Here is a 288,358-nt window from a genome sequence, read left to right as displayed (position 1 = left end):
AGGAACCAGAAGTCTAGAAAAGTCAATAATAATAATTATTACTATCATCATAATTATGATGATCATAACTGTTGATTATTATTAATAATAGTAATGATAATTATAATTGATAGTAATAATGATAATAGCTAGTATGTTAAGGTTCATAAAGCACTTTACAAATAGCTCATTTGATCTTCACAACAACTAAGAGAAGTAGATATTATTGGTATCATCCCTTTTGTTATCCCTTATTTACAGACGAGAAAACTGAGGTAGTTAAAAACGAAATTACTTGCCCAAGGGCAAGGGAGGATTTTGATTCTAGGTCTATCCGCTGTGCCACCAAAAGAGACCAAAACCCTACAGTAAGTGCTGGCAATAAGGACCTCAACCAAAGGGACAATAATTTGCTTTAATCAGATATCATTTCCTTGCCTAGTTGAGTCTAGTATAGAGAGTGCTAGTTAGGAAGTTTGGAGACCCTTGGAGGCAAATCCTGTCTTTGCAGCCTGTGTGACCATGTCACTATCCTGATCTGCGTTTATTTCTAAACCTGTAAAATTGAGTGGTTAGATCAAATGATGGCTCAGATCCCTTCCAATTTGAAATCATTTGAATCCTATGCTCCTATTACTGAGTATGAACTTTCAGGTAAAGACAAATAAAGGAATTACTTGGAGAAGGGACGGAGAATGGGGGAAGAGGAGGGTGGTCTTCCGACAGCTTGCCATGTTTCACACTACTCCCATGAACATTAGTACAGCAAAGTGAATGCTACCAGTTTTTGTCCCTGCCAAGAGTTCTGACTTTTATCAACCATACTTGATACTTCCAAAGTTTCCCCATTTTGGGGTATTTCCTCTTTCCATTCCCTTGAGTGTTTTCTACATTTAAAAAAATTTCTCTTCCTTTTCCCTACTTTCTCTATTTTTTAAGGAGAGATTTAAGAAAAAAAAAATCCCTGGAAGTTCAGTTTATAAAACAAATAAAGGAGAGGTGCATTTTTGCCTGACAAAAGGAATCACCACAGGAGACCATTACATTAATGCATTGCAAAATGAGATTTAATTGAGTGAAACTCAGGAATAGGACTGTCATCTAAAGACAAGTCTACCTGGGAAGCTATAAGAATATGTTAAAAACCTATTTAAGAAAAATATAATCTGATATTTATCTACCTATTCATTTTTATATTGGGAGCCTGCAGGCAATTTACTTTAACTGGGATCTGGAGGTAGGATTGCTGAAGTCCAGAAATAATTCATATACTTCACTGGTCAAGCTACGTATTTCCCTGATCACTTTTGTATTTTCAGTCCCTGACAGTTTCCAGCATTATTGATTTGAGCTATAGCTGGGCTTCTATTTCCGCTTCTGGAAACTTTTACATATTTTATCCAAAGCAAGTGGGCATTTGCCATGTTCTGAGGCGATGAACACAGGAGGAGGTCTGAGTACAGCTGAATAGCCAGAGCTTGGTGCTCACTGAGAGCAATAGCTACAGAGCAGAAGTGAGTACAGCAAGGTTCAGGCTGGGATGTGTCCAACTGTGACACACTATGTACTAGTCACAGTTCACACTGGGCTGCAGAAAATGTGTGAGGATAATCCCCAATCAGATATACATAGATTGGGAGTTAGGAGAGGCCTTGAAGACTATTTAGTGCAATCTCTTCACTTTTCTGAGGTTCAGAAAGGTGAGTTAATTTATCTAAAGTTATACAGCAAATTAGTGGGAGAGTTAGGCTTTGAATTCACAACTCCAAAGTGCTTGACTAATTCTCTTTCCACTGTATCACAGCTTAGACTGACGTCAGGCCCAGAACCTTTTCCCTATTCTTATTATCAAAATCCTGCCCATCCTTCAGCACTCGCATTACCTCTTCCATGGAAGCTTTGTATTGATCAGCATACCCTTTGACCTAGCAATACCACTACTAGCTCTGTGTCCCAAAGAGATTTTTTAAAAGGGAAAAGGGCCTATTTGTACAAAAATGTATATAGTGTTAAATATATATGTATACATAGACATATATATAATTTATTTTTCAGTTTTCAACATTCACTTCCATAAGAATTTGAATTCTAAATTGTCTCCCCATCTCTCCCCACACCCCCAACTCAGGACAGTGTGTACTCCATCCACCCCTTCCTCCACTCTGTCCTCCCTTCTATCATCACCACTTCTTCCATCCTCCTCCACTCTATTTTCTTATAGGGAAAAATAGATTTCTATACCTCATTACCTTATACAGATAGTTGTTGCTTTATTGATTGCAGATTTGTACATAAAGTGATTCCACATCCCTCAGTTTTTAACATTCACTAGTAAAGCTGTGAGTTCCATATTCTCTTCTTTCCTCCCTCCCTATCCTCACTGAGAAAGCAAGCAATTCAATATAGGTCATATATGTGTTGCTATGCAAAACACTTCCATAACAGTTATGTTGTAAAAGACTATCCACATTCCCCTCTGTCCTATCCTACCCTCCATTTATTCCATTCTCTTCCTTGACCTGTCCTCCCACAATAGTGTTTGCTTCTGATTATCCCTTTCCCCAATTTGTTATCCCTTCTATTAGCTTCCCTCTCCCTTCCTCCCTGCTTTCCTGAAGGGTAAAATAGATTTCCATATCCAATTGAGGGTGTTATTCCTTCCTTAAACCAGATTCCACAAGAGTAAGGTTCATTTTTTCCTTTCATCTCCCCTCTCCCCCCTCTTCCCCTCCATTGTAAAAGGTCTTTCTTGCCTCTTTTATGTGAGATGATTTGCTCCATTCTACCTCTCCTTTTCCCTTACTCAGAGTACATTCCACTGAACAGTAAATTTTATTTTTTAGGTATTCTCCCTTCATATTCAGATCACCCTGTGCCCTCTCTCTATGTATATATATATATATGTGTGTGTGTATACATATATATACACACACACACATATATATACACACACACATCCCCCTGTACATATACATACCTACACATATATAATGTACACATACATACATACCCATGCACACCTGCACACACACACATACACACACACACACACACACACACACACACACACACACACACATATATTCCCTCTAACTACCCTAGTACTGAAAAAGGTCTCATGAGTTACAAGTATCATCTTTCCAGGTAGGAATATAAACAGTTCAACTTTAATAAGTCCCTTATGACTTCTCTTTCCTGTATACCTTTTCATGTTTCTCTTGATTCTTGTATTTGAAAGTCAAATTTTCTATTCAGCTCTGGTTTTTTTTTTTTTTAACAAGAATGCTTGAAAGTCCTCTATTTCATTGAAATTCCATTTTTTTTCAGTTTTGTTGGGTAGGTAATCCTTGGTTTTAATCCTATCACTTTTGACCTCTAGAATATTATATTCCAAGCCCTTCAATCCCTTAGTGTAGAAGTTGCTAAATCCTGTATTATCCTGATTGTATTTCCACAATACTTGAATTGTTTCTTTCTGGCTGCTTATAGTATTTTCTCAGTGACTTGGGAATTCTGAAATTTGGCTACAATATTCCTAGGAATTTTTCTTTTCGAGTCTCTTTCAGGAGGTGATTGGTGAATTCTTTCCATTTGTAATTTACCCTCTGGTTCTAGAATATCAGGGCAGTTTCCCTTGATAATTTCTTGAAAGATGATGTCTAGGCTCTTTTTCTTCATCATGGTTTTCAGGTAGACCTATCTCTATTATTAGAGATAATTTTTAAATGATCTCTTCTGGATCTATTTTCTTTTTTTATTTTCTCCTTTTCTGTTTGGCCAGTTCTGCTTTTTAAAGCATTCTTCTCAGTGGCTTTCTAGACCTCTTTTGCCATTTGGGTTAGACTATTTTTAAAGGTGTCATTTTCATCAGCATTTTTTGGGTCTCTTTTAGCAAGCTATTGACTCATTTTTCATGATTTTCTTGCATCATTCTCATTTTTTTCCCCAAATTTTCCTCCACTTCTCTTACTTGATTTTCAGAATTCTTTTTGAGCTCTTCCATGGCCTGAGACCATAGCACATTTTTTTGGAGACTTTGGATGTAGGAGCCTTGAGGTTACTATCTTCCTCCAGTTGTATGCTTTGGCCTTCCTCTGATTATATGCTTTGCTCATTCAAAAGGATGGAAGAAAATACCTTTTCACCAAGAAAGTAACCTTATAAAATCTTATCTCTAGGGACCTGTAAAGTATTCAGTTCCTCCAAAGTGGCATAATAAAGGGAGAGGTGTTTGCTCCTCTCCTGACCTGTGCTCTGTTATATGAGCAACCAAAAGAACTCTTTTCTGCCCTAGAAGTAGGGTTCCCTCTCCACAGCCACCACCACCTCCACCATACCAGCACTCTTCCTCACCTCAGGATCACCACTCAGTACTGAGACCTAGATCAGCCTCTCAATTCCCTCTGGGTATGTAGTCTGAGAGCTCCAGAAATGAGTGCCCTGGATTTAGGGTTGGGGCATGACCAAACTCCACTCTCACCCAGGTGAAAGAGTTTTCTCATTCCTCTTTGAAGCTTGTCTTTGTTGGTTGTGGGTCGAGAAATCTGGAAACTGCAGCAGCTGCCTGTGATTCAGCTCCCTGAAGTCTGCTTCAGTCCTGTCTATGCTATATAACCCATGCTAGGCTGTGCTCTGCTCCAAGTCTGGTGTGATAGACCTTTCCTGTTGGCCTTCTGGCTGTCTTGGCCTGGAAATCTGCTTCATTATGTCATTTTGTGGCTTCTGGTACACCAGAATTCGTTTAGAGTCATTTTTTACAGGTATTTTAAGGGGTTTGGGGGGAGAACTCAAGTAAGTCCATGTTTCTACTCTACCATCTTGGCTCTTCCCCCCTAGAAAAACATTTATAGCAGTTTTTTAGTGGTAGCAAAGAATTAGACATGGAGGGAATATCCATCAATTAGAGAATGGCCAAACAAGTTGTGGTATATAACTGTAATGGAATACTATCAGAAATGACAAGCAGGATGATTTCAGAAAAACCTGAAAGTCTTATGTGTGCTGATAAGCAGTAAAGTGAGAAGAACCTGGAGAACATTATACACAGTAACAGCAATATCGTATGATGAAGAATTGTGAATGACTTAGCTATTCTCAACAATACAATGATCCGAGACAATACCAAAGGAGTCATGATGAAAAATGCTATCCACCTCCGGAGAAAGAACTAGTGGAATCTGAATGCAGATCTAAGCATATTACTTTTCTTATTTTTTTTTTGGTCTGTCATTTCTTTCACAACAGGACTAGTATGGAAATAAGTTTTGTATGATTGCACAAGTATAACCTCTTTCAAATTGTTTATTTTCTCAGAAATGGGAGAGAAGAGGGAGAGAGAGAATTTGGAATTCAAAATTTAAAAAGCAAATGTTAATTGTTTTTACATACAATAAAGAAAAAAAATATTTTTAAAACACACAAAAAATTCAATTCAATTCTGTAAGCATTCATTACCTATTTTCTAAGGTATTAGGTACTAGGGTCCAAAGGAAACAAACAACCAAAAAACCAGGGACTGCCTTCGAGGAGGTTACAGTCTAGATGGAAAAGAAAACATAAATGGAGCAATGAAAGACAAATGAAATGTTCAACTTTGGCACTGACTCTTAACTGTAATAGTTCAGAGAAGGGAGAGACTGGTGAGGCTAGAGTGGTCAGGGAAGCTTTCATGTTCATGTCGTCAATTATGTTAATAGTTTTCCTAATATTGAACCAACTCTGCATTCCTGGTATAAATACCACCTGATCATAGTGTATTATCCTTAAGATATATGGCCGTATTTGATGTTATGATACCTTGCTAGTATTTTATTTAGAACTTTTTGCATCAGTATTCATTAGTGAAATTGGTCTATCGTTTTTGCTTTGTTTCTGGTCTTCCTGGTTTAGGTATTAGCACCATATTTTTTGTTGTAAGAAGAATTTAGTAGAACTCCTTTGCCTATTTTCCCAAATGCTTTATATACTATTGGAATCAATTGTTTTTTAAATGTTTGGTAGAATTCATTTTGAATCCATCTGGCCCTGGGGATTTTTTCTTAGGAGTTTGTTGATGACTTGTTTAATTTCTTTTTCAAAGATGGGGTCATCTAAGTATTCTATTTATCAGGGCAATTTATATTTTTATAAATATTTGTCCATTTCACTTAGATTATCAGATTTATTGGCATATAATTGGGCAAAATAACTCCTAATAATTGCTTTAATTTCATCTTCATTGGTGGTGAATTCACCCTTTTCATTTTTGATACTGTTTCCCTTCCTCCCTGTTCCCAACTCTTCATGTATGTATACACACATATTTATGTCTGACCCAATGATTTCATTACTGTAGGGACCTCCCAGTGATGAAACTCCCTTGACTTGTGCAGATTATATGCTCTGTATATAGTCTTTAAGTCTTTAAGCATTGCCTGTAGCACAGAGAAGCTGAGGGACCTGCTCTAGATGTCATAGTCAAATTTATCCCAGGCATGGAACTTGAACCTAGGTCTTCCTGTCCCTGAGACCAGCTGTCTTTCTACCCTACTCCATTTACCTGTCAAATGAGGTAGGAGTTTGGGCTAGAGGACCTCTAAAGTACATTCTGACTTTTAAGTATTCTGATATTTTGACCTCAGAAGTATATTTGAGAATGTATAACTCCCTGTGTGAAATCTGGTCAGTCCTAAACTAGTGATTTTTATTCCTAGTCTAGTAAATTTACAAAGCATTTATTAAACTCTTGCTATATACAAAGTACCCGTGCTAAGCTCCTGGGAATAGAAACAGAAAAGTAAGACAGTCCCTGATATCTAATGGAAGATCTTTCATATGGAAGATCTCATCTGCAAGTCAAATGGAATGGTCCCATTGGGTACTCTTTAGGATGTAGCAGCAAAGCAGATAGCAATCCCTCCTATTTGATATTATTTTTACTGATAAAATCATATCAGTTTCTGATGAACCATTTGACATTGCTAAGGACTTTGGGGACAAGAACTTTGTTTTCTGTGTCTTCTATGGACATGACTATAACACCTGCAGGAGTAGTTGCCAGGCTGCATCTCTACAAAGGCTTTCTCAGGATGATGGCTATAGTGTTAGGCTGGAAGCATTGCTCTTTCCAAGTTTGAAGGGAGATGATTGTCAGAATGGTAGTAGTGGCTTGGCTTTCCTGGTACCTAGTGCTTGCTATATCTTTTCAGAGTGCCTTACTTTAGCTAGCCTGACTTGTCTGTCCTATGATTGGCATTTAGTGGAGATAGCTGATTTCCTCTTTAGGAGTAACTTATGAGGTTTAATGATAGTTGTGAGGACTTTTGGAACAATATGGTACCCTTTGGGCTCTTTCCTACTGTTACTTCTTCCAGATTTCCTAAAACAGTTTTGGACACATAATAGATGCTCACAAAAAATTGTATTTTTTGAATTGTCAGAGGACCAAGAACCTATCCCAACCTCTTTATCCCTAAATATGGAAGTAGGGGAGAAGAGGGAAGGTCTGTGCTGTAAAAAGTCAAATAGAAAGCTAGCATCATGAAAAAAGGATGTTCAAAAGGAATCAGACTTTTCACAAAGAGGTCAATTTTGGAGCCAACCTATAAAAGGCAGTGGTAGTGCTGGTATTATGACGGCCTGTCTATCTCGAGCAGAGAGAGTAATGAAAGGTGTCATAAGTGTGTAATGGCAGAGCAGAAACAAAGAATCTATGAGGAGATCTAATAGAATAATGTGTATGAAAACTATTTGAAAAGTGGGAAGCCTCTTAGAATTGTGCTGTGACATTATTAACATTAGTAACATGAAGGATACTAATATGTATGATTTCATATTAGGTAATTGTGTTGGAAGGATTCTTTGGGAGGCATTTAATTTCATGTCAACTAATTTCCACAAATGACCCACATCCAAATTCATGCCAAAGTGTCTGTATTATTCTTAGACAAGGGTCCTAAATTTAGACTTGAAGTGCCTATTAACACAGGAAGTTCAGCATTTTCTAGGTGACTGAGTTATTGTAACTCTGGGCAAGTACTTAAATTTTCTCTGTTTCAATTTCCTCAACTCTAGAATGACAGGTTTGGACTTAATGGCTTTGTGATACTTTCCAACTTTCAATCTATGATCCTATGAACCCTTCAGTTCAATATGGTGGAAAGATCATGGGGTTAGGGGTCAGATGACTTGGACTCAACCACTGACAAGTTTTGTGACCTTGGGAAAATCTTTTCAGTTCTTTGGGTCTTTGTGCTTTCATCTATAAAACAGGGAAGTTTCACTCAGTGATCCATAACATTGACATGTCAAGCTTCTATTACCCATCATTTCCTAGCTTGTTGATCTCCTGGACTTGTATCCAGTAACTCATCTTCCTTCAAGAATTCATCAGCTCTGAAACTCACATCTCTTCAGTAATCCTGGGCTCTGGGACCTTCTCTTCCTCTTATTGGAGACAATGAAGATCAAGGAACTTCTCTCACATCCTCTTTTTAAGGAGGAGTCCTAGGATAGCCATCTTATCATTTCCTTCCAGCTTCAGGTATTTGGGGAGTACTCTTCCTACCTACCTACCTCTCCAGCTCCCCATCCTTTTCAGTTTCTTTTTATGTATTGTCTTCTCTCATTAGATTGTACAATCCTTGAAGGAAGGGCTTATCTGTTGCCTCTCCTTGTATCCCCAGTACTTAGCACAGTGCCTGATACAGAATAGAAGTTTAATAAATGTTTTTTTGATTGATTGAAAAGGACTAGATCTGAGCAAGCTGGGAGATCATGCTTTAGGAAAACACAACAAACTAATACATTTAAAAAATTAATGAAAACAATTATGAGAAACATGCACTCTGAACTTTCTTGACCAATGATGACAGGTTCAAAGAAATGTTGAATACTTAGCTTTCTTGAAAGTTTGACTCAATTGCCAACTGTTGTTCCTCTTCTATTTTCTTTTCTCTAGTTATTACTGCTCTCTGTCCTCAAATTATTTTATCTGTAAATTTTGTATCTACGCCATCCCACCACAATCCCAATAGAACGTGAACTCATTGAAGTCAGGGGTTGTTTTTCATTTGATCTTCAGGCACCTATGAAAAATGAAAAAAAGTATTCATTTTCCAATTATAATACACTTGTTTATTATACTGACTTGGATACATCTGAGGTCAAATAATTTGTTCAGACAGAATTTCATAGTATAAAATTCCTGCTATAATATGATTAGCCTGAGATATATTGTTCCCTCTCCCAAGTGTTATGGAGGGGTGTTACTAAATTTAGCTACTATATATTTCTCTCTTATGCTTCTCTTTCATTAGTTCATAAGAATAAAGATGTATGACCTAACTCAGGTAACTAGATAGAAATAGCATTGTGCAATCAATGTTCCAATGAGTATAAATGTCTGTTTGTTGACTTACTACTATATTAAGGCTTGTTGTGTTGTGACCCATCTGATTTTTATAAGATATGAAATACTTTGGAAATCATAGCCTATAAAGTTAACAGAGTGTCCACAAGGTGGCACATGAGATGCAAAGATGACAAATTAAAAAGTTCTACCTAAGGGAGATATCTTGGAGACATAAAGATGAACATCTTCCATCAGAACACTCCCTAAGAGGATCTCCTTATGCTTCACGCCCCTAGGACTTGTCCACAACCCACATTCATACACTAGATGATATGCTCTTGTATAATCCTTTGGTTGTCTTTGTGCAAATAAGGGCTTGATAAATGTTTGTTGGATTGTGGTGGCGGTGGTGGTGGAGAGAAGAGAAGAAGTAGTACTTACTACATGTCAGGCACTGTGCACTTTATTAATATTATCTCATTTGATCCTTCAAGGTAGGTGTTAATATTCATTAATTATTATTATTTTAATATAGTAATAATTCTATTGTATAAAATATATATAGTTTATATATTTTTAATGAATATAATGATTTTACTGTGTTATAACTAATTTATTGATTAATTATTAATAAGGTACATTATGCTTTATTAGTGTTTCTCATCTAATCCAACCACCCTGTGAGGTAGGTGTTGTTGTTATATCAATTTCACAATGGCAGAAATTGAGGCAGAGGTTGAGTGATGCCCAGGATATCATATTTAGTATCTGCGGTCACCTTCGAACTCGGATTTTCTTGTACTGCTAGTGGCCTGAATGAAACTAAAAAGTCTTGTCTCCCCAACCAGGATATAAGCCCTGAAAGACCCACCCTCTACTTCTTCCATATCTTTCTCCTCTGGCACAAAACAGGGGCTCTTTATGTACTTATTGACTTGACACCTGATAGAACATCAGTAGTATTACTGCTGGGAGGAAAGTGGGAAGAACGTTGAGGCTAGACTAAGACTCCTTTCATTACACTTTGCTCTAGGTCCTTGTTATGCAGTCTTGGGGAGTGTTTCTGGGCTTTTGTTTCATCACTTATAAGATGGGAGACAAATAATAATAACTGACATTTATATAAAGTGCCTGAAAATTTGTAAAGTGCCTTACAGGCCCGATCTCATTACAGCCTCACAATGACTCCATTAGGTAGGCACTACAGGTACTATTTATCCCCATTGTGTAGACTAGGAAACCGAAACTTAGCAGTTAAGATAATTACCTCCGAACATGCAGTTAATAAACACCAGAGGGGGGAGTTGAAACAAGGTCTTGCTTTGAAGGCCAACACTCCATCTATTATACCATGCTATTACCCTTAGATCACTTCCTGGATCCCTTGCTGTTTAAAATTTTTATTATATTATGGTGGGAGTGACTTCTGCTACAGTTCTACCTTGTAATAGGGCAGCTAGGGGATGCAGTGCATATAGCATTGGTCTTGGAATAAGGAGGAATCAGTTTCATGAGTTTAAATTCTTCCTCAGATGCTTACTAGCTACGTAATCTTGGGCAAGTCAGTCAACCTTTGTTTGCCTTAATCCACTGAAGAAGGAAATGGGAAACCACTCCAGTATCTTTGCTAAGAAAACCCCATGGGCAGTGTGGTTCATGGAGACACAGAGTTAGACACAACCAAGCAGCTACCATGCCACATGGAATTCTTGTGAGATTTTGAAAGAAACAATCTATGAGGAAATTCTTTATATGCTGTAAAACATTATGATTATTTTGACATAGAAGGTACCCATACTTTTTAGGATTTTGTTGTAAGTAACAGGTAAGAACAAAGTTAAATGTGAAGTCATCATATCTTTAGGTCACTTATAACATTAGATGTTTAGATTTTGAGGTTCCTCTTAGCTCTAAATCTAAGGTCCTACGATCTGTTTTCCCCAGGGCATTTATCTTTCAGCAGGGGGTGCCCTAGCACTTCCAGATTCCTGAGAGACCATAGGATAGCAGTCCTAAACAAAATGTGTACTATCTGGCTAATGTACACCATTAATCTGAAGACCTAGCTAACATTCATTGTAAGATGAATTGGCAGACATTTGAGATAGAATTGCACTTTTAAGCTTCTGGTTGTAGCTCTGAAGATTGACTTGCTAAATTAAGCTTCCCATTTGTGAAGAGGTAGGGTGGGATATTCCAGTATTCAGCTTTACATTTATTGAATCTTGTACATTACTTGGTCCCTGAGGCTAGCATTGGACATTAGTTTGTTGAGCATTAGCCAGAACCTAGATATCTCCTAGGATTCTCATTGAATGTTTCTCTTTAATTGCCTCATTGCCATCAGGAAATGCTTACTATGTTGGGATGACGCTAGGTCAAGCTCAGTGCATTCTGTAGCTCAAATTCAATCCTACATCACCTTGCAGACAAATGGTAGGGAGTCTGTTGCTTACTAATGCTGGACAGCTCTGGGAAATTAAAATATAAAGCCTCTTGATTTGGTTTCCTTGTCTAGGGGAGGAAGTACTTCCTTATGTGTAATCCATATTTCCATGCCTGTAAATGCAAACCCAATTTTGTCTTTTATTTTTGAGCAATGGAAATTTTGACTTAGGTCCCCTCAGTTGAACTGCTAATGCTTCAGTATGTCTGGAGGATCAGTAGAAAAGATCATTCAACAGTTAGAAAACGTCATTCTAGCCTTGGGACTTAATTTGGTTTAGAGCTCCCTGAATTAGAAGACAAAGCCCTGTGATGTGTGAAGTGTACGTGTGCCTGTTACAGATGATGAATCATACTCCCAAATGAATTTGTTGGAGTCACAGAATCATAGAATGTTTGGGTCAGAGAGTGCATCTCAAAACAGCTTAATGCTGTTTTTTCTTCGGTGAAACATGAGGCTGGCAGAAAGACAAATCTAGTTCTCAGCGAACAGATGGCAAAGACTTGGATATCAACAGAGTCAGTATCGTGTAGTGGGATACCCCTGGCCTTGGATTAAGAAGACATATTCAAGGTCTAGTGCTGTCACTGATTACCTCTGTGATCTTGGACAAGTCACTTTATTAACAACAATATCAATAAAAATCAATAGCTCACACTGATAAAATACTTTAGGGTTTGCCAAGGGTTTTCACCGAGTTCCAGTTTTCCCATCTTAAAAATGAGGGTAATGATACTTATATCTTGTTGTACACAGCATTGACATGAGGATTGAAGGACATTGTGAAGTGCTTGTAACTGTAAAGTGATATATACTTTCCTTATGCACCTGCCACTTACTATTGCCTGCCCCACAATTGTCCTATACTAATTTTGCACATATCTTGTATGCAGTTATACATGTACATACACTCTCTATCCACAGAATGCAAATTCCTTGAGTGTAGGTATCATTGCATTTTTGTCTCTGTCTCCCCAGAGCTAGCACAATGACGGATACATAATAGGCACCTAAAAGATGCTTATGGCTTGAATGATAGGCTATTGTAATTGTGATTCTTAAACCTGATATTCTTACTTCAGCAGATTTTGGTCATAATTATGGAACAGATCAGACTTCTCTTTGGTTTGGCCCTTTCCACATTTTTTACCATATTCCTTGTTTCCCTAGACCTACTCTTCTCATCCCTGAATCCTCATACCATTATGAGCTGGGCCTTGTGGCTGCCATACTTTCCATGCCCTTTGCCTTTCAGAAACAAATCAAAAAAACTTCCTTGTCCTATTTCTCATCACCTTAGAGGCAGCAGACTTTCTGTGATTTTCAGAGCATTAACTAGCTCATTTGATAAAATAAAGACTCTGATATAGTATACTGCTCTGTAACAGAAAGGTCGAAGGATAGGGATTCAGGAGACCTGAGATCTAGTCCCAGCTGCTTTACTAACTCTGTATGACTTGGGCAAAGTTGCTTTGTGTTTCTGGGTCTTAGTTTCCTTGACTGTAAAATGAGGACACCGGAAGGTTGTTGTCTTTTAACTTTATGGGTCTATGATTTCTACAATTCATAAAAGGCAAGAGTGGACTGTGATAGAAAAAAAGGAGATACTAAAAACTGCAGCAGTTCTCAGCTGGGGATCAGGTTGCACTTGATCGTGGAATGAATGAATGAAAAGCTGTTGCTGAGTTTCTGCCTACATCTGGTGATAGGTCTAGCATAGCTATAGAGCATGTATGATGTTCTTGGCTCAGCGCCCAGGAACCATAGGAGATGTTGGCATAGAATTAACCCCACAAAACATACTCTGTACGGGGAAGGATGGTTATAGTAGTTAAGGTGTCCCTTGGGACAGAGGGTGAGGGAGGCATATACTAAAGAATGATTCCTGCCGATGTCTGTCTTGCAGAGTGTGTGTTGATCAGATTTTCAGGTATGATATCTGTAAGGATGCTAGTGTACATGTGTGGGTATACATATATATATGTATATATAGGTATACCTATATATACATATATAGGTATACCTATATATCTGTATATATATACATATATTCATACACATATATCCACATTATATAAATGTAGCTTGTGGCACACACATATGTATATATATATATACACACATACTTAACTGGATTTAAATTAGAGGACCTGGGCTTAAATCCCACTTACCACTATTATTATCATTTCACTTCTCTGGACTCATTTATTAAAGGAGGAGATTTGGACTAGATGGCTTTTTAAGGTTAATCCCAACCCCGAATCTGTACATTGAGGTAAGCAGACGGTGCAGAGGATAGTACCCTGATCCTGGATCAAGAAGACTTTAGTCCACATCCAGCCTCAGACATTAATTAGCTGTGTGACCCTGGGCAAGTCACTTAACTGTTATTTGCCTCAGTTTCCTCATCTATAAAGTGGTAACAACAATAGTACCTACCTCTCAGTGGTGCTGTGATGCTAAAATGAGATAAAAGCACTTTGCAAACTTTGAGACACTATATAAATGCTAATTGTTACTATTCTCATTATTCTCATTTTATCCAGATTGACAGTGGAAAATGAGAGGGAGATATATGTGATCATCTTCCATTTTTGGATGCTCCTTGATGCCATGTCCATCTTACCTCTCCTTGCCTTGTTTGTGTACTAACCAGTGATCTCAAATGCTGGCTGTGCTGGGAAGGCTCTTTTTATAAGGCCTTTCTGACACTGGAAGAACAAGTAGATTTCATCCGTTCCCTGACAAGACTTCTTGGCTCTGAGAGGCATTGAGAGAAACTCCTGAAGGTGGTGGAGAGCCAGTTCACTCTTCTACCACTCCCTGGAAATGCTGCTTTTTTTAGTCCTTTGTTCCATTTTCCACCCTTCTTCTTCCTTGGTGCCTTGACTGTTTTTACTTCTTCCAAAAGGTATTACTCAGTCAAAATCCTATACCTGGAAGCATGTGGTACAGTGGAGAGCGAACTGAATCCAGAGTCAGGAAATCTGTGTTCCAGTTCTGACTGCAGTTTATTACTTGAGTGCTGTCCAATTGTTTTTCAGTTGTGTCTGACTCTTTGTGACTCTAGTAGGGGTTTTCTTAGCTAAGATACTAGAGTGGTTTGCCATCTCTTTCTCTAACTCATTTTACAGATGAGGAACTGTCAAACAGGGTTAAGTAACTTTCCTAAGATCACACAACTAGTAAATGTCTGAGGCCAGATTTGAACTCAAGAAGGTGTCTTCCTGACTTCAGACCCAGCACTCTATACATTGTACCACTTAGCTCAGTGACTTCAGTCAAGTCACCTAACCTTTTTGGAACTCAGACCACTTACCTGTACAATTATAGTGGGGCTGAGACGGCCTCTGAGTTGCTTCTAATGAAGAATCTTTGAAGTTATCTCTGTACTTACAGAACATGTAAACATGGAAGTACCTGGAGTGGAGGTGGCCTCTAGCTGGGGACAATATTTTCCCTAAGGAGCAGTGCCCCAAATTTCCAAATGTGGTGTGGCCTTGGCCAGTGTTATATTTCTGTATATCAGTCCTTATATGGAGATTTGATGAATGTGGCATTTTTCAATGAGATAGGAAAGCCTAGTTAAATAGGGAGTGTCTGATAATTATTACCATAATGTGAAAAATAAATGGGGCTTGTTAACATTGGTGCCATTAGGATGTTATCTAATTTGAAATCCCTTTTGCCAAATGATTAAGTAGGTATTGAAAAGGTGGCATGCTCAGAAGGGCTTTTATTTTTATTTGCTATTTTTTGTACATGTCCATGCCCACAGAGTTTTTGATGGTGTGTAGGTGGAGAGAGGTATGTGCCAGGCTACTTGTCCACATTTTATAGCTAAATTCATCAACAATCGATAGTAAGAAGGCCACTGTGAGGGGATTCTCTTGTTATGAATGATTCACCCAGTCTTAATTAAAAATTCTAACTGAAATGCCACTGGGTTTATTTTTGTGTTGTTATTATTGTTAGCAAAATTTAAGAAGCTTTTGATTATCTTACTATATCTTATCTGGAAAAATAATTTATTTAGCTGTAGTCTTAGAGTTCTTGGCTTTTGTGGAAGTATAGCTATTTTTATAAATTAAGGCATTTTCTTCTCATAGGTGGCACACATTGGGCTAACTGCTTCAAACCTAAAGGAATCAGAGTAATCTTCTATTAGATTCATGACCACTCAAAAGAGATACACCCAGCCACCCACAAAAAAAGCACTAAAGGAATGAAGTACACCAATTACCCAGACTACAACATGCAGTTGGCTGGGCAGCCAATTGAATTAGTCCAATAGTGCATGTACCTTAGACATTGCAAACGGACAATGAGCTGGGCCCAGAATTGAACAGAGAAGGTGACCAGTGGATTGCATTTGGGAAGTGGTACTGGGTTTTCAATGATTCCAAGTTGCCCCATAACACACATAAAACTATCATTTCTTTCACCATTATTCTCCCAGTGATGCAACATAACTGTGAATCATGGAACACCAGGATCTCCAGAGAAACACAGTTTTGAGTGACTCAAAGGGCAGTGTAGACATACATGATGCATAACTACACAGACTGCAGCATTATTAAGGGTGACTATCATGCAAAAAGTAGAGTAAAAGACCCTTTAAAAGATATATATTTTGGGGCAGTGAGGTGGCACAATGAATAGAGCACCAGTCCTGGAGTTAGAAGGACCTGAATTCAAATCTGGTCTCAGATACTTGGTAGCTGTGTGACCCTGGGCAAGTCACTTAACCCCAATTGCCTCCAAAAAAACTGCATTTTAATTATTATGCATTCAATTGTTATTTATGTGGTATTATATTTAATATTAAATTTATGTAATGTGATGTAATACCACATAATATAATTATAATTAATATTGATTTTTATATCATAATATGTTTGCTTATGGAATATTTATGATCTTCAAAGAGTTCTTCTCAGAGTAATCCTGGGAAGGACTTAATGTTAAATATTATTAATCCCATTTTACTAATGAAAAAACTGAGGCTCTTGGGTTTAGGGGAATTTCTTGTGTTTACATAACTCAGTAAGTTTCAGAAGTTGAAGCTAAATCCAGGTTCTATCTGATTTCAAGTCTTTCACTTTTTTTTTTTTTAACCACCATACCATAGTGATGGGCAAAGGAATCTGGTTCCTCATTTATTGACAGTGAAGAGTGAACTGCCCAAGTGCTATGTCTAGTAGTCATGTGATTCTAAGTCTAAAGGAAGTCCTACAGCACATAAGATAGATTCTCTGTGAAGTGTTTATGGAAGTCTGTGGATAAGAGATGCACGGGAGGAGAAGGTTATCAATAAGTTATAATCCATATTAGTGGAGAGAGTACCCTTCATTGCTCCATCAAAAGGATTAATTAAGTTCTAATTACTATTTAATTTGGAGATTTACATCGTCTCATATTCTCTAGTGTTGATTTGAATAGTCTAACAATTCAAATAGGAAAGGAGAGAGGGGAGGGAGGAGAAAAATATAGATCACACTAAGAAAAGGCAAAAAGATACCTGGGTTTGATGGTGTATAGGGTTGTCTTGCCAGCATCGTTGTGGCAGCTTTTGCAGGGCTCTTCTGTCCCCTTTCTCATATTCTGCCTTGCTCTTTTAATACTATGCCTTGACCTGCCATCAACTCAAGGTATCAATCTTTTACCTTTCTACCTCTTTGTTGCTAAGCTTATAGAAAAACCATTCTATACTTAATATCACTTCATTAGCACCTCATATTTTCTCAACCATATGCAACCTGGTAGGTACTGAAACTGCTTTCTTCAAAGTCACCAATTACTTTTTAATTGCCAAATCCAGTGACCTTTTCCCATTTTCATCTTCTTTGACCTTTCTATAGGATTTGTCAGTTGAACTTTAATTAACTCTTGAATCTTGGATTCCATGCCTCTCTTCTCTTCCTCTTTCAGCTTATTTGGCTATTAATACTTCCTTCTCTCTTTTTCTGATTCACTCTACTCCCCTTCTTCCTACCCCCTCCCAACCACCAAATACAGGCTTATTTTAAGGCTGTACCTTCTATTTTTTCTTCTTTCTCTATACTCTTTCCTTTGTTGAGCTCATCGACTCACTGATACCTTTATCAGCTTGGCTCTTGTGATTAGTTAAAAGCTGAGTCAGGCCAATTCTCAGACATGCAGTTTAGGCAATTTACTTTAAAAGAATGCAGGAGCATGTAGGTGTGAAGTTGGGCTAGCAACTGCCGGAGAGGAACCTCTGCTAAGGAGTGTGTAAGGATGACTCTGATCCTTAACATCTTCTTGGCAGGACTGAGAAGATTTTGGTCCTCTGGCCAGCTGAAGAGGTAGTCAGTATGTGTTGGAGTGAGACTCTTGCTAAGGCAGCCATTGTGAGTGCCTTCACTGGGAAGAAGGACACAAGAAGTTAATAATTATCATGCATGTAATTACCATTTTATTGGCTGAGAATAAAGCTGATCTTCCAAACCACGACTTGGATTTAAGTGCCTCACTATACCAAAGAAAAGAACAGCTTGGTGTTCCTATTCATGGCAACTCATGTGTATGTGTGTGTGTGTGTGTGTGTGTGTGTGTGTGTGTGTATAAATTCATGTGTGTGTATGCTTGTGTGTGGCTATAATTCCTTCTCTGTTCAGTGTCTTCTGATTCTTCTTGAAGAAAATATGTGTGACTAAATGGGTAGATGGCTTATAAATGATTTATGTGTCCAATTCCTTTTATTTCTTAATATTGAACCATATTTTCAAACATATTTTTGCCTTTCTACCTTTGTATTAAAGGTTATATTGACTTTATAGGATGTAAATGAGTTCTTCATACTGTTTCTCTACCTCTTCATTCCCTCAAACAAAGAAGTTAGTGCATAAGATGAAATTATCTTCATGGGAATCTTTTAAAAAAGTTTGCTTATGATTAGCACTTCAAGGCAAAATGACAAGTGCATCTTGAAATGGCATTTCCTGTTGCTCTTGGGTAAATGAATTCAAATGATCCAACTTCTTTGTCTCTCCAAGGGGACAATGGTCACATTTACCTATGTCTTTCTTGTCTTCTTGTATCGTTGAAAATAAAAAGGTCAAGGTTGCTCTAGTTGAGTTCTCCTCAGTATCACTGTTGGTTTTGGGAGAATAATTTCACTTTTAGAGGACCACCAGTCCTCTTATTGAAGATAGGCTTAGAACGTATGCTTGTTAGAACTCCCTTTTCTGACATTTCCTTGCTGTATTGTAGAAGCAGATGAGGTATGCATAACACTTAATGCTTTTCTTTTTCCTTTGTTCATTGTTTTTACATAACCAAAGACTTCACCATTTAGTGACCAGCCTACTAGCAATGAAACTCTTCTTAGGCGAACTCTCCTTCAAAGACCAAACAGAGCTTACCAGTGGGACTGTGCTTCTAGCCTTTCCAGCAGAGTTGAACTTTCCAGAGCTTGGTTCTGCTGACTTAGCCTTCAAGAACTCAAGGTTACATTCCTACCTTGATTAGGTATTTTGGTGTTTGTAGTTCAGTCATTTTTGAGTTGTGTCCAACTTGGCAAAGATCCTGGAGTGGTTTGCCATTTCCTTCTCCAGCTCATTTTGCAGGTGAGAAAACTGAGGCAAATAGGGTTAAGTGACTTGCCCAGGGTCACAGAGCTAGTGTTTGAGGTCAGATCTGAACTCAGGAAATTAAGTTTTCCTGACTCCAGGCCCAGAACTCTGTACCACCTAGTTAATTCTGATTAGGTATCAGAGTAGGACTTTTATAGAGATTTTTACTTTTGTAAAAACTTTACATCCTTGTCTATCGAATTTCATTTAATTAGATTTGGCCCAATATTTTAGGCTATTGAAAGAACCTTTTTGGATTCTGATTCTGTCATTTAACATGTTACCCAGTCCTCTGAATATTTGATAAGTGTGACATCTCTGCCTTTAACTAAAAATATGGAACAGTAGGGGCACCAGGGATTAGATTCCTGGGACAGTTTTCTAGACTTCTCTTTCAGTTAACTTCTTGTGGAGGAGTCTTGAGGTAACTGTTGTGGACTTGTAAATATTAAAGATGTCTGCTGTCTTCCTAGGACACATATCTGAGATGTGATGAAGAGATTCCCAAGACTTGACCACCTGTCACCCTCTACCAATTCTGGGGTTTCATGTGGGAATAAGTGATACTGCCAGAAGAAAACTAGAAAGAAATGCTAAGTAGTATTCTTGGCCAAAACACTGAAGATCTTAGGGGAACAGGTGGTGTTTTCATCACTGTTGTTGATTGAAGCTAGAGCCTTCCAAGCAGAAGTTTAATATTTCTAGATCTTAGTTTCCTTATCTCTAAAATAATAGACTTGGACTAGTTGACCACTAAGGTTTACTCCCAGCCCTAAATCTATTATCTTGTTTTCAGAGGGAAGGCAGATTTGGAAAGGGAACATCTGTTTAAGTCTCCAAACAGGATTTGAATTTCTAGACCACAGTTGAAAAGATAGGAATGATACAAGGAAGAATGATGAAGAGCTCAAGAAAATAATCTTAAACCTGGAGTGGAGGAATAATAAAGCAGTCATAAAAGACTTCCATTACCAAGATATCTAGTACAACTTTCTTTATGTCAAAAGTAGCATAAATTCTTGATTTGCCTTAATGATAATTTCATTCTTCAGAAGGTGAAGGATTGAATACAGCAAATTATTTCTAGCGTCTGATCTTGACCAATACAGAAGAACTAATTGCTAGAGTGAAAATGATAATTCCTTTTTAGTATTTGTGAAAGAGGAAGGGAGAAAAGCCAGGTTAGCTTAATGTACATTCTAGATTTTAGAAATGGATTCAAAGAAAGACTAGGTTGGATTGCATGGCCTGAAATTCTAAGAGTAACTGTCCCCCAAAGGCTTGTAAATTTCTTAAGAATTAAATTCAGAAGACAAGAATAGAAATTATTTTGATCAAGAGAAAAAGTAGAAAGTGTTTAAACAGATATATGTGGATGTACAGGAAATTTTTATCAGTGAACCCAAATTTTAAAAAAAAAGACCTATCAAGAAGATAGGACCAAGTTTTGGTAATGTATGATGAATGAGAAAGACTGGCATGAGTCTATAAGCATAGTGTGAGGAGAGCTATGGTTTTTCTGAATAAATATACTGAGGATGATGGCAAATTTTAACAATTATAAAAAGGATGTTTTGAGGGGCAAGCAAAGATCAAAGAAGGCATAGGACCATGGTTCAGGGAAAATTGAATTATATTAATAAATAGTGGAGAGGAAACAAAACTACCCAACTCTAATTTAGTTTGTTTTCTCTTTTAAGGATAGTGATCTTTAGACAGGGGAGGATAACACAAAAATGGTTACTAGGGAGTTAAAATTGAGGATAAATAAAGAGGTGGTGAGAGAGCACTGAACTGCATTCAACTAATTTAAGTCACCAGACCAAGATGAACTGCAGCCTAGAATATCACAAAAACTGAAAAATGAGATGGTCTAGTCATTGTCAGTCATCTTTGGAAGAGGTTGGAGAAAAGGGCATGCCACAGTCCTAAAGACAGTTTCTGCCTTCTAGGAGCTTACAATGTAATGGAGAAAGATGAAATACAAAAGAAAGCTGAAAAAATTGGGGGTAGTAGCTGATGTAGGGAAGTGAATCAGAGAAGTCCCAAGGTAGTACAGCCAGGTAAGAAATGGGACGCTTGGGCTGAAGTCTCTCCCTACATGTAATTCTGGAGTTTATGGTCCCACTTTCCAGTCAGAGGGACACAGGGTAGTGACAAGGTAGAGTAGCAAGGTTGATGAGGCCTCACAGGATGCTGAAGTTATCCCAATAAGGAGCTCTTTGGGGGCATGGTGGAGAAGTCTTTCTCCAAGGTGGGGCAGCCAGATGAGCAGTGAGTACACAATGTTCACCATGAAATTTTCCCATTCTCTTTCCTGTACCCATGACTGAGAAATAAAAGTATGTAAACAGAGAAACACATAAAATGATTCTTATATCTCAGAATGCTAACACTTTGGTTACATTCTTTGACTTTGTGATCATGCCCCGCAGTGTCCTTATTTGTAAAATGATTTGTAGGTGGATTAGATTAAGAGAGGGAGTATGGTGTAGTGGATAGAGCATCAGGTTTAGAGTCAGGAAGATCTGATTAAAATTCTTTCTCAGATATTGATGAGATGTGTGTCCCTTGACAAGTCCCTTAATTTCTCTGAGCTTTGGTTTTTTCATCTGTAAAATGGGGATAATAATACCTGCAATACTTAATTTATAGGATTTTTGTAAGACTTAAATGAGATAATGTATGTAGGGCACTTGGAAAATTAAATGTTGGTTATAGTAACTGTTATTACTATTATCTCTAAGTTCCTGCCAACTCTAAAATTTTATGAATCCTATTTCCAGAGAGCCACTGATATCTTAGTGTGAATTAGGAGAGCAGTGATTATACCTATTCCTTCTCTCTCCTCATTTTGTCCCTGATGATAGTTTCTTGAGCCTGTTTTTTTGAAGCTCATTTTTCTTGTCAAGCAGAAATCAAACTCACTCTTAAACACAAATTTGGTGAGTCATGTTTGCATAAGATTTCAGTGAGGGCTAAGTGTGTTCATCCTTTGTTGCTGAAGAAGGCCATGCCATCAGAGAAGTAAAGACATGACTTGCACTTGACTTTGTTTTGAGTGAGGGAGGGCTGTGCAGGTCATCAACCTCACTTCTCCTCCAGAGCCATCTGAATCCAGTGACCAGATATTCATCAGGATGATTGGAGATGACCCAGGATGAGGCAATTGTGGTTAAGTGACTTGCCCAAGGTCACACAGCTAGTGAGTGTCAAGTGTCTGAGGTGAGATCTTGGAATAGATAGATCTAGAACTGATTGGGACCTCAGAGTTCATATAGTCTAATACTTGCTTTACAGATGAGGAAACTGAGGCCCCTGAAAGTGAAGTGACTTGCCTTGTGTCACTAGGTACTAAATAGCATAGGTAGATTTTGATTCAAATTTTTCTGACTCCAGAGCCCACGTTCTTATAGCTCTGTCCCAGTTAGAATTCTCGGGCAGCATTTGTGACAAGCTAGAGTGACTGAATCACCACCATAGCTGACGCTAATTAGGATTGATTTCAGGACTCAGGCCCAGGATTAACCCAATCAGAAACTTCTCAGTGTCCTGAGTGCTGATACTTTAGGTTAAAAACCAGCATGCCCTTTAGCTCATGCCCAGCTCTCTCCTGGTGTGATTTGATTGATCATTTACCATTTCCCCACTATTGGTGCTCTGTGCACGTAAGTGACATTTCCTGGAATCAAACTCTTTAAAAGCTTAGAGAACTGAATGCTGGGTGTGATGGGTTGGTGATTTATTAAGCTACTGGGTCATTTGGGGTTTCTTCGACTGTGGTACAGATGTGGCTTTGTGTCCCACATGATGATAAATGAGGCTTTCACAGTAGCCTGGTCTTTGGGAAGGCCTCAGGGTTTGGTTACCAGTGCTATTTCCTTGGTCTAGGGTAGGCCCACATAACTGGTATTATAGCAAGGACTGGCAGATGCATTGCGGATAGGGAGCTCTATGAGAGCCCTTCAGTGCATCCTATCACTTTGGATTCAGTGGGAATAATAGTGATAATAAAACTATCTAGATATCACTTTAAGGTTTGCCAAACATTTTACATGCATTTTTCACCTTTGATACATACAACAACCCTATGACATAGATGCTATTGCTGTAATATCAATTATCTAGAAGAAAAAACTTCCCTCAGGTAGGTTACCTGTCTCATAAGGAATCATAATAATATCTTACATTGATTTAGCACTTCAGAGTTTATAGAGTACTTAAGGCTGAAGAAACATTAGTACCTCCATTATTGTGATGAGGGAACTGAGGCCTGGAGAGTTTAAGTAACTCATCCAGCATCACATAGCTAGTAAACATTGAAGGTAGAATTTACATGAAGGTGTTCTCTACTCTAAATCATGCTTCATATAACCAGCAAAGCCTGGTTATGCCACCCCTCTAACCCCAAACTGGTGTGGCTCCCTACCATTTCTAAGATCAAATACAAACTTTTCTGTTTAGAATGTAAACTCAAACTACCTTTTTTAATACATTATTTCTCTTTACTCATTCTGTGACCTAGCCAAACTGAATATTATGCTGATCCTTATACATTTTCCACCTCCAAGCATTTATACTGATAGACTCTGTGACTAGAATTCACTTGTTCCTTACCATAACCTCTTGAAATTCCTGACGCAATTTTCTGTGTGAGGGTGTTGTTCCTGGTCCCTTCAGTTTCTAGTTTCCCCCTGACTCCTACCCTCAGTTTACCTTGTACCTGTTTTATATATACCTACAGATTTGACTGTTGCCTCCTCTGCTAGATTATAAGTAGGTAGATAGGGATTGTTTTGCTTTTCAAGTACGTATAAAAATTCTTGACATATAGTAAAATGCTAGTTGATTGATCCAAACCCAATTTCCCCTCCTCTATACCACTATGGTTTTCTAAGTATAGTCAAGCCACAGGAAATGGGTACGTATACATGGTTCCTTTGTCTCCTGGTTGTAGCAAACCAACATGTGACTGAAGTTTGTTGCTTTGGAAAGACAGGTTGACTGGATTTGGAAGAATGAGAATCTCATTCTGGCTTTGCCATTCACTTGCATTCTTTCTGGTTGTTTCAGAGCACCAGCAGAACTGACAGGGGTCCAGTGAAGGAATCAGAAGTTTTAAAAGAAAGGGCAAAACTTGCCAGTTCTACTAAATAGCAAAGAAGGTTAGAAGGAGTATGGCAGACATTGGATAGTAATACAAAGCAACCTCCGTGGAGATGTCAGTGGAGAAGCAGAGGGTCATAAAGCCGGTAAGGCAGTTAATACAGGGACAGAACAAGTGGGCATTCACTGTGGAGGCAGCCAACTGATTATCTGAGTCATTCAAATGCTAAGATGTTCAGCAACATGGTAAGCCTGGGAGTGTGAGGTTAGTCACATCTCTCCACTTCACTTAATGTAGCATAGCTGTGTTGGATCATGTGTGAGGTGAGAAAAGTCTCATCATCCTCCTGACTCATATTGGACCTGGAGTTCACGAAAACTCTCAGAACTTTTTCTTACAAAATGCTCTCATTTATGTAATAATGCACCTTTAAGGTCCTGTGTGCCTTCTCAGAGTATTTGCAGGTGAAGCCTTATCTCTCTCACTTTGGAATGGATGACTTAGTATTCTGACAAAAGGGATTATGAACAAAATAAACAGGAACAAGCATTTGTTAAATGCTTCCTATGTCAGGCACTTTATTAAGTGCTGGCTTACAAAGAAAAGCAAAGCCATAGTCCCTCCCCTCAAGGAACTCATATTTTAAAGAGGGAAAAAACACAAAAACAGTTATGTATCCAAAAAGTGTCCCCAAAGAATTCAGCTATTAATGCTGAATAGAGTGTCTCTGTGCCATCAGGGAGGTTACTGTGTATTGGGTGAAACGATACATAAATAAGTGAACTACTGAAATAGTCTGCTATTTTCCATTTCTTGTCTTGGAGTTTATGTCTTATCTCCGGTATCTTTTATATTGAAAGGATTGTGGATAAAAATGGAGTATTTCATATGGAATGGGTTCAATGTTTAATAGTTAAGAACACTTGCTGTAGGTCTTCATCAGAATTCTTTGTCTATTTATTTTTACTTGCCCTTCTTTTTGTGTGGTCATAATGAGTGTGTTCTCCACTCTAGAAGTTTTCTTTTTTATTCTGTGTTATTTCAGAAGCCTTTCCAGATCTCTTTACTTTTCTCCAGGAGAACATAAGCTTCTTGAGGTCAGGGACTTTTTAGTTGGTGTTATTGTGATGTTGGAATATAGTAGGCCCTTAATTAATGCTTGTTAAATTGGACTGAATTTGTTCCAATTATCTGTTCTAATTCCTTTAGTTAGACATTTGTAACTATAGTTCAGGAAATTTTAAAGTTTGCTATATTGATTGAGGAATCATCTGCACAGAGATGATAATACAACCCATGATGAGTTTACCAAATAAGACATCATAGAGTCTCAAGACAAGAAGTGTAAGGATTAAATCTTGGGGGACTGAGGTGGTTAGTTGATGTGACTTAGATGAAGAGCCAACAAAGACAGAGAAACAACCGATGAATAGGTAGGAAGAAAACTAAGACAGAACAGCTTTGCAAAAAACCTGGAGGAGAAAGAGCATCTAAGAGGAAGTCATTAATCATGCCAGAGGCTGCAGAGAGGTTAAGAAGCATTAGGTTTGAGAAAAAGTTGGATTCAGCAATGAAGAGATCTTTGGTTACTTTGTACATGGTAATGTCAGTTGGAGGTCAAGAGCCAGATTACAGAGAGTTTTTAGAAGAGAGTGAGAGATAGGAAATGGAAGCACCAAGTATGGGTGACTATTGTAAGTTTATCCCCAAGGGGGAGAAGATATATTGGGTAATAGCTAGCAGGGGTAACAAGTCAAATGAGGATTTCTTAAGGATGGAGAAGGGGCATGAACATGTTTGTAGGTAGCAGGGAAGGGATCAATAGGATGGGATAAATTCAAGAAATAAGAGAAACAGTGGGGATAATAGCAGGGGCATTTTGATTGCGCAGTCTAGAGGAGTTAGGATGAAGGATGCATGTAGATGGGCTAACCTTGGCAGGGAGTAGGCCTGTTTCTTCATCAGAAGTCAGAGTGGAGCATGAGATAGTGGGAGAGTGGATGCTTGAGATGAGGAAGAGGGTGGGGGAAGGAGCTCTTAGAGAATGGTTTCGATTTCTTTTCAGAGGTGAGATCTTCAGCTGAGCACATGGAAGGACAGGTTGCCTTGGATGGCTTGAAGAGCCATGATTTTTGGAATAGCTGCTGTTAAGACTGGATTAGCAAAAGATTAGCAAGGAATAAAATACTTGTCTTGCAGCTGTGAAGGTTCAGTTAAGTTTAGAAAACAAATTGGCCCACAAACCAAGGCTCAATTAAACAATGTTTGCTAACAGTTCAGGATTAGTTAGAAGGGGTTCCTGACTATACCTAAGTATTTGTATTCATATCTTTTTTTTACAGTTGCGTTTTTCAACATGGCATATTTGAATTCTTGTAATTAGCTGTTTATTACAGGATTCTACTTTTATAAACAAAGATTGAGTGAAAAGAGGTACTACTTTTTTAAACTTAACTAATCCTGCCTAAGGGTCCCCTATCTGTTTAAACCACAGGATCATTACCAAGAAAACATGATTGCCACTTACCCCAATGCCAGGCAAAGCAAAAAAAAAAGGGGGGGGGGGAATAAATAGACTTTAAAATTCTTGCTAAATTTAAACCTATAAAGTACGAGTAAATAGCAGAACCACTTTTTATGGTATTTTCTGAAGTTCTGGGATAACAAATTACAAGAAAGTGATCCAAGTCCTAAAGTGAAAAGAAATGTCAAATTCCTAAATTCCTGACAAAAAAGATCAGTTTTACTATAATACCCTTATATGTATGTGTGTATATATATATCTTATATAGCATCTGTGTTTTTATTCACATATGATCATAATTTCCAGGTAGAAAATCTAAATGTTCCTAAAATGTCCAAACTGGTGTGGATTTCCTTTTCTTTCAATCTTCCACCTCAATAACATGACAAAAAGAATATGAATAGTAGACACATTCAATGCTATATTTAACATTCTATTGTCAGTTTGGGGCTTTAACAGATCTAGATGCCACCAAATGACCTGTACCTAAATCTTGATTTGGCAATTTCCCCTGTCTAGACTCATAAGTCTGAGCATTGTTATTTCCAGCGTCTGACCTTACTAGTGACTAAGAGAAATAATTTTAAATCAAAACAGCAAGAGAGGGCTTTCTGAACCATAGGTCCACTCTCTCCTGGGCATCTGTCTTCTTTTCCTTGCCCTAGTTCCTCTTATTCTGCGCTAATAACTTTTCATCTGAATGGAAGTCAGTTTTCTACAGCTCCTTTGTATGATTGCCTGTGGAGTCACTGTTGTGTAACAATGATAAAATGTCACAGGTGACTGTTTCTACCACATATTGGACTTGGCCCAAGATTGTTGGGACCTTACTACGATGCAGAAAATCTCCTCTTTCAAAAGCTGAAAACAAGTGAGACTGGTTCCCATGTGAAGGATGCAGTTTGGCACAGTGAAAAGTATGATGGGTCAAAAAAGTGTGATGCTATCAGAGATCTGGTTCAAATCCCAGTTTTGTCATTTAGTATCTGTATGACTTTGGACAAGTTGCTTTAACTCTTTTATCTCAGTTTCCTGATTTTTAAAATGAGAATATTTGAATGAAATAATCTTTAAGATTCTGTCTAGCTCTAAACCTTTGAATCAGTGAAATTCTTAGAAAGTTATCTTTGAATTACTAACTCCCAGGTGGTACCCATAGCACACATTTCTTAAACAATTGAGAAGGAAAACAAAAATTTTGTCCCCAAACATAAGTCTATATGTGGAATATTGTTTGATAGACTTATGAGATGAAGGCTTAGTTGGAGTTTATATCTTGTCTCCAGTATCTTTTATATTGAAAAGATTGTGGATAAAAATGGAATATTTCATGTGGAATGTGTTCAGTGTTTATTAGTACCATGAATTTGTATAATGACTCAAAATATGTTTGCATGCATTCTCCTTTGATCCTTATGGCAATCCTGTGAGATGGACTGGGAAGTTGTTTCATAGCTTAACAAATTGGCTATCAAAGAGATGGAATGAGTTGTCTAGGGTCATGTCTTGAATTGCCACTATCACAGAATCTTGGATACTGGAGCTAGACAAGGTCATCTAGTTTAACTCTCTTATTTTACAGATTATAGAACTGAGGTTTAGAGAGATGTGTGATTTGCAAAATGTCATGGAGTTTAATAACTGCTATCTTTGAATGCAAAGAAGAAGGATCTTTGAATCATAGCCATAATTAGAACCCAGGATCTTTGAATCCTACTCTGGTACTTTTCCTCCTGTGATCCATTTCATCCGTTACGATATGCTTAAAGCTTCTATTTTGGAAAAAGCAGTACTTTAGTTATTCATGCTGCTTTTCTTTGCCTCTGAACAGTAAGAGAAACTGATCTCTCTCTCTCTCTCTCTCTCTTTCTCTCTCTCTCTCTTTCTGTTCTTCCATCATCTCTGCAATCTCTCCCTTTCAATTCTATTTCCTATCATATATCCTTTGCCGCTTCTCCCACTACTTTTCTTGCTGACTTTTTATTGATATTTCATTGATATCTTCTCTTCCCTTTTTTTCTTCCTCTTTCATTCTCCTCTTCATTTTTCCCTTTCCTCATCCCATTACCCTCCATCCTTTTGCCCCTAACTCAGCATTTTTCTCTTCCTGTTCGCATATTCCTCATTTCCTCTCTCCCCCTTTTCTCCTAAAGACCAAAGCGAAAGATACCTGGTAGCATCATATTTAAGGTTTGGAGTAAAAGGTCATAGGCCATTCAGATTCCCTCTTTTTTTCTCATCTTAATCCAGAGATTGGTCTGTATATGTAGCTGAAAAAAAAAGAGAGAAAATGTAGTTCTATTATTGGGGAGTTGACTTACTAGCTGTTCAGCACAAGTGCTCCATTTCCCACTTCCGTGCTTTTGAAGTAGCTGTCTTCTATGCTTGGAATGCACTCCCTCCTTATTGCCATTTTTTGGGACACCTGGTTGCCTTCATGATTCAGCTTAAGCACCATTTTCTATATGGAATGTTTCTTGATCTCCACAACTATTAGGGTACTCCCTCCAAAAACTAAGTTGTTTTTACTTTGGATGCTTTCTTTATAAATGTATGTATATGCATGTCATCTTATCAGAATGTAAGATCCTTGAAGGCAGGAACTATTCCACTGCTTTCCTTGTATCCCCAATATTTAGTTCAGTGCTTAGCACTTGATAAATACTTAATGAATAGATGGTTGTTTACTCACTTGTTGATTGATCATGTGTTAAATACTCTCATCCCTTGGCAGGCGTAATGTTAGAGATTGACTCTACTAAATCATGTTTATATCCATGAAAAATTAAGAGAAAAGGAGCCACATTCTGAGTTTCTAAGTATGCAATTATGCAATACCCAGACTTGGGCAAATAGACAGTGGGGCAGCGTGAAATAATAACCGACTTGAATTTCGTAGGTAGTTGTCTTAGTCACAAAAGTCTTAAACTTTTTTTTTTGCATGGATATCCAGAGATACAGTGTTCAAAATTGCTAACAGTAAAATAAAAATTCAAATTTGAGATTCTAACTCCCATCAAATAGGCAAAATAAATAAGATAAAATTGGGTAGTTGTAGTAAAAACAGCCCTTCTATTATTCCACTTGTGAAGTAGTTAATGGGGCCAATCTTTCCTGGCATCAATGTGAAATTTTATAGTAAGCATTACAAAATCTTGCATAGCATTTGACTCTGTGATTCCCCATATGCGGACTATACTCTAAGAAGGCAAAATGACCTATCTGTGTAAAAAATATTTAAAGCAGTATTATTTGTAAAATCAAAAAAATTCTGGAAATAATAGATATGTCCACCAAATGAGGAATGACTGAGCAAATGATGATATCTGAAAACAATGGTATATTATTATTGGACACTGAGGAATTAGCAAAATTCAGAAAAACTTATGGAAAATTTATATGAGTTGCTGTAAAGTGAAGAAAGCTGAACCAAAAGAACAATATATGTGATCAGTTCAACTGAAGGCAACAATAATGCATGCTATATATGGAGTATAGAAGGTCAACATATCCATGTTATTTATATAATAAAATAAGTCAAAAAGAATGAGAAGGACAAGAAATATGAGTACCACTATGTTAAGGTAAATATAGTCATATTAATATAGTCACGGTAAAAGAGAAAGTTCACAGATACATACAATAATTTATAGAATCTTGTTTCTTTTTGCATGTTATTTTTTCCTTCAATAATTATCTTTTTTATTTGAACAACCACACTTGTCAATGGGAGCCAAGATGAAATGTATATTTGAAAAGAGATGCAAAAAAGTAAGTCTGAAGTTGAGCTACTTCTGTTAGTGCTTGGAGCCACTGCTCCACTGCCACTCTGGCTATTCTCAGAAGTAATCTTGACATTTTCATCAAACATTTGCTTTCCATTGATGAAGAAGACTCCTCATTAGGAATGAGACAGATGGCAAAAGAAAATATGTGTGGGAAGCTGTTTCCCACGAGGAAATGTTGTGAAACTAGTGAGAGTGCCTAGTAGGCACTCAGGAAATGCGTTGGTTTATTGGGAAAAAGAGGTCTGGCCTTACCAGCAGATAGACTAATCAGTCATACCACCTGGTGTGATAAAAGAAGCCCCTGGAAAGTCCTCACTTCCTCATTTTCTCTTCCTAATGACTAAAATGACTAAAATTTCACATTTCGTAATTAATTTGCTTGGGTTAAGCATTGCCCTCCTTATGTGATCTTGTAAAATGCAAATGGCTTTGAAAATGGTAACCTATTGATCCTTTATACTCCAAATAGAATCTCATTCACAAGAGAGACTTGTACAATAGGAGTAATATGGAAGACTGGGGAGTAGAGCTGAATGGCAAATGGAAAGTTTGAAATGGCAAAGACCAGTGGAGAAAGGGGGGGTTATTGAAAGTAAATCTGCACTATTTTACCATTTTTTTGGGGGGGTAGCCTTCCCAGTGATGTGTCCTCATAAGGTATATTGATCCTAGGACAAGATGTTCAGTGCGTGATGCCAGAAGTCAAATTCACCTAATACAGACATCTTGGAAACATGCCATCATGTACTATTATCAATAATAAGCATCAAAAGGCTAATGTTCCAGCTTTCCTGATTTTTGAATTATAAATCTACTGTAATCCTTTACTGCAAAGGGCATATGTGGAGGTAACAAGTGTAAGAATGAATCTTGCTTAATGTTAGCACATTGGTATGCTCAAAAGTTTGGCTCTTCCTCTGGATGCTCATTAAATGAGTTGATCTTTTTAATGCTACAATTTATTACATGAATTCCAAGACTGGGACGTTGTACTAAGTTCTCAAAAGTCCTCTGGTCATGGATTCACAGTTCAGTCTTGTTGAGCACAGAGAGCAAGGCATTCATAAAAGTTCTTCCCATTCTGTTACTGTTTAAATTACAAAGAAAAACTTTGCTGAGACAAACCTTGTCTAGACTAGAGAAATAATCACCTCCCCTCCATTGTACTGGCCTGTTAGGTGTCTGAAAAAAAGAAAATAAAAAACCCCCTCTAGTACGCATGTCAATTATAATACAAATTTTCCTGTTTGTTAAGAAAAGGTATTTTGGGAGAAGTTGAAATAGATATGAGATAGAAGAGTGAAGAAATGTTGCTTTTTAAGAACTCTTTATAGTCTAGTGCCTAAAATCTTCGCATTAGGATCAGAAACAAAAAGTGTTAGAGTTGGAAACAACTTCAGATATGATCTAATTCATTTGCCATCCACAAAAATCTCAAATTGCTACATATTTCTCTAATATTTCTCTTGAATGCTAGTTCTGCATTACCAACTGCCTGCTGGACATCCACACTTGGACATCCTATAGGTATCTGGAAATCAGCACATCCAAAATGGAACTGATTATCTTTTCCATTAAAACTTATCCCTCTCCCAAATTTCACAATTTTGGTTGAGGCCACCATCATCCTCCCAAGCAGTTTGATTCATAACCTTGGAGTAATCTTAGACTTTTCCCTCTTTCCTAATTTTCATATCCAATTAACTGTCCAGTTGTCAATTCTACCTCCATGATAACTATCACACCTGTCCTGTCTTGCCTTATCCCATGGCCACTATCTTATTTCATCTCTTCACTTTTCATCTGGATGATGATTATATCCTATTAATTGGTCTCCTGATTCTAGTCAATCCCTTGGAGAATAGATCCTCCATATGGCTGACTAAAGGACAGGTCTGGCCATGTCATTCCTCTCAGAAATTTTCAGTGCTTCGCTGTTGTCTCTAGGATAACATACGCACTCCTCAAACTGCTATGTAAGGTTTTCTTCAATCTACCTCTAACCTATCTTTACAGCCATATTTTCATTACTTTGCTTTATTTTTTTAACTGAATTGCTAATTGGATAAATCAGAGATATAGTTCCACTAAGTTTTAGCAATGTGTTTAATAAGGTATCTTGCTATTCTTGTGAAAAAAGATGGAGAGGTATAGACTACAATAATACAATTAGAGTTAGTCCTGGTTGAACGATTTCCATTAGACACGTGGTTTAGTGTTACCCTGGAAGGTTTTCAATGCAGTGGCTCAGGAAGCTTTGCTTGGTCCCATACTATTTAAAGTTTATTACTAATGAATTAGATAATGACATAAATGGAATGAATATCAAATTTGGTGATGACAGAACTTTTGAAGGAAACATAACATCCTGGATGATAAGATTCAAAAAGATCTCTATGAGTTTGAGAATTGGGTTTAATCTAAAAGAGGTGAAATTGAAAAGCAATAAATGTAAAGCCTTATATTTGTATTAAAAAATGACTTCACAAGTAGAAGAAGCAGAAATAATAGAGAGCATTTCATCTGAAAAAGATATGATAGTTGAGGTGGACTGTGAGTTCACATGAATCAACAAGATGATATTGGAGCCAAAAAGTTACTGTGAACTTTGGTGCCATTGAAAAAAGCTTTGGTTCCACAGTAAGGAGGTAATAGTGCTGCTTTACCCTGCCTTGGTCATAAAACATCTGGAGTACTGTATTTAATTTTTTTTTTGCACTTGCCACAATTTTATTTTTTATTTTTATTTTTTGGTTACTTTTTGAATTCAAGTTTTCTCCCAACCCTGCATTAGAGAAGATCATCATTTGATGTAGACATATATTATGGAATCATACAATATTTACATCCATGTATCAGTTCTTTCTCTGGAGGTGGTTAGTATTCCCTTTGATGAGTCCTTTGTAGTTGATTTGAATGATCGTATTACTCAAAATAACTTAGTCATTCACAATTACTCTTCCAACAATATTGCTGTAACTGTTGCAATGTTCTCTTGCTTCTGGTTGTTTCACATTTCATGCACGTCTTTCCACGTTTTTCTAAAATCGACCTGCTCATCTTTTCTTACAACACATTAGTATTCCATCACAATAATACACAGAAACTTGTTCAACCATTCCCCACTTGATGGGAGTTCCCTCAATTTCCAGTTCTTTGCCATCATGCATTGAGCTTTGAGGAGGGACACTGATAACATGGTGGAGAGCAAGCATGTTGGCAAAGAACGTTGCATCTGTGACATATACAGATTAATTGGAGGAACTGAGGATGTTCAGGAGATTAGAAGACTCTGGGGAGAAAGAATAGTTCTCTTCATGTATTTTAAAGGCTCTCATGCTTCTTACTCTGTTTAGCACCAGGAGGAAGTAACAGGAGCCAAGGGGTAGATGGTGTAAGGAGGTTGGTTAATTTAACTTGATTTTAGAAAAAACTTCCAAATGATAAGAGCCACCTGAAAGTGGAATGGGCTGCCTCAGGAGGTAGTGCGTTCCCCATTGGAGATCTTTAAGTAAAAGCTGGATGACCACTTTTGGGTATGTCAGAATGGCGACTCCTCTTTTCTTCCCCCCGCCTCATGTTGGTTGGACAAGTTACCTGATAAATTCTCTTCCAGCTCTGAAATTCTATATTTTTAACAGACTACTGTGATAGGTCTTGCCAAAGATATGCTGGGCATGGGACAGTTCCTTCCCTCAAAAATTTATAATCTTATTAGGGAGATAAGGCTTCCATACTTGAAGCAATTAGATGCAATGGAAAAAAAAACCCCAACAACCTAGAAACAATAAATAAGGTGATAACCTGAGAATAATCAAAGACAAAAGGTATGATGGTTACAGCAAATACTGTGATCTACCTGAAAAAGGAGACATCAATGTTGGCAGGAATTATCAGTGCTGAGGTAAATATTGAAGGATGGATAGTATAATAAAACCAGTTTAAATCTCTGTTAAGACATATTTGTTTTTTTTTCTTTTGTCCTGGATCCCTAGTTTCTAAAACAAAATCTCTTTGGTTACCCTAAGCCACCTTCTCAAGCTGTTGATAATGGAAACCTCGGGGAAGTATACAAATAGTTTATACAAATTAAATTATTGTTAGTTCTAGGCAAAGAAGTTTTACTGCTAGTCAATGTGGGAGTGGGCAGAATTCAAAGGGGCCACTATATATGTCTTTTTGACTGGATGAATATAATTGAGAAGGCTTTTTGTACTTTCATTGGCACCACAGTTTAACCACAAGTAGATATAGCCAGGAGAAATGATAAGAGCAACCAAGTTGGAAGCGACAAGCTAGGACCTTTCCTGTGATAAGCTAGAATGGCCCAGGCAAGGTGAATAGACAGCCTGTATTTGAGACGGAGTTCCTGTTTGCTGAGTGATAAACAGATGGGGAAAAATTTAAGGTCAAGTCAGCTTGAAGAATAAGCCACCTTCCCCCACTCCCTTGCTTTGGGAAAGACACATAACAGAAGCTCAAAATTAGAATGAATTAATAAAAGAAAAATTAAACATTACATGGAAATGTACCAATTTATGTACCTTGGTTTTTTGAGACAGCTAGGTGGTATGGTGGATGGAGCATCAGGGCAAGAGTCAGGAGGACCTGAGTTCAAATGTCACCTCAGACACTTGACACTCACTAGCTGTGTGACCTTGAGCAAGTCACTTAACCCCAATTGCCTCATCCTGGGTCATCTCTAGCCCTCCTGATGAATATCTGGTCACTGGATTCAGATGGCTCTGGAGGAGAAGTGAGGCTGGTGACCTGCACAGCCCTCCCTCACTCAAAACAAAGTCAAGTGCAAATCATGTCATTACTTCTCTGATGGCATGGTCTTCTTTGGCGATGAAGGATGAACACACACACACACTTTGGTTTTATATTTATCTGTACATATTGATATAAAACTTGTTATGTGTGAGTCACTCTACTAAGTGCTGAGGATACAAAGAAATAGCAAAGACATTCCCTATGTTCAAGGAACTTAGATTTTCTAGGAGCAATATATTTATACAACATTTCCCTATATGAACTGTTTTCATATGCATAATTTCATCTGATCTTCTTAACAACTTTGTGAATTAAGAAGAATCGGGGAGATTATTTTTATTTTCTGGTTGAGGAATCTGAGACTGAGAGAGGTTCCATCACTATTAAGAGGCAGAGCCAGAATTTGAACCCAGATCTTTTGTTTCCTAGTGTTCTGTCCACTATAATAGTATACATATATAATAGTTTCACCAGGTGAAACACTGCCTTTAAAAATAATGTATCCATTATCTCTCCCATTTAAATAGTCACTGGAGAGTAAGAACCATGCCACTGATTTCTCTTGGACCCCTTAGCATTTTGCATAGGGCTAACTGCATAGTTGCCCTCAGTGCTTGTTGACTTAATTTAGCTGATGAAATCAAATTAGTATACAATAATTCCTAGAGAGGTTTGCTTCCTCCTCTGGCTGCTAAGTCTGTATAGGAAATGTCTGAGGAGAGGGGCCACTTAGTAGTGAGAGCCAGGTGAGCAAATTACTACCAGGAAAAGCACAGGTGTTTAAGCAGCTGCCATTTAGTTGGCTCATATAAACAGAGAAAGGGGCTTGTGAAGAAAAGATAAGGTAAGGGGGAGTGGGGCTGGAATGAAAGGGAAAAGAGGTTGTAGACTTCAGTAGGGCCAAGATGCTAAATAAAGCGTCTGTACTCAGGGTCATTATTGATATTCATTGAGTCCAGTTTGAGATCTCCATAGTTTTCCTACTTTATTTGATCACTTTCAACCCAGCAGCTACTTCATCCTTCAGCCTCACTTGTATAAGGATCAGTTCAAATGCTCTGACCGTTCAGTGCAGACATTTGAGTAGCAACAGCTGGCTCACAAATTCTCTACTGCTATGGTTTTTAGAGAGGGGAGAAGTCCCCTAACCCCCAAAACTTAAAATCTCACACGTAGTTAAAATTTATATTCAGTTTTATATATAAGCCCTGTGAGCTTTGCAAAGTGTCATCCTTGCAACAATGCTTTGAGGTTTGTAGTTCAAGTATTATTGCCTGTTTTCACAGATGGGGTGACAGGATTTGTGTTGAATTTTTGCCTAAGGTTACAAGATGAATACTCACCTGTAAAATGGGGACAATAATAGTACCTATTTTCTGTGAAGCACTTTGTAAACCTCAAAGAGCTGTATAAATGCTCGAGGGGAAAGAATACTCCCTACATCACTATTTGTGATTATACAGTGACAATCTAGCCTTAGCATGGTTATTCTTAACCATGATATAATTGAAAGAAGAGTAAACTTGAAATTGAGAAACCAGAATTGTAGTCTCAGTACCGATGTTTTCTTTCTTTGAGGCAATGGAGGATATTTCATCTCAATGAGTCTACAAATGGCATAATTATACTTTTACAAGCTTCTTCTGAGGGTGGTTGTGGAATGAGCTCTTCATAAACTTAACATGCTCTAGAAATGGAAGTTGTCCTTCCCCATGTTCATCAGCCACATACATGCTTAGAGGCCAGCAAGGTTTTGGACTGACTGCCCATATCTACAGTACTGGAAAGTGATTAATGGGATAGCATGTGAGCAACTTGACCTTTTGACAATTTTTTGAAGTGGGTAGCTTTACCTTTGGTGCCCCTTTCTTCCTTTTTGTGCCCCTCACAGGTGCCATGTATAAAACCCTTTATGGGTTATAAAGCCTTTTATATATGTACTTTGGAAGAATTTTGCCTCATTTCCTTATCTCTGTAAATTCACCTTGGGCTCAAGAAAGAGTCACAGAGAGTTTTATATGGAGCAGGTTTCTAGATCCCCAGGAATGGGATTACCCTATGTGACTGTGTTGATTCCTTTGTCAAAGGGCAGGATGAAATAGACAATGATCTCTTCTTCTCTGGTATTAGAACTTCTTAGGGTCAAGAGATAAGCTACAGTGGCAGAAACAGCTCTGAGTGAAGATCATCTAACAGTAGGGGGATACTGGAATAACTAGAAACAGTATGAGACGTACACTCATTTGAACTTTAGTGCATGGACATCTGAAGATTGTTTTGAGTCCTAGTTACAGTTCCAGGGTGCCAGGAAGAAGCTTTGCTTTCTTGGATCCGTAGTTCTATGATAGGTAACAGAATCTCTTTTCCTTTCTCTGTTTTTGAGCCCCTGATGTGGGAGCTTGGAGGTTTTCCCTATCTACATGGAAGATCTTGGAGGGAAGAGAGTGAAGGCATGGATAAAAGAAATAGTTATGTCTATTGCAACAGGATTAGAAGAGTTATGTCTATTTTTCATTTCTATTACATACATTGAAACTGCAGTTATTCTTTATGTGGTATGTCTAAATTTGTGGCTACGGTGAGAAGGGAAGTGAGATACTGAACTATTGGGGTTGGGGTTAGAGCCAAGATGCTTTTAGATGTTCCTATTTTTAAATGTTAATATTTCAGCTTCTAAATTAGGATGTAAAACAAAGAGAAACCTACCTCTTGTTAATATGACAGTTTGGGAGCAAGGAAAGCAGTCTTAGGCTTTGAGACTTTCTGAGGCTTTAAGCATTTCTAGGAGCCAGAGGTTATGAATATTATAGCCTGTGAAAAGTTAGACCAGCCCTATGTAGGAAGAAAGTTCTGGTAGAGTACCACCTATTGATTAATCTAAATATTTTCCTTTGGGAAAATTCAAACCTCTTGGCTGGTTTGCTAATGTAACAGCACCAAGTGAAATCCAAATACCTATAATTCAAGTAAATGCCACATATGCACAATTTAATTTAATCCTTACAGCAATCTTGTGAAGGTAATTTTTTAAAAAAATTAGACCTCTGGCCTCAATGCTACAGGGAACTCTTGATAAGGAAATTTCACTACTCTTTACCTTATAGTCTTAGAGAGTTACTTGGGGGTACTAAACAGTAAAGTTCCTTGCCTAGGATCATAAAGCCTGTATCTGATATCTGAGGCAGGAATTGAACCCAGATGTTCTTGGCAGCAAGGTTATCTCTATCTATCACAACATGATGTACTTCATTGAGGGTATTGTTGTCCATATTTAAAAAATAAATGAAACAGAAAGTTCCAGGGTCTTGGGTTAGATAGTGAGTGATGACTTCATGATTGAAGCCTTGGATTTTTTAGTCTGAAGCCTTTAGTTTTTACACAGTGCTTCACTTATCTCTTTGGGTTCACCTTCATCCTGTCTCCCAATGTATCTAGTATTCTTACTCTCATACCTGGCTGCTCAGGCCTCCCATTTGACATCCAATCATAAACACAGGGCTCAGGCTTCAGAACCCTCCTGAACTCTGAACTCTTGTCCCCATCAAAACTTTATGCTTTTATATCTCATTCCCTCTTGGCTTGGTACAATGAAGATGGTGAGTAAAGGGTTGATTAGAATAAGCCTCTCAGCCATTGGTTAGCAGAAAATATCTCAATTTAGTTAATATACAAAGCTTGGGAAGGGGGCCTTTAAGGAGTAATGTGAATGGAAGATATTCCTAGTGCTACAGTAGGTCATGCAATGAACATTTTTAGTTTAGGGAGAGGGCATCTGATATGCCTTAAACCTCCCTCTGTGAAAGCTTCTGACTTGGATCCATTTTGTGGAAATTAGAGGAAGAAATGAAGAAGGAAGAAGACTATGCTTTCATACATTTATAATTATTTCAAGCATTTACCTCCTGGAAAATGAACACTTTAAAGTCCCCTAGAGTCAGTTCAATGCACAGTTACAGTTTAGAACAGGAAATTCATTTTCAGGCCAGTCAGATTACATTCACAATAATTTGCCAGATTTGTTTTTACATTCATTGTCTTTCTCTTTATCGGCTTGTATTAGGAAGCGGCTAAGTGGGTCACCTTAAACTTTGCTGTGCAGAATAATTTGTTGGAATATGTTTCTATTTAGACATACAGAAAGATAGAGTCTCAGTGTAGGAAGGCACTGTATAGACCTTTTAGTCCAACCAATATTTGAAAAGAATCCCATTTATTGTATTTCCTAGTAAATTAGTCATCTAGGCCCTTGCTTCAAGAACTCCAGTGAAGGGAAACCCACTATCTGTCAAGTCAACCAGTTCTACTTTTTGGATAGCTCTGATTGCAAAAGTTTTTCTTTACATCAGTCTAAGTTTACACTTAAAATTTTGACCTTCTACTTCTTACTTCTAGGGCTAAGCAGATATCTTCTATTCCTTTTCCTGCCTTTGCTGAATTGGTTGGTTGTTGTCCTTTGTCTTTGAAGAGGACCAAAATGACATCACCATGATAAAATGAAATTTCAGTGTGTCTAACTGTGGCTGATCAGACCGATAAGATCTCGGAGTGCTCTACCACAGGTTGGGCACAGAAAGTCTGCATGAATATTTGGGGTAGATATCCCAAATTTGTGCATCCTATGTTTACTTTGTGCTGTCTCAATTCTGCTTTGCTCACAGAGTACAGCACCTTTTCTGATGTGGGCACACCATGCTGAGTGGTCCTGTGCCAGTTTCTCCCATGTTGCACAGTCAAATCGAAAGTTCTTGAGAGAGACCTTGAGAGTGAATGTCCTTGTATCGCTTCTTCTGACCACCATATGATCACCTGCCCCATGTGAGTTCTCCATAAATTGTCTTTGTGGCAAGTGTACATTTTGCATTCGGACAATGTGGCCAGCCCATTGGAGTTGTGCTCTCTGAAGCATAGTTTGAATACTTGGCAGTTCAGCTTGAGCAAGGACTTCAGTGTCTGGTACTTTATCCTGCCAGGTGATCCTCAGAATCTTCCTAAGACAGTTCAAATGGAAGTGATTCAGTTTCCTGGCATGGCACTGGTAGACTGTCCATGTTTCACAAGCATATAACAATGAGGTCAGCACAGTGGCTCTGTAGACCTTCAATTTGGTAATCAGTCTAATACCTCTTCTCTCCCTTTTTTCGGAGCTTCCTCCAACACTGAACTAGCTCTGGCAATGTGTGCATCCCTGGAAAGTACACTACTAAGGTAAGTGAACTTATCCACAGCATTCAAAACTTCTCCCTTTGTTGTAACCATTGGTTCCATGTATGGATGGTGTAGTAGTGGCTGATATTTTCTTGGTACCTGTGTTTTCTTGGTATTAATTATTAAGCCAAAGTTAGCACAAGCAGCAGAGAATTGATCCATACTTTGTTGCATCTCAGCTTCAGAGGCTGCACGTAGTACACAATCATCTACAAATAGAAAATCATGTAGCAACACTCCCTCCACTTTGGTCTTGGCTTGTAGCCTTTTCAAATTGAAGAACTTACTATCAGTATGGTAGTTGACTTTGATGCCATGTTCATCCTCATTGGAAGCATCTGTCAACAAGGCTGAAAACATCATGCTACAAAGCATGGGAGCAAGCACACAGCCCTGTTTCACTCCACTGGTGACTAGGAAGGCACAAGAGCATTGTCCATTATCCAGAACCTGGGCAAACATGCCATCGTGAAATTGACGTACAATATTGATGAACTTCTCCAGGCAACCAAATTTTGACATAATTTTCCATAAACCTTCACAACTAACAGTGTCAGAGGCCTTGGTCAGATCTACAAACACTGTGTAGAGACCTCTGTTCTGCTCCTGGCATTTCTTCTGGAGTTGTCAGGCAGCAAACACCATATCGACTATTCCTCGGCCCTTTCTGAAGCCACATTGGCTCTCAGGCATATGACCATCTTCCAGGTGAAAGATCAGTCTATTAAGGAGGACTCTAGCAAGAATTTTGCCAGCAATGACTAAGAGAGAGATCCCCTGTGATTGCCGCAGGACAATCTATTCCCTTTACCTTTGTAGAGAGGGACAATGGAGGCATCCTTGAACTCCTGGGGGATAACCTCCTCTGGCCACATAACCTGGAAAATTTCAGTCAGCTTTTGTATGAGAAATGGTCCTACATGTAAATCTCAACTGGAATAGAGTCAGTACCAGGTGCTTTGCCACATGAAAGGAGCCTAATGGCCCTCAAAACCTCTTCTTCAGTTGGAAGTTTGGCTAAGGAGGGACACACTTCAACCTGAGGTAAATGATCAATGGCCTTACCATTGATTGATGATGGTCTGTTAAGAACTCTATGGAAGTGTTTAGCCCATCTCTCTAGGATCATGTCCTTATCACTAACCAATGTAGCTCCATCAGCACTGAGTAGTTGTGATGTTCCATAGGTTTTTGGTCCATAAATAGCTTTCAGGGAATCATAAAAGCACTTTGGATTGTTACTATCAGCATAATACTGAATTTCAGCAATGACAGGCACCATATTGCCCATATCTGAGAACATACATCTCATTCTCTGTCTTGAGTCCACTTGCTCTCTGTCACGAGGTGGGAGCTATACTTCATTATTAGTCTTCTGAAGTCACTGTTTGCTGCTTTGATTAGAGTTCTCAGATATTTTAAAGTTGTTTTTCTTCATGTTACTATTGTTCTGTCCATTTTTCATTTTGTATCAATTCACATACATCTTCTCATGTTTCTCTGAATCATGTTTCTTGAGCCTGATTCTGTCTTGCCCCAGTTTTGTGTCATCTGCAAATTTGATAAGAATGACACCTACATAATTCATCTAAATCATTGATAAAAATATTAGGCAGTGCTAAACTCATATTAAACTCATTTAAACTCCTTTAGAGGCTCAGCATGTCTTCTGTTACTATGGAGGATGGGAAGGAGAAATTGCTTTTCTTTGTTCACGAAAACATTTTTGTTTTCAGACATATACACATGAAATAAGACATGGATCTTGAACAAGCTGTGGTTGAGTTGGTAGACCCAATTTATTAAAACAACCTAATCTCTGTAAAGAGCCTGATTTCCCTTAGGTGTTAGTGTTCTCATTATTTCTCACATTTCTCATATTACTTCATATTTACTTGACCATAAACTCCTCTCCAACCCCCCCCTCCCCCCCTGTTAGAACATGTGAGACCTTGAGGATAGGGAAGATTTCATGTTTTGTCTTTGTATCACCAGCACCTATCAGAGTCCATTGAGTATAGTGGTCACTCAGTAAATGGTTACTGAACTGAGTTGATTTCACAAAGTCTTTTGAATGTCTGAGACCCTGGGCTAGGTCCCAATGTTTGAAATAGACAGGAGGAGGGATACAAAGAAAGGTGATATCTTTCCTGACCTCAGAGATATTATAGTTTAGGCTCTGATTATTAAGATAAAATTCCCTTGAATGGACTGCTTTTGGACCCAGTTAATTTCCTTTTTATTCTTCCCCTAGACAGCTTTAACAAAAAGCTGATTTTTGTACCTTTTTGAATAGGTTGGTTTTTTTCTTTGTATTCATCCCTGTTCTTGATTTCCTTCCATCCTGAGCTAGTCTCAGGAGAGCCTCTGTTATTCTTTTCTTCTTTGTTCCTCTTTGCTTGTGTAACCTCTTCTTAATGCACACTATGACCTACCCCAAGCAGGGCCATCCATCCCCTTCAGTTTGAAGTTAATGCTCCACTGCTTTTAATAGCCCCCAACTATCCTTTACTGTTCCATTTATTTCTTCTTTAGGCTTCACTGTGCTCTTCCTTCATTTCCTGCCATCTTGCTATTAACTGGGACAAATGGTATATTTCTTTATATATCTCTCTTTATTGCCCTCCCCATCTGATATAGATTAATTGTCTGTTGGATATTTTTGATGTTTGGTAAATCATCATAATCATGCTTAATTTAATTTTTTTGGAGAAGATCTGCTTTGGGTAAAAGTTTGAAGCTGGTATGGTTCACATTTAATGCCCCTGGCTTTTTCTGTAATGCCCCCTTCCCTCTTTTCTGCCCCCTTTCCTTCTGCCCACCTGGTTATTAGTGTTCTAATGCTTTCCCAGTTTTTTTTTTCTCTTTTACATGGAAGAAAAATGGAGCTACAGAGGCGGAGCCAAGATGGCGGAGTGAAAGCAACGACTCACCTAAGCTCCTGGAAAAACTCCTTTGGATATTTCTGGGGGGAGAGTCTGACCAGACTTTGGAGGTGTAGAATCCAGTGGGAGACGGACTTTGACAGATTCGGAGCCCAGGCTGGACTGGAAGGTCCACGGGAGGGATCTGTTCCGCGGGGGTAAGACCCCGGCGCACAGCGCAGCGCGGTCAGCGCGGCAGGGCGGAGGCGACCCGAGGGGCCCGAGAGTGGCGGGAGAGACCAGCGGAGCAGGAGATAAGCCAGGCCGAGCCAACGATATCAGCGCAACAGCCTTTGAAATCTTCAGCCTAAAGACGGGACTTCAGTGGGTCACTACTTGAACATCCAGGAGCTGAGATGCCGGAGTGATCAGTAAGTGCTCTCCCCTCCCCACCGATGACCGTGAGGGAACCATAAAATTCTTCCCCAGATTAATCCTGGATCAGTGGGAACAGCAGAAGGGGGCGGGTGGTCTCATAACACCAGAGGCTGGAAAAGTGGCAAAGGGGGATTCTTCCCACCGTGGTGGAGGCTATCTGGAGGGACAGACGACCCAGGGCAGAGAAAATTCGCACTGAGACCCAAGCAAGCCTCAGCCCGGGAGACGAGCCCCAGGAGGGGCGGGAACACGCATTAGCCTCTAGGCGTGCCCCAGCCCTCCAGGGGAAAGGGAAGACAATAGGGAAGCTGGGATCACCATCCCCCTGGACCTTGCCTTTGCCTCAGGCCAGCTGAGGAGATATCCTGAGACCAGACCACCCCTCGCACACACCTATCAAGCTAACCCCGGGGTTGATCTGGGAAACAACAACAAAAACAACAACAACAACAACAACAACAACAACAAAAAAAAGCCTGCTTTTAGCCTAGACACACATCAACTCAACTTAAAAGATCTGTATCTTCTGACTGAAAGAACCAAAAGCTACAACACTCAGCCAACATCATGAATCGGAAAAAGCAGACGAAAAGTGAAAAAACCATAGAATCTTTCTATGGGGATAAGGACCAAAACACAAACACCAAAGAGGTCAGAGCTGAGACTGTACTTCCATCTGAAACCTCAGAGGGGACTATGAATTTCTCGCAAGCACAACTAGATTACCTGGAACGTCTGAAGAAGGATATAAAAGAAAAACTGGCCAATGATTTTAAAACCATAAAAAAAGAATTCACTGATGAGAACATCAATCTGAAAAAGAAAATTGAAGAAATGGAAAAGGAAGTTCAAAAATTAACTGGAGAGAATAATTCCCTAAAAGGAAGAGTTAATCAAACGGAAAAGGAAACTCAAAACCTAATAGGGAAAATTGATCAGATGGAAAAGGAAACCCAAAACCTAACTGGGAAAATTGGTCGAATGGAAAAAGAAGTACAAAAATTAAATGGAGAAAATAGCTCCTTAAAGGGAAAAATTGGCCAGATGGAAAAGGAGATGCGAAAGCTAACTGAAGAAAACAATACGATCAAGATTAGAATTGGGCAAGTAGAAACTAATGACTCAATGAGGCAACAAGAATCAGTCAAACAAAATCTAAAGAATGAAAAGATAGAAGAAAATCTAAAATATTTAATTGGAAAAACAACTGACCTGGAAAATAGATCCAGGAGAGAAAATCTAAGAATTATTGGCCTGCCAGAAACCCATGATGAAGAAAAGAGTCTGGACAATATCTTCCAGGAAATCATCAAGGAAAACTGCCCAGAAGTACTAGACTCAGAGGGCAAAATAGTCATCGAAAGAATCCACCGTTCCCCACTGGAAAGGGATCCCAAACTCAAAACCCCAAGAAATATAGTTGCCAAATTCCAGAGCTATCAAGTGAAGGAGAAAATACTACAAGCAGCCAGAAAGAAACAATTTAAATATCAAGGTCACACAGTCAGGATCACACAGGACCTTGCAGCTTCTACATTAAAAGATCGAAAGAATTGGAACCCAATATTCCGTAAGGCAAAGGAGTTGGGACTCCAACCAAGGATCAACTACCCAGCAAAGTTCAGCATAACATTTCAGGCAAGGAGAAAGTCATTCAACGAAATAAGGGATTTCCAGAGCTTCCTGACCAAAACACCAGAACTCAATAGACAATTTGATCTTCAAATGCAGGTCTCCAGAGAATCATAAAAAGGTAAACAGAGGGGAAAAAACAAAAACAAAAACTTGCAACTCAATTAGGGCAATCTGTTTACCTCCCTATAAGGGAAGATGATACCTGTCAATCTTGAGAACTGTGCAGCTATTATGATAAAAGGGATATATGTAGAGGGAACGGGCATAAAGTAAATGATGTCATGTCAAAAATATGATTTAAGTATGAGAAGGGAATGTAATAGGAGGTGTGGAAAGGGGGAAGCAGAAAATGGCAAATTATATCACAGGAAGAAGTACAAAACTATAGTAGAGGGAAGGAGGGGAGGGAGATGAGCATTGTTTGAGAGGTACTCTCATCGGATTTGTTCAAAGGAGGGAACAATAATCTTAAGCAGATAATCCTAACTAGCTCTATAGGTAGTAGGAGGGGAAGGGGGAAGAAAGGGGAGGGAGGCTAAAAGGGAGGAAAGAAGCAATAAGAGTAAAGGGGACTAAAAGGGAGGGGGGCTAAAAGAAGGAGGGGAAGGCTGCAGGAGGAGGGGGAGAAAAGTGAATACTATTGAGGAGGGGAAGGGAGACGGGAGAGTTAAAAGCACAAATGGTGGGAAAGAGGGTGGAGGGAAATACACAGATTGTAATCATAACTGTGAATGTGAATGGGATGAACTCTCCCATAAAACGGAGATGGATAGCAGAATGGATTAAAAGCCATAATCCAACGATATGCTGCTTACAAGAAACACATTTGAAACGGGGGGATACACATAGGATAAAGGTCAAAGGATGGAGCAGAATATATTGTGCCTCAGCTCATGTAAGAAAGGCAGGAGTAGCAATCCTAATCTCAGACAAAGCAAAAGCAGAAATAGATCTAATCAAAAGGGATAAGGATGGAAACTATATCCTACTAAAAGGCACCATAGACAATGAAGCAATATCATTACTAAACATGTATGCTCCAAGTGGTATAGCATCCAGATTCTTAGAGGAGAGGTTGGGGGAGTTGAAGGAAGAAATTGATAGCAAAACTATACTAGTGGGGGACCTCAACCTCCCCCTCTCTGAACTAGATAAATCCAACCTCAAAATAAACAAGAAAGAGGTTAAGGAGGTAAATAAAACTCTGGATAAGGTAGATATGATAGATCTTTGGAGAAAATTAAATGGGAATAGAAAGGAATATACCTTTTTCTCAGCGGTACATGGAACATTTACAAAAATTGACCATGTACTAGGACATAAAAATCTCACAATCCAGTGCAGAAAGGTAGAGATAATCAATGCATCCTTTTCAGATCATAATGCATTAAAAATTACATGTAATAAAAGGAAATGGAAAGAGAAACCAAAAATCAATTGGAAACTAAATAATCTAATTCTAAAGAAGGATTGGGTCAAAGAAGAAATCATAGAAACAATCAACAACTTCATTCAAGAGAATGACAATAGTGAGACAACATACCAAAACTTATGGGACACTGCAAAAGCAGTTATTAGGGGAAGTTTTATATCTCTGAATGCTTACATAAATAAAATAGAGAAAGAGGAGATCAATGACTTAGGCTTGCAGTTGAAAAAGCTAGAAAAAGAACAAATTGAAAATCCCCAAGTAAACACCAAATTAGAAATACTGAAAACCAAAGGAGAGATTAATAAAATTGAAATAAAGAAAACTATTGAATTAATAAATAAAACCAATAGTTGGTTTTATGAAAAAACTAATAAAATTGATAAACCTTTGGTTAATCTGATCAAAAAAAAGAAAGAAGAAAACCAAATTACTAACATTAAAAATGAAAGGGGTGAACTCACCTCCAATGAGGAGGAAATTAAAACAATAATTAGAAACTACTTTGCCCAACTTTATGCCCACAAATTCGACAATCTAAATGAGATGGATGAATATTTTAAAAAATACAAATTGCCCAGATTAACAGAAGAGGAAGTTGAATACTTAAACAACCCCATCTCAGAAAAAGAAATTGAACAAGCCATCAATGAACTCCCTAGGAAAAAATCTCCAGGGCCAGATGGATTCACAAGTGAATTCTATCAAACATTTAAAGAACAGTTAATTCCAATACTACATACACTATTCTTGAAAATTGGGGAAGAAGGAGTCCTCCCAAATTCTTTCTATGATACAAATATGGTTTTGATACCCAAACCAGGAAGAGACAAAACAGAGAAAGAAAATTATAGACCAATTTCCCTAATGAATATAGATGCAAAAATTTTAAATAAGATTTTAGCAAAACGAATACAGCATCTTATCACGAGATTAATACATTATGATCAGGTAGGATTCATACCAGGACTACAGGGCTGGTTCAATATTAGGAAAACTATTAGCATTATCGATCACATCAACAACAAAGCTAACAAAAACCACATGATTATCTCAATAGATGCAGAAAAAGCTTTTGACAAAATACAACATCCATTCCTACTAAAAACACTGGAGAACGTAGGAATAAAGGGAACTTTCCATAAAATAATAAGCAGTATCTATCTAAAACCTTCAGCAAGCATTATATGCAATGGGGATAAGCTAGATGCATTCCCAATAAGATCAGGGGTGAAACAAGGTTGTCCATTATCACCACTATTATTCAATATGGTACTAGAAATGTTAGCTGTAGCAATTAGACAAGATAAAGATATTCAAGGCATTAGAATAGCCAAAGAAGAAACTAAGTTATCACTCTTTGCAGATGATATGATGATTTACCTAGAGAATCCCAGAGATTCAAGTAAAAAATTACTTGAATTAATAAACAACTTTGGCAAAGTTGCAGGGTACAAAATAAACCCACACAAATCTTCTGCATTCCTATATATTAGCAACAAAGTTCAACAGCAAGAGATAGAAAGAGAAATCCCATTTAAAGTTAGGGTAGACAGTATAAAATACTTAGGAGTCTACCTGCCAAAACAAACCCAGGGACTATATGAACACAATTACAAGACACTTTTTGCACAAATAAAGTCAGACTTAAGTAAGTGGAAAAACATTAGTTGCTCATGGGTAGGCTGTGCTAATATAATAAAAATGACAATTCTACCCAAATTAATATACTTATTTAGTGCCATACCAATTAAACTATCAGACAATTACTTTCTAGAGCTGGATAAAATAATATCAAAATTCATTTGGAAAAACAAAAGGTCCAGAATATCAAAGGGACTAATGAAAAGAAATGCCTGGGAAGGTGGCCTAGCGCTACCAGACCTTAAACTGTACTATAAAGCAGCAATTATCAAAACCACTTGGTATTGGCTAAGAAACAGAGAGGTAGACAAGTGGAATATACTTGGCACTCAAGATGCAGTAGGCAAGGAATATAGCAACCTTCTGTTTGATAAACCCAAGGACCCCAGCTTCTGGGATAAGAACTCATTGTTTGATAAAAATTGCTGGGAAAACTGGATAACAGTGTGGCGGAAATTAGGCATAGACCCATACCTGACACCGTACACAAGAATAAAGTCCAAATGGGTACATGATTTAGGTATAAAGATTGATACCATGAATAAACTGGAGAAGCAAGGAATAGTGTATTTATCAGATCTATGGAGAAGGGAAGAATTCTTTACTAAAGGAGAGATAGAATGCATTATGAAATGCAAAATGGATAACTTTGAGTACATTAAACTGAGAAGTTTTTGCACAACCAAACCCAATGCAACCAAAATCCGGAGGGATGTAGTAAATTGGGAAAAAATTTTTACAGCTAAGCTCGGGGATAAAGGCCTCATTTCTAGAATATACAGAGAACTGACCCAAATGTATAATCATACAAGTCATTCCCCAATTGATAAATGGTCAAAGGATATGAACAGGCAATTTTCAGAGGAAGAAATTAAAGCTATCTATAATCATATGAAAAAATGCTCTAAATCACTATTGGTTAGAGAGATGCAAATCAAAACAACTCTGAGGTACCACATCACACCTATAAGATTGGCAAACATGACAGAACAAGAAAATGATAAATACTGGAGAGGATGTGGGAGAGTTGGAACACTAATTCATTGTTGGTGGAGCTGTGAGCGCATCCAACCATTCTGGAGAGCAATTTGGAACTATGCCCAAAGGGCTACAAAAATGTGCATACCCTTTGACCCAGCAATATCACTACTAGGACTATATCCCCAAGAGATCATAAAAATGGGAAAGGGTCCCACATGTACAAAAATATTTATAGCAGCACTCTATGTAGTTGCCAAAAACTGGAAGTCAGGGGGATGTCCATCAATTGGGGAATGGCTGAATAAATTATGGTATATGAATGTAATGGAGTACTATTGTGCCATAAGAAATGATGAACAAGAAGACTTCAGAGAGGCCTGGAAGGACTTATATGACCTGATGCTGAGTGAAAGGAGCAGAACCAGGAGAACTTTATGCACAGCAACAATCACAGTGTGTGAGAGTTTTTTCTGGTAGACTTAGATTTTTGTAATAACACAAGAACTTCTGAAAAAAAAAAAATCCCAATGGTGGACCTCAAGGCAAAATGCCTTCCACACTCAGAGAGAGAAATATGGAAGTCACTCACATAATGTAGCAGATCATGTTTGTGTATGTGTATCTGTTTGTGTATCATGTTCTGATTTGTTATACGGATTCTTTCATCTATCTTAGTCTGACTACATAGCATGACTATAGTGAAAATATACTCAATAGGAAAGTATATGTAGAATCTATACAGAATTGTATGCAGTCGGGGGGAGGGAGGGAGGTAGTGGGGGGTGGGTGGGGAGGGATAAAATCGCAATTGTATGGCAGTGATTGTTAAACATTAAAAAAAAAAATAAAAAATAAAAAAATAAAAAAATAAAAGAAAAAAAAAAAAAGAAAAATGGAGCTGATAAATTCATCAACATTATAGTTTTCAGGACTCAACCTGTTCCTTCTCTAAGGAGAATGTGTGTTAAAAAGAGACACAAGGAACTAGTATGGTGTAGCCAGCAGACAGCTGGGCTTGGAACCTTGCTGAGGGCCAGGACTTGAATACCATCTCTGCTACTTGCTGAATAATTCACTGAGATGTGACTTTCTTGATCCTTTAAATGAGGAAGTTGGACCAGATGGACATTGTTTAACCCAATTAAATGGCTCAGTAATGTGGAATTTTAGGCATCAGTTATGATCAGTGGAGGAGATATTTTTGAGCAGGAGGATCTTTTCAGCAGTTCTTTAAATCCTGTTATAAAGTGACTACTCATAGATAGAATCGAACCCAGTTGTTGAGAAGGAAGCCCTGATTTCTAGTATTTGTGTATTTCCAAGGTGTGAATGCTCACACATACTGAAAACTTGGGACCTGGCTTTTGGGAGATGGTTATAGTTGGCTCTGGAACAACTCTGGTAGCTTTAGTTATCGAGTCTTCTGGAATCATGATTATTCATTGTGTTGATGACAGTTTTTGAGTCTTTCCATTTCTTTGAGTCTTTCATGATATTGTTACTGACCCAAGAAGCATAAGACTTTAGGCAAACAACAGTGTGCTTTACCTAAGCATTCTTGATATTCTTTATTCGTTTTCACTCTGCATTAGTTCATATAAGTCTTTTCAGGTTTCTCTAAAATGATTCCCCTATTCATTTCTTATAACACAACATAGTTTAGCATAATTAATAATAATAAATTAATAAATTAACATTTATTTAGCATAATTTGTTCAGCCATTCCCCAGTTGGTAGGAGCCCTTCAGTTTCTAATTACTCACCACTGTAAAAAGAATCTTTATGAATATTTTTGTATATCCTTGGAGTTCATTTTACTGAGGACTAATTTCTCTCTAAATCTTTTCTCTGTCTTATTTCCCACCTCTTCCTTCTTGCCTTTACTCCTTCCTTTCCTGCTGAGGAAATATATTTCTGTACCCAGCGTTCTCTCTGTTTATTTTTCTCTTCTTTGTACATTTCGGATGAGAATGCTGCTCAATTGTCATCCACTACTCTCACCTCTTTCTTCTCATCTACGTAGAATTTTACTTGCACATCTCAATTATGTCCTTCCTCTTCCTTCTCCTGTTAGAATATCTTCTTCTTCCTTTTCATTTCTGTTCTTAAGATCATCATATCAGAACAGAACCATTCACAGGCCCTTGGTCTAATTAGATTCCCTTTGTGATTCCTGTCCAAGCAGACATTTCCATCTGATGATTCTGAGGATTTCTGAAGGGACATGTTTATCACCTCCCCATATAAAAATGTAAACATATTGTATTCATTCTCTCCTGTTTATCTTTTCTCTTGATTACTGTGCTCTTCTAAGTTTTTATGCAGCTTTGGTCTTTTTTTTAAATCAAGAATGCTTAGGTAAAGCATATTGTTGTTTGGCTAAAATCTTGCACCTCTTGAGTTAAGCTGTTTGTTTTCTTCCCACTCTTTCTTCCACAATTCTCATTTCTTTTCTAACCTTTCTTTTCCCTCTAGGATTCTCTTTTTACTTATAAAATGTTTTTTAAACTGTTGCTTCATGTCTTCAAGGAATTCAGGTTGAATTTGTGCCCAAACTATGTTTTTCTTCAAGCTTTTGTTTCTAGGTGTTTTGGGAATCATTCTCTTCTTCTGGGTTTAGGTCTTGAGTGTCCTTGTCTCTATAATAATTTTTTATATTGAGCTCTTTGTTTGCTCATTCTTCCTGCCTGTGTCAGGGCATGGTTCTGTGCAGTTCTGAAGGGAATGTCTGGACTGTTCTTGCTGAGGCTTTCTTGGGGGGAGGTGGGGGTAATTGAGTATTGTGTAATTCCAGAATCTTCCAGGCAGCCTGAGCTTGGGACCTGTAGCTTTTCAGTTCTCTCACTCTGATCCAGGGCAAAGCCTGATTTCTACCTTCTCAATAAGTTCCTGACCCGGATTTGGGTATGAACAACATGCCTTTTAGCCTTCCCTAATTGGATTTTGAGTAAACTACTTCTGGACTCAGCCACTATCAGCCAGATCTGATTCTGAGTGACAGAAATGCAGGTTCCCTTTTGGACTGGGATTCCTGTCCTGGCTATTCTCCTGTAGGCCTCAAACTAGTCTGGAAATTGGAACTGAGACCCCACTCTGCTTCTGGCGACACAGCCATGTTGCTGCTTGCTTCTAAATTTGTTCCTTGCTTAGTACCTAGCTTAGGGTCCAAGACAACTCTCACCTTGGAATGTCATCCCAAGGTATAGATCTTTGGATTTGTGTGATGTAGAACTGGATAGTAAGCAATCAAGTGGCCTGTGGACAGACATTCCTATACCATGAACAATTTTAGGTTCTTCTGGACTGAATTTGAGCCTTCTTGCCTTGGTATACAATTTCTTCTTGTACTAGAATGCTTCTCAAACAGTTCTTGGCTAGATGCCATCTTCAGTGTTTAGCAGACCTCTGTTTCTATCTCTCTCAGCCAATCAGGGTTGTGAAAATGACATTTTTTCCCTTTGGACTTCTTGATCATGACTTGGATGGTGTATTTTCTAAATCTGTTGGAAAGATTAGTGAGTTAAATCTTATCTGTTATCCTCCTATTTTGCCATCTTGACTCTGACTGCGTTATGTATTTCTTTAATAGGGCAGTGGAGTGTAATGGAAAGAATATAGGACTTGGAGTTAGGAATACTTGGTTTGAGTTTCAGCTACAATATTTTTTAGCTGAGTGTCCATGAGTAATATCACTTCTATGACTCACCCTCTTCCTCTCCCTCTGCCTCTCTCTCTTCTCTTCTCTCTCTCTCTCTTTTTCTCCATCTCCCTTCCTATCTCTCTCTCTCCTTCCTTTCTTCCCTCTCTCTCCTATGTAAGAAGAGGATAATACTTACAGTGCCTACTTCACAGTACTATTGTACCAAATACACATTACAAAACAAAATATTCTAGAAATGTGAGCTATTATTAGAGTTTAAAACTTTCATATTCATTATAGCACTTAACTTTGCATATAATCCTCCCAAACAACACAAAAATCTTGCCAGGAAAATAGGAGTGTTCTTATTCAGTAGAGGTGGAGACAGCAGCCGTAGATGATCAGTAGCTTAGCCCAAGGGCTTAGGGGCAACTTAGAGGCTCTGTTGGAACAGAATCTACTTTATATATTTTATGGCACTATTCTTTGGAATGAACCACACAGGCTGAATTTGAAGGTTTTAATCCAAAATTGCTTTCCATTGTACTGCATGAAAAATTTATAAAGGATATTTGAGGGACTATGCTGATTTACCCATAGTCTGTTAGTGCAAGCAATGATGTCTTCATCAGGGATGCAAAGTTCTGTGTTTTACTCATATTAGTCTAAACACATCCCAGGAAGTAGGTAAACTGTTGCTAAGGGGAAGATGAACAGAAATTGCCGTCTGAGGTAGAGGAGGAGTTGAGGGAGGAGAACAAGTCTAAAATGAAAAGCTAGATCAGTGCCAGGTTGCCTATGGGACACTGAATTCAAGGATCTACAGTAGATAGGAGTCTTAGTTGCTCATCCAAGGACTTACCACCCATAAGTCAGGACAACATCAAGGAAGACAGAGAAAAACCATTTATTGAGTATGTAGTATGTGCCAGGCAATGTGCTTAATTATTTATGACTTATCTCATTTGATACCCACAATAACTCTCGGAGGGAAGTACTATTATGATCTCCATTTTATAGGTGAGGAAATTGAAGCAGGCAGGGGTTATGTGACTTGTATAGGGTCTGTAAGTGTCTGAGGAAGAATTTGACCTCATATCTTCCTGACTGTAGGTCCAGTGCTCTATATACTAAGCCCCTTAGCTGCCAAAATGTAGGAATTGTTGGGGAGTTATCATTTATCTGACATTCTGATTTCCCCCCAATTTTAGTCTTTTTATTGAGGTTGCTTTCAAACTTCATCCATTCCAAGCGTAGATATTCCAGTATAGTCTGAAGCATGGTCTACCAATCCTCTTCTTGACTCAGCCAATCCATTTGGGTCATATACTCATAAACAAAGGGGCACTTTGGAGGAAAGCATCATTGCTATCAATATAAATGATATTTTTAGGGCACATTCTTACTATTGAAATTGATGTAGTTTTATTGTGCATTAATTTTTTAAGACTGTTTTGGGATCTATTCATACTTTCATCCTGTATCAGGAGCCAAAAATTTGTTATGTAGTAATATGTCCTTTTTGGTTTCCTATAGCTACCTCTTTCAAGTTGTTTAGCCTCTAATATTCTAGCATTTAAGGGAAAGTTCATATTCAACTTATCCTTACTTTAGTCCTGTGTGTGTGTATGTGAAGATATATCATCACCCCTGGACAGATTTCTGCTGAGGAGCTTCTCCATAGTTAGCTAGACTGGTCCTTAGCTGTGTATGCCCAATTTCCCCTCTGACTAGTATTTAAAGGCTTTCCAGTTTGGTATGATTTGCCAGAGTTTATAGGTCCCTGGCATAGTCTAGAGCAGAGGTGTCAAACAGCCCACAACACTCTTGAATGCTGCACAAAACAAATTGAAATATAACTGGAAAACATTTAACAAAATAAAAAAACAATTCAATTCAATACAAATTTGTTAAGCTCCTACTATGTGCCAATCAGGACAGCTAGGTGGTACAGTGCATAGTGCATCTAGGTATGGAATCAGAAAGCCCTGAGTTCATATTTGATCTTAGAGAATTTTTAGGCATGTGACTTGAGCAAGTCACTTAACCTTGTTTAAACTCAGTTTCCTCATCTGTAAAAAATGTTGGAAAAAAGAATTGGTAAGGCACTCCAGTAGCTTTGCCAAGAAAACCCCAAAAGGGATCAGGAAGAATCAGACTGAGCAACAATCTGCCAGGGACTGTGTCAAGAACTGTGGATATAAAAGGAAGCCAAAGCCAGTCCTTGCCCTCAATTACTTTGTGGTCTAATGGCAGAGACAATGTGCAAACAATTATATACAAAACAAGCTATATTCAGGACAAATAGGAAATAATTAAAAGAAGGAAAGCACTGGAATTACGAGGGGTTAGGGAAGGCTTCCTGTAGAAGATCAGATTTTAGTAGGGACTTCAAGGAAGCCAAGGAGTTCACTGGAGGGAGCAGAGGAAGGGGAGTGTATCCTTAAGTAGTGATTAGTAGTTCTTGTTTATATTTAAGTCTTACTGCCCTGGTCTAGAGTATTCAGTATTACCTCTCTGCCATGATACTGCAGAGAAAGGAGGCCATAGTATTAGAGATTTAGACGTGGAAGGGATTTCAGGGGCCATCCAATCCAAGTCCCTCATTTTATAGATGAAGAAATTGAGACTTGGGGAAGTGAAGTGGTTTGCTGGAGGTTACACAGTTAGCGTCATAGATAGAAATTGATCTAGGCCTTTTGACTTTAGAACCAATGCTCTTTCCACTATCTTGTGTTACCTAGTGATAGGATTTTTCACTCTCTCAAGGACCTGTAACTACATCAGTGTGGGAGCTGTTTCTTCCATCAACACAGACATTAATCCCTTTATAACTTGGATATTTTGTTTTTGAGAGCTGTTAATGGCAAAAAAAAAAAAAAAAAATCACCATTATACAGACAGCCTGGTAATGAGCTGCCCTGAGCTAACTAGGTTGGGAGATAACATACAGTCTACTACAAGGCCAAACCTTTCCAGCTTAATAGAATTATCAGGGATTGATTAGTTTTCATTGGCATAACCTTTGAGAACCCAGTATTGCCCTGACAAAATGATGCACAAGAGTAGGGCTTTAATGTTATGCATTACCTTAATTGATTCATGGATTTCATCACGTACAAATGATGAGTCTCCATTGTTAGATAAAATGTGTTCTGAGTAGTTTCTTAATGATGACTGCTACGTGTAAAAATTCAGACTGTTTCCAAGCTATTACATGCATCTGTTTGAACATGTCTAAAATTATTGACAGAAATTTATAAATGAGTTGATAAATGCTGAGTTAAATAGAATATGGAGTGATAAAATGTTCACATTTTATGAAATGGGTAAAAATGGGCATTCCTCGTTTGTTGAGACTGAATAATGGTATTTTTTCCTAGTCATTCCTTACAGGGTTTCTCTTTCTCCACTAACAGCCACATTTTATTTCCTTGATCACTCTAGAGACCTTTTCTCTACCTTTTCCAGTTCTATAATGATAATAGCAAGTAGAACCAAATATAGTGTCCAGGATATAGATGTACCAGGTTTTGATACAAATTCATACCATCTTTACCATGTTCTCCAAGTAAGAGTGCCGAAACAGAGCCTCTTAACTTTGGGGTGTGTGTGTGTGTGTGTGTGTGTGTGTGTGTGTGTGTGTGTGTGTGTGTGTGTGTGTGTGTGTGATGGACCCGTTTGGTAGTCTGATGAAGCCTATGAACCTTTACTTGGAATAAAATTTTTAAATGCACAAAAAAAATATATAGTATTAGGAAGGAAACCAATTATATTAAAATATAATTAGTCACATTTAAAAACAAAACAAGAACCCAAGATTAAGAACTCCTGCCCTAAAGGGTGCTTTTTGATATGCAGAGATTATGGACAAAGGAATTTAGTAAACCAGTTATTGAAGATGAGCAGTACATTGTCTTCAACGGACGCTCCTACACCATTACTAAGCATGGAATGAAGGATCGAAGAACTCTTCTCTAAGCTACACTTGAAAAGCTTTTATCATTTTACTACCTCTGTGCAATGGGAGAATTGGGGGAGGATAGACCAGAGCATTAAAAATATATTATGGAATATCTGTTGAATGCCTACTATGTACTTACTACTATGCTGGAAACTGCCTGGAATTCAGAAAAGAACCCAAAATAATTTCTGTGATTGAAGAACTTAGAATCTGGATGGATAGACCAAAGCACATGATCATGAAATGATGAAGAGTGAACTACCCAATTTTGTGGAATTCAAAGGAGGAGATTCATGGAAACTGAAAACAGTGAAGCATCATGGAGGAAGTGAGACTTTCCCATGACTTTGAAGGATGAGCATAATTGGAGATAAAAGGGAGAATATTCCAGGTAGAGGAAATAGTACGGATAAAAGCAAGGAAGTTGAAAAGGGTAAAAACACTTATTAAATGCCTGCTATCTAGTACAGTCAGACACTATGCTAAGCATTCAACAAATATTTTCTTACAAAATATTACAAAAGTCTTACAAAAGCTGTAATATAGGTGTTACTATTATCTCTATTTATTGTTGAGGAAACTGAGGCAATCAGTGCTTAAATAGTTTTTGTTTTTTAAATTTTCTTTAGTATTTCATTTTTCCTCAGTTACATGCAAAAATCATTTTGAGTCATTTTTGAAACTTTGACTTCCAAATTCTCTCCCTCCTTCTCTCACCACCTCTCCCTCCCATTGAGAAGGCAAAGCAATTCAATATAGGGTATACATGTGTAGTTGTGCAAAATATTTCCATATTAGTCAAGTTGTGAAAGAAACACAAAGAAAAAACCTCAAGAAAAATAAAGAGAGTATAAAAAGTCTGCTTTAATCTGTATTCAGACAGCATCTTTTCTTTCTCAGGGGTTGGATAGCATTTTTCATCATTAAGTCCTTCAGAATTGTTTTGGATCATCGTATTGCTGAGAATAGCTTGTCATTCACAGCTGATCATCTTACAATAATGTTGTCACTTTGTACACAGTACATTTCATTTTGCATCAGCTCATGTAAGTCTTTCCATGTTTTTCTGAAAGCATCCTGCTCATTTCTTATGGCACAATAATATTCCATTATTATCACATATCACAATTTGTTCAACTATTCCCCAATTAATGGGCATCCCCTCATTTTCCAATTCTTTAGTTCTTAAATTATTTACTCAGTATCGCACAGCTAGTAAGTTTCTGGGAGCAAATTTGAATTTATCTTTCTTACTGAAGGCATTATACTCTATCTACTATGCCACCCTGCTGATTCTGAGCATGTTGTGTTTGTGAAACAATGAATGTCTGAACTAACGTAGAGAGTTGGCATTAAAGTATAGTACAAATAATTTTGGATTATTAGGATGGGGCCAATTTGTTTAGAACTTTGGAAGCAAAGTACTTTAGATTTGATATGGTAGGGCAATTTGATCCATTTTAGGTTCTTAATCAAAGAAGTTAAAAAAGGCACTTAAGAAAAATTAATAGTGTGCAAGATGGGTTAAAATGTGTTGTTTTCGAATGTTACCTCTTTCATGAAGTCTACTGTGATTCCTTTCCTTCTATGAATTTCCCCTTTGTTTCTCTAATAGATTGTAAGCTACATGAGGTCATCTATGTAAATATTGTAAAAAGCTGTAAGTATATGAAATGTTGTAAGTATGCAAAAAGTTGAAGTGAATTAAATTTAATTGAAATTATGGCTAATTATACTAATAATTTGAGAATAGGCTCATAAAATCAAAGATTTAGAGTTGGAACAGACTTTAGGGATCATCATATTCATTTTAACATTGAGGAAATTAAGAACCAGAGAGGTTCAGTGATATTTACTAAAGATCCACATGGTAATTACCTAGCTAGGATTGGGAGCCAGGTCTTTTGACTACAAATTCAGTGCCCTAATTGGGACTATCCTGTAGCTCCATACTGTTGAAATTGCTGTTTAGGTCAATGTATGAATTAATGTGGAAATGATCTATCGCAGCTAAGTTCATCATTTTAAGCCTACAATCTTAACATTTGTAATCACTCTCAGATATTTCCCATGGGTTATTGTAATCAATGGAAAGACTATTTGTTTGCTGTTTTGTTAGGCAAAATGGCAAACTAAAATTTCTTATCAATGGAATTAGTTGTTCCATCTGTCACTGGCTTATGTGGCTGAGTGAACATTGGTTCAGGTTTTTCCACAGTCTGACAAATGTTTTTGGAGAATAGAAATGATAGAGAGAATGCTGCTCCAGGGTGGAAAGCAAATAAAAGAAATTAGCCACCAAAATCTCCTTTATTCCAATAAGACATTCATTCTGCTGCTCAGATGAAGTGGCCTTGTCATAATGAATAAACTTCTATTTCCATTGTAGATGCTGGGAGGCATCACTGTAACAGAAAAAAAGTACTGTGTGGATTGGGTTTTCTCAAACATTCTGCTCTGGTAAGGCCCGTTTCCTCATATCACCTGTATCCTGCGCTTCTAAGTATTTTTTCATTCATCCACCTACTTTTCTTCCATTTCTTCAAATTCTACTTGTTTTTCAAGCTCGATTCTCTCCTTCTCTGTGTCCTTTCGTTTCTCTGAGCTCCTGTAGTCCACAAGGCAGCGCTTGATTGTCTGTAGTCTTGTCTTATTTTCTAATTGCTAATGTGGTAATCATATTTCCCCAATTTGATTGTGGGCTTCTTGAGGTCAAGGACCATGTCTTTTACTTCTCCTCTATCTCCTCAGTATTTAGCTCTTATTGAGTGATTGAGTGTTTTGGTGGAGAAAAAACCCCTAAAAACAAAACTTCCTTAATGTCAGTACTATATTCTATTTTATCTGTACTTTTGCATATCTGGGGAGCAAACTATCCCAATGGAATCAGATTAGAAATAACTTCTTCATCCTCATAAGCTCAGTCACTGAATCAGTATCCTAAACCAAAAGCTAGAAAGGACCTCAGATTCTGTCTAATCTAAGTCTCTAATTTTATAGTGAGAAAACGGAGTCCCAGAGAACATAAGTAGCTTACCCAAGGTCACATTGGTAGTCGGCATCACAGGTGGAATTGGAATTTTGGTTCTTTGACTTGAGAAACAGTGCTATTTTCACCATACTTCTCTGCCTCTTTCCTTTTTGATGTATTCCCTATGGTCCTTGGAGTTGATTTAAATGTACTCCCAGGGTATCTTTTGTGTTTGTTCTCCCTGGCAGGACTGATTTCCTGAGTGTTTTTTGTCTTGGGATTGGCTCAGAGAACAGGGCAATGCAATCATTTAAGGGAAAAGCTATTCCTAAGACAGGTCGCTCACACGTTCACTTGTGTATACCTGGAACAGGTGACTGTGGCCTATCTCCTTTCTCCAGTGGTATGCCTACAACAGTCCCGGGGTTCTGACAAATGAAGAAAAGGAAACCAGGATTTTTACTTTATTCCTCTTTTACCCCTTCAGAATATTCTCTTTTGACTTTGAAGAGTAGGGTGGCAAAATAAGAGGAAGTGAAGAAAAGGGGAGCATTCAGACTGGAAAGAGAAAAATTGAATGTGATGCTATAGGGAATTTGTAACTGTTATGAAATGGAGGAGCAGAATGAAAGCTGCTAAAAATAGAACTATGGTATTTCTCCATCCCCACTGTGAATATTGTTCCATGGTTTGGCTCCAACAAGGTTATTTCAATGCTGGTTCTGGACATGTGGTTTGAGGTCAATTTCATAAGCAGAGTTTTAATTAGAATCTAAGTGAATCAACCTTGAGTAAGAATAATATTTATTCTATATAAAATGGAATGGTTTCCCTTTAAGGAAACAAGAAAGCCAAACTTGGGACTTGGTTGGTCCAGAGGACTAGGGATATAATAAACCTAGCCTATATGGAGCCATGTTTTGGAGGTTTAGCACAATTATTTTTGTCCTTTCGGACAATAATTTCTTTCTGATCCAGTATTTCCATTGTCATAGTGAATGAAGAGGTATCCTCTCAACTAGAAATCATATCCTGTTTGACCTTATCCTAAGTTTTTTTTGTTGCATTTTAAGATCCATAAATGTTACATTGCATTCTAGTTCTGAACCTGAATCACTGAACTGCCCTGAGCTTGACCTGGCCCAGAAGATAGTCAGTTAAATGCTATCCTACTGTGCTGGCTTTGAATTTAAATGTAGTCTTGTGTGAAAAGTCTTGCTTTGGCCAGGAATTTACATAATCATATTACTACCTATTGTAGGAATTAAAAAATGTGCCAAGCACTTGTAAGGAGAATTGATTCTTGTACTTGGACGTCAAACCTTTTGGAGGCTTGGAGCTTTACTCATATTAATCAGTAAAAGACATTAATTAATCATTTACTGTGTTCAAGGGACTTAGTGATGCTATTGTTGTTCAAGCTTTGTATTCAAGAGGATCAATGGCACCATGATGTTGGGGTCGAGGTACATTGTAACTGACAGTGGCTGATAAGTCCCATATGAGCGTGGATGGTTCTTTCTTGCACACACAGTCCATTTGAACATTTGAGATGAAAATATCTCTAGTTTTATGCATCTTCTCTTTCCTTTGTGATACTGCAATTGTGCTTTGCTCCTGGAGCATAGTAACTCTTTGATATAGGTACATCATGCTGGGTGGTCCTGTGTTGGCATCTCCCATGTATTATAGTCTAACTAGTTCTTCATAGAAACCTTGTGAGTGTCCTTGTACTGCTTCTTCTGACCGCTGTGCGAGTGCTTGCCTTGTGGGAATTCTCCATAAAATAGTCTGTTAGGGTAAATGTATGTTTGGTATTCAGGCTATGTGATCAGCTCATTGGAGAATGTTTGGCAGTTCAGCTGAAGAGAAGACCTCAGTGTTTGGTACTTTATCTTGCCAGGTAATCTTCAGAATTTTCCAAAGACAATTCAAATGGAAGCAGTTCAATTTTCTGTCATAGTACTGGTAGACTGTCCAGGTTTCACAGGCGTACAACAATGAAGTCAGCAAAATGGCTCTATAGACCTTCAGTTTGTTATGCAACCTAATACCACTCCTTCCTCACACTTTCTTTGGAAGTCTCCCAAATGCTGAGCTAGCTCTGGCAATGCATCAACCTTATCATCTATGTGGATATCCCTGGAAAGTATATTGCCATGATAAGTTAACTTAGCCACAGCATTCAAAGTTTCTCCATTTTCTGTAACCAGTGATTTCACATGTGGATGGTGTGGTGCTAGCTGATGGAGAACCTGTTTTCTTCGTGTTGATTGTCAGGCCAAAATTAGCACAAGTGGCATGTAGCCTGAGAGATTGCACTGAGTGCACAATCATTGTGATCAAAGTTGTATACCAACTCTCCCTCCACTTTAGTCTTGGCTTATAGATTTTTCAAGTTTAATAATTTACCCTCAGTGCATTAACTGACCTTGATATCTTTCTCATCCTCATTGAAGGTGTCTGGCCACATCATGGAAAACATCATACTAAAAAGCATGGGAGCAAGGACACCACCCTGCTTCACTTTATTGGTGACTGGGAAAGTATGAGAACATCATCTTTATACAGAACCTGTGCAAGCATACCATTGTGAAACTGGTGTATAGTACTGACGAACTTCTCTAGGTAATCGGAATTTGCCATGATCATCCACAAGCCCTCATGATTGACAGTTTCAAAGACTTTGTCCGGTCAACAGACACTGTATACAGACCTCTGTTCTGTTCCTGGCATTTCTCTTGGAGTTATCAGGCAGCAAACACCATATCAACTATTCCTTAGCCCTTTCTGAAGTTACATTGACTCTCAGGTAAATGACTGTCTTCCAAGTGAAGAAGGGCTCTGGCAAGAATCTTGCCAGTGATGACTAAGAGAATAGTCCTGTCTCCCCCACACCCTCGCACCATGATTGTCACAAGACAAATTGTTTCCTTTATAGAAATGGACAGTAGAGGCATCCTTGATCTCCTGGAGGGTAACCTTCTCTTGCCATATAACCCAGAAGATTTCCATCAGCTTCTGTATGAGCATATTTGCTAGTGGTGGCCATCAGTGTAGTCTGGACTGAAGTATCCTCAGAAAGTTGGAAATGGGCACTACACACTGTGATACAGAATGCAGTGTGATGTAGCAGGGAGAGAGCAAAGTATTGGGAGGCTTAGTCCTGTGCTCTGCCAGTAATTTGCTATAATTAGAAAACTGTTAATGTCTCTGGGCCTCAGTTTCTTCATCTGTCAAATAACTACAGTGATGATGATAGTTTTCATTTTTATTAGCAGTTTAGTTTGTAATGTTCTTTCTTCACAACAGCTCTTGTGAGCCATCAAGTGACTATTTTCAAGGATGTTTTAGAAGGGAATTGATGCTATAGGGAGATGTTGCACTCAATGACCTATGCAGTCACTTCCTGTTCTAATACTAGATGGATATACATATGACATGTCAGCAACACTTCTTTCCTATTACCACTCCTTGCTCTCCTGTTATTTTCTTGGCTCTGCATGTCTTCCCAGTAAAGCAAAATTGGGAAGTAAGGGAAGTGTATTTGGTGTACTATTCTCAGTGCTATCCTTTTACTTTGAAGCACGTCTAGAACCATGACTGAATAACCTTGTTGGATTCAAATTATGAAGCAATGTGTCATCTCTCCTTTTCCATAAGATGCTTCACAATGTTGTTATAAAATTAGACTACCAGTGGTTTAGAGAAAGGAAGGAATTTGCTCAAGGTCAAACAGCTCATTAGTGGCAGTGCTTGGGCTAAAACTCAGGTCTCTCGTTCTTAGGACAAGGTTCTTTTTAATACACCTCAGTCACTCTCTTTGGATTCACAATTATGGAAAAAAGAATCCATTAAATAAAGACTATCATGACTGGGCCCTCTTAGAACTTAAATCATTGGCAGATTTATATGCAAAGTTCTAAGGATGAACAGAAAGGATATATGTACATTCATACATATATATGTACATAAGTATAGACATATAAAACAATATGCAAAGGGAAGTTCTGAATTTATGAAAAGGCATAAATTACAGTTTTTCATACAGACTCGTTGGGCCCTGATATTGCATTTCCTTCAGAATTGTTCTTAAAAAGAGTTCAGGCACCATAAATATTGAGTTTTCAGACTAACAATGTCATTAATCTCAATTCATGGATTAGATTTTGAATGCAGCTGCCAGGAACACAATCTCCTTTGCTTGGTGGTGGTGATGGTAGTAGCTGTATTCAGTTAGAATGCCTACATTCTAATCTTGGCTCTGCAGCAAATTCTCTGTGGCCTTCAAAAATTCACTTCATTTTCCTGGCCTCAGCTGATGTAGGTAGACAAGAAGACCTCCAAGGTCCTTTAGAACTGAATTTTATTCTCTGAAACTAGGAAATGTATTTCCCCAGGTTCTAAGATATGAATGAAATACACTTGAAACAGAGCCCCCAAAAGAGGACTATTGCATGATAAATGAATATAAGAAGTGTCTAATTTGATCTGAACAAAAACCTTGTGAGGCAGATGTTTGTATTTGTCTTATTTTACAAATGAGGAAGCTGAAAATATATTACATAAATTGCCTAGGACCACATAACTAATACATTATGGAATCTTATAATCTTAGATTTAGAGTTGTAAGGGACCTCAAAGGCCAGGTAGTCCATTTTACAAATAAATAAACTGAGGTCTAAGGTCATACAGTGGTAGGTATCAAAGATGGAATTTGAACTCAGGTCCCTTGACTCCAGAGCTAGCATCTGAGGTAGTATTCAAACATGTTTTCTTCTGGCTCCAAGTTTAGTGGTCTATTCTTAGTTCCAAACTGCCTAAACATTCTGTTAGATTGAGAAAGGCAGGTATCATGGTCTCTAAGAAAGACCTGGAACTTATTTATATACCTTTGATCCTAACGGGAAAACTGTTCCCCCTCCCACAAGGTCACAGTCTAGTTTTATATAGGATGTTCCCCATGTAATTTTGTGAGAGTGATGCAAGGCCCTACTTCTTTTAGTGGTTACCTTCTTTTGCTTATCAGCATATCCTATCCTTAAGAAGCCTGGGATATAAGAAGTGGGTTATAGGACTAAGCCTGAGTATAACGCCATAGCAGGCTTCAGCTTGTAGTCTGGTAATCAGTAGCACCTTGCTGATGGTGTAATGTTATACACACTGGATATACAGTGCCTAGACACTGATGTTGGCAGAGCAGAATAAATCTATGAGTCAAAATCGTGTTTAAGAATTAGGAATTGAACCAAGAAAAGGTGGGAGGAGTCATCAAAACCTCAAGAGGGGAAGTCTGAGTTAGCAAGAGGTAAGAATGAAGCAGGTACAATGCAAAGGGCTAATATGCCAAAGCAGGACTGGGTAGAGGCAACGTCTCAGTATATAAATCTTGGGCACAGATTCTGGCCTAGGTTCTGATATATGGTTTCAGAAATTCCACTAATGGAATTGCTCCTCTGGGTTAAAGCTGCTCTGTCCCACTGCCTGCTTCTGGGCACTCTCGTCTTTGGGAATGGGGAACTGAGAGCAAGCTGAGCTGATACAATTGGTTAGGTGACTCTAGGCTAGATCCAGAAAACAGCTTCGTTGCTGCTCAGTTCTCCTGATTTAGATATACCTTTTGTTTAGAAGCTGGTACATCACAAGTCTCTAACTGACCCTGTACTCCACAATCTTGCCTCCCCCAGCCCCCTTTTAAACTATACTGAAAAAAGCAATATGAAAGAGGCAGGATAGTATAATGGAAAGTGCTGGATTTGGAGTCAAGAGGATATGGCTTAGAATCATGTCTTTGCTACTGATTCCCTGTGACCTTGGGCAAATTATTTAACCTCTGTTGGCCTCAGTTTCTTTATTTGTAAAATGAGAGGGTAGGGGACTAGATAGCTTCTACATCCCCTTTAAGCTCTAAATCTATGATCCTGTGGGCCTGTGATCTTTCCCAGAAAACTTCTATTAATACAAAAATGTTACCTGGGCACAGATTCCTTGTCAGATTGTATATTGTAAACCAACAAAAAGTAGGATGGGAGGGGATGATCATATCAATTCCAAGCAAGTGCACCTGGCACAGGAGGGGTTAATCTGGAATATCAGTGGGAGAGGTTGGCTGTCAATCAAGAGGGGTCATGCTGAAATCAGTGACCTGGGCAGAACAAATAGCTTATGTAGCCCATCTACTGCCTGAAGGGTGTGCCAAGACTTGTTCAAATGCTAGTATTGGTACTGTTGACTCTGACAGAAAGTTGTACAGGTAGACATTTCTAGAAATCCAAAAGAAGGCCAAGTCACCTACTTGAAAACAAAATTAAAGGGGAAGGACAGTTTAGAAAGAAATGCTAATCAATATCTAGTCAGAAATTAAGTCATGATTAGCATGTTAGTAAAAGTTTGGATGTTAGGGAAAATTGGAAACAAAGTCAGAGAGTTGCCAAGGTTGGGGTTCAGGATAGTGGGATAGAGGTTGATGACAAAATCACTTTTAAAAGGTTGGATTGGCCTACTCTTTTGAATAACTGTAACAGGCTAGGATTAGGTGAAATTTAAAGGGTCTCTGATTTGGGATTCATGTAGTGTCTCCTTTGAGGGGACTAGGTATTTAATCATTGAATGAGGAGAAGACAAATTTATTATGGGCCATTGATGATATTAGTAAAAAATTCTACCCTTAGGCCAAATTTATTACCACTATGGCTTATAGAATTTTCCCCCATAGGTCATTTATGAGTTATTAGCCATATTTATTAGTTATTAGGAAGATTTGAAACCTGTTTGTCCCAAAATATTGAAAAATCTCATAGAATTAAATTTTAATAATACCATAACACTGCCTTCCTTTTCCCCCCTGCCAAACAGCCATATTACTCAACTGTGGTGAGCTTCAGCTATACATTCCATGAGCACCTACTTGAAAGTTTCAGCTTTTGGCTTGAAGATGAGTTGTAATTGATCCCCAGTGGATAACTGAGCTAATCTCTGAACAAAACATAATTATGGTAAGTATTTTGGAAAATGTAATGACTCAGCCTTAGGGAATCTGTGGCCTTCACAAATGATCAACTTCTAGCAAGTCTATTAGACCTAATTCAGGAATAGAAAGTAATTGTAATGGGACAAATATTATTTAACACTCATCACAAACTAGCTTACTTAGAGCTGTATTTGTAGAGCATTAACCAAGTGTTTATCACAGGGCTCTTTGGGAGATGTCAATGCATTTGGTAATATTCTTAACCAAACTTCAGGTCATGAATGTAGTGTTCTGGAAATAGCTTCTGATTCTTTGAAGAGGAATTTGGAAGTTAGCTAGTTAGTTAACCAGTGTTATGACTAGAAAAGGAGAGCCCTAATTGCCACACCATTGATATTCCCATATATCAGGAGACTGGGGAGCCTGAAGTGCCTTGAGAGTTAGTAGAATTCACAAAGGGTACTCTAATTTGTGATCATCAATGCAAATTCTTTGCAACTCTTATCTGTGTCTTCATATTAAACTGCCACAGAAAGCTGTATTCAACATGCTAGATTCATTCCCATAAATACCATTGGAACACACCTATGTCCTTCATCTGAGATTAGCTAGGAATATCTTGAACCATTCATGTAAAATATTGAAAAATAATGGAGAAGTATATTTTAATAGTTCAGTTAATATCACAACTATCCCTTTCCCCCAAGTCAAATCACTCAGTTGTGTTAAAAGTTTATCCTATAATATTACTACACAACTGATTGGTTCATCTATTTTCAGGCTGCACTTATTCTCTGCTTACATTCTTTATACCATTTCTTCTACATAATTCATTCTCCCATGTACTTTGTATAGCACTTATCCTCACTGATTAATTTTACAGACACAGAAAATCTCATAAGTCTAGAGGGGTTGTGACTTACTTTGGTGGAAGGGCTTGCTCATACTGACAAAGCACAGATTCTTATGGTGATATTGACCATTTTGATCATAATATCTATCTGGGAGATTCAGAGTTATAGAAATTTAAGCTTAGAAGGGACCTCAGAGGCCATCTAAACTAGACAGGTCATTTAATGGGGAAGTAAACTGAGGCTCAGAAAAGTTAAATGACTTGCCCAAGTTTACACAGCTAGCTCAGTGTTAGAGATAGAGTGCTCATCTAGGTCTCCAGACCCTCAATCAAGTTGTTCTTTTCACTGAACTATGTTTTTTTAAGACTGAGAACTCTTTCACTCCTTAGAGCATTTGCATTCAGTGACATTTCTGGAGAGAGAAAACACATCCTGGTCCAGATAACTAGAGGAGAAAGGAGAGGTCATTTTTCTTCAATTGTGTATTCAGGGAATGTGAGGCCACATTGTTGTCTTACACTCAGTATGCAAATGTCCCTATGTGTCTTGACCAGCTTCAAGGAAAGCTTTGAAAACATCAAAACAGATCTCTGTCTGAAAATATAGTCACAACAATGTCTCAGAAAAGCTGGTGTCTTAAATCCTGAATAGCTAAGCATATCTCAATCTGAATGCTTTTCTTTCCCCTTCTTTTCTATCATGCATAACAATGTCTAGGTAATTAGCAGTGTGAGTCTTTTTCCAAAAAATAATCATGTTGGAATGCTCTCTAGGGATGAGCACAGTGCCTGACAGTGCAAATCACTTCCCAGAGGTCTGGAACCTTTAGCACAGTCTTGGGGCTGGCATCTCTGCAGTTGCCCTTTGCAACTCCAAATTTTATAATCTAAAGTCTTTTAATTAAGATTCAGGGATTGTGATCTCGTTGGAATGACAGTCATTTGGGATCCAGGCATCCTAAGAAGAGACTTTTAGGGGCCGTGAAAAGAGAAGGCTATGAATAAAGGAGTCTATTTGAATTTTGGTTAAAGTACAGCTATTCTGGTTACTGAAAATCTGAGTCAAAAAGAGTCCATGTTGCTTAGCCTGGCAAACAAAGTATTCCACAAGTTGGCCTCAAATATTCAAGAACATTGGAGCTGGAAGGGACCTTAGAGATTGTCTAAGGCAAATCTGTCATTTTTTTAGATGAGAAACTGAGGCCAAGGAAGAAAAATTGGCTTGCCAAGTCACTAAGCAATGAGCAGTAGAGTTTCCTAAGTCCAATTTTTTTCTCTTATTTCACATTGTCTGCCAGACTTGTCTTTCTAACCATACCCTTATTGCTTCCCTCTTAGAATCGGTTTACTAATTGCTATGCTCCCTTTCTCCTAAACAAATAATGTATTGTGCTTTTTGGAATCATGCTGTTGGGTCTCTTACTGTTCCCTGGTCTGAAATGTCTTCTCACACTCAGTTTCTTTCTCTTCCTCCTCCCTTTTTCTCTAACTTTGATTAGGTGAGTGGAAGAAATGTGGAGTCAGGAGTGAAGGGGGAAAAATGAATTGGATCCACTCCAGATTTTTGGACACCTTTGGAATTAACAATTATCACCTTTTACAAATTTTCAATCTTACCGTCTCTTTTCCTTTCAACTATAAACATGCTTATGGATCATACGCTCATACCTACTTTTAATACCTTTTCCCTTGTTTTGGGAATAGAACTGTATTGTGAAATAGATACATATGTCATGATTATTATCATTGTTCAGCTTCCTCTTTGGTGTGCTCTGTATTTGAGTTCCAGAGCAATATAAGATCCAGCTGTTAGCCTACATACAGATACCTGGGAGAACACAAATAGATCACATGAGCTCCTGACCATCCCTTCCATATCTTGATCTAGGCAGAGCAAATACAAAGGCAAATGGGATGAATGAATAAAACATATTTATTAACTGCTTACATGTGTCAGAAACTGTGCTAAAATCTGATGATTCAAAAACAAAAAGCATAATAGTCCTTGCCCTCAAGTAGCTTATACTTTAGGAAAGGATAGGAACAGTTATAGGAGATTAGTATACCAGAAGGGATATTTTGTTCAGGGAAGTCACAAGGATGATGGTTGGAGTAGGGGGGCAAATGACTGACTTGGAAACTTGTCAGATGTTCATTTGAATATTCAAGAGATAGCCCTAGAAAAAATTGTTATATCGGAGAAGTATGTCTTTAATGATCCTTCATTCCTTTTCCAGTATCTACCCTTTTGGCATCCTTATTTACATCCCACTGCCCTAGACCTTTCGCTGTCATATCCCTTTGAAGTATGCCAAACTTAGCATGTTCAAAACAGAATTACGTTTCCCCTCGAGCCCCTCCCTCCCCTTAAATGTTTCAATTTATGTTGAAGGAACCATTATTTTTCCAGTCTTCCAGGTTTGTAATCGCAGCATTATCTTGAACTTTTCATTCTCCCTCACCCTACATATCCAATCAGTTACTAAATCTTTCCATTTTAACTCCAAAACATTTATTGCTTTTGACTCCTTTCTACTCACATAGTTACCATCTTAGTTCACACCTGCATCTCCTCTTGCATGCACTATTACAATGGCCTGTTAAGTGGGTTCCCTCTCTCAAGTCTGTCTCTCTTCTAATCTTCCCTCTGCTAAGCTGTCAAAGTGGTTTTCCTTAAGCATCCATTTTGGTCATGTTATTTCTCTTCTCAACAAATTCCAATGGCTTCCTATTGCTCAGTATAAAATATAAAGTCTGTTGTTTTGCTTCAAAAATCCTTCATAACCTGACCTCAAGTTATCTTTCTGGTCTCATTATTCATTGCTCCACTTTCCATACTCAATGGTCCAGTAAAAGTGATCTTCTCTCATTAAAGACCAAATGATACCCTTATCCTTGCCTTTCCACTGGTCATCCTTGGTGCCTAGAATGTGCTTCTTTCTCATCTCTGTCTCATAAAGTCCCTTTCTTCCTTCAGGTCTTACTTCAAGTATCACTTTCTACATGAAGGCATTTAGTTTCCCCAGTTGCTAATCCCTTTCCTCACTAGGTTTCTTATATTCTCTTTATGATTTTTATTTCTATATTTACATATGTACCCCATTAGAATATAGACTTCTTGAGAGTAAGGATTATTTTATTCTTTACTTTTTTATCCCCAGTGCCTAACACAATCCTGGATGCATAGTAGATGCTTAATGAAATGCTTATTGATTGATCAATTAGCAAATTTACCCCATGCCCCTGCCCATCTTCACAAATTTTCTGCTCTGTGTCTGATTCCCAGAAGAATGTGACAGAGGATAGGCCAGGTAAATTGATGAACTAATTTCAAGGATATAATTATAGGAAATGCCTAATTAATAGTTATGGTTTACATTTATATATTTCAAAATTTTCAATTGAGGATCATTTGATCTTCATAAAAACATTTTAAGGTAAGATTTCAAGATTATATGTTTACAGTAGACTCAAATCCAGAAATCTTTCCTCTGTATAGCAAATACTGTCCCCATTTTAGAGATGAGAAAGCTGAGGTTTAAATAATTTACAAGAGTTTGGAATGGGGAATCTTGTAGAAGGACCCCTGGATTAGGGTAGAAAGAGTATACTTAGATAGAGGGCACAGATGTGACTCGAATATGATGGGATGATTAAACAAATAAAATTAAGGGGTGAGAAGGAAGAATGCACTAGAAGGGGAAAGGAAGAGGTAGAATGGAGTAAATTATCTGACATAAAAGAAGCCTGAAAGAGATAGTCAAGGGGAAGAGGAGGAAAGAGGGAGTGAAGCACATGAACCTTACTCTCATTGGAATTGGCTCAAAGAGGGAGTAACATACATACTCAACAGGGGGTTGAAATCCATCTTACTATGTAGGAAAGTAGGAGGGGAAAGGGTTAAGAGAAGGGTGAATGATAGAAAGGAGGACAGATTGGGGGAAATAGAGCAGGAAGCAAAACACTTTTGAGAACTGTCAGGGTGAAAGGAGTGAGAGTGTAGGATAAACAGGTGGAAAATAGGATAGAAGGAAATACATATTTGGTAATGATGAAAAAAATTTATACAAGTTTTTCTGACATTTTTTAAATATATAAAAAATGGAGCAAAATATGTAGAAATAAGAGGCATTCTTCAATTGATAAATTGTCAAAGGATATGAACAGGCGGTTTTCAGATGAAGTATCTATTGTCACATGAAATAATGCTCAAAGTCACTATTGATTAGACAATTGCAAATTAAAACAGTTCTTACCTACCACTGAACATCTATCAGATTGGCTAATATGCCGAAAAAGGAAAATGACAAATGTTAGAGGGGATGTGGGAAAACTGGAGCGCTAATGTGGGGGATGGCCTGCATCCCCTATCAGCTTGGTGAAGTGGTGATGAAGAAAGACACGGGTCAGGCAAAAGATGAAAGAACAACTCTGTTTATTGATTTGAAGGTCAGGGTATTTAAAGACAAAAACCAAAAGTATACATGATAAGGTGCCAGTCCCCCATCCTTGTTTTCTTGGCTCATTCCTTGTTCTCAGAAATGTTCTCCTTGAGGACATCTGCTGACTTTGCCTATTTTCTTGTACTCTGCACATTCTCTGTTTATCTCACAGGTACAGGAACTCCAGAGGTCATGGAGAATGATACTGAATGATAACAATCGCAGTCTCAGAAAACAAGCTTCTCCTAAGGTCTAGCCTGGAGCTGATTCCACACTTCATCCTTGCCCTCAACACACTGATACACTGTAGTGAAATTGTATACTGATTCAGTCATTCTGGAGTGCAATTTGGAACAATGGACAAAGGGTTATAAAATCATGTATACCCTTTGGCCAAACAATACTACTACTAGAGGGGCAGCTAGGCAGTTCAGTGGATAGAGCACCAGTGCAGGAGTCAGGAGGACCTGAATTCAAATCTCATCTCAGGCACTTGACACTCACTGGCTATGTGATCTTGGGCAAGTCACTTAACCCAGTTGCCTCATTTTGAGTCATCTCTAGTCATCCTGATGAATATCTGGTCACTGGATTCAGATGATTCTGGAGGAGAAGTGAGGTTGGTGACCTGCACAGCTGTCCCTCACTCAAAACAAAGTCAAGTGCAAGTCATGTCATTATTTCTCTGATGACATGGTCTTCTTTGGCAATGAAGGACAAACACACACGTAAAATTAACATCCTAGTCACACTAGCCACAAATAACTAGGCTAGACAAAAAACCAAAAAGAAACAATGGGACGACCAGAAGCATGGTAGATATAGGGTCAGTCGTGTTTCTGGAGTCCATGAACCCATTATCATAGTCTCATTCATGGTAGAATATATGAGTTAAGGGTACAATTTGGGAATCATATTCTCCTGAATAAACAATTACAATATTATCCTTCCCATGTGCTGTCATTTCCACAGCCTTTGGAACATCTCCTGGCTTCTGTTTTGCCCATACTTTAGCTCCCAAATTTATTCTATCAGTAGAACCGAACCCTTCCATTCCTCTGCTAGTTATTTCAGAAAGATGGTCAGTTTTCACAAGGGGTATTGTTTCACAAGGAATAATAATCACTTGAACTATTCTATCATTTTTCCAAAACTGTATGGGTTCTTCACCTAAATTTTGGAATGTCACAATAATTTCTCCTTGGTAGTTAGAATCTGTCATTCCAGCCAATATATGTATTCCTTGAGCTGCTAATCTTGATTTAGGTAATACCCATCCAAAATGATTTTTAGAGATTCTCATACATATTCCAGTAGAGATTTTTCTTATTTCTTTTCTATTCAACCAAAAATCCTCTAAACAATGTAAATCATATCCTGTCAAACCAGGTGTCCCTGGATACGGTGCTAGAACATCTAGTCTCATGGTCTAATACTCAATATTTGGGATCTTACGTATTTGTTGTTTTCTAATTTGCAGATCTGGCAGCATCATTCTGACTAGAGGTATACTTTCTTTAATCTGAGCTGGGGCCTGACCAATTTTTTATTTTCCCTATAAGTAAGATGAACTTGGATACAATGTTTCAGGAAGATCTGTAGGGGCAGTCTAATATCAAAGCCCCCTTTCCCAGTACATTTTGTAGAGTTCATTAGTGGGAATGCTATTTTATTCTTCCAAAATTGGCTCCTGCTCTTAACAGAGCAGTAAATAATTCTTTTCTTATACCTCTATTCTAACTTTGAATCCACTGGCTATTTACTCTTCTCTCTCTAGGAAATTTATCTTTTTCACAAGACCCACCCTAAGATATTGTTTTATGTGCTTATTTTGTGTGATCTCTCTTATATTGTTGTAAAGTTTTGTTGACACTAGTTGTCCCATTGACCTATATAATGGATAAGAAAGCTCTTGAGGCCAAATGTATTGTTAATGTATTTTTGCTTAATTCAAAGATCTTTCCCACCCATTAGTAGGCCCAGGTGATCTGCTTAAATCACATGGAAGCCTAAGTAACATGTGATGGGATGAGCTTGCTGAATGGGTGAAACAGGAAGGGTGGATCAGAGCTGGGAAGAAGTTGATGAGAGCAGTTAGGGCAAAGAAGAGAATACACAGGCAGGCACAGTTAGTCTTGTGATTGTTTGCTTGTGGGAAGGCCCCAGTAGGGGTTGGGGTGGTGGCGGCTTGGGAATGGTATTGTCCCTTGCAGTGATAATGTATATTGACTTCTGGGTTACTATGATGGATTTGGCTTTCTGGTGTCTGAATAAATGTTTTTTTCTGTCTTCTATATGGAGAGCCTCTTATACTTTGTGATTCAGAACTACACTGGCATATTCATAGCTAGGTGGTGCAGTGGATACAGTCAGGAGTACCTGAGTTCAAATCTCACCTCAGATACTTGGCACTCACTAGCTGTGTGATTTTGGGCAAGTCACGTAACCCCAATTGCCTCATCCTGGGTCATTTCCAGTCATCCTGATGAATATCTGGTCACTGGATTCAGATGGCTCTGGAGGAGAAGTGAGACTGGTGACCTGCACAGCCCTCCTTCACTCAAAACAAAGTCAAGTGCAAGTCATGTCATTATTTCTCTGATGGCATGGTTTTCTTTGGCAATGAAGGATGAACACACACACGTACGTGTGCCTTGGTGATACAGTTGCCTCAGAATGAATGTAAATAGCAATGTTTCTATTTTGGACAGAAGCCCTTAGGGTTTTCCCCTCCCAGATTAATTTTTTTTTTGCCTAGGTAAAGAGGACATTCTCTGCTTCATTTCTTATTAAGCCTTAATCACCGAATAGGCATGTTAAACTGAGACTTCTTAAAGATCTTAGCTTGAAAAGGTCAATGTCCTCCACTGCATCCTGGGCCATCTCCAGTTATCTTGATCTATGTCTGGCCAATGGGCCCACATTGCTCAGGAAGAGAAAGTGAGGCTGGTGCGACTTTGCACAGCCTTGTCTCACTTAAATCCAATTCACCTGTATGTCATGGCATCACCTCCCTGATGTCCTGGTCTTCTTTGAGAGTAAAGGACAAATAACAACATTAGTTGACTTATGTGGGAATGTATTTTGCATGACTATACATGATAACCTATGTCAAATTGTTTGCCTTCTCAAAAGGGGAGGGAGAGAATTTGGAACTAAAAATTTAAAAAAAGAATGTTAAAACTGGGTTTTTTTTACATGTAATTGGGGAAAAAGAAAGACACTGCCTATGGAGTTAGAGGTATTGGGTTAAAATCCCAGAACTGTCACTTGTTATTTGTGTGATATTGAACAAGTCAATCAACCTTCAATCAACTTGGATCCAGTTCAAATGAGGGGATTAGACTAAATCATCTTTAAAGTTTCTTTTCTCTAAATTTAGATCCTTTGGCTTTCAACAAGTCAATTTGCCTTTTTATGGGAAGCTTTAATGTTTTAATCTAAAGGAATGGGTAATGATAAGGATTTTAAATACTGTGTTAGACCTGTAGGTATCTTTTGAGGGGGATTGCTAAAATTATATCAGTAGCTGTATAATTGGTTACTGGCATAGTGCCACTGGTTTCTTAGGTGCTTTAGTAATCTTGGAGTGTGTATTAAGCTCTTATACAGATGCATTCACTGAATAGATGATATATTTCACATAGAAGGAGATTAATAGTAAAGAAAGGAACCACTCTAAGCATAGACTTCTAGGACTCCTAGATTATTAGAATGTTAGAACTAGAAAGGACTTGTCTTTTTCCAAATCCCCATTTTAATGAGGAGGAAGGCACAGAGAGGAGAAGTGATTGTTCCAAGATCATATGACTAGAACTCAGGACTCCTGATTTTCATTACATCCTGCTGAAAGCTCCTGGGTTGTCGAAGTCAATAAGTTTTTATCAAGTGTTTACCTTTTGCTAGGTACTGAGCTAATTAATCATTAGAGATACAAATACACATAAAATGACAGTCCCTGTCCAGAAGCAATTACATTCTCATAGGGTCTTTTTCTGTAGGTGTGTGTGTGTGTGTGTGTGTGTGTGTGTGTGTGTGTGTATGTGTGTGTGTGTGTGTGTGTATGTGTGTGTGTGTTAAAAAAGTAACTTTATTGTAGGCAACTTCATCATAGCCTCATTAATTAATGAGAAGCAGTTATCTCAAAGGGACAGGAGTTCACAGTCTGTTCCACTACCATTGACATCTATTTTATGGGTAGATTAGTGTTAAACTAAATGAACTGTAAATGAGAAGTTGCTAGCAAAGATCTCTGCACAAATGAATGTGCCATGCTATAAGGTTTTTGGAGCCCCTAACAACCAGCTACATTCTTCTTTTGATCACTCAAAGAAAGAGTTGTTTCAGAAATGTAGTTGGTTTGCCTTCTTCGCTTCAAACCTCCAGGAATCCACCTATCACTTACATTCCATGTACCTAGTGTTCTCCCACTACATTTTAGATGTTCTCTGTTATAAGGATGCCTTACTGAGTTCTGAACTGCAGTGTGCAATATCAGAACATTATGTTTAATCATCCTTTTCCCTTCCTCCATAAAGAACTTCCATTCCATCATTGGTATAATGTATGGATAATAATGAAAGGAAGTTATCAAACTAATTTACACTTACATAAGAATGACTTGTAGTCACTTTTAACTTGCCTGCAGGAGGTATTTACATTTTGATTCAAATATATTAGTAGTTGAAACATCAGATCATATGACAAGATAAGTAAATGATTTGGGACAGTTATAGGGGTGATATTAGGTACAGGGAATATATTCCAATGTCTTTTACATCTCCCTACTTTGATGGTTGCCAGCTCAATATAGCAAATGAAAGTGGTCTTCCTGCTCCCAGGTTACTATAATGATTTTTTTACTTCACCCACATAGTTTTTTTTATACCATATACCAAATCTTCATCCTATTTCAGTAACCCTCCATTGATTCAACTATCCCATAGCACGAGATATTTTCTAACCCCAAAACATAGACTAAAGTACTCTAAGAACTAGGGTTTTTTCTCCTCTACCTTTTTTTCTAGATAAAGAGAAGAAATGGTACTCTTATCTAGGTTTAGTGGCCTGTCACATTATGATGCCCACTAATCCAGATTGTACTTCTAAAGATTTTATATAATAAGAGGTGATGGTTTTCCACCTATCTAAAGAAGATAACATTGCAAATTAGCAAGCTAGAAGAGGTGGTGGTAGCCTTAGATGGAAGTTCTGGGTTTGGCTATAATGTTCCTGGGAGCTCTCATTTTGGAGTTTCAGAGGTATCTGAGGTATTTTTTTTTCTATTTCTACTTTACCTTCTGGTTCTCAGAGCTCTGGGCAGTTTTCTTTTTAAGATTTCTTGAGAAGATGGCAGAGTAGAAAGGTACACATATGCTAGCTCCAAACCCACAGCCCATAAAATACCTGTAAAGAAGAACTCCCAACAAATTCTGGAGCAACAGAAGCCACAGAACAACAGAGTGGAGGAGATTTCTGTTCCAGAGAGCCCTGAAAAACTGACATGAAAGGTCTGTCGTGCACCCAACCTGGAGCAGAGTCCAGCCCTGCCTTGGCCACGCGGCACTGAGAGGAGCATATCTGAGCAGGCTTCGGGGACAGAATCTCCAGCAGCCGGGCAGGTCCCTCCACCCACAGGCACAAAAGGTCAGTGAGAGGGTCTTTTCAGCTTGCTGAGAGGAGAGCGGAGTGTCCCCATAACTCAGGCCCCCTCGGGAAGCAGCAGCAAGGGCAGCAGTGGACAGGGGCTCCCAAAGCAGTCAGGAGCTCTGATCCATTGTCGAAGGTCTCCACATAAACCCCCTGAGGGAGCTGAGCCCCATGTGGCCACCCTGCCCCCTGAGCACCTGAACTTAATCTCACACTGAATAGCAGCCCTGCCCCCTCCAAAAGCCCTGAGGCTGGGAAGCAGCATTTGAATCTCAGCCCCCAAGCACTAGCTGGGCAGAACTAGAGGCAAGCTGGGTGTGGAGAGGAAACTCAGAAGTCAAGTAACTGACTGGGAAAATGCCCAGAAAAGGGAAAAAAAATAAGACCATACAAGGTTATTTTCTTGGTGAACAGATATCTCCTCCCATCCTTTCTGATGAGGAAGAACAATGCTTACCATCAGGGAAAGACACAGAAGTCAAGGCTTCTGTATCGCAGCCCACCCAATGGTCTCAGGCCATGGAAGAGCTCAAAAAGGATTTTGAAAATCAGGTGAGAGAGGTGGAGGAAAAACTGGGAAGAGCAATGAGAGACATGCAAGCAAAGCATGAAAAACAAGTAAAAGCCCTGCTAAACGAGACCCAAAAAAATGCTGAAGAAAATAACACCTTGAAAAATAGGCTAACACAATTGGCAAAAGAGGTTCAAAAAGCCAATGAGAAGAAGAATGCTTTAAAAAGCAAAATTAGTCAAATAGAAAAGGAGGTTCAAAACCTCACTGAAGAAAATAGTTCTTTAAAAATTAGAATGGAGCAGATTGAAGCTAATGACTTTATGAGAAACCAAGAAATCACAAAACAAAACCAAAAGAATGAAAAAATGGAAGATAATGTAAAATATCTCATTGGAAAAACAACTGACCTGGAAAATAGATCCAGGAGAGATAATTTAAAAATTATGGGACTACCTGAAAGCCATGATCAAAAAAAGAGCCTAGACATCATCTTTCATGAAATTATCAAAGAAAACTGCCCTGATATTCTAGAACCAGAGGGCAAAATAAGTATTCAGGGAATCCACTGATCACCGCCTGAAAGAAATCCAAAAAGAGAAACTCCTAGGAACACTGTGGCCAAATTCCAGAGTTCCCAGGTCAAGGAGAAAATATTGCAAGCAGCTAGAAAGAAAAAATTCAAGTATTGTGGAAATACAATCAGGATAACACAAGATCTAGCAGCTTCTACATTAAGAGATTGAAGGGTGTGGAATATGATATTCCAGAAGTCAAAGGAACTAGGACTAAAACCAAGAATCATCTCCCAGCAAAACCGAGTATAATACTTCAGGGGAAAAAATGGTCTTTCAATGAAATCAAGGACTTTCAAGCATTCTTGATGAAAAGACCAGAGCTGAAAAGAAAATTTGACTTTCAAACACAAGAATGAAGAGAAGCATGAAATAGTAAACAGCAAAGAGAAGTCATAAGGGACTTATTAAAGTTGAACTGTTTACATTCCTAAATGGAAAGACAATATTTGTAACTCTTGAAACTTTTTAGTATCTGGGTAGTTGGTGGGATTACACACAGACACACACAGACACACACACACACACACAGAGCACAGAGTGAATTGAATAGGATGGGATCATATCTTAACAAAATGAAATTAAGTGGTGAGAGACAAATATATTGGGAGGGGAAAGGGAGAAATGAAATGGGGCAAATTATCTCTCATAGAAGAGGCAAGCAAAAGACTTTTTAGTGGAGGGAAAAAGAGGGGAGGTGAGAGAAAAACATGAAGTTTACTCTCATCGCGTTCAACTAAAGGTAGGAATAAAATGCATACTCATTTTGGTATGAAAACCTATGTTACAAAACAGGAAAGTGGGGGAGAAGGGGATAAGCAGGGTGGGGGGGATGATGGAAGGGAAGGCAATGGGAGGAGGGAGCAATTTGAAGTCAACATTCTTGGGGAAGAACAGGATCAAAAGAGAGAATAGAAGCAATGTGGGGCAGGATAGGATGGAGGGAAATATAGTTAGTCTTACACAACACGACTATTATGGAAGTCATTTGCAAAACTACACAGATATGGCCTATATTGAATTGCTTGCCTTCCCAAAGGGAATGGGTGGGGAGGGAGGGATGAAGAGAAGTTGGAACTCAAAGTTTTAGGAACAACTGTTGAGTACTGTTCTTGCTACTAGGAAATAAGAAATACAGGTAAAGGGGTATAGAAAGTTATCTGGCCCTACAGGACAAAAGAGAAGATGGGGACAAGGGAAGGGAGGGATGATAGAAGAGAGGGCAGATTGGTGATAGGGGCAATTAGAATGCTTGGTGTTTTGGGGTGGGGAAGGGGACAAAAGGGGAGAAAATTTGGAACCAAAAATTTTGTGAAAATGAATGTTAAAAGTTAAATAACGAAATTAAAAAAAAAAAAGAGTGGAATTTTCTATTCAGCTGTGGTCTTTTAGTCAGGAATGCTTTATGGTCCTCTATTTTACTGAATATTCATTTTTTCCCAGAAGGATTATAGTCAGGTTGGTGGGTAGGTGATTCTTGGTGCAATCCTAGCTCTTCTGCCCTCTGGAATATCATATTCTGACCCCTCCGAACAAGTGATTCTTTTAATCAGAATAAAGATGAATATTTTTTTTAAACCCCCTGCATCCCTCCTCCACAAGTTCATAACATGGCTCTTGTCTGAATGGATCAATGATCATAGAATAATAAATTTAGATCTGAAAAGAACCATGGAAGCCGCTGAGTCTAACCTCCCTTTCTATGTGAAGAAACTGAGGCACAGCATGTTAAGTGATTTGTTTATGGTAACAAAAATAGTGTCTGAGTAGGATTTGAATTCAGATCTTTTTGATTACAATTTCTGTGCCTGGCATAGTGGATAGAGTATTGGCCTTTGAGTCAGAAAGACCTGAGTTGAAATCCTACCTCAGACACTTAGCAGTTATCTGCTTCTGGGCAAGACATTTAACTTCTCTGGGCCTCATTTCCTTATCTGTAAAATGAGGGGATTTGACTCAATTACTCCAAAGTCCCTTCCAGCTTTAAATCTATAATTAAGAAGATCTTCAAAATTCTTTTTCAACTTTACAAATGTTGAATTCCAACTGGTTAGGTATAGACTGAGGGGCCTAAAACAAAATTATGGAGCAGATTAAATTTATCTATAATACACCATCTCCCTTTCTATAAATATTTTTCCTTTTAATTCAACTGACTTTGCAATTCCCATTCTACCAATAGATGAACAGTACCTTCATGCTCTTGATTTCCCATGCCAGATAGTAATCAGGTTCCACATTCCCAGCCACTCCTTCATGGCTCAATCTTAGGATTACTTTGTAAAACTAACTTCATAGGAAATGTTGTTATATGATCAGAGGATTTAAAGCTGGAAGGGACTTTGGAGATCATCTAGCCTAGAGATGTCAAATTCACAGCAACAAAATTCCCATGTTAAGACTTAGCCAGATAAAAATGTAATTGGAAAATGTTTAAGAAAATAATTGTAGACATAATATGATCTAGATACCATTTATTTGTGATTTTCTTAGTCAGAAAGAAGCCTGCAGGGAGTCTTCTCTATTTGAATTTGACACCAGTGATCTAATCCACTATATACATGAGGAAATGGAAATTCAGAGAGACGATGTGATTCTTCTATGGTCACTATGATTAGGCCTTAATAGTTTCTTAGTCTGTAATAGCTATCAGTGAGTGACATCTTTCTTAGATTCATACATTCATCAAACATTGAGTGCTTACTATGTTTAAGGTATTATGCTAGGTGTATGGGGAATCGCATGATTCCCATCCTCAGTGAAGGTTGCAGCTAGTTGAAGGAGACAATATGTATATGTACATATCTGGCAGTAAATACATATTTGTTTAATGAGTGTCTTCTATGTTGTAACCCACATGGGTAAATAATATCGAAATTGCATGAGCTAAGGAAGGGCCAGTGAGGAGAAATTTTTGAGTAGGGAGCATTTCAGGGCTCCTTGAATCACACAATATGGGTTTGTAGGATCAAAGGATCTTAGTGTTGGAATTTGTCAACTATTCCAAACCTCTCACTCTGTGAAAGAATAAATCACCCTAGAGATGTACAATGACTCACCAAAGGTCTCTAATTAGTAAGTGGCAAAGCCGGGTTTCACATTGAGGCTTTCATGGCCTGAAATTCAGTTTTCTTTTCACTCCAGCATACTGTTTCTCCATTTCCCAAGTGACTGTGGTTGACTCTTCTTGGCTTTGTGAGCTATTTGGGCAATGAAGCGGTTAGAAAAGGAATATGCAGGTAGAAGACAGGCATGTCATTCTTTGCCATGGCTTCTTTTTCACTGATGCCATCTCCCCTAATGTCCCACTTTTCTAAATTTACTGCAGATATGTCCCCATGGCTATGATCTCCTGAGGCTTCTGATCTTCCTGCTTAGTTTGTTTGTTGTTGTTCAGTCATGTCTGACTCTCCATGACCCCATTTGGGGATTTCTTGGTAAAGATGCTGGAATGGTTTGCCATTTCCTTTTCCAACTCATTTTGCAGATGAGGAAACTGAAGCAAACAGAGTTAAGTGACTTGCCCAGGGTCACATGGCTTGTAAATGTCTGAGACCAGATTTGAATTTGGGTCTTCTTGACTTCAGACCTGGCACTCTATCCAGTGTGCCATCTGGCTGCCCTATTAGCTTAACTGATTAAAGAGTCTTTTTGAATCAGAAGCAGAAAATGTCAGCATCCTCTATTTCCATAGCACTTAGAGTTTTAATCTCTTGATTTGGTACTTAATTGTTTTATATCAAATGACTTCATGTATTTATCTTATCTTCTTGAGAATGTGCCATATCTACTGAGTAATGGACTGATAGAGTACTGTCTTATTTAGTGAAACCCAGGATAACATGGAGAATACTTCCCCAAAAAAATAAACTCATAAGGCCCCTCCATTGTGCACCATGTCTATTCCTATATTTTCTCTGTAATTTAGATTTCCTAAAATTATCTCATGTTTCTTCCCACTCCAAATTTTTCTTCTGGAAAAAGTCAGATACTTAGAAGGTCTTTAAAGGCTGTTATCATAACCAGAAGGTGGTTGGTCTGTAGACCAAGAAGTCACCAATTGTTGCTAATAATTCTAATGAGAATGCCAACTTCTCTGTTACTCTTAGGTTGCAGAATATAAAATTAGACCCTGAACCTTTGATTTTAGGGCAGCATATTTTAATATAATACTTAAGCTACCTGCTTAGGAATGAGGAAGAGCCAGAACCAGAGACTTTGTGGGGAAGAATAAGGAAGCTCTGGATAATTTGGTGACCTGGGTGGTTTTTCCTGTGTGTTTGTGTTCGTGTGTGTGTGTGTGTGTGTGTGTGTGTGTGTGTGTGTGTATTCTGTGAAAAGTATTCTATGTTGAATTGGGTCATAAAGTTCTTGAGATTTTAAATACATAGAATGCAAAAAAAACTGGACAGTAACAATCCTGTGTTGCAAAATTAGTAACAGCTGTGTCTTTGCCAGCACCTAAGCATTTCTTTATTCTTTCAAGAATGTTCCTGTCAGGCTGTAGAACCCTGATAGCCAGGCATTGACCTTGACAGTCATCACATTTGAGGTACTAAATGCTTGTAGAAAAACCTTATCTTAGATATTTTCTGTTTGAAAAAGGCATTGAATCTCGGTTATTTGTGTTGGGCTATTTCAGTTCAGTTCAGCAATAAACATTTATTAAGGATCTATTGATGTAACTGCTAGTGATATGAAGAGATGACAAAATATCCCTGGCTGAAAGGAATTTACATTTATGTAAGGAAAAATTTTTTTCCAGGGAAAAATGTACATGTACTATGAGATGTACATGGATAAGCAAATATAACACAAGTTCAAAGTAATAAAAAGTTAACAGAGGGAGGGGGAGAGAGAGAGAAAGAGAGAGAGAGAGAGAGAGAGAGAGAGAGAGAGAGAGAGAGAGAGAGAGAGAGAGAGAGAGAATGAACAAATGAATGAATGAATGAATTTTTGGCTCTGCATCTTTCCTTTACAGAAAAAGACAGAACATCACCTAAGAGCATCAAAAATAAACATGGGGTAAAACAGTGGTCCTCCTAAGACAATTTGAGAAGGCCCCAGGAAAGACCAGGGGCAGAGGTTTGGCCTGAGTGAAGTGCAAACACTTCTAGGCTGACCTGGATGAATCAACAAACAAACCCTGAGGGCAGCTGGGTTGAGAGGCAGTCTCAGGCTTTGAAACTTTCATCTCACAGCATGGCGGGGGTGGGGGTGGGGGGTTTCTGAGGGCTGAATAGGAAAAGATTGAATGATATTCCACTGTTGAGGGATGCTAAACACAACTGTGCTGACCAAATGTATCTGAGCTGTGGCTGCAGGTAGGAGTTAGCACATACCTCTTGAGTGCAGTAGCAAGGAACAGCGATCTTATTGGCTGTGGGCAATTGCAGGAGAGCAGAGTCACTGGTTTCAGTTCTGGGGCAGAGAGTAGTCCCCAGAGGGACCTGCAGGGACCAAGATCATTTGCGGGACTGTGTGGCTGAGGGGTCTAGCTGTGGCTTAGGAGTGTAGAGAATAGCCCAAGGTTGGGTCCCAAGACAGACCTCAGAAAATAACAGTGAGAAGGACCTGAGACTTGGAGTATCATTCCCCATGCCTCAGGACTACAACTTGATTGTACTAATAGCTGCTAAAACCAAAAAAAACCAAACAAACAAAATCAATAAAAATGAATAAGCAAAGGAGAAAGAATCCAACCATAGATAGTTACTATGGGTATAGGGAAGATCTGAGTTCACATTCAGAGGAAGATGACGGCACTAAAAAAGTCACTTCTTTTTCAATGGGAAATGTCAAATGGTCCCAAGCACAAAAAGAATTATTGGAAGAATTTATAAAGGTCTTTGAAAGTCAAATAAGAGAGATTGAGGAAAAATTAGAAAAAAAAATAAGAGCAATCCAAGAAAATTAAGAAAATTATGGAAAGTCAACCAACTGGAACTAAAGAATCAAAAACTTAAGAAAGAAAATAATTCCTTGAAAACTAGAATTGGGCAAGGGGAAGCTAATGACATTCTAAGACACCAAGATATCATAAAACAAAAATCAAAGGAATGAAAAAATAGAAGAGAATAGAAGAGAAAGTGATACATCTCATCAGAAAAATAACTGATGTGGAGAACAGGTTGAGGAGAAATAATATAATAGTCAGAGTACCTGAAAATTACAATAAAAAAGAATTTTGCTACAGTGTTATAAGAAATTATTACGGAAAATTGCCCTGAAGATAGCAGGTAGAAGTGAAGCAGAGGAAAGAAGAAGGATGGGATAATTAGGTTGAGAAGGATAGTGAGGAAAAATAGGAAGGAGGAAAATACACAACAAGTAATTGTATCTTAAGATGTGAATGGGACAAATTTACCCATAAAACAGAAACAGCAAATTAAAAAATTGAGTTCAACAATATATTGCTTAACATTATAAACATGAGAGACACCCACCACAAAATAAAATGAAGGGCAGGAGTAGCATGTAAAAAACAAAACAAAACAAGGATAGTAATTATGAGCTCAGATAAAATTGAAGTTAAAATAAATTTACAAGTGAGAAACTATACTATGGGTCAGCAATATTATTCAGTATCATTTCAGACCACTTAAAATACCTAGACAATATATACTATATACCTGCCAATACAGACACAGCAACTGTATGAACATAAACATAAAACACTTTTTATATAAACTCAAATTGAAATAATTGAAGTAATATTAATTGTTCATGAGTAGATCAAGCCAATGTAATTTTAAAAATGATGATTTTACCTAATTAATCCATTTATTCAATGCCATCCTAAATAAATTACTAAAAATTTATTTTACTGAACTAGAAAAAATAATAAAGTTAATTTGGAAGAACAAAAGGTTGGGGACTTCAAAGAATCCAGGGAAAAAAGATATAAAGGAAGAAGATTCGGCAGTATCAGATCTTAAAATATATCACAAGATGAGAGGATTGTTGAAGTATAAAAAGGATAATTTTGATTATTTTAAATTAAAAATTTCTTGTGTAAATAAAACCTATGTAGCCAAGAACAGAAGGAATGCAGAAAATTGGGGGAAAACTTTCATAGACAATCTCTCAGATAGGGTGTTATTGGACTGGAATATTGCTGTGGTGTAGGAAATGGTGAGTTGCTTGATTTAGAAAAACCATGGAAAGACTTGGATTTATGAAAGAAGATGCTATCTACTTTCAGAGAAACTGATGATAGGAGGAAATAAGCATAGTATGGTCATATGTATATACATATATATGTATGTGTGCATATATGTGTATGTTTATAAATATCTATATGTATACATATACACACACATATACATATATGTATGTGTGTATGTATATATGTGTATGTGTGTATATATATATATGTATATATATATACACTTAATTGTCTTTAAGGGAGAGAGGAAAAAAATAAAGTAAAAAAGTATACAGCAGAGAACAAAAGAAAATCAACAAGGAAGCAAAGAAAAGCCGGACAGCTTTGAAACCAATGTCTAGTATTTATTATATAAGTTTTCTTGAAATGAAAATTTATTGTTTTATATTCAATCCTTTCTTATGATCTGATGTGTACATGGCAATATTTCTTTCTTTTCTTATTTTGTATTTAAGTTTAAAATAAAAAATACACAAACTTTTTTGAAATTAAAAAGAGAAAGCATTAATAATAAAACAAACATTTCACTTATGAAGGGCGCCTAATTTTGAAGAAGCTAGTGATAATATCTCACTAGAACGTACTAGTAATCCTTGTCTCTGTCTGGGGCATTCAAGATATTTAGTCATGTTATTTTCTGTGATTTTTTTGAGTAATTACTTCATCTTTGGGTCTCAGTTTCCTCATGTGGAAAATAAAAGTTATAGACTAGGTTACCTCAGGGGTCTTTTCTAGCTCTAAATCTATGGTACATAATTCTTTGACTCTTACCCTTAGAATTTGCCTATGAAAAGGATGGAGGAAGACATTTTTTTCCTATCACTTTTTGCTGGGGAAAGCAGAATTTCAGAGAAGGGAAGTGACTTCCCCAGGGCTATATGAGTCAGTACCATTTCAGTTTTAATACTTTATTACTTCCCCAGGGCTTTGGAGCTAATTTAAATGGATATTTGCAAACTGTAACCTCTTCCGGCCCATGGATCATGTTACAGAATTACAGAATTCAAGAGATGCAATAGATCTCAGAGGCCATCTAGTTAATTCTGTCCCTGAACAAGAATATCTGCTAAATAAAACTTGATAATTGGTCATACAGCCTTTTCTTGAAAAGAGTTATATCACCCTCCCAATGTTGTCTGTCCAGATTAAATATTCCAAGTTCTTTCAATCAGCCCTTTAATGAAATGAATTCAAGGCCCTTCAGTATCCTGGTCACCTTCCCCTAAATGCAATTTCTTAACCTGTGGTCCAGGAATTAGTAAAGGTTACTGACAATTGTATTTCAATGTAATTAATTTAATTTATAATCCTATGTGGTTTATTTTACACATTTAAAAAAATTGTTCTGAGGTGTTCATAGGCATCCCCAAACTGCCAAAGGGGTAAATGACAAAAAATGTTAAAACCCCATGATCTAAGACATTCTTTTACTTATTAATGTCCTTTCTAAAATTTGAGACTTAGAAATGAAAATAGTACCCTGGAAATTGTATGACTAGGGAAGTGTACAGTGGGATTGCTATTTTATCAGTCTTGGAGAATATGTCTGCCTTAATGCAACATAAGATTTCATTGTTTCTCACCTGTTGTGTCACTCTGTTGACTCTTGCTGAGCTTGAAGTTTACTAATCCCCCAGATATTTTTGAAATAAATAGTTTTCTAGACATCTCTCCCACTATTGTAGTTTGAATTTATTAACCCCCAATTAAAACTTTACACCATTTAAAACTTTACTTTACAGCATTGTTACTTAATATGTTTCTTATAAAATATATAATTTTTATAAAAAGAACTGGAGGTTTTAGCAGACTGCAAGTTCAGTATGAGTCAGTAGTGTGATATGGCAACTTTATAAAGTAATGCATTCTTGGAGTACACAGAAAAGCATAGTTGAAAGGAAGAAGGAGGTGATAGTTTTGCCATACTCTGCCCTTGTCAGAGTTCATCTGATTAATGTGTTCAGTCCTGGTTACCATGTTTCATAGAAGACATTGGATTAGGGATTCTAAACCTTTTTGTGTAATGGACCCCTTCTGCAATCTAGTGAAGCCTATGGACCCCAGTTTAAAATGGATATTGATAAGCTTGAGAGTATACAGAGGAAGGCAACCACTTTTGTGAAATGCCTTGACTATGTGAGTACATATATGGATTAGTAGAAGGAATTTGGGAAATTTAACCTGGAATATAGAAGAGATGAATATGGGAGAAGAGAGTAGAAATACATGATATCTGTCTTCATTTATCTGGAAGCAGTATGAGATTTGTGAGCAGATTTTATCAAGAGATGGTAATTTCTACCTCTTGGAAGTCTTCAACCAAATTGGATGATCACTTGTAGAGTATATTCTAGTAGTAATTCCCATTGGACTTGTTAGCCACAGATATTTTCTAATTCTCAAATTCTGTGGTTCTATGATTCTCTATATTTCATCTTATATTCTTCCTAGTGTTTCCTCTGGTCAAGACTTTGATCCATCTTATTCTTAGCTATTTCTCCCAGTTTATTATTATTTAGGAATCTGATGCACTTGGCATTTATGCCTTTATTCGTATCACTGATAAATATGTTAAATAAGCACAGGATCAAATGTCTTCGAGGTGACTCTAGAGCTCTTTTTAAGTTGCCATTGAACCATCAATAGCTACTTATTTGGTCTATCCATTCAATCTTCTCACATCCAGTTATTATATATTGTCTAGCCTTCATCTTTCCATCTTTTACCCAAGAATAGGAGAAACTTTGTCGAATGATTAGCTAAAATTCAGGTAAATTATATCTAAAGCTGTCTAGGGACCTTCTCATTAAAGGAAATAAGAGCTAGCATGACCTGTTTTCAGTGAAACTTTGCTGATTTTGTAATCATCACTTTTTCCCATATATGAATACTCACTATCGTTTTCACAATATGTTTTAGAATTTTGTCTGGAATTGTAGTCAAGCTCCCTGGCTTATAAATTGGGAAACTCTGCTCTTCTTTTTTGTTTTAATTTTTACTTTCAAATACAACAATTCTACTCCAATCTTGTAGTTTCTCTGTGGTATCTAGCTTCCTGGAAATACACAGGCAATTTTCTCTACTTCTCTTTCAGCTTCAATCCACTTTGGTTAGATCTACAGATTCCAGAATTGCAAACATATTTTCCATACTCTTCATAATTCCTGCAAGTAAGATCTCTAGTCTCCTTAGCTGTTAGCTTCATTGAAGTATCCCTGAGGAATTCTGCTTATAGTAAACATCAGCTCCAGAGCTACACTTGTCATTTCCTTAATACCTTGATGCCTGCTCTTAACTTCTTTCCTCTTCTCTTTACTAAGCTTTTATCTTATATTATCAATTTGTCTTACTTCTCTTACCTTCTAACTCTTTTCCTCTCCTAGAGTTCTCTTCTTTATTCCTCTGTCTTCAACTTATATCTTTTTCCTTTTAATTCTCCTTTTCCTTTTGTTTTTTCTTCAGTTCATCACCTTTTCTTTCTAATTTTGCTTAAATTGCTGCTCAAGACTTCTTAAATGTTTCTTCTCCTTAATTTTCCATTCCTCCTAGCTTTAGTTCTGGTCCTTCTCATTCACCTCCCAGTCTCCTCTCCCCAAACTCTATCTCTACCTTAAAAAAAAAAACCCAAACTTTTTGAATGATCTTCGTGATTGTCTCCTTTTTATTCAGCTCAAATACTTCTGTTTATTTAACCCAGGAATTTCTCCCATGAAAACTGTCTTTACCCTAAACTAAAAAATCAGGTAGAATATACCTTTGACTTGCTGATACTGTTATATGTATTCCACCTTTAAAAACAATGATTTAGAGCTGGAAAAGATCTTAGGAGTCATCTAGTCCAACCCCTTTCATTTTATGAATAAGGAAACTGAAGTCTAGAGAGGCTATATTCTTGCCTAAATTCACAAAAGTGATATGTGTCACAACCAATACTGAAATCCAGGGACTCTGACTCCAAATGCAGCATTCTTCCCACTTTCCAACACTGCCTCTCTAGGAATAGGTATAATTGGCACATTGTGATTTCATAAATCAGTTCAGAAACCATGCCCAAATCCCTTGAGGTAGCCCCCTCTATAGCCCCAGCTTGTGACCATTAGAACTGCTGTCAAATGTTCACAGTTGAAGGAACATTAATTTCCTAAGGAGAAATATTATACAGAGAGGCAGTTTTTTCCTGGATTTGGGTGGCTTTCTGCAACTCTGGCCCTTTTTGAACTTCAAACTACATTTGGAGGCATGTCAGTTTCTTTGCATGAGTTGAGTCCTGGCAAAAAATCTTAGAGACCTTCCAAGAATGATAGTTTTCAGAAGGAAATGGAACATTTGTCTTATCCCTCCAGGGCGGGTTGAGCTTATTGATTATTCACACTTTACTGTGAATTATTTGATCAGATAATTGGATTGCCTAACACCTAGCTAATGCTATCAAGACTGGGAATTTGGGAGGTTTGGGAGGGGGTGTGAATAGGCTGGACTCAGTTTCCATAGAAGCTTTGATACTTTCTTCAGCATAGCAGTTCCATAGAAACTGATATTATACCTTGAATCAAATGTGAAATGAGCCCCTGCTGTTCAATAGTTCTGTTTCTGTGGAGAATGTTGTTTAGTTTTGTGAATTTGATCCTCCTTTGGAATAAAAAAATGAAACTCATAGGTTTTTCCATCCTCAAGATGCAGTATTTCTTTGGTTTCTTACTTTTTTCCAGAACTTCTTCGGATCCCTTATCAGATCACTTTAAGCACCTCAAAGAGAATGACTTTGGGAATAATAATTGTGATAATGAAGAGGAGGATGAAGAAAGGCAGTGGAGTAATTGGTAGGGGACAAGGATTTGGAGTCAGGAAGACCCATTTAAGCCCCATCTGTGACTTACAATAGGTTTGTTACCATTGGCAGATCTTTAAAACTCTCAGTGCCTCAGGCAGCTCTCCAGGACTTATCTCCGTCCGTGAGTTCCTGTACTGTACTGTGTGAGTAGTATTCTCACAGATAATTATATATACTAATGAAATCACAAGTGAATCAAAATAATGAATGATAATAGTAATAAAAATTACTGTGGTGATAATTTCACTGCTCCTGCTTTACCATATTGCTGGAGTTCCCTTAATTTTTCAGTCAGTCAACAAGCTTTTATATAGCACCTACTGTTGTTTGTCCTTGGTTCTTGAAGAGCGCTGATGACTTCAGGAGGGTGATGTCTTGATTTGCAAGTGAATTGGATTTAAGTGAGGCAGAGCTGTTTGAAATCATTAGCCTCACTCTCTCCTCCAGACTCATCAGAGTCCAGTGACAAGATTTAGGTCAGGATGATGGGAGGACCCCAGATGCAGTAGGAGACCCTGGCCCTTTTAAACTAGTGTCTTTCCTAGGACAATAATAGGTCCTTGCTGAAGCACCACTTAATGACTATTTTTGAGTCCTCGTGGCTCAAAGTGAATTTAAGTAGTGACTGTTTCTCTTCTGGCCAGCAACTCTGAAGGTCTTCCCACTTCCAGTTTGATTTTTTTTTTTATTAAAGGAGCCATCCTTTAACTCATATCTTAAAGAGGACTGTTCACTAAATGGGCATTATGCTACTCAAAGTGAGAACCTGAAAAGTCCTTATCCTAAAAGGGCCAGAGTCTCCCACTGAATCCTGGGCCATCTTCAGTCATCCTGATGAATATCTGGTCACTGGACTGTAACACCAATGGTGGCAGCATACTTGAGGGCCTGTGCTGTCAATAATTTTAAGGGTCTAATCACAAGGTATAATGAACACTATTTATTTGGAACTAAATCTTATTCAAGAAATAAAAGCATTCATAATTCATAATAACATAGCAATTTATTACCACGGTGGCCACACAGCCTTAAACAAGCATATTATCCAGCAGTGCCATCAGCATATCATATGGCATTCCCCAAAATACTTGTTTATGCAATCAGGGGTCTCAAGCCAGGGTCTTCCCTAGCACAGTACATTCTTAAGGGGTAGCAGAAAATACCACCCAGTCTACCCCTAGGGCACAGTAAGTTACAATCCCCTCAATCCAGAATGTCCAAGTTAAATACTCTTTCACTTGACTCTGGGCTAACTTTTGACCCCATGGCTCTTCATCCCTGGGCAGACCACTCCCTGCTTTTGCCTGGGTTCACAGGCTGGCAGCTCTCTGCTCTTGCTCCTTGTCTTAGCTCATGGGGTAAGGGATTGCTCCACTCCAAGCTCTCCCTGCTCCTGCCTGACAGCAGGCTCTGGGGGCTCCTGCCCCCAGCTTCTGTGTCTGAGAAAACAAAGTTTAACAGGGCAATAACAATATTTACAGACTTTACTAGCATTGTCATCTTAATTCACTTTCATAGCCTGGAGGCTCTATGAAACAGCTCTTAAAGTGGCTTAAGCTAAGCCTTCTTCCCATGGTCAGTCCTTCAGGTCAATTCACTTTCACAACTGGGAGGCTTCTTCAGCAGCAAGTCTCTGCTGTTGCTGCTAACTCTCCCAGTGCTCAATGCTCACTTAAGGCTCAATGCTCATCTTCTTCCTCTGGGTTCACATTCTTAGCTGAGGATCCCTTAACAACTGCTACCCAGACAGAGTCTTCTTCCAGGACATCAAGAGTTCTCATGTGAAATATTCTTCTAGTGAGCGATCTCACAGGCGACATCAATCTTTCAACTTATATCTGGTTTTACTGGGCATCTCATTGGCTGAGCCCACATATAGCCCAAGTGTGTTATCTGACTGAGTCAGAGAGCCTACATGTGCAGCACCGAAACTCAGCATCTCATTGGCTCAGTGCCCAAAGGCATGAGAGCCCCCACCTCAACACCTAATGGGTTACAGAGATTAATTCTTCAGATGTTTACAATTTAGCCTGAGACTGGAAACTGACAAGAAAAACAACAAAAATCCCACTTGCTTTTGGTTACAAAGACCTAGATGGCTCTGGAGAAGAAAGAGAGGCTAGTGACTTTGCACAGCCCTCCTTCACTCAAATCAAAGTCAACTGCAAATCATGTCATCATCTCCCTGATATCATGGTCCTCTTCAAGAATGAAGGACAAACACAACCTTCCCAGGCTCAGTTTGTCTGAGGCAACACCTATCCAGTAATTAAAGGCTAGGTAAGAATTGAGGCATAAGATAGCCTAGTTTGACATTCCCAAAGAATTAATCTTGGAGAAGACTCTCAAAATTTGTGGCCAGAACAGTAACAAATGTTATTTATATTCACTCTGAGCCATCAAAAGTCAAACAATGAGCAAGTGAGGCTTGGTCTGAGCCTTATTATTGACCAGTCATTGAGAACCAAGTGATTTGGGTTGAAAGGCATAATTATGTAGCTTTATTTGAATTGCAAAGGAGTTTATCAAAGCCTGGTTTATCAGAGCTATATTTCAAGAAATCACGATTGAAAACTACACAAGCCAAAAGAGTTAATTGTCCCAGTTTTCTGAAGACAAATGATAGAATGAATGAACAAACAGGGGGTAAAGTATAACCCCCAAACCCTGAGATATAGGACGAGAGGGAGGAGAAAAAACAAAATAACAGCACTGTCCAACTGGAACTGGCCAGTTGGGTCCCCAGGTAGCACTTGCAAAGAAAAACAGAAATCAGTACCTTCTCTCAAAGGATCTCATAGTTCAGATTGCATTTACTTATACTAGCCCCCTCCCTTTTTTCCTCCTCATATCTACTCTACAAGGTCTGAGCCCAAGAAATTGAGCATTTCAGAGCTAATTTCCTTAAAATGAATCATTAACTTAGTTCATTTTACAGTAATATTAATTAAACTTTCCCTGATTCCTTAATTTCACTGAAAAACAAATCTTATCTCCCCAGTTAGATTGTCTGCTTCCTGAGGACTGCTTGGTACCTGACACAGGTATTTGTGTCTTCTTTATCATATAAAATGACTTGCATTTAGTGAGAAAAAATTGTTTAAATGGTCATAACTCCTTCACTATTATTAATTCCCAAGGAAAAACATCTTCTTTCCCCAATTAAATAGAACAAGAGTAACCTTTAGTGTAGTCCTTAAGTCCTCAATTTTTGTAAGAGAGGCAGGAGAGGTGACATGGGAGACACCAAGCATGTTGTGTGTCAGGCAGGGGCCACTGAAGTTTTGGGGCTCCATCCTCTTACAGGTTCACTCTTGATCAGGGCAGCCAGAAGGACAGGAACAGAGACATAATGAGGGGTTATATAATTTGTTCTTCTTCTCAAGAGGGTTGCTGATAATGGGAGCACTCCTCTAACATCCACTAATTACTCCTCTCACAGGGGTGGGAGAGAAAGTACAGTGTAGGAGAACAGCTACTATGTATCTTTTAAGTCTCAATGGGGGCCAACTGAGACAAACACACACATTGACAAATCCCCGCAAGCCTTGATTGGGGGCTAGTCAGGCAGACATAACTTTACATTCCCTCTCTGGGTTCCCTCTAAGCTTTGATGGGGGCTGATTCAGGCATGCACAGCATTCCAGCTTGTGCATTCCCATTCCCCCTATGGGTTCCCCACTTACTAAAATCAGTGCTTGCTTGATTTATAGAGAGGCACACAAAGAAGACAACTGGCCAGCAATAGCCTCAGAAGTTTATATTAATTTTGGCAATATCATGATGACTTAGCATAGTGCACGCACAGTGGGTGTTTATAACTAAACCCAAATGTTTACATTATCTTAAGATTATAATATGATATGCAAGCATGGTGGAGATGTTTACAAGCCATGAGCCTGGGAACTTATAGATTGTTTTGGCCATGGATCCTGGGAACTAATATCTATGATCCTGGAAACTGTTATTTAAAAAGAATGACAAAATCTACCTCACACACACTAAAATCCACCTTGCATACATGAGTTATTTTTCATTTCCCAGAAACTTTGCTATCTCAGAATTCTTATCATCACTCATGACTTAATCCTTGAGTTACCTCCTCTGAGAAATTTCTGACCACCTCACCCCAACTGCTAATGTTTTTCTTCTTTCTCATTTATTTCTTTCATATTTAGTTTTGGATTGGTAGTGTTAGTCTCTCAGACTAGCAAGAGAACTGGATTTGTTATTAGAAAATATACTTCCACTTGAATTCTGGTTCTGCCAGCTATGTCATCTTGGGAAGGTCATGTAAGCAACCTGAACCTTGGTTTCCACATAAGTAAAATAACGTCATTGGACTAAGTGACTTTTAAGGTTTCTTCTAGTTCCCAAATCTATGATCCTAAGAATTACCCAGCATACATCACTATTGAATGACAAAGCCTGGGCTCAAACCATATCCATACCATATCCTTTGACTTTAAATTCACTAGTTCCAACAACAACTAGTTTCCATTATGTTATATTTCCTCTTCAGGTGTTTGAGTGCATTCTCCCGGGGTGGATGCCACCACATTACCTACTCTCCTACATCTGGGAACTTCGTATTAGTGGATTAGTATCATCTCAGTTCTGTTATATTAGTGTGTACAGAGATTGCAGTAAACAAAGAAATGCTTGTATGAAAGATTTTCTTTGAGGTAACACTATAGACAAATGATTCTGCTGTTATAACTGCGTTTTATTCATACAGTGCATTCACTTGGGCTTTGAGAAGAAAAAGATGATAGCATGAAAAATGTACTGTGAAAATGTGCATTATCTGTCTGTAACATAAATGAATGCAAATATACTTACTTTTGTAGAAGTGCAAGTATTTTAAACATTCACAATAGTAACTCTTACATTTATGTAGCTCTTCATGGTTTGAAGCACTTTTCTCCCAACAATTGTCTTTGGCAGGTTGTCTCAGTTTTATTATCTGTATTTTACAGGTTAGGAAAGTGAGGCTCATGATGTTAAAGTGACTTTTCTATAGTCACAAAAGTGTGGGGTGGTAGAAAGAGCATCAGATATGGAGCCATCAGACCTACATAAACTCACAAAGAAGGGACGCTGGGACATTTTGATGACTGGCTTATATTAAGTCATATTTGGCTCTTAACTTCTTAACATGAATTTATTTCTCATATTAGTTTTAGTGACCTAGAAAGACTGTAATAAAATAGGATATATGAAAGGTAATGAGTGTATGTGTATGTGCGTGCGCACATGTGCACATGTCCTTGTGTTGATTTGGGAGAGAAGTGTGGAGCTAGCTGTAAGCTGCAGTGAGGCCCCTGTGGAGTCAAGGGTCAAAGTGAGCATGCCTTATGTTGTGGTGGAGCACCTCCTGAATAATTTTGTGAGTTCAAGTACTTTATCTCAGCATGGTCCTATTTTCCCACTCCAGTTCATTCTTTCTGGGATCGGATAACCACTGACTTGCAAAGGTCTTTTTCGTGAATACTTACTGGCTTGTGAAGCACTCTATAGAGAAATGTTCATGGATTCTGTTGTTTCAAGACCTGCTAGACACAATTTATCTCAACCTTATTTTGATATTTTTCCTGGTCTATACCCAGAATACTGAATTAGTCTGAACCATTCTTCAGGCTTATACTATCACCAGTTGTTTGCCAAATTGAAAAAAAAAAAGCTTATTTGAGAAATAGGAAATGGAATTCTTTAGCGCAAACAATAAGTTGGTGAAAAATCCGTATTGACCTAAACAAGGGGGAGGACATATGGCATTGCAAGATCCTTACTTTCACAAAAACCCTGGTTTTCAAGGCATATTATTGTTGCTGTCCTCTCTCCCTGCCCCATCCCAATGCCCTTCAGAGGACATCAGAAGTGGAGTTGAAAAAGAAATTCATCCCTCTTGATATCATGGAACTTGTAGACATTTCTTGCAAAGAACAATGCATCGAAGCCAGCAAGATTGCACAGAAGACAGAATGCTGGGTCTGGAGTCAGGAAGACTTGAATTCAATTCCAGCCTGAGACACTTACTAGCTATATAAACCTGGGCAAGTCACTTAAACTCTTTTTGCCTCAGTTTCCTCAACTGTAGAAAGGGAAGAGTAACAATAACTTACCTCACAGGGTTGTGAATATCAAATGACATAGTATTTGTAAAGCACTTAGCACATAGTAGGTGATATAGAAATGCTAATCCCCTTTCCCTTTCACGCCATTGTTGGACAATTTCATGGGATCTGCTTTTCAACTCTTCCCTTTTCCATTGCCCAACTCTGAATTTACTTTTCCTTACAAGTTAGCTGATACACAAAAGAACTGAACAGCATAGAAAAAGGAGCTGCTTATAGTCAAAATTTCATTCAGATTAGGAAAACAATATCCCAAGGAAGCAATCCACACTAATTGCTAACATTTATATAGCACTAGGTGCTAAGAACTAGGCTAAATCTTTAAAATTAATATTTCATTTGATCCTTACCACAACCTTGGCTATCCCTCTTTTACAGATGAGGAAATGGAGACAGAGGTTAAGTGACTTGCCCAGGGTAGGTATCTGAAATCAGAACTGAATATAGGTCTTCCTGACTCCAGGTCCAGCTTTCAATTTGTTATGCTAACTAGTTGCCTGGATCCACTGGATATTATTCTTAAGTAGTATAACATTATTAAAATCTACAATCCTGGGAATTACAGTCTTTAGATAGATGTGCAGTCATGGGAACATTTGCCAGAAAAACTTTAGGGTCAGGGAATCTGTATGAGATTAAGAAGCAAGAATGCAAGGAGCATTAGGGAGGCAATGTGGTATAGTGGGTAGAGATCTGGTCTTATAACAAGGAAGAGTTATGTTCAAGTTCTGCCTGATAGATATTGGTTGTGTGAACCTGTACCAGTCATTGAGTCTCTCAGTGTTTGATAACTCAAAATTACACAGAGAGTGCCAATTTGCATTGGTGGTAGGAGTGCCCTTTCCTGGGACTTCCTTATATTGTGAAATCACAGGTCCAGTCCCTGTCCTAGCAGGGAGTTGACTGTGTGTCTGACTCAACTTGAGTCCCCAAAGCTCCAGCTTTGTTTTATAACTGCATTTCTTGGGTTTCCTGGTCAGAACTGGCATATAAGGTTGGGATAGGAAAGATAAAACCTAAAACTCAGAACAAGGAATATATGATTAATGATTCTTTTCCAAAATTAGGTTTTGAAAGGGATAAAAGGGATAGTGCAGGAGGCCGATAGAAATACCCAGAGGAAGGACTGAGGACATAGATAAGAGACTGGGGATATCATAAACATTTCCTAACATCCTATTTTTGCTGAGGGTGATCTTTACCCATGAGCATCAGTTGGGAAAGAAATCATTTGTAAGTTTTCCCTCTATTTCTCTGTCTCTACCACTCCACCAGCTCTCTAGGCTTCCAGGATAAATGAAGCCTGTATATTGTGGAGGGCACGAGCCACAGAATGGGAATGCATCGCATTTGTGATTTGATTTTACTGCATACCATTCAGGACTAAGGCACTGGGAGATGCTTCCTAGATTGCAGGGTGAACTTGCTGAGGACAATTGACACACTTGATTGCAGAAGAGCTGATAGGTGACATCTTCTTCCCCCAGCCATCTCAGCTTTCAGTGTAATCAAATTAGTTCCTCTTCACAGCCCCACGCAGTAAATGCAATCATCGCTTAATCCGTGTCTGATAAGCAAAGCCAAATGCTGCCATGGTAGGATGCTAATAAGACAAGATGTGATGCTGCTAATACAATATGGGTATATCACTTTAATACAATAAACCATTTAAGGAAAAATGGATATAGATTTTCTATATTTTACCAGATCCATTTTCTTTTCCACAGGGGAACACTAAGTTGTGGATAGAAGAGAGGTTCCACACAGTTACTTCATAGCTGCTCTACTCCTTTGCTGTTTCTGCTGTTTTCCTAATGATGACACTGTGAATTCTTCCTGATAAGCTGCCATTACGGTATCCATCAGTTTCATTTCTGTCTCTTGTCCCTTTTAGGCATGCATTATCTACCTAGCCATATTCACCTGGAACTCTGTATGTCTAATAATCAGTCAGGAGAAGCAGATCTGACTAAGTTTTATTTATTATTTTTTAAAATGAAATATATTATGGATTTAAAAGAAGCATTTAGGAAAGATAGTTAACCCCTCAAAAATTGCTTTCCTTTTAGAAAAGCAGATCTAAGAACCTGTGCTGCAGGCCCTCCTGTGTACGTCAGGGTCCTTGTTGTTACATTATGGTATGGTGTAGTGGACTAAGCCTCATGGGTGTGTTTCTGCCTGTATTTGCTTTCCAAGTTCTGAGGCTCCTTCAGCAAGTCTCTGTCATCACAGGTCTTCTCTTTCCGCCCAGAGGTCTCCTCCCCTTAACTCAGAGGTCTCTTCCCAGCTCTCTTCTTCTCAAGGCTGGCTCACCCCTTCAAAGCTGGCTTTCTTCAGGTCTGCTTTCTCAACACCAGCTCTCTCTTTATATGCAGTTCTACTCAGTATCTGATTGACTAGAAACCCACATGTATGTACCTGATTGGCTAGAGCCCCCATGCACATATTTGATTGGTTAAAACTCAATCCAGAAAACAGCAAAGATGCTACTTTGCTTGCTGTTACAGTCCCATTGGTGTGGGTATACCCTGTGACCAGTATCATAATCCCTTTAGCTGATGGTCCTCATGAGTTGCCATGAGTAAAAATTCATTTTTGATTTCCAACTTAGGGTGATGAGCCTTTATAAGCTTAGATAGTCCAGGTCTTAGAAGACAGATGGAGAATCTGTCTCTGATTCATACATGAAGGCTTTTAGGCTTTCTGATACTTTCCAGAGCTTGTGTTTTATTGGTAGAACTTTGAAAATTCCAGGGTCTCCTTGGCATGAGGAGGCATCAGAATAGAGCTATATTAGAATAGTACCAATCCTATGTGTAAGAAAAGTAGACTTTTACTAACAGAATCACAAAATATTAAAACTGAAATGGATCTTAGGGATAATCTAGCTCAAACCTTTTCTTTTTTAAACAAATGAGGAGTCTGAAATCCATTGGAGTGTTGCAAAGTAAATCAAGGATCCCATGGGCAAATACCTGACCAGGGCTCCTCGTTCCTTTACTTGAAAACCCCTAGTGAGGGAGAACCTATAATCTCCTGAGGTTGCCAACTCTGCTTTAGGAAACTTGGATTGTTAGGAAGTTTTTTCCTTATCTGGGGGCATGTCCATTACATGTTTTGCCCTTGGGAACAAGTTTAATGTAGAATACACACAACAGTCCTTTTAAATGCATGGGGATGGCAATTTCATTTACTCTGAGTCTTTTTCTTTCCACCTTAAACCATTCCTGAGAAAGGTCAAGGTTACCTACTGCATCCTGGGCCATCGCTAGTCATCTTGACCTTTGTCTTGCCCCTGGACTCCAATGACTCTGCAGCAGAGAGCAAGGCTGTTGATTTTGTGCAGCTATGCCTCACTCAACTCCAATTTATGTGCAAGTCAAGACATCACCCTTGTGATGTCATTAGTTCTTTTTGATAATGAAGGAAGAAAAACAAAATACATACTTTGATACTCAGAAATTGCAATGTACTAGTGAACTTAGGCAAAGATGATGAAAAGTATGTTGAGAAATATAGGCCAAAAGCAAGGGATAGAAAAGTGAAAGACAAGAGGATGAAACAGAAGTCTTATTCTTATAGAGGACAGACATTTTCTCCTAGAAAAGAAATGAAGTGTGAGCTCAGATTTTAAGGAAACCAGGGATTCTAAGAGATACAGGTGAGGAGGATATACTTTCTAGCCATCAGAGACAGTCTTGTGCAAAGACATGGATATAGGAGATGGAATGTTGAATGTTAAGAAAGCATGAAAGACAATTTTTTAGGTTATAGGATTCATAAAGGGAAATACTGTATAACTGTACTAGAAAAGTAAGTCAGAACTAAGTGGTTAAGCATTTGGAAATGCTAAACAAAGCAGTTTGTATTTGATTAGAGAACTAATCACTAGAATATCATGTTGACAGTTCTGGTGTCAGTCAACAAGCATTTTTAAAATACTATGTGCAAGACATTATTGTAAGTGTTAGGGATGCAAAGAAAGGCATTAATGCAGTCACGACTCTTGAGAAACCTACATTATCATGACATGTGACATGTAAACAACTAGAGAGATGCAAGATATATACAGAATAGATGAAAAATGCTCTGAGAAGGAAAGACACTAGCAGCTGGGATGGAGTCAAGGAAAAGCCTCCTGATAAAGACAAAGTTTGAGCTGAGTCTTGAATGAAGATGGGAAATGAAGAGGTAGAAGTGAAGGAGTAGAGCATTCAGTTTGAGGTGACATCCAGTGCAAAGTCATGGAGATGGAAGATGGAATGCAATGTTCAAGGAACAGAAAGTAATAGGCAAGAATTGTGGCAATGTAGAGAGCATGGAAGAGAGTAAATATGAGAAGACAGAAAAGCTAAGAAGGGGACAGGTTATGGAGAGCAATAAATATCTAGAAGTTTATATTTGCTCATGGAGGCAATTGGGTGGAGGGTGAAATGGAGATGGGAGAGACTTGAAGCAGAGAATCAATTATGAGGCTACAGCAGTGGTTGAATCAAGAGATAATGAGGGTTTGAACTAGGCTAGTGGCTATATGATGAGAGAGAAGATCACAGCCTATCGATTATAGAAAAGAATTTGATTTGGCATAGCAAAACACATTCCTAAACCTTTTTTTTTCCCTGAGAAAGCTATCTCTCATGAAAAATATCAGTTATTCAAAATTTCTGAAAAGATATAACAACAGAGGTCACCTTACTTGATGACTCCTGGTTATTAATATCATTTGAAGCATAAAACAGAAAGAAGCATAATCATTAAAAGTTTTTGCCACTTTTATGGTGCAGAAATCCAGTGCGGAATCCAAGATGAAGAGATATTTCTTATGGATTGTTAAGTTTCTCCTCTAGCTCTGAAACATCACATAGCCCCCTAAATGAGGTTAATAATCACGTTAAAAAGTTCAATCTTATTAGTAACACAAAAATAAAAAAAAACAACCAAACCAAAAAAGTGGTTGAAAAATGCCAGATTATGACATGCATTTGGATGAAAAACCTATGAAGCTCACCTTTATGTGTAAATATAAATGAATAATTATATAATTAACACAATAGTATGTTTTTAAGCATATATATGTTATATATTACATATACATTATATAATATGGAAAGAGAATGATAGAGACAGACAGACACAGACACAGAGAGGGGGCCAATGAATGAGGAAAAAGTAAAATTTTGGATGTTGATTTGTGGAATTCTTTTAATGACCCTACATTTCTCCCTGAAACAAAATGTGATCTATTTATCACTGATGATGGATGGAGTATGGGTGCAAATCATGGATTCATTCTTCAGCAGCTATATAGTCACTGAGGAACAATGTTGAAGATCACCCCAAGGGCAATGAAAATGTACTTGGTGGATGTGAACTGGCTGTAATGCAGTACCACTAAGAGTGATGCAGGAGAAGCAATATGTAGAATGTCAACAAAGGAACGTCCCCTCTGGTCATCCTCCTGGTGCTCCAAATGTTTCCCAATTCCTCTCATAAAAGTGTCTGTTCTGTCTTCCATTTCCTGAAGCATTGGTTCTTTGCAAGCTGACCTGGTTTAAAAAAGAGTTGAGTGAAGGTATTGTTAGTGATTCATTCCTCTAGTTACATATCTGAGTACTTGCAGGTCCCCTCAAAACCCAGATCTTAATTCTACAGAGTTTCTTAAATTATTGGAATTTCAAACAGGATGCTGGGAAAGATATCTGAGGGGGGTATAAAGTGACCCTTTGAGTTACCTTATATCAGAGGTCACTTACTTTGCCTATGCCTTATTTTTCTTTACATTTCTATCAGTGATTTGTTGATAGATTGTCCAGTTCTTAATGAAAAATAACTCGTGTCTAGCAAATGGAACCAGTTTTAAAAGCAATCACTCATAGTGATTTAATGGATTGTCAGGTTTCTGTTTAATAAATAACAAAACAGAAATTAGGAGTATGTCAAAATACATTAGCACCCACACATAAATAAAAATGATTTTACTAGAACTGATAAATTGTGCTTAGTTAATTCACATTGTCATACATGACACTTTGCTCTATATACTGTGGATTTTCTACTCTCTCACTGTTAATTCAACAAGACAAATGTACTAGACAACTGATATAATAGGAATGCAATTACAAGTAAATAAATCTTGTTTTTCAGTATTTTATTTAGTGACATTTGGTTCTTCTCTCTTTGATGCATTAGGGTATGGCTTAGTGGAAATGAGAGATTAATATTTCTTCTCTCTAGACTAAGCATGGAAAATAAATGAACCCCCCCTACCCCCAAATTTGTTTGCTCAGCATAAGGAACCAAAGGAAAGAGGGACTAACCTTTTGCTGGTTAGTTTTGGTACTTCTCATCTTTTCAGCTATTTGGGGAGAGGGAGTTGTCTGTATATATGTATACTTAAAGAATTAAGTTGAAGTATAGTGGAGAATATAATATGGTTTCTTGGCCTTGTCAAGAATACTTGCATCTCAAATCCATTAAGAAATATGTGCCAGTGGTATACCCAGAACTGTGCCAGTCAATGCAAAGGATTTCAAGAAATAAAATAAGAAGATTATGATCTATTTGGGACAAAAAGACTATCACATGAAGCAAGAAGAGAAATCTATAAAAGAGTATAGTAATAAAAACTAAATTGTGTCAAATATAGTCTATGTGAGGTAGAATTTCAGTGAAATGGGCTAGAGTTCTTATGGAAGGCTTAATGAAGGAGGCATGATTTTAAAGAGGTGCCCCAGATAGTGATCTCTTAACTTAGAAGCAATACTTTACTATGGGAACAGTTAGGGTATATCAGTGGGTAGAGTTCTAGACTTAGAGGACTTTTGTTCAAATCTGACCTCAGATACTAATTATCTGCGTGACCCTGGGCAAACTTTTTAACTTATATCTACCTTAGTTTCCTCATCTGGAAATGAAAATAATAACACTTTCTTCCCAGAATTCTTGTGAGGGTAAAATGATATATTGGTAAAGGGATCTGCAAACTGTGAAACCCTATGTAAATGCTATCTATCATTATTATTGTAATTACTAAGGTATCTTTAGCCTAATGGATTTAGGAGAGACAGAGTATGTCTTTAGTGATTTCTTACCAGCACCTCTTTTGATATCCCTAATCATCAAAAAGCCCTCCTCTCTCAATTTTAGGTCCATTGCTTTAATGATTGTATGTTTAGGCTTTCAAAATATCCTCTTAGGGCAATGGGGTAGTCTCAGAAAAATCATCTTATTAGAAATGAAGTTTGATGTTATTTCAGAAAGCCCCTCAAATCAATGACTCATCTCTGACAAGACACCGTCCCCTTGTGTGACCTGTGGTAGTACCTGGAATATTGTGTCCTCAAGACATCAGACACTTAAGGTAGGATTCATTAGTCACACATGTTGTCTCCTTGCTTCTTCCCTACTAGTTAATGTCCCAGGAAGAGAATGCAGAGATTCAACTTTGGCCTGAGATTTTTTTTCCATTGGAAACCCAGATAAAATAGCAACCTATTTCTTATGCTCCTGAGCCTAAACTGATTCTTACTCTCGCTGTGTTTAGATTGTAATAAACTACTTAAAGGTGCCCAAGTCAGCTAGACTAATAACATTTATTGGCACTGGTAACAGCTATTCCTTTTCCTTAAGCACACCTAGTAATATACACTTTTGTAATGGTGGTTCAACGCAGTTCAGCTAAGATGATGTAACTGCTCTCTCCCTCCCCTCCTATACCCTCTGCTCCCCCTTGCTGAAGCAGCCAACCACTCTCAGCTTCAACACAACCATTGGCTATGGTTCTGACAGTTTCTCTAATAGCTGTAGTAAACCATACTGTCTCCCTCGTCCCAAAGCCTTCACTATTATATCTCACCAGATCCAGTTAATGGCATCTAGCCAGATTTTTTCATCTAGTCTCTTCTAGAAAAACTTCTACATCTCATGTCCTATTCCTAAAGGATTCTGTCATTTGCTAATTGCAAAATAGGTAGAAAGTGTTTTTGTATGAATCAGCTGTGTTAATTGGCCAACAAGTTACCTTTAACTGAAAATATTTCTTAACTTACCTGAAGATGGGAATTTTCAGACACCATAACTGGATAGGAGGTGTATTTCTTGATATCCTTCTAATCTCAACATCTACACAACCACCACATGTCAATTGTCCATTCCTTAATGACCCAATGTGACTCCTGTTTTTCTTCCAAATGATCTATTTTGAGAAATCTCTTTAGCCCATCTTTAATAAAAAACTATGGCATTCATCTTTTAGGCACAGTTAGGTCAACATTATTTTCAGGAACATATTTGCAAAAAAAGTCAAATTATTTTATTTATGGAATGTCCATAATGACTGCTTAGGAGCAAAACCAACAGAGAACAATCCTACAACCCTTACATGGGACAGTCTCTTTTCAAGTCAATAGGATATGTGTGGGAAGAAATGACTGGACATCACCTTATATCCAACCCCAGAATGTTCCTTCTTCTTCCTATCAATACAAATTCTATCCATCTTCAAAATTATGTTTTACCTTTTCTTTTCTTACCTTTTACCTGACTATTCCAGTTCATGTTAATCTCTCCCTTTTCTGAACTATTGCATTTATAGCTAATATAAACACTTAGTTTCTTCTAATCTTCCTACTAAACTAAGTTCCTTAAGATCAGACATCATGTGTTGTCTTGTTTTCAAAGTCAACTAATAGTTATTAAGTACCTTTAATGTACAAAATGCCATGATGAGTACTGGGGGAAATGGTAAGGTTTAGTTAAAACATGGTCTAACATGACCATATGACACCTTCACATGTTCTTATGAAATAAAATAATGATCTCTTCATAAGAGAGTTGTAAACAAAGTACTATGTGAATTTCCGAAAGGTTAAGGGTCTGTATAGATTGGATGGATCATGGAGGAGATAACATTTGCTTACCTTTAAGGATGAATTGGATTTCGACAGAAGACGAAGAATATATATCAGGCACAGGAGACATTGTGAGCAAGGGCATAGTGACAGAAAAATAAAAAACTTGTACAGTGAATGTTGACTAGTCCAGTTTGGTTGGAGTATAGTGGATAAAAAAAGAAAATTATGTAAAAGGAGGATTGAAAGGTGTGATGGGGCCAGATTATAGAGGGACTGAATACAAAGCTAGGGAGTTTAAATTTTATATGCCAGGCAATAAGGAGTCATTAAAAGATTTTTAGCAGAGAAGTAGCATGATTATTATTTATAAAGAAGATTATAGTCTGTTAGTGAGATTAAAGGTAAAGTACAGTGGGGAGAGAATGGAGATGGGAATACCTACTAGAAGGTTGCTGTAATAGTCCAAGTAGGTGACAGAATGGGACTGTGTTAGGGTGATAGGAGAATGAGACCTCTGCCATTGCCTGTCTATGCTTATGAGCAAGGCGCTTGACTTCTTGCTGATATGAATCTGTAAATACAAAAGAAAAAACCCAGGGCTGGAGATGTAGATTTGGGAGGTTTCTGATGTAGAGGTGATAGTTGAAGCTGTAGGTACTCCATAAGTACTTGTCAATTGCTTGTTAATTTCTCTGTTTCCTGTGAGCATCCTACCCTGAATAAGTATTTCCTTTGTTCACTTATTGCCCCAGGTTTTTTATTTAAAGTATTGCTGAGGTGACAGACTAATCTAAAATTCTAGGGGAAAAATCAATAATTTAAAACCTTATCCCTGGGATTCTGTTCTTATATTTCTGTAGCATCAATAACACACTTCCATTTCCCCTAGTTACATTCTTCCTATTTCTTTAGAAAATATTTATTTCAGTGCTCCCTCCCTGTAAGTAGGTATGTAGCAATAGAAGGTGCATGCCTTCTTTCAACTTACTTAGGGCAATGGGAAAAGTTAGCCTTTTAAGTTAACCTCACCAGCAACCAATTTAAGCTGATTTAAAATTTAAGGTCTTACTGTACTAGATGGGATTGCTATGGTTTCAGTTATCATGGAATCTGAATGACAATGCTATTGTCCATCATACTCTTGTAGTGTGTTCCGTATTCCTCAAAGTTTGCAATTCTGAAGGCTAAGGAGGCATGCTGTCCTGTTCAGGAAAAATCCCAGCACTACCTAAATTCCTTTTTTGGACATTCAGAGAGTCCTCTATAACCTGACCTTTACCTACTTACCCTTATATCCCATCTTTCACTATTTCCTACATGACCTCTCTGCCCCAGTCATACAATTTACTGAATCTTGAACACAACTTATACATTTTTTCACATTTAATAATTTAATATATTTAATAATAAACGGGCACATAGAAGAAAGCAGAAGCAGAAGAAGAACATGCATGAGTAGAGTCATGTAAATGAAAATTGATACTGAAAACAATGAAACTCATTGCAGTAACCAATTTTGGCCCCAAGAAATGATAATGACATATACTTTTCTTCACAGAGAGGTGGAGAACAAAGATGAGGATTGTTGTATATACTGTCAGAAGTGATTTTTAGCTTTGTTTGACTCATTCTTTGTTACAACTTAGGGCTCATCATGGCAGTGTGTAATTTGGAAAATAACTGTGATATAACCAATAGTACTTCAGCTTTTTAAAAAATGAAAGTAGATGAAACATTAAAAATGAAATGGGATGAAGCAAATTAATAAAATACTAGGGTGTTCAGGAAGCCACATTTTACAGGTCAGTACTGACATGGTCTAGGCTAGTAGTCTAGGTTTGAGATTAGAAGGAAATGAGATACTCATGGAATGTTTAGAAGAAGTTCTCTTAACCATATCATGAAAAGAATACAACAACTTAATTTGAGGAGATGCAGCCTCATCTTCATCTTCATGTAGGAATGTATCTGATAGGCAGAAAATGTTTTGGTGACCTGAATGACCATAGGGCTGAAGAGTATTGATTCCTCATGGGGGATGACCTTTTTATAGCCTTTGATAACCAGGAAGTTGGTTACTTAAGGGTGTAAGACAATTAGGTTTGGGAAATGGTTTCCTTAATGTTTTTGGTGAAAAAACAAAACAAAAAACCCAACCAACTTGCCTGACTTATATAACAGGGAACCTGGTAGATATTGCTTCTACCATACTATGCTAAGATAAAAATACTTTCTAAGACAGTGCTGTTGCTAACTTCAGATCATTACAGAACTATGCTTATGACAGGCACTCAATAGAGACTTATCAATTGACGGATGGATTCTTTATGAGCAGGTAGCCATCAAATGCTAGAGTTGAGCAGGACTTCAGAGATTATCTAGTCAATTGCTTCATTTTTACAGATGAGGAACCTGAACTGGAGCTTTCTGATTGAGCTTTGAGGTGACAGTTAATCTCTCTTAGCTTATAGGTATTTCTATAGAAATGAGTAAACAGCTATTTTTCCCTTTTCCTTGACAAGCTGTCAGAAAACTGAATTTCAGTGCTGTATAGTCACACTGCATTATAGTTGATCTTGCTGTTATATTGATTTGTATTTATTTTAGCATCAAATCATGCCCTTGGAAACAAAAATGCATAGTAAATGCCTAGTAATACATAGCCTCTGAGGCAGGTGCATGTCCCATCCCCTAAGCCCATTTTCTTCCTCGCTCATTTTTAAGTTAAATTGGTATTGCTTTGAAAATATGGTGCTACGAAAACCAGATGTATTTTTTGGAATCAACAAAGTAAAGCTCATCATCTGATGTGTTAGTTGAAACTGCAGCAGTTTCTGGTCCAGGCAATGAATCATAATGGCAAAAATACATAGAAGTTTCTGGCATAGGCATGAGGGCTGGAGATAATATCTTTGTACAAATTTTTGTTTTCCCTATCATTTTAGGCTCATGGAGAGACTTTTTGGGGAGGATAGAGAGGCTATTGGGATGCTGTAAAAGGAAATTACATCATGTGGGCAGTTGCCTAATCTAGCCCTGCTTTGGGCTAGTTCTATGTTCCACAGCCAAGAAAGCAAATCTACTTTCTCATATTTGACCTCTTCTTTCTGAACCCCATTCCTCCCTTTCATTATTTCTTCACTAAACTGTCTACTGACTACTTCTTCAACTTCTTCAGCTAGAACTTCTTCAACTAGTCTTGCTTTGTATCCTTTCCCACCACCCTCTTTCTACTACTTCCTGGAGAAAGGCATAGTAGCTCTTTTCTATCCTTACAGAGAAATGGGCCAACTGAGGGGTGCTTTGACTTAGGCTTTCATGGTTAAGGCCATTTCTACATGAATACTTCAAGGTTAAATTGTGTTTGTAGGATACCATCAAGACTGGCCTTTAATGTAACTTCACTCATGGGAAGTTACGAGCAAGAGACTTGATTATGGACCCCATGAGGGGATTTTCTATTTCTGCAAGCATTGCTCTTTTTCCACATCAAACTCAGAATCTATAGAGGCAATGGTCTTATTATAGTTTTCTATCAGCATTTTCCCCTCCCCTAGCCATTCAAGCACAAGTACAGGGCTATAAGCTTAGCACAGTGTAAAATTTATCTCATGTCTAGTCCTAGGTGTTTTGGTATTCAAGTCAGAAGGACTTTAGAGAATATATAGTCCTGCATCTTGCCCAAACTACCCAGTGGCTGCATAGAGACTAGGACCCATCTTCTGACTCCAAGTAACAGTTTTTGTTCTTATTAAAACAATACTAGTAACCCACTTTGATCATTTGAACATGACTTATCAAGGAATCTTGAGCTAATTTCAGTTGTACCCTCATGGGTGTTGTTTGAATGGGTAATAGGATATTTGATGGCATGGCAGTAGAAACAACATGGGGATGGGAGATAGGTTCTAGCCCCAGTTCTGTCTGTCACCTATTGTGTTACTGTGTGTAAGTCACCCAGCTCCACTAAATGCAATCCATTGAGGATAACAATTTCTTTTGTTATAATATCCTTGCATTTACACACAAGGATCAAATGAAAAATAAGATTATGCATATATTTAAATTCTTTGAAATTACAAAATGCTTTATCATTGTTATAGTTATTAGTTTTAGGATATTTGTGCACATCACTTCATGTGAAAAAATATACAGGATTCAGAGAAGAGAAAGCCAAGTTTACAGTAGCCATATGATGTGACTGGTGCCATCTTAGTCTACGTTAATAGAAGGGTTCATTTCTGATTTCCATTTTTAAAGAGGGATACTGACAAACTGAAATGTATATAGAGAGCTTAATATCTTTTAGTGTGTAGCATGGTTGAAAGAACAGAAAATGTGAAGCCTGGTGGAGAGTAGACAAAGGCAGGACATAACAAATGCTATTAGAAGAGGAATTAGTGATATTCTGTGTAGATGCAGAAGAGGAATTAGTGATATTCTATGTAGATGCAGAGAACAAACTTAATAACAATGGACTGAAGTTCCCAGAAGGCTAAGGCTGAAGCATGCTTCCCACGCGTTGGTGGGGAAGTGATGTATTTTGCAGGTACAGAATGAGGTATTTGTCTTCAGATGCCACCAATGCAACACTGATTTGTTGACCTCATTTATTTGTTACAAGGGAGAATTTTTATTTGTAGAGGAAGAAGTTTTGTGGGGGAGAGTAGTGATAGAAAAGAATATCAATTAAACACTAAACTCTATAGAAAAGAGTAGAAGAAAGTTCATAAAAGGACAGAAAGAAAGCCAATTTTGGTACTATGTCAAATTCAACGCATACTTTAAAATACAAAATTGTATAGGGTAGCTTCATGATTTCATATTCAGTCCTCTTTTTCTGTATTTCTTCCTATGCAGAAATGTTTATGTTTGTTGGTGACATGAAGTTCATAATAAAACCTTTTTTATATAAATAAATATGATTTTAAAAGAAAAAATGGATTGAAGTTATAATGAGACATCTATTAGCTCATTTTAAGGAATAGTTTCCTAACAACTGGACAAATCCCAAAGCAAAATAAACTGCCTTGACAGGTAATCAGCTTCTAATCACCAGAGATATCCAGACAGAGTTTGGATGGTCACTTGCCAAGGTCTCTATTGAGGAGATTCATGTATCAGGTAGGAGATGAAACTCAATGACCTCTAAGGTCCTTCTAACTATGAGGTTCTATTATCCTACTTTTTTTCCCCTTATTCTAATAGATAGTGAAGGGATGCCTTCATTGCATATTGGCTAATGAACTCTATTTAATTTTAATAATTATAAGGGAGATTTGTGCTGGCATTTATCCTTAAACATACATTGAATATCATCAAGTCATATCAACTTTGGGAAGTATTGACTCAATGCCCTTTAGAAGTATAACTGCAAAGCAGCTGACTGACAACTACCTGTCATAGTGGGCTTCTGATGTTATTTCCTACTCCAGTTCTGACAGCATTGGCCAAATAGCATGTCTTATAAGACCATTATTATTCATCCAAATACCAATAAAGTTCTTGTTCAGTGTGATTTATTTATCATATTGATCCAAAATTCCAAAGCCAAAAGCAAATTAAATGAGTGGTTGGCTAGGGTTACCATGAAAATGCAATACCGATAAAAATCAGATTGTTATCTTCTGCATAGTTGAAGGATTAATTGGGAACCCTTTTCATTCTGCCTCCAATTTAATGCGTTAAACAGATGCTTTGGGAAATCATGTCTTCTGTGTAGTGTGGCATTTATCACAAGCTATCTCTGTAGAGGCAAAACATCTAATTAGCAATATTGGTAGTTTTGAAAAATAGGATCAGTACGCTGGCACCATCTCTGAAATGCTTAATGAGAACTTATTTCTACCTATCTCACATTTTCCCAGACCCTTATAATTCATAAGTTGTAATCTAGAAATGAATCTTCTACAAACTATGTCCCTTCAATTGGCAGCATGCTTTTGCCCAGACATTGTTTTATGGAGAGGTGTTTTACTGACATGATGAGTGGCAGATGTCTTATGGAAAATGACTCCTATTTAGAGACTTCTCTTATGGGGATTTGGAACTCATTTTACAAATGAAGAAATTGAGGCCCATAGAGGCTAAGTGACCTGCTTAAACACAAATAAATAGGTGAGCCAAAATTTGAACTTTGGTCCTCTGACTCTAAATAAACCTTTCACTTCACCACAACCCGTAGTTAAATAGTTATTGAGAGATTTTAATAATAAGCAAGCCTCAAAGATACCTTTTTGGTTAAAATTTATCTTTTTGAATGTCATCCTTGGTGTCATAAGTAGATTATGGGATAGAAGTGAAATATGAGAGAAGTTCTTTTCATCTATTTCCTCCTCTCCTCTTCTCTTTTTAGCAAAATTTTGAAGGAGGCACAACTTGTTTCTTCTACCTCTTCTCAGCCCCTCTTCTCATGGTTATTCTTCTACCTCATACCTAATGGTCTTGCCTATCCAAACTCTCTTCCCTGTGGTGCCCCTGGTCCATGATGATTTTTGAGCTTTTTTGAGATTTTTAGATATGCTTTTGCTAGCCTTTTAATGTCATCATGAGAACATTGTGAAGAAAAGAGAGGTTTACCTTAAAGATACTGTGGATTAGGTTCCATACCACTACAGTAAAATGGATATCATAATAAAGTAAGTCACACATTTTTTTATTTTCTAGTGCATATAACAATTATGTTCACACCGTACTATATTCTATTAAGTGTACAATAAATGTCTAAAAATGTATTTACATTAATTAAATCTTTATTGCCAAAACATGCTACCATTTGAGCCTTCAGTGAGTTATAATCTTTTTGCTGGTGGACAGCCTTTCCTTGCAGTTGATGACTGCTGACCAATCAGAGTGTAGGTTTCTAAAGGTTGTCGGGTAGTCATGGCAGTTTTTTTAGAAGAAAACAAAAATGAAGTTTGTGGTATCGATTGACTCTTCCTTTCACGAATGATTTCTCTGCAGCATATGATGCTGTTCGATAGCATTTTACCCACAGTAGAACTTTCAAAATTGGAGTCAATCCTCTTAAATCCCGCAGCTGCTTTATCAATTAAGTTTATGTAATATTCTTAAATACTGTTGTGTCTCAGGGAACAGGGAGGCCTGAAGAAGAGGGAAAAAGATAGGCAAATGACCAGTCAGTGGATTGGTCAAAACACCCACAGCATTTATTGATTAAGTTTGCTGTCTCATATGGCTTCAGGTTGTGGTGCCCCAAAACAGTTATGATGGAAATATGAAAGATCACTGATCAGAGATCATCACAACAGATATAATTGCAATGAAAAAGTTTAAATGTTGCAAAAATTACCAAAATGTGACATACAGATACTTGTTAAACACAGGGTTGCCACAAACATTCAATTTGTAAAAAACAATAACAACCCAAAAAACAAAACCTATGATATCTATGGAGCACAATAAAGGAAAGTACAATAAAACAAGGTGTGTCTGCACTAAAAAAGAAATGATAATGCACAACAAAGGCAACGTGGAGGAAGAAAGACAAATTTTTAGCAATTTAAGAGCTTTAACCAGGACTACCTCTGGTGCTCCATTTATAATTTCAATTTATGTTCTTTTCATATTACATTCTAAATTAATAGAAATGAGGGCAAAGGGAAGAATAAGGAGAGATTGCTAAGGAGGAATTGTGGTCTAATGGAAAGAATGTTGTATATAGGTTCCTTAAATCTGTTGTCCAGCATATTTTCTCCATTAACTATCTGACTTTACCTGCTGTTTCTATGAATATGACTCCCATATCTATATTGAGTCTAAATTTCTCTTCTGACCTATTTACCCAGATCTCTGATTGCGTATGGGACATCTCCATCTGGATGACCTGGTAACAGTTCAAGTTTACCATATCTCATATTGAACCTTTTATTTTTCCTCATTTTTTTCCTTCTGACTTTAGTATTTCTGGCAGTGACACTACTAAATTACCATTTCCCATGTTCAAAATCTAGATATTATTTTTTATTTGTTCTTTTACCTTACCTCCCCTATTCAGTTACCACATCCTATCAATTTAATCTTTGCAGTACCTCTTATTTGTATATACATTGGCATTTCCTCCCTCTTTATTCCACTAGTTCCAACCACCCACAGAACTGTAGTAGCCTTCCAAGAAAGCTTACCATCTGCATTCTCTCTCCCTCCTGTCTGTTCTTTATAAGAATTATCTTTCTTATACATATGCCTGATAATATAACCCCCTATGATTAAAAATCCTCTGTGGTTTCTTATTGACTTATGAGTAAAGTTCAGGTCTGCTTGCCAAACATTCAAGGCCCTCCACAAGTAGGTACCATCTGGCTTTATCTCATTTAACACCCCTTTACATAAGTGGTTTATTCTTTGCCCTCCAGATTTGTCATGTGCTTTCCTACCTCCATATCTTTGTTTATGTGGAGTGTTCAGAGAGGACTAAGACTTTTGGTGTGAGGACTTGCCATTGGTGAGTTGGGAGAGTGTCTACCTCAAGCATATGATGATTTTCTCTGGTGGAATGGGCCAGTGAGAACATTTTGTTACAAGATGGCTAAAGTGAGCACTGTGGAGCGCTTAGAGCTTGATTAGACATGGAAGACTTCAAGGTTACCCACTGCATCTTGAGCCATTGCCATGGACAGATAGAGTGAGGCTGACAATTTTGTGCAACTTCATCTCACTTAAATTCAATTCACTGGAAAGGCAAGACATCACCCCATGATGTCATTGATCCTCTTTGAAAAGGAAGGACAAATAACATCTTTATTTATACTACCCCCATGCTTGAAATTTCTAACCTTCATCTGTTGAATATCTATTCTCATTTTAAAACTCAACTTAAATGGCAACTCCTCCATGGTACCTTCCATAATAATTCTTTCCCATGACTTAACATAACTTTTAATCTTGCAACTCTGATGTGTAATGTGGTATAGTTATCTATGTTTGTGTCTCACCTGCTTCAAGAGTATAAAACCCATGGTCACCAGGACCATGTCTTAGCTAAACTTGTCATCTCCTCAGAGCCTAGTTTATAGCTCTAAATATAGTATATCCAATAAATATTTGCTGAGTGAATGAAGGCTTTCTTAGTTACAAATCACTGATCTAAGCAGTAGAAGAGGTACAAAGATGAATAAGCTATGTTTCCTACCTTCAAAGAATGTGCAGTTATTAAGGGTGGGAGGGGATAAGACTTGTAAGCTATAGTTAAAAACTGTACTTGTAGCCTTACAAAACTTATGTTTTAGTGCTAGCCCTTCTTATTCAGCTTTATATGCTATGCCTCAAGGTCCAGTGGGCCTTTCCATCTAACTTGTACCTAAAACCTCCTTTCTATTTAATATTCCTCATGAGACAGAATACAGGTTCCTTGAAAATCAGGAATATTTTTACCTTTCTATTGTTAGCCAGTAGCTTAATGAATAGAGGTCTGGAGTCAGAATTATGAAGAGATGAGTTCAAATCTTGTCTTGGACACCAGCTATGTGACTCTGGACAAATCATATATCTTCTCAGTCTCAATTTCTTCATCTGTAAAATGGGGTAATAATAACATTTATCCAACAGGGTTGTTGTAAGAGTCAAATGGGAAAACATGTAAAGTACTATGCATATCTTACAACATTTTATGAATGCTACTTATTATTGGTGTTATAAATATTACTATTATCAGTAGTAGTAAAATAGTAGCAGTAGTATTGTTATTAATATCCCCAGCACTTAGCGTGCTGCTTTGCACATAGTAAGCACTTAAAAAATTCATTTGCACATTGATTCATTTGGAAGTGGAATTTACATGTCATTCCAATGCCCTTTCTTTGAAAGTACCAGGTTATTCTTTCGATGGAGAGTGGAAAGACAGGCCCAGCCATGTCCTCTAATAGCTTCCCTAAAAGCATCTAGCCCCACCTTGGTGCCCTTCTTTCCTCAAAGCATTGGAGTGATAGAAAGGAGTGTAAATTGAAAACCTCATCTTTCAAGTACATAAAAAAGACCACGTGCAAAGAGAGAGGAAGAGAAGTGGAACATTGAATGAACCTGAATGCTTCAAAGAGGCTTAAGAGGAATGAAAGGATGGAGCTATAAAATGTTTACAGCCTCATAGGAATAATGGAATATTTCCTGTTTTGTTGTATTGAGATTTTATGAGCCAAAACATGGGACTTTTAAAGCTTATTTGCTTTGCTCTTCACTAAGTTTAATTAAGGTGGACTTGAAGCTTGAAGTTCCCAAAAACTAGGAGATTAAAAAACACAACAAAGAGCTTTCCACATGACTGTGGAGACAGACCATCTTTGTAGATTCTAAACCCTTGTCAAAATTGCCCTAAGATTTGGATCTATCCTACTGTTTTTAAGCACTGAAATGCATGGAAGTTGCCATGTGAAATGAAAGTGAAATGGAAAAGTATTGTTGTAAATATGTTTTTTTTAAGAAATGAAAGAAACAAGACTTCCAGTGCCAAGATGGTGGAGTGAAAGGAACCCTCTGAAGCCCTCCCAAATTCTCCTCCAAACAACTAGAAAACCACCTCAGAATTGAAGTAGAAGAAGAGAAGTAGCTCACTAGCTTGGCAGGAAAGGTCTGTCTTACTGGAATGGGAGGGGAGTGAGGTCCAAGAGTAACAGCAGCAGAAGCAGTAGCCAGACTCACAGCAAGGAGCCTGCAGTAAGTCTTCAAGTCTTGGGCAATCAGCCAGTGAAACCTCTGCCCTACTGAAAACCAGCAGCTCACTAGGCAAGTGAGCAGTCTGATCAGTGTGGTAAGGCCCCTACCCTATCAATCTCCCCTCCAGCAGAAGTCACCAGTAAGGCCTTGACTCCATTGCTGACCAGTAGTGAAATCCCACCCCAGGGCATACCCACAGTTAGCTCCCAAACCTGGGGCTTACCGGCAGAGAGATCCTGTTTTCATAGCAACCCAGCAGCAGGATCCCACTCCTGGAGCAGGTCAGCATCTGAACCCAATACCCAGGGAGGCCACCAGGGGAGGCACCCCCCCACCCCAGGACAAACCAGAAGAGAAACCTACTCTGCAGAGAAAGCAAGCAGCTCAGCCCTGAAGTCCAGTGAAAGTCAGCAGTAAGACCCTGAGCCTCAGCACCAAAAGCCTGGGGCAGCATAGCACCAGAGCTGAACTCTCACATCAAAAAAAGGCAGAAAACAATGAGCAAAAAGCAAAAAAAAGAGCTTGACTATAGAAAATTACTATGGTGATATGAAGGATCAAGGCATAAACTTAGAAGAGGACAATAGTGTCAAAATGGCTAAATGTGAATCTCAATGAAAAAATTAGAAAAAGATTAAATTTAAAAACCATAATTAAAAACCAAATTGGAAATCCTAATAATCAAATAAGAGATGAATAAAATTGAAAGGAAGAAGACTATTGAACTAATAAGTAAAATTAGAAGTTGATTTGATGAAAAAACCAATAATATAGATAAACCATTGGGTAATTTGATTGAAAAAAGGAAAGAAGAAAACCAAATGACCAACATCTGTATCAGAGGATGATAAGCTAGTTAAATCCTATAAACAAATTGACAAGGTTCTCTAAACCAGGCAGATAGAATTTGGAATTCCAAACTTTAAATAAAAACATTAAAGAAAAGAAAGAAGCCAAATATTCCTAGCTAATTCAATAAAAAAAATTTCACCCATGTTTCATGGCATGAATCGTGTCTTTCAAAAGAGCAGGAAAGTCATTACCCTTAAAGGAAAAGAGAAGAAACATCAGCCCTTAAGGCAAGAAGTAGTTTGTTGTTCTTGAGTCATTCAGTCACATCTGACTCTTTATGACCCCATGGAACATAGTATGCCAGACTCTTCCATCCTCCACTATCTCCCAAAGTCTGTCCATTTCATGTTTGCTGTTTCCATGACACTATCCATCATCCTCTGCTGTCCTCTCTTCCTTTTTGCTTCAATTTTCCCCAGCATAAGAGTGTTTTCCAATGAGTCCTGTCTTCTCATTATGTGGCCCAAGTATTTAAGCTTCAACTTCAGTATTTGACCTTCCAGTGAATAACTTGAATTAATTTCATTAAGCATTGACTGATTTAGCCTCCTTGTTGTTGAAGAGACTCTCAAAAAGTCTTCTCCACACAATTCACCAAAAGCACCACACAAAGCACCACAATTCAAAAAGTTAATTCTGCGGTGCTCAACTTTTCTTATAGTTCAGGTCTTACATATATTGATTATGGAAAAACCATAGCTTTGGCTATCTGGACTTTTGTTGGAAAGGTAAATATTTCTGCTTTTTAGTATTATGTCCAGATTTCCCTTAGCATTACTTCTAAGGAGCAAGTATCTTTTAATTCCATGGCTGCAATCACCATCTGCAGTGATCTTTGAGCCCAAGAATATACAACTTGACACTATTTCTATTCTTTCTCTATTTTCTTGAAGTAATGAGACCAGTTGACAAGATCTTAGTTGGATATTTTTGATGTTAAGCTTCAAGAAAGCATTTACACTGTCCTCTTTCACCCTCATCAAGAGGCTTCTTAAAGCTTCTTCACTTCTTGCAATCAGAGTAATAACATATACATGTCTGAGATTGCTGACATTTCTACTGGCAACCTTAATTCTGGCTTTTGACTCATCCAGCCCAACATTTGACATGAGGTACTCTCTATCTAAGTTAAGGTGACAATACATTCTTGTCATACTCCTTTTCTAATCTTAAACTAATCCATTATCCCATGTTTGATTCTAACTGTTGCTTCTTTTTTTATAACATGATTTATTATTGTATTTATTTAGTATTTTATTTCCTCCCAGTTACATGTAAAAGCAATTTTTAACATTTGTTTTTAAAATTTTGATATCCAAATTCTCTCCCTTCCTTCATCCTCACTCACTCCCATTGAGAGGGCAAGAAATTCCATATAGATTATACATGTGTAGTCCTGAAAAACATATCCATAATCATGTTGTTAAAGAAAATATAGACAAAAAAATCCTCAGGAAAAATAAAGGGTGGAGCTAAGATGGAGGAATAGAACCTGGGAGCTGCCAGAGCTCTTCCCCACAAACCCTCAAAAACCCTGTAAAAAGTGACTCTAAACAAATTCTAAAGAAGCAGAAGTCATAAAATGCAAAGTGAAGCAAATTTCCAGCCCTAGACAATCTGGAAAGTTGACAGGAAAGGTCTGTCACAGCAGGGTGGGAGTGGAGTGCAGTTCTGTGGGCTGCAGATGGAGCTAAAGCAGGCCTTAGGGGACTGATTCACTGGTGGTGGCCACAGTTTCCAGAATTCTCAACCCACAAACACCAGACAGCTTTGAAGATCAGTGGGAAGGATCAAACTCTCACCTGGCTGAGAGGGAAGTGTGGTCTGACCCACCCCTGACTCCAACCCCAGGGCAACAGCAGCCACTGCTGAAGTGGAAGCTGCTTCTGGAGCTCCTCACTTAACAAAGAGCTCAAAAGTCAAGTAAATGACTGAAAAAATGAGCAAACTAGAGGAAAAGAAACAAATCAAAGATTCACACTTTCTCGGTGAAGAGGTATTTTCTTGCATCATTGGTGATGAGGAAGAACAAAACATACAACCAGAAGAATACAACAAAGACAAAACTCCTGCATATAAAGACTCCAAGAAAAATATGAATTGGTCTTAGGCCATGGAAGAGCTCAAAAAGGATTTTGAAAATCAAGTAAGAGAAGCTGAGGAAAAATTGGGAAGAGAAATGAGAGTGATGTAAGAAAAACATGAAAAATGAGTCAATAGCCTGCTAATGGAAACCCCCTCAAATGCTGAAGAAAATAACACCTTTAAAATTAGACTAACCCAAATGACCAAAGAGGTCCAAAAAGCCCATGAGGATAAGAATGCTTTAAAAAGCAAAATGGGCCAAATGGAAAAAGTAGTCCAAAAGTTCACTGAAGAAAATAATTAATTAAATATTAGAGTGGAACAAATGAAGCTAATGACTTTTTAAGAAATCAAGAAATCATAAAACAAACCCAAAAGAATGAAAAATGACTGACCTGGAAAATGGATTCAGGAGAGATGATTTAAAAATTATTGGACTACCTGAAAGCCATGATAAAAAAGGACCTAGACATCATCTTACAAGAAATTATCAAGGAAAACTGGCTTGATATTCTAGAACAAGAGGATAAAATAGAAGTGGAAATAATTCACCAATCACCTCCTAAATAGATCCCAAATGGAAAACTCTTAGGAATATTATAGCCAAATTCCAGAGTTTCCAGGTCAAGGAAAAAATATTACAAGCAGCCAGAAAGAAACAATACAAGCATTGTGGAAAAATAATCAGAACAGCACAATGTTTAGCAGCTTCTACATTAAGGGACTGGACAGCTTGAAATATGATATTCCAGAGGTCAAAGGAACTACGATTAAAACCAAGAATCACCTAGCTAGCAAAACTGAGTATAATACCTCAGGGGAAAAAATGGAACTTCAATGAAATAAAGGACTTCCAAGCATTCTTGATGAAAACACCAGAGTTGAATAGAATATTTAACTTTTGAATACAAGAATCAAGAGAAGCATGAAAACGTAAACAGGAAAGAGAAATTATAAGGGACTTATTAAAGTTGAACTGTTTACATTCCTACATGGAAAGACGATATTTGTAACTCATAAGGCCTTTCTCAGTATTAGGATAGTTGGAAGGAATATATGTGTGTATATATGTATGTATCTCTCTCTCTTGCTCTCTATGTATATGTGTGTGCACATGTGTGTGTATATATGTATAATATCCATATGTATATGTGTTGTATATGTAAATGTATTGAGAGGGGGGGAGGGGTGATCTGTGAGTTCTTTGAATTTCTATTTTATCTTCTGGTTCTAGAATATAAGGACAGTTTTACTTGAGAATTTCTTGGAAGATGATATCTATGCTCTTTTTTTTGATCATGGCTTTCAACTGTTCTAACAATTTTTAAATTCTCTCTCCTGGATCTGTTTTCCAGGTCAGTTAATTTTCCAATGAGATATTTCACATTTTCTTCTATTTTTTTCATTCTTTTGGCTTTATTTTATTGTTTCTTGATTTCTCATAAAGCCATTAACTTTCATTTGTTGCATTCTACTTTTTAAGAGTTATTTTCTTTGAACCTCTTTTGAACTTCTTTTTCCATTTGGCCAATTCTGCTTTTTAAAACATTCTTATCATTGGCTTTTTGGACCTCTTTTGCCATTTGTCCTAGTCTTTTTGTTTTTAGGTGTTATTTTATTCAGTATATTTTTGTGTTTCCTTTGCCAAATGGTTCTTTTCTCATAATATTCTTGCATCACTCTCATTTCTCTTCCCAATTCTTCCTCTACCTCTTTTACTTGATTTTCAAAATCTTTTTTGAGCTCTTCCATGGCCTGAGACCAATTCATATTTTTCTTGGAGGCTTTGGATGGTAGGAGCCTTGACTTTGTTGTCTTCTTCTGTGTGTAGGTTTTAATCTTCCTTGTCACCACAATAACTTTCTATAATCAAAGTTTTTTTCCCTTTCTTTACTCATTTTCCCAGCCTATTAATTGACTTTTAACTGTTTGTTAAAGTAGGGTTTGGTTTCCATGGTGGAGGGCATACTACCCAAAACTTTAGGGATTTTGTGCAGCTATAGAGATACTTCTAAGGAGCTATAAATTTTCAGTTCTTCCAAGGTGGTATGATCTAAGGAGAGATGTTTACTGCTCACCTGGCCTGTGCGCTGCTCTGTGAGGGGCTACTTTTCTGCCATGGAGATGTGAGGAGGGTCCTCCTTCCACTGTGGTCATAAGTTATGCTATGCTGGAATTCCTCCTCACCTTGGGACTGTCACCCAGGACTGGGACCCAGATATGAGTATGGAGAAGGTAACAGAGTCCTGCTTCAGTGCAAGCAAAAAGACCCCTTTAATATCCTTCTGACTAGTTGTTTGCTTCCCCCCCACTTTATGTGGGCTGAGATTTCCAAAAGCAGCTGTTATTGCAACTGCTAATTTAGTCACTCTCAAGGACTGCTCCTGGTTTGCTGGGACTGGGACTGTGCTGGTACAGCCTGAGCTGGACTGTGCTCCACTCTCTCCTAAGTGCAATAGTCCCTCCCTGCTGAACTGCTAAGTTGCCTTTGGAATCTGTGGTTTGAGAGGTCTGGAAACCACCACTATTGCCACTGCTTCAGTCACTCTGAGGTCTGTTTTGTGTTTGCTGGGACCTGGCCTGCACTGGTGCAGCCTGTGCTGAATTGCACTACTCTCACCTTCATCCACCAGACCTTTCTTGCCAAACTTCCAAGTTGTCTTGAGCTATAAAATTGTTTCACTCGGTCTTTTTATGAGTTCTGATGATCTAGAATTTGTTTAGTGTCATTTTTTAAAGGTATTTGGAGGGGTTTGGGGAGAGCTCAGGTGAGTCCCCTAACTGTTGCTTCCTGACTCATATACTGGTTCCTCAGGAGACAAATAAGAGGATCTGGTACTCCCATATTTGATGACTTGTCACATTTTGTTGTGATCCATGCAGTTAATGTAGTCAATCAAGCAGAATTAGATGTTTTCTGGAACTCCCTTGTTTTCTCTATAATCTTGTGAATCTTGACAATTTGGTTTTTAGTTAAACTTTTGTGGAAATGGTGATAATAAAATTCTTTGTATTTACATTTTCCAGTTGTTACTGTGGTTGACTTATTTAAATAGGTTGTATTGAAATTGTTACAGTTTTTTTTCCAGAAACATTTGCGGCTTTTCTTTTTTGAAATTCCCTCTTTTAATTAATTAATTAATTTTTAGTTTTAACATGCACTTCCACAAGATTTTGAGTTCCAAATTTTCCCTCAATCTTTCCCCTCCTTCCCAAGATATGGTGTATTCTGATTACAATCTGCCCTCCCTTCTTTCACACCCATCCCTTTCCTTATTCCCATCATCTCCTTTTTCTTGTAGGGCAAGATAGATTTCTATACCCCATTAACTGTATTTCTCATTTCCCAGTTGCACATAAAAACAATTTTTAACATTCATTTTTAGAACTTTGAGTTCCAACTTCTCCCTTCCTCCTTCCCCACCCATCCCCACTGAAAAGGCAAGCAATTCAATATAGGTTATACATGTGTAGTTATGCAAAAGACTTCCATAAAAGTCATATTGTGAAAGACTAACTATATTTCCCTCCATTCTATCCTATCCCCCATTTATTCTATTCTCTTATTTGACCTTGTCCCTCCCCAAAAGTGTTTATTTCTAATTAACCCACCATCCCATTTGCCCTCCCTTCTATCATCCTCCCCACACCCACTTCTCCCCTTCTCCCCTACTTTCCTGTAATGTAAGATAGATTTTCATACTACATTGAGTGTGCATGTTATTCCCTCCTTAAGCCAAATGTGATGAGAGTAAGCTTCACTTTTTCCTTCTCACCTCCCCACCCTTTTCCCTTCCGTTGAAAAAGCTTATCTTTGCCTCTTTTATTAGAGATAATTTGCTCCATTCTGTTTTTCCCTCTCTCCTTCCAATATATTTCTCTCTCACCCCTTAATTTTATTTTTTAGATATCATCCCTTCCTATTCAATACACTCTGTACCCTCTGTCTACATGTATATAATACCTCCAATTACCCAAATACTGAGAAAAGTCTCAAGAGTTACAAATATTATCTTTCCATGTAGGAATGTAAACAGTTCAACTTTATTAAGTCCCTTATGATTTCTCTTTCCTGTTTACCTTTTCATGCTTCTCTTGATTCTTGTGTTTGAAAGTCAAATTTTCTATTCAGCTCTGGTCTTTTCATCAAGAATGTTTGAAAATCCTCTATTTCATTGAATGATCATTTTTTTCCCCTGAAGTATTATACTCAGTTTTGCTGGGTAGGTGATTCTTGATTTTAATTCTACCTCCTTTGCCTTCTAGAATGTTGTATTCCAAGCCCTTCAATCCCTAGCAGCTTCTACTAGGTGTTGTGTTATCCTGATTGTATTTCCACAATACTAGAATTGTTTCTTTCTGGCTGTTTGTGATATTTTCTCTTTGACCTGAGAACTCTGAAATATGGCTACAATATTCCTAGGAGTTTTTCTTTTCCAGTCTCTCTCAGGAAGTGATTGGTGGATTCTTTCAATATCTATTTTGCCCTCTGGTTCTAGAATATCAGGGTAGTTTTCCTTGATAATTTCATGAAAGATGATGTCTAGGCTCTTTTTTTGATCATGGCTTTCAGGTAGTCCCATAATTTTTAAATTGTCTCTTTTGAATCTATTTTCCAGGTCAGTTGTTTTTCCAACGAGATGTTTTACATTGTCTGCTTTTTTTCATTCCTTTGATTTTGTTTTATAATTTCTTGATTTTTCATAAAATCATTAGCTTCCATTCTAATCTTTAAGGAATTATTTTCTCAGTGAGCTTTTGGATCTCCTTTTGCATCTGACCAATTCTGTTTTTTAGGGCATCCTTATCCTCATTGGTTTTTTGGATTTCTTTTGCCATTTGGGTTAGTCTATATTTTCTTCAGCATGTTTTTTGGGTCTCCTTTAGCAAGCAGTTGCCCTGTTTTCTTGCATCACTCTCATTTGTCTTCCCAATTTTTGCTTTACTTCTCTTACTTGATTTTCGGAATCCTTTTTGAGCTCTTCCATGGCCTGTGACCAATTCATATTTTTCTTGGACACTTTGGATGGAGGAGTTTTGACTTTTTCTTCTGTTTGCATGCTTTGTTCTTTGTTCTTTCTTGTTGCCAAAGTAAGATTCTGTACTCTGATTCTTTTTCTGGTTTTTGCTCATTTTCCCAGCCATTTACTTGACTTTTGAGCTCTTTGTTAGGGTAGTTCTCTGCTTCCAGTGGGGATGGGGGGTGTACTATCAGTTGCTTGATCTCCCCACAATCTGTGGGCCTAGAGCTCCAGAAACCATGGCTGCAGCTGCCCCTGCTGCTGCTGTGGCTAGGCCTGGGACACTCCACTCTCCTGCTCTGGTCCCACAGACTTTTTCCACTGACCTTCCAATTTATATTCAGCGTTTTGGGATTGTGAGGTGTGGAAACCACCACAGGTGCCAGAGATTCAGTCTTCCCAAGACCTTCTCAGGTCCCCTCTGTGCTGGAGCAGCCCATACTGGAGTGTGCTCTGCTACTAGTAAGGTGTGTTATATGCTTCCTACAGACCTTGCAGGCTGTCTTGTGCTAGAGATTTGCTTCACTCCTTTGTTCTGTGGGTTCTACAGCTCCAGAATTTGTTTAGAGTCTTTTTTTTTAAAGGTATTTGACTGGGTTTAGCAGGAGAGCTCTAGAAAGTTCTTGCTTTCACTTTGCCATCTTGGCTCTGCACTGGAATTATCTTATTTAGAGGAAACATAGAGTACTGGATAGAAAGAAGCCCTGACAGGCAGGAAGAGAAGGGTCTGACATAGGCTAGAATTTCTCAGTTGATCTGGGCAATACTCTCAGACTATAAATTTCAGAGTATTGCTGACTTGTACGTGTAGAAAGAGTTTTCTCATCTGAGATTTCCCTACACTAATGAAATCACAGGTCCTATTCCTGTCCTCCATCATCTTGTCATCTTTTGCTTTTCTTCTAATTTAGTATTGATATTTCTTCTATTTATTCAGTTATAAAAATTGACTCTTATTTGATATCCTTATCAGTAAACAGTTATTTCCTGAATGTTGAGCTCATTATATATTTTTGTGTGTAATGTTTGGTTTTTATCATGCTGAACCCTTTCCATATTTACTCTAATATTCATGATTTATAGGTATGAGGTTTCTGAGTAGTCAACAAGCCTTTGATTTTGGTTATTTCTCTATTTTATCATACTTGAAAATATTTTTTCACCACTCTCTTCCTATTTTAACATTGAAGTCAAATGCTGACCTGGTTTAGAGAGTCTTGTCAATTTATGTATAGGATTTAATTAGCTCTCTATCCTCTGCAAAAGATATTGGTAATAAGATCTGATTATTTTCACTGTGTCCTTTTTGCTTCTGATTATTTCAAAGCAAGGTGATCAATTGTTTCATAAAATGATATTTTGTGTTGTCTTTGGGTTCTTGACAAAACAAGATCCAATAATTATTTTGTTTGGTTCTCCCAGAATAACCTGTCAGCCATCCTTCTGTGTAGCTGAAACATACTTTGATCTTCTGATTTCCTTTAAAAAAGTACTAATATTGATGTAATCCAGTTTTTCCAATATTGTGTCAATTTGTTGGTCAAAGAACAAAGAGCTCCCATTTTGAGCACTCCCATTAAGTTGATACTTTTAGAGAGTCTTAGAATTTTTTTTGCTGCTTAATACCTTTTCTCTCCTTTTCTGTCACTTGATCACTCTTGCTAAGAAATTAGAAGGGCAAGAGAGAGGGTCATAGACCTGAAAGATATTTAATTTTTTTTTTTTTAATTCTCAGTTTGTCAAGGCCAAAGAGATCATTACTTAGAGGTCAGCCTCTTGGTGATGAGCTCCTCCATTCTTCATTTGGCTCTTACTGGACATAGTTTGTCACCAATACCAAGAAAGTATCTGAAGCAAAAACAAGTCTGAAGATGCCATGGTATAAAACTTAAATGAGTCACAACTTTTCAAGAACATTCATAGATGAAACTGGCTGGAGGGAAACAAGTGAAAGTAAAGTGGGAAACATTTGTTGGTATTTCTATAATGATCTATTTTCCTTAACAGTTATAGAACTACTTCATTTAGAGTCAATAGCATAGTCTCTGATGAAAAATGAAATATGATATGAAAAAGGAGAAATGGCATTTTTTGCGAAACTGAAAAGAACAGCTGTAGCAGACCAAGTATGATCCTGAAAGCATTGTGGCACCACTTCACACATCTTTCAGGGAAGAGAAGATTGTGAAGTAATGAAATAAAAAATCAGGAAAGATATTTAAACACAAAGAGATTTAGTATCTATTGATGCATGAATCTTTCTTGTTTCCAGCTGCCTACTGGACATTTCACGCTGGAAGTACTAGAGACAACTCAAGGTTTCCAAAACAAAATTAATTTTCTCCCCTACATTATACTATCAGAAATGTCCTTATTTCTGTTAAAAACACCATGATTCTTCTAACTTCCTATGTTTATACCTGGCATTATCCTCAAATTTTTCCTCTCCTTCCTCTTATGTATTCATTTAGTTGCCAAATTAAGTTGTTTTTTACTTTCAGTACATCTCTTACATCTGATCCATTCACTCTGTTCACATAGCTACTACCTTAGTTCAGGCCTTCATCATTTCTTGCTTAGATTATTATGAGTTACTAATTAGTTCCTGGGTCTCAAGTCTCTCCTCTTGTTAATCCACCCTCAACATAAAAACCAAAAGGATTTTCAGCAAGCACTCCCCTCTTCAATAAAATCTAGTGGCTTTTTATTGAATCTAGAATTAATTATAATGTCCCCAGTTTAGTTTTAAACTCTTTACAACCTTGCTCTAACTTATTCCTTGCCTTGCACATTATTCTCTCTCTTTGACTCTGTGATCCAGACAAACTACCCCTCTCTCTGCCTCTCACATAGGATATTTCATCTTCTGTCTATGTGCCTTTGAATTGGCTCATTGCTATGCCTGGAATGCATTCCCTTCTCACCTCTACCTTATGGAATCAATCCCTCTCTTTTTTTTCAAGATGTTGCTTAAGTACTACATTCTACATGAACCTTTCCTTAGTTCCTCGACTGCTAGTGAGCTTCTTCTAAACTACTTTGTATTTATACTATATATTTACTTTGTACATATAATACACAGATTTTATTCTGCATACGTATATGTGTGTATGTACATATGCATATGTGTGTATAAAAATACAAATTTATTGAGACATAGTGAATGCAACCGAGCTGTATTTGTTGTTGTTTTTCATCCTTCTTTCTCAAAGTGGACCAATGACATCATGAGGATGATGTCTTGACCTGCCATGAATTAGATATGTGAGTCGGAGCTGCACAAAGTCATCAACCTCTCCCCTCCAGAGTCATGGAAGTCCAGTCCAATGTTAACTTTGTCCAAAGACAATGTTCAGGATGACTGGTGATGGCCCAGAATAACTATAGAATATTTTTAAGGAGGACCAAGAATACTCAGGAAATAGTATAAGAAATAATGTTGAGGAAGTGCATGACTGGAAAAGTAGGTAGGCTATATATACATACAATATGTATGTATTTGTGTGTAATTATGTAGATATAATCTAATCCCATATTAAAATTATGTATATGTATATAGCTACACATTTGTGTACATATATGTATATATTATCTCTATATTTCTCATAAAGTCCATATAGATCTATACCAATCTATTAATGGTATCCTTGAAAAAATGGGTAGAGAACAGCCTTTTGGAAATGACTCTCAGCAGTAGATCACATCTTCACATTCACACAATTGAACTAGAGATGTTGAGAGTGCAAGGATCTGCTCTGTATGTTTTTGATTTAAAAAAAAAGAAGGCATCTGAGTCATATAACTTTAGAGTTTCTCCTTCAATAAGAACTATAGCAAACATTAAGAGCACATCAGTTCCCAGACAGACAAGTATAGAAGTAACATTGTTAAATGATCTTGTATAATATAAAATAAGAGTTAGAATAATACAATTACATATGTATGTATATATGTACACATATGAATACATATACATATGCATTATATATGTGCTTGGTGGCATATATGTATAAATGTATGTATACATATGCATATGTGTATATATGTATGTATTTTGTTTTTTGGTCATTTTTCAGTCATGTCTGGCTTTTCATGACCCCATTTGGGGTTTTCTTGGAGTGATTTGCCATTTCCCTTTCGAGTTTATTTTTCCAGATAGCCAATATGAATGGTTTAGTTAGTGAATTTGTCTGTTGAAAGTTGTTTTGGGTTCATTTCACACAAGGCCTATTCACTTATGGAACACTGTAGATCCTTCTTGCTTGTCTTGTTTTCTTTTCTGTGTTATAGTTATTTGTATATATACATTTGTGTCTACCAGATTATATTATCTTTGAGAACAGGTGCAATGCCTTTTTCACTCTTGTTTCTCTAGCTTTAGCACTGTGCCTTACACAAAGTAGGCTCTTTTTGCCTGCCTGTCATATTGACTGCACTGATAAGTCAAATGCCATTTTTTTTCATTGAGTGGAACTATTGGCCATGTACGGAACCAATCAGAGAGATCCTCTTATGCCCCTTTGAAGTGATGCAGCAATATGATTTATTTTAAAAAAGAAGAAATCACCATTTGTAGAAACCAATTCAACCAAGAGGGCTTGAGCCATTACTCTTCTACAATGCACTTGAAGTTGCTTTCATAATTACTTCTTGCCTTTTACTCTGAATTTATCCATAAGTCCAAGGACAATATGTTAACAACCCTAAAGTTTAAGTTCATTTTCTTCCCCAAACCAATGTATATTTTATCATGCTAACTTGGCTTCATTCTGCATCTAATTCACATCATGTTGGAAAACATTAGCATTTCTTGCCTTGAGGAATATCTATTTAGTGGTATTTTATAGCTCCATTAAAATATAACTAAGCCACATACATATGCACATGCATATACAAATGCATACACATATGTTTATAGAATCTGATATATATTCATGTATATGGATTGCTGGTTGTCTCCCATAGCTTGACCTCACTTAAAAACTGTAAAGACTGTTACCCCTTGTTCTAAACAATAGACTTGGAAAGTAAAAGCTAGAAGGGACCTCAGAGATCATCTAATCCAATGTTAAGATAAGGAAATCGAGACTAATAGTATCATGTCTCTAGAGCTGGAAGATGTCTTAGAAACCATCTGGTCCCAACCCATTTCTTTTATAAAGGGAGAAATGAAGACCCAGAGAGGTTAAATGACTAACTCCAGGTCAAATAGTAAGTGTTAGAGGGAGCATTTGAACTGGTCTTCTAATTTCGGAATCAGTGATCTTTCCAGATAGTAAATGACATTCCTAAAGTCACACAATGAATTCATAGAAGAACCAAATTGAGAGCACCCTTCAAATTATGTTCATTGATACCTAATCAATTAACTCTAGGTAAATTGCTGAAACTTCTGGGTCTCAGTTTCTTAATATGTAAAATAAAGAGGTTGGACTAAAAGCCTTTGGCGTAGCTTCTAGTTCTAGCTCTATGACCCTTAAGAATTTGTGATTGTGGCACCACTGTGTGTGTGTATATGTGTATGCATGTACCAAAGAGATGTGATACTATTTCCAATGGGAATCAAAGGTAAATTTGACCTGACTAGTGATTTCTGACCCAGGTCCTCATAGCTAGTAAACTAAACCTTGGGAATAAATTAGAAGACTTTGCAATATATATTATGGCTTTCAAGACACTGAGGTGCCACTGAATACATTACCCTTTCTGCATATGTAATAGCCCATTCACCTTTTTCCTCTTAGCTGTCACCCAAGGACCTTGACCTGATGGTGTAATAGGTCTTTAATGTATTTTCCAAAGGTAACTCATTTCTTCCCAAGGAACAGATTATGAGAAGGGTGGATCTGCTTCTTTTTCCTTACTAGCAGCTGCCCAGCAGTAGCTGCAGCAGTATGATGCCCCTTCGGTGAGAATGGTGATGGGAACAGCATGACAATTACCTGTGCTTCTTAAAGGCACATTTAATCTTATCTGCTATTGACAGACCAGACCTAATGAAACTGTGATAAGAGCAAATATTTTTTCAAAGCCCTCCATATGTATTTCAGCTATTTGTAGAAATCTGAGGCCTGTCATGTTATATAATGGAAAGGAAAGAAATAATATGAAAGAGATGAACATTTTTGTTTATTAGATAGAAGGCAAATGTTTGCCTTAAATCTACAGGGAAAATTCCATAACTCCTTTTTTTGGGGGAAGTATTATACTTAGAAGTCAATTAAGAATATTCATCCTGTTACTCTTTGGTGTGTGTGTGTGTGTGTGTGTATGTGCATATGCAAATATAGAAAGTGTTAGGTGGTAGTATGGGACAACTAGGTGGCTCAATGGATAGGACACCCGACCTAGTGTCAATAAGAATCAATTTTCTGAATTTAAATCTGGCTGCAGATATGAGCTGTGTAACCCTGGGCAAGTCACTTAACCCTGTTTGCCTCAGTTTCCTCATTTGTAAAATGAGCTGGAGAAGTAAATGGTAAACTGCTCCATTAGCTTTGCATAAAAAAAAAATACAACAAAAAACAAACAAACCCAAACAAGATCACAAAGAATAGGACATGGCTGAAAAAATGATTGAAACAACAATGTAAGGTGGTAGTATATTATGGTGGAAAACATGGGGAAGGCAGCTGAGAGGTCTGTGTTCTATTTTTGTCAATTTCATCTCTACTATCCCTTTTCAATTCCTTCACAACTCTGCTAGTTCAAGCCCTTATTTTTTACCTGGACAATTATAATCACCTCTAAAGTGGCTACTTTCCCACTGCCTCTGGCCTTATTCCTTTGTAATCCACCTGTCATATCTCATGTTCCAGTAATCTTCCTCATATATTTTGTTCACATCACTCTTCTGTGAAAAAAAACAAAACCTTCTGTGGCTCTCCATTACTTACCAAATTCAAAGCTCTTTTTATCAAGATTTTCTGTAATCAATATCCATCCTACTTTTTCCAACTTGTTCTCACACATACTTTATATCTTAGTTAAATTAAGCTTTTTGCCATCCCTCATTCATTTTTTTGTGTGACATTGTTCATATTTTCTCACATAATAGAAAGGGCCATCTTTCTCTTTTTCCACCATCTCAAATCTCTCTCTTCCCTTATGAGTCAGTTCAGCATCTACCTCATCCAAAAAACCCTAAAATCCTCAGCTGGACTTAACTTTTCCCTACACAAATTTCTTAGAACACTTTAGTCTTTGTCTTTGCACATATCATATTGTACTTGCTTTTATAGAGTTGTGTTGTACAAACTTTTTCCTCCCTATTAGACTGTCTGCTCTTTAGAGAAGTGGTATAACACCTTGTTTTATTTTTGCAAATTCACTGTCTAGCACAGTACTTTGCCTTTTGAAATAATAAATGTTTAACTATTAGGTATTAGTACTTAATAAATGTTTGGCGAATAGTTTTGTCTCTGTTCCAAACTAGCAGTGAGATTGTAGGAAAGGTTTATAAATATATACCTACATACACTTATACACATTCATACATACATACATACATATATGTATGTGCATGATCATCATGAAGATCACACTTTATGTACATGACCATCATTTGGGCAAGGCTGTATGACCTGATATAACAACTTATACATACAGTCCAGGAAATGGAAGATTATATGAATATAGCGTGACCATAAACCATATAGAACTCAGAGGAGAAAGAAGGAATATGTGTATGTGTGTGTGTGCACATGTGTGGGAAAATTTTAGGGGAACTATTTATATTGTCAAAGAACATGAGATATTTCTCTTCTGGGTGACAATTTTGATACCTAATAGGAATATCAAATTTTTGATGTATGAGTATAAAAAAATACAACTTTCAAATGCTATTTTGACATTTTTGGAGAGGGAATGATTTGTGTTATAAATATAAGGACTTGGATTTTTTTGACAACAAAAAACTAATCAGAAATCCATGAGACTATAGAATATATACTATACTGCCATCTATCATTTGCCATTTTCCTCTTCATCATTTGAGCCAATCTTATGGGTGTGAGGCGGTACCTCAGAGTTGTTTTAATTTTCATTTCTCTATGAGTATAAAGTACTTTTTTCTTATGAGTATTGATAGTTTTGATTTCTTCCTCTGAATATGGCATGTTCATGCCTTTTGACCCATTATCTTATCACTTGGGAAATAGATATTATTTTTATAAATTTTCTCAATTCCCTATATATATGAGAAATGTGTTTGTCAGAAAAAAACATTGTAAAAAAATTCCCCTTATTTTTTGCTTTGTTTCTAATTTTGGCTACATTGATTTTGTTTGTAGAAAAACTTTTTAATTTTATGTAATCAAAATTATTCATCTTTACCTCCATGAACTTCTCTGTCTTCTATTTGGTCACAAACTCTTTATCTATCCATAGATCTGAAAGATAATTATTTTCCATGCTCCTCTAATCTGCCTATGAAATAAATCTTTGTGTCTAAATCCTGTACCCATTTTAAGCTTCTTCTGGAATATGGTATAAAATGTTGATTTGTGCCTAGTTTCTAATAGACTTCTTTCTAGTTTTCCTAGCAGTTTTTTTTTTGTTCAGAAATTGAGTTCTTGGTCTAATGTCTAGAATTTTTGCTTTTATCAAACACTAAGTGGCTACTGTGCTCATTTGTTTCCACATGTTGTGTACCTAATCTATTCAACCACTGATTTGATCTGTTGATCATTTTGTTATTCGGTACCAAATTGTTTTGATAATTACTGCTTTGTAATGTAGATATTTATTGCTAGTCTCTCTTCCCTCACATTTTCCTTGTTGTTGATTCCTTTGATATTTCTTGACCTTTTTGTCCTCCCAATGAATCATGATATTATTTTTTCTAGCTCTATAAAGTAATTCTTTGGTAGTTTGATTGTTATGGCACTGAATAACTTAATTAGGTATTATTTTTATTATATTGGTTCAGTATACCAATTAACAATTCTCCCAGTTATTTCTCCCAGATCTGTATTTTTTGTATGAAGAGTGATTTGTAATTGTGTTTAGATAATCCCTGTGTGTCTTGTCATGTAAACTTCCAAATATTTTATATTGTTCAATTATCTTCTCCTGCTGAGCTTTATTGGTAATATATAGAAATGCTGATGACTTACATGGGTTTATTTTATATTCTACAACTTGGCTAAAGTTTTATTTACTTTGACTGGTTTTTTAGTTGACTCTCTAGGATTCTCTAAGTATACTATCATATCATCTGGACAAATTGAAAGTTTTGTTTCCTCTGCCAATGCTTATTCCTTCAATTTCTTTTTCTTGTCTTATTGCTATAACTAGCATTTCTAGTACAATATTGAATAATAATGGTGATAATGGACTCCCTTGCTTTTACAGCTCATCATCATGTAAACACCTCTAATATATTCTTATTACAGGTAATGATTGCTCTTGGTTTTAGAGAAACTCTACGTAGCATTTTTAGAAAAGCTCTAGCATTTGTTAAAATAGGAATGAGTGTTATATTTTGTCAAAAAGGCTTTTTCTGAATTTATTGATATAATGATATGATTTTTTTTATTGATGGGGGCAATTATGCTTGGCTGAGGATAATTCTCTATCCATTATGCCAAGGACTGAAGAAATAATCTAAGTGCAGCATGTTATCTTGAACACTGAGTGTTTTGGGTATAGAAAATAAAGCCATAACAGAAACTTTTTTAAAAGGCTACGCTAGTCTCTATGATGAGAGATGGTATGTCTATGCCAATTTCCTAGGAAGAAAACATAATAACCGGCATAGAAGACAGAGCAATATCAGTATTAATGATCCAGAACAAACGTTGAATAGAAATCATCAAATTTGTAAAATCTGCCCCTATAAATATATGGAGGCATCCCAGAATTGTGAGAAGGGGAAGGTACTAAGGCAGGGCTTCATGACGATATGAGGTGGGAATAAAGAAGGTAGATTTCACATCATGGTTGGGAAAAATTGGGAGGAAAAAGAGGAAATAAGGGATGAACGAATACAGTAAGGAGCTAGTGGGCAGATAATAATGCTTTCTGAGACAGGGAGACAGGAGGCCTAGGGCATGGTTCAGAGAAAATGGGTTTCTGAGAAGAGTAAAGGATGTGGGAGGATAGTTAGGGAACTTTAGGAGGGAAAGAGAAGAGGGTCAAAGGATACATTCAATAAAAAAGGCTTTTATCAAGAAATAGAACTACTGGATTGGGTTGGGGGGGGGGGGGCAGAATAGTATAGAACTTGAGACAAACCCAAGGGACAGAAAAAGAAATCTAAGAGGATAGAAATAGAAAGAAGTTCAAAGGAAACTTCAGACAACTAATTATACAAAGATGGTACTAAGTAAAATGAGTATATATTCTGTATTTTGATAAATAAGTGGTCATGCAATGGGTACCTCATCATGTTGGGCCATAGAGGGTAATCTGGAGGTACAAAAATAAATTGGGGGTCTTTCCAGATCATGAGGTCATCTCTGCCATGCTGGTCTGGGTCACAACAATTAGGCAAATTACAAGGTGGAAATCTGGAGGCCCTTTCACCCATGCTAGCCTTGATCACTCACTCATCAGGCCAAAAGGGTGGAGGTCCCTCTAGTCAGCATCCTATGGTTGAGCAAGTGAACTTGTAACTTGTGATTTAAAGTACTGGGGCCTAATACAAGAAAGACTTTATCTAACCTTATCTAATTATTCCTAAATATAAGATATGTAAAATATGTAAATATGTACTAATATCAGTTAACTAAACTAATTAAGTGCGTACTAATGGATAAGTATAATGGAAATAATCATTAACTTTATAGAATCACACTAAACTAAATAATGCTGGAAATAAGCCATGGGTCTAAATAAAATAGAGATCTAAATTAATCATTTCCCACATAGTAGGAACTTAAGGTATGCTTGTTGGAAGAGGGAAACAGGGCAAATTTCATGTAAGGAGTAGCACCTGTGTTGGGCCTTTAAGAAAAGGAGGGTTTTCAATGGATGAATATTGAATCAGGGAAGAAGGTAAATCTATTCCTTTGCTTCGGGTAGTCTGATTACAGATGAAAAGAATGGAGAGTGAGGGAAGGAGAGAAATCTGGTTTCACAGTAACAGAGTATGTTGGAGTAAAATGAAATAAGGCTAGTAGGGCTAGTAGACATTAAAAAGTTTTTAATGTTAGGATAAGGATCCTAACATTACACTTCATGTCATGAATGTGTATATAATTTCATAAATAAAATACACTTCATTTAATGGGCAATGAGAAAGCCACTAATAGTTTATAATCTTAAAAGTCTCATTCACCATCAAGAGATTCAGATATGAGGACTAACAAATCTTGATGTCCTTTCTCCTTCAAACTCCTTACTTGTTCAGAAACTGAAAGGGTACCTGGTTTTCTCTTTAGATTTCTCTCTTAAGTCACATAATTGACTAAAAGGTATAAAGAATACAATATCCCATAGCAATTACTGTGTTAACTAGAAAAAAGCAAAATGTTGCCTTAAAGAATATCCTTCAATAAGGCATCTCTCATGCATATGTCAGAATCATGCAAGATTCCTTGAAAGATGTAAAAACAGAAATAACTTCAATGACTCTGATAATCAATATCAACAAATTCCAAAACAGGAAGGCTCATGCTGGGAGTTTGTCATCTTCATGGAAGAGTCCAAAGGAAAGAGGAGTTCTCCATAGACTGTGAGTTCTTCTAGATGCTCCTGTTTGTGAGTGATGTAAGGAGTCTTTGACATGAAATCCATTTGCAATCAAAAGAGATCGTCTGAACTGTATGCACAGGAATAATCCAGTGGATAAAAAGTACTTGTTGCCTAAAATTTGATCTGCAGCTGGATGGAAAAGCCAGATAGCTGACTTAGCAGTAAATATGTCTGGGTTAGACCCTGAAAAGAGATAGTGAACTGGGCCCAGAACTGAGTAAAAGAGAGTGGGAAGGACTGCCTTTGAGAAATAGTGTGGTGCTTTTAGTGACCACAAGCTTCTGCCTGAAATTAAGACCCACCTTTTTAATATTAATATTCTTCGAGTAATGCTGTATAGCTGTGAGTCATAGAATAGCCCAGTTTCTGAAGAATTAATGTTATGGGTCAGTCATGGGGCCACAGGGAGTCACACAGTGATAACAGCAATAACTAGCTAATTTTGTGGCCAAGGTAAGAATTATGCAACTCCATTTATAGTGGTATTTTTCACAATTTATTTATATTTTTTATGCCATTTGGATTTTCATTCCCTTAATATGATCTGACAAGTAGGCTACATACATACACACACATACACATACACATATATATGTATTTCTAAGAAAAAAAACATTATTCATATCTTTGTTTTTTATGTCACCTTTGTTTCCCAATGGATGCCCTCCCCCTTGTAGAGATCTATCACTTATAACAAATATAGATAAAGAAATACAAGGATGGTTGGAAAGAAAGTTAGAAAGATAGAGTGAGTGAGCTTTATGGGCCTTCTGAGCCTTACCATGTGCCAGGATGCAAAGCACTGGGCATATAAATAAAGGAAAACAAAATAGTTTGTGCTATCAAAGTGATTATCTTTTAATAGGTGTGGGCAAAACTTAATAGGAACTAGAAATCATGGAGTGGTTACCTGGGGGGAAGGTTTTTCCTGAGCAATTTGGACAGTCCAGAGTGAGTTGACCTGAGAGTTAAGAGAATATAGTTGGGGCTCCTAGTGAAATTGCAGTCTCTACCCAGGGACTCACCATTCAGGAGAATAGGTCCCGGTGAAGGGGGTGGGGGACTTAAGAAAAACTAATACACCAACAAATGTGACATTGTTTTCAGTGTCACTCATCTCTGCAAAGGATGAAGGGAGATGCTATCCTCAGGACCTTCTTTCCTCATGTATCTACTCTAGAATCAGGGCCATATGTGCAGCCTTGGACTCAACTACTTCACCTCCAGTCCCAGGACTGTCCCCAGACAGAGTCTCAGACTGTAGCAGTCTATGAATCAGCCCTCAATTCCAAAGTCAGTTGTTCCTCATGCTTGTGGCAAGTAGGGGGAAATCAGGCATTTTCAATGGTTTTTGGCTTTCTATTCTCAGTTTGACAACCTGGAAGTCACTTTCTCGAGAGGAAGACGAGGAAAAGGGAATGCCAGATATGTGCGCCTAAACACAGCTGCCTTCACTTCCCTGTCTTGGCCTCTCTTATTCCATAGCTTCTTGCCCTTTGGTAGCTGTACTACTCCTAACTTTTCTCTGAATTAGCACCATCATCATCGCTGGGGAGAAACTATTCTTTTAAATAGAAAAGAGGGCAATGTGTGGATAGTAGGTTAGAGGTTAAATCAAAGTGGGAGTTAGTGGAGGAAGCTGTCAATCTCTCAGGGTCTCTGGGTATATAGTTCCTACTTGGGAGAGAGGAGAGGAAAGGTGGGTAAGAAAACAGTCTCTAAAATGTCTGTAAATAGTTAAAATTTAAAGTAAAAATATTTGGTACTTAAAAGAGAAATTTTATGGGAGTTCATTTGCTTGAAGATGTGGGATAAACTAGGTGTTACTTTGTGATGCTGAAGAGGAGTAAATAAAGCATTAAACTCATAAAGCCCCTATAAACTCACCTGTGCTAAGTCATTAATCAGAGCAGTTAAATTCTCCCCTAGCAGAGAATGGAAGTTGCCAATATAATAGTTGATGGTACTCAGCTTAAAAATGGAAAATTCCTTTTAACTCTACTCATCCAATTCCCTCCCTCTCCACCACATCCTTCAAGGCACAACTCAAATACCACCTCTTCTAGGAAGGCTTCCTTGATTATTTCAGCACAGAATGAATTCTCCTTTTTTTTTGAGTTACAGTTGCATTTGGAGTTAGTACTCTCCAATTTAGCACTTAACTATTCACCAGTTGTTTCCCTCAACAACTAAAATACTAGCTGTGTGACCTTGAGCCAGGCACCGTCTCTCTGAGGCTTAGTTTACTCACCTGCACTCCTCTACTTTTTTACTTAGTTTACTCACCTGTGTATCTCAATGGGATATGATCTAATTCATGAGGAGTACTCCCTCTAGTGAAGTAGACAACAGCTCATGTCAATGTCTTCCCACAAATTTCCCATAGGGGGCTCATCTTATATGCTGGGGACCTTCCTCTGATTCTCTTAACGTGATATGGACACCAGAGGAACACATGGACTGTCCAATTGTTGTCTCTTGTTTGAGCTACAGCTCTTTCCAGCCCTGTAACCCAGTGATAGATGTTTCTTATTGCCTTATTTATAGTGCTTCTTTTAAGTCATTACTTCAACTGTAATGTGCCTGTTCACATCCACCATTTGTTTTTTATGGTTGTTTAGGTGATCCTTACCATCACTTTTCTGGAGTCTTCAGTTGGTTCACAGTACCAGAAGAATATTTATGATTAAAAAAATGGGTCTTAGTTTGAGAGAGATAGTTAGAGTCATTAAAAGAGCAGCACAATTTCCCAAAGGCAGTCTGCCTTTCCTTTTCTTGTTCACTTATTAGCCTAGGTTATTATCCATTTGCATTTTCTTTCTCAAATGGATTTGCTGGTGGACCAGTTCTGTGGATTGCCTTTTAACTGCTTGTCTGATCAATAGGCTTTCTTCATTTTCTAGCACCTCATCTTTGATTGTCTTTCCCTCTCAACCCCTTCCTTGCCCTGAACTTATGGGTTCAGTTCCACATGTCTGCAATTCTGGGCCCCTGATAGCTCAAAAGCCCCTACCAGTGTGCTTCCCACCAATGGTCAGTAGACAAAACTGGCTCACAGCAGCAGTATTTACCAATGCAGCATAATAAAAGTGGTTGTTACAAAACATTTCTCTCAGCAAACCTGGTATATACACTCCTCTGATATACATACATATGTGACGAGTGGCCACAGAATATAGTGTTACTGAAGCTCATGTGTAGAAAAATGTGAGGCCAGGTCTATTCATGCTTCTTGTACAGCTAAACTTCAGTCAATCCATTTCCAAAAGGAGCAAAGCTTCTGGGTAAGTTTTTCCTTTGCTTGCAGGACAAGAGGTATTAATATTGGATCTATCCATTTTCAGAGAGTCAAGAAGATTTCTCTTCAGGATCCACTAGCTTTGCTGGCTTAGCAACAAAGTCTGGTATGGACTTCTGTCACTGTTCCTCTAACCCTACAAAACCTTATAGTCTTTCCCTGTACCAATGGAAAGAAGACACAAATGGTGGTAGCCCAGTCATAGACAAAGGCTTACTTGAGATGTCATGGGTTCATAGTGTGGCGCAGTAAGATGGAAAGCTCAACTCTATCCTTTATACTCTCCCCTACCCCATCCCCCAGAGGTTAGAGAAATATCTTTAGACCTTTTGAACTGAAGAAAGAAAACAGGAGTGAGTTTCTCCACTGGGACCTTTTGTGTGTCCTCTGAGTTCTGGTTCAGTAGCCAATGAAACGGCTTTTCTTTAGCAAACAGAACATGGACAGGAAACAGAATTCTTACTCATGCTCTGGAGTGAAGAGCCAGTTTCCTCCATTCCATATTATAATGAACTTCTGTAAAGAAGCAAGATTGCCAGTCAGTCAAAAACATCTCTTAAAGCATCTACTATGCGCCGGGAATTGTACTAAGTACTGATACAGGTAAGAATAAGAAAGACAGTCCCTGACCTCAAGGAGTTTACGATCTAACTAGGGAAGACAACATACAAAAAGAAGCTGAAAATCCTTTTGAAAAAGGTACCTGGTCACTCAAAGCGGGGATATGGTAGAGTCTTGTTCAAGGAGTTCAAGCTGGTAGGAAATGAAGGATTAGCTGGCCTCAGAGCCATCTTTAAATGCAAACTTTGAGAGGATTTATTCGTTTCACATTCTAGCCCTCCAATCAGAGGGGCAAATGGTGCTGCGGTTAATGAAGTAGAAGTACTAAAACTCATGCAACGGTCAACATTTACATTTATACTACCTACTACATGCCCACTACTGGGCTGCCTTTTACAAAAATCTGATAGTGTGAGGATGTAGGTGCTATTATTACACCCATTTTGGAGATGAGAAAACTGAGGCAAACTGAGGTCAAATGACTTCCTCAAGGTCACACAGTAAGGATCTAAGACTAGATTTGAACTCAGGTCTTCTTGTCTCCTGGACCAGCATTTTATCTACTTCATGACTTGACTGTGCCTGGCTTTAATGTACTCTCAAAGGATGATGATTTTCCTTGTGAGGAGGTTTCCTGGGGGCATGATCATGGTAAAATCTTAGTCTAGTGCACCTGATGGGGAAAAAGCATCTGTGTGGATCTTAGGATTGAACTGTTACTGACTAGCCCCCTAGTTGGAGGGACAGTAGTTTGTATTTACATATCACAAAGTAGGTGCTTAATAAATGCTTACTGACTTGACTTACACATTGTATCCTGTCAGAAGAATGTAATCTCTTTGAAGATATACAGTCTGCATGTATAGTGGCTTTCCCTAGTAGGCATTTAAAAAATTTACTGAAATGAATTGAATTGTATACTTGCTATGATGTTGTCTACTATGCAAAGGTGCCTCTCAGTATTTAGCCAGGCTGGTCCTTGGAGAACAGTTGTGAGAGCTGTTGTGAGAGCTACCGTTTAAGATTTTACAACAGGATAGAACCCCCAAGAAGATGTGCCTCACTAGAATAACCTCAGAAAACCCAGAGTCACCTCCACGTCATGATGCTCCATTGAAACGGGACTTTTCAAGTACGTGGAGTAGTGCTTGCACTATCTATGTCACACAGCTGTTGGGAAGGAAGCACTTGGCAAACCTCAGTGCTCTCCATAAATGTTTGCTATTATTATATCAAACTCCTTGAGGTCAGGGACCATCCATCTTATTAGAATACAAGCATTTTGCATCTTCCAAAGCCTCTAGTACATGATGTGATTGACTGATTGATTTAGATGCAGTCACCGATTCTTTCTCAGCAGTGACTGTTTGCTAATGCACAGCATTCTCTGAGGGGAAGTGAATGGGGGTTTTGCTTTGAGGACAGCAGCAGTTTTACAGGCAGGATTGGCTTTCGCTTATTTTTCAAAGATGGAGATTTGCTAAGGGTGACTGGATGGATTAATGCAGATAAGCCCCAGTGATGGAGAAAGCATTTCCCTTGGCATTTAAAAAAATAGTTGAACATTTATTTTAGATGATGACTAACAGCACAGTGATATCTGCTTCAAAAGAGAGCAGAATGGCCAAACAGCAGTGTTCAAGAGTGGGATTAGCCAAGCTGGGTCCCTGAACAATAGATGTGTTCAGGGAATTCTGAAGTTTTATGTCTCTTATAATGCAATCTCTTTTCCTCAATGGGCAGTGTGTGACATTTTGATTTTGTCCTTCTGAAATCTTTTAGGTGAATAGTTGTTCTTTCTTATATTGGCTTAATTCAATTCCTTAGTCCAAGAATAATAACAGAACGTTGGAATTGCCATAGACCTTAGAGCAGAGGTTTCTAATCTTCTATTGGTGTCATGAACTCCTTTGGAAGTCTGGTGGCACTGATGCACTCTCCTCCCTCAGAATACTGCTTTTAATGTATGAAATAAAATTGAGAGTTATAAAGTAAACCAATTATGCTATAATAATGGTAATAGCAATGATAATACCACCAACATATATAGTTCATAATGTTTTTGAAGAGTTACATATGTTATCTTAAATGGAACCTATTTGAGGTTAGATGCTATTATCTTCATTTTACAGATGAGGAAATTGAGACAAATAGATTAAGTGCCTTGCCCACGATTATATATCTGAGGTTAGATTTGAATTTAAGTCTTGTGGATTCTAGGTTCAGTACGTTGAGACAGTGGTCATGTCTGCCTTTAGCCTTCTTGCATACTGTCTCTTCCTCTTAAGCTGGCGTGTCTTCTAAAAACAGGTTACATATTGCTGGGTATCTTGTATAAGGAATTCTTGTCTAGATACCAGTTGGACTAAATGGTCCCTAAAGTCCCTTCTAGACATGAATTTCTGGGATTCTATGATCAGCTATAGTTAAAATATATCCCCAGCTCCAACTGCTACTCATTCTGGGGGGTGGGATTGGAATGGTAGAGACATCTACATGGCTCAGGGGATAGGGTGCTGGGCCTGGAATCAGGAAGACCTGAGTTCAGTTCTGGTTTCAGACACTTACTAGCAGGTGTGGCCCTGAGCAAGTCTCTTAACTTGTGTTTGCCTTAATCCACTGGGAAGGAAAAGGCAAGACACTAGTGTTTTGTCAAGAAAACTCCATACAGGGTCATAAAGATTTTAGCATAGCTGAACAACTTAACAATTAGAGTGGTAATTGTGTGATATGCTGTCCAAGTGGCTCATTCACTGATTGTCATGTTACTAGGCCTAGATGTGCAGAATATGAATGGGACAACAAGTTTTTGGTGCCTGCTGCTTCCTTCACCTCACCTTTAATCCTTTCCTTAGTGTTGTTCATTGGGCCTTGACTAAGCCTCCATTTTGGTTATTGTGATTGTCCTCCCTAGATGATGGTTCTTGCCCCAGTTCGATTCAATCAACATTTTTTTTTTTTTACAGCAAAGTATCATAATATGGTAAAAGAATTAGAAAAGAAGTAGTTGCTGCTCTATCTCAATTTAATTGTGGGGATTTGGAAAAAAAATATTTAACTTCTCAGAACTCAGTTTCCTTGCCTACAAAATGAGCATAATTATCCCTGCCCTGTCTATTTCAGGGATTGATGAAGAGCAGAAAATGAAAAAAAAAAATGGACTTGGACTCCAAAGTGCTTCAAAAAGTACAAAGCAATGTGTAAATAAAGGTATTGTTTGTCTTCTGTCCCATTTCCAGCTACTCTGATATGCTAATCAGTGTTAGGGGATGCTAATGTCTTAGCATATTGCCCATTCCAGTTAAGATACTTAAGTTTTAACTACAGCCTTCAGTGGAGCTGGATTTTACTCTTCTGTCTGACGCTGAAGATTTGATCAGATACCACACAGACAATCTTTTATTTCCCTGAGGGCTAAATATTTGCCTCTCTCCTAAGAATCTTTGGAATAAACAACTTTATGAGAGACTGCCATGGGGAGTTAAGTCCCAAGGTATAAGGAAAAGAACCTTGAGCTTTGTTGGAGTTAGAATTCCTCGGTTCTATTGCCTGCTTTTACATGTATTAGCAGTATGACCTTGAGGAAGTTGTTGAGACTCAGTTTTTTCATCTGTAAAATGAGAACAAAATCTTTACTACCTAATTTCCTGTGTGGTTGTAAGAATTAAAAATGAGGTAATGGATAGGAATGAATCTTATAAAGCACTATGATGTAAGATTTTCAGGAGCTGATTTGTCTTTTTTTTCCTTTAGAAGAACTAGACTGACATGAATACTGCATTCCCATCAGCAGTATATTTTGTAGTAAAACTGCTAGGTCTGCTGTAGCAAGGGTATGCTGTAACAAACTCATAAAGGCTTAGGGCAACTGATTGTCAAATTTTCAGTGTGAACTTTTATACCATGGAGATATCTAAACACTACAAATCAGGGCTTGATTTATTTTGTTGATTGTCTCTACTTAAAACAATGATAGAGAAAAATGTTAATAATGTAGATTAAAATTAAAAAACATGTCACAAATACTTGGTATTCCCTTCTCCCACTCTTCCCCCTTCCCCCCCCCCCCAGTCATTAGACATACCACTTCCCTAGGGTGGGCTATGGGAACATAATACATATTAATCCACCTGGAAGAATAGGAATGTGTATGTGTATGACCCTGCTTTTATACTGTGAGGTTCTCTGCTCTAGGAGTTTGGATTGTCTTTTCATCTGCGTTTTATACTGTGAAGGGTTCTAAGAAAGAAATATTAAATACTGATTGATCATTAATCATTACTCTTTGGTTCTATTTGTTCAACCCGTTCCAAATCTACCTGTGCTATCAAATAGCCTGCATCTCTCCATTATTTTCTACAAGGATATCCAGAATGATTATGCCAAATTATTTGCCCAAATCCAAGTAAATCATGTTCATAACATTCGCAGGATCTAGCAATCTTATAATCATGGCAGAAATGGAAATGGCATTAGCTTGTCATCACCTGTTCCTGATGAATCCATGCTGGAAATTAGATATCGCTGCCTTCCTTTCTAAATATTCACAACATGCCCCTTCAAGTGTATCATAGAATCGTTAGTTAAGCTTGCTGGCCTGTAATTTGCCGATTGCTCCCTCTTCTCAATTTCAAAAATCAGGACATCATTCGCCTTTCTTCTGTCTTGTAGCACCTCTCCAACTCCCTATGACCTTTAAGAGATCCAACAGTAGTGGCTCATCAGCAAAATGTCAGTTCTTCAAGTAGCATAAGATATAGTAATTTTGGTTCTGGTAATCAGAACTCTCTGAGGGGAGGGCTAGGTATACTCTTAACAAGGATAAATTTATAGTTAGTTTTAGTTCACTATGAATCATTTTTGTTTTGTGCTTTTAAATTCAAGTATCATTCACCTCAGGAAACAAAACAAAAGGAAACTAGAAGTTGAAGCATTCAAACTTTGTTGTAATTCCAAGTTTTTTTTTTAAGAACAGGTCTCTATTTTGACCAGGTAGCCGCTTATAATCCTAATCCCACTGCCGATTGTCATAGAAGCTTTGAATTACTCTGTTTCCAACCTAGGCTGGATCACTCCCTCCTTAAGCAATTTGGTCCTTCTTGGATCACTTTACTGAATAAGATGGTCCTACTACTTCTCATTCCTAAATTCATGAGATTCCATCAATATTATCTTCATCCAAATGATTATAGGAGTGTGCCACCACACCTGACTCCCCACCCATCCTAAAAATCAATATTATCCCTCCTTTATCCTTCTCTTGTTTCCAACAAAGCTTGCTAAAAAAAGCTTTATTGTCCTTAGCTTCATTCAGTGACATTTGCAGTTTATCCTGGGATTTAACAATGCAGATTTCAATAAAACAAATTAGCCGTATTTTCTATTCATTGTCAGTTCACCTGCCTTTGCTTCTGTCTTCTATACCTATCTTGCTAAAATGAATTGGTCATCAAGTTCCCTATGTAACCACATTGGTCTTTTTAGGCAGTTAGCTCCTTTCCTTTAGCCATAATCATTTTTGCTTGTATTATGTGTTTTGCTATTACTGTCCCCCTTTTATAGATGAGGAAGATGAGACAGAGAACTGTTAAAGGATCTGCCCAGGGTTGCATAAGTAGTTAATGTTTGAGGCAAGATTTGAACTCAGGTCTTCCAGTCTCCAGGTTCAGCATGTTATTTATCCAGCTACTTTTTATTTTGTATTCATCTTCAATTAACCTACCTTTGCTTCCATCAGTTCAATGAGATATTATTTGTAATATGCTTAGCATCATGTCTGGGACATAGTAAGCACTGAACAATTATACATGGCTTACTAGAATAGCATAAGACTTTTTTTTTGGTATTCATTCTCAGTTCACCTGCCTTTGCTTCCATCTTTTATAAATGTCTTGCTAAAATAAGAATAGGTTGTCAAGTTCCCTATGTAGTCACATTTGTGTCTTTAGGCAGTAATATCTTTCTTCTTCTGGTGATAACCATTTGTTTGGGTCTTCAGAATTTAATACCTAGAAGATTCCTATTATGTCAGAATCTTAAGCTATTGAATTTTTCCATCATCTCTGAAATCTACTCTCTCCAAATCTAGGATGTATTTTAATCTGTACCTGACTTTTCTCTCTTTTTCTTGTCATAGACTTGATAATCAAATAGTCACTTTTTCCTAATGTTGCCATCATTTCTATTTTAGCAGCAATTTCTCCTTATTGTTTCCTATCAGGTACAGAACAGGAGTTCACTTTGTTATTTCCTTTCTCTTTTGGAGGATAAAATTATCACTTAGACCAATTATAAATTTATCAGTTCTGTTTTTGACAGAGGGAGCAGGAATTCATTTGAGTTAGATCCCATTACCATTACAACAATATACCAGAGTAACTGCAGCCTTTTAGGAACAAAAGTCTGCTGGGGGTAGTAATACTGTAGTACCAGTGCTGCAAAACTCTGAACTACTGGTATCAGGGCAGGAAATCCCATCACATCAATGCAGCAGCTCTCTGAACTGCTGATGCTGAGCCAGAAACCTAATTAAAAGAGGGCAGACAGGATACCAGGACAGAACCCAGTGTGTATGTGTGTGTGTGGGGGGGGAGGTATAGGAGAGTGTGTATAGTACTCTGCTGAGCCTAAGGGAAAAAGCACAGCATCTCACTGGGAATAGTTCTGACTTCTCAGATGTCAGTTGGGGTAGAAATCTAGGCTGGTGAGCTCAAAATGAGAAGAAACTGAGATATTTTGAGATCCAGACCCCCAAGAAAACCTCTGTCAGAGGGGACAGAGTTGGAAAGTGAATAGGGAAAATCAGGGGGGCAAAGAATGAAATTTCCAAAGGTCTAAGAAAGAAGAAAACTCAAAAACCTTGAACATAAGAAGATAAGTCAACATGGGGAATATTAACAACAGAAAGAAATATGGCCTACAATATAGGAGATGAATTCAGGAATCTTTGAGTAAATACTATAAAACAGAGGAAAATAATGTAACCCTGGATGAGACAAAGAACCCTGTGGAATACAGTGAGGACATGGAACCACACGACATGCTGATCCTGAATGGTTCCAAAAAGAAATAAAAATTATGACAGCATAATTTATGGCCAACAGAACTGTATTGAAATTGTATATTTCTCTGATTCCTCTGACCTCCCCCCTTCCCCCTGCTTCTAGTCAGTACAATAAATAGGTTTATAAAAAGCCAGTATGAAGTAACAATAGGAAGAAATAAGATGTAAGAGGGAAACCTAGAAGTCATACATAGCCCATAGTAAAGATCAAAGGAGCATAATTCCCTAATGTATCACACATTAACCAGAAATCACATAATGGTAATGTGAACTAAATGGGGGAAGTCATCTAGACTTACTATCAGGGCCTTTTGGTCCTATGATATGAACATTTCACATAAGTTCCAGACATCCAAAGTAAGACCAGAAGAACACTAAATGTTACTGAATGGAATTATTTGTTTATATTAAGAACTAACTCCAAGCGACATGGATAACAGTTAGTCTGTTGCTCAAAAAAACCCCCAGAAAATGAGATCACAAAGTCTTGTCCCCCTAATACTCTTTCTTCTCCATCTGGGTCCATGCTGCCAGGTTCTCCCAACTCTAATCCATAATTATATGAGTGATTCCCTGTCCATCTCCCCATTCTCTTCCCCAAACTTCCTCCTATCCTTTACCACCCTAGCCCCAATCTCCACATTCTCTGCCTTTATTATACTCATCTTTGTGCCATTTGTCTCTGTGTTTTCTTTGTGGTTTTCCCATACATTCTCTGTGTCTTATTAAAGTATGATTTCATTCTCACTTCTCACTGCCATTATGGTCTTTCCCAGTTAGTACCCAAAGAACTGTGTGTGCTTGCCCCTATTTCATAATTTCTTGTATTTGAAAGTCAAATTTTCTATTCAGCTCTGGTCTTTTCAACAAGAATGTTTGCAAGTCCTCTATTTCATTGAAATTCCATTTTTTCTCTGAAGTATTATACTCAGTTTGATGGGTAGGTGATTCTCAGTTTTAGTCCTAGTTCCTTTGACTTCTGGAATATCATGTTCCACACCCTTCGATCCCTTAATGTAGAAGCTGCTAGATCTTGTGTTATCCTGATTGTATTTCCACCATACTCAAATTGTTTCTTTCTAGTTGCTTGCAATATTTTCTCCTTGACCTGGGGACTCTGGAATTTGGCTACAATGTTCCTAGGAGTTTCTCTTTTTGGATCTCTTTCAGGAAGTGATTGGTGGATCCTTTCAATATTTATTTTGCCCCCTGGTTCTAGAATATCAGGGCAGTTTTCCTTGGTAATTTCATGAAAGATGATGTCTAAGGCTCCTTTTTGATCATGGTTTTCAGGTAGACCAATAATTTTAATATCTCTTCTGGATCTATTTTCCAGGTCAGTTGTTTTCCCAATGAGATATTTCACATTATCTTCTATTCATTCTTTTGGTTTTGTTTTGTAATTTCTTGGTTTCTCATAAAGTCATAAGTTTCCATCTGCTCCATTCTAGTTTTTAAAGAACTATTTTCTTCAGTGAGCTTTTGAACCTCTTTTTCCATTTGGTTAATTCTGGTTAATTTGGTTAATTTTAAAAGCATTCTTCTCCTCATTGGCTTTTTGGACCTCTTTTGCCACATGGGTTAGTCTATTTTTAAAGGTGTTATTTTCTTCAGCATTTTTGGGGTCTTGTTTAGCAAGCTGTTGACTAGCTTTTCATGATTTTCTTGCATTGCTCTCATTTCTCTTCCTAATTTTTCCTCCACCTCTCTTACTTGATTTTCAAAATCCTTTTTGAGCTCTTCCATGGTCTGAGATAATTTCATATTTTTTTTGAGGTTTTGGATGTAGAAGCCTTGACTTTTATGTCATCCTCTGATGGTATACTTTGTTTTTCCTCATCTGAAAGGATAGAAGAAGATATTTTTTCACCAAGAAAATAATTTTCTAGAGTCTTATATTTTCCCTCCTTTTGGGCATTTTCCCAGCCAGTTACTTGACTTTTGAGTCCTTTATCAAGTGAAGGTTATACTCTGGGGGCCTACACGTTCTCAGTTCCTGAAAAGTGGCACAATCAAGGGAGAGGAATTTACTTCTCTCTTGACCTGCACTCTGATCTGGGAGCAACCACAAGCTTTTCTGCCCAGGATCTTCAAGTAGGTTTCCCTCTCCAGAGCCTCCACCGGCTCCACCATGCCAGCCTTCCTCCTCACTCCAAGACCCCCACTTAGGACTGAGACCCAGATCAGCCTTCAATTCCCCCAGGGTCTTTAGACTCAGGGCTCCAAAAGTGGATGCAGCTGCCATGGTGGCTGCTGCCACCCTGGGGCTAGGGCTAGGGCTAGGGACAGACCTGCTCCCTTCTTACCCAGGTGAAAGAACTTTCTCACTGGCCTTTGAAGCTATCTTTGGCTTTTGTGGGCTGCGAAATCTGGGAACTGCAGCTGCTACCTGTGATTCTAAACCCTGAAGCCAGCTCTAGTCCTATATGAGCTGCTCTGCATGGCCAAGCCTGGACTGAGCTGCACTTGGCTCTGAGCCCAGTGTGACAGACCTTTCCTGTTGGTGTTCCAAGCTGCCTTGGGCTAGAAATCTCTTTCTCACTGTCTTTTTGTGACTTCTGCTCCTCTAGAATTTGTTTAGAGTCATTTTTTACAGGTATTTTATGGGCTAAGTGGGGAGAGCTACAGCAGGTCTGTCTTTCTACTCCACCATCTTGGCTTCACCTCCCATTTCATAATTTCATAAACAATTTGCAATTCAAGAGCAAAAACAATGGGCAGAAAAGAAAAACTGGAAGCTGCGATGGCAAGTCTCACCTAAGTAACACAAGACAGAATAATAGATTGGGAATACAAATATATATAGAAATGTGCTATATAATCAGCACCATCATGGAGGAGAGACCCTACCAAAGGGCATGCTTCTCTCTGACTCCCTACAACAAAAGCATTGTCCTAGGAATAAGGCGCAATGGAAAAGAGCAATCCATGGACCAGTCTCTACAAGGCAATGACAGAAACCTTCTAGAGAGGATAGCATAGGATAAATAAGTTAAAAGCTTTGATTGTATTAGGAATAAAAAGAGAAAGAGAGAGATCAAATAATTATAGGGTACATGAATCAGAGAAGGAAGATCTCAAGTAGAGAGAAAGAGAATATGGATAATAAAGGGAGTTGGAGATTTTTTTGGAAAATGGGTACAAAATGAAAAAAAAACCTAATAAGCAGATCTAGTTCAATGTGAGAATAGGGAATCTACTTGACTGTGAGGAAAAAAGGAGAGAATTATGCAACCAAATAAAAGTAGAAGAGGAAAAGGAAATAATAAATAAAATCTCAAAAAACAAGGAGTAACAAATATGAAGAGGGGACCAGAGTGGAGGAGAAAAGAGCTAGTGGGAACAATGATACTTTTTAAAAGATTAAGATAAAGTAACTGAAGGAGTATATTACTGTATTTATAGCAGAAGAAGGAAAAAAATCATAATTTGAAAAATCTATTAGAGATGGAGAAAAATATAAATAAAACTCATAACTTTAAATATTAATAGATTAAACAATTCAATAAAATGAAAAAGAATGCAAGATTGGTTAAGGAAGTAAAACCCTACAAACTATTCATTACAAGTATCAGACTTGAAAATCAAAGATATACACAAAATAAAATTCAGTGGGTAGACAAAATTTTACTATGCACCAACTGAATAAAAAAGAGTAGGTAGTATAATCATACTATCTGACAAAGCAAAAAGCAAACATTTAAAAAAGGTAAAATGGTTAAGAAGAAAACTATATTGTGCTGAAAGGAACCATAGACAAAGAAGGGGTGGAGCCAAGATGGCAAAGTAGAAAGATACACCTACTCTAGCTCTCCCCCCACAGCCCATAAAATACCTCGAAGAAATAACCCTAAACAAATTCTAGAGCAGCAGAAGTCACAAAACCACAGAGTGAAAGAGATTTCCAGCCCAAGACAGCCTGGAAGGCCAACAGCAAAGGTCTATCACAACAGGCTCAGAGCAGAGCGCAGCACAGCCTGCTAAATGCAGCCCAGCATTCCTTATTTTATTTATTTTTAAAAAATATTTATTTATTTATTTTTAGTTTTAGTCTTCAACATTCATTTCCACAAAATTTTGACTTTCAAATTTTCTCCCCATCTCTCCCCTCCCCAACCCCATAAAACCTTGCATCCTGATTACCCCTTCCCTTAATATGCCCTCCCTTCTGTCACACCCATCCCTTCCCTTATCCCCATCTTCTTTCTTTTCTTGTAGGGCAAGATAGATTTCTACCCCATTGCCTGTATTTCTTATTTCCCAGATTTATGCAAAAACAATTCTTAACATTCGTTTCTAATATTTTGAATTCCAAGTTCTCTCCCTTCCTCCATCCCCAGCCATCACCATTGAGAAGGCAAGCAATTCAATATAGGCTACATATGTGTAGCTTTGCAAAAGACTTTCATAATAGTCATGGAGTAGAGTAATTGTATTTCCCTCCATCCTATGTTGCCTACTCTTTATTCTATTCTCTCATTTGACCTTGTCCATCCCCAAAAGTGTTTACTTCTAATTACTCCCTTATCCCATTTGCACTCCCTTCTATCATTCCCCTAACCCCACATGTCCCCTTCTCCCCTACTCTCCTGTAGTGCAAGATAGATTTTCATACCAAATTGAGAGAGCATGTTATTTCCTCCTTAAGCCAAGTGTGAAGAAAGTAAGTTTCACTTTTTCCCTCTCACCTTCTCCATTTTCCCCTCCATTGAAAAAACTTTTTCTTGTCTCTTTTAAGAATGATAATTTGCCCCATTCCATTTCTCTCTTTCTCCTCCCAATATATTCCTCTCTCACCCCTTAATGTTTTTAGATATCATTCTAAAATGATACCTTCTTATTCAACTCAACCTATGCTCTCTGTCTAGATATGTGTGTGTTTGTGTGTGTATAATCCCTCCAACTACCCAAATACTGAGAAAAGTCTCAAGAGTTACAAATATTATCTTTCCATATAGGAAAGTAAACAGTGATTCTTGGTTTTAATCCCAGTTCCTTTGACTTCTTGAATATCATATTCCAAGCCCTTCAATCCCTTAATGTAGAAGTTGCCAGATCCTTTGTTATCCTAATTGTATTTCCACAATATTCAGATTGTTTTTTTCTAGCTGCTTGCAATATTTTCTCCTTGAACTGGGAACTCTGAAATTTGGCTACAATATTCCTAAAAGTTTTTCTTTTCCAATCTTTTTCAGGAGGTGATTTGTGGATTCTTTCAATATTTATTTTGCCCTCTGGTTCTAGAATATCAGGGCAGTTTTCCTTGACAATTTCATGAAAGATGATGTCTAGGCTCTTTTTTTGATCATGACTTTCAGATACTCCCATAATTTTTAAATTGTCTCTCCTGGATCTATTTTCCAGGTCAGTTGTTTTTCCAATGAGATATTTCATATTATCTTCCATTTTTATCATTCTTTTGGTTTTGTTTTGTAATTTCTTGGTTTCTCATAAAGTCTTTAGCTTCCATCTGCTCCATTCTCATTTTTAAAGAACTATTTTCTTCAGTGAGCTTTTGAATTTCCTTTTCCATTTGGCTAATTCTGCTTTTTAAAGCATTCTTCTCTTCTTTGGCTTTTTGAAACACTTTTTGCCAATTAAGTTAGCCTATTTTTAAAGATGTTATTTTCTTCCACATTTTTTTAGGTCTCCTTAGTAAGTTGTTGACTAGCTTTTCATGATTTTCTTGCATTGCTCTTATTTCTCTTCTCAATTTTTTCTCCACCTCTCTTACTTGATTTTCAAAATCCTTTTTGAGCTCTTCCATGGCCTGAGACCACTGCATATTGACTTTGAAGGTCTCTGATAATATGCATTGTTCTTCCTCATTGGAAAGAATGGAAGGAAATATCTGCTCACCAAGAAAGTAACCTTCTATAGTCTTATTCTTTTCCCTTTTTTTTGTGTGTGGCATTTTCACAGCCAGTTATTTGGCTTTTTAGTCCTTTATCAAGAGGAGGATATACTCTGGGGAGCTGTAAGTTCTCACTTCCTCCAAGGTGACACAATCAAGGGAGAGGAATTTACTCCTCTCCTGGCTTGCTCACTGATCTGGGAGCAATCAAAATCTTTTCTGCCCAGAATCTGGGGGTAATAGAATTCCCTCTCCATAACTGCCTCCAGCTCTGCCAGTGCTTCTCCTCCTCACCCCAAGGCTGCCTCTCAGGGCTGAGATTCTGATCAGCTGCTTAATTCCCCCAGGGGCTTTAGCCTGAGGTCTTCACAAATGGATGCTGCTGCTGCTGCCACTGCAGCTGCTGCAGCTGCCTCTGCTGCTGCCACCTGGGATTGGAGCTATGGGAGGATCCTGTTCCCTTGTCACCGAGGTGAAAAAGGCCCTCTCACTGACCTTTGAAATTGTCCTTAGCATTTGTGGGTTGAGTGATCTGAGAACAACCACTGCTGCTGGGGATTCCACCCCTGAGGCCTGTTCTAGTCCTGTTACTCCCACTGTGTAACCAGGACTGGACTGTGCTCTGCTCCATGTCCTGTATGATTGACCTTTCTGTCAGCTTTCCAGGTTAAATTGGGCTGGATATCTCTTTCACTCTGTTCTGTGACTTCTGTTGCTCTAGAATTTATTGAGAGTCATTTTTACAGGTATTTTATCAGTTTTGGGGGAAGACCTAGAGTATGAGCGTCGTTCTACTCTACCATCTTGGCTTCACCCCCTGATTTTCAAGCATTCTTGATGAACATACCAGAGCTGAATAGAAAATTTGACTTTCAAAACAAGAATCAAGAGAAACATGAAAAGGTAAACAGAAAGGAGAAATCTTAAGGGACTTAAGAGAGACATGAAAAGGTAAACAGAAAGGAGAACTCTTAAGGGACTTAAGTTGAACTGTTTACATTCCTACATGGAAAAATAATATTTGTATCTCTTGAAATTTTTCTTAGTATTTGGGTAGCTGGAGGGATTACACACACACCCACACACACACACACATAGACAGAGAGCACAAGGTGAGTTGAATAGGAAGGGATGATTTCTAAAAAAATAAAATTAAGGGGTGAGAGATGATTATATTAGGAAGAGAAAGGGAGAAATGGAATGGGGCAAATTATCTCATAAAAGAGTCAAGAAAAAACTTTTCCAATGGAGGGGAAGAAAAGGTAGATTAGAGGGAAAAAGTGAAGCTTACTCTCATTACATTTGGCTCAAGGAAGGAATAACATGCACATTCAATTTTGTATGAAAATCTGTCTTACACTATAGGAAAGTAGGGGAGAAGGGGATAAATGGGGGTGTGGTAGAATGATAGAAGGGAGGGCAAATGGGAGGAGGGAGTAATTAGAAGTAAACACTTTTGAGGAGGCACAAGGTCCAATGAGAGAATAGAATAAATGGGGAGCAGGATAGGATGGAGGGAAATATAATTACTCTACTCCATGACTATTATGAAAATGTTTTGCATAACTACACATGTATAGCCTGTTTTGAATGGCTTATCTTCTCAGTGGGGATGTGTGGGGAGGGACGAATGGGGAGAAGTGGAACTCAAAGTTTTAGGAATGAATGTTGAGTATTGTTTTTGCATGCAACTGGGAAAGAAGAAATACAGGTCTATCTTGCCCTACAAAAAGAGAGGCATGATGGGATAATGGAAGGGAGGAATATGATAAAAGGGAGGGCAGATCTGGGGAAGGGGTAATCAGAATGCATGGTGTCTTGGGGTGGTGGGAGGGGAAAAAATTTGGAACTCAAAATCTTGTGGAAGTGAATGTTGAAAACTAAAAATAAGTAAATAAAGGAAAAACAAAAGAAAACTACAGTAACAACAACAAAAGAAAGGAGCCATAGACAAGAAACCAAAATCAGTAATAAACTTACATGCTACAAATTCTTTAGCAGCCAAATTTATAAAGAAGCATTATCTCAGCAGCAAAAAGACATAAGTAATAATACGATAGTGATAGGATACTTTAATACCCCTTTCTCAGTTCTGTTTAAGTCTAAAAGAAAGAAAAACAAAAATGAAAATAAGGTACTTAACAAATCACTTGAGAATCTAGAGTTATAAGACTTATTACGTCTTCCAAATGAATGACAGAATAACATACACTTTTCTCAGCATCACATAGAAATTTTTACCAAAAAAATGCCACATATTGGGCACAGAGGTATTGAAGACAAATCTGAAAAGGCAGAAATAGTTAATACATTTAGAGACTGTGGTAAAAATAATAATTGGTTCAAGGACTACAAAAAAAGATATATACCAAATAGAGACAATAATGAAATCCTAAATAATAAGTAGGTCAAAGAACAAATCATAGAATCAATAACTATATAAAAGAAAATGATAATGATGAAATAATATATCAAAATTTCTGAGATGCATCCAAAACAGTTATCAGGGAAGGGGATAATCATATCATTACAAGCATTCATTAACAAAATAGAAAAAAAGGAGGATTAATGAGCTGAATGTGCATTTAAACATTATAAAATCAACAAATGAACAAACCTTACCAAAACATAAACAATAAGTAGACAAGCCTAAGATAAAAAGTGGAGATATTAAAAATTAGAGGAGAAATGAATAAATTGGGAATAAAAAAATAGGAATGAGAAAAATAAAGCTGTTTCTTTGAAAAGACTAATAAAATTGGTAAACCTTTAGCCAATCAGATTAAAAAAGAGAACAGAAAAATTAAACCAATAAAATGGTGAATAAGAAAGACGAAATCACAGAAAAATCAGAAGAAATGAAAAGAATAAACAGAACGCATTATGCATGAATACATAATAATAAATTATATGTAATATATAACATAATATAATGCATGATAAATTATTTATGTAATATATATATTATAGCTAATAAAATTGAGAATATATAAGGAATAGAGGAATGTCTACACAAATATAAAATATTAAAACTATCAGTAGCATAGATAGAGATCTTAAACAACCCAGTATCAGAAAGAAAATAGATTTAATTAGAAAGGAGCCACCAAAGGAAATAAAAAGCTGATTGTGTTTGCTTTATAGGAGAATTCTTTCGGAAATTTAAAGATGCTATTCATATTTCACAAATTATTCTCAAAAACTGAGAAAGCACCCAACCAGAATCCTTTTATAAGACAAATATCATCCTAACAACCTAAACCAAGAAAAGATAAAATGCAGAAACAAAACTTTAAGCCAATATCTTTAAGGAAAATTAACTCAAAAATTGTAAACAAAATGCTATTTACCATTTATCCACAAAATCATTGTTACCAAGTGGAATTTATACCCACTGGGATGCAAGAGTCATTCAACATTAGGAAAACAATCACCATAATTAATCATATTGAAAGCCAAAACATCTAAAACCATATGATCATCTCAACAGAATCAGAAAAACCTTTAATAATGTATAACACTCTTTTATGCTAAAAATGCTACAAAGTATAGGCATAGAGGGGCCTTTTAAAAATAACATTAAAAACATTTATTTAAAACCAAAAGCAAGCTTTATATGCAGTGGAGATTTACTAGAAGCTTTTCCAGTAAATACAGAAGTGAAATAATAATGCCTGCTCTTCCCACTAATATTTGATATAGTTTGGGAAGTACTAATAAAAGTAATAGCACAAGAGTGAGAAGTTAAAGGCATAAAGATAAAAGGAGATAAAAGAAAAGGCAATAAAACTTTTGCATTTGCATTTATGATGTGATGGCTTGAAAAATCCCAGGGAATGAGCAAAGACACTAATTGAGACAATTAATAGCTTCAGCAAAGCTGTGGGCTATAAAATATAATGCTCAAAAATCATCAGCATTTGTATATAATAAGGACAAAACACAGAGAGCAGTAATAGAAAGGGAAATCCCATCTCAAATACCTACAAAATGCATAAAATTTCTGGTGATCAACCTGCCAGAGACCACAAAAGGCTTGTCTAGATTTAATTACGTTAAGGAAATGAAGAACAACTTAAATAGTTGGAGACATCAAGAAAGCTTATGGTCAGGCTATGCCAAAATGATAAAATGAACAGTATTATCTAATTTGCTCTTTTAATGCTATATTAATCAAATGACCAAGGAGATGCCTCATAGAATTTAATAAAATAATAACAGAAGTCATTTGGAAAACAAGTTACAAAATATCAATGAAAATGATGACAATAGATAGGGATGAAGGAGGACTAGGACTAACAGACCTCAAAGTATATTATGAAGCAGCAGTCCTCGAAACTATCTGGTATTAGTTAAAAAAAAAAACAGATCAATGTAATAGAACAGACAAGAGAGAATCAGAATCAATGGAACTCAACCCAGTATTTGATAATGCATAAATCTTCAATTACCTAGGGAAAAAAATTCTTATTTTTCCATAAAAACTTATGGGAAAAATTGAAAACACTCTGGTAGAAATTAGGCTTAGACTAACACTTTACCACATATTCAACAATACATTCTAAATGGATACTTTAATATTAAAGATCATACTAAGGGCATCTAGGTGACACAGTGAAGAGAGGACTGGCCCTGGAATCAGGAGGACCTGAGTTCAAATCCAGCCTCAGATACTTGATATTTACTATCTGTGTGACATTGGGCAAGTCACTTAACCCCAATTGCCTTGCCTTCCCCACTCAAAAAATCATACTATAAAAAGTAGAAGAGGAACAGATATTCTTAACTAAACAATGTGTAGAAGTAACTATGAATGATAAAATAACTTTGGTTACCTGAAACTGAAAATCTTCTGCAAAGACAAAATGAATGTACTTAGAATAAGAAAAGAGATTCAGAAAATATTTTTTATCATATTTCTCTGATAAGAGTTTGGTATACAGATCTATATAAATTAATAAACATATGAAAGATTCATCACCATTCCCAAAGAGACAAGTGATCAGAAGCTATGAAGAAACAATTCTCAAAAGAATTACTCAAATATTCACAACCACGTGAAAGAATTCTACAAATCACTAATAGGAAGAGAAATGCAAATGAAAAAAACCTTGATGTTTCATTCTTCAAATTCTCAAAATGACTAGTCAATATTGGAGGAGTTCTGGAACAATGAGGATACTAATACATTGTTGGTGGAATTGTAAATTGGTACTACAGTTTTGAAAAGCAATTTAGAATTATGCAAATAGTGACCATACTCTTTGAACCAGAGACTCCCTCACTAAGCTTATACTCTGAAGAAATCATCAATAAGAAGAAAGTCTTCATATGTGCCAAAATATTTACAACAGTGCTTTTTGTGATAACTAAGACTTGGAAACAAAGTAAATGCCCATCAATTGGGAAATGGCTAATTAAATTATGGTACATGAATCTAATGCTATAAGAAATTATATTTGCTATAAGTGCAGAGAATCATGGAAAAATATATAGGTATTGATATAGACTAAAGTTTGCAAGACTAAGAAAACAACATAAATAGTTACTATAATAATGTAAATGGAAAGAATAATTATACATTAAAATCACAAATAAATGTATATATAAGGTTTATTATAAAGTTCAAATAGGATTAAGCAATATTCAGATGAAGAGATATCAGAGGATACCCCCAATGCATGGTGGTGGAAGTTTCATAGGTTTGCAGTTGTTTTCAGACTTTTTTTGACATAGTGATCAATTATGCTGATTTTTTTTTCTCTAAAAATATTATTTATTTATGAAATGGCTGTGGAGTGGGGGAGGGATATTTGAGATATCTCTGGTGGTATAAGAAAATTTATTTTTTAAAGGATAGATAAGTGGGATAACTATGATGGTATAAATATAAAACAAAAGCTATCAATTAAAATTTATTTTCAAAAATTCTATGTATGTTCTACTTCATCATAGTGACAGAAATGGAGAATAGTAGTCCTGTAATTTCAGTGGTATTGGGACATCCTAGGTAAGGAAGCTCTTCCTATCAGTGCAGGTTTGGTTCTCTCCAACTTACAGTCTTAGAGAGCTGCCTAGAGTACTGTGAGACTAAAGAACTTGCCCAAGGTTATACAGCCAGTTTATGTCAGAGGCAGGTTTTGAATCCAGACTTTCCTGGTTTCTAGGTCGGTTCTCTAGGCACTCAATCATGCTGTCTCTTATCCTATTAAAAACAAAGTGAGAAGAACACAACTCTATGGAAAGAAGAACGTTCCTTATTTCACTTATTGGTGGTATATTTCTTCATTCCATTTCTGAGTTCTTTCTCAGTTGCTTCTAGCACATGTTGAATGTCAATTGGATTTTTAGCACTATATACCAGATGTTATGGAGATAGGAGTAATGTTGGTGAATTTTTAGCAACCAATTTTCCAAGAAAAAAGTATGCAGTTCCCATTTTTTAGTTTATCCTCTATTATTAATACTTTCTCCATCATTTTAAAAAATGTCTTCTATATAATCAAGGGGAGTCCAAGACTAGGAATGAGACAGAAGGAGGGAGATTTAGATGCTTTAAATGAGTTGTAATGAATCATATAATTGCCCATATATCCTGTTAAACTGAGTATGTTTCAAGTTAACCAAAACACTACCTGTGGAATCAGTGTCTGGTGCTAGTTACTCCACTGAGTGCTGAGAAGGATATCAAGTAGTTTAAGACATGGCTGTGAGCCAAATACAGCTCAGAAACTGGTGGGGGTGAGGAGGGGGCAAGTTGATGTATCGACTCTAAACCAGGTTAAGTAATTAGGAATCAGAAACCTTGAAGAAACTCAGAGGTCAAAATTGACTGTGGGTCTGTCTTTCTACTCTTGTCTTCTGATCTTTTGATTGCAGTTCACTGGGGTGAGAAAAAATTTGACTGCTTCCCTCCCCCCCCCCCCCAATAGTTTTTTGGACGACCTAATGATTGGCGAAAACAAGATTACCTACAATTCCCTAGGAAATACAAACTATTTGTTTCTATTTAGCAAAAAAAAAAAAGAGAGAATACGTTTTAAAATGTAGCCCCTACCACTCTTCCATAAAGTTTTTACACTTTCATTTTCTTCCTACAGCGTTTTTCTACTCATTTGGAAAGACTAATCTTTTGGTGAGATGCCAGCTTTTATAAATAAAACATTTTTTCCCTGTAATGATTAAGTGAAAATGTTCATTTCATTATATTAGGTTTGGAATTTTTTCATCTTCCCCAACTAATTGCCCATTATAATTTGTTAATTAAAAATGTAACTATAGTGTCATTAGCGAATATCAATTAAAGATAAAAATAGGCAAGTATTTTAAAAAAGTAATTTCTAAATTCATCCTGTTCATTTTCCCCCGTCATGTGAATATGGTTGGGCTAGAGCATCTGCAGTGTCTTTTTTCTGTTACAGTAGAAGAGTCTGTGGTATGTGGATTTGCAGTCAAACCAAGGTTTAAATCCTATCTACAGTAATTATTAGCCACGTCATTGTAAGTAAACCCTATTAACACTCAGGAATTCGCATTCATCATCTATAAAATCAGAATAATAGCACATAATCTGAACCTCATGGAGTTATTGTAAGCCAAGTGCTTTGTGATCTACGAAAGCATTATATTAGAGTGAGTTGGTACCTGATCAGGGTATCAGAGCCAATGAAGGTGACAAGTAAATAGACCTTAGCCATCATAGTCCAGGGCCTTGGGCCAGCCATCAGTAACATTGGCCATAACCAAGAGCATGGAGTGGCTAGCAAGTTACAAGCTCTGAATACACAGGATGCATATTTGCATATCATTTACATAGCACAAGAAGAACCTTTTTGAAATTTTCTTGTTGCTGCCCTAAAAGTTTCCAAGTAGCTGTCCCCCCTCCTTACTTCTCCTTTGTGAAGTCTCTTTATACTCTCTGCCATTTATCTCTATTTCTTTAGGGAAGTGTCCTGGGAGAATATCCAACGTCCACAATAAAAAGAAGGCTAGGAGTAGGGCTACAAAGAACCTACCTTAGAAGTGCTAAAAGGAAGACAAATTTTGGCCACATTCCTAATTTCCCTTTCTATTCCTGCCCTTACTTTTAGCAGATGACTTTGTCTTCTATGTTACTGAAAAGACCAAGGTCAGATAATGTAACTGTGCCTCAACTCTCCTTTGCCCCACCTGAAAATGTCTCTTGTTTTCACCAACCATCTCTGTCTTCCTTTTTGTCTATATTGAACAGACCTTTTCTTCTTGCCCAATTGCTAATCTTTATTTACCCTCTCCACTTCCCTAGGACCTCAGCACATCAATTATTCCTCTTTTCTTGTAACTTCAGTCTTTCCTTCAGTCCTTCAATTGCCTCCTTTATCTGCCTACTAACTAACACATTCAGGTCTCTCTTAGCTTAAATGACATTTCTCCTTACATCTGACTATTCTCTTAGGCTATCAGCCCATTTTCCACTTTCCATTCACTGCCAATCTTCTAGAAAGAGGTCCTATATCACTTTTCTGCTTAAAATCCATCAATGGTTCCTCATGCCTCCTACCATTCAGACTTCTTAACCTGGCATTTAAGGAGAACCCCTCAAATACTTTTGAATTTAGTTCAGTCAGCTGGAAAATATGCTCATTTGGCTTATATAACTTCAACTCCAGTGCTGGGAAAAAGGAAAAAGAATTGAGGAAAATTATCTAAGTAGTGTGGTTTATTATACCCACTCTTCTATTCAGTGGTTATATATGTATGTCTTTATATGCAGCTGGATAGTACAGTGGAAAGAACCATGAATTTGGAGTCGGGAAGACATGAGTTCACATCTTGCCTCAGACACTTGCTACATGACCCTGGGCAAGTTTCCTCAGGCTCAATTTCCAAATTTAAAAACTGAAGATTAAAAATAGCAATTAATGAGGGTTGTTGTGAGGATAAATGCAATAAATTTCGTGAAGCACTTTGCACACATGAAATTACTTGTAAATACTATATATATTTTTGAGTCAGTCCTTATTCAGAAAGAAGTCAAGGATTTGGCTCACTTACTTCACTTACCTAATTTGCTTTATAGGTAATTTAAAGGATTTAAGAGAGAGCATATTTTTGACACTAAGCCCACACAAAAGTTGTAACTTCATTCTATATGCAAAACATATGGCTCAGTTATGAGCCATAGAAAGTTGAAGTGACTTATAAGGTCTAGAATCCCAGGTAGAGCAGTGAAATAAGTCCTCTGCTCCCCATTCAGGTCAGTGTCCTGAACTTCTTCTTTACCAGCACTCATCGTTGTACCCTCACCTACTCCCTTTCTAGTATTTCCTCCCATCAAAATCCTTCCCATCTGCAAAGACCAAGTGCCAGCTAATCTTTAAAGCCTATCTTTGAAGCCCATGATTACCTTCTTATTTGAGCTTCTAGTCTGCATCACTCCTTCTAATATCAAATCACACACTGCTATGCGTCTATCTTCCCAACTAGACTGTAAGTACCCAGAGGGAAAGGATCATGCTGGACACAGGGAGCCATAGAATATTAAATCTGGAAGAGACATTAGAGATAATTGAGACAAATACCAAAATGATAAAAGATTTCCTGAGGTCACAAAGCCAGTTAATATCAGAGTCTGGGACTAGAACTTCCTGACTCCTACTTATGATGCCTTCTTTTTATGAATGTAACTCTTCTTATAACCCATTGGCATGGGATTCTCTCCTCTTTAGTGCAGCTGATTGTCATGCCCTGCATGAGTTGGGAGGCATAGTTGGTGAGAGGAGAGAGAACTTCAGTTGTCAGTCAGTTCCCTTCCCATACTCTTTGGGGACTCATCAAGCAGAATCTTCTTTGAACATCAAACTGGCTTTGAGTTTTAAGAGATACAATGAAAGGCAAACCCTGTTTCAGCTGCTGAAGGAAGACTCTGGGAAGATATGGGAGGAGCAGCCAGTCTCTATCATGTCCTGATTTTTAGCTTACTATCCTAGAAACTTCAGAGAGTTTTCATTTTGGGTGAGATCTAGGACACTCTTTCTTGGTTTAGCTGAGTTATTGCTTTCTCAGTGGGAGAACTCCTTTGCTCTGTACTGTCTGGGACATTTTCTCCGGTGTATACCTTTTCTCCTGTGTATACCTTTTCTAATTTTCTGTTTTCCTATGATTTTGGTAGTGGTTTCTTTGCTCTTCTCTTTGTATATTCATTGTGAAATTGATACTGAGTGGGACGAGTCAAACCTTAGTTATACACCTTGGGGTCCTCCTTTCTACTCATAATGACAAAGTGACATAATGACAAAATTAGCTCAAACCTTCTAATATTCCCTAGACAAATACTATTTAAGGAAGCAGACAGATATTCTAGACCTGTACCCTCTCTCTCTGAGGAGAGCAGAGTAGTCCCCTCCCTACCTCATGCTTCCCCTCCTGGTGCGAATGAAAGTCTCCCCTAGACAAGAGTGGAGACAGAAGAGGCTCGATGTCCATTCAGCCTCCCTTTGAGCCACACACAATGAAGGCTTTGCTACACATGGAATCTCACTACACATGCAGAGAGCCCTTCACTCTATGTTACAAAAACAAAACAAAAAGTATAAAACATAGTAGGTATTTCTCCTGATTCAATTAGAAAATCCTAGAGAAGCAATCAATTGAAAGGAGATACTGAAAAGGGACTTTGCAGTACTATAAGCCCAAGTTCACAGCCTCCCCCAATCCCCACTGGCAAGCAGCAAAATATGGTGCAAAATGCAGCTCTTCTTATTGCCTTTTTTTCTGTCACTCGTTTTAATTTTGGTTATGGTCTCTTGTTTCTAAGATTCTTGAGCAAGGTGGAATTTGTGGAAAGAGATTATTCAAAATAAGAGAGAGTTAAGAGTTTATTTAGGCCAACCCTTGCATTTATAGGTGAGGAAAATGAGGCCCAGAATGGTTTCCACATTTTTTTTTTTTTGCCCTGCTCCCTGAAATCAGCACATAACCTTTCAGATTTCTTGAGGGTTTTTATTACAAGTCCGTGCAAAGAAATTACAGGGATATAAAATATCCAACAAAAAGTGTAAGAGAATCTTAAAAACTGACCCTGTTCTTCCATATAAATATATAGAAGCAGCTGGGCCAGGGGAGAGGTACATTCTTGCTATTGTCTGAATTATTTACCACTACTTCCCACTCCCACATCTCCATCCAGTCTGAATTAAATGCTGGTTCATCTACGGCTCCCACTTGGAGACTGATTAAGTTCGGTACAATTTCTAGATTTTCGAATCCTCCCAGAACATGGCTCCCTTTATTATGTCTGGGTGGGTTGTAATCTTATGTGTCTTCAGTAATTTCTTAAGTACTATCCATTGTTATATACTTCTCACCTCCACGTTATCCTTGCTCCTATGCCACAGTCTCTAGATAGTCAACTTGTATCTTTCTATCGCTGTTGGGCTTATCTACAGTTTTTATTCTTTTGAGATTACAGTATTTCATAACTCTTGGTTGGCACACTTACTTCATCAGGGTAGCAAAAAGCTGAGGTTGAGGAGGTAGGAAAATTAGATTGTAAGTGCTGGCACTGTACTAAGTTCCCATATGACCTTAAGCTATCTCTTAACCACTTTGGCCCTCGTATCTTTCATCTATATAATAAAGAAGTTAGAGAATGTAATAAAGATTATAATAGATGATATTTACATGCTATTTACAGCTATATAATTATTTATATATATTTATTTTATTATATCTCTGTTATTTATATCTATACTATGTGGCTATATATAGTTATCTATAGAGGCAGCTAGGTGACACGTTGGATAGAGTGCTGGCTCTGAAGTCAGGAAGACTCCTCTTTCTGAGTTCAAATCTGGCCTCAGACGCTGACTGACTGTGTGACCCTGGGTGAATCATTTAACTGTTTGCCTAAGTTCTGCATCTATAAAATGATCTGAGAAGGAAATGGCAAACCACTCCAGTATCTTTGCCAAGAAAACCCCAGATGGATTCATTAGAGTCAGATATGATTAACATGCCTGAATAACCGCAAGGTTTCTGAAGATCCTGACAAATATTATCTCATTTCATCCCTACAACAATCCTGAGAAGTAGATGCTATTACTATTCTCATTTTATTGTTAATGAAATTGAGACAAAAGGAGGTTAAGTAACTTACCCAGTCTATCACAGCCAGTAAGTATCTTAGGTCAAATCTGAACTCAAATCTCCCTGACAGGAGATCTAGCATTCTATGCACTGTGCCACCTAGTTGCCTCTAAAATTAACTTTAATATCATTCTTAGTTCTATACTTTAATGAGCTGTAATTATCTGAGGCTATATATTCTGAGAGAGCTATGGGGGTAGGACAAGGTTAGAAGAAATTCAGGGTTCTCTGCTTTCCCTTTTATGTGTCCTATGAAGCAGCAAAGATCCAAAATGTCTTGATCCTTTGGCTGCAATCAGCCCAAATTTCCCTTGCTGCCTTGCACAGGAAACCAAGAAAGAGTGTATCAGTATAACTGGACCATTCTCAGAGAACAATTATATGCTTTGATCAGCAACTTTCTAAAACACACTTTACTTAGATTCCAACCCTTTCATTTCCCAATTAGCTTATTCCACTGAGGTAATTTCCCATCTTGAAGTTCTTCTCCCTCTGTTGCATTTTAAAAAGCAAGAGGTTAATTCTTGCTTTTTAAAAATTAATAGCAACTAATTTGGAATTGCAGAATAGGCAGAAATTGAGAGTTATTAAGAATTGCTGAGTTGAATCTAGTTTTGGGGGAAATAATCTGTTAAGTAGCCAAAACAACAATCAAGTAAGTGAATTTTTATTTATCTTAGAGTAATAGAATCACATGGTATACTATTATTTTGTGATTGAGAGTAAGATATCTCTACATGGCAACAACAAAACAATCAGTCTTGATTAAAAAAAAAACCAGCCAGTCAATTCAGCTTAAGATGCCAGATAAATTGGCTGCTTAGTGTCATATAAAAGCAATCCATATTTTTAAACAGGTATCGTATTAGGCATCAGAACATGTGACTTCTTGATCTTGATCTATCACCAATCATCGTGTAAAGTCAGAAAAGACACTTAATCTGTCTGTGTCTGTTTCCTTATGTGTAAAATGAAGATTATTCTGTTCACCCTCCTACTTTTGCAGAACTGTTGAGATTAAATAAGATAACAGATATTAAAGTTTTCTATGGTTATTTAGAACTCTGTTTAAATTATTACTCTATGTTCTTTCTCAGGGCCACTATGGGAAATGGGGACTTCCATTTTATAGAGGCACCCTGGCATAATGGAAAGAATACTGAACCTACGATCAGGAAAATGTGAGTTCAAATTTCTTCTCTAACATTTACTAATTATGTGACCTTGGATCAGTCACTAACTTCATGGAGCTTCTGATTCTTTACCTGTAAAAAGCAGACAATGTCTTTAGTACCAAACTCATTGGTTTGTTGTAAGACTAAAGCAAAATACTGTATGTAAAAAACTCTGTAAATTTTATGAGATAGATGAGTTCCTGGTAACTGTGCAAATTGAATGTTTACTCATTCACATAATGTAAATGAAGTAGGGAACATGCTTTATAATTGTCAGTTTTTATTAATGACCCTTCTAACATTCTGTCCTCATAGTTTATTGAACTCTTATGACTTCCATTTCCAAACCACTTCTGCTGCTCACTAGGATGATCAAGCCTTAGGCTTCATTATCATTTGGAACTGTTAATCTTATATGTTCTTCTTTCCCATTCCCTTAAGACTTGCATGCCTGCTCTCTGCCTTTGTCATGACCTTCAGTCCTTAGGTTCCTTCTTGTTTTCCTCTTCTTTCAGTACTGTTCTGGCTTCCCTTTTCTCCCGATCAAGTCTTGAACCTAGTCAGTCACATGTGTACTCATGCAAGGAATGAGATGACCCTTTCCACAGGAGAGAGGACAAAATGACAGACACAGAATAACTAGTGACAACCAAGAAACGGTAATGATGTGAGTGTGCATCCTTATCTGACTTACCTCTAAATGGCATATACAAAAGAACGTAGGGATTGCTTACTTGTCCAGTTTTGTGAGCATCATGGATCATGGTTACCAACTTCAAAATGGTAGCAAAATACTTTTGAAAGAACACTAGAGAAGCATTCAGGAGATCTGGGATTTTGTCCTGGCTTGCCAATAGCACTGTGATCTTGGGCAAGTCACAACCTCTCTTGATCACTGTAAAATGCAAATGTTAATTCTTACTCAATTTCACTAACAGCTTTTGAAGAGATGAAAAAAAGCTAGTAGATGATGAAATTTTAAATTTTAATAATTATAAAGAATTGTATAAAAGAAATATTATTATTATTCTTTACTAATATATGCTGCCTGGTAGTTTTTATTACTGTCACAAATTCTATATAGTAAAATATCCATTCTAATATTGTGAATAATTATAAAGGACCTCAATAATCATATTAGACATTGTAATACTTATGACTAAAAATAAATTCTTTTACAACTATTTATTAAGTGCCTAGTATGTGCTAAATGACAGGAGTACAAAAATAAAAATGAAAACAATTCTTGCCCTAAAGAAGCTTTTGTTCTGCTGGGGGAAAACAATAGTATATTGATATGTAAATACATAGAAATCAATGTCAAGGCAAAGAGGGAGGGGTGGGAGTAAGTGCTCACAACTGAAGGGATCATAATGTATGATGTTACACTTCAGCTGAGTTTTGAAGGGAAGTAGAGGTTCGAAAAGACAGAGGTTAGTGGGGAGGGATAATATTCCTGAAATGGAGAATAGACAATACCAAGCCATAGAATTGAGAAATGGAATTTCACACGTATTGCAGGGAATAATGTAGATTTACTTTTTTAAGAAGTAGATTGGAGAGAGTGAGGGATTTTTAATGACAAATAAAGGTATTTGGATTTTATCCTTGATGAGTAGTGAGCCACTAAAGCTTCTAGAGCAGGGGAGTGACATAATTAGATTCTGCTTTAGGAATATTAATTTGGTTGCTATGTATCGGATTGAGTGAAAGAGAAGAAACTGGTTTCAGGAAGACTGATTAGGAGGCTATTATAAAGTCTGTATGAAGAGGAATGAAATTTTTTAAACTAGAGTAGAGGCTGTAAATGGAGAAAATCAATTTGTATGAGATAGAATTAATATAACCTGGCAATTGCATAGCTGTGGGGGCTGAAAAAGAGGATTATTACAATTAGTTAACCTGGGTACCTGGAAGGATAGTGGAGCCCTCAACAATCATGGGAAAAGCAGGAAGAGGAGTGGGTCTTTTTGAGAGGAGGAAAGGAAGATGATAAGTTATATTTTGGATGTGTTGAATCTGAGATGTTTCTGGGACATTCAGGTGAAGATGGTCAACAAGTAGTTGTTGATGTATAAAACTCAGGAAAAATGTGGGATAAATAGGAAGATTTTTCAGTCATCTGCATAGAGATTAAACTAAATCCATGGTAACTGATGATCTTATAGAGAGTACGGAGAGAAAAAGGAAATTGGGCTGCCACGGAATCCTAGGGTATACTAATTCACAGGAAAGTAAGATATCAATGAAGATTCAGCAAAGGACCATGAGAAAGAATAGTTAAAGAGACAGGAAAAGAATCAGATGAGATTAGTGTCAGGAAAACCCAGGAAAAAGAGTATCCAGAAGCACAGATTGGTCAATATGGCAAATATTGCACAAGTCGCGAAGGATGAGACTTGAGAAAAGGCAATGGATTTAGCAACTAAAAAATCATTGGTGACCTTGAGGATACAGTTTCATCCAAGAAGTAGGGTCACAAACTAGATTAGAAATGGATAAAAATTCAGTAGGAGGTGAGGAAGTATAGGCAATGAGTGAAAATTTTTTTTTGGTTTTTTTTTTTGCCTTTTTTCTAGGAATTCAATGAAGTGGAAGAATAATATAACTGGGGTCTGCAAATGGCCTAATGGTCAAATAACTATTTGTTTAACAGTGTGAAAACCATTCTTAGCATTGTATTTAAATATGTAAAATCCATTTTAAGCTTGCAAGTTTGTACAAAAACACTCTGCAGTTTGCTAACACCTGTTATACAGAATGATAGGTTGATGGGAATAATACAGTAAGGGATGTTTTTATTTTTAATATAGAAGGGATTTAGGCATGTTCATGGACAACAGAGAAAAAGCCAGGAGATTAAAATGATGATCAAGGAGAAATATCTTGGAGTAGTGAGTAACAGATAAAGTCAGGTGAAAAAAATTAAGGTTTACCTTGGCCATGAAGACAGTCACCTCCTACAGGACTGGAACAAAGGAGGGAGGAACTGGAAATCAAGTTGAGGAGATCTGAGTAGTAGAATTGGGATAGAGATAGAGATAATTTTTTTTCTGTAATATATGAGATAACATCCTCTTCTTACAGAGGGGTTTTTGACATAGGTAACGAAGAAGAGAAAAGGATTGGAACAGATATGGTAGAAAGTGTGATGATAGAGGGTCATCCATGGAAGAGTAAAATCTTTTCCATGCAGTAGTGAATACCTACTTAAAATTAGGTCAAAATTTGTTAATTGTCCCAGGTATCAGAGTTGTGTGACTTCCTTTAGTAGTATTCTCTAGTATGTGAATAGGAGAAGAGAAAGTAAATGGTGGGGGTGCAATATGGAAAGGCATGAGTGACAGTAGAGCAAGGAGACAAAAGATTCAAGTATAGTGCTCCTGCCAATAGGAAGAAATCCCAAACAAATATTCTTTGGGTCATGATATAAGTCATGATATAAATCAATTAAGAAAATTGGCAGAAGTCCCAGTCTTCAAGGAGAGAAACTTCTGTTAATTTTAAATTAAAAGAAAGATCCCATGCTTTTGCCATGTTGTCCTGAACTCTTGGTTTTTATAAAGTGAAAAGAGAAACTTCAAGTCTAATTCATCAAATGAACAAGAAAAAGAAAGGAAGGTCATTGTCATGCAAATCCCAATATCCTTGGCTAGACTGCTTAGTGCTATTAAATTATGTATCTCAATTTACCTTATTCTCCATTACTGGAAAAAAGAAAGGGAGAGGCAGGTGACAGACAAGCCTTCAAAGGGCTAGGAACTTGAGTATCTGTGTTAGTTGAGGAAGCAACATTATTTTAATGGTTTCTTGGCCCATACCCTCTTCTATCTTTTATGAAAAAATAATGTCTTCTCTTTGATGTCTTAATCAATGCACCAAGCTAGGGAGATAAGTCATCAAAGCTGCATACCTTTGTTTTTCTGGGTCTGATTTATATCTAATATAAAATGCAAAGAGAACTGCAAAAATACCTTGAGGAAAAAGGTACTTACCAATACCTATAAAAAAAACTTGAGGAAAGTGGCTTCTATGGAGCTGACATTATTTGAGGGTCCTCTTGGTATAATTTAAAAAACAATAGACAAACAATAGACATGTTTGAATTCCATGCACATATATATCATTAGCAGAGTGATCATTTGCAAGTTGTCTACAAAATGGGAATCCTAATACTATAGTACTACTTCGCAAGGTCATTATTAGGGTCAGATGAGTTTATGTAAAATACTAGGAAAATATCAATTATTATTTTTCCTATAGACTGTATGCTACTTGAGGACAGTAGATTTTATTTTATTTTTGCTGTTTCTTCAATATTCAGTGCAGGACTTTGTACATTTATTGCTGTTGTTAAACTGTTCAGTTGTGTCCTTTAGTATCAAAGCAATTAAAGAAACAAATTTCCCCTTCCATAAATTCCAACTACACTGTTGCCTTGACTAAGGAATCCTCATGAAATGAAACTCCTTTAAAAAACAAAACAAAAGAATACAAAACAACTTGGCAGTGTTGAAACAAAACAAAACAAAAATCTTCATGAATCATAAGGTTACGTTGGCATGAGTCTAGGCTCAATGGTAGTAGACATATTGCTTTTTTATTGTTGCATTCTTTTAAGGAGTAGGCTGTTAAATTGCTGGAAGCTGGCTAAAGGAGCTAATCAATAATCTTAAGCATTTCCATGCAAATTAATTTTTATACAACCTTGAGCTTTAAAGACCAGGAAGCAGGGAAGAAAGGAAATATTGTTGGTTGTTGCAATAGACATAAGTGTTATAGTCCAGTCCATCTGCTGTCTTATGCGATGCATGTCCCCTTGGTAAGCACCTCTGCCAGCAGAACAGCAAAAGTATGAATGCATTTTTAAAAATCTGATTTAACATACTGTAGTTTTATATTTTTCATGCAAATGTAGTTTTGATGCCATTAATCTGGGTAAAAGAGTATGATTGTTTGCAGAACTTTTACTGTATATTGCCAGATTGCTCTCCAAAAACCATATGAATTTGTAATTCCACCAGCAGTGAATAAATGTGTCTGAATTTATTTTTGCCAATTTGATGAATGTGAGGTGGTATTTTTAGGTCATTTTAATTTGTATCTCTGATTATCTGTGAGGCTGAACACCTTTTCAAGTGATCACTAGCAATCTGTGTTTCCTCTTGAAAATTTTCTGTTCTTATTCATTGACTATATGCATTGTAGATATACCAGGTGAATTGTTGTGTAGTCTGCCAAGAGACTGTGTGTTACTTCCTCAGATAAAGCAGTGGCTGGCTTGCTCCATGCCTTCTTAGAGTTCAGCTAATCTTCCACAGTTTGTAGCAGCTTGAATGCCTAAGACTTTTGGCATCACCAAATGCCAGATCTAGAGATTTGGAAAGGCTCAGTGGTCCAGCTTGTACTGTTTCTACAAGTGTTCATCTAGCTTCTGTTTGAAGACCTTTGGTGATAGAGAGCCCCTTCTCCATCCCACTCTACTTTTATACAGCCCTAGTTGTTATGAAGTTTCAGGGCTTGATGTCACATGAACATTTTATATTTATGCCTACGTAATGCTCATTAGAAGATACTTTGCAAATTTACATTTAAAAATGGCAATGCCTGTGAAATTAATCATTTAATTATAATAGTGCATTTGAAATGCAGTTGATTGGTTCACTTCAAGAAAAATCAAGTTCTGGGGTGATTCTTTAGAGAGGGTATTTTAATATCTTGTGCAAATCCTCACCAAAAAGCCTCAGAGTGATATATTGTATTGCTTCATTTGGAGGCATAGAGATGATATAAACAGAGAAGGACCCTCATACCCACTAACAAGTAGCTCTTTTTCATGTGGTGGATAGAGTACTGGACCTAGAGTCAGGAAGACCCGGGTTCAAATTCAGCCTCAAAGACTTACTAGCTATGGGATTCTGGGCAAGTCATATAACCTCTGATTGCCTCAATGTCTTCATCTGTAAATTGGATATAGTAATAAAACCTGCCTCCAGGGTTGTTGTAAGGATCAAATAAGGTAATAATTGTAAAACACTTAGTACAATACTTTGCAGAGAGCAGGTGTTATGTTAGCTATTATTTCTTAGTAGTCATGGGGCCACACCATCTTCGGAGAATATCAAATTGTGACTGGCCATCACTGCAGTGTCTACTGAGCAGAAATATGGTACTAGAAAACTTGAATGGGAGGTGGTACAAAGTCATAAAGAGAAATAAGAGACAAAACCTAATTATGAGGGAAAATAGTTAACCTTTGACAGAAGCCAGATGACTCTTAGTAGAAGAGTATCCATGGATAGCTTTCACTTTGGCCAATCTTGGGAGAAAGTCATATATAAAGAGATCCAGATTTAGTAGTTTGTGTTCTTATCTTGGGGTTTAGCCTTTTGCAGAGAAAATGAGGAAAGTCATAATTACATAATGTGTGATCCCAGGGAGAGATGAGGTCTCATTTCTTGTTTGGCAGGCAATGATTATAGTCGATGATCAAAGGTAGAGTCAGGGCTAAGAGAATACTGATCTCAGTTGTATAAGCAAAAGGGAAAACCAGAAGCTAAAGGGGTGATGGGTGAGAATCTTAGTAAAAATAGATCGGAGCTTTGAAATGGGCAATTTTAGAGATGAACTTTGCAGTGAAAGGTTTTTTTGGAGGGGAGTGTGTCCTGGGCTTTCTACACTAATTTAAATATCCCAGGCTCCCTACGCTAACTTTCCCTCCCTGGGCTTCGCTTGGAATCTTACCTCAAGATCTAGATCTAGATCTCTGTTGGCCTTCAGACGTCTCTGGCCCCTCCTGTGGGGGAGGGGAATAACTAGACAGAGCACCCGAGTTGGCAGCTGCACACACTTTAATGGCTACATCACTCCCCCTGGGATCTCCCCAATGCCCCAGTATATCTTTGGGCACCCGAGCTCCTCCCATGTTCCTCCCCGTTGGCGGAGCCTATCCTGTTACTGAGGCGTTCCCAGTACCATGTAGCCTACTAGACCAGCTAGCGTGCCATGTAAGCAGGTTAGCACCTCCAGGTGTCTCAACTTTCCATACAGGAGGCCATGGTCCAGAGCTGGGCCGCAACAGGAGTGGATGGTGGTCTCCCATAATTTTACTTCTTAAAGACCTGACAACAATAAGTTTCAACTTTATTCTTTTTACAATTTTAACTGAGTGTGGTTTCATTGTGAGTGTTGCCTGTCCCAGGATTTGTTTTGCAGAAATCACAATGATTTACTTCCCCAAAGAAATGAAATATTTCTTGGCCCTAGCCCATTAGGATCATTGTACGGACAATTTTGCATTTAGAGTCAGAGAGACCTGAGTTCAAGCCCTGACCATCTGACTTGCTACTTTCTACCTGTGTGACTTTGGACAAATTGCTTTCCTTGTAACATGAAATAGTTAGGATAGGTGATCCCTTCCAGGTCTAACCTTTATGACTGATCCCAGTGTCCTTTTCATCTCACCAGCAAGTCAATAATCTCATCTTTCTTCTCCAAGAAAAAGCCTTACCAAAACATGGCTCCTTGAGGTTGAATATCATGAAATTGTCTAAGCCCTGTAAAAGTAATGTTTCTAGAATCTTAAACTGTATTCAAAAGATAGCAGCACAATGTGATTAGGGTTTTATTGATTAGGATTTCAGTAAATTTCTTCCATTAAAGAACTCCTGTGTGAAAGGAATATGGGACCAGGACTGTGGAAGGCAGGGTAATTACACTTTTAAAAAAATGAATAATTGAGCAGTTGTGATCACAGAAACAATTCCAGGCTACAAGTTATAGTTGCCTTCAGAGAGTTCTCAGTTCTCATTTTGCCCAGATAATATCTTTGGTTTGTCATATTTTGAAGCCTATTTTTTTTATTTTCCTGCTGATTTTGCACTGATTGCAATATTTCAGCCCTTGGGGAGCAGAGACATGAATTAGCTGCTTAATGAGGAGGAAGAGGAGGGTTTTAATTTGCCTCATTCTTCTCCTGTTTTTGCAGTGTTTATAACTTTTTAAATGACTCAAGTTTTCCCTAGGGAAAATGGTTCCTAAAGGGGAAAAGGGTTACCATAGCTATCAAGCAGATATTAAAATATTTACATGCTATATAGTAGTTCCTGATCCTTTGCTTCCTTCTTTTATATGATTTCATGACCTGGTTCAGAATGGGCAAAGCAATATCTTGAAAGAAATTGAATCCTGTCATATAAGGATTGACTGATGGAACTAGAGATGTCTAGTCTGAATAAGTAAAGATATGAAGGAGACACAATAGTTTTCTTTATATATTTGAAGGGATATTTTTGGGAAGGAGTTAGTAAATGTGTTCTGTGTTCCAGAGGGGAAAATTATGACTACTGCTTATGAAAGTAGAAGGAAACCTGTGACAGCTCTGTATAAGGAAGAAAATCCTAACAATTAAAGCTGTCTAAAAAATGGAGTTGACTGTCTCAGCAGGTACTGAATTCTTTGTCGCTGGAGAGTGTTCAAGCAAAGATTGGATAACCGCTTGTTGGGGAATGTCATGCAGTGGTCAAGTCAGAAGGCATAGGTTTTGGTCACGACTCTGTTGTTTTCCAACAGAGTTACTTTGGATAAGCTACTTAGCTTCCAATCTCATCTTTCTCATCTATAAAATGAAAGTTTTGGACTGGATGATCTCCAAGGTTGCTTTTAATTCTAAAATCTTGTTATCCCTTTATCTCTAACGTTGATTCCAACTCTGAAATTTAATGATTCTAAATTTCCAAAAGGAAACATGGTTGAAAACAGATAATCACTCTCAAAAATAATTTTCTGATGATTCATTCACAAAGGACTTGTCAAGAGTTCTCTTGGAGTTTTATTTTTGTTCATTGTCTGCTGCTTTCTTTTGAATATACTCATTGATGAGAAATCATCATCTCTTGGGAAAGGATTTGACTTTTGGAAATAGCTGAAAGTCATTTGGAGTCAAGTCTTGTGAATAATGTAGGTGATCAAGGTAGATTATGCATTTCTGAGTAAAACACCAAGGTATGACTATAAGGTAATGATTATTATTTTCCCATGTAGTTCCCAATATAACCCTAAAAGCAATTTCAAAAGAGATTTATCTTGGTCATGAACTGATCTTATGAGTAGATTGAATTGGTGTCTTGTGGCATCATTTGAGGGGTACTAGGCAGGGATTTGCCTCTCAACCTAACACTCCACTCCCTTGCTTGGATCCCTGAAATCCTATCACTAGAAATGCTTTCACCTGGAGGGCCTAAAAGCTTTTTAGTTTTTGAGAGGCCTCTATAAAAACAAGCATATATTTGGTTAGGGGCACAACCCTAAGCCTTATCAATTCAGGCAATTATAGGGGTCAGTGGACAGCCTGCAGAGAGCAAGGCAACGGGGAATAAAACCTCTCAGATACCTAGCACATAATGGCTAACAGGAGGGAGTGAGGCTTACACACCTCCCTGATTGATGATTATTGATGAAATGGAATGCAGTTTTTATAAGTTTCCCTTTTCCTAGACTCTACTTTAGGCCTGACCTTATGAGTATGTAGAATAGGGGACTGACTACATGGTAAGCTATAAGGAGCTGGTGAAGGCTCTTATGTCCTGAATCTCCTCTTCTCTGCTCCCCCCACCAATTTTTTCTTCCAATTAAATTCAGCTTAGGGTTTTGATACTGATAAAAAGGAAATTTCTACTGATAAAGGATAACATAGGCCATTCAGAGAAAACTAAGGAGTAAATGAGTTCTCCTTTATGTATCCTTTATGTAAATACTTTTTTTTAAGGGAAGAGAGGTGAAAGATGAAGTGGAGCAAAAATGCATTGAGTGCCTGGAGGGGTTGGGGCTTTTGAAGGTATTACGGAAGAAGGAGAAGGTCCCAGGAGAGCTGGAGATTCCAAAGTCAAATTGGGGATTCTTGGGAATGGCCTTGTCTTCCTCTTTTCAAGTCCCTTGTGGGCAAAGAACATGGGATTGAATTCTTTTTCCATTTCTAACTTGGTTGTTTGTCCTTAATTCCAAAGAAGGCTTCAGAGTGATTATCATTAGTGACTGTTGCCATTTCCCTCCCAGCCTTTCTTTCCCATTTGGTATGGAGAGGAATGGTGCTGTGTAGACTTATTCATTTTTAGTACTGAATGTTGGCCACTGAGAGGCAGTGTTGTCTGCCTCTGAAAAGTTGGCATCAGAAGGTTGGAAGGTCTTGTGATGGGAGCAGGAACAGATTTTATGATAACTAGAGATTATTATAGTTAGAACTGGAACAGAGAATTCTGAGAAAAGACTTGAACATGTAAAGATGATAGAATTCAAGGTGAGCATAAGGTAGAAGGAGAAATAGAAAGGTGGAAAAAGGTGAAGACAAATTGAAGAAGATAGAATTTTTGGAAAGTATGAAATAATGTCAATGAATCACTGCTAAAAACATATGGTGCAATGTAAGGGACACAGGGCTAGAAGTCAGGAGAACTGGGTTCTAATTAGGGCTATGCCATGATTCTGTGTGATCTTAAGTTTATTTTTTTTCTGTGTCTGTACTTTCCCTTTCCTAAAGTGACAGGGATGGACTAGAAGATCTCTCAAGGGTCCTTTCTAACTGAAATTCTTTGACCTTACTTCATAGAATATATCAAGTAGTCTGTAATAGTCTATGTAGAAAGTTCAACAGAAAGGAGGTTTCTGAGTGCTTCAGGGAGCCATGTTTTAGATGTCATTTCCATGGAAGGCAGAATCATGATGAATGGGAAGCACAACTTTCAAAAAAAGAACCACTGCAAAGGCCCTAAGTGAAGGCTCAAGGATACAGGAGTTTAACCATTCAATCAATATACATTTGTTTAATGTCTACCATGTAGCAAGAACTGTGCTTAGTAGTTGGTTTAAAACACCATCTATTTGCCCTAATGGTGCAGGATCTAGGGTACCTGAAGAGTAGAAGCTACATGCATATACTCAAATTAATAATCTTTCTTCCTTCTTTAGATGGGAAATATTTATCTGATTTCCAGATGCTTCTCCTATAGGCTAACATTCAGTTCCTCTCCTATAAAGATGACATGTCTGCAGACCTAAAGCCTGTACATTGTGGGCTTGGTTACAGAACTACAATATGCTGAGTTATCCTCACTGTCTTCTCTTACTTTCCTCATTAGCAGCACACAGTTAAGGCCAGCTAGTACTGGCCTTCACTTAGAGTAGAGGGAAACTCATCAACTCAGGTATATACATTTTGTGACTTTGGCTTCACAGTCTTTACTCTAAACTCAGTGAGCTAACTGGATACTCACTGGAGGGTTTGGGTCAGCTGGTATCACTGAAAAGTGACTATGAAACACAACATTCATCCTGGAATCTTAATTTTTCTGTCATTCTCAGTTCTTCCATCTTTCTCATTTAAGATGTGCAAATCAGTTGCCTGTTGTTATAAATTCTACTTTTTACATTATTTCTTATCCGTCCCTTTCTCCCCAATCATACACACCAAACACGCACGCACGCACGCACACGCACACACACACACACACACACACACACACACACACACACACACAATGATGACCCTTCTTCAGGCCACTAAAGTTCTCACTGTTTTCAAAAGTCTCCTAATTAGACACCTAGCTTCCAGTATCCTTCCTCTCTAATTCCTCCTTCCCACAGTTACCAATAAAATTTTCTTAAAGCCTAAGTTTGACCATGCCTCTTGTCTGCTTAAGAACCATTAGTGACTCTATTGCTTCTAGAATTAAATGCAGACACCTTAGCTAGGCCTTTAAATTTTTCTGAAAGCTGGGTTCAGTTTATTGTGATAGCCTTTTTCATATTTCTTCTAATTACGACCTTTATATTCCAACCAAGTTGCCCTATTTACTATCCTGAATGTGACACTCCATCTCTTACCTCCATGTTTTTCTGCAGTCTTTCTCTCATGCCTAGAATGTACTTCCTCCTTACCTTCACCTCTTAAAATTCCTAGCTTCCTCTATAGTTCAACTTATGTGCCATCTGCTCGGAGTAACTTTCCTAGCACATATCACAGGGTCTGCACATAGCAAGAACTTAATAACTGCTTCTTGACTTATGGACAGATCCATTAATTCATAGTGTCCCCTCCTTCCTCCTGAAATGATTATGTATATGATTCATTTAGAGATTGTACTCTACCAGTAGAAGGTGAACTTGCTGACGGTAGGAACTGGTTTTCCTTTTGACTTTGTACTCCCATGGTCTGCACAATGCCATGTATTTGGGAGACATCTCATCAATGCCTTTGGGATTGTTTTTGTTCTAATAATGATAATCACAAGAGAAGTAGTAAGATAAGAACAACAAGTCTAATATTTATAAAATGCTTTAAAAATATTACTTCATTTGATCCTTACAACAATCCTTGGAGGTAGGTGCTATTATCATCCCCATTTTCGAGATGAGGACATTAAGGCAGACAGGGATGAAGTGACTGGCCTGGGGACATAGAACTAGTGAATGTGTGAGGTAATATCTGAAGTCAGTTCTTCCTGACTCCAGGTCCAGTTCTCTACCCAATGTGACACCCAGCCACATCTGTGAGTCTTCCTGCGTTATGCACATATATGCCCATTCGTGGAAATGTATTTAGAAATTTAAATGACATGTCTATGTGTCCAGAGTCCTAGCTACAGAGTAGGCTCTCAATAAATACTGGTAAATTGACCAATACTTTCATATGTTCACAGAAATAAGACTAATGTGGGGAAGGGAGGCAGTCATGGTACAGTGGAAAAATACTGGATTTGAAGTCAGAGGCCCTGGGTTTAAAGTCTGACTCTGCTTCTTCACTGTTCTCTTTCTTTCTAAGAGGGAACATCTCAGTGATCTTCCATTTTAGCTTCCTCACTGTAAAGTGAGGTGTTGGGTTTTGTGAACTCTCCCAATTTAGTTACTATATGCATAGTTGCCTGGGAGTACAATGAGGGGTACTTCAAATGATTGCTTTTTTATGTGTGCCTACTTTTAATGTCAGAGAAACATATTCTCTGTGGCACATAGGTATTAGTTTTGAATAACTGAAATTGCATGTGTTACAGAGACATCTCCAAGCTTCCAGCGGATGGTAATCGGTAGGGGCAGAATTTTTAAACTTTGCCCAGGCTGCATGAAATAGCCTGCCCAGCTTTATCTACACAAGTTTACCAAAATCTCCCACCAAGTAGTGATGAGATAGAGACATTTGCATTTTGGTTTAATGAAGATATCTATGGGGATGAAATTAAGCTGCTTAAAAATGCATTACCAGCTCTTCCACCTGGAGACTTAACTACTGACAGGTAAATAAGAGGGATATGAAAAACCTCCTCCGCTCCAATGAATAACACATGGCTTTCAGCAAGTAGGTAAATTCAAGGAGATTGTCTTTCCCAGTTATGACTTTAAAAGTTTAGTCCATGAATAATTAAGCAACTTCCTGGCACACTCAATATTTATCTGTGAGCCTGCTCTGGGCAGAAAGGAGCAGAAACATTTAGGAAACAAGTGTTGCATTAGCCAGGGGTTTATTTGTTTGCCAGAAGATTACATAATTACATTTTCAGAGCTGCGCTTTGGTGTGTCTAGTTATTTTCTTGTTGATGTACTGATGTGAAATGTGCTGAAACCCTGAATCTAGGCAGACTAGAAGAGAAGAAAAAGAAGACTTTTATATTCTGTATGAAGGGGGAGTGGATAGGATGGAATACCCAGTTGTACCATCATTAATTACTATCATTATCAAGCAGTTTCTGAACACCCACTGTACACTTAGATACTGGAGCTACACAGAAATGTAACATAGAGAACTCACCTTCCAAGGGCTTACCATTGGGATAACAAGACATACATATAAAAGGTAATTAGTAATACAAGGAGGCATGGGCCAATTGCCGTATTGGGGGTAGGGGAAAAGAATGAAGCATTTTGAGCTTCTAGGATAAGGATCGTATAGGGTCACAGATTTAGATCTGGAAAAAACTTAGAGACCACCCCCTTATTTTATGTATGAGGAAACTGAGGCTCAGAGAGTCATTGCCAGGATCATATAGCTAGCATGTATTCAAGATACAGTCAAACAGAGGTTTTTCTGATTTCTAGTTCTCTACTTTCTACATCACGCTGTTTCAGAGGAAGGAGGGATCACTAGTGATGATTGGGGAACACTTGGTGGATAAATAAGGTGACTTGAACTAGGTAGCCCCAATAACACCTTTAGAAAATGCATATATTCACAATAATAATGTAGGATAATTTAGAAGGGTGACTTTTCTAATTACAAGAGTGATAATTAAGACTGGATAAGAATTTCAAATGACCATTTTGTTTTTGTTGGCTTCTAGTCCAAAAAATAAGTGTGGTCCCCAATATATTCCAGCTGCTGATTAGGATACTGGTCTGAGGAGCAATTCAGAGGTTCCTGAACTTATTTGGCCTACTACCCCCTTTTCAAAATAAACGATTACTCAGTGCCCCCATGGAAATCTACTTTCTTTAACCCTTTAACAGTTTTTTTCTTCAAATTTGCATCATTTCAACTGCTACCGCCCCTCCTGGATCATTCAAACACCTCTGGGGGTGAAATAGCCCACTTTGGGAGCCTATGAGAGGGCAAGAGTTCTCTAAGTGTGATTCAAGGATCCTTGAGGATCTCAAGAAACCTGAAAGGGGATCTGCAAGGTCAAAATATTTCATAGTAATTCCAAGACATTTCAATTTTTGATATAGCAAATATTGATAGATGTAGCCCACAACATTCCTGAGTGCTGTCTGAATCTAATTTACATGTAATTGGGAGATATTTAGCAAAATAAATAAAATAGATAATATTGTACTTCCAAACTAAGTTAATAAGTGTCCCACAGGACCTTATGTACGGCTTAGTGGCTACCATTTCTATTTGAGTTAGGTATCATTGCTTGAGAGCATGGGTAAATCAGGCAGCAAACATAGTGACTGCTTTAAGCTTTGTGTTAAATGGAAGTCAAGAAACATAATTTAAAAATACTACTATAGAATTTCCCAGCTAAGATGGCTATCTGAACAGGAGACAGGCCACCCCATTTCCCAGGTACTTTCATAAGAAAAACACTAAAATTTATATCAGACCAAATAATGATCTAGAAATCCAATGGTAGACAAAGATCTTTAAATTTTTGTTCACTTTTAAAATATTATTTATTTTTAACATTCTTTTAAAAATTTTGAGTTTTAAATTCCCTCCCTGAAGGTGCTTGCCCACCCAATGAGAAGGTAAGCAGTATGATATCATTGTACATGTGAAATCATGCAAAGCATATTTCCATGCTATGTTGCCAAAAAAGCAAGAAAAATAAAAAGTGGAAAAATTATACATCCGTTTACACTCAGAGTTCATTAGTTCATTACCTCTCTCTAGAGGCAGGTAGAACTCTTTATCATCAGTCTTTCAGAACTGCTTTGGATCATGGTATTGATCAGAGTAGTTAAGTCTTCAGAGTTGATCATCATTACAATATTGATGTTACCGTATACAGTGACATCCTGGTTCTGCTCACCACACTTTACATCAATTCATATAGTTCTTCCTAGGCTTTTCTGAAACCATTACTCTTGTACTTTCTTATGACACATTAGTATCCAATCACAATCATATACTACAGTTTGTTTAGTCATTCCCCAAATGATTGGCATCCCAATTTCTAATTCTTTGACACCACAAAAACAGCCACTATTTTTATACAAATAGGTCCTTTCTTCTTTTTTCTTTGATTCCTTTAGCCCACAGACCTAGTAGTGCTATTGCTAAATCAAAGGGTATGCACAGTTTTATAGCCCTTTTGGCATGGTTCTAATTTTTCTTTATTATTTTAAACTGAAATACTAAAGCTTAAACACAGAATAAGAAAATAAAAAGAAACATTTTAATCTTAAATACAAACCAAGAAAATAAAAAATATCATCGTGTAAAAAAGAACATGAGAGGATTCAAAATATAAAGCAATGAGTTTTCAAGAAAGCCTATATAATAAATACTATACATTGTGTTACTTGCTTCCTTATAGGTTTATTTTTTTGTTTTTTGATGTGCACTTTTTTATTTTCCTGTTTTTTCTCACTTCCTTCCCCTCTCAAGAAAACTACAGTTAAGGGTGGATATATTTATACATACACACATACACATATGTATATATATATGTACACACATATAGACATATCCATACATACACTTACATTCACATACATATACATAGATCTCTATAATCATACACACATATATGCACATATACACTCATGTGTCTATGTCAGACCATACAATGCTTATTTGTCCTCTGTTTCTCTGAAGGTGGATGACATCTTTCTTCATAAGTCCAAGTTTTTCCACATTTTTCTAAGTTTACCAACTCACCATACCTTACACCACACCAATATTCCAACCATATACCATCTAGTTATTTTAAGTAGTCCAAAACAATATTGATTAATTTGACTGACAAAGTGTACTTTCCCTATTTTTCTTTTAGTTAAATCTATTTTAACTTTAACTTTGTCTGAAATTATGATTACTGTCTTTATTTTTTTAACTTGATAAATTCTAATGCTGATCTTTATTTTATGTTTGTGTGTATCTTTTATTTCTTATCCTTCCTGACTCCTCTGCTTTACTTCTACCCACTACCTTGTCCACCTATTACTTAATCTACCCTCCCCCAACCCAGGATCCTTCTCTCATCCTCTTCCCCCACCCTTTCCCCTTGCACCAAAGATCCCTCCCTTATCCTCTCCCCATTTCTATCCCCTTGGTCTTTTATTTCTTTATGAATTTAGAAGACTTTTGTGCCTATTTGTATATATATGCCTATATATGTATACATGCATGTATATATTATTTCCTCTTTAACTTAATTCTGATGAGAATAGGGTTGGGTTCTAGAACTACCAGCCTTCCTCCCCATCTGATTCCTATGTGTCAGTTCTTGCTCTATAACTCTTTTTACCTTTTCCTATGTGGTTTATTTTTAATACTCCTGATACTCAGTTCTACTGTAATCTTTCTTTTGAACTACCCAATTACTAATAACAATCTTAGACATACAATTTACATTTCCTTTTATAAAAAGTAAACAGTCTGTCCTTATTGAGTCCCTTTTAATTAGTCTTTGATGTTTACCTTATATTTGTTCTTGGATCTTGTATTTCAAATTTTCTATTGATTTCAGGTCTTTTTGTAACAAAATTCCTAAAGTCTGGCAATTCATTGAATATCCATTTTTTTTTCCTTCAGGATTATGCTTAATTCTATTGGGTATGATATTTTTGGTCACAAGACCAGTTCTTGTGTTCTGTGATATATAGTGCTCCAACACCTGCTGACTTTTAGTGTCACCACTGCTTGTGTGATTCTAATTGTGGTTCTACCGTATTTGAATTGTTTTATTCTTGTTGCTCTCTGTGAGAAAGCAATATTTTCTCTGTGCGCTGGAAGTTTTTGAAATCTAGTTGTGATGTTCCTGTAGATTTTCCTCTTAGGATCTCTTTCAAGTGGTGATTGGTGGATTTTTCCTATTTCTACTTTCCCTTCTTGTTCTAACACTCCAGGACACTTTTCTTTAATTATTTCTTGTATTATTGCATTAAGATTCTTTTTTGATATAGCTTTCAGATACTCTGTTTATTTGTATGTTTTCTGTTCTTGGTCTCTTATAACTTCACTGACTTCCCTTTACCCAATTCTAATTTTCAAGGCGTTGTTCCCTAACATTCTTGATCTCCTTTTCTAATTGGTTGACTTTCTTTTCATAATCCTCTTGTTTTTCTTGGATTGTTCTTATTTTTTAAAAATTTTCCCTCAGTCTCTTGCCTTTGGTTTTTAAAGTCTTTTTAAAGTTCTATGATTTTTTTTGGGCAGGTGTCCACTTTATATTACTCTTTGAGACAAGATTGCAATTTCCTGCTCTGAAGAAGAATCCCAGTTTTCTCTATTCCCATAGTATCTTTCTGTGGTTGAGTTTTCTCTTTTGCCTGCTCATTTTTGTTCTTTTTATAGCAGCTTATTTATTGCAATCATCTCTAACCCTGGGGTATGAGGGATGATGCCTCTGACCTCAGATCTTCCTTCAGTTCTCCTCTCTGGCCTGGAACCAAAACTGAAAACTCTGCCCTCTTGTAAGTGTCCACAGCCAGCAGAGTCCCTATCCCACTACTTCTGTACTCACCACTCATGTGCCATCTCCTTCTTGCCCAGGGCCTGAATCTCAGCGGCATAGCTGGGCTTGGAATCGCTTATAAACAAAGGTTCCTTCAATCTTCACTTGCTCAAATAGGTGAAAATTTCTGTGACTGGGACTGAGGCTACCCACAACCTATATAGTCCCAGGTCTTGTTGCTTGCTATTTCAGTGGAACTATCTTGGAAGTGTTTGCACTTCAGAAACAACAAACCTTATATCTTCTCTGGTTGTCCCAGGAAGACGAATGTTCTGCCCCAACTTTTGGTATACTTTCAGAACTTTAATGTTTTCAAAGAGGACCAAAAGAATTAAAGAAGAAAAACAGAAGTGTTAGGGAGAAATTCATTTTGTTCTGAAGGTTTAACGAAAGGAAAGAAAAAAGATTAAAAATAGGATTACATTTGTTTAGAAAGGAAGAAGTAGTCTGAAACTTGTAATTTCTCATAATTGGGATATACGTGGGAAGAATATATAAACATAGAAGGAGCGCTGGGAGGAATAGGCATCAGATGAACATTCTTATCTGAAATGGACAAAGAAGGGATGAGTATACACACATGCACTGTATCTTGTCAGAATATATCTAATTCACCAGAGAAATAAACAGAGATGTCATGCAGGGAAAATGATTTATAAGAGATGATAATATAAGGAGAGGAATAGTCACAGGCAAAACAAACTTGATTCTGAAGGAGGGATAAAAAAGAGGAAAATAAAGAACTAGAATCTAAGTAAATGACTCACATTGCTTCTTAGGCAACTGAGTAATGGCTGAACAAATTAGGGCATATCAATATAATGGAATATTATTGTTGTGTTTGTCCTTCATTCTCAAAGATTACCATGACATCAAGATGATGACAGGACTTGCAGTTGACTTTGATTTGAGTGAGTGAGGGCTGTACAAGGTCACCAACCTCACTTTCTTCTCCTGAGCCACATGGGTCCAGTGACCTGATATTCGTCAGGATGACTGGAGATGGCCCAGGATGCAATGTGAGAACCTGGCCCTTTCAGGCTAAGATCTTATCACATTCTCACTTTGAGTGAGATACACCCATTCAATGAATAGGATTCAAGTACAATATTATAAAGATAATCAACTGTGAAAGACTTAGACTCTGACCACCATAATCACCTGCTGTAATTTCAGATGATTCATGATGAAAAATGCTCTTCAATTCCAAATAGAAAAACTGATGAACTCAGAGTGCATATTGAAACACTTTTTCTTGTTTTTCTTGTTCTTTTTTTCTTTTCAGAACATCGCTAATGCAGAAATTTGTTTCGCATGATTTCATATTTATCATCTTTTTTTATTTCTTGCCTTCTCAATGGGTATGGGAGGGGTAGAAGAAGGGAGAGATTCTGGAACACAGTGGAATATTATAGTGCTGTGACAAATTGACAAAAGAAAAAATTTCAGAGAATCCTAGGTAGTATGAATTGATGTATAATGATATGAGCAGAAGACAACTTTTAAATAACTCCAACCTATGCAATGATCAGTTGTGTCTCTAGAGGACCTGTGGTGAAGCATGTTACCCCTTTCTGTCAGAGAGGTGATGCACACAAAGTGTAGAAAGAGATATACATTTATGGATATGGCCACTATGTGGATTTGTTTGGTATGATTCTGCCAATTTTTGTAGATTGTTTTTCCCCCTTCTTTTTCTTTCTCTTGATTTTTAACTGGGGCATGGTCAAAGGGAAGGAGGTTGGCAGTAGTATCCAGGAAGAAAGTATCATATCTTAAGGAGATTATGCATTTTTTAAAAAATTGTAAAAGTGGTTCATTTGAACTCACTTCAGGATTGGTCATGGAGATCAATAATAAGGTAGTGATATGAAGGATGACTTAGAAGTAGATGTTAGAGAATGGAGGCTGGGACACTAGTTAGCAAGTTCTTGCAGTATTATCAGTAAGAGCCACGTAGGAGATTTGAAACTCCTCTCATTGGTAGGATTCCAGAAATCTAACCTAGATCTGAGACACATTGTGGGTCAGAAAACCATGCTTCATGAGCCCCTGCCAATATGCTTACTTTTATGGGGCCAACCAGTTTAACATGTTAGATCAAAACAAAACTCATCTAATCAATTAGCTTATCAAAACAATTATAGGAAAAATCTTCACATAAACAAAGAGATGCATTATATTACCATACCATTAGTGGAATAAAGGACACATGGAGGAACATGGAGCTAGGGAATGTATATGAAGGGGTATCACCATAGAGTATGCCTATGTTTAGGTCTAATATGTGGCTGGAGAAAGCCAACCTTAGACTGCTTCCAAAATGCTGATTTCTCCTGGTGGTGTCCTATAGTGAGCTGATTTCTCAGCTAAATTAGAATTCCTTGCTGTTCTAATCTTTCTGGTGCATTCTTATGTGTTAGGTGTCTTCCCCTCACCTGTTCTCTGCTGAGTATCTCTACTCTATCTTCTGCTTCTACTATTGACTTCTGCTGCTATAGGGCCTCTCCTTATCATCTCTGGATCCTTGTTGGGTTATAGCTTTCATGGAGCCTCTCTGCTGTTACCCATAGATCTTCAGTTGTGAACCAAAGTATTTCTATGAATGGGAGGGGTTTGCTAGCTCTTGATATTACTAGGAGCTTTTGTTTTTTCGTTCTTTTGTGATGAAAGCTCTAGCCAATTCTACTCAACCAGTTAGCTAGAGAAGTCCTTAGACATTTTAAAGTCTGTTTTGAAATCCTTTCCTTCCTATGATACTCAGAGTCACCCTATCCCTCTTTAAACTCTTGTCTGTGTCATGGTCCCACATTCTTTTTCATCCCTATCATATCCCAGGGTCACTAGTTATGGTTCCCTTCAAATAACCCACTTAGCAAAACAATAAAGTCAGATGAGGAGGCATCTTTCAACTTACCCAATAAGCAACTAAGTGGTAAAATAGATGGAGTGCTGAGTCTGGAGTCAGAAAGATCTGAGTTAAACTTTGGCCTCAGATACTGAATAATTGTATGTCCTTGGGCAAGTCATTTAATTTCTTATTGCTGCATTTTGCTCAGCTATAAATCTACCTCTCAGAGTTATTGGGAGGATCTGTTGAGATAATAATACAACTAGGACTGAAACAATTGTTTCTCTTATTTTTATAACCAATTATTAATTGAGATCAAGATTTTCCCTTTTCTATTTCCTCATTCAGAAATTAGCCCCTTGTGGGTTATTTAGCCAACATCTGAAGGACATTGCTGAAAGATTAGTTTGCCCAAATCCTTAGGGTACATGGTTTTTTGATCTTGGGTGAGACTCCACCCAACTAGGAGATCTTACAAGCAGAATACAGTTTAAGTGAGATCTTGCCCTTAGGAGATAAGCCCTTCTCTGTCCTTAGAGACTTCTATTGGAATTTATGGTGACCTAGCTTATGAAGAGAAATACTAACCAGTGAGGTCTGAGCAGAAATGGAATCTTTCGCCCAGATAGCTGGAGGTGGCTGAGTCTCTTGATTAGGTCATGTTCTCTTTAGGAGGAGGTGGGGACTTTTTGCCTACCTCCTCATTAATTTGTCTACCCTTTCATTTATTTTTAATCAATCAGAGTTGATTTCCACTCTCAGGTAGACCCTCTCCCCTTCAAAAGGCTTTTTAATCATTCAGAGACCCCTAAGATTCATCTTTAATATATGAGAGAAAGCCAATGACCAGTTTACTGATTATCTGCTAGCCATAATTAATAAAATTATTAATTATACCGAAATTATGTCTCTTAAACTTTTCATTCATAACAGCACAGTGCTTGGTACATAGTAGTAGTTATATAAAAACTTATTTCCTTCCCTTTTCCTTCTTCCCTAATATCCCTGGTTGTCATGCAAATCAACTTGGGAACAAGACTTAAAATGGTCCAAGTGGCTCTAGTTTAGAGCCTAGTTTAGGTGGTAGCCTTTGCTGTATTTTCCACTAGCAATCTAAATTGCTATGCTCTTTACAGGTAATTAATATTTGGACCAGGGTGGAAGCAGTGGAAAATAAATGAAAGACAAAAGATTCAGGATTTCAAAGAATCAGTAGAATTTGCTGACTAACTGATGTTGAGGGCAAAAGAGAGGGATAAGTAAAAGAAGAGTCTAAGTTTTCAAGTTTCAGAGTCTGACTGGAATAGTAATAGTGGCATTGGTCAATACCAGAAAGGCATAGAAGTGAGAGATTAGTGAATCAGGGATAGAAAAGATTTGGACAATTTGGACTTTAGAGACATTCAGTTTGAGGTGGCAGTAAAGCATTCTAATGGAATAACCTTCAGCTCTTAGTTTATCCCACTGATAAACTTCAGTGGTTGAAAATGCTTTAGTGCAGGATATTTTAAACTTTGGGGGATCATGAACCCTTTTTGTAGTCTAGTGAAACCTTTGGATCCCTTCTTAGAATAATGTTTTTAAATGCATTAAATTAAAATAAGTAGATCTACAAAGGAGTACATATCAAAATAAAGATGTAGTTTTTTCTCAACCAAGTTTACAAACCCCATGAAATCACTACATGTATACCTTGGGGATCCATGGATCCCAGGTTAAGAACCATCTCTGAAGAGAGTCATTGTGTCTTCAGGACTATCCTAGTGAAAATGTAGATGCCATTGGTAGTATATTGAATCTTTATCCATTATTCACATATTACTATGAATTAATTTATCTATTACCTTTAATCTTAGTATGGCCATAGATTAATGCATATAGGGCAAGAAAATTTTGATGAAAGGGTAAGAGAAGTATAGAGAATCGACACTGTCGCAGGGCAAATCTGGGTGAAATCTCAAAGTGTTGGATCTTTGGCAGCCTGGGTATGATAAAAGGGTGCTAAACACCTAGAGCTCAGGGGTATTGTCCTATGACCAGTACAAAAAAGTCAAGTAGTTGGTTTCTAGATGCTCTTTGCTTATTTCACATTTTCCACAAAGCCCCACCCTAGAGCATCTTTTGCTGTGGTTACGCTCTCCAGGCAGCATTCTCTAAACCTGTAATGCCCCTTGACTCACTTAGCCACTGATTAATCTGTGGCCTGATTATGACCTCTCACTAAAGAATTATGTGTTTCTGTGTCTGCCCAATGCAATGTAATCTTATCCTGACCACTCTCCAGGGCTCATGTCTAATATTGTTCTCTTGGAATTAGAATTTCTCCCAGAGGGGAGAGGTCAACTGATAGATATTTATGTTTCTCTGCCAGTGTAAGCCAAGATGTCTCATCTGAATTCATTAGGGTAATATGAACCAATGACAAAGAGGAAAGCACACACCCACCATGTATAAGGACCTTTTATGAAATGTTACCCAATCGATGAAATCCAAACTTGTTCTGACAGCTGGTGTAAAAATAACCCCACCAAGATCACTTAGGAAGTAGGGCTAAAAATAATATTTTTTCTTTTGTGAGCTAGAATTAGAGGTATTCTTGACAAGAGGGACAAGAGTGGCAGTCTGGGGGTTGATCCCTTTCTTCTCTAAAAACTCAAAAAGTACATGTCTGATATACAGTGTTCTGATTCAGTGTTTTCCCTTCTACTCTCTCTTTTGACCTTTACAATCACCCTGAAGTCATTTCCTTCTTTTACAGATGAGGAAACTGAGTCATATAAAGATGCTTAAGTCACTTACCCAAAGTCACAGAAGCTGATCAATGCTAGAGCTGGAACCAGAGCCATAACTAGTAATTATTGTACTCGAGTAGATTTTGTTGAATCAGCAGAGTTGGGTGTATGTGGGGGGGGGAGTAGGACTGGGGGATTGGGGTGGGGCAGGGAATATATTGCAGAGGACAGCTTAACCTCGGGTAAAACAATGCTGGGAGAACATTAGAACAGAATAGAATCTGACTTTGGGGTTTGGAGGAGAAAGAAGGCTTTAGTAGAAAGGGGTCATAGTAAGAAGAGACACAATCATATTAGAGAAAGAAAAGGAAAAGAAATGATGACAGATTATGTCAGATGCATAAAATATAGGATTCTACAACAAAATTGGATTGAGTATATTAGGTCAAGGCAGCCAACAAAACCCAAACAAACAATGGTTAGGATGACTGAAGGATAGCGGTGTGTAAATTCCGTGAAGGTATATGCTCTGCTGGCCACATCCTTCTCAATTCCTTAAAAGAAAAGAACTGCCAGACTATTAGAATAGTGACCCTTCCTCCACCTTCAGAATTCTTTTCTATGTTGATGTAGTTAACCACCACCACCACCACCATCACCACTACCACCACCACCACCACCACCACCACCATGACAATAGCAACACCCACAATAATAATAAGTAGCATTTCCCCAGCACTTTAAGGTTGCCAAAGTACTTTATGTTACTTCATTTTGTCATTACAATAACCCTGGGAGGTAAGTGCTATTCTTACCCCCATTTTTCAGATGAGGAAACTGAGGCCAAGGGGATTGTGTCTAGTCCAGGATCATAGTTAATTAAATGTCTGAGGCAAGAATTGAACTTGTCTTCCTCTAGTGCTCTATCTATTGCACCACCTAGCATGTAGGTGACAGTGGATGGAAGTGGGAAATTTTAGAACAACTATTCCATCCTTAATTATATTTTTCATTTGTATGATGTTTTAAGTACAGAATATTTTTGTACATACTTTGTATTAACTCTACAATTTATATGTACTTTTATGGGGCCTTTTATATTCTTAGCAGAACCTTCTTGAGGGCAGGGGCTGATTCATTTTGCCTTTGTATATTCAAGGCCTACAATAATGACTTGTACATGGCTTAATATGCTTATTCATGAATGCTGATTGAAGTGAATTTCCTCATAAACTATACTGTAAAGTAGGTAGTCTATTATTAACTCCACTTGATAAACATAGTAATGTGAGAAAAGCTATCTAGAGGACTAGATAATATCAGAGTTTTGACCTGAACCTGGGTTTCCTAACTCCAAATCAAATGTTCCATACATTGTGCCATTCCCAGTTTAGCCTAGTTTATAATACCTGTCTCCAAAAGGTATTTATGGAGTGAAACTAAAATCAGTCCCTTTTCAGGACTTTGATGGAGAGATTTTTAAGCCGAGGGTCCTCTCAAAGTTTGCATTAAATGCATTGCTGAAATGCATAGGTTTGTTATGACAGTTCCCAGTCCTTACTCTGGCTGGTCAGTTTTTTATATGGGAGTGGTGATGACCATGATGGGGAGTCAAGAGAGGATATCTCATGTATACATGTAAGTCGTTGGCGATGTACAATATATATGGATTATACATGGGACTGGAAGTAGTGGTGCTAAATTAGGATGTCTCTTGCATGTCTTAACAAGTTCACATTTTTGTCTGACTGATAAAGGCTGGGAAACCTAGGTTCCAGGGGACCTCTGAAGGTCCGATCCTCTCCAGCGCTGAACACCTACATAGGAGCATGTGGGACCTGCCTGCTTGGTCCCTTTACTGCAAGAGAGAGAGCCACATTAGATTTCTGACTGTGTGGCCACATGAGAAATGGCTTTTGCCTCCATTACAATCCAATCAAATAATTAGAAAGTGTTGATTTGGGAGCATGTTCCTCATCTGGGAGATACTATCTACTGAGAATTAATTATCAGTACAGAAACTATATGCCCCAAAGTCACAGTTACCTGTATCAGATCCTAAATGCGATGAGGTCATATCAGCAGCTTTGGTAAAAATTATGATAAATAATTAAAGGCAAAGTTAAATGCAATCATCAGTTCTTACATATATATTATATATACATACATACATGTACATATATAATTACATGTATGTATATAGATATATGTATATGAAATGTTTTAAAGTTTAAGGACTTTTCTTCTAACAAACTTGTAAGGCCAACAGTATATTCCAGTTTTCTAAATGAACAGAGTAAGACTCAAATGTTATCATGACTGTCCAGTAGTCATATAGCTAAAAAGAGTTGGAGCCGACACTTACTGCTCATATCTCTGGAATACAAATCCAGTCTTCTTTCTACCAAAATGTGCTGTTTCTAACATGAGAGATTAAATCACAAACCTGTGATTTCACATTTTCAAACAAGACCACCTCACGTATAAGCCATAAAACTGAAAAGGAAGTACTGTCACAGAATCATAGAATTTGAGAATTGGGAAAGAACCTCAGTAACAATGTATTCCAAGTCCAACTCAAAAAAGACATACTTGACAAGTGATCTTCTAACCTTGGCTTGGAGACTTCCAAGGAGGGACGGCTCACTATCTTTCAAGGTGGCCCATTCTGTTTTTGAACAGCTTATGTTAATTGTTACGAAGTGTTTTCCTGATGTTAATCCTAAATTTGTCTCTTTATAGCTTTTACCCATTCCTCCTTATTCTGCTCTTTGGGTCCAAAGAGAGAAAAAATGATCTAATCCTTTATCAATGACACAAATCTTCACTAATTTGGTCAAATTTCATAGATGGTGTTATAAAGCATCTCAGAAATACTAGATGTTCTCAGTATTCCTCTCCTGCTCGAAATCTGCGATCCTTTGTACATGTGCTAACGACTTCTCCCCCCTCAACCCACCATAAAATATATAACTGGTACACCTAGCTCTTCAAAAAATGTACACATAACATACTTTAAAGTTTAATTTGCATTATTAACATTTTCTCCATCATTTTCTTAAGTCTAGATAATCAATAAAACAATAAATCAAGACCAGACTTGTCATGATTGCTGGTTGTGATTTCCAAGGTCTAAATGCTGATACTGAAAATTTAAGTTGGTTCTTGAGAACTAGTTGGAATAAAGTCCAGCAGTCAGCCTCCATTATTATATTGAGATTGACTCCTCATTTGCAAACACAGTTGTAGGAGATTTTATTGAAAGAAAGAGGATAGCAATACAAAAACCCAAACAGAACCCTTGGAAAATAAAATAGGAATCCTCCGACAAGGCTCCATACAGAGTAACTCCAAGCAGATGCCCCTAGGCTTTGTTCTCCAGTTGTTCCCAGAAAACAGCCCCAGGGACACAATTCTTTCTCTCTCAGTCACACAGTTATTTTTTTGTCAGGGCAGATAAGACCAAAAGTCCCTCCGTGTTAAGGCAAAATTTTCTCTATACTTGGCAAGGTCTTCATCAACAAGGGAAAAAAATGTCATGAGTTCTAGTTGAGCAGGAGACATAAGAGTTCTGTGATGTATTCTATCAGTCAGAGGGCTTCTTTTTACTGAAGAATACTTCCTTTCACCAAAATTTCTAGCCAGTCACTGGATATAGAGCAATATGTTCTGAATTAGGGCTTTTTCTGACTCTAGTCTCATGAGAATCCTTATCATGAGCCAAGGTCCACAAATTTTGATGTCCTTTTTTCCACTGATACTTGGCTGAGGCCACCCAAGGAATTGTTATTCACTTATTTAGGAGTTGATGAAGGCCCTAGTTATTTTCCAATTAACTCTTTTCAGTGGTGGGCAGGGATTTTTCAAATGATTCAAAGCTGTCATCTCTGCAAGTTATCATACTTGCATACTGCCTAGGGTTCATGCTCTAGTAGTTCTTCCATATGTATCGCCTCTGGGTCACACTTTTCTCTGGAATGCTCTCTATAAGACAAAAGGAGGGGAGAAAGACCACTACCAAAAGTGAGTAAGATAAATTAATGTGTCAGTGTGCTAGCCAAGAGGCAGTATGATATTGATGGATAATAGGGCTTGCCTTACCGTCAGGAAAATCTGGATTAAGCTTCCACCTCTGACATATGCTATATGTATATCCATGAGCAAATTGCTTAGCCTTTCAGTACTGCCAGGAAAATCTCCGAGACACTGAGTTATAGAATTGCCACCCACATCAATAGAAGGAGATGCTGTCCTGAGAGTTCTGCACATGAACGAAGAGGTAGAAATGCATGTCTGAACAATGCATTACGTAACCAATATCTTAATAACACCTTAAGTCACTCCACCATGAGGAACTTCATTTCTCCAAATTGTCCTTTATTTCTTAATAATAGCTAATATTTCCATAGCACTAAAATTTTAAGGTGCCTTACATATTTCCTTTCATTTCAGCTTCACTAAAAACCCTGTTAAATATGTGTTATTACTATCCCTATTTTACAGATAAGGAAACTGAGACTGAGAGAAGTTCAATGCCTTGCTAAGTGTCACACATCTAGTAACCTTCTGGGGGCAGAATTCAAATTTAAGTATTCCTCCAATCCATTTCCCATTAGCAGTTCTGCTTGCTTTTTACTCCATGCAATATCAGGCCTCCTCCAGGATACAATAATCACTTGAAATCTCACCAGATTGACTTGGTTTTTGATGATGATCTACTTTACACCTTTACAATTCCTTCAGTTACCTCTCCCTGCTGATTGGAGGACAGAAGGTTGGAAGTAAACTCCTTCTAAAGCTTTCCTTTTTAGAGGGCTTGGAGATTTTCATGTAACTCTCCATTTTCTATTCGTGGCTCTGCTTGGTTTCCACTACGGAGAATATTGAGTCTCAGGGGAAAACAATCTCTTGCCTTCATATCAGATATCCATTGATGGTCTTCCCTCACTTCCCTCCTTTTCAACTTCTTTTTGTGTATTATATGTAGTAAATTCCTTGAGAGCAGAGACTACCTTTCTTTTTCTTATTTGTATCCCTAGTGCTTAGCACAGGGACTGACACACACTAGGTGCTTAGTAAATGTTTATTTGATTAAGTTCTTGATTTTAAGTCCAGTGCTCTAGTCGCTGTACTACCTAGGTTCCTCTGCTCTTAAAACATTTTGACACTATATTTTTGGGTCCTTCCAACAAGTGAGTATCATTATTTCCAATATGCTTTGTGTATACTGAGACTCAAGGAAATTAAATATCTTTTGTAAGGTTGGTAGTTTTATAGTTGAGACTAGAAGCCAGGTCTCCTAAATATTCTCTAAGCATTAAGGTAAGTTTACCTCCTCCCAGAAAGTATATGCCTTATTTCTCTTAAAAATGTATAATTCTTTTTTTATTAATTTGTTTTCAGTCTTCAACAATCACTTCCATATGTTTTAAATTTTCTTTCCCTCTCTCCCACCTCCCTTCCCAAGATGACATGCAATCTTATATGGGTTCTGCACATACATTCTTATTAAACACATATTCACATTAGTCATGTTGCATAGAAGAATTAAAATGAATGAGAGAAACCATGAGAGAAACCAAAACACAACATAACAAAACAAACAAAACGAAAGAGAAAATGTTCTGTTTCATTCTGTATTCCGATTCTATAGTTCTTTCTTTGGATGTCAATAGCATTTTGCATCAAGAGTTCTTTGGAAATGTTTTAGATCCTTACATTTCTGTGAAGGGCTGTCTATAAGAAATAGACCTTGCCCATTGTGGCTGTTCCTGTGTATATGTAGAATGTTCTCTTGGTTTCTGCTCATTTCACTCATCATCAGTTCATATTAAGTCTTTCTAGGTTTTTCTGAAGTCATTTCATCCTGTTTGTCATTTCTTATAGCATGATCGTATTCCTTTGCATTCATGTACCATAACTTGTTCAGCTACAAAATGCATAATTCTTGTAAAGGCCTCTAAAGGATGAGACTAGTGTAGGAACTGAAGGTAATGTGGCAGGACAGTGGAAGAAAACTTGAGGGGGGGTGGGGTGGGTGGCAAGGTCTTTTGGTTGCCCCACTTAAAAGCCCCACTCATGTCTATTCTGCCTGTGCATAAAGGAGAGTTCTAGACAAACAATTTGCTTGTATGATATATTGTTTATGTATACTTGACTTGTACCAAACCTGTGATTTGAGCTAACTGAATTGACCAGCCAGTTGAGTCATATACCTGGCTAGTAACTGGCCAATTAGTCAAAATGTTTAATTAACCTTTTGTGAACAGACCTATGACTTCTGGCCATTTAGGAAAAGTCACTATATCCTTGAATCCTTTCCTACATGTGGGTCTTATCTCTGGTATATGTTACTATATCCAAGGCCCTTTCCTTTACGATGTCCATTGTCTGTATGCTGTATTCTCTCCAACAGAATCCCTAAAGCAGAAAGTAATCAATGGACTAGAGCACAAAGAACAGTGGATCTGGATGCAAGGGAACAGGATTTCACTTTTGGTTCTGTGACTTATTAGCACAAAGTACTTTGTCCATAGCATGTTGGTATGGTGTAATGCAGGGGTGGTGAACCTTTGGTCCTTTTATTAAGGAGATTTGTTCTGTGAAGTTTGGATTCAATCAAAGGGCCGCACTTGAGGACCCAGAGGGTCACATGTAGCTTCAAGGCCACAGGTTACCATGCCTGGAGTGAATAGAGACTATGAACTAACCAATTTCCCTTTCCTGACATTTATTTCCCTCAGCAGTAAAATGGGGATAATAATACTTGTTCTATTTTCTCATAAAGTTCATGAGATATAGGTTCCTAGATTTAGAGCTGGAAGGAACCTTAGGGGCAATGGAGTCCCCTCATTTACCCTTGAGAAAACTGAGGCACAGAGAAATTAAGTAATTTGCCCAGAGTTATACAACTAATATGTTTGAGGGAAAGGGATTCAAATGCAGACCTTTCTGACTCTATTTCTAGCATCCTGTATGCTATACCATGTTGCTATAATGTAGGGAATGTGTTTTATAAAAGATAAACGATTCTGTTTTAGTAAACTAAAGCTATTATGGTTAAATGGTTAGCTTTTTGAAGACATGAACCATGTCTCCAATTCCATTTTTGCCCTCTCCCACCTTTATGCCAACCTCCACTGTAACTTCTAACAAAGGATGGAATTTATTGTAATATTTCACATGGTAGGTATGCATTCCTAGGAGCAGTGACACAGGATGAAGGTTTCGTGTTTCCTAACCAAGCTCTGTGAGCTGCCTTGACTTTCAAATAACAAAATCAGAGGAAGATAGAGTCAAATTTATCTGTACCTTTACTGTACATTCACAGGAATTCCCCAGAGGCCAACAGAGTTACCTCCTGGTGTCAACTGTCGTTTCTTTGTAACATGGCTCCCATGGAGATAAAATGGTCCCTTTGCTTCCTGCAGCTTGCCTTCTTCCTTTTATCATCTATGTGCAGTATAGTTCTGAGACTGCTGAGAAACTACCTCACACAAAATACAGCTGTAAACCTTTCAGTACCAAGTTTTTCTCTTTGGAGCTAAGCCCTTTAGAGATAGAGGTCTGTGTTTTTCATTTTGTAAACCTAATACATGCTTACATCGTATGAGGTACAAGAAAAAGAAGATATAATTCCTGTCATCAATGGGTATATAAGCAACAGTTAAAATAATGGTAATTGTAATACAAATTCACATTTACATGATGTTTTAGGAGGGTTACAAACTATAACTAGATGGCACATTGGATTTATTGGGAAGACCTGAGTTCAAATCCAGCCTCAGAGCGTGTGACCCCCAGAATGTTGTTTGATCCGGAGTAAGTCATATAACATGTCTGCCTCAGTTTTGTCAACTATGAAATGGAGATGATAATAGCACCTGCTTACCAGGGTTGTTGTGAGGATCGAATGAGATAATATTTATAAAGCATTTAGTTCTGGTCATTAATAAACATTTATTCCTTTCTCCTTTTTCTCTGAAGAGGTTTGCGAGGTACTGGGACTCTGAGAATGCTACACGAATTCACACACGTAAGCCTTCGCTTAGTTAAGTGGCAAAAGTTTATTGTAATGCTTTAGCAAAACTGGGCAAATTTCCAAGGGAACCTGAGGGCTAGTGAAGATGGTCCTGGGGTTTATGTGGAAGAGGGACAAGGGGAAGGAATGTCAAGGATGTTAATTAGGTAATCCAGGAACTTCAAAGGATATATTGGGGGTCCAGTGTCTTTGGGAGAAGGCATCTATAACTTATGGATGAGAAAATGTAGGGAATCTACAGAGATAACTTTCTTAATACCAGATATTGAGGGAAAAAGACCATTTTTGTTTAGATGCCAGAGGCATGAACCTTGGGGATCTGGTGCTGAGAGAGTCCTTACGTCAGCATCCCCATAACTGCTCTCATAAGGGAATTACAGAGCCAGGCCTACATGTGTTCTTCAACAAGAGAAAATTTTCTCCAAGGGCAGGGGCCTACTAAGAGATTGGGAGACTTCCAGAGAGCCATGAATTTAAGCCTAGGGTTCAAACACAAGCACCATATCACTTCTGCTCCTTTTCGCATACCTCAGAAGAGATCGTTGATATATGACATACATAAAAAGATATGAAATTCTAAATGCCAATAATAACGTAGCTCAGAGTTATATAGTATTTCAAGTGCAGTATAAAGTACCTCAAAACACCTTTGAGGTATTCTTATTTTTGTGACTGGGGAAACTGAGCTTCAGAGAGTTTAAGCGTCTTGCTCATAGCCACACAGCTATCTAGATGATGCCACAGGGCATTTTCAAAGTCATCATAAAAAGTAAGGTTTTCAAAGCTGAAATTTCTCCCATGTGTTCTCTAACGATTCCCGCCCCCCCTATTTTATGAGCAACTTAACTTTTCATTTTTGTCAACCCTCCTTGGTAATATGTCGTTGCCACAGTTGGATGGCTTTCCAGGGTTCACTGCCCTTCTAGGGTAGGGCTTTTGGCCATTGGAATGCAAACTTCATACTGCAGTCCTGAAGTCATAAAACTTATATCTGAAAAGATACCTTGGAGATCATCTAACCCAGTCCTCTCATTTTAAAGATGAGGAGACCAGGGTCTAGAAAGATTAAATAACTTTCTAAATATCATACAGGTGGTAAATGGAAACACCAAGATTTGAACTGAGCTTTCTTGACCTTTCTATTGTACAGCTAGTTTGAGAATAGAAATATCAATTTGAGTACAATCTCATTATTTACAGATCTGTAAATATCTGTGACATGTATTCAATATGAATACAATACAGAATTAAGCTAAGTGTTCAGCATGTTACATTAATAATGGCTGACATCTAATGGAACTTGATTAAGTTTCCCCCTCTCCCCCGCCATATATTGTGTCATTTCATCCTAGCAACTTTATGAGGAATAGCAGGTGTGATTATCTACATTTAAACATGAGGAAACTGAGGATTCAGCAAGAATAAGTTTTTCCCAGGTCACATGGTATTCTGGACTGGGACTCAGTGGTCAGTTTCTAGGTAGTGGAGGTTCAATACGGAAACAAAATGAGATGCTTATAGTTCATTCGACAACTAACATAAGGACATTTACATAGTGGTGCAGTGGGTAGAGTATCAGAGTCAAGAAGGCTCATCTTCCTGAGTTAAAATTTGGCCTGAGACATGAACTGTGTGACCCTTGACAAGTTATTTAAGCCTGCTTGCCTCAGTTCCTTCATCTGTAAAATGAACTGGTGAAGGAAATGACAAAAAAACCCAAACAGACTCCAAAACAAACCTCTTGTATCTTTGTCAAGAAAACTCCAAATGGGATCACAAAGGTTGGACATGACTGAAAATGACTGAACAACATCAATATAGAAATGAAATTCAAAAAAGAAAGACATTAAGAACCTTACTTTAGTAGATTCACTTGAGTAAAGTTTCCATTAATCTACTAGCCTAGCATCTAAGAGTTCCTTCAATCACTCACAACTGTTTTGTTAATATTCTGTGCCCTTAGTCCCCTGAAGCAACCAAGTGTTAAGGAATATCTTAATACTTTTTAAAGAAAAACTACCCTAACCTGCATGGAGGGAGAGGTTAGGATATTGCTTCTACCACATGTACATACATACATACATACATACATATACACATACATATATACAGCTGGGTGGCATAATGGATAGAGTGTCAGTCCTGGAGTCAGAAGGACCTAAGTTCAAATTCAGTCTCAGATACTTACTGGCTATGTGACCCTAGACAAGTCACATAACCCCATTTGCCTCAGTTTCCTTATTTGTAAAATGAACTGGAGAAGGAAATGGCAGATCACTCCACTATCTTTACCAGGAAAACCCCAACTGCGGTCATGAAGAATTGGACACTACTGAAAAAGCGCTAAACAACAAAAGTGTGAGTGTGTGCGTGTGTGTGTGCACATGTACACAGACATACACACACACACACATACACAAAGGTAGGTTTAGAATCACTGGACTTCTCAGTATAAGGATGGGAGTCAAGGATAAAAGAAGAGGAGGAGAATGAAAAAAGAAAAGATCATTTTAGGAATTTAATTATCAGCTCTTCAGTTACTTAACTTGCTGAAAAAAAAGTATTTATCTGATGGGAAAGTCCTTCCCTTAATGGGTCAGTAAATGCCATTGTATAACCATTTGTCCTTCTATCTAAAGTTTCAAGTTCAGTATGAAGGACATTTATTTAAAGAACTGTTTCATCATACTTTGACAAGTATTCTTTAAAATTTGATCTTAAGCCAAGTTCATGAGATGGCTAACTATTTTTTTATGGAGTCTATTTATCTTTTCCCCCTCCCATAATTTCTGATCATTCAGCTATTAACATTTCAATAGTACCTGTCAGTTTTCCATAATATGCCTCCAACCTAGTTTCTTTGGTGACATCCTAATCAAATTCTGTTAGTGACAAAATTTGCTTCCCCTTTACTTTGGAGCCCTTAGAATTTGGGTTATGGGATGTTACCTATCCAAGATGGCCTTGGTGTCTGTGAGAACCAAATATAAGTGAGTTGCAAAGATGTTGCCAAGCACAGCACTTAGAGAATACGTGTGTGTGTGTGTGTGTGTGTGTTTCATTAAACTCCAAACTATAGAAGCTTAGAATGTTAGCTGTATGAGAGACTTAGAAATCATTTACTCTAACCCCCTTGTTTTACAAATGAGGAAAGTGAGGCCCATAGAGGTAAAGTAGACTGCCCAAGGTCATATAAGTCATTAAGTAACTGGTTGACCTGGGATAAGAATCCAATTTGTCTGACTCCATCTTTTTACCTTGTATCACACAGGATCTAAACTTCAGAAAAGTTTCTGACTTTTTATGACAACAATAATAATAAAATGTGTGTGTGTGTGTGTGTGTGTGTGTGTGTGTGTGTGTGTGTAAGTATGTGTGGTTCCCTATCTGGGCTCCTCCCCACTTCCTACTGTCATTGGAAGGTTAAGTCTTCGGAAGATGATTTCTGCTACTTGTTTCAAGGTTCTAGGGATAACTCTGAGAGTCTGAGTTTCTAGTTTTCTTCTTTCCACTGCTCAGTCATTTTCAGTTTTGTGTGACTCTTTGTGATCCCCATTTGGGGTTTTCTTGGCAAAGATACTGGAGTGGTTTGCCATTTCCCTCTCCAGCAGATGAGGGAACTCAGGCAAACATGGTTAAGTGACTTGCTCAGGGTCACATAGTGTCTGAGGCCAGACTTGAACTCAAGAAGATGAATCTTCCTAACTCTAAGCTTAGTGCTCTAGCTGCCCCATGGTGGTTTTTTTGTTTTTGTTTTTTAAATAATGTTTTGTTTTTTCCCAATTACATGTAAAAACCTTTCTAATATTTGTTTGTATTTTTAGTTTTGAGTTCCATATTCCATCCTTCCCTCTTTTTTCTCCTCCCTTGAGAGAGTAAGCAATCTGATAAATGTTATACCAGTGTAATGATGTCAAACATTTCCATAATAGTTATTTTGTGCAAGAAAACTTGAACAAAAACAAGAAAGAAAGGAGAAAGAGAAAGAAAGAAAAATAGTACGTTTCAGTCTGTATTCAGATGACATCAGTTCTTTCTCTGGAGGCAGATAGCATTTTTCATCATGAGTCCTTTGGGATTGTCTTGGATCACCGTATTGCTGAGAACAGCTAAGTCATTCACAGTTCATTGTTCATTGTACAATATTGTTGTTAATGTGTACGTTGTCCTGGTTCTGCTCACTTCACTTTGCATTAGCTTATTTAAGTTTTTTTCCAGATTTATCTGAAATCATCCAGCTTGTTATTTCTTATGATACAATAATATTACAATCATATACTACAACTTATTTAGCCATTTCCCAATTGATGGGTCTACTCTCAATTTCCAGGTTTTAGCTACCACAAAAAAAACTGTTCTAAATATTTTTGTACAAATAGGTTCTCCCCACTCTCTTTTTAAAATCTTATTGGGATACAGACCTAGTAATGGTATTTCTGGTCATAGTTCCTAATTGCTTTGGTCATAGTTCCAAATAGCTCTCCAGAATGGTTGGATCAGTTAACAACTCTACCAACAGTGAATTAGTGTCCCAATTTTCCCACATTTCCTCCAATATTTATCATTTTTTTCTTTTCTGTCATATTAGCTAATCTGATAGATGTGAGGTGATACCTTAGAGTTGTTTTCATTTGCATTTCTCTAATCAATGGTGGTTTAGTAGCTGCTCCATTATTACTCCAGAGCCCTCAGAAGTGTGCTACACATTATTAGCAGTAGACATAGTTTCTATTTTAGAAAAGGGATTTGTTAAGAAGGCCTAGCAAGAACCCTGTTTTCTCCAGAAACTGTGGCACACTCTCCTTGCATAGAATCCATAAGGAAACTGGGAACTAATTAAAGCATAATGTCAGTGAAACACATATGGCAACATATTGGCAAAGGGGTATCTCCAGGTTTCTTCTGGCTCTGCAAAAAAAAAAAAAATGCATAGTACATTTCAAGCTTAATCTGCATTATTACCATGTTCATCACTTTCCTAAGTCTAGCCAATCTACAGAATAATAAAATAAACTCTGATGTGTAGTGTTTAGCATTTCTGAGATATAAATGCTTATACTGAAAAAATTGAAACAGTTGTTAAATTGTTATTGGAGTGTCCACCAATAAAATCTCTCAGCCCATACTCTTACCAACTTAACTACTCCCTCTTTCCCTTTATAGATCTTAATCAAATGTACCTATGTCACTGTCATTATTTACTAAGGAATTTAATTGGGTTAGATGAACATCAATTCATAGATTAGAGCTGGAAAACACCTTAGATGTCATTGAATCCAAAACAATCATTTTATAGATGAGGAATCTGAGGCTCAGAGAAGTTAATTAATTTTCTCAGAGTCCCACAGGTAGTAAAAGTAGGAGCCAGGATTCCTCTGACTCCAAATCTAGTATTCTTTCCACGAATAAGGGCAGAACCATTATTTGCATATAATATAGACTGTAGTAGATACTTGAGTCTTTCTTTATCTTTCTGCTCTAGCCAAAGAATACTTTGTGGTCTTTCTTTCTTTTTTTTTTTAATAACAAGTCATTTGTAAATAGAAGAAAAAAAGAAAACAAAACTTGTGAGCTATAGCCTAAGGACACATAAGACAGTAACTGTGGACTATTACGAAGTTCTCCAGAGCCTCAAGAAACTATGATAAAAGAACGTAATTTTCAGAGGGGACTAGGGGTTACAGACAAAAAAGAAAATAAAAAGTGACCTCTGTGAACATGTGAATGGAGTTATTACTAGCCTGACTGTTCACATTCTACCAGGATAGTGGGCTTCACTCAACCATTCAGGGCAGGAGACACATCTTTCACTTGTGTCTATTACCTTTCCCTAACTGGGGTCTGCTCATGGGATGATAGGAATCAGTACCTGCTCATAAATGGCCTGACTCCCAATCAAATTGGAGCCAGAGAGAGATGATTAACTCACAGGGCATTGTCTATACTGAGCTTTGAGAGTGTTATGGCAACTTTCAGTGATTTTCATGGTTTTTGCTGGATGAACAAATACAACAGATGCAGGATCTCAGGGATACTCTCTGCTTCTTGCCCAAAAGATGGTGGAGCAAGGAATTCACTTACACCTGTGGCAACCATCACTGATCACAGATATTGGTTCTTTCTACTAGGGGGAACAAAAATTGTCTGTGCTTGAAGGGCATTCTCTTTCTCAGACTATTTCCCTCTAAGTCACCATGTGTGAATATGATGTGCATATCCCATTGATGACTTTTCATCAGACTCCCAACTCTTGCAACTGACAACATATACAGAGGCATGCTTTACTGCTGGGGATGCTAAAGATATAGCCACTGTGTACGAGATGGGAATTCACATAGGCAGGGACAGCTTTTGCAAAATTAAGTAGACCAAGTTTGTATTCAACACTACTCTGTTACTCTGTGTTCCATTTTAATCTCTACCTTTACATACCCCACCTGGATCTTCTCCCTCTCTTCTTCCTGTATTAACCAAATCTGTGTCCTGTACTGTCACTAAATTTCCCAAGCTTTTAGAGGCAGGATGGGATATGGATAGAGTGCTAGCCTTCCTATAGAGAAAGAAATGGATTCACATTCTTTCTTTGACATATAATGGCTAAACCTGGGTCAATCAATCATCTCTCATTACTTTAGGTAGTTCTTTAAAATTACAAGTTGCAATGAAGGTGCCAGTCTACATTGGTAGAGGGAGTTTCTTCATCTGTACCAGTGAAGTTGCAGGTTCTGTTCTACTATCGACAATGTATTACAAATTTTCTCTCTTTTTAGTTCTTCAATGACTAGGTCATTACCAAAATAGTCTCCAAAACCATGTTTGATCCCCCTCCCCCAGTGCTCATGTATGCACACACACATACACACACACACACACATACACATACCCACACATATACACACATTTCTTGCCTGCTACAAAATGCGTTAAAACATAATACATATAGAATTGGGAATGCCAGGGCTGTATTTGACTCTCGGTATTAAATTGTCCAGGCATAGTAATACTATACAGCTATCCCTTTAAGAGATCTTTACCACCAGATGGATTTGTTAGCATTATTGATAGTTGGTCAGAAATATTCAGGATAATGAAAATTGGAAGGGATCTTAATGATCAGGTAGTCCAACTTATTTTGTCATTTTTCAGTCATGTCCAATTCTTTCTCACTCCCTTGTGTGTGTGTGTGTGTGTGTGTGTGTGTGTGCGCGCGCGCGTGTGTGTGGGGGTTGGCACAGATACTGGAATGGTTTGCCATTTCCTTCTCTACCTTATTTTACATATGAGAAACTGAGGAAAACAGGGTTAAGTAACTTGCCGATGGTCACACAGTTAAGTATCTGAAGGCAGAGTTGACCTCAGGTTTTCCTGATTCCAGTCCTGGCGCCATCCGCTGTTCCAAGTCCAGCTTATACTGACCAGTAATCTTTCCACCTTGTTGGATGGCTAGCCTTCCAGCCACTTCTTGAGATCAAATTCTCTGCCTCTTTCACTCATGCTATGAGTTCAGCCCTCTGGAACCAAGCTACAGAAATATAAACCCTTCTTCCATATAAGAGACTTTTAAATACTTGGCCACAGCTATCAGGGATCCTCATTACATTTCTTATCCAAGGTTAGACACAACCAGTTTCTTCAGCTGATCCTTCATCTTGCTTATAATGCTATTCCTTTCAAGAAAAACAAAACATATAAAACCAACTGGAGAATCCTCAGTTTAGTTCAGTAGGTCTGACCCTTTGCTTCTAGTTTGAAAATTTAATGGTTCTACAAAAATAATTCTACAAAGAACAAATAAAAACAACCTCTCCTCATTCAATGCTGCCATGCCATTATACATCTTTTAGACTTCTTTAGACTAAAACTAGTGCCTACCTTTAAACTAAATTTCTCTTACTAAAATTTGAATCATTTTTCTTTAAAGGCCTGTACACTTAAACTCCAGAGACTTGCCCTTTTAATACATAAATGCCCTTAATTACAAAATCATAACAAGGAGCAGACATTGAATCATAGCTGAAAAGACTACATATGCAATTATTTTTGGATCAGGATATGCAGATATGGATGGATTGCAAACTGTTTCATTGGAAGAACATGGGTATGACAATTCCATAGCAGTATGTTGAGGCACTTTCAAAAGCGAGATTAAAATGATCAAGAACACAGATACTTAGAAAAAAACCAAACTTCAACATGTTTGGTTTGCTTAGTCAATTTCTTTGCCTATTCAACTTCTGATTGCTACCTGGTTTGAGCTACACCTTTAAACAATCTAACTTATTGGGGACTATAGAGCTCATTCTGGAACTCTGGTTCATCACTGACTATTGGGCCGAAGTATTCCCTTCAGGTTTGCTTTCCCAGCCATGCTGGCAAGCTTTTAATTAGCTATTTGGCTTTCTTAGATTCGGGTGACATCTCCCCCTTCTGCTAATGAGATTGGCAGCCACCATGACTGTCCTCAGGGTAAGGAGTTCCAATATGGGCTTCTGAGTGCTCTGCTCTTTCCATATCATTTCCAAATACCTAAAAACAACCCTCAAATCATGGCAGAGGGTGGCTCTTCTCAAGGCAGTATATTCCTCCAATCCTCCCAAGCTGTTTATCCTGTTTCCTATTTCTGCCTGTTCTGATTTTAGCCAGTCCTCTATTAACCCTCCTCTTTGCTTAATGGGGCTTTCTACATTTTTCAACTTTTTCCGCACTTCAGGATTGCCTATTTCACTATGATACCTCTGTTCTTTCTCCCTGAACTTGATAATGAAAGAACCATCTTTTGAACCATTTAAAGTTTAACTTGAAGAAATATGACATCTCTAATAGAGTAGTTTTCCCATAGGGTTAGTCATCTTGCCCCAGGCATGTTTCATTGGAATGACTGAAGGTGGAGCTTGGAGAGGATTGGAAGGATGCCATTAAAAGGTATTAAAAGGAATGCTCCTCTACTTCCTTCTTATTCCTATTCTTGACGGAGCTATGGAGATGATAGTAAGGCCCTAGTAATAAAACTCAATGTGTCAGACTCAGTTAAAAACTTTTGATGTTGCTGCAGGAAGAAAAAAGCAGTGTTTGTGTCTCTCTGTGATGCCTGAATAGTCACATTGAGTGTCTGTCTGGTGCAGTGTGAAGGTCTCTCCTATGACTAACTCAAATGAACAACATGTATTTAATAAGCACTCACCTTATGCTAGTCATGGGAAAATATCAGAGGTGTTTATGATTGATAGTGGAAAAGCTACGTGTAGGAGGCAGAAATGAGAGGTTTTTTGACTGAAATTGTATTATAGATTGCCTGCTATGGTGATGAATCTCCTATTCTCTATATAGCGCTTCTTCCCAGTGCTTACTATTCAGGACAGTACTCACATATTGTAGATATTCAGATGTTTGTAGAATTGAATTGAATGAAGCTGAATCCTCTCTGCCTTGTTTATCTTGTGGAATTGTGAGAACAAAATGAGAAAATATTTGTTAAGGTTTTTGAAAACTATAAGGGGCTTTAAGACTGTGAGGAATCTGAGAGATTGGGACTGCCCATCATGACTCACTAGAGAACTGGCAAAGCTGATGATACTGCGTAGAGTACAGCAGTTTTTATTATAAAAGACTATCCCAAGAGGGTTTGGATGGTGTTTTAAAAGCAAAATTATTGATCTGATTTTTGATGCTCCTTATGGAATAAGCCTTCCCATGAAGACTGAAGTTCTCTGCCACTTAGAGAATCAATGAATGTTGGAGATTGAAGGGACCTTAGAGAACTAACCTCTAACCCTCACACACATAGAGTTTCAGAGTTGGAAGAGATCTTAGAAGTTATCTAGCCCAACCCATCCTTGTCCAAAATTTCCAGATACAATTAGTCACTCGGTAAGTATTTGTGAATGAAAGTATGTTTTGCTTGATTGCACAGATATAACCTATATCAAATTGCTTGTTGTCTCAGGGATGGGGCAGGGGAGGGAGAAAGGGAGGGAGAAAATTTGAAAATTTTCTTAAAATTAAAAATATATATTAAAATTGTTTTTACAGCAATTGGGAAAAAATAAAAGATTTTTAAAAAAGTATTTATTAAGCACATGCATCAGGAGGGGCAGGTAGGTAGCACAGTAGATAGAGCAATTAGCCTGGAGTCAGGAAGGCCTGAGTTCAAATGTGGCCTCAGACGCTTACTAGCTATGTGAACCTGGGGAAGTTACTTAAACCTGTTTGCCTCAGTTTCCTTATCTGTAAAATGAGCTGGAGAAGGAAATAGTAAACCACTCCAGTATCTTTGCCAAGAAAAGTCCAAATGGGGTCAGGAAGAATCAGACAGGACTGAACAATAACAACAAGTGTCAGGCATTGTGCCAAGGGCAGATGGAACAACATACCAGATAATCTAGCCTTTACAAGAACTTACTTGATCTCACTGCTTAAAATCTTGCTTTAGTTAAATTTGCCTTTTACATAGTTGCCAAACTGATGTTCTTAAAATGAAAATCTAACTATATTACTCCCTTCTAATAAACTAGAGTGGCTCCCTAATGCTTCTAAGAGCAAATATGTACTTTCTCTTTGTCTTTATAACCCGGTCCCATCCTACCTTTCCATTGATACCCTAGGAGGTACAATCAAATGTACCTACTTAAACCTCCTCAAAGGAAGTACTCCATTTATTGTCTCCAAGGCATTGTACTAGCTAACCACCATGCTTAGAATTTATTTCTCAAAACTCCTCTTTGAATTTCTATGTCCTTTCAAGACTTAGCTCACCCCCATCTTTTACCAGGAGGCTTTCCTGATCTCCCCAGCTATCAGTTTCCTTCTTCTTCTTTCCATTAGTTTCCCCTTTCTTGTACCTCTATATATTTGGCATAAGTTGCAGCTAGGTGGTTCAGCGGATAGAGTGCTGGGCCCAGAGTTAGGGAGACCCGGATTCAAATTCAATCTCAGACACTAATTGTGCGATTCTGGGCAAGTCAGTTAATCTCTCTCTCTTAGCCTCGTTTTCCTCAACTGTAAAATGGAAATAATGATAGCACTTGCCTTCCAGTGTCCTTGTGAGGGTCAACTGAGATAATAGATATAATGCTCTTAGCACAATGACTAGCACAAGGTAGGTGCTTGATAAATGCTTCTTTACTTCCCTTCTTCCTTCTTCTCTCTCCCTTCCCTCTCTCTTTTCTTCCTTTTCTTCCTTCCTTCTCCAATAGGATGTCACCAGTTTGAGGTTAGGCTCTGTTTTAACTTTGCCATTGTATCACAGTATCTGATGCATGCTAGAAGTCACATAATAAATGCTTGTTGATTGACTGATTTCTATACCTTATGCTTCATCATAAATGGGCTAATAGCTATTTCTTGGTCTCACCTTGCACTCTACAGCCTCAGGGCATAGGCTAAGCTAAACCTTATGTCTGGTACACACTCAATCCACATCTCAGCCTGTAATCTGTCTCATCCTACAAGGCCTCGCTCAGGTTCCCTTACCTCCACAAAGTCTGGCCCCTAGAACTTAAAGGCTCTTCTTGTTCACATTTCCTCAAAAGTGATGTGTCTTGGATTTTCTCTTTTTATCTCATGTTCTGTCCTATAATGAGGCTTAGAATATGGTTCTAATATTTATTATCCATGTGATTATATGCAGGTCACTTAACTTCCCTTCCCCTCAGTTTCATCATTACTGACTACTTCGCTGGCTTATTTGTGATCTCAAACAGGTGAGACTCTAAGAAAAATGTTTGATGGTTTCTGACTCCTTACTCTTTCTGAGTAATATCTTCTCCTCTCCACCCTGCTGTTAGCCCTTATGTCTTTCACCCTCTTCTCTGTCTTTAGGTGTTCACTTGCCAAATGCTTTCTCTCTTTTCAGCTTTGAAAATTGGTTGAAATTTCACAAGTCATTCTTTAGGGCAAATTTAAGTTTGTTAAACCTTTTTCTTCTCATCATAAAGTCTGCTTTTGGTTAAAGAACTTTTAGACATCAGGTTACAGTTATTAAGCAATGGTCTCCTCTGCCTAGGCAAAAGACTAGGCATTCCATGATTCACTGTATTTTCTCTGAGTGTGGGAAATTTTTCAGCCCGAGAAGCTAATACTCGGCTAATGAATGTGGACTGGAATGGTTTGTCTCTTGGTTTTCCCACTCCTGCCCCCTCTTATCTCCTCCCTCCCCAATCTCCATCCAGGCCTTATGATTGACAAGTGATACCTACGAATTTTCACCTCTTCAAAAGGTTAAAAAAGATTTTTTAAAAAAGAACACCATATGTGAAGTTACAAAAAGATGTAGTTACAAAATGTAACCATTCAGAAATATGACTAATAAATATGAGACCAAGAGTTCTCAAAGAGATATGACTGATTCCCTTCAGAACAGATTTATTATGAAGTCTAAAAAGACATAATTACTACAAGACTACCCAATTTCTATAACAGTTGATTTCATACAAAAAAAAATCCTTTAAATTGTACATTTGATCCAATTTCCTAGATGATTTGAGGGAGTGAATTAACTGTTATTGTTGATTGATAACAACAAACAACTAATGTGATCACCCATATAGTTAGGAGGAGGAATAGGTAATGGGCCTGCGATTCATTGATGTATGGAACACTTGGATGAATAAATTTCTTCTACCAGTGCAGGTGGGCACATTCCCTGAAAATTACACTCTTAGAAATGTGTCTGGATCACTGGAGGGTTGAGTGACTTGCCTAGTCATTGTATTTCAGAAATGGGACTTGAACTCTAGTCTTCCTGGCTTTAGAACGGAGCCCCTCTATCATGTTGATAATCCTTGTTGTCCATAGCTAAATAGTGATTATATGGGATTATGTCATATTTCTCCAACCTCATTCTTAATCCCTATTGGTAGAGCCCATGGCTCCATCCAAATTCTTTCTTTTTGGTTACCCTAGAGTCTACATTGGAAACAAAGCATGGCCCAATTCATGTAGGGGGGCTCACGTGTTCTGGAATGGTTTGAAAAGTATGACAAATTTAATCTAGAACATTTCTGAAGTGTTAGGGTTCAGTACAAACACAAGCAGGTGGACAAGATGTTCAGGGTCCAGGTTTATTCATTTACTAATTCATTCATTCAACAAACAATTATCAAGCATGATGCTATATGCTAGGTACTGGACTGGGTGGTGAGTATTTAAAGAAAAAGGAAACCAACCATTCCTGCCCTCAACAAGTTTATGTTTTATAGACAATAAGCAGTATCTGTTCAGAAAAGGAAATACAAAATATCTGCAATGTAGAGACAATGTAATTTCTGGAGTATAAGGAGGCAATTGCAATGGGAAGGTTTAAGATAGGCTTTCTATATAAGGTGCCTTTTGAACTGAGTTTTAAAGAATGAGAGATAATCTCTGAGTTGAGGAATGATTGCATTCCAGGCATGGAGGACAATTTGTACAAAGCCACAGATTTTTAAGCTAAACTGTAACATACATGGAAGAGCAAGTAGACAAATTTGACTGGAGCAAAGTATATTAAAGAGAATAATAAGCCTGGAAAGTTTTGGGGTAGGAGAGAGCCTGCATTATATACATACATATGCACACACACATATGATTATTTCATCATAAAAGTCACTTCACTTTTGCTAGCTGTAATTGTAAAGAAGATTTTTCTTTATGTTGAGCTCAAATCTGCTTCACTACAATTTCTAATATTTCTTCTTAATGCTGTGCTCGGATATAAAGAGGAACAAGTCTAATTACATCCCAATATGTTTTCAAAAAGTAGAAGAAAGATTCCGTGTCACTCCTATGTCTCCTTTCTTCCAGGACAGAGCCTCTTCATGCTTTCAATGGATCTGTGTATGGCATACTCTCCAGTGTCCTCACCATCCTGGTCATCCTCTTTTTTTGCCTTTTTTTCCAGCCTAGATTAGTTTTTTTTACATTTATTTATTTATTTTTAGTTTTCAACATTCATTCCAACATTCATTTTTAGTTCCAAATTTTCTCTCCATCTCTCCCCTCTTCCCACCCCATAACATCTTAAATTCTGATTACCCCTTCCCTCAATATTCCCTCCCTTCTATCACACCCCTCCCTTCCTTATCCCCATCTTCTCTCCTTTCTTGTAGGACAAGATAGATTTCTATACCCTGTTACTTGTATTTCTTATTTCTCAGTTGTTTGCAAAAAGTTCTCAATATTTGTTCCTAAAACATTGAGTTCCAATTTCTCTCCCTTCTTCCCTCCCCACCCATCCCCACTGAGAAGGCAAGCAATTCAATACAGGCTATATATGTGTAGCTTTGCAAAAGACTTCCATAATACTCATCTTGTGTAAGACTAACTATATTTTCCTCCATCCTATCCTGCCCCCCATTTATTCTATTCTATCTTTTAACCTTGTCTCTCCCCAAAAGTGCTTACATCTACTTACTCCCTCCTCTCATTTGCCCTCCCTTCTATCATTCCCTTCACCTCCACTTGTCCCCTTCTCCCTTACTTTCCTGTAGTGTAAGATAGATTTTCATACCAAATTGAGTGAGCCTATTATTCCCTCCTTAAGCCATATGTGACCAGAGTAAGCTTCGCTTTTTCCCTCTTACCTCCTCCCTTTTCTCCTCCATTGAAAAAGCTTTTTCTTGACTATTTTGTGAGAGACAAATTGCCCCATTCTACTTCTCCCTTTCTCCTCCCAACATATTCCTCTCTCACCACTTACTTTTATTTTTTTAGATATCATTCCTTCTTATCCAATTCATCCTGTGCTCTCTGTCTATGTGTGTGTGTGTGTGTGTGTGTGTGTGTGTGTGTGTGTGTGTGTGTGTGTGTGATCCTTTCAACTACCCAAATACTGAGAAAAGTCTCAAAAGTTACAATTATTATTTTTCCATGTAGGAATGTAAACAGTGCAACTTTATAAAGTCCCTTATGATTTCTCTTTACTGTTAACCTTTTCATGCTTCTCTTGATTCTTGTGTTTGAAAGTCAAATTTTCTATTCAGTTCTGGTCTTTTCATCAAGAATGCTTGAAAGTCCTCTATTTCCTTGAATTACCATTTTTTCCCCTGATGTATTATACTCAGTTTTGCTGAGTAGGTGATTCTTGGTTTTAATCTCAGTTCCTTTGACTTCTGGAATATCATATTCCAAGCCCTTCGATCCCTTAATATAGAAGCTGCAAGGTCTTGTGTTATCCTGATTGTATTTCCACAATATTCTATTTGTTTCTTTCCAGTTGCTTGTAATATTTTCTCCTTGACCTGGGAACTCTGGAACTTGACTACAATATTCCTAGAAGTTTCTCTTTTTGGATCTCTTTCAGGAGCTAATTGGTGGATTCTTTCAATATTTATTTTGCCCCCTGGTTCTAGAATATCAGGACAGTTTTCCTTGATAATTTCATGAAAGATGATGTGTAGGCTCTTTTTTTGATCATGGCTTTCAGGCAGTCCCATAATTTTTAAATTGTCTCTCCTGGGTCTATTTTCCAGGTCAGTTTTTTTTTTTTCCAATGAGATGTTTCATGTTATCTTCCATTTTTTTTATTCTTTTGGTTTTGTTTTGTAATTTCCTGGTTTCTCATAAAGTCATTAGCTTCCATCTGTTCCATTCTAATTTTTAAAGAACTATTTTCTTCAGTGAGCTTTTGAACCTTCTTTTCCATTTGGCTAATTCTACTTTTTAAAGCATTTTTCTCTTCATTGGCTTTTTAGAGCTCTTTTGCAAATTGGGTTATTCTATTTTTAAAGGTGTTATTTTCTTCAACATTTTTTTGGATCTCCTTCAGCAAAGTGTTGACTCATTCTTCTTGATTTTCTTGCATCGCTCTCTTTTCTCTTCCCAGTTTTTCCTCCACCTCTCTTACTTGATTTCCAAATCCTTTTTGAGTTCTTCCATGGCCTGAGACCATTGTATATTTATTTTGGAAGTTTTGGATGTAGAAGCCTGGACTTTGATGGTATGCATTGTTCTTTGCCATCTGAAAGGATGAAAGGAAATACCTGTTCACCAAGAAAGTAACTTTCCCTAGTCTTATTTTTTCCCCTTTTGGGGCATTTTCCCAGCCAGTTACTTGACTTTTGAATCCTTTGTCAAGAGGAGGATGTACTCTGGGGACCTGCAAGCTCTCAGTTCCTCAAGGTGGCACAATCAAGGGAGAGGGTTTTACTCCTCTCTTGGTCTGTGCACTGGTTTGGGAGCAACCAAGAACTTTTCTGCCAGGATCTGTGAGTAGGATTCCCTCTCCACAACCACCTCCAGATCCACCACCCCAGGGCCATTCTCAGTCCTGAGTTTCAGATCAGCTGCTCAATTCCCCCAGGAGCTTTTGGCAGGGGCAGGGCCACCACTCAGGATTGAGATTGAGATCAGCAACTTCAAAAATGGTTGTTCCTGCTGCAGTGGCAGCAGCCCTGGGATCACACCACACTCCCTTTTGGGTGAACGAGCTTTCTCAGAGACCTTTGAATCAGTCTGTGGCATCCCTGGGCTGATCAGTCTGGGAACTGCTGCTGCCAGTGGCTCCCTGAAGCTCCAGGTCCTGTCCCCATTGCACCACGTGGCCCAAGTTGGGCTGTGCTCCACTTGGTGCCAGCAGGATATAGCTTTCCTGTTGGCCCTCCAGGCTGTTCTGAGCTGGAAATCTCTTTTGCTCTGTTGTCCCATGACTTCTGCTGCTCAAGGATTTGTTTAGAGTTATTTTTTACAAGTATTTTATTGGCTATGTGGGAGAGTTTCTACAGGTCCATCTTTCTACTCTGCCATCTTCACTCCTCCCCCTCCAGCCTCCCTCCTCTTTTTTTGTAAATCAGGATATTTCTCTATCTCCATTATTGAGACATTTTGTTCATTCTTCATGATTTTTTAAAGATCATGGGCAGAAATGAGATCACATAGTGCAGCATAGTACACTATACATACAGAGTTGGTATCATAGACAAGAAGACTTGGATCTGAACCCTGCGTTTATCACAGGCTGGTAGTATGACCCTGGGTGAATCTCAATTCCCTAGGATCCTTTCTAAAGCTATAAATTGCAGAGAAGATGCTGACCTTCATTGGCAGAGGGAGTTTTTTTTACCTGGAAGCTCTTATGCCAGTGAAATAATAGGTCCAGTTTCAAACCTGTTGACGGAGACTCAGCAATCATACCCACCAAGTATAATTTCTTTTTCTAATTTTTTTTGTTATAGTGACCTTATGAGGTAAGTAGGACAGGGATAATTAGCCATTTCTAAAGCTGAGACAATTCTTAATTTGAGTCCTGGGAATCTTGCCTTACTTCTATAACTTTCCTTTCCCCAAGGTCCACCCCCCTCACTTCAGCTTGGCGCTCCAGCCTTGAGCCCTTCATATTATTTCTCCTTTATCTTCCTATGTATACTTTCCCCACTTGCTGGCTAATCTGACTCTTATGCTTGTCTCTCTTGGTTTAGTCATTAGTTGTTGACCTGCTTGTTTCTGACTACAGATTTAGCTATGGGTAGGGAACATCATTGCTAATTATTATAATTGCAGCTCCTTTTCTCCAGCCAGAGGAATTAAGATGATGTAATAAAAAGGAAAGCATTCATTCTTTCAAATACCCTCAACAGACATAGTAGAAACCCCCAAATATGCTGGGGGCACCTTACAAGTATTATGCCTATGGTATGAATACATATATTTGTCCTCTTACCCTATTTTGCTGCAGGGCACATGGATTACTTGGGGAAAGGGAAGGACTATCTTGGGTCAAATAGCATGGCATATGTGAATATGTTTGATTCTTGGTGGGTCTTTTGATCTTCTGGTTTCAAGAGAGTCAAAGATGAGATTTGGTTGGTATGTCACTTTACATTATTCTATTGATCATGAACAAACATCTCTTCTTTGTTTGCTTTGGAGTTCTAGGGAATAGAAGGAAGGGAAGGGTTCTGGTCATATGGGACAAGATCCATTAAAAATTAGAGTTCCCTAGCCATTGAGACTTGGCTGAGAGTGGAGCAGTATAGAAGAGATTGTATCAGAAACATAATGTGTACAGGGCTAAATGCCCAGTCATTATTACTCCCAAAGGGAAATATACTAAGAAAATGCTTCTTTGCTCTAGTAAGTGCAGTTGTGCATCTTTTCCTCCTTTCTCTTTGCCTAATCCAACATAAAGCTCACTTGAAGGCTTTAAATGCCTTGGAGAAAGTTGTGAGCTTTCTTTCTTTCTTGCAGGCTTCTTTGAGAATTCTTATCCCTATTTCTACCTGGTTTTGAAGGTCCAGCTGAAATCCAATCTTACTGAAGAAGACTTTCCTGGCCCTTCCAGCTGCCATCAATCACCTCCTTCTCTGAACTCCTCTGAGCCAGAGTATTGTTATCCAATTATTTCATGTACATTAACCTTCCCAGAAAGATTGTGAATTTCTTGAATACAAGAAGCACACTTTGTACTTCTTATGTATCCCCCACCATTTCTTGGAGAATATCAAAGACACGGAGACAGAATTAGAACAGGGGACTGGGTCTTTGCCCCAGGGTGCCATATCCTAGGAACACATGACCTAACCTTGGTAGAACAGCACTTCCTCTCCAGGCTTGTAGCTGTCATTTGTTGTAAAATTCCATTATACCCCTCCAGCAGGCTGTCTTCCCATGCAGAAGTGAGCAACATGGTGTAGTCAAAAAGATCACTGGATCTGGAGTCAGAGGACCTGGGTTTTAATAGCTCTGTGACCTTTGAGAGACATGCCACCTCTCTAGGTCTCAGTTCCTTCATCTTTATATGAGAGTGTTAGGCTAGATGACTTTGAAAGTCCCTTTCAGCTTGAAATCTGTGACCCTATGATTTTAAGTCTGACCTCAGCACATGTGCTATGTAAGCTCTCTTACAGGGGGAAGGAATGGCAAAATCAGTGTATGCTGTCCAGAGGCAGCCCCTTCTTTCTTTCCCATCCCTCCCAAAAGAGTGTCTCACACACATCCCTTGATCTTTCTAACACTGAGGAGAGGATCCTGCACAGAGTAAGTCTTGAATAAAAGTATGTGGATGGTTATGATAGTAGTAGACGTGATTCATGTGAAACACATTTTGGATCCTAAATTCATTCCCCACTATAATCAGCTGAGATAAAAGACCTCAGATACAGACTATATGCAGATTAGTTGAAGGAATTTGGAAGTGTTTTGTTCAGAGAAGAAGATTCAGCTTTAGACATGATAGGAGTTTTTAAGTATTTGAATGGCTCTCATATGGAAGTTGCATCTTTGGTCCCAGATGCCTGAATTAGGAGCGATGGATGGGAAATGCGAAGAAGCACATTTAACCCTGAGGCAAGAACCTGTTAATTCAGCATTGATAGTGGGAAGAAATGAGATACTTCTAGTTCTTTGATCAGTTAACAAAAGGAGGTTCACTTATTTTTAGCAAGGAAAGGATATCAGTAAAGTAATATTTAGCTTATTTAGATGTGATCCCTCTTGCCTTCTTTTGGAAACATGGCTGGTAGACAGGACAGGGTGTAATGACTTTAGGAAATCCACCAATTCTGGGGAGGCTGAGATTCCACGTGGAGTTTTTTGTGCTGTCAGGTAACAAGGAAGTCACATTAATGTGGCCAGAGGCTATCAAGATGCTACATCAAGGGAAGTCATGGAGGTCAATTAAGAGCCCAAAACAATTTTCTTGCCTAGTAGGGAAAACTTGCCTAACTCACGTTGTGGGCAGCAGGGGGACGAGGAACTCTGGTTCATAATGGTCCTATCACAGTCTTGATGTCAGGAAAAAACTTTCTGACTTTTAGAATAGGGTCTTTTAACCTTTTCTGTGTCATGTCCTCTTCAGCAGTCAATTGCTTCACAGAAGAATATTTTTAAATGTATAAAATAAGTACATGAGCTTTCATATCTTTTTTACCCTCAGAGGTCTCTGGGTAAAAACAAATTGCTACTGATTTTTTCAATATGTAAAGCCACAAACTAATAGCTTGTGCCAGTTAACTACCAGCGTGCCGATGCCATCATATCAGGTAGGTGGTGTAGTGGATAGATTGCTAACCTTACGAGTTAGGAAGACCTGAGTTTGAGTCTTGCTTCATATACTTACTAGCTCTGACAAGTCACTTAACCTCTTTCATGCTGTTTCCTTATCTATAAAATGGGAATAGGATAACATAATGGGGACAGAAAAAGGGAGGATTTATAGGAAAACAATTATATTGAAATACTTATCAAAATACTAAAATATCAAGTTCACAGATGCCAGGTTATGAACTCTTACACCAGAGCAATCCATAGGTGAATGGGCTGCCTTATAAGGTAGTGAGTGACCCCTTCATTGGAGGTATTCAAGCAAAGGTTAGATTACCACTGGTTGCTACTTTGTAAATAGGATTCATTTCCATACATGTGGTAGGCTAGATGACCTCTAATTCTGGAATTCTGTAATTCTGTAAAGAGTCTGCATGCTAGAGTCAGGATCTACAAAGGTACGTACTTGTAATCCATTCTAATTAAGCCTTGGCACAAATTTAGCTTTTCTTTTTTTTTTTTATTTTTTTTATTTTTTTTATTTAACTTTTAACATTTATTTTCACAAAATTTTGGGTTACAAATTTTCTCCCCTTTTATCCCCTCCCCCCCCAAACCCAAGCATTCTAATTGCCCCTGTGACCAATCTGCTCTCTCTTCTATCCTCCCTCTCTGCCCTTGTCTCCGTCTTCTCTTTTGTCCTGTAGGGCCAGATAGCTTTCTTTACCCCTTAACCTGTATTTCTTATTTCCTAGTGGTAAGAACATTACAGTTGATCCTAACACTTTGAGTTCCAACTTCTTTAGCTCTCTCCCTCTCCACCCCTTCCCTTTGGAAGACAAGCAATTCAATATAGGCCAAATCTGTGTAGTTTTGCAAATGATTTCCATACTAGTTGTGTTGTATAGGACTAACTATATTTCCCTCCATCCTATCCTGTCCCCCATTACTTCTATTCTCTTATGATCCTTTCCCTCCCCATGAGTGTCAACCTCGGATTGCATTCTCCTCCCCATGCCCTCCCCTCTATCCTTCCCCCCCACCCTGCTTGTGCCCTTGTCCCCCACTCTCCTGTATTGTGAGATAGGTTTTCCTATCAAAATGAGTGTGCATTTTATTCTTTCCTTTAGTGGAATGTGATGAGAGTAGACCTCATGTTTTTCTCTCGCCTCCCCTCTTTATCCCTCCACTAATAAGTCTTTTGCTTGCCACTTCTATGAGAGATAATTTGCCCCATTCAATTTCTCCCTTTCTCCTCCCAATATTTCTCTCTCACTGCTTGATTTCATTTTTTTTTTAAGATATGATCCCATCCTCTTCAATTCACTCTGTGCACTCTGTTTCTATGTATGTGTGCATGTGTGCATGTGTGTGTGTGTACTCCCACCCAGTACCCAGATACTGAAATGTTTCAAGAGTTACAAATATTGCCTTTCCATGTAGGAATGTAAACAGTGCAACTTTAGTAAGTCCCTTATGACTTCTCTTTGCTGTTCACCTTTTCATGGTTCTCTTCATTCTTGTGTTTGAAAGTCAAATTTTCTTTCCAGCTCTGGTCTTTTCATCAAGAAAATTTGAAAATCCTCTATTTCATTGAAAGACCATTTTTTCTCCTGAAGTATTATAGTCAGTTTTGCTGGGTAGGTGATTCTTGGTTTTAGTCCTAGTTCCTTTGACTTCTGGAATATCCTATTCCATTCCCTTCGATCCCTTAATGTAGAGGGTGCTAGATCTTGTGTTATCCTGATTGTATTTCCACAATACTTGAATTGTTTCTTTCTAGCTGCTTGCAATATTTTCTCTTTCACCTGGGAATTCTGGAATTTGGCCACAATGTTCCTAGGAGTTTCTCTTTTTGGATCTCTTTCAAGTGGTGTTCTGTGGATTCCTTGAATATTTATTTTGCCCTCTGGTTCTAGAATCTCAGGGCAGTTTTCCTTAATAATTTCATGGAAGATGATGTCTAGGCTCTTCTTTTGATCATGGTTTTCAGGTAGTCCCAGAATTTTTAAATTGTCTCTCCTGGATCTATTTTCCAGGTCAGTTGTTTTTCCAATAAGATATTTCACATTATCTTCCATTTTTCCATTCTTCTCGCTATGTTCTGTGATATCTGTCTTTCTCACAAAGTCCTTAGCGTCCATCTGTGCCATTCTAGTTTTGAAAGAACTATTTTCTTCAGTGAGCTTTTGAATCTCCTTTTCCATTTGGCTAATTCTGCTTTTGAAAGCATTCTTCTCCTCATTGGCTTTTTGAACCTCTTTTGCCAATTGAGTTAGGCTAGTTTTCAAGGTGTTAATTTCTTCAACATTTTTTTGGTTCTCCTTTAGCAGGGAGCTGATCTGCTTTTCATGCTTCTCTTTCATCCCTCTCATTTCTCTTCCCAGTTTTTCCTCCACCTCTCTAACTTGATTTTCAAAATTCTTTTTGAGCTCTTCCATGGCCTGAGCCCATTGGGTGGGCTGGGACACAGAATCCTTGATTTCTGTGTCTTTGCCTGATGGTAAGCATTGTTCTTCCTCATCAGAAAGGAAGGGAGGAAATGTCTGTTCTCCAAGAAAGTAGCCTTCAATAGTGTTATTTCTTTTCCCTTTTCTAGGCATTCTCCCCAGCCAGTGACTTGACCTCTGAATATTCTCCTCACACCCACCTCACCTCCTGGTCCTCCCAGCCAGCGTTTGGGGACTGAGATTCAAATGCTGCTTCCCGCCTTAGGGCTTTTGGCGGGGGCAGGGCTGCTATTCAGTGTGAGAATTCAGTTCAGGTGGTCAGGTTGGGGCAGGGCCACCTCTCAGGCTCAGTTCCCTCAGGGGGTTTATGTACAGACCTTCCACAATGGATCCAGGCTCCCGCCCGCTTGGGGAGCCCCTGTCTGCAGCCACCTCTCAGCTTCTATCCCCCCGGGGGGGCCTGAGCCATGGGGGCACCCCACTCCCCTCTCGACCTGCCAAAGAGACTCTCTCACCGACCCCCGTCACCTGTGGGTGGAGGGGCTTGTGCCGCCACTGGAGATCCCATCCCTAAAGCCTGCTCGGATCTGTACCTCTCGGAGCCGCGGCCGCCGCAGGTCTGGGCTGGGCTCCGCGTCTGCAGCGCGACGGACCTTTTGCGAGAGGTTTGCAGGTCCCTCTGTGGGTAGAGGGACCCGTGTGGCCACTGGAGATCCCGTCCCCGTAGCCCGCTCGGATTTTTTCCTCACGGTGCCGTGGCCGCTGCAGGGCTGCCCTCTGCTCCCAGTCCCGGCGCCCAGTCCGCAACGCGAAGGACCCCCCTCGAGAGGTTTGCAGGTCTCTCCGGAACAGAAATCTCCCTTGCTCCAATATTCCGTGGCCTCTGGGTGCAGAATTCACCATGAGTTGGTTCCCTCTAGCTGTTCGGTGGGTTGTGGGTTTGGAGCTATGTGTATGTGCGTCTTTCTACTCCGCCATCTTGCCTCTGCCCCCACACATTTAGCTTTTCTAAAAAATTACCCATATAATTTGGTTATTAAATTACTACCTATTCCTCTTCTAATGCTGGTGAGTTACAGCTACACTTCAGTTAGGTAAAAATCCCCTTTCCTTGCTACAGCTTCAATAATGGTTCTATCTGTCCAGCTCATACCATTCCTTTGTTAGTCCTTGTCCTTCTGTTCCCTTCATTTCCATTTTGTTCTCTATATCCCTCTTCTTCTTTTTTTTTGTTTTTTACCAAACTTGAATTTATCATAGATCACTTTCTCTCCCACTCCTTTCATCTTCGGGTGCTCAATGAACACTAAATCCCTCCAGAAACTACCCCTTCCCTTGGCAGCCTCTCCAAAATTGGCTGTTCTTTTGTTTATAGTGCCCTGCCCCAGGGTCAAGAGGAATTGGCATTTGTTCTCCTTACTCCCCATTCCTGTTTTGAGACCTTTTCTTTTGCTTCCCCTCAGCAAAATGCTGTTTTCTAAAGTCCATTCTATTATATCCTCCAAATTATTCTCTTGCCTGATAAGTTGACTAGATGGTTCATAGTCTTCTCCCTTATAGCCCTTTTAACTTCTCCAATCCTTCTTATGGTAGAGCCTAATTGGACACACAAATACTATGTCTTGTTTAGTCTCAAAGGTTTCTGGATAAAAAAAAAAAACCCAGCTACTTTTTTTGTATGATATGGAGCCACAAACTAATAGGTCATGCCAGCTAATTGCAGCTACCCAGCATACCAATCTCATCATGTCATCTAGGTGGTACAGTGGTTAGACTGTTGCACTGTCAGGAAGTCAGGAAGACCTGACCTGAGTTTGAATCCTGCCTGATATACTTATTAGCTGTCTGACTTTGTGTAAGTCACTTAATCTTTTTGTTACATTGTTTCCCTATCTATAAAAATGAGAGCAACAATAATTATCATATTATGGGTTTTTATAATGATCAAATGAGATACTATGTATAAAGTGCTATTGAAACTTTGAAGTGCTGTATAAATACTAGCTATTATTATTACGTACAAAGTAGCCTCAGTGGCCAGATCCACCCAGTTTGTCAATCCCTTTAAGGGTCCCTTATCCAAACCATCCTCTTAGACTTCTTAGCAGTGTTAATCTCTGTTTTAAGAATCCCAGCCATCCAAAGATGGATGGGTTGTCTACATAATGGAATCATGCGATGCTGCCCAATGATAACTATAGCTAAAGGGCTGAACTCATTATATGCCTGGAAGACCACAGCATTGATACATCAGAGCCTGGATGGATGGCTGCATGATTACTTACTGCTCCAGCTCCCAAAGCCTTGTTCCCCTGATTCATGAGAGTATCAGCCTACCTCAGGATAAGTATTAGATATGTGTCCTGGAACTCTCTTATCTGTGCATATCTGAGTGATCTTCCTTGGCCACCTAAATCAGCAATTGTTCTGCTTGAATTGAATGGCCCTATCTATCTCTTTAACTAGGTGTCCACTGGGGTCTCATTTCCTCAGGAGACTCTTCCATATCCGAGAATTTTGTCTCCACTCTATTTCGGTCATGAGTGATAGAAGTCATATATTAGACCCTCTCCCTACTCCCTACTGAATTTGCTCCAGATACCTTTTCCTAGTTCTGGCTGTATGAGTACATAGATATACAATCAGTACTTAAGTCGGTTCATGAATTGGAACCTCAGTTTCCTCATCTATAAAATTAAGGGGTTGAATTAAATGATCTCAAGGCTACTTCCAGCTTGAAGTCCAATAATTTTATAATTGGTTATCATAAAAGGGGAGATAGACACCATTTCTTCCGTGTTGCCATGGCTAGATAGGACATGTTCCACCATCTGGTCATGATCCATGTACCATTCAGCAGAATGACTGCTCATGAGATCAGAAAAGGCATGTAGAACACGTATTTATTGGAGTCAGATCTTCCCACCTCCATGAGAGCCGTCTTGGAATTTGGTTTCAGGGAAGTAGTGGATAGAGTTAGATGTGTTTATTACAGTTCAATCTAGCAAATTCTAATTGAGTTCAGAGGAGGAAGAGATTGGAATGGTTCAGAGTGGTTAGGGAAGACTAACTACTTTCTATTTCCTTGTGCCAACCACCATCACTTGCTAGTGACTTCACTGATATATTGCAGCTGTTTTTCTCTCTCTCTATTGGTGCCTATCCCCATACTCAATAATTTTCATTCCGAGGGCAGTCTTATTCCTTGCAAGCTTTTGGGGAAGCACTAGACACTTGCGATAATGTTACTTTACATTTATTCTACTTGAAGCTTTGTAAAAAGAAAGCTGATGTCAGTTGTCTCATTTGTGTCACAAAACAAATATATGAGTAGTTACTATTATGCTTGGAAATGAGGCACAGAGAGGTTAAATTTCATGCACAAAGACATATAGTCATTAGTTTAGAAGCTAGAGGTATCTTGGCCATTGACGAGTTCTTTCCATTGATACATTATAAATCACTGTATGAGATTGGAAAACCCTGCTTTAAGGTAAGGAGAAAGATCTATCTTTTAGTGTCATCATCAATGCCATTATTTGAATGCATTCCATACTGTGCTGTTTTTAGCACATTTTTCTCTTATGGAGAAGAAAGATGGCCAACTGTCAGTTCTTTAAATTTCCCTTTAGATTTCATCACCCTCTAGAGTTTCATTCATATAATTAATGCAATGGGCAGGATCCTTACTCATGACATTATGTACATGAAATAATCAAGCAGTTGACAAATCATTGTTAAATCCCTTGACAAGCAGAACAGAGAACTATGGAAATAAGTACAGCTTAAAATGAATAGCTTTGTTACAAAAAATCTTGAGATAATTCATTTGTGCACAGGTGAAATAAGGGGTCCTAAACAGTCATGGAACAATTGGGGGATACGGAACACCCTGGACATAGATGGGTGGAGTCAGTGTGGGGAAACAAAAGTTTGTTCCCTTTCTGAGGTAAGTGTCTGGGACATGACAGAATGCCTCCTGAAACTTGCCAAAAGAGATGGCCACTAACTACTTTTGCATAGTCCTAAGGAGATAATGTTACCATTTGGGGCAAAAAAGAGTCTGGAAAAGCATAGCTAACGATTTGAAGTCTTAGACCAGAAATTGAAGACTTTTGAAATACAGTTGATGTTTTCATGGCTACTTCCAAATGAAGACAAGGAAAGAGAAAAGCTGGAAAGCATGCAGCAAGTTAAGAAGATACTGTCTGATAAATGGGATCTGGATTTCTGAACTGCTGTTTAAAATATGGAAATAATGGGCTTTTTGCCAGTGACAGTGTGCCCTTAATGAGTGTTGATCTATCTATCTATCTATCTATCTATCTATCTATCTATCTATCTATCTATCTATCTATCTATATGTATATATATATGTGTGTGTGTATGTGTATGTATGTATGTATGTATGTATGTATGTATGTGTGTAGATATGTATTGTAGTGCCAACATGATATTCACAGATGCTATGCCAACCATGGCTATGCCAGTGCAATTCTGAGTTGCCAAATACAACAGACTCATCATGTGGAAGACAGAACCAACACATTTATTCAAACAGCAGAAAGCCAAATCCATCACAGCAACAAAGAAATCCATACACAACAACCAAACCCAAACCTTCACTCTATTAGGCTTCCCACAAACCAGCTCCCTTAAACAGTCACACACAAGCTCTACCAGTCACACTAGTTGCTGCCTTTTCCAGCTTTGATTGCTCTCTGCCTAACTTCCTATCAGCTCTGCTCTAATTCTGCCTCTTTTTGTTCCACCCTTCCTACTCCATCCCTTCCTGTTCCATGTGACTTGACTCATGTGACTCAGGCTTCCATGTGACTTAAGCATATCACATGGACCTATTAATGAATGGGAAAGATCTTCCCATTAAGAAGCAAAATTACATTAACATTAAGCAAAAATGCATTATCAATGTATGTGCGTATATATATATATATGTACATATGTGTGTGTATATATGTATGTATGTAAATTTACCAGATACTTGAAAATCATGTTAAGAGAACTTTAAATTGAAAACAGAGTGGGAGGGAGAAAACTACTCCCAGTTAGATGTCAATCCAGATACCACACAAAGTAAAGAAGAATATCATTAGAAAGGACCAACAATTCATTTGGTGACAGTGTCCAAGAAGAGAGCCAATATTCAAACACAGGACATCAGACGTCTACATACAAATTTAAAAATATGGCCAATTAACAAGATCAAGTAGAAATAATAATGGAAGAAAATAAATTCAATTTCCTAAATGTTGTTGACACTCAGTGACTTGGGACTTATGACTTGGAGGGAAAGAGGAAGGGAATAAGTATTTATATATTGTCTATCTTACACCAGGCAGTATACTGAGCTTTTCATGAATATTATCTCACTTGATCTTTACAACATGACAAGGTAGGTGCTTTCATTAGCCCCATTTTAAAGCTGAGAAAGCTGAGCTAAATAGAGGTTCAGTGACTTGCCCAGGATCATACATCTAGTATGTGGTTATATAACAATATGCCATCTTCAAAAAAGTAGAAAACAGATCAAAGGAGCAATGAAGTATCCTCACAGACTTATACATACACATGTGTATGTATATACACATATATATCTGTCCATCAATATTTATATCAATCTATCCCCTGCTCATGTGAGGAACTATGAGAGCTAGAATGGAGAAACATTTTTGACAATACAAGGATGTCAATGGAAGGAGAAATCACAGGAATATTGTTGTAGAAGTATAGTACAGACTGCCCAGATAGAAGGAGAAAATCAGTGCTAAGTTCTAAAAGCAGATCACAAATCTAGCACAGACACACAATATGATTAAGACATATGCTAGTCAAAGACCAAAGCAGCTGATACATTCTTGCTTTATCTTACTAGGTATGTGGACATTGGCAATCCATGTTATGATACAAGATCTCATTAGAGGCTTGAAATGAGGTAACTGAACTAGATGATCTCTAAGGTCTTTTTGAGCTCTAAATTCTATGATTTTTCAATTTCGTTCCTCAAAACATATGGAAAACAATGAGTAGAAGAGCTGTTCTAATATCAATAAAGAGGAACTGAGTACTGAAATAGAAATGATGCAAAATTATAGAGAAAGTGGTCAAACCATCTTAGAGTTTGTAAGAGAGGAACAGAAAGCTGGGGAAAATATGGCATGTATGCTAGATTAATGAATTTTGAAGAAGGCAGAGGAAATATAGGCAGGTTCATTGGCCTTAAAATTCTACAGTGTATATGAACATATTAGGGAATTGCAAATGTTCAAGAATGAAATTCTTATGATAAAACCCATAAATTATTCCATTGAGAATAGAAAAGAAGTAACTGACTAAATAAACCAAGGAGTAAACACAGGGAATTAACTGGCCAATTTAAATATTCAAAAGGCTTCTAAAATATGGATGCAAGGATGAAATTGATTGAGGATAAGTGTTAAGGAATGGTATGTCCCTATTAGCATCAGTAAGACAGCACCAGGTTGAGGTGGACAATAAATGCTGAGGAAAACAAGAACTTTGAAAACTATGTAGGATGTCTAAGCAAGAGCAAGGAAAGGAAAAACTTTTTTTTAAAATGAGGATGATTATAATGGGAGATGGTGGGGACACAACTTCGCTCTGAATCTGGTTCTCTATTTACTGTGCTATGGTAACAATCTATTGTTATAGGATAGTCTCTGAATAAAGTTAATGCTTTATATTGCTAGTACAATTGTTCTCATTTTTCCAACCATTGAGGGCCATTACATTTTGGATATATCAAGTCTGACTAGTCCCAAGGTGCGTATGGGTGGTGGAGCATTGGAGTACCTACATGGACTCATTAATCCAGGCTTACCCTTGTCCCCCAGATCAATTGATACCTCTTTAATGAGTGGTTTTCATATCCACAGCATTGTAGAGAATGCAAGCTATTTTAACTCTGAGAATTCCTTAGCCTAAGAAAGATCTTCTCTTTTCCTGACAGTATCTAGCTCACCAAAAAAACTTTATTGAATGAAGTATAATATTAGAACAACTGCAATTAGTGCACAGATATGGCTTAACCCATTCCTGATGTCTTGTAAAACAGAATTTCTGATGTGGGACTGCAAAGGAAAGCTAACACCCAGGTGCTGCTGAAAAGAATTTTTGCAGCCCAAGTCCTTTGAGACTCTTTAGTGGGTTCAGTATAAGGTAGTGGGCTATCAGCTGTGACTCCTAATGTTACTGTATTGTTCATTGTTGCCAGAATTTACAATTTTGTCAGCAAGTTATAGAATTTGATGTAAAGAATTAAAAACCAGGCAACAAAAATACTGGCCACATCTTTTCTGTAACATTCTTTATTCAATGGGATTTAACTCTTGGACACCTCTAATTGTGAAATCAAAGGGCCATGTAGGGCTGACCATATCTATTGTGTCTGCAATGTTTGCCAGTATTGAGAAGTAGGAGGCAACTTCTGGAGTAGCTATAGAATTTTTTAAACTGCAAATGGACTCTAGAACCCATCCAGGCTGTGGGGACTTCATTTTACAGAAGAGGACACTAATGGGATTAATCTCCCAGTCCACTGCTTTTTTTGGGGGGAGGGGGAGTATAGACATTTATATAGAAGGAGCAAACCAAGCCAATAATGCAAAAAGCAATTGACCTTTATTATAGACTCATTTTACCTCACACAAAAGAAGAAACTTAACTAGAGAGGCCTGCAGAAGCATGAAAGGGGGAGGATATGGGGGAAAAGGGGCAAGGATAGACTTGAATCACTGCCCCTTGGAAGACAGGTGTAACTGGATCTCTGGAGGTGGCAGATACACAACATCTCAGCCTTAGGTGCAGTTACTTTCAGGCTTGGCAAGAGGAAGAACCATTGGGAGGCAGTTGGGTGCATAGTAGAGAAAGTTCTGGGTCTAGAGTCAGGAAGTTATTCAGTCTTGTTTGACTCTCTGTGTCCCCATTTGGGGTTTTCTTGGCAGAGATACCAGAGTGATTTGCCATTTCTTCTCTAGTTCATTTTACGGGTAAGGAAACTGAGGTAAACAGGGTTAAGTGACTTGTTCAGGGTCACACTAAGTGTCTGAGACCAGATTTGAACTTAGGCACTTGAGTTTTCCTGACTCTGGGGCTGATAGTCTATGTGTTGTACCACTCAGGCAACCTAGGAAGAAGGAAGACCTTAGTTCATAAACCACTTCATACACGTAGCTTTGTGAGCCTGGCAGTCATTTAAACTTCCAGCCTCAGTTTCCTTACCTGTAATAATAATAATAAGAGCACCTTCTCAGAAGTGTTATGGGGATCAAAGGAGATAACAAATCCAAGCTGTGAAGCGTTACATATATATTAGTTATTATTATATATTATTTTTCCATCCCTGACATCACAGTTGTCAAGGCTGCGTGGGAGTTGAGAGGTTCCATTAGTAAGATTCCAGATGTTTGATGTTCCAGAAAAAGGGAAACAGACAGAATAAGAAAGTAGAAATGGTCTGTAACTTTAAGAAACTGTTATCCAGACAATTTTTCGAGCAACTTCATTTCCTGTAACTCTTCTTGAAATAGCTGTGATACGACTTATTTAAAGTTATCCTTCTAATCCTCTATTTAAGTCTTTTTTCTGACCTGCCTGTGGACACTAGGCAGTCAGTTGACTTCTCCATGCCCTAAGCAGCTCTCTAAGACCCTAAAAACAGTTGTGGATCTGCATTCTTAGAGGCAGTTTCTTCACCAGGATTAGTTGCCTAACTCAAGTCTTTCCCCACTCCAGTCTAGTCTTACCCTAGCTGGCAAGGTTACATTTCTAAAACTTAGGTCTTACCATGTCCACTTCTCCACCCTACTCTCAGCCCCAACCTGAGTCATTGAGCTCTAGTGTCTCTCTGTGAGCTCTAGGATCAAATATGAAATCCTCTGTTCACCATAAACCCTTCCAATATTTCCAGTCCTTCCATGCACTCTATGATTTAGCTATACTGGCTTAAGTGCAATTTCTCAAATAAGACACTCTGCCATTCATCTCCATGCACTGTAGTTGTCCTCAGTTTTGGAATAACTTGCTCCTTTACCTTTACCCCTTAGCCTCCTTCAAAACTTACATCAAAGTCAGCCTTCCACAAGAAGACTTTCTCTTCCAGCTATTAGTGCCTTGCCTTTTCAAAAGTAGTCTCTATATTTTGTATATATACATATATATATGTATACACACACACACACACACACATATACACCTTCTTATTGGCCTATTGTCTCCACTATTATTATGTTAGCACAGCATCTGATACAAAATACCCTTAATAAATGCTTGTTGACTGCCACACTCACTAATTTACCTTCATACAGAACTTTTAAAATGTCCAGATCTTTCTTTTACAATCAACCTATGTGCTGCCTGTCATCTTCTTTGTATTTGTTTATTAATCAAGAAATTTATATGTAGAATGTATTGCTAGGCTTGAGAAAGATAAAAAGATGGAAAAAGTGATGATCTTTGCCTTAAGGAGTTTGCCATCCAATAGGGAAGTGACTCCTATGCTACTAACTCATGTAAAATAGAAAAATACAAGAAGTACAAAGGACCATGTGTGGGTTAGAGAAGAGAAAGATGACTTGACTTGGGTTTCTTCAAAGTGCTAGACCTGGAGTCAGAAGGTGGGGTGGAGTAATGGAAAGACCCTGCAATTTAGAGTAAAAAATATTGATTTAAGTTCCGGCTCTGTCCTTAGCAATCTGCATGACTTTGGGCAAGTCATTTCTTTGGAGCTTCAGTTTCCTCACTTATGAAATAAAGGAGGTGATCGTTAAGGTCCCTCCCAGCACCAGTATTTAATTATTCTGCTCCTTCATCTCTGTAGGAACTGTTCTGACTGCCCATGCTGTTGACCATTCCTAGCTCATTGCCCAAGTCAACATGGATACGTTTGTTTGGTTTCATTCCTAGCTCATCTTATCAATTGCCCTGTTGTGTGATAAGAGATGAATGTAATACCCTTTCCCGATAGGGCTGTCACATTTTGATGAGGGCAGTTTAGAGTCAGTGCCTTGAAATAAACGACAGCAGCATTAGAAATATCAGGTACATTGGTAGCTGATTGCATTGTAATTTACGGCAGATTTCCTTAACGGCTGCCTCTTGTGATCTCATCTTAGGATCATTTTTCATTTTTGCTAGTCCTATCCAGATGGCTCATTGTGTTATAATGGTAATCTTGGGTCCTTGAAGGCTGTATCAGCAGAGTGTAACTGCTTGTGGGTCCTACTAAGATGGAAAGAATTCAAGTATGAAGAAAGGTGATGGGTTGTATGCTTGGCATCTGAAGACCAACCTAGCTAATTATTACTAGAAAGAAGGCTGCCAAGGGATAGATTTATTTTATGTATATTTTTGGTCTCATAAATTCCTGATCATTTTCTAAGGCATGAAGGGCATAGTGGTGGCACTTATGGAGAAGGTACCCTATGGAAGAAACCATGGATTCTTCAAGTATTGAAATCATTTCACTGTTAGAGACAGATTCTAAAATCAAGCTTTAGGCAAGGTTAGGTGGGAGGGGGAAATAAGATAGTTGCTATTTGAATTTTAGACTTTCCACAGGAGGATCATTCACAATCCTGCATAGCATGGAGTTTAGATCAAGTTAGAGACTGTGTGTCTCAATCAGTTCTAGTAAATACCCATCCCCATCTCTGGGCTCTTTAGCAATAGTTACCATGGAAATACCTACTTACTGTGTTTATTGTCAAAATAAAGTCCAAATTATAATTCCTAAGGGAATCCCTTCAAAGTAAATATTTCTATGAATATTATTGGAATCATTCTTATCTGAAGTAGGAAGAAGTAGCCAGTGGGTAGGAAGTATCTTTATTGTTTTTTTCCCCCTCATCTATAGCTAATTTATTCTCTAATTAGCAACAGAACTGCCAGTATTTAACTACTGAACCAGCCATCTCCTGAAGCAAAGGAACTGTTTTACAAGGGTGTTTATTGGCTTTTTTTTGGTTTTATTTATTTATTTGGAGCATATTTTGATAAGCAGGAAGTAAAGTATGAAACTAATCTGCAAATTAGTGTTTCTTTTCTGAGTCACATCAACTGAGTTTTCTACATCTCTAACTATTCCTACTGAATATGACAAAGTAGTAGTTCCCTACATTTAATCTAGTATGTTTAGTACCTAGAGTAGAGATGGGGAACGTGATGCCTCAAGGCTCCATGTGGCCCTCTAGGTCCTCAAGTGCAGCCCTTTGACTGAATCCAAACCTCACAGAATAAATCCCCTTAGTAAAAGGATTTGTTTTGCAAAACTTGGACTGGGAAGTCTCCACCCAAGGACCTAGAAGGTCACGTGTGGTCTTAAGGCCACAGGTTCCCCACCCCTGACCTAGTGTATTCTAAGCTCTATTCCAGGTGCTGGAGATACAAAGGCAAAATTAAAAAAAAATAGTTTTTGCCCTCAAGAAGCTTATATTTCATTGGAGGAAGGGGAGTTCAACATAAGAACCTAATTATTTGAGGAGGGAGAAATGTTGACTTGGGAGATGACTAGAGGACTAGAATCTTAGTTAATATACTGTTCAAATATAGTTGAGGATAATATTATCTAGAGCAGGGGCTTTTAACCTTTTTCATGGACCTCTTTGGTCATAAAGCCTATGGACCATTCTTCAGAATAGTATTTTTAAATGAATAAAATAAATTAGTTTTGCCAAGGAAATGAGCTATATTGAAATGCTTTAAAATATGCATAGATGCATAATATTATTAAAATATTAAAATTTAATCAAATTCATGGACCGTAGGTTTAGAATCCATGATCTAATGCCACCCCATCACTTTCCACAATCACACCTCAGTCATGATCTTAGCCGCCTACGTCCTCCATCTTACTCATCTTGATTGTTTCTAAAAGTCAAATCTACAATGAAAGGATGAAAATTGTTATCTTTGGTGATGTGCTACATGAGCTAAAGTCCTGAACTGAGGGAAATATAAAAATTGACCTTTCAATTCAGTTCATTTCAATTCAGGTGTATTTAACAGAAGATGCCTAATATATACCAGGTACCATGCTAGATATTGGGAACACAAAGGTAAAGCCAAAACAGTCCTTGGCCTTGGGGAACTTACATTCTGTATTAATATAATGTTGTAAATTTGCAAAAAGATTTACCTATGTTATATGTACATGTATATATAAAATTTGAATCTCAAAGTAATATAGTAACACAGATACTAGAGTGATTATTATACCCAGGAGTATTGTAAGGCTCAAATTAGACAATGGAAATAAAACACTTTGCAAAACTTAAAGTGCATTATAAGTGGTACTTATTGTTGCTATTATTAGCCCACTGTTGTCAGGCATCTAGTCCAGTGATGACTCCTTTCTCTGAGCCTTCTACTCAGCACTCTGAGTCCAAGCCTCTGAGTCTTCTTTGAGCTCAGGTTATAGACTAACAGAAGTGTGCTTGAGAAAAGATAATTTACACATGTTTAATCTGCATTAATAACACTTTCTTAAATTTAGAAAGCAATAAAAAAAATAAATCAAGTGCTGATTTGTATCAAATGCTCATTTTCAAGATGTAAATGCTTGCTTTAAAAATTTAAGCATGCCTTTTCACAAGCCCTTAAAGCTGGCTTCAATAGACTGTAACCCCTTATTATGCCCATTTTCAAGATGGAAAAGCTTAGGAGCAGAGAGGTGTAATGCTATGGCTATGCTATGCAGTTAAATGTCAGATTTAGTATTTGAAGCCACATGCCAGGTCCATTGCTCTATCTAATGCTGCTTCTAATCATAGCCTCTATATTTTTCCTCTCTCCCTGTGGTTTAAGATTTTTCAAAAAACTGTTCAGATTGGTATAAAGACAGAATGCATATTTGTACTTGCTAAGTGATTAGGAAATGGATATTATTTCAAGTACTGAATAGTTAGCTATTTAAGTAGTCTATAAAAGACTACTGTTAACTTCTTTTATGACAGGCTGAGTGGTTCTGGGCCATAACTTCCTTTTCCTTTCCTTCACTGGAGACTTCCATGACCCATCTATTATAATAACAATGCAATATTCATAGTAGTTGCTATGAATATGCATATGTATTTCCAGGGTTGAACTGCAAAATATAATAAACTCTCTCCATTCAAGACCAAACCAAAACATTTATTCAAAGCATTGCTATTGAGATACCAGAATGCGAAACTTAAGAAAGTAACAAAAATATTTGTACATACCACCAATCCAGGGAACATTGACATCTTAAGCATTCTTTCCTTCCATCCTCCCCACAAATGTCTCCCCTCTAAGCAAGTTTTTCCTTCTGCCAGTTCCTTTTCCTCCAAAGAATATAATATATGTGGTTTTTAAACAGACTTAGCATCTTAGTGGTTTAGTGCCAAGAACCTTGAAAATCTACAAGCCTCCTCACTTAATTGGAAAGGTGTCAAAATCTCTGTGACCCAGAACCCAAATGGCTCTGTGTCAGGGCTCTATGTGACTCAAGAAGTGTCACAACTGGGCTGGATTTCAAAGCAGCAAGACATCTGTGATTGAAATACCTGTGTACTTTTAGATCTGGGAACATGGCACATGTTCCAATGGAAAAAGGAACACATGTGGTCACATAGGCCTATTAATGGACAGGGAAGATCTTATATTCCATCAACTCTACATCTACCTACACAACCATGATTTTACTAGCCAATCTCTAGTATCTCCCTGTCTTTGTCATCAAAATGGAATCCTATTTGGACAAACCTGGGTGAGAACCCATTCCTTCTATACAAAACTCACCTTCCCTGATCTTTGTATGATGTCGTGTGGAGGTATTGGTGAATTATGTTGGTTATAACCTTCCTCTACTTAACCTGCCTCCACATTATTGACTAAAGTTATTTTATTTCAAGATTGTCTTTTTTTGAATTAAAATGTGCACAAATAAAATGCTTTAAGTATTTAGTTGCCTGTTGTAATAGTAAGCATCCCAACATACACAGGGAGGCCTGCTATCCCAGGTTCTTAGATCTGGATTCATAAAAGAAAAGCAACTTTCAAGGGGTTAATAACTTTAACCAAGCACGTATATCATTCACCTAGTTGAGGGGAGTCAACACCTTGAACTTCAAAGAAAATACAGAGAAATCAAAGTCAACAAACATGGCTCCCTCTGCCTGACAGGAACAACTGTCCAACCATAATTCCCAGAGAGGGAAGCACTGACATCTGGGTTCTCTCAAAACCTGGGGGTGGGAACCTCCTTTAGCAGCTTTCCAGAGTCCTTGTCTGACCAAACAAATGCTTCCAGTCAGTAAGCACCAAAGTAATCAAAGATCAATAGACATGGTTGAATTCAGCAGACAGTCTAACTGTCTGACCATAGTTACCAGAGAGGGAAGCACTGACATCTGGGTTTTCAAAGCTGAGGGCTCCTTAGAGGAACTTCCCAGAGTCCTCATCTGGCACTCAAACCTTCTTAGAAAAACTAAGCCCCAAAGTAAAACCTCACCCTCAGAGTACTTATACACTTTTTAGAGCCCGAGGACATAACCCTCTGACCCAGTGCCTCAATAGAAAAAACAAGAGGTACTGGGGACCCTTCTACAAAACAACTCCCCTAATCAAGCTTTCTACAATGGGTAAACCCATCAATGAGTGGGAAAGATCTTCTTTAATCACGTTATTCAATCAGAGGCACTTATAGTAAAACAAAAACAGCAAAAGATCCTAATTTGATTGCCATCACACCTGTCTGTTTCCTCTTATAATGCCTCTCTTAGGAACCAAAATGGTCATAAGGGACCATGGCATCAGTGAAGAGGACTTCCTTGTCTCAAACTGCATGAATTTGGATAGTATGCTCTAATTCCAGACTGTATAGTGGCTAAATAGCATCCAAATTCCTTTTCATTCCATTGTGTTTTCAGGTCTGAGAGAACAAATAGTTTTCTTTCACCTTGAAACAAAAGATAGGAAAAAAACAGGTATTTTATTTTCATCTCATATTTAGATTTTCCTGGGACAAAACTGAATGATTATATGCAAGCTTTTTCATGTTGCTCTATAAGATTGTATGCTCACACGCATTTGTTCATTCATTCAACTACCATTTGTCATGTGCTTACTATATGCCCAGTACTCTACTAGGCATTTTAAGGGTATAATAAAAGATACTAAGGATTTTTTAATCTATTTTGAGAGACAGTAAGGAAATCAATCTGGTATGATAAGGTTTTTTTTTTAATGGTGAGGGCAATATAAGTTTTAAAATTTCCCTAGTTGATGTAAAAATAAATGACTGACTGATTTTCTCAAGCCTAAATTGATCATTTTGGTTATATAACTCATTAGAGATGAGGTCTTATAGAAAGAGCACAGGACAAAGAATTAAATTAGAATTCTGTTGCCTGCTACTGTTTATCTAGGTAACTTTAGGGAAGCTACTTAACTGCCCTGAGTCTCTTTCCTTATTTGTAAAATAGAGATCACAGCACCTCAGTCTATCTCACAGAGGAAGCTCAAATTAGATTATAGTTATCAAAGTGCTTTGGAAAATCAAAAGTGCCATAGGTACGTGAGGTTTTATTATCACTAATATTAATGCAAACCAAGGGATTCACCAAATGGGAACCTAGTCAGCTCACTTGTTGGCTGTTGAATTAAAGAAGTCAGTTACACATTATTCTCTGAGCATGCAGATTATGTTGCAGCTAATGCTTTCGCCATGCTTTGTAGTAAAATGGGGCACTTTTCAACACGGAGCAGTTTGATTCAATTCAGCAATCATTAAGTGTCTCATATATTGGGGACTGTATTAGGTGTCATGAATATTGAAGGATATATATATATGCATATATATATGGAAGTATATATATATGCATATATATATATATACATAGATATACATATATGTGTATCTGCATATATATAACTTTGTAGATATATATGTATCTATATAACTATGCCTAGCCATCTATATGTACATAGATATAGATATACATTTGTATCAATATTTATGTATGTATATTATCTATTTAGGAGAAATATGTCCATCTGGAAGTTCATGGAGACAGCTCTGTAGATCCTGGATTGGGGAAAATAAGATTGGAGAAGAAGGTTCATAGCATGAAATACTGTGGAGTTAGCAGTGAAAGTACTCAACATTTATTGGATATGGGAGGGGTGAGAAGAAAAGATCAAGATTATTGCAAGGTAAGGAGTCTTAATGACTGAAATAATAGTTGTGCTATCAGGAGAGATGGGCGGGTTTGGGAAAAAGATGACAAGGTCAATTTCAGACATGATGACACAGGAAGAACGTACAGGAGATATCCCACAAGTAGTTGGAATTGAATTAAATATGAACATGAGCGTAGTTCTTAGGAAATGTTGTGGTAGAGAGTTGGGAGTCATTCACAAAGAGGCGATAATTAAAGCAATAGATCATAGGTGGAGATATTGTTAAAGTGAGTATAGGAGAAGGAAGACTAGGCCAGAAACTTGGAGAATTCCCATATCTGGGACACTATAGATAAACAAGAAGCTAAGACAAGAAATATGAAAGAGATCAAAGAGGTAGGAGGAGAAGCAGGTGAGAATAGTGCCACAGAATTCAAGGAAGAAGGGGTATCATGCATTAAATGAAATTAATTAACAAACATTTGTTAAGGGTACATTATGTCCCAGACATTGCTATTTGTAAAAGAGTCAAAATGCAAAAGTTAGCCAGTTCCTGTTCTCAAGAAGCTTACATTTTACTATGGAAACACATGTTGTAGAGAAAGTCAGGAAGGGTGGGAAAGAAAAAAATCATTAGATTTATCAATAAAAAGGCCCTTGGTGGTCATAGAGGCTTGTCTCAATAGAGTGATAGGGATGAAAAGAAACTGCAGTGTGCAGAAGATTGACTCTTAAGAAAGTGTAGTCAGTGAGTGTCCTATTCTTCAAGAGAGCTTGATGAGGAAAAGAATAGAGAGGACTTGACAACAGAGTAAGGGAAGATTATTTTTAGAAGAAAGGAAACCTGATTATATTTGTAGCCTGAAAGGAAGGAGCCAAAAGAGAGGGAAGAGTTGAAAATGAATGAGAAAAAGGAAGGATTAATGACTCATACTCATGGAGAAGAAAGGGAATGAGATTAAGGGTACAGGTGGTAGGTCACCTCTTGCTCTTGTGGTTGAAGAAAATTGTAAACAATGAAGAGATGGGGAAAAAATTGGAAGGGAGAAGTGGAAGGTCACAGTACATGACCCCTTTCAGAAAAGAAGGTGAGGCCTTCTGCTCAAGGCTAAAATGGAGCAGAGAAACAGAGCAAAAAGAATAGGGCTTCAACATGCACTGTTTGAGCAAAAGCAACTTCTCTCCATTCTTCACCATCTAAGAATCCTAAAGGAATGCTCAGAAAATTGTGCAGACCCCATCTGTTTGACATTCAGATGCTTCTTCCATCATTCCATATGGGCAATCCTAGTTTTAGATTATCTATTTGAAAACCTCAGACTGGGTTCTGATTTTGTTTTCTTGTGAGGGAACCTGCAGGGATAGGGAGGGAGTGCAAAGGGAGGCATAGGTCAATCTTCCTGGCAGGAGGGCAGGAGAGAGATGGAGAAGGCAGCCTGATGCATGCGGAAGTTGTGACAGTGGCTCCAAGGCCATGGATGATTAACCAGTGAATGCTCTTCAATGATCAAACATTGTCTTTTTTCAACTTCCATTCCAGATAGCACTTTGACAGATGGCTCCTACTCAGCAATGAAAATAATTCTCTTTACTGTTCAAAACTCAACTCCATTCATATCAATAATTATTTCTTTCTGAATGCTGCTTTATTCAGCATGAGTTTTCTCTTTCTTTACATCTCACAAAGACTGTTTTCTCTTTTCTAAATCCATTCATCTCCCTCTGCCCCATCTCTCATTTTCCAATTATATTCTCCAAGGTTCCCATTCTTCATTTCTTATATTTTATTTTTATTTCTTTATCCTGGTTTTCTTCTTGCCTTCCTTTAATTAAAATGTTCAGTTCCCTAATTAGTAATCCCTTTTACAAATGCCTTTTCTTGTTCCTCCTGGATTTTCTTCTCTCTTTCTCCTGCCCTCTGTTTCTTCATAGCTTGTTTGTTCTACTTTTCTGTTACTTCTTACTCCATCTCCTTCATCAGACTCTTCAGTTCATTTTCCTTCCTTGCTTTCTTCCCCCTCTCCTCAACATGAAGCCTTTGCTTACAGGTCTCTATTATTTTCCTAGACAGAGACAGGTTTCTACCCTATATGCCTCTCCCTTCCCTAGCATGGACCTTCCTTTCTCTTACTGGGGATTACCTTTGTAAGATGAGAATGACTACCAGAAGACAGAGTACAGATATGTATAGACTATGTAGCCTGTTTAAATGTCTATTCCTTTTAAAAAGGAAGAGGGAGAGAAGCTCACATTTGCAGAGAGAAATCTAAATCACAGAATCTTGGGAGTTGCAGAGGATCTTGAAAGTCATCTTATTTAACCTTCTCCCTAGTGCAGAATCATTCCATGCTAACCTTGGCAAATGACTGTCCAGATTTGACTTGAACATATCCAGTGATAGGTAGTCATCCCTAAAAAGCAATCCTCATTTTATATTCTCTCATCTCCATTTGTATTATGAGCTACACAAAATATGGAACAATGACAAACAAAGATATGGCTATTGTCATCACTTCTTACTGGCACATAGCACAATGGTTGGCACATAGTAAGCTCTTAACATTGGGCAGTTAGGTAGATAGAGTGGATAGCGATGGATAGTGTTGGGCCTGTAGTCAGAAAAACTCATCTTATTGAGTTCAAACCCTCCCTGGGCAAATCACTTAAACCTGTTTGCCTTAGTTTCCCATCTGTAAAATGAGCTGGACAAGGAATGGCAAACCACTCCATTATCTTTGCCATGAAAATTTTAAATGGGGTCACAAAGAGTTGAACAGAATCAAAAAACCCCTCGACATTAACAAACTCCTAACAAAAGTTTGTTGAGGGAGCTATATGTTTCAGTGGATAGAGATCTGGGCCTCCAGTCAGAAACACCTGAGTTCAAATCTAGCCTTAGACACTTACTAGCTGTGTAACCCTGGGCAAATCAGTTAACCTTTGTCCGCCTTAGTTTCCTCAACTGTAAAATGGGGACAATAATGGTACCTACTTTGCAGGAATTTTGTAAAGATCAAATGAGATGATATTTATAAAGCACTTAGCACCATGCTTGACACATAATTAGAGATATATAAATATTTATTTCTTTCCTTTCCCAAATTACCTAATATATGTATATAGAGATGTCTACACATGTGCATGTGTGTATATATGTACATACACGTGTATACATACATATTGGTTTCGAGGCCTGAGGAATTTCATGTCTAGAAAGACTATGAAAACCTTTCCCCTCAGGCAAAACTGGGGTGGATTTAATAAAGGGAGAATTGCCAGTTGGTAAGGGAAGTTGTAAACAGGGACAGGAAACAGGCATAGTGTGTACCAACCAAAAGCAGGAATGATGATTGGACCAGGAAATCTCTACTCCATGAAAACCATTTCTTCCATGCAATCTTTCTTGACTGCTTTCACCTGAATGCCTCCATTTCCCCATTTGTAAAACAGAGATAGCAGTAGTACCTACCTCAGAGGTTATGGTGGGGGTCAAATAAAATCATGCATAAAGTGCTTTACGAACATTAAAGTGCTATTTCAGTGCTAGTTGTTATTATTGTTTTGTACAACATCATTCTGTCTGTCTGCAGAGCTTATATGTGCTGTGTACTTACCTTGCTGTAATGTCCTTGAGAATAAAGACCTACTTTTATACTTCTGTATCCTTTTAGCATTTATCATGATGCTGTGTACATATATTTGGTGCGGTGGAGAAATGCAAAATATTCTCCCCCCTCAAAAAAAAGGTCATTGAGGTACATATACACTGGGCCATCTCCAGTCATCCTGATTGATATGTGACCACTGGACCCAGATGACTCTGGAGGAGAAAGTAAGGCTGGCGACTTTGCACAGCCCTTCATCTCTCAAATCCAATTCAATTGCATGTCATGGCATCACCTACCTGATGTCATGGCCCTCTTTGAGAAATGAAGGACAAAAAAGACAGAAGGAAGCACTGATAAGCAGACCAGTTTTTAAAATAATCACTTGAAATAATCATCCAATAATCATTTATCCCCCTTCTCTCCTAACCTTTTACCAAACTTACTTAGGGAGCTTGTGGTTCAGCTGGTGACAGTAAGAGAACTATAGAGGTAAGGAACTGGATCTTTGATTTCTTGGGTGCAGGGAACTCCCAAGTGAGGAAAGTCCCTCTACCAAAGAATATTGGCATCTCAGAAATTTAGAGTCTCAGAAAATTGCCTAGAGCACTCAAAGCTTAAGTGACTTGTCTGGATCTCACAGATAGTTTATGCCAGTGGTGGAATAGAGCTATGAAAGGTAATGTATTGACATGATATGGATTGTGTGTTACTGACTCCAGGGACCAAAGGAAGACATCAGTGTGTGTGGGTTTAGTCAGAGAAGGATTCATAGAGGAGGTGGGCATAAAGCTGGGCCTTGAGGGAAGGATAAGATTTAATGTAAATGATGAAGAAAGAAAAGGAGTGATGCTTTGTAAACACAGTGTATGATCTTGGGACCACTCTGGGAAATTAAGTCATATCAGTTGTTGGTCAAGAAGAGCATCCTTGGAACACAGAATGAAGGAGACTATTTTCTCTTTTGTTACGTTTTGTTTTGGTCTGGTTTTTTCTCATGGTTTTTCCCACTCTTTTAATTCTTCTATGCAACATGAGTAATGTGAAAATGTAATTAATATGAATATATGTGTAGAAGCCTTATAAGATTGCATGCCATCTTGGGGAGGGAGAGAATATTTAAGACATGGAAGTGATTGTTGAAAACTGCTTTGAATCTCTAGGGCTACTTTGATCTCTTCTCTCGATTTACTCACTTTCTAATTTTTATCATAATTTTTCTATTTGCATATGTATTTAGATTGTAAACCCTTTGAGATCAATGCCTTTTTCTTATATTTCTAGCCCAGCATACTGCCTTGCACATAGTAGGTATGTAATAAATGCTTATTAGATTGTATTTAATTTTACTTTTGTATTCCAAGATGTAACTCATTGTCCATTTCATGCAAGGTATTTAATAAGTATTGTTGAATTGACTCTGTGATACTGTGTTTATTTCTGGGCATTGTGGTTTAAGAAAGCCATTGATAAGCTGGAAAGAGTCTGGAGAAAGGCAACCAGGATAGTGAAGGGGCCTTGAGTGCATGACATATGAGGATAATTTGAAGGAGATGGACACATTTAACCTGAAGTATAAAGGACTTGTGGGGTACAGGGAATGTGGGAAAAAATATCTGGTCACTGTCTTCAAATATTTGAAGGGCTGCCATGTGGAGAAAGAAGTAAACTTATTCTGTTTGACCACAGGGAGCAAAAGCAGGAGAAGTGAGTGGAAGCTGTAATGGGACCAAATGACAAATGATGTCAGGAAAAAAAATTCTTGGCAGTTAGAGTTGTCCAAAAATGGAATGGATTTCCTGGAGAGGTGATAAGTTCACTTGCTTAAACATGTTCAAGGAGAAGTTGGATAACTACTTTTTGGGTATGTTGTATGGATTGGAGTAGATAGCAAAGGAAGTTCCATGAAGCTCTCAAATTCTGCAATCCTAGAATTTCAATAATATAGGAAATTGCCAAGAATTTGCAAGTTGCAACTTACAGTCTTGGAGAGTTGACAAGTGTATTTTGGAAGTTAAGCAGCATTCCCAGGGTACTATACGTAGTATGAATCAGAGGCAGTCCTTGAATCCAGGTCTTCCTGATTTCAAATTTGACTCTCTATCTACTACACATTGTTGCTTCTTTGTGAAGTAAATTTATTTTCATCATATTTGACTTTTAAAAAAATATTATTATCTAGACTGAGCTATTAGTTTGATGCACTCTTCTAACCCATTCTTCAAAAAAGTTTAGAAATCCTTGTGGGGATGGAGCCAAGATGGTGGAGTACAAAAACACATATACTCTAATGCTTCCCCCACAGCCCACAAAATAGCTGAAATAAATGACTCTTAACAAAGTCTAGAGCAGCAGAAGCCATAGAACAACAGATTGAAAGAGGATTCCAGCCAAAGGTAACCTGGAAGGCCAACAGGAAAGATCTATCTCATGGGACACTGAGAAGAGTGGGGCCTAGCCCTGACCATGCATGCATGGGGAACAGCAGGACAGGAACAGGCCTCCAGGGCAGAATCCCTAGCTGGGAGGTTCCCAGACTCAACCCACAAGCAACAAAGAAAGCTCCAAAGGTCTGTGTGGGAGACCTTTCCCAGCTGGGTGAGAGGGAATGGGGTTCCTCCAGCAATAGCCACAGGTGACAGCAGAGGCCACAGCAGCAGACTGCAGGCAGCTATGGTGTCCGGGAAGCAACCTGGGTCCATTGTCCAAGCAGCTCAACTTAAACCTCTGGCAGTAGGGAGCAGCTGATCTAAACCTCAGCCCTGAGTGATGGCCCTGCCTCCAACCAAAGCCCCAGAAAATTGAGCAGCCAAGTCCAATCTCAGCCTTGAACATGGCACTGGGGAGAGGAGGGACAATAGCACCATCCTCTTGACAAAGGATTCAGAAGTCAAGTAACTGGATGGGAAGATGCCCAAGAAAGAGGAAAAAAAAGACCATAGAAAGTTACTTTCTTGGTGAACAGGTGTCTCCTCCCATCCTTTCTGAAGAGGAAGAACAGGGCTTACTGTCACAGAAAGTTAAGACCTCTGCCTCCAGGGCCTCCAAAGTGAACTTAAACTAAACTCAGGCAATGGAAGACCTTGAAAAGTGAGTTAGCAACTTGCTAAGGAGAACCAAAAAATACTGAGGAAAGTAACACCTTTAAAATGAGGGTAACTCAATTGGAAAAAGAGGTCCAAAAAGTCAATGAGGAGAAGGAAGCTTTAAAAAGCAGAATTAGCCAAATGGAGGAGAAGGTTCAAAAGCTCACTGAACAAAATAGTTCACTGAAAGAGAGAATTGAGTTCAGGGAAATGAATGACTATGAGATAAACCAAGTAGTTAAAAAACAAAACCAAAAGTTTGAAAAAATAAAAGATTATGTGAAACATCTCATTAGAAAAATGACTGACCTGGAAAATAGATCCAGGACAGACAATTCAAAAATTATGGGATTACCTGAAAGCCATGATCAAAAAAAGAGCCTAGACATTATCTTCCATGAAATTATCAAGGAAAACTATCCTGATATTCTAGAACCAGCGGGCAAAATAAATATTGAAAGAGTCCACCAACCACCTCCTGAAAGAGACCCAAAGAGAGAAACTCCTAGAAATATTGTGGCCAAATTCCAGAGTTCCCAGGTCAAGGAGAAAATACTGCAAGCATCTAGAAAGAAACAATTTGAGTATTGTGGAAATACAGGCAGCTTCAACATTAAGGGATTGAAGGGCTTAGAATAGGATGTTCCAGAAGTCAAAGGAACTGGGATTAAAACCAAGAATCACCTACCCAGCAAAACTGAGTATAATACTTCAAGGAAATAAATGGTCATTCAATGATATAGAGGACTTTCAAGCATTCTTGATGAACAGACCAGAACTGAAGAGAAAATTTGACTTTCGAACACAAGACTCAAGAGAAGCATGAAAAGGTAAGCAGGAAAGAGCAGTCATAAAAGACTTTCTAAAGCTGAACTGTTTACATTCCTACATGGAAAGATAATATTTGTAACTTTTGAGACTTCTCAGTATTTGGGTAGGAGGAGGGATTGTATACACACACACACACACACACACACACACCACACAGACACACACACACACACACATGGACAGAGAGTACAGGTTGAGTTGAATCAGAAGAGATGATATCCGTAAAAAAAATAAAATAAAAATTAAGGGGTGAAGGAGGAAAATACTGAGAGGAGAAAGGAAGAAATGGAATGGGGCAGGCTATAACTCATAAAAGAGATAGGAAAAATCTTGTTCAATGGAGGAGAAAAGGGAGAAGGGGAGAGAAGAAAAGTGAAGCTTACTCTCTTCACATATGGCTTAAGGAGGGAATAACATGCTCACTAAATTTGGTATGAAAATCTATCGTTACAGGAAAGTAGAAGAGGAGGTGAAAAATGGGGCAAGGGGAATGATAGAAGGGAGGGCAAATGGGAGAAGAGAGTAACTAGAAATAAACACTTTTGAGAAAGGATAAGGTCAAATGAGGGAATAAAAAAATAAGGGGGATAAGATAGGATAGAGGACAATATCATTAGTATTACACAACATGATTATTATGGAAGTCTTTTGCAAAATGACACATATTTAGTCCGTATTGAATTGCTTGCCTTCTCAGTGGGAATGAGTAGGGAGGAAGGGAGGGAGGGAGAGAAGTTGGAATTCAAAGTATTAGAAGTGAATGTTGAGAATTATTATTGCATATAACTGGGAAATAAGAAACACAGGTACCGGGGAATACAAATTTATCTTGCCCTACAAGGAAAGAGAGAAGATGGGGATAAGGGAAGGGTGGTGTGTGATAGAAGGGAGGGTACTTTGAGGGAAGGGGTAATCAGAATGCAAGGTATTAGGGGGTGGGGCGTAGGGGGAGATGGGGAGAAAAATTGGACATGTTACAAAGTGATGTAAAAGCAATTAGTATTAAAACAATTGACTGAATTAATTACTGAGAATAAATCAGAGACATCTTTAGTTTGGGGAAAAGAATTTTAGTCTAAGTCTCCTAGAGGCTGGTAACCTTGGGTAAAATTTGGCATTGATGGAAAAGTTTAGGTTTTAATGGTAAATTTGATTTTGTTATTGTTATTTAATCAGGAACTAGAACATGTATAGAAAGGCATGTAAGCCACTTAAGCTTGCCTCAAAAGATGTTCCTTAGCAATGTAAAATTATAGTCATATATGAAACCTTGTTATTGGAAGTTGCTATTTTAAGATGCTATGGGATTATTAACTGACTGTTCTTCTGAGTCTAATTCCAGGTATGGATAGCAAGAAAGGCAGTCTGAGCCTCCAGTCCATGATGCCAGTAAGCCTGTGAGATGCTAGTATGAACTGAGAAAAAGTGATCTCATGGGAAGGGTGGGAGAATGGCTGTTCATCCTGGGCTGAGGTAGAATTCTCCTGACTCAATTTCCCCACTGATACCTGGCAGACTTTAAGCCTGACTGAATGCAAGTTGACAATCTGCTCCTTCCTGGACCTGACACAGAGTTGGAGAGATAATGTTTCCCTGCAATGTCCCTAGTCTTAGTGGCAATTTCCTATAGTGAAAAGATTTGTAAGCTTAATACCAGATCTATTAAATTATAGATTGTTGGTAGGGTAACATCTGAGGTTGAGTTAAAAATTAAGCTATTAGACTTAGGACTTTAGACCAACAACAATAAGTTAGGGTCCTTTAATTCTTAGGAATAGTGTGGAGCCAATTAGGTGAATGGCTTATGAAGTTAGCATACATAGTTTTTATTTTTGTCTCAGTTGGTTAACGTTAAAAAATATTCGTTTGTGATCTATACTGTAAATGCTTTAAAAGAAGTATCACCAGACTAAAAGTTGAAATTGTTTTATGTAATATGAACTGTGTTAAAAATGAAAAATTAAAAAATTAAAAAAAAAGAAATCCTCCTCCAAGTCCTAATAAAAACTTTTGTCATGGATACCTTTACTTAGAAGTTCAGAAAACTGCCATTTTAACCAACGGCAACATTCCATTCTTCAGCTTTCCCTGTTTCTTAGACTCAGAGTTGTTGCATCTTCCCCCTCCTATCTGGATACTTTGGGATTCAGGTGGGCCACACTTCATCCTGAGGCATAAATTGTTCAGACTTGATTAGTATTAATCAGTTTGCCACTTATTCACATAGTGATTCTGTGACACTGTGTGTGCATGTGTATGCATGTGTGTGAGTGCACAGTGTATGCCTAATTATGATCTTTAAGGGATTATTTTTTCCCCTCAGTATTTGCACTTCTAGGGTTTATTGATGAGTACCTCTGTAGGGGGAATTTTAATGCAACCCCTAGGATATTGTCAGGGCTGCTGTGGGTTGATAATGAGCGGCATACAGGACAAAGTAATTAGAGCAATATTGACTTTGGGACCAGCCTAGTCATTTTGTCCCCCTGTAGTCTGCGAAGATGGTGAGCTGTCTCTGACTCTGCCCACAGCCCTCTTTGTCAGCAGCATCTCATCCTAGGCTGCTCCCTAAGAAGCTCTGTTATTTACTGTCTGTCTCTGTGTCTAAACTATTGCACCGTTGACCATTGGATAGAACGGTGATTTTATCTAACACTCTCATACAATAGATGTGTAGATAGATTTCAGAGGGTACATGAACTTGAATGGGAAAGAATTACATCATTTCCACAAATCTATATTTTTTTGTAATACTTGTATTTCATTTTATGAATATAAAAACACTATTCTGAGAAGCAGTTCACAGGCTTCTACTGTATTTGTTTAGCCGATTAGTTACGTCCAACTTGTATGGGAGGGAGAGACAGCATGTACACAGATGAGGAAATGTGAAGTATTTACAAAATAAAATGAAATAATTTCAAGAAGGAGATTAATTAACTGTATTAAAAATTAGCTCTAAAGGACATATGAAGAAAGATGCTACCTATATCTAGAGGAAGAACTGATAAATAGAAGTATGTATAGAATAATTTTACATACATATATATGCATATGAACATACATACATAGAAGGAGACCTATTTGTAGCCAACTCTAAGGTGGAGGGCAGGGAAGAAAAAAAGAAAATGACATGGCTATTTTGTTATATATTTGAAAGGAATAGCAAGTCATGTGTAGCAGATTTGCAGTTTCACGCACAGCCATCTTTTTCATTGTATGGAAATTTTCCATTGTTATGGAAATGCTTGTTTTAGCCCATAAATTTAAAAAATAAAAAATAAAACAATTGACCTAAAAAAGAGGGAACTGGCACAAATAGTAATAATTAACTAAACAACTAATAATAATAATGAGCAGACCAGACATAGTAACTGAGTGGGCCAGGAAAGGCGTCATGTAGAAAGTGCTGCCTGAGCTGTACTTGGGAAGAAGCTAGTGTTTTCCCCATTATTGTGCTTTCTTTTTTGTGGGCCTCAGTATCCTCACCTGTTAAGTTAAATGAAAGGGTTGGACCACAGCAGATGAGCTCTAAGGGCCCTTCCAGTTCTAAGATTGTGATTCCAAAGGAATTTCTGCATCCTTTCCTTATAGGATGGCCAGGCCCAATTCTGGAACCAAGTAAGTATTTTGGAAAAAACCAAAACAAAACATGTTGAGTTGAATTTGAAGAAGCTGAATGAAATTACTCAGGTGGGCAGAAGCAACTGCATTCTTCCATTTCAAGGGGAGGCTACCACTAGGCATAGTGGATTGGGCAGTGGATGGAACACTTTTCTTCTTGGTTCACCTGGAGTTCAAAGTCATTAACAGAGAAGATCTGTGTAAGAAAGGACAGGGTAGCATTAAGCAAGAAATGGAAGTGAGTGGCTTTGCTGCCAGGAAGAGGATAATGGTGATTTGTCTTGGTTGGTTAGGAATGTAATAAAGGGGCATTACCCCTGAGAACTCTTCATACAGTGATTCAGGCAGGGTACAATGACAAGGCATTTTTCTCGAGTATACATTTTTTGAAGAGGTAACATTTCTTTAAATTCCAGTTGTATTTAACTGCCCTGGCCTGGAAGATTACTTCCTTTTCTCTTGTCTCTTAACTGCAGCCAAGAGAACCAGTCAGGCTGATCAGTCAATGGAAAATGCTCTTCTCCTTCTTGACAGGAGCAAGTAGCAAGACCTGAGGAGTATGACCTTGTAAGCTAGATGGCAGGAGTTTTAAATACCAGATGCCTCTAACAATGTAGTCTACAACGGGATTATGAGAAACACCTACCACTCACAAATACATAGATGAATAGAAAGTTAGCACTAAAAGTGACCTTGGCAATCATTTAGCCAAAATCCCTCATTTTACCAATGAAGAAACTGAGGCACAGAGAAGTACTTCATAGGGTACTACCATCCTGACATTAACCAGGGTTTAAAACTTATCTCAAACTCATCTCTCTCTTACTCCCCATATCCAATCTATTGTCAAGTCCCGTTGTTTCTAACATATTTCACTTAAGCCCCTTGTCTTCTACTTACGCTGACACCTTCCCCCCACCTCCCATGCAGAAACTCATTACCTTACACCTGGACTAATAAATAACCTTCTGATTGGTCTCCTAAACTTGATTTTCTCCCCACTTGAGCCCATCTTCTGCTCAGCCGCCAGATTGATCTTGAAGAACAGTTTTAACTATATCGCCCACTTTACTCAATAAATTACAGTGGCTCTCAATAACCTTCAGGATTAAATAGAAAATATTTGACTTGTGAAGGCCTTTATAACTCAGTCCTCTCCTACCTTCCTAGTTTCTTTATACATTACACCCTGTCCCTGTCCCAACTCCATATAATCCTCAATCCAGTGACATTGGCCTGTTTTCTGTTTCTTGAACAAGATACTCTTCTCTCTCATCTCCATGCATTTTCACCAGCTCTCCCCCATGTTTGGAACACTCTTCCTTCTCACCTTTGCCTCTTAGCTTCCCTGAATTCCTTCAAGTCTCAGCTAAAGGCCCACCTTCTACAGGCAGCCTTTCCCAATCTCCTTTAGTACTGGTGCCTTCCTTCTGAGATTACCCCCAATTTCTCTCGTATATATTGTGACTTACATACTTTGCATGTTGTCTCCCCCAGTAGGTTGTGAGTCCTTGGGAGCAGGGACTGTCTTTCTTTATATGATCAGTACTTAGCACAGTGACTGGCACATAGTAGGCACTTACTAAATGCTTGTTGCCTGATGGAGTGATACTTCTCTTTCCTAGGGTCACATAGGTAGAGTCTACTTCAGAGGCAGAGTTGGAATTGAAAATTAGACCTTTTCAGTCTTTACCATACTGCCCCATGTTTTGGAGGGATTCCATTATATCCTTTCATACTTATTTTTTTAACTGAACTTGCCAAACACCAAACAAAATGAACATTTCTTATATATTGCAGAACAAAGGGGTTTGCACATGAATCTTTGATTCTCTATCATATACCGTTTGTTCTTCCCAAGCACACAAGAAATTCAACATGCAACCTTCAAAGTTCTCTTGCTCACCTTTGATCCCTTCTGTCTCCTCCCCTCTAGTCCCCTCTCCTCTCCTCCCCTCCTCTTCCTGGGTCTTCCTTTCTCTATACTATGTCTTTTGGTGGTCTCATCAGCTGCCATTTGGATGATTCATAAATCTGTCTGTCCTGCCCTGATCTCTTTGCTGACCTCCAATCTCGTATCTCCAACTGCCTTTCAGACATCTTTAACTGTATGTCCAGTATACTTCTTAAATTCAATATATCTGAAACTAACCTCATTATATTTCCCCCCACATCCTTCTCCCTTCCAAATTTTTCTATTACTGTAGCATTCTCCCAGGCCCCTAGGCTCACAACCTAGGTGTTGTTTTCTATTCTTCACTGTCCATCACCCCGTCCCCCATATCTAATTTGTTAACAAGGAATGTCAATATCACCTTTGCAGCATCTCTCAAATAGATTCCTCTTCTCTCTTCTGATACTGCAGCCACTCTAGTTCAGGTCCCTGTGACTTGATGCCTGGAATATTGTAACATGTTCGTCCTTCGTTGCCAAAGAAGACCATGCCATCAGAGAAATGATGACATGACTTGCACTTGACTTTGTTTTGAGTGAGGAAGGGCTGTGCAGGTCATCAGCCTCACTTCTCCTTCAGAGTCATCTGAATCCAATGACCAGATATTCATCAGGATGACTAGAGATGACCCAAGATGAGGCAATTGGGGTTATTTCCCAAGGTCACACAGCTAGTGAGTGTCAAATGTTTGAGGTGAGATTTGAACTCAGGTCCTCCTGACTCCTGCACTGGTGCTCTATCCACTGCACCACCGAGCTTCCCTGGGATATTGTAATAGCAAGCTAGTGGATCTGCTTGCCTCAAGTTTTTCTTTACTCCAATCTATCCTCTGTACAGTGACATAGTGAGTTTCCTAAAGCAAAAGTCTAAAGCATGTTCCCCCTCCCTTCCCCAATAAATTCAAGTGGCTCTCTATTACTTCCAGGATCCTATACAAATTCTGCTTTGTGTTCATAGTCCTTCAAAATGTAGCATTCCTCCCTCAATATTCCCAGTCTTCTTACACTTTAATCTCTAATAGTTACTTTTGGATCCAGCAACATTGGCCTCCTTGCTGTTCAGTCTTGGTTCAGGTATTTTCACAAGCTATCCCTCACACTTGGAATGCTCTCCCTCTTCATCTCTGCCTACTTATCTCGCTGGCCTCTTTCATGTTCCAAATAAAATGCCACCTTTTTCAAAAAGCTACTCTCAATCTTTCTTCTAGTGCTTTCTCTCAGTTAATTATTTCTTATTTGTCCTTTATGTAGCTTGTCTGTACATATTTGTTTCCTTGTTGTCCCCATTATTACATTATGAGGTCCTTGAGGGCAAGGATAGATTGTTGCCTCTTTTTGATCCAGAGAATTTAGCATAGTACTGGCATTGTGCTAAGTAAATGCTTGTTGACAGATTGATTGATTGACTATTATGAAATGGATTAGAGAGGCAGAATGGGACAGCAGAGTAACTGCTAGATTTGGAGTCTGGAAACTTGGGTTTCAATTTCACTTCTTGCACTGTGTGACAATGGTAAAATCTAACGAAATTTTCTTATCTTCAGGTTCCTTATCTTTAAAATAGAGATAAAAATACCTGTAGTACTTAGCTCACAGGGATATTGCAAAGATCAAATGAGGTGTGTTTAAAGAGTTATACAAAATTTAAAGCATTATGAAAATGTCATATATTATCAGTATTCGTCAAATTCTTAGTATCTTGTTGGAATTTAAAAAGAAACAGTCCTTTGACCAGTCATTATTATTCTTTTATGTGTAGTGCTGGACCGACCCTTGCATGTTTAATTAAAATGATTGCTTCTTCTGTAATTGAGTGAAAGAACTAGGATATAAGCTCATCTCCAGTGGGCTCAGTGAAAGCATCTCTGGAGCAGTACCAGTGGCAGGCAGGGCGACGGGCATGATAGGTACTTCATCCCAATCCTATACGGTTTTGATTTCTTTCACTAGATTTCTATATTCCAAGTGGAATAAAGGTTGATTATTCAGATTCAGTATGACGATCTCAATAAAAACCATTATACTTAAATTTTATTTATGAATTATTATATTGGGGTTTTTATATATAACAGCTGTGTCTGTGTTGTCAGTTGTCATTTCAGCCATGTCTTACTCTTTGTGACCCCATTTGGGGTTTTCTTGGCAAAGATAATGGAATGGTTTGCCATTTCCTTCTCTAGCTCATTTTACAGATGAGGAAATGGAGACAAATAGGTTTAAGTGACTTGCTCAGGGTTTCACAGTTGATAGGTGTCTGAGACTGGATTTGAATTCAGGTCTTCCTGACTCTGGGTCTGGTGTTCTATCTACTGGACCACCTAGCTGTTTGAGATGATACTTCATTTGAATATTTGTTGAATTTGCAATAATATTGTGAGGTTATTATTATTATTATAATTATTATAAAAGCACTGTGTTATAATGGATAGAGTATTAGCTTCAGAGCCAGAAAAACTTGGGTTTAAGTCCCCCTCTGGCTCTGTGATTCTGAGGAAGTTAGTGCCCTGGTCATCTAAGATCATAACTTTCATAGAAGGTGCTAACCAATACTGGGAGATGGTATTTTTTCACCCAGGAGTGCTCTATACCAATGATATAATCCTATTTGTTTTATTATTATTAGATCAACAAGTTAGGAGGTAATAAGACCATTTAGGACACTATTAAACTTGTCTAGATAGGAGGTGATAGAGACTTCAATGATGATACAGTGTAAAGGAATGGGTATAAGTGAAAGCAGACCTATAAAAATCAATAAGATTGTATCTGACAAGGGAAGAGTTAAGGTGAAATAGAAAGCCACAGATTTGGGGGGATATTGGAATGTAATATTTCAGAGAGAGGGCATGTCCTGAAAACCCAGCATTATATAGTCAAAGGAAGATAAAACTGGAACTCAGGGTACTTGATTTCTGATCCTACAGCTGCTGGCACTTTTAAAAGCCAGCATGGTATAGCACAAAATGTGCTAGATGTATGGTCTGAGGATGTCTGCTCACATTCTGGCTCTGCCACATCCACCTCCATGGCCTTAGGCCACATACACAATTCAAGTTTCTGACTTCATTTTCCTGATCCATAAAACAAGGGAATTGAACTTAGTCATTTTCAAGTTCACTTCTAACTTGGTCTCTCATGGTAATAATAAAGAGAAATCATTCTGACTCATTCATATTGTAATTCTTGCTGGGCTCAAGTTGGATTTGGAAAGGGTACAATATGAGGTAGAGAGAGAGAGAGAGAGAGAGAGAGAGAGAGAGAGAGAGAGAGAGAGAGAGAGAGAGAGAGAGAGAGAGAAAGAGAAAAAGAGAGATGAAGAAAAAGGGGACAGAGGGGGATAAATAGAGAAGGGGAAATGAGAGAGGGAGGGAGGAAAGAAGGGAGAGGAGAAGGGAGAGAGAGAGAGAGAGAGAGAGAGAGAGAGAGAGAGAGAGAGAGAGAGAGAGAGAGAGAGAAAGAGAAAAAGAGAGATGAAGAAAAAGGGGACAGAGGGGGATAAATAGAGAAGGGGAAATGAGAGAGGGAGGGAGGAAAGAAGGGAGAGGAGAAGGGAGAGAGAGAGAGAGAGAGAGGGAGAGAGAGAGAGAGAGAGAGAGCGAGTGAGCACATGTTTGTATATATGTTCAAAGGAGATAAAAATATTGCTTCAAATCACAGCAGGAAGGGAATTTCCTATTCCTGTGCAAAACCATAAAAAAGAGCAATTTCTCACGGAGAGCTTGTCTTTGGAAGCCATATTCCTCATAAAACCCATAATTTTAGTGTGACCATATGTAGTGTGTGTACATTCCCCTCAGGCCCAGCACAGGAGGAGGAGAAAAAAGAGGAGGCATCTGCTGGTCATAGTCAACTGTGCCCAGGCCTGTGTGATTAATCATCAGGCCCATGATTCTTTGCTGGGACAGTTTTATGTTCAGGCTTCACTAACAGTTTCGGCGTGAGGGCAGACATTCAGGGCCATATTTCTATGATGTTCTTGACATTTAGACCCTGTCTTCATATCTGTAAGAGATCAGAAGACAGTACTTTGGACTAACATTGGCAGTAAGATCTAAGCTAAAGATGGAGACTAGGATGTCACTTAGGCTGGATAATTGAAGCTTTGGAAGTGGGTGATTTCCTATGCGTCCTCTAACTGACTCCAATCAGCCCACCCCATAATGATTTCTTCGTATTAAAACTACATGTTGTTGCTAATTAAAAAATTGGGGGGTATGTTAGTAACTAATGAAGTGCAATCAGGACTTTGTTCAAGGTCACAAGCATTTGTTGTTGACGGTGGTGGGGGTGGAGAGTTGTATTTCCCCTCTGTGAAGAGAGTAGCCTCATACTTTCTCCTTCGTTGTATGATTTTGTCATTGACTAGAGTTGTGTGTCCTCAGGCAAGTCATTTAGTCTCTCAGAAGCTCATTTTCCACCTCTGTAAAATAAAAATAAAAATTCTTGGCTGATCTACCTCATAGGGTAGTTGTGATGAAAACACTGTAAGGTGTGAATTGCTATTATAGAGCACTGGTTCTCAAATGTTTTAGTCTCAGGACTCCTTTATACTTAAAATTTATTGAGGATTCCCCAAGAGTTATTGTTTATGTGGTGAGTTATATCTATTGGTTAGGAGGTTCAATGGAAGAGATTCCTGGGTCTAGAGTCAGGAAGACCTGAATTCAAATTTTAGACTAGTTACTTACTAGCTGTGTGACTCTGGATAAGTCAATTGACCTCTATTAACCTCAGTTTCCTCAACTGTAAAATAAAGATAATAATAGCATCTCTTTACCAGGATTATGAGAATCTAATGAAATAATATTTATAAAGTGCTTAGCATATCACCTAGCACACGGGAGACACTATTTAAATGCTTATTTCTTCTCTCTCGCCTCACCTTACTTTCACTTCCCATTGATAAAGAGGTTAGATCTGTAGTCAGAAAGACTAGAGTTCAAATACCACCACAGATACTTACTTAGATGTATGAACCTGGGCAAATCATTTAAGTTGTGTTTGCCTCAATTCATCATCTATAAAATGGAGATAATAATATTATTTGCCTCCCAGCGTTGTTTGGTAGGATTAAATGAGGTTATATTTGTAAAGCATTTTGCAAACCTTAAAGTGTTGCCACTATTATTATTCTATGTAGTTATTTCTATACTGTTCTCCAAGCCTTGCTGCCACACTGGTAATTCAGACCTTTCCTGCCAACCTCCTAAGTTGTCTTAGAATGGAAAACTGTTTTCACCTGACCTTTTATCAGTTCTGCCGCTCTTGAATTTGATTTGAGGCACTATTTTAGAGTTGTTGGGAAGAGAATTTGGGAGAGTTCAGGTGAATTCTTGCTTTTACTTCACCATCTTGGCTCTACCCACCCCAAATTGTAATATTTTTTAAAAAAATCAACACCACAAGTGTATCCTCCAAATAAAGAGAGTCTTTGACCTTACTAAGTTGAGTCCTTGGATTACAGGCACACAGGTTTTCATTGGGAATGTATTCAAAGACTTTTCCAGTTGGTAGTTACTGCTAGAGTTTGTGTTTTACTGAGAGAGTCTTTGAGATTTCAGGATGATCTTTCTGTAAGAGGATGAGTCATGGGAGAAGAACTTTAATGTAGCACCAAATAGGGGTTGGGGGAACAGAAAAAGACTCTGAGTAGTGAACACTGACAAAAATGGTGGGAGAATGGAAAGATCTATGTGATTAATTTGTTTAATCACTCTGAGGATCTGAAGAGAAGGGATGCTCTTACTGGCTGACAGGAATTGTGAGAACCAAATCCTTTTAGTTCCAAAGCTGAGAAATGTGGAGAGAGGGGAAGGGAGAAGAGACAAAAAGAGAAGAAAAGAAAAGCATAAAGAAGCAAAAGGAGAAAACAATGGGGAACAGTATTGTCAGGGAAGATTCGAAGTGATCGTAGGAGGAGAGCAGTATGCTGCCGAGAATTGACAGGAAAAAGGCAGTCATTTACAGAAGAAGAGGAAAGAAATTATAGTTATCTATGGGGGGTGGTGGTGGAGACAAGATGGTAGAGTAGAAGCAGGGACCTGCTAAATCTCTCTCCACAAATCCCTCAAAAAACCTATAAAAATGACTCTAAACAAATTCTAGAGTAACAGAAGTCACAAAATGACAGACTGAAGCAAATTTTCATCCCAAAACAATCTGGAAGGTTGACAGAAAGGGTCTATCTCACTGGGCTGGGAATGGAACATGGTTCAGCACGTGTCACATCAGCCTGGTCTAGGTTAGAGTAGGCCATAGGGGACTGAATCGTTGGTGGCTGCTGCGGTTTCCAAACTTCTCACAAACACCAAAGACAGCTTCAAAGGTTGGTGGGAAGGGTCTCTTTGAAGCTGTGTTTTGGCATTTGTGGGTTGAGAAGTTTGGAAACCACAGCAGCCAACAACAATTGAGTCCCCTATGGCCTGCTTCAGCTGAGGAGTGGCCACTGCTGCCCTGGGGCTGAAACTGAGGCTGCTTCTGGATCCCTTCATTTAACACAGAGCTCAAAAATCAAGTAATTGTCTGGGGAAATGAGCAAATGGGGATGCAAGAAAATCATGAAAAATGAGTCAACAACTTGCTAAAGGAAATCCCCAAGATGCAGAAGAAAAAAACAGCTTTAAAAGTAGACTAACCCAAATGGAAAAAGAGGTCCAAAAAGCCAATGAGGAAAAGAATGTCTTAAAAGGCAGAATGGATCAAAGGGAAAAAGAAGTCCAAAAGCTTGCTGAAGAAAATAATTCATTAAAAATTAGAATGAAAGAACCAGAAGTTAATGACTTTATGAGAAATCAATAAATTATAAAACAAAACCAAAAGAATGACAAAAATAGACCATGTGAAGTATCTCATTGGAAAAACAACTGACCTGGAAAATGGATCCAGGAGAGATAATTTAAAAATTATTGGACTAGCCATGATCAAAAAAGAGCCTAGACATCATCTTTCAAGAAATTGTCAAGGAAAACTGCCCTGATATTCTAGAATCAGAGGGTAAACTAGATATTGAAAGAATCCACCAATTGCCACCTGAAATCTCAAAAGGAAAACTCCTAGGAATATTGTAGCCAAGTTCCAGAATTCCCAGGTCAAGGAATAAAATATTACAAGCAGCCAGAAAGAAATAATTCAAATATTATGAAAACACAATCAGGATAACAAAAGATTTAGCAGCTTCCACACTAAGGGATTGGAGGACTTGTAATATGATATTCCATAGGTCAAAGGAAATGGGATTAAACCAAGAATCACTTGTCCAGTATAATGCCTCAGGGGAAAAATGGAACTTCAATGAAATAGAGGACTTCCAAGCATTGTTGCTGAAAAGACCAAAGCTGAATAGAAAATTTGACTTTCAAATACAAAAAGCGGGAGACGCATGAAAAAGTAAACAGGAAAGAGAAACCATAAAGGACTGGTTAAACTTGAACTGTTTACATTCCGGCATGGAAAGAAGAATTTTGTAACTCATGAGACCTTTCTCAGTATCAGGATAGTTGGAAGGAATACATATGTATTCCATATACACATACATACATACATATATATGTGTGTGCATGTACACATACATACATACATACATATGTTTGTGTGTATGTGCATATGTGTGTATGTATATATATATACATATATAATATGTATATGTGTTGTGTATCTAAATGTCTTGAGAGAGAGAAAGCACACAGGGTAAGTTGAATATGAAGGAATGATATCAAAAAAAGAAAATTAAGTGTTGAGAGGAATGTACTAGGAGAAGTAGAAAGGGAAAGGTAGAATGTAGTAAATCATTTACTAATTACATGTGAAGTACACTACAGAAAACCTGTCTTCATTTTCCCAAATTCAAATAGTCCTTAAATGAATATTGAAGAGCTTGCTGGAGGGCCATCTCATTATACACACAGATCCCATTTTCCCATTTGGGTTTGAGAACATGCCTTCCTAGATCTGTTTCTCTAATCCCGATCTATCTTCTCCTCCAGGCAGTCTTTTCATTGGATAGAAAGGAGATTATCATTTACTTAGATTTTTATTTCAATATTTCATATGTTGGAGTGTCTTGCATCCATGAAAAAGATGAGCCAGAAACTAGGGGCAGAAAGTCTAACCATGTGACTTTGTGTCACCTTGTAAAAGACCTATATACTTTCTTATTGGCTTCTGCCTGAGCTTTCTCTTTTCTCATTACTTTGTTAGGGATTGAGCCCAACAAGTCAGATATTATATCTTTCTAGTACTTATCAATTTAGCCCTGAGGGATATGGTCATGGGTCTCAATCCCTCCAGAACCTACCCAGGCAGTACTTGACTACCTCAGGCACTATCCCAATCTGCTCTCACCTCTATGTTGGGTTCCCCCAATCAAGTTCAATGAGCAAGGGTCTGCTTTAAGCTTTTTCACACACATTAGTCCCCTAACTTTTCAGGGTGTCTGGAAGGAGAATTTTTCCTTGAACTCATCCAGGGGTCTGCAGTTGGATATAATCCCATGGATAGGAATGCAAATTTACCACTGTCACTGACTGACACTCTCACTTAGGTTCAGTAATTTAAAGCATGTACTGTTGAATATTTCTGAAAGACATACAGGTGTGCCCAGACATGTGTTCTCTCTCTCTGTCTCTCTCTCTCTTTCCTTCTTTGTCTCTCTCTCCTTCCTTCTCTGTCTCTCTCTGTCTCTTTCTGTGTCACACACACACACACACACACACACACACACACACACACACATGCACACACACTCCACAAATTCATGATAACTAGGCTTCCTGGCCACATTCAAATTATTCCAGCTATCATCCTCTTTCCCGCCCAAATGGAGCTTTGGAATCCACTAATACATGTCCTTGCCATCTCACATTAAGCATCCCTCTTTCAGCTCCACTTCATGTGCAATCTTCCTTTATTAGAATGAGTGCCTCATGAAGGGATGGGATTGACTTGCACTTAGCACAAAGCCTGGCACAAAGTAAATGTTTAATAATTGCTTTGTCCATCCATCCATCCCTGCATTCAACCATCCATCTAATCTTTCTTTCTAAGCTTCTGATACCCCAGAAATATGTTCACTGAAGGTCTGCTCAAGCACTTGAAGACTGAGCATATTTTTCACCTACTTCAGCAGTAAATGCTAACATCAGGTAAAAGTCCTGACTCTGATTTTATAGTCTGAAGATATGGGCAATGACTTATATCCCAGGCCATTTGCAGGCTACTTTGACCTAACTCACAGTCACCAATGTCTCAACTTCAACACCTTGATCAAGTCATTTTCACTTCTTCAGCCTCCCCCTTTTTACCTGTAAAATGAAAGGGTTGGATAGATAAGGGTATCACAAAGGTCCATTTCAGCTCTAAAATTCTGTGATTTTAGAATTCTAGGAAAAACTTTCAATATTTGAAGGCCTATAAATAAATGTAAAGAAACCTATTATATTCAGGAATAGGCATTGACTCTTCCAGCCAGGGAAAGCTTATTTCTAATAAAAGCCTCATTAAAAGCCCCTAGTTTGAGGAGATTTCCCTGCCTGGGGCCATAAGTTTGCAGTGTGCTGTATTGCTATTTTGGGGAAGTTTCATATAAAAAACATTTTTCTGTCTTGATGAGAAACTTAAATATTTTTCTTTTAGCACTGGGGGGAGAGAGACAGAGAGAGAGAGAGAGAGAGACAGAGAGAGACAGAGAGAGAGAGAGAGAGACAGAGAGCAGAGAGACAGAGAGACAGAGACAGAGATAGAAAGAGATTCTATTGCCTTCTAGTTCTTACCTGAAAAGAAAAATCTCACTTCAACAGACATGACAACTGGTCGTCCCGCATCTGTCTGAAGACCTCTAATAGAAAGGAACCTACTATCTCCAGAGGCAGACCATTCAATTTATGGAAGCTGTAATCATTAGGAAGATTCATTCTGCCCTGTTCTCCACACCTACTCCCATAAAACTGAAATTGGCCCCTTTGCAACTTCTACCTATTGCTTTATTTTTTTCCTCAGAGGAAAAATGGGCTCCTCTGTGGCCAAGTTCATCCTGTCCTGGATAACTCACTCCAGAGACTCACGTTTTCAGCTGGTAGGTTCATCAGCTGTCACCTTGGGTGGAATTTATAAAATCTCCTATAGAGTGCTTATTATCTAAGGTTTCTCCCTTTTTGTAAACTTCCTTTTTGATCTCCTTGAGAGCAGGGTCTCATGTCCTGCTTTGTATCGCCAGCACTTAACAAAGTGTATGGCACATAGTAGGTACTAATGAATGTTTATTTTCTGATTGATGGAGACTAGAGAGGGTTGAGAAACAGAGTCATCAATAAATACAAAGAGAGTAAGCAGGTATGCAGTGGATAGAGTACCAGGCTTGGAGTCAGGAAGACTCATCTTCCTGAGTTCAAATCCAGCCTCAGATACTTACTTACTAGCTGTGTGACCCTAGGTAAGTCACTTAACCCTTTTTACTGCAGTTTCGTCATCTGTAAAATGAATTTGAAAGGAAAATGACAAACCATTCCAGTATATTTGCCAAGAAAATCCCAAATGGGGTCACAAAGAATCAGACATAATGGAAAAATGACTGAACTTCTACACTATATATGGCTTGGAAGTGAGGCTTTGACTCTTAAATCTGTCCTATTGATCCCTGGAATTCTTCTAACAGTGTATAAAACCTTTTATTCTATGACTCTTTTAAAAAAATATTTAGTTAAATGAGTATTGCATGCCCACTGAGTGAAGAGCATGGTACTAGAAACTATAATAAGTTTAGATAAGAAATGTTTTATAGTCTCATGGAGCTTACAGTCTTGGAAGAGCATGTGCACATATTCAAGAAAATAATATAGTGATAATCTAACTACTGTTGAGAAGAGATTTTGCATAGGATCACACATTTAGGACTCAAAAGAATCTCAGGCATGTGGTTCAATCCCTTTATTTTAGAGATGAATAAACTGCGACTCAGGGAAGCAATTGACTTGTCCAAAGTCACACAGGTAGCAAGTGTTTTGGGTAAACAAATTAGTAAAGGCTCTTTTGTAGAAGCTATATGAAGATCGGTTGAAGTAGTTGGGATAAGTTAAGCTGGAAAAGCAATGGCCAGGGAAAATGATAACTGTTTTCAAGTAATTGATAGGTTGTCACAGGGAGGAGGAAGGAGTTGACTTGCTCTGTTTGGACCCAGAAAAGAGAACTTGGAGAAAGTGGGGGAGGATTAAGAGAGGTCAATTTAAACTTGATAAAAGGTAGGGGGAGTGTCCTAATAATTAGAACTATTTAAAAATGGAATAGTTCCTTAAAAGGTAGTGGACATCTTTGAATAAAAGATGGTTGGTTACTTGTTAGGTATATTGTAGAATGGATTACCTTTTGTGCATGAGGTTGACTAAATCAGGGCTGGGGAATTTGTAGCCTCGAGGAACTTGTGGCCACATGTGGCCTTCTAGGTCCTTAGGTGCAGGTTTGACTTTTGTCTGAGTCCAAATTTTACAGAAAAAATCCTTTTATTAAGGAGATTTGCTCTATGAAGTTTGGATTCAGTCAAAGGGCTACACTTGAGAACCTAGATGGTCACATGTGATGTTGAGGCCACAGGTCCTCATCCCTGAACTAGATGATTTTCTGAGGTCTCTTCCTACTCAGAGAGCCTATGATAAGTACCAGACAAAAGCTAACTGAGGCAAAAGGTAGAAAAAAAGATCACTCTAGCTTGAGAGATCAGGAATGTTTCTTGCAGAAGATGGCATTTTAGCTGGGTTTTAATGGATGGAACTCAGAAGCCCAATGGGATTGAGAGAATTTGCATCTCAGGTATAGAGAAAAGATAAGTTCAAGTTCCTCTTGGAGAGGCATTAACATATTTATATCAGAGTGCAAATGAATGACATCAGATCCTTTCCTAAGGGCAGGTTTTCACTAAAAAGGAAAAACAAAGGGAGGGCACAGAGGATCGGAATAGGAGGAGCATTATGGGAAAGTGAAAAAGTTTAGCACAAGGAAACTAGGAGTAACAAAGATAAATTCATGACTTATTTTATCCAAGATGAACCGTGATACAGCATGAATACAAAAATAAAGAACTTAGGTACCTTCTGCCAGTATCTCCAGGACTCATCAGGGTCATAGGAAGTGATGTGTTAACACATGATACCTTTTATGATAAGAAGAATCAACAATCATAAAAGCTCACATTCAGGTAGTACTTTTGTTTTACAGAAGTGTTTTCTTACAAATGTTATTATCACCATTTTCCAGAAAGGTTTCAAATGTCTTGACCAAGGTTGTATAGCTATTCAATGTCAACACCAGAAATCAATGCCAAGCCTTTTAACATCAAGTCTATTTTACTCCCTGCCACAACATGATCATGTTTTGTTGAAGATGATTTATTTTGCCATATTGGGGGGTGGTGGAGGAGGGAAACTGTAGATTTGTCATTAAAAGGTTTCTTTGTTATTACATTGTGATCATTTCATATACCCTCCTTTTCTCCTTGCTTCCCCCAGTGGCCAATAGAATGCTGAGGCACTCAATAAATTCTTCTGGAATTGATTAGGCAATTCAATAGACACTCAATACATTCTTCTGGAATTGAATTGAATTTAAAAAGCATCTCAGGTTCTTATCTAGCCTCCCCACTCAGTGCAATAATTATCTCATGCCTCATTCACCTTCTGGATCAGAAATTCCTCCTGTCTTTGTTCTTCTCACCTATGTCCTGTACCATCGAACAGCTCCATTCCTCACTCCTTCCCAGAGTCATTACTGGTAAAAAAAAAATGACTATTCCTTAGTACCAAGGTGCCAGTATTTGGAGGAAGGGGTATGCATTTTATATCCTTATTAATCCTACATGCTTTGTGGTTTCTGCCAACCTTATACCATCTTGTGTAGCAACCTCTCATTTTCATTAGATCCAAGGGTCAGGTGCCACTGAGTCCTGTTACCATTATAACCTTCTCCTGGGGTCTCATCTTTCCCCATTACCAAGTCAATGTGTCTGCTCCCCCCTACTCCCATTGGGACAGGATACCTGTGCTGCATCACTAAGCTTGGGGACCCTTACCACATAGAATGTTCAAGACCAGTGGCAACATCAGTGATAATGGCACTATGTGTTTCCTTCCCCAGCAGTAGCTGGAGAGTCTCTGTTTCCTCTCAACTCTCAAATGAATTTACTCCATGTGCCAGTATTCCTGTTCTGGCTCTACCCTCTCTTGGGAGGATTGGACTGACAGCAGTCATGCTAGTCCTATCAGGTCTGACTTGTTTGACTGGAAATGGAGACTGAGGGGCTGGTCCAGAGCTGGGCCACAGTAAAGCTACACCACCAAACTTATTCACACCTCTGACTTGATGGTAAGACTCTTGACCTAGCCAATGACAATTATTAACTGTACCATCATGAATGAGCCATGTAACCATTGTACACTGCAAATATCTCCATAGGACTTAATTAATAGGTCATAGATAAATTATGATCTGCTTTAATGGAAAGAATTCCCCACAGTGACAATTCAAAGAAAATTCTTTGGGTATTTGCATATGTGCAAGGCACTGTTCTAGGCACTGGCGATACAAAGATGGAAATCAACACAGTCCCTGCCTAGGAGACTTCCCATTCTACTTGAGAGGGTATGACATTAACATAAATAAGTATGACATAAGGGAGATTGAGAAGGAGGTAGAAAAGGGGTCCAGATAAAGTGACCTAAGAAAATTTAAGTTAGATCAAGAGACAACTTATAAAGGAAGATTTCATGATGGAGGTGGCATCTCGGGTAGACCTTGAAGAGAATGTTTTCAAAAAGAAGAGAAAGAAAGGAAGGCATGTATGGGGGAATGATATACACACATTTATAGTAGAGAATATTTCAACTTGTCCAAAGCACAGAAGGAAACAGAGTAATGTGGAAAAAAAACAAAAGCTGGAAAGTTAGGTTGAGATCAGATTATTAAGGACCTTGTATGCCAGTCTAAGACTTAGCTGGAGAAGACTTTCTTCTTCTCAAGAAAGAGGAAGGAATCCAAATTCTTTAAGTATTTCGGTAAACCATGCCTGTTTAGTCAGGTTGCTGGGAAAGTAGTTCTTCAAAGTTAAAAACTGGTAGAACACAGAAGAAATCTGGTTACCTCTCAGGCCTTAAAGAGACACCAGATGTTTACATATACATATGTATATACGTAGTTACAAATATAGGTATTCATATGTGTATATATATATATATATATTTATGTACACATATGTATGTGTAATGGTTCATGAGGTGCATTTTAGCTGTTCATGTTCAGGTCCTTGGTCCTTAGTAAACAAATTCACTTGCAAGGGGAAAGTGAAGTTTATATCTAGGAAGGAAGAGCTCTACCATCTGCCATAATCTGAGAATCATTCATGTATTCTTTCCTTCTGCCAAAGAAAACTTGTGTCACAGAGTGGAGAATAGATGTACCCAACAACCCAAGAACAGAACTTCAAACAACAAAAAAGATTTTTGAAGGGTCTTTAAAATGTAGGTCTCTTACTTCCCGGCTTCAGCGCATCCTCCATATTCCAGCAGGCAAACTTTCCAAAGAAAACACTTATTTTGTCACTCTCTGCTCAAGAATCCACGATAACTTCCTGTTGCCTAAAGAATGAAGTCTCCGTATCTCTTCCCGGCTTTCAAGGGCATCTCCTACACCTATCCAATTATTTATAGCCTAACATGAATGCTCTGCTCCAGTCAGGCTGGTCTTTTTCATCCCATTAATGGGCCATGCTTATTCGCACCTCTGGGCACTGTTCTCTTTGTTCATGTTCTTCTACCCCAAATGACATACCTTCCCGCCTTCCCTCCACCCATCCAAATCCTAACCAGTTGTCAAGGCTGTTTTTATGTCCCATTTCTCCACAAACTTTTTTCTAATTAATATTGATAGTGATAATTCATACACACACACACACACACACACACACACACACACACACACACACACACACATATATATTTAAGTGCTTCCAAAGTTTTCAGAGTCATCCCTTACAACAGTCTTGTGATGTAGGTGGTCCAAACAGCATGAGGCATGTGAGAGTGAGGCTGGAAGCCCTCCACCTCCAAGCAACGACAGCTGGCCAGCTGCAGCCTCTTTAAAACTCAGGAGTGTGAAAATTGTGCTGCTCATGTCCCTGGCAAGATTTTCTGGTAGTCAGCTCTGTGCAGCAGAGCTGCATTCCCTAAGGTGCTCTCAGGCTAAAAGCATCTGTTTTCTCCTTCTTATAATTATGGGATTTTCTTATTTTTTCCTTCCCCCGCCACCTGCCCATATCTATTTCATAAAGAAAATAAGTATAGAGTTCAAATAGGACACTCTAGAAAACTAGGTAGTACAGTGGATAGGGGACTGGGCTTGAGGTCAGAAGACCTGAGAGTTCAGAGCCTGTTTCTGGCACTTTGGTGACACTGAGCAAGTCACTTAATCTCCCTTAGGCTACGTTTCCTCATCTGTAAAATGGTAACAATGATATCACCTACTTCACAGGATTATTGTGAGGATCCAGTAAGATATATTAATTACTTTGCAAGCATTACAGCAATATATAAATGCTAGCTAGTATTTAAATAATTCATATATATATCATATACATATAGGGGAATGTGTATGTCTATATCTATCTATTTGTATGTATAAATTGCATAACTTCTCTCTCTTCAACTTTAGGTCTCCTTGCCACTTGTGCTAAGCTAAGGGTACATGTCTCCTATCCCTTTAAGGGGCTTGGCTTTCCCCTCGGTCTTCATCCAGCTCAGATGGATGATCATCAAGTTTTTATAACAGCAAAATTAATAGCACTGGACACTCAAAGTAAGCCATTAGAGAATAATTTGCTCAAAGGCAAGAAGGCTCAATTTGTTTCTTTCCCCGCCTCTCTCCCCTTCACCTGTGGATCAGAGTGGGGGAAGGCAGGAAATGGAGGATTGACTAGGAAATGGCTTCCTCTAGTTTGGGGACGGCACTGAAGAAGAAAAAATGTGTGATCGACTAGCTTGGTATTTCTTGCAGACGCCAGGGCCTCCATTCTCCTTGCATGCTCCTCCTCATCACTTTGTTCCATTCTGTTTGCATTTTTGTCTGATTTTCACCTTTTCCCCAGTTCTGCTTTCCTACGCATCTTCAGCTTCTATCCACCAGCCATTGCTCATTCCCTGCTTAGTCAAACCCTAGACTCAAATGGATATAGCTTTGTCCTTAGTCACCCATATTCACTTCTTTATGGTAGTCCATCAAGGTCACTGGCAGAACCACAGAAATCTGAGGAACTGTGGTAGTGTTCCTTTGTCTCACAGATGCCTGGCCCACCAAGTTTCCATGGGAACAACTAGTGGTGAGGCAAGCTCGTATTCTAGTAGTACAAACATGAGGAAGCTGAGTTCCAGAGAATTTAAATCACTCATAGTAATAGTGTATGTAAGGCTTTAAGCACTGTTCCCATGATTCAAAGTCCAGTGTTCTTTCACATTGCCTCTAGTCAGCATTGATTTCTTTCAACTCCAAACTTCTATTATACTCACAAAGAGTTCCACTTTGTTTGGCTCTTCATTGTTCTCTTATGTTCTTCTTTTGGTCTTCTCAACTTGATTGTAAGTTCCTGGAGGGCAGGGACAAGAATTATGTCTTCTTTTCTCTTCCACAGTGCTGAAAGCAGCATTGAGAAAAGAATTATTACTTGATCAACCAATAAACAGGTATTTGTTAAGCCCTTACTATCTTTTAAGCACTGTGCTAAGTTTGGGGGATACAAAGACAAAGTATGACAGTGCCTGACCTCAAGGAATTATTATTGATGCAGGCTGAAAATAAGATAAAATTTGTTGACAAATCATATGTTTATCATGCAATAATTCATAGCAAAGCAAATCATATGAAATCTACTTTATTAATACTTATACTTTTGGGAAAACATGAGAAAAGAGTGGATAAAGAAGGAAAACTCATTGTGGATCAAGTTGCTAAAACCTTCCAATTGAAGTCATCAGTGAAGCAAATCAAAGACTTCAAGCATTCTTCCTTCTTAGCTAGTCAACCCTTTTAAAGCTAATTATCATTTCTGTAATGGACAATTAGCTGACTCTCAGGAGAATGTTGATGAGTTATGAATGCTGAGATTTAATGGCTTCTTCTTGAGTCATGATGAGATGCTTTATTGCTCCTTCCTCATTTCCTTTTAACAAACATTTATTAAGCACTTTCTGCATACGGAGCCCTACCCTTGACTGGTTGGTTGTGATATATTCATTCCAATATCACTAATTATAGTCAGTTCAAAATTATTTAGGAACTGACTTGCCAGACTGTGGCTCATCCAGCATTCTGGAGTCTTTTCCTTCTTCCAGCTGCTTATAGACTGATCTCTTTAGTGTTTTGTTGAATGAATAACCAAAAGGAAAGAAAATGAAATCAACATGAGTCAGAATGACTTTGATTGTGTCTACCTCACCCCAAAATAAAACAAAACAATTACTATACAATCTGACCTCTACTTTGACTTTTACCTTCAATCCACACAGGATTGCAACATTACTGGGGTACCTGTTAGACTCCCACAAGCTCTCCCTCAGGCACCCCTGAGAGAATAGAGAAGGGTCTGTAAAGTGCTAGTGAGGATTCTGTCGTTGTTGACTTTGTGACCCTTGTAATTCATAACGACCTAAACTCATCAGTTTTTCGGTGTCGAAGACTTAGTCATCTGACAACATGGTCTAGGACAGAGGTGTTGAATCCAAAACTCTTTTCAGGTAACACTGCCTAGTATATCCTAAACAAGATGAAAATGTAATTGAGAACTATTTTTAAAAATAAATAAAACTATAATAAGACATACATAGCTTTATACTTTATAATTAAGTCAATATGTGACCCATAGGTATCCTTATGTACATTGTAGTAGCCCTGATTCTATTTAAGCTTCAAACCATTAGTCTAACACACAATTCTACCCCAGGGACTCATGATATAAGGGAACACAGACAGACACACATACACACACGTATCAAGAGATCTCATGAATGGCATGAATCAAGACACCCTCTTTCTTCCCAAGAGCTGCACTTCTCCATCATGAAGAGGTCACACTGGTTCACTTTCTGTCTCTCCTATAACATACAGCTCTGAAGCAAAAGTACAGGGCCTGGAGGGAGAGGAGGAGAGAACCAATACAAACTGGATCAGACATTCTCCTTCTGCTTATTTTGCTATGCTGTCTGCAGGTTGCCTAATAATGAGAGAGGCTGGTACACTCTTCTGGGTGCTCACCTGCATTGACTGAACTTGTGCTTTTGATTTTCTAATCAGCTGTCCTTGTTTCCTTGTTGTGACACCAGCACCACATTTTTTTTGTTGTTGTCACTCAGTGGTGTAGGGAATCGAGGTGGCATAGCAAATGGAGTACCATCCCTGGACTCAGAAGGACCTGAGTTCCTAATCTGGCCTCAGACACTTACTAGCTCTGTGACCCTGGAAAAGTCTCTTAACTCTGTTTGCTTCAGTTCTGCATCTGTAAAATCACCTGGAGAAGGAAATGTCAGTTTACTCCATTGTCTTTGCCAAGAGAACCCCAAAGAAGGTCAAAGAGAGGCAGACACAGCTGAAATGACTCAACAACAACAGCGATGTGTTATACAAGTGCATTTCCACATTTCAGAGCCTCTTAAATCCTTTTAAATTTGTAGTTAGGTGGTCTCTCACTTCAAAAGGAGACAGAATCACTCAAGATGAAATAGTTTGCTAACTAACCTTGCCTCTGCCTTGAGGACTTGACTGGGACATATCCATAGGTAGACCTTGGCTTTGCAATCTGAGTTCAGCTCTGGCTCTTCACATTCATTCCTGACATCAGATTTTCTGGCTGCCATTGGTGGAGGTTCCCACACAAGCTGTGCAGTTTCCTCCTCATCTACCTTGTTCCTTATTAGTGTCCCACTTTTCTAGGTCCCTCCAGTGTTGTTGAGATATTCAGTTCGTCCAGGTCTCCTTCCTGCTGCCTTCTGAATCAGATGGACTCTACTTATTCCTAAATCCCATTCCTGTTTCTGGCATTCTCTCTTATGACATCTGGCTTGCAGAGGTCATTAGATGCTCCTGTCTGCCATAGCTTACAGAAGGTGGTTATTGCAATGGAGATCAGGGAGGGTATTGGCAGTGAGAGTTTTCTAACTGAAGTAAATTTTAAAGACTGAGACATCCACACCTGTCTAGGTACCAAAACACAGGTGCACACAAAACGTTAAGCGCATCAGATTGAGAGACCACTTTGACAAAGTTGTCTTTCCTATGACACCACACCTCAGATCTCACTAACCCCCATGGATTTTGTGGATCCTAATTTTGACCCACTTCTTTTCTTGATACTGATTTCACTTTTGGCCCTTAAGCCTCAGGATCTTGGGTTGTTTTACATAATAACTGGCTCCACCTCTTTTGAAATTTTTCAGACTCAACTTTCCCATTTCCCCCAGTCATTAAAGATATAATCTACACCATGGAACTCACCAATCCAGAGTCTATGAATTGTTCCCAATGGGCCTTGCTTGTGTAGTGTGTGAATGTGAGAATTTGGAGCAAGAGGTCATTGTTCAGTTGGTTCAGTTGTGTAACTTGGTTACCCCATTTGAGGTTTTCTTGGCAAAGATACTAGATTGGTTTGCCATTTCCTTCTCCAGCTCATTTTTACAGATGGAAAAAAACAAGGCAGAAAGGATTAAGTGACTTGCCCAGGTCACATAACTAGTAAATGTCTGAGACCATGTTTGAATTCAGGTCTTCCTTATTCCAGACTGGGTACTCTATACACTATGCCATCTAATTAGTACTGGAGCAAGATGACCAGGTTTCAAATTCTCTCTATCCCTATTGTCTGTGTGCTCTTTGACATAACTACTTCCCTCTGGGATTCAATTTTTTTTATTACTACAGTGATGGAGTTAGATCTTACAGGTGATCTCTAAAGCTCTTTCCATCTCCAAATCTCTGTTTGATCTGGACTCTTGGGTGCCTCTTCAGGTTCACTCACTGTCCTATCCCACCTGGACTTCAGGTTAACCCTGTATGTATGAATAGCATGTGATCAAATCTGATACCTTCTTTATTATGAGTAATCAATAATCAGTTGAGATTATCTAGATTATATAGATGGCTTTTGATCAACTTTCATTTTGCCAAAAGTTCAACTCAGGCTTTGTTGTTTTCCTTCTTGTAGCAAGCATTATGTAATTAAAATAGAGCAAGCGTGGGTGAATATTTCATTGGGGAAAGGGGGAGGGGGAAAGAAGCATCAACATTGCAATTACATTTCCATGTGACAGCATGACAAGTGATTATTTCAGCCAGCCCAGAGCAGGTGGGGACCATTTCTAATGACGGGTGGGATAATCTATGATTCACTTGTTCTTCTCTGTTGAATGTTTGCCCACATGCAAGATTTGCTCCATAACCTAGAGATGATTCTCTTTAAGTGGGCCTCCTCCTTTGGAAGGCCTACTGAGCAATTAGAGGAAACAAAGGATGGGGAAAATAATTAGAGCTTTCTGTTGTTTTTGTTACTCTTGGGTGATTTGCTTAGGATGGTGGGGAAAGGGTGGCTGCTTTTTCTCCTGACTCTGAGAACCAAATATTCTGTCACATCCACATGTAGAAGCCAGAGGATGTTTACTGTGTTTTCTGGAAAGCAAATTATTTCAAACTTATTTCTCTTTCCATGCACAACAGTGATTAAAAATAGAAACTATTAGTTGCTGAGGGGGGTGGAGAGGAAATTCTGAGCAGTGAATCATTATGAGAGAACAAGGGGGGAAATCCATTTTCTCTTCTGTTAGAGGTAAAGGTACCAATATCACTAGGACACACACCTGGAGAAGTCTACTCTGGATGCTTCTTATGACCTCCATCATGTACTATGCAGAAAAAAAGTCAGACTTGGTACAAATAGCAAATGTTACCATCATCAGGGTACATATGCTCCAAATTTTGTTTCCATTGTAGGGATAGATTTGCATACTCTCTCATCTCATACTTCTTGGGACCAAGGATGAGCTTGCAAATTACCTGACTTGGTAAAGGGTATGGATTAAACTGTAGACTTGGAACAGAGCAAAATGAACCAATCCATAAGGAGATTCAGCTCTTCACCTTAGCATTATAAACACAGGCTATTCATCAGCTGAACTATCCAGATGGACACACACACACATGACAAGCTGAGATGGTAGGTGGCAGTACAAAGAACACTGGGTTGGGAGAGAATCAGTGGCCTTGTCCCTCATCAGATAGATTCATAGAATTTTACAGTTGAAAGGGAGCTCAGTGCCCATATAGTATGACCCATCCCTAAAGAATTCTTCTTACAACAAAAAACAAACATAAGAAATATTCATTCACTCTTGGCTCTGAGACTTCAATTGAAGGGGAAACTGGTCACCTTCTGAGCGGGCCTATTCTACATTTGGGCAGCTCTAAGGGTCAGGAGGCTGTTCCTTACTTTGTCTATATTTGCCTCTCTGCAACTCCTACCTTTTATTCCTAGCTCTGGCCTCTGTTTAAAACAGAACAAGCTTCATTGTCTTCATTGTGACAGCTCTTCAAGTGACTGAAGATGTAGCTCTCATGTCATTCCCCCCAACCCCAGTCTTTTCTTCCCCAAGCTAAAAAGTATTGATTCCTACCTACTACACTGATGTCTATGAACTTAAAGATACTGATGAAAGTTTGAATGTGTTTCCTCATGTGTTCAATGGTGGCTTGGAGCAGCAGAGCTCTTCTTGCTCTGACAGCTCAGGATTTTATTATTCTAATCAGACTTGTTCCATCCTAAAGGATTTAACCTTGAGATGTCCCTGAGTTGAAAGGATACTCAGCTTGACAGGATTTTACTGACATATAGAAGTAGACAGAGGCTATATATACCTCAAGAAAGCTGGGGTGGCTTAAGAAGGTCCACAAAAGGAAGTGACATAATCACTCCCAGTGGGAGATTCATGACTTGCAAAGCAAAAAGGATAAGAATTTCAGGCTGGAGAGGAAAAATTGAGGGAGGAATGATACGAGTCTGTAAAATCACAGATTTCAAAAGAAAGGATGAACACAGATTTGCTTATGAGATTTTGCAATTAAAAATTTGGGGTCAGAGAAGGGACTTTTGGGAGAAATAAGAAGAAATACTTTTTTACCTTGTAGATAGATTTAGCATTTAATAGATATAATAGCCAGAATTTATATAGCACTTCAAGGTTTGTAAAGCACTTTATAAATAACTCATTTGATCCTTACAATGACGTAGGTAGGTACTCTCATTATCCTCATTTTACACTTGAGGAAGTTGAGTCTAAGAGAGGTTAAATGATTTGGTCAGGATGACACAACTAGGAAGTGTTTGGGGCTAGATTTGAAATCAGGTCTTGCTGACTCCAGATATGTCACTATAGTCATGGTGTTCCTAGCTCTCTAGGAAAGGCAAAAATATGAAAATATTCAAAAAGGGTTTGGATAAATTCATAGAGATTGGCTCTCTAACAAGTTACTTAAGATTAGCTAGGGGCAATAAAGAATGCCACCAACCTTTTTCAAATTATTGTTAAGGAAAATGGTGATCCACTCATTCACACTAACCCGTAAGGATATCAGAGATAGAGTGCTGAGCTGAAGTGACAATTGAGCTAAGTTTTATTGCCTTTAGCCCATTCTTATGGCAAGATCATGGAATGTTAGAACTGGAAGGGAACTACCTCACTTTATAGAAAAAAAAGAAACTGAGACTCAGAAAGAAAGACTTTAGATAATAGTCTGGAAACAGCAGTAGGACCCAGTTTTTTCTGGGTTCAAGTCCCATGCTCTTTTCTTTGTCCATGATGTGAAACGCTTGTGCAAAAATCCCCAGTATTAATACGATAGTTACATTTATATAAAGTTTTAAGGTTCATGAAATGAAATTATGGGAATGCCTGGATGACCAAGACCAAATCAGATGAATCTGAAGGATCTTGTCATTCTGATTTGCTCACTCTGGCTCATTAAGGCTGTTCCAGGGTTGGCAAGATCAAGATCTTCAAATCTCTACTACTCACAGAACTGAGGCAAATCAACTTGACAGGCCGTCCATTGCCTGAGTCTGCTTTGAGCATACAGACCAAGTTTGTGAAATCAATTCCCCCAGTTGATCTAAGTTTTATTCCTTTTCATGTGATATAGGGGCATTGCAATATAATATAGTCTGCAAAGGGTGAAAAAAAAATCACAGTATAAAACTGGGGCATCCAGGTGGTAGATGGTACACTTGGGTTGAATTCATTGAAGCCTGAGTTCAAGTACAGTCACAGACACTTACTAAGTGTGTGATAAGCCTCAGTTTCCTTATTTGTAAATGAGAATAATAATACCATCTACCTTCCATGGTTGTAGTGAGACTCAAATAAGACAGTAATTATGAAACACTTAGCAAAGGACCTGGCACATAGTAATATGTATGTTAATTAATTAATATAAATGTTAGCTATTACTATAGATCTCCAGAGTAGAAGCCTGTAGATATTATATGATCCAAATCTTCATGCTGTATCAAAAACCCAAAGTCACATGGTAAATTAAGGGCAATCAGGGATAGACGGTCTCTTGGCTCTCATTCCAGTGCTATTTCCGCTAGACCATTGTAATGGGCGCAGTAAAGAATGACCTTTTCTGGCTGTCTAGCTCATAAGCTTATTCAAGCTATTCCCGGAATTTTGTTCCTTGATGTCTGATTGAAGCACCTGAAAGATGCCAAAGCAAGCTGAAAATGTTTAAGCCCAATTACTTGTGAAAAAAAGAAAGAAAAAGTAGAAGCACTGTGACTGTATTAACCAACACACCAGAAGACCCTGGAAGAAATAAAAGAAATCAGAGCTCAAAATTTCCTTTACATATTTTGTTCCTTTTTTGTCCATATCTTGGCTCTTACTGTTTACCTTTACCCAAAACATTTTCCTCCAATCTCTCTGTACAACTCTAGTCATTGTCTTTTTGAAGACATATAGGGGCTTATCATTTTTAAGAAACCCTTCTTGACTAACTACGCTTGGTCCTCCTTTTGTTTGTAGTCACAATGAAGGAATGAATAAGTTAAAAGGCATTTATCAAGTGTTTCCTAATATGCCAGGCACTGTGCTGATGCTGAGAATACAAATTCAAGCAAGCATGGAAGTCCTAGCTCTCAAAGGGTTTACATTTTAATGTGGGAAGACAAGGCATTAGAGAACTAGAAAAGAGAGGGGAATACTCATGTAGTGAAATAGCTTGGAAATGTCATAAAGGATTTCATGCAAAATGAGAGAAAAGTTCATGTCTCAACATCTAGGCTTCTAGGAACATAGTCCAGGTTCCTCTGGGGGAGGAAGGATTTTGATAATGGCCTGGAAATGATGTGGAGCTTCATTCTGGGCAAGATAAATTGAAGGAGGGGCAGGGCCAACATTGTGGAGTAGAAAGACACATATACTCTAGCTCTTCCCCCACAGCCCACAAAATGCCTGTAGAAAATGACTCTCAACAAATTCTAGAGCAGCAGAAGCTACAGAACAACAAAGTGAAAGAGGTTTCCAGCCAAAGATAACCTGGAAGATCAACAGGAAAGGTCTATCTCACTGGACACTGAGCAGAGTGGAGCCCAGCAGGCAGCTATGGGGGCCAGGAAGCAACTTGGGTCCATTGTCCAAGAAGCTCAGCTTAAAGCCTCTGGCAGTAGGGAACAGCTGATCTAAACCTCAGCCCTGAGTGATGGCCCTGCCTCCAACCAAAGCCCCAGAAAATTGAGCAGCCAAGTCCAATCTCAGCCTTGAACATGGCACTGGAGAGAGGAGGGACAATAACACCATCCTCTTGACAAAGAATTCAGAAGTCAAGTAACTGGCTGGGAAGATGCCCCAAAAAAGGAAAAAAAAATAAGACCATAGAAGGTTACTTTCTTGGTGAACAGGTATCTCCTCCCATCCTTTCTGATGAGGAAGAACAAGGCATACTGTCACAGGAAGTCAAGGCTCCTGCCTCCAGGGCCTCCAAAGGGAACTTGAACTGGGGTCAGGCAAAAGAAGAGCGTGAAAAGCGAGTTAGCAGCTTGCTAAAGGAGAACCAAAAAAATGCTGAGGAAAATAACACCTTTAAAAGAGGCTAACTCAATTGGAAAAAGAGGTCCAAAAAGCCAATGAGGAGAAGGAGGCTTTAAAAAGCAGAATTAGCCAAATGGAGGAGAAGGTTCAAAAGCTCACGGAACAAAACAGTTCCCTGAAAGAGAGAATTGAGTTTAGGGAAATGAATGACTATGAGAAAAACCAAGCAGTTAAAACACAAAACCAAAAGTCTGAAAAAATAGAAGATAATATGAAACATCTCATTGGAAAAACAATTGACCTGGAAAATAGATCCAGGAAAGACAATTTAAAAATTATGGGACTACCTGAAAGCCATGATCAAAAAAGAGCCTAGACATTATCTTCCATGAAATTATGAAGGAAAACTGTCCTGATATTCTAGAACCAGAGGGCAAAATAAATATAGAAAGAATCCACTGATCACCTCCTAAAAGAGACCTGAAGAGAGAAACTCCTAAGAATATTGTGGCCAAATTCCAGAGTTCCCAGGTCAAGGAGAAAATGCTGCAAGCATCTAGAAAGAAACAATTCCAGTATTGTGGAAATACAATCCAGATAACACAGGATCTGGCAGCTTCAACATTAAGGGATGGAAGGGCTTGAAACAGGATATTCCAGAAGTCAAAGGAACTGGGATTAAAACCAAGAATCACCTGCCCTGCAAAACTGAGTATAATACTTCAAGGGAATAAATGGTCATTCAATGATATAGAGGACTTTCAAGCATTCATGATGAAAAGACCAGAACTGAAGAGAAAAATGTGACTTTCAAACACAAGAACCAAGAGAAGCATGAAAAGGTAAACAGGAAAGAGAAATCATGAAAGACTTTCTAAAGCTGAATTGTTTACATTCCTACATGGAAAGAAAATATTTATAACTCTTGAGACTTTTCTCAGTGTTTGGGCAGATGGAGGGATTGAACACACTCACACATACACACACAGATAATATAGGCTGTGTTGAATCAGAAGAGATGATAGCCACAAAAACATAAAATAAAATAAAAATTAAGGAGTGAGGGAGGAAAATACTGGGAGGAAAAAAGGAGAAATGAGATGTGGCAGGCTATAACTCATAAAAGAGATAAGAAAAATATTGTTCAATGGAGGAGAACAGGGAGAATGGGAGAGAAGAAAAGCGAAGCTATTCTCTCCACATATGGCTTAAGGAGGGAATAACATGCTCAATAAATTTGGTATGAAAATCTATCTCACACTACAGGAAAGTAGGGGAGGAGGTGACAAATGGGGTGAGGGGAATGATAGAAGGGAGGGCAAATGGGAGAAGGGAGTCATTAGAAATAAACACTTTTGGGAAGGGACAAGGTTGAATGGGGGAATAAAAAAATAAGAGGAGATAGAAGTAGGATAGAAGGCAATATAGTTAGTATTACACAACATGATTATTATGGAAGTCTTTTGCAAAATGACACATATTTAGTCTGTATTGAATTGCTTGCCTTCTCAGTGGGAATGGGGAGGGAGGGAAGGAGGGAGAGAAGTCGGAATTCAAAGTATTTGAAATGAATGTTGAGAATTATTATTGCATATAACTGGGAAATAAGAAACAGAACTAATGGGGTATATAAACTTATCTTGCCCTACAAGAAAAGACAGAGGATGGGAATAAGGGAAGGGTGGGGTGTGAAAGAAAGGAGGGTACATTGAGGAAAGAGGTAATCAGAATGCAAGATATTAGGGGCTGGGGGGAGGGGAGAGATTGGAAAGAAAATTGGATGTGTTATGAAGTGATGTAAAAGCAATTAATATTAAAACAATTGACTGAATTAATTACTGAGACTAAATTAGAGACATCTTTAGTTTGGGGAAAAGAATTTTACTCTAAATTTCCAAGTGGCAGGTAACCTTGGGTAAAATTTGGCATTGATGGAAAAGTTAAGGTTTTAATGGTAAATTTGATTTTATGATTGTTATTTAAGCAGGAACTAGAACAGGTATAGAAAGGCATGTAAGCCACTTAAGACTTGCCTCAAAAGATGTTCCTTAGCCAATGTGAAATTATAGTTATATCTGAAACCTTGTTATTGGAAGTTGCTATTTTAAGATGCTATGGGATTATTAACTGACTGTTCTTCTGAGTCTAATTCCAGGTATGGATAGCAAGAAAGGCAGTCTGAGCCTCCAGTCCATGATGCCAGTAAGCCTGTGAGATGCTGGTATCAACTGAAAAAAGTGATCTCATGGGAAGGGTGGGAAAGAGACTGTTCATCTTGGGCTGAAGTAGGATTCTCCTGACTCAATTTCCCCACTGACACCTGGCAGACTTTAAGCCTGACTGAATGCAAGTTGACAATCTACTCCTGCCTGGAATTGACTTGAAGTTGGGGCGATACTGTTTCCCTGAAATGTCCCTACTCTAAGTCGCAATTTCCTATAGTCAAAAGGTTAATACCAGATCTATTAAATTATAGGTTGTTGGTAGGGGAACATCTGAGGTTAAGTCTAAAATTAAGCCATTAGGCTTAGTACTTTAGGCCAGCAATAATAAGTTAGGGTCCTTTAACAGTAATAGTGTAGAGACAATTAGGTGAAGGGCTTGTGAAGTTAGCATGCATAGTTATTATTTGTGTCTCAGTTGGCTAATTTAAAAAAAATATTTGTTTGTCGTCTATATTGTAAATGCTTTAAAAGAGGTGTCACCTGACCAAAAGCTGGAATTGTTTTATGTGATATGAACTATGTTAAAAATGAAAAATAAAAAAAAGGATAAAATGAGGGCTCACCTATCAGAATCTGAGGTCCAAGTTCTCATGAAAGGAGTTGAGGAAGATGGCCATAGTATAGGCAGAGAATACATTAGAAATGGCAGAAAAGTGTCAACAACTTTGATTTAAAATATGTACCGGGTATATATACAGGCAGCTAAAGAATGATGTGATCACATAATAACATGTTTCCCAATTGTTCCCTATGTACCAGTCTTTTCTTACCAATTACCTTAAAAGCCTCTCAAGGGAAAGAACAATGTCATTTATAGTGCCATATAACACTGTCCCTTCTTTCCTGCCACCTTCTCACCATGGCATAGGGTTTACTGATTTGCCAGGCAAATGTATGTTGCATTTCACTACAGAAAAAACATCTAAGATTCCATGACCCAAGCAGGGTCCAGCAGGAGTGATTTGATGCCTATTTGATTTTCTTTAGCTTTTGCTCCAATTCTTGTTCTTACTCTTGAGGAATATGACCTTCTGAAAATGTTCCCAATACTAGGTTAAAATACTTAGAAATTTTAGGGATAGGACTATACGATTAGAATTGCAAGAGATCTTAAAGATCATTTAATTTAATTCCATCAGGATAAGAAATCTGAGACCCTTAGAAGTTAGGTGACTTGCTCAAAATAACATAGCTAGTTCATAGAATTAGGATTTGAACCCAGAACTGAAGACTATGAATGCTGTGCACTTTACACTATGCCATTCTGTCTGAGGTAGGATACAAAAGAACCCAATCAAGATGAATGTCAGTGTGGCACAGTGCATAGAATGCTAGACTCGGAGTCAAGAGGCCTGGGTTTATCTTAAGCTTCTTAGATCTATGACCATTACTAAGTCACTTAACCTTTCATCTTCATTCTGATCATTTGTAAAATGATGATAATAACTGGGGTGTCTACCTCAGAAATGTGCTATGGGACAGAAATGAGGTAATATATGTAAATACTCTGTTCACTTTGAAGTGCTATTTACATGTAAAAGATACAAAATATAATAATGGATTGGTTGATCAAAGAGATGTCTTAATTGGGTGCAAACAGTGCTTCTGGGAGATTGAAAAAGTCACCAAATTCCCTTTGTGATGCTGTATCCTCTTATGTAAACAGAAGCACATCAGATTACTTGCAGTCCTCTGTTTTGTTTCTCCAGTTTCACATCCACAGCTTCCCTTTCATCACTCCTCCCCTCACCCCCTAGGACTACCTCTCCTTTGTCTCTTATATGCTTCCTTAATAACCTTTAACAGAGGATTAAAATGATAGAAATTCTCATTTGATACTTCGAATCTAAGTCCCTTCCAGCATTGTTGATTCTAAGTATCTAGTTCAGTCACAGAATCATAGTAATGTCCAATCCCTTACAGCATAGATATCCAAAGGAAGTTAAATGACTTGTCCAAGATAATAGAGTTAGCTAATGGAAAAAATTGAACTAAAAATCTGGTCTCCTGACTCATACTTAATTCTGTGAATTTTCCATTATTGGATGATTGAGATAAGAGGGCTTGTGAATGCCTCCTTAATGAAAACTCAATTGGAGACACATTTCCCTTAAAATTAATTTTCCCTGGTCACCAAGGACCTCTGTATTTATTTAGATTTAGATTTAGACATTAAAACAATCTATTTTCTGATGAAATGGGAGGATGAAAGTGAGATGGAATGGGGACATTGTTGTTCCCATGGTCTCATTAATTGATTAATTAATTCAACAAATATTGAACATTTGCTAAGTGTAAGACCCTGCACTAGTTACTGTGGCATGCATACTGTGGCATACAGGGGGAATACAAAGATAAATAAGGCAGGGTTGCTCACCCTGCTCTCCAGAAAGCCATGGATGGATGGATCACTGGGTATATCCAGATAAATACAATAAAAGGCAATACATAACAAGTGGATTGTTCAAAGATTGTTCAATGACTGACCCTGTTGGGACTTTCATCAGATATTCTTAGGAAAGTATTTTCATTAACTCTTCCAGACTTTTGAAAGGTCAAATGTGAGACTTAAGTAGACTAGATCACCCTCACTAACAACAGTAGCAATTAATAGTGAAAGACAACTTGGATTTTAAAACAATGCCTAAACATTGGATGAATATCTTGGAGTAGGAGAGTCATAAAATTTATTGGCTTTTCCTGGCATCCCTGTCTACTAGTATTTCCCCTTCAAGATTATGTTCCATCTACTCTGTATATGTATATACCTATTTATTTGCATGTGGGCTTTCCCATTAGAATGGGAGCTCCTTAGGGGATAAAGGCTGTTTTTTCTTTCCTTGCATCCTGACACATAGTAGGCACCTGCAGTTGTTGACTTGAACTTTTCCATTGGGAAAGAACCATTCATTGGCTCATATCAACTCCCTTCACAACAGGATGGTCATGGAAAAAAGTGGGCATGTAATTTACTCATCTGTAATTTTGAAATAGTCAACAATGCACAATTTTGTAAAATCATTTATGGGTTATGGTGGAATATTCCATGTTTTTTTATCTATTAGGAGTCATTGATAAGCTGCTATTGTTATAACAGCTTAGATTTGCTTATTCTACTTTAAAATAATTTTTCTTTAGAATAAGTAAGCTAGTCATGGCAATTGGGTCAGATGGTAACTGAATCTGACTACAGGTTGTACAGTTTGAAGATACTGGGTAGAGGCCATAGGATCATGGATACAGAGTTGGAAGGGATCTTAGAGGTCACTTAATGCAATCCCTAAATTTTACCTTTGAGGAAACTGAGGTGTAGAGAAATGAAATGACTTGCCTAAGCTCACACAATGAATAACTGGAAGATCCACTTCCTAAATCCTCTTTTTCCAAATCCAGCCTGTTTTCCAAAGTTAAGCATTAAGGGCCAGACAAGACCATGTTCATCTGAGCTGAGTTGGTCACTGTCAAGTATGGGAGTAGTACAAGAACAGAGAGGTGTATTTCCTAACCTGATGATTCAAGGGTTCAAGGTAGCGTCCAAAAAGTTTATGAGACAGAATACAGAACTGAAGTTGAGTTATCACAGATTAACTCTGTGGAGAGTCAATCACAGGTAGAGAATCAGAAATCCTTCTTCTTCTTTATTGATAATGTCATTCACTGAGATTTGGAGAAGACACCCTAGACACGGGGAGACTAACAGGTGAAAAACAACATTTGTTTCTAGTGACCATTAACAAAAATAAGTACACAGGATTGAAATGTGGATTTTAATTTTCAATTAAGCATTTATTTTCTCTTCTTTAGTGATAGATTCAAAGTTAATATTGAAGAACATAAAAACTTTTTAAAAAATGAATAGAACAAGTAACAGAAAGTATACTTTGATTTTATTTTATATTCAGTTAAAGAAGAGAAATCTCCCCCCTAGAATGGAAGCTCTTCACTGTTTTTGTGTCATGGACACTTCTGACAGATTGATGAACCCTATTGATCTCTTTACAGAATAGTGTTAAATGCACCAAACAACATACATAACCTTAGAAAGACAGCCAATTATACTGAAGTGTAGTCTGTAGACAGGAAGGCTGAGATCATGTACAGTGTAACTATGGATCTAATAACTACAGTAATTTTGAAATAGTGTTGAGGGTAGATTATATTTCAAGATATCTTCAGCAATTGTATAAAGTGTGTGTGTGTGTGTGTGTGTGTGTGTGTGTGTGCGTGTGTGTGTGTGTGGTCCCTTGAGGTAATATGTATTCATATCTGTCTAGGTGTGGTTCATTGTGCGGCATAAATAGGTATTTCCAGACTCCTTAGCCCACTCTTTTCCAAGGAATACTGATTTGTTCAAGAAGGGGAAACAAAGAGATTGGCAATAGAGCCTGGTCACTGTTTTCTCTTCGGTTAGGGAAGGTACTGTGCTAGAATTACATCAAGCTACCCCGCTAAATAATATTAATCTAGGGGAGGTAATTTTTAGGTTCCAACTGAGCTCCTGATCACTTTCTTTTAATAGTTACGTGGTGTTTCAAGTATCCAAGACTTAACTCTCTTCTTACCAAATGCAGGTTAAACAAAGAGCACATACAGGGAATAGCAAATAAATCTATTTATCTAAACCAAAGCAGGGAAGCCAGGTGGTACAGTGCATAGAGTCCTGGACTTGGAATCAGGAAGACGTTTCCGAGTTCAAATCTGGCCTCAGACAATTACTAGTTGTGTCAAGTCACTTAATTGTTTGCCTCAGTTTCTCATCTGTAAAATGAGCTGGAGACGGAAAAGGCAAACCACTCCAGTATCTGTACTGAGAACCCACCCATGGGGTCATGAAGAATTATACATGATGAAAATGACTCAATATAGGCAATAACCTACAAACCAGTATCAACAGAAATTAGAAAAGACGTATGGATTGGACTCTACTAGCAAAACACAGAGTAAATGGGCTCTTCTACTAGGAGTAAGCTATTTCAGCTCAGTCAAGAGAGAAAGTCTTTGACTTTACCAGAAGAGACATTCCCCAAGATCTCTAGTACAGTAAGATGGAGATAAAAAATATAATTGAGGTGTTGACTCCTAGAGTTTCTCTCTCTTCAGGGACTTCTCCCCTGAAGAGAATGTGGAACTATGTGTCTTCTCCTTCAATGCTGAAAGCCAAAAGATGAGGATCTCTCTTCTGCCAAGCTCTTGCCAGACCTGCCCCTCATATGATCTTCACCAATGTAGATGATTTTATGCAAATGTGTTTTGAGCCAAGTTATAATTGTAATGTAATGTAAAAATATCTATAATTTCAATTGGTGACAAAGTCACAGATGCTGCCATTACTATTATGGTTTGTTGCCTACTTTCATAATGAAAGGAAATGACGAATTTCAGTTAGAGTTTGGACAAAATAATGAGGCGATATTTTTTCCATCTAAGTTCATGTATCCCCCCTTGAAATCTATCCACAGACCTCTTGCGGGTCATTGCACCTTGAGTTAACAATTCCTGCCTAATAACATTGACCTTATTGGATGATATAGAGATGAGCATGAGCGATAACCACACAGAATGAGATGTGGATGGCTCACCATCTACATTGTTGAAAGGAATACCCACATCAATGATGTCACAGATCCATAGAAACATTAATAAAGGAAAATATGGAAAATGAAGGTAATGAGAGCAATAAAGATTTGGGAGACATTCAGAGAGAGAGAAAGAGAGAGAGAGAGAGAGAGACAGAGAGAAAGACAAAGAGAGAGACAGTGACAGAGAGAGACAGAGAGAGACACAGACAGAGACAGACAGAGACAGACACAGACAGAGACACACAAAGGGAGACATATGAGAAAGGATAAAAGGTAAAGAGACAAAGACATAAGAGTAGAAAGTTTCCAAGAGAATATGAAAAAAAATAGGACAAAGGGAAAAAACTCAGAATAAGAGAAAGTAAAAGGAGCAGAGGAGAAAACAAGAGATAAAGAAGGTTAAGGGAAGGCTAAATAAGCTGGAGGACCTCCACCCCTAGTTTACAGAGTATAGTTAGGACATTTCCACTTTGATAATCTGGGAAGGAAAGTTAAGACAAGCGTAGTTAAGCTACTCCTGTAGCTGGAAAGAGCTGAAAGTTGTAAGTTCTGTGTCTGCTCTGAGCAAGCTGCCTCAACACCATCTCATATTCATACTTTTTCCCTTTCAGCTCTCAGGAGGAATTATTTCTACTCTTATTCAATAGCAAGTCATTTCAAAACCTCTAATCTTTCCTCAGGGGTCAGGACTTTCTCACTAAAGTTAACATGAAAATTATCCAGGGCAAATGAAGTTCTTTTAGAGGATAGGCCCTGGACAAAATTTGAAACTAGGTGAATTTGTGTTGGGCCACTCTTCATATTCCCTTTTCTGTGTCTCTCTGCAATCTTTCCCCCAGATTTCCTCTTTATCTTGCTCTCTGGTTGCCAAGTCCCACTCCATTCTGTCCTTTCCCCCTAACGCCCTCACTCTGGAGCCCCACACTGCTTCAGAGCAGTACAAAGGCTCTGACTTCCTTTCTTCCTCAGCAACAGTGAGTGGACAGAGAGCTGAACTGAAAGCTAGGAAGACCACCTCTGTCACATACTAAGTGACTCTGGGCCAATCATAGCCAATCAGTGACCTAGGTAGGGCAAACATGCTTAACCTGGCATCCGTGGAACTTTTCCTTTTAACATTTTGATAACTGTATTTCAATTTAGTCACTTTCCTTTTTATTATTGTGTACTTTTGTGTACATTTAAAGATATTCTGAGAACAAGTTCATAGGTTTCCCCACAGGGTCCATGATACAAAAAATGGTTAAGAACCCCTGTCCTAGGCAATTCCCTAAGACTAGAAGTTACTGTAAAGCTGCTATCTAGCATTGACAGTTTCCTCACCTGATTCTCTACATTAATGAAATCAACTAATGCTAGACCTTACCCTTTACAGTGTGTTGCCTTGGGGAGAAAAGCCTTCTTCCTTTCCTTGGAGTCAAGCAAGTTACATAGCTTCCAGACCCAGCTCTGCCTCTAACCAATTGCATAACATTGAATAAGTGATAGTTTTTGAGTTGCAGGCACCTTAGGAATCTTCTAGTCATGTCCTCTCATTTTACATTTGAGGAAACTGCAGCTTAGAGAGTTTATAATGAGGAAGAGGTAGAAGGAGAGAAAAAGCCTTGTGCATATGATTTTGGATTCTAAGGGCCAGAGGGTTCTTAGAGGTATACAAAGCCAATGGAGCATACTTCATTCAAAGAAAAGAGCTAAGAAGATTTTGTGCCCTCAGGCGCCCTTGCAAACAGTGATTTTCCCTTAGCCCTTTCCTGGTGAAAGTGCATTCAGACAGGGAAATTTTATGGACCCTGAAAAATCAAAGAGACAGGCTTTACATACCCTATTTGGTAATAGTAAGCCAGGGTCCATGAACTACAATCAATCTGCTACAGTTAGAGAAGCAATCACTGAAGTGGTTGGAAGCTCCTTTCAACAAGAATTTCTTTGACTTCTAACCCCAGGATACTCCCTGACCAGAAGAAGAAATTTTTTTTTTTGTTATCACTTTCCCATTTTTCTTAAATCTCTTTCTTTATGGATCCCAGTCTCATCTCAAAAGTTCCAATTTTAAAATAAATTGAATAACTATATTAGAAAACTCCATGTCTTCTCATTCTTTAAGCAAGGCTCTTCAGTCTTTGGGTGGCTAGAATGCCTGTATGGAAACTCCAAGGAACCTCAGAGGTCAGCTAGGTGAGACAGCCATATGCTGGATAGCTGGATATAAGTGGATAGTACATTGTACTTGGGAGTCAGGAAGACAAGTTTAAATTGTGCCTCATATCCTTACTGTGTGGTTCTGTACAAGTCCCTTAACTGGAGCCTTAGTTTTAGTTTTCTCACATGGAAAATAGGGATAAGAACAGCTACTATATAGTGTGAGGATCAAATGAAAACATTTTAATGCATTTTACAAAGTGTAATATAAATGCTAGCTGTTATCCATTCCAAAACGTATTTTACAGATGAGAATAAGTGAGCTACAGAGAGATGAAGTGATTTGCCCAAATTCTCATATGTTGTAAGTGATAGAGGATTTGATGCAAGTCTCTTGACAACCAGCTCAGTACTCTTACTTTTTCTGAAGTACTCTACTTTTACACATTGTGTTCCTGAGCAGTTCTCCTTCCTATTTTCTCCCCCTTCTCTTATTATTTCTACAATTTTCCTTTCTTCTCTTCAGCGTTCAATGACATCAATCTCTCTTCCTTTGAAAAGTGCTATCCTGTTTGGAGAAAGAACCCATATAACCTATAGAATGTAAGTGTGAAAGGAACCTTAGATGTTATTTGATTCAACCCCCTCATTTTACAAATAAGAAAACTCAGTCTCAGAGACGTCAAGAGATTCATTCATGGTGGCATAACTAAGGCCAGTAATAAAAACTGAAACATTGGATTCCACATCTAATGAGTAACCTTTGACTAGATCACTCTGCCTCCATCTACATAAGTGTGTATACAGTGAGTAATTACTGGGACACTCGGCCCCCAAATTTAAAAAAAAAAGTCATCAAGCCTTTATGTTTTCACTCAAACTTTGTACAGAGCATGGTGCTAAGCACTAGGGGGAAGTACAAGATTTACATAAGATATACACTGCCCCCAACCTCATAGAGCTGATGTAGCAGGATATGGTAGATATTAGCACAGATATAGACTTAGATACTTCTATTTATATACAAAGATTTCTAAAGTTAGAAATTATATTTGATAAGTGTGTAGGAAAGGTACAAAGTGCTATATGAGATACAAGAAGCAAAAGCTCATTTACTGCTTGCTGGATCAAATATGAATTTCTTTATTCAGTTTTTAAAGTCCTTTACAACCTGCCTCTTTCCTACCTTTCCAGTCTTTCTACAATTCACATCCATCAAAGAAGCAGCTATACTGATGTTGTCGCAATTCACACAAGGACATAACATCTCTTGACTCTGCCTTTTGATTGGTTTACCTGACTCAAGTCTTTCTCCATTCTAATCTGTTCTCCAGGTACCAATATGGTTTCCCTAAAATGCAATATGATAATATTACTTTCTTACTCAATAAATTCCAGTGGCTCCCTATTACCTCCCAGATCAAATATAAAATGCTCTGTTCACAATGTCATGCCTTTTCATCCATCCAGGCTTCTTATACTTTACTACCCTTCACAAATTCTAGGATCTGGCAACATCTGCCTTCTTACTGTTTCTCCTACATCACCAATGCTCCATCCCTTGACTCTATCACTTTTCACTGGATGTCTCCCATATATGCAATGCTCTCCCTTCTTTCTTCTGTCTTCTTACTTCCCTAATTTCCTTCAAGACTCAGCTCAAATCCTATCTTCTGGAGAAAGCCTTTCCCAGCCCTACTCCTCCACTCCCTCCTAGTGCCTTCCCTCTGAGATTGTCATTCATTTGCACTGTACAGATTGGTATGCACATTTTTTTGCCATGTTGTTTCCCTCACTTGAAAGTGAACTCCTTTAGGAAATGCACTTAATCCCATGTGCTTAGGAAGTGCTTAATAAATGCTTATTAACTGATTAGTTATCTTGTTGGAAAAACCAACAAAAAAGTTTCATAGAGTACAAAAGATCTGAGTAGGGCTTGGAAAGGATGGGGAGTAATGCAGCAGGACCAGGTGGGTAGCAAGAGAATAAATTTCAAGTCTGGAAACAGCTGAAGTGAAGACACTTTTTGCATGAAGGCCACTGGCCTGATCTGTTTTACAGAATTTTTTGTATCCAGGTAACCTAGACATTTACTTCAAAATATATGCAAAGGCCCTTTATTACATCCAGGTGACTAGAACTTGGGTTGGGGTTCACTTTAGACTGCATTTTATTCTGGGTCTGTGATTTCAGTGGTATTGGGAACTCTCAAAGAGAAGATGCCTGCTATCAGAGGAAGATTAGACCTTCCTCAGCTACTAACAGGTTTAGAGAATTGCCTGGGACACCAAGAAGTTAAGTAACTATTCCTGGTCACATCGTCACTGTGTCAAATATAAGTCATGGAGGCAGAGAAGTTAAGTGACTTTTCCATGGTCATACAGCTAATAAGTTTCTGAGACTGGATTTGAATTACAGTCTTTTCTGATTCCAAGGCCAGTTCTCTATTATGCAGTATTGTCTCTCTTTTGTGGTTTACATGTACTTGAATCAATGCTTTGAGCTTCATCACAGCTGAATTTCTCCCCCACAAGCTTTGGCTATGTGAACCACCATGATATCACGTTATAGTATGGAAAAAGATAATTTACTTAAAATAGATATGAAGTACAAAATCAGGAAACTATGTTAACAGAAAATACTCATTATAACCATGGCCCAAATCAAACCACCTGCCTGCCAATCCCCTGGGGCTGGAAGGTTGCAAGTCCAGTCTGGTCCTGTCCCTGTGGTCCATTCTCAGTTCCACAACATAGCTATCCGCCTGCTTTAAGGATGTAGGATTCAATAGATTAACCACTTATCCCATGGAGAATACCACTACTTAACAGCTAAAAAGCATTTCCTCTGATCGCTTTCCTTCTCTTGATTTCTTTTTAAATAATGATAATAACTGATAATAGTAATGACAGCTAACATTTTACAGTATTTATTATGCACCAGGTGTTTTGCCAAGTGCTCTATGATTATTATATCATTTTTTCTTCCCAACAACCTAAGAATTAGATCCTATTATTATTATTCCCATTTTATAAATGAGGAAACGGAGGCAAAGAGAGGGTTAGTGACTTGCCCAGAGTCACACAGCTAGTTTTATATGTTTATGTGTACGCATGCACCCACACACCCACACCCACACAGACACAC

Source organism: Notamacropus eugenii, chromosome 3, assembly GCF_028372415.1.
Source record: "Notamacropus eugenii isolate mMacEug1 chromosome 3, mMacEug1.pri_v2, whole genome shotgun sequence".
NCBI lineage: Eukaryota > Metazoa > Chordata > Mammalia > Diprotodontia > Macropodidae > Notamacropus > Notamacropus eugenii.
The sequence above is the reverse complement of the archived record's forward strand: the minus strand, read 5'-3'. Positions refer to the sequence as shown.